The sequence below is a fragment of the Sceloporus occidentalis genome, unplaced genomic scaffold (genome assembly GCF_023333645.1).
Source record: "Sceloporus occidentalis isolate IW3139 unplaced genomic scaffold, rSceOcc1.0.p SCAF_23, whole genome shotgun sequence".
NCBI lineage: Eukaryota > Metazoa > Chordata > Lepidosauria > Squamata > Phrynosomatidae > Sceloporus > Sceloporus occidentalis.
The window spans coordinates 3,132,815-3,407,507 of record NW_028317003.1 but is presented as its reverse complement, the minus strand read 5'-3'; the positions used below and the strand labels follow the sequence as shown (position 1 = coordinate 3,407,507).

The 274,693-nt window shown below is 39.3% G+C and overlaps 2 protein-coding genes across 5 annotated transcripts; one reads left to right on the top strand and one right to left on the bottom strand.

The window, feature by feature from the left end:
* Nucleotides 1-20,698: 20,698 nt before the first annotated feature.
* LOC149300693 (putative G protein-coupled receptor 141) lies at nucleotides 20,699-45,776 on the bottom strand. Its single transcript, XM_089484756.1, has 2 exons — nucleotides 45,514-45,776; nucleotides 20,699-21,461 (listed from the first exon to the last, which is right to left on the bottom strand). Exons 1-2 carry the CDS (start codon nucleotides 45,774-45,776, stop codon nucleotides 20,699-20,701), a joined length of 1,026 nt encoding a protein of 341 aa, XP_089340882.1.
* A 67,952-nt stretch (nucleotides 45,777-113,728) lies between these two features.
* Nucleotides 113,729-254,113, top strand: LOC149300692 (engulfment and cell motility protein 1-like). 4 transcript variants are annotated; one of them, XM_089484720.1, is made up of 22 exons: nucleotides 113,729-113,806; nucleotides 115,524-115,564; nucleotides 118,415-118,487; nucleotides 121,031-121,081; nucleotides 122,974-123,143; nucleotides 129,614-129,649; nucleotides 133,165-133,264; nucleotides 137,246-137,397; nucleotides 139,288-139,378; nucleotides 140,666-140,698; nucleotides 141,764-141,814; nucleotides 142,292-142,414; nucleotides 142,994-143,125; nucleotides 156,391-156,495; nucleotides 161,922-162,030; nucleotides 190,970-191,106; nucleotides 233,051-233,214; nucleotides 238,841-238,953; nucleotides 249,929-250,036; nucleotides 252,240-252,319; nucleotides 253,151-253,228; nucleotides 253,913-254,113. In XM_089484720.1, exons 11-22 carry the CDS (start codon nucleotides 141,767-141,769, stop codon nucleotides 254,111-254,113), a joined length of 1,398 nt encoding a protein of 465 aa, XP_089340846.1. In that variant the 5' UTR covers nucleotides 113,729-113,806; nucleotides 115,524-115,564; nucleotides 118,415-118,487; nucleotides 121,031-121,081; nucleotides 122,974-123,143; nucleotides 129,614-129,649; nucleotides 133,165-133,264; nucleotides 137,246-137,397; nucleotides 139,288-139,378; nucleotides 140,666-140,698; nucleotides 141,764-141,766. The 4 variants fall into 4 exon arrangements, with proteins under 4 accessions (XP_089340846.1, XP_089340847.1, XP_089340848.1 ...); XM_089484721.1 differs by lacking the exons at nucleotides 129,614-129,649; nucleotides 140,666-140,698 and adding exons at nucleotides 124,420-124,431; nucleotides 140,280-140,306 and having other exon boundaries at nucleotides 139,288-139,372; XM_089484722.1 differs by lacking the exon at nucleotides 140,666-140,698 and having other exon boundaries at nucleotides 139,288-139,366.
* The last annotated feature ends 20,580 nt before the right edge of the window (nucleotides 254,114-274,693 follow it).

The window sequence follows — 274,693 nt, the reverse complement described above, 5'->3', positions numbered from 1 at the left end:
CTCCTAGTGTATGTACATGGTTGCCAGGGGCGCAACCTCTCACAGTTGTCCAGCATCACCACGGTAACCATTAAACATCTTTCCCTTCCTTTAACTAAAGGTCAATTGACAACCTATATAAACCCACTCCTCCTCAGAATCAGTGCTTCCAGATTGTGGAGCGACCATTGTGTTAAGCATTTCTTGTTGCTGTGCCTGGTCTGTTGCTGTATTCCTTATCCTCCTATGATTCTGCCTTACCCTTATCTGTACCTCTCTGGATATATTGCCCTTGTGCACTTGCTTACCTTCCTACTTACTGTTCCCATCTCCAGTGAGGTTTGGTTCCTATTGCATGCGTGTGTGAGCTGTCTCCTGCCACCAGATTTCACCTTTCACCGTAAGAGACCCCTGGCATTATAGTAACATACGCTATATGACCGAAAGTATGTGAACACCTGAGTATTACATATGATTATCCTCAATCTAAAACAAGACCAAGGACTGATTAAGCTTCGAGTCTTTAAACCAGGAAAAAAATGGCAGACTTCATTGGTTGATGTCAGAGGAGGCCCCTGCTGGCGACCAATAGAGTTGCTCATACGGACATTTAAAATCCTGGCGCCAAAGCTGCTGCGTAGTGCGTACTGCGTTTACCCCGTATTAACCCCTACAAAAAACATCAAAAAAAACGAACACGAACAATGTACACGAATATTCGCCCGAACCAAACGCAGGAACGGGCAAATATTCGTGGAATACGAAGATTTTTTCCCCCCACGACGACGAACACGAAGTTGTATGTTTGCCCACTTCCTTGCATAGGACAGGCCGAAGAATGATAATATGCCACGGTTCGAACTGGAGAGGGAGGTAATAAATGTCCCATGGCCGTGTAACATCATCTGGATAAATTATGAAATAATAATGTAACTAAAGTGTGGCAACACAATTATTAGCAATATTATAAAGATCTTGAACAAGTTAAAGAAGAATATGAAATTAGAAGAGGGTTGTTCCTTTCACCCCCAGTTGATAGCCTTACAATTTCTGTAAGAGATTTGAATCTAGGGAAATGGAAATAGGCTAATAAAAACAAGATATCAGTTTTATACGGAACAGAAACTCTCTTAACATGGTCTCAGATTAGAAAGTAATGGGAAATACCGACAACTGAATTTTATAACTATACAAGAATCAAAGATCTCTTTACCTCGGTGGGAATTTTAAGCCTCTCTTTACTGGAGGGTTACCTTAAAAATCATTACAGATCTAAATTGATATATCGAGTAGTAATATTTAAAGAAAACCTAAAGCCGGTTGCTTCCTCAACCAACAAGTAAAAATGGGAAAGAGATATGGGTGGAATTTACCTGAAAGAAGATTGGCTTCAGGCATGCAACCAGATTAGAAAATTCTCACATTGTGTCGGTACGCACAAACTATATTACAAAGTTTATGATAGATGGTACATAACCCCGGAGGTGAAAAAAGGAAGAGGGCACAATATTTCACATGTGGTGGAGGTGTGAGGAGGTGGGGATAATCATAGAAATTTTATTTAAAGCAATCAACAAAACATTAAAATTAAAGATTATCCCATCGCCTCAAACATTTCTTTTTCATTTGGGGTTTCCGAAATGTAACAACCAGAAAGCTTGTCCTGATGAAAGTCCACAAGTTGGACTGAAAGGTCGATATTTTAGGGTCTTGCAATAAAAGCTAAGTACTATTGAAGACCGTGAGTGCTGGCTTTATTATCATTTGATTATTGTTATTTTGCTTACATCCAAGCACCAGGCACCATTTTTAAACTAGGGAAACTAGTATTTGTCACCATACTTATGGTTCGGTAGGAGTGCAGGGCTATTTGTTATTTTGTATATAGATAGATAGATAGATAGATAGAATTTGTAAAGTTTTTATGTTTTCTATGATAATATATTTGTAATACTTTCAATTAATTTATCTTTGGTAATTGAAAAAAATAAATAATTAATATATGTATATATATATATATATATATACTTACTGAGTACAACTTAAACGGAATGACATGGGTGTGGGATGTGGTAAATTTCCAAATTTACAGCACAATTTCAACAAAATTACAACAGCTATTTCGACTGCTATAGCAAGTTGCTATAGCACAACACATATTTATGTTATTGTATGTACAGAACTGAAAATCAGTATAAGCAAACAAATCCTTTACAGACTTAATACATTTTGAACAAGATCCAGAGAATAAATAACTGAAGCTAGCTCTTACACAAATATGTTTATGGCTTGAAGGAAATATGACATCTTATGATTCTATAATTTAGATACAAAAACTGAACAGTGAATTAAGATCATTGTAAAATATACATTGAGGTAATCATTAAACATAATGAAAACATACACTAAAACAATTAATTCCGTAAAATATCTGAAAATATTAATCATGTGTGCTGAAACTATAGATAGATTAACAGTACTTACTTTTCTGCTAGCAGTTGCAAAACTTAAGTAGTGCCTTGGTTAAAATTCTCATCACATATTACTTTACTTCCCCAAATTATATGACAGTCATTAACCAGTCAGCAGTTAGAGCTGCACTACGTAGCTTGTAGTTTTGGAGAATACATAAAACTGACACTCCCAACTCAACATGATGTATATCTACAAAAGGGACCGGAAGTCTGAGGCCAAAATTGCACTCTACTTTCATTTCAACATTTCTGAAAAACATACTTGTTAGTACATACTGAAAATAAAAAATCTCAATATATAGTGTAGCATGACCACCATTTGCCTGATTCCTTTAACTCTATCTGGCTAAGCTAATATGTAAGGTTTTCTTTTTTGTCAGAGAAAATGCGAGCCTTCTTCTTAAGTAAATGCCACCATGGGTACGGGCCAAAACTAAGTCCGTAGAAATTTATTTCTATGCCCCATATATAAGCATACCTGGGAACTTCTCGGCTCTGGCTACCGGGAGCCTTCCCTTGCGGGACGCGGCCAGGACTGCAAACTGACGTCAGTGGGCGTTTCCGCTAATGTCAGTGGGCGGTCCCGCTGATGTTGCGGCGTTCCTGCTGGCGTTGGGGGAGTTCATGCTGACGACAGTGGGAAACACCCCCATTTAAAGGAAGCATTCGGGTCTTGACCCGGGGAACGGGAGGAACAGAGCTCACCTGGCAATCTCCGGGTCAAACCCAGGTATGTATATAAGACCTTCATACCGTGAAAGATGGAATCTAGTGGCAGGAGTGAACAAGGGCAATATATCCAGAAGCAAGGTTCAGATAAGTGTAAGGCAGAATTGTAGTCGGTTGAATGCAGAGGTCAGGGATGGCAGAACAGGAGCGTGGTCAAAATTCAGGCATGTCAGAAACACTAGATCAGGAATACAGGCACAACAGCAAGACAGGCTTAACGCACTGGCAGCTTCACAATCAGGAAGCACTGACTCTGAGGAGTTCAATAGTTCAACAGTCACATAAAAAGTTGTTAAAGCATCACCACCTAATCTTGCTTCTAATTACATTCTAAACCTTAAAATAGTTTTACCATAGAAACAAAATAGTGCTGTCCCAAATGCATCATTACAAACAGCATCCCTGTTTCTTGAGTACATCAACCTAGACATAATACTCTAATCATCTTAAATATTGCTTCATTCTTAATTTTTGCCAAAAATGAAAGTAGGCATTGTTGCCATGGAAACTGAAAAAGCATCCTAAAAGTTGTTTGTAGGTGATTGAACCTTCAGAGGAAATAATATGACTGATCTGCCAAGATTACTTTGCATAACGTATAGGGAGTACAGTTCATTTTTCATCAAGAGGAGAGCATCTTTAGGTTTCTATGTGTCTATAGTAAATGTAGGTATTTGTACCCTGGCTGGACCCTTATTCACCACAGATCACTTTGGTGAATGGGCTTAGATGGGGGTAGATAGTGTGTGTTTTACGTGGCATAAGTGAATTTGAAAATTGGCTAAGTTGTCCACCCTGAGCTAAAAGCTGACAGCACACTAGGTATGTTTACACTTTTTACTTCCCCTTTCAATGAATATATGTTACCAATGTTCTGCTGAACATTTAAGCTTTCATCATGTTGTTTCTGAACGTTTATCAGGAAGTGGTCTACAGGAAGTGCCTGCATTTTGTATAAATTGGTTGACAAATAAATTGGGTAAGAGAAAAAATAGTGATATGAAACCTAAAATAAACCTTAACCCCTTTGTGTTTTTTGCCATTTTTAGAATATCTTTGTTCACCCAAGATTGCCCTTTTCCATGTTTAATGTACCCATACAAATTACATATTGGTTTTTTTCAAGGGCAGATAGTGCTTTCTCTTTATACCACTTTTTTTGTATAATCTGTTTCAGTATGAATTAAATATAAAATACAACAAGAAACTACTGCCCAGCACCCTAGGAGGCTGGAACATTTTCAACATTTTCCCATCCAATATAGATTGAGTCTTTTTCCACAGTAGTTCGGGCTTTCTTTGGTAGCTGACTTGGGGTGAAGTTTGCATGGGACAAGATATGAACCCTTAAGTTAATTAAAATATAACAAGACATAGATATTTTCATACTATTTTATATAATAAAAATACTAAATGCATTAGATTGGTTCAAATAAATATACTTTTTAACATGTTTTTATTTAAAATGTGAATATTTAATAATACAGCATCATATCTGATAAAATATGTCCAATCCAAAACCCAAAAATATATATCACACATTTATCTTCAAGGCCTCCTGAATAACACAATAACATGTGTTTCATAGTACATAATCCCATTTTGCTCCAAAAACATCGGTGCGCAAAGTGGTTCCAAGCCATGAATTTTTCATGATTGGACTATATATATATATATATATATATATATATATATACACATTTTAATATACTTTTTCGTTTGCAATTGTTTGATATGCAGAGTAGAGTGCAGAGTATTGTGTGTGTTTTTGTTTTTCAAAGAAAAGATCAAAAGGTTAAACAATAAAGATGATTTTTAACAACTTTTTGCTCAATATTAGAAGGGGGTACTGTATACTTTGACAAGTCTTATGTGGAGTCAGTGAAAAGCTCTGAAGATCCTCTATATAATAATATATAATGCACATAAAAAGGGTGAATTAACTCACCATTACGCTACTTTAAGACTATGGCCTTGACATTTTGTGGACTCTGTGACCGCAATTCAGTAGAAATTGTATGAATTTGATTTAAAGCTGTGCCTCAACTGAACTAAATGTGTATGAAGACATTTCTATTCTTTGAAAGCTTGCAATATAAGACTCCAAGGGACCATATACGTATATTTTTTGTGTTTTGTATGGGAATAGCATTATTTTTCTATTTAAATAATTATATGTCTATTTATATATTTATTGAAGTGGTTAATTATATGTTTTGGTATAATCATGTCTATGCTATTATTTATTCTTGTGGTGATTCACACTGATGCTATTAATTTTGGTGTTTAATACATCTATTAATGTATTTAACTATATTTAAGTTTCTGTGAGTGCTTAATTTGATCTTTTAAGTACCCCTTTATTTTTGTCTATCAATGATTGTCCCCTAAGCTCAGCCAGTGTTGCTGTAGTGTCAAAATAAAAGACCCTACTGAGAACTCTGACCCTGCAGGTTAAGTACAGGTACTTTAGTCACCCATGCAGGTGACTGAGCACAGCTCACTTATCACTGTGATCACTAAAATACATTTAAAAAAAGTTCAAAAATGAAAATGTAAAAAAAATGTAAACATAAAAATACCCCAGTGATGTCATCATGATACCATAAGAGGAAGCATCCACTTAAAAAAAAAAAAATTGTCCAAAAAAATAAAACCTGAAAATAAGTACAATGTGTGTGAAAAAAACACTACCACAAAGATTGAAAAAGGCTAGTGGTAGAATTAGTGCATGGAAAGAGTTCAAACCAGGGGTAAATTTGATTGGCCAACTTCAAAGATGCCCCAAATAGGACATGGGTGCAGGATGATCAGACTTGAAATAAATGGTTTTAAAATAATAATATGCTCCTTGTAACTGCCTTATAATACTGAGCACTGGGCATGACTTTGAGACAATGAGAAGTGAAGCCCTTCCCCCAAGTTTCTTAGTAGGAGTTGGGAGAAAGACTGAAGTGTGGCTGCAGCTGGGAACAAGGAGGGCTGACTTTGTCTCTGCAAAAAGACACAAGAGATCTTTGTACCTTCCCTGCTGCTAAGGATCCCAAAAGTCTCTGCTATCAGGAGCTGATTGATTCCTGTGCTAGACTACCATATGTCTGAAGGCAGCTGTGTTGCAGTGAGCTTACAATTTATATGTAAGGAAAGGTGATGAAACCAGTGTGAATTAGGGTGTGTAGAGAAGAGGTAATAATCAATATACCGCATTTGCTCGATTATAAGACGACCCTGATTATAAGACGACCCCCCAAAATCTGAATATTAACTTAGGAAAAAAGAAAAAGCCTGAATATAAGACGACCCTAAAGGAAAAAAGTTTTACCAGTAAATGTTAATTCATGTAAACTATTTTTTTTAATAAAAGCTATGATTGAGAAAAATATTTTTTTTGTTTTTATTTCTTGTATTTTCCAGCCTGTCCCCCAGTTACGCACATCTGCCCCCAGGCTTGCCACACCAATATGGCACTGTGGCCCATGATATGCCTTTTAACCCTCTATATGCCACTGTGCCCCATGGTATGCCTTTTGACCCCCTATATGCCACTCTGCCTCCAGAAATGCCTTATACCCCTATATCCCATTCTGGCATTTAGGGGGTTAAAATGCATATTATGGGGCAGAGTGGCATATAGGGAGGTATAAGGCATTTCAGGAGGCAGAGTGGCATTAAGGGAGTTAAAAGGCATTGTATAGAGCACTCTGCCTCCAGAAATGCCTTATACCCCTATATGCCACTCTGGCATTTAGGGGGTTAAAAGGCATATTATGGGGCAGAGTGGCATATAGGGAGGTATAAGGCATTTCAGGAGGCAGAGTGCTCTATTAAATGCCCCCTTAACGCCACTCCAGAAATGCCCTATGCCCCCATTTAACTAACACACACACACACACTCTCTCCCCCCCCTCCCCTCCCCTCCCCTCTCTCCTCTCTCCCCTCTCTCCCCTCTCAGCCCTCTCTTACCGGTGCTTCCAGCCGGGGCAGCGGGTTGACGTCGCCTTCTGCTGCAGCCGGAAGGAGGTGGAGTTGGCAGCGGGGGTTTGTATGCGTCCGTCGCGTATACTTTCCCCGGCTGTCAGAGATCAGAGATCTCTGACAGTCGGGGAAGGTCTACGCGACGGACGCAGACAACCCCCGCTGCTAGCCACACCTCCTTCCGGCTGCAGCGGACGTTGTCTACGCGGATCGCGTAGACGTCAACCCGCTGCCCCGGCAATACAGCAGGAAGCACCGGTAAGTGTGTATGATGGGGGGGGGGTGAGACAGGAGGATCCAGGTCCCCTGCAGCGGTGCGGGGGATCTGGATCTTAGTCTCCTAATCAGACTCTATTTGAGGTCTGATTAGAAGACGACCCCGATTAGAAGACGAGGGGTATTTTTCAGAGCATTTGCTCTGAAAAAAACCTTGTCTTATAATCGAGCAAATACGGTACTTCCCTTTTATATTGTTCCACCGGATACCCAGCTGCAACCCGTACAAAACACTGTTTTTAAATTGGAACAAGGATCACTAGGGGGCGCTCGTGTATACCAGTTGAAAAAAGTTAAAAAACAAAGGAGAGGAAAAAAAAAATGATTGTGTAGTATTATGCACAAATATTAGCACTGTATAACTATATAATGCACTCACAATGTGTACATGTATTCAGGCTTCATAAACATCCCATCCTGCGGGTGGATGTGCGGTATATATATGTAAAGAAGCAGTGCCACAAGACTTGTTTGATACTACACCATTGTAGTCCCCACCTGTCTTCTGCTTCTTTACATATATTTACATATATATACCGCACATCCACCCAGAGGTATACGGTGGGTCCTAACGCTAAACCCTGCCTACAGAGGTACCAAACAAACTAAACATGGAATCTAAACACATAACAGAGGGACATACTTGTAGACTGCAGACTGAGACAAACATAACGGGTGGGGCACACCTTATAAAGGAAACAGAGCTGAAGCAAAGAGCAGAACTAGAATCAGGAATCTGAGGTTCAGGACAGAACATACGGAAATCCAGAAATGGACCACAGCAAGACAGGGAAACAAAAGACATACAGATCTGCTGCTTGGATGGGGCCTGACACCAATACATGAATGTCACTGTAACCTTTAAGGCTGAGGACACATGGGGGTATGTTTGCGTTTGGGAGGATTTATGGGGAGACCCCTTACATGCCTGCCCAGTCCTCTCTTAGATCTAAGTAACCCTGTGCACATTGGGGGCACAGAGTGACCGGGAAACCTTGTCTGGTCTGCCGGAACCATGAACTAGCCAGCTCTGGGGGCTCTACAAGCCAAGAAACACTCAATTCACCTGACCAGGACCTAGCCGCAAATTCATGGAACTGTACTGCGGTTAGCAACCACAGCGATGCCTGTCGACAATTGGTCCGTGGCTATGGAACTCTGGCCCGGCTACCACCCAGACTATTCCTGGGGAAGTTTTCGACGTTGTCACTCAGGGCCCTGACATCTTCGGGCCCTGAGCTCTTCATTGACAACCCTGGATTGAAGCCGCCCCCTCGGGATCACCCCGCGAAATAGTGACTCTTTGTCAGGTGGGCATTGCTGGCCATAGCACTGTGTGGAGGAGGTGGGCTTTCTGGTAGTTGATGGGATTAAACCCCTAATCCTATTATGTTTGGTGTGTAAATATCTATGCTGTCTTTAATAAACTGAGCTCTGTTTTACCCCTACACTAAATCTCAGCTAGTGCTTGGGCGGGGGAATTACTGAGGATTAACCCTTGAGCAACTGAGCATTCACGGCAAGGAAGATAGACATAGGCGGAGCTACTCAGTCCGAGTAAGGGTCTCTGTCACAATGAGAGTATGTTTTTTTTTTACAACTTTACATTATAATGGCTGTTTTCTTGTGTTTGAGTAATATATGTGTCCTAGTACACTACACTATAATTCTCTGGAGTAAATACTAGGTGGAGGCACTGCCAAGTGGCTGAATTAACCCCTAACTCTCAACTATGGAGAGGCCAGGTTCTCCTGTAGGCGCCAGCCAGGATGTACACACCATGAGGGATGTCAGGCCCAAAGTAAAAAGTGTTACACAAATACCCTTTTTTAAATAAAGGTCAGAAAAACTGCTAATTTTTTTTGTAAATTGGGTGATATAATTAAAATAATATCTAAAGAAAGCCCTTCTTGTTCTGAAAACAATACGTAATTTGTGTGGTTACACTTAATGAGAGAGAAGAAAATACCGTATATTCCGGCGTATAAGACGACTGGGCGTATAAGACGACCCCCAACTTTTCCAGTTTGGGCTTTACTCGCCGTATAAGACTACCCCTCTACCCAGTATACAACAACCGGCCAATCATTGCAAGGGATGTACCTTACCGGTGATTGGCTGGTTGTTATACAGACATATACATACATATACTACACATACTAACATACGCCTGTCCATAGATACACATTTATATGCTGTCCTCACCACACACCCCTGCCTTATATACACACACCAGCTTACAAACACACAAATACCTACACTACTCTTACACACACCTGACCATCTCACACCAACAAATATACACATACACTGCACTCACACCCCTTTCTCCCCATCTCTTACCTGTCTCATCTTCTTTCTTCCATCCAGTTGTGGGAGCGCGAGGTCTGTCATTTCAGACCTCTGCTTTACTGCTCCCTCATCACTACGCGCCGGCAATTGATGGCGAGCGCTTGGGTATGACGTCATCCCCGCGCTCGGCATCAATAGCCAGTGCGTACTGATTAGGGAGCACGGAAGCCGAGGTCTGAAGTGCCAGACCTCGAGCTCCCTAATGTTGGGCTAGTTAGAGGGAGGTCATGATCTCCCCAACCAGCCCTGCTGATCAGGGCTAGTTGGGGAGATCACGATCTTGCACCTACCTTGGTGTGGCCCTGAAGACCGGCCCAGAGGAGGCGGCTTCTCCAGTCGCCCCTCCCCTAGAGATTCGTGGCTTCGTGGGGAATCTCCAGCTCGGTCAGTAAGTATACCCGGCGTATAAGACGACCCCCAACATTTGAGAAGATTTTCTCGGGTTAAAAAGTCATCTTTTATGCCGGAATATACGGTAGTCACAAAGGTTTTGGTATGCTGATATGTTTTCTTCCTTAAACTTAGCTTTATATCCGTTCTCATTTTCCTCATTTTGACACTACTTATAGTACCCTAAACAATACCTTCTTCTTCTTCTGTGGAGTACCACAGTGTTTTCTTGTTTATTTTATTGGTGCTAACAAGTTTAATGCAAAGCCTTTATAAGATCTAAAATATTAGTTTTAGTGTGGTGCAAATCAACCTCTGACCTTATATTTAGCCAGTAGAATACCTCCCCTGCTTGCCAAAGCACATGTGCACTATACCCACTGCCAGCCACCTCCAATGCTGGCTCGTACTAGAGATCCAGGGGTCTAACAAGACATCCTGCATGTACAGTAAGCTCTCTAATTGAAATGTACTTGTATCATGTTTACTCAGATTCCAAGCCATAAACACCTACTTTTATCTAGCTGCAGCGTGCCACTTTTTACTTCCTTGCTTAACACAGAGGTAGACCACTTTCTGTTCTTCCAAACTATATAAGATATATAATAAACTAAATGAAGATAATTGATTTTAAGAGTTGTGCATAAATACTCAAAACAGTATGCACCACAAATATTTCCAAAATATTTTTTGCACAGTGCTACATATTTTGTTTTATATGGTTACAAAAATGTGATTTGTACAGACTTCATGTCTGCTTCAAAAACATCCATTAAAACTGCTTTTCAGAAAAGCAAACATTATTTCAGAGTCTATATGAGATTTGTGTTCAGTGGGTATGACAAGACATTACAATTTCATAAGGTAAAAGATTAAAACAATATAGATTGTAAAAAAATACACATTTAATTCTGATTTACTTACACTGGATTTGAGAATTTTCCAGTCCATTTGTTTCCTTTTATTTGATTTATTTATTTTTAGCAATCACACTCCTATCATGCCAATTCAGCCAGTACATGCTGTAATCTATGAATTTCTGGGCATGATAAGAGTGTGATTGCTGTTAGCAATCATATATATTTAATATAGCAATCATACTCCTATCTTGCGCAAGCAGCCAATACATCCTGAAACTTGGCTAGCTGCCCACCGTGTGTATTGATGCTTCCAGCACAGATAAAATGCTACGTTTCAGGATGAAGTCTGCACATCACTTACCGCCTCCATGTGCCATGCTCCCCCACCCCACTTACACATCCATGCTATCACACACATACTCATTCATTTACTCATTCACAAACATTCATTCACAGATATTCATTCACTCATTCATTCACTTATTCACAGATACTAATCATTCACAGATACTAATTAATTCCCTCAATCACGCATATTCGTTCATACACCCTCCCTTACTCCATTACCTGAACTGCTGATTTCCCAGTGCCATTTGCAAACTTCTGCAGGGACTGCTGCTTCCCTCTGTGTTGCTAGCACTCTGTGTGAATAACTCCTCTTGTGCCGCCCAGGGGAAGCAGGAACAGAGCAGAGTCACGTGATGTAAATTCACGCGACTTCACTGGGTTCCTGCTTCCCCTGGGCGGAACAAGAGACATTGCACATGGCAAGCAGCTACAGTTGCCCCCTGGCCCAGCCCGCCCCTGGATGGAGGTAAAGACCGTAAAGTTGAAATGTTGCCCTTGTTGCGGAATTAAATACACCTTACTTAACTACTGGAGTGCTGAGAAACTTAATTTGTGATACATATTTTTTTACAGCAACAGTGGTATTTATATTTATATACACACCTATCCTTTTTCTGTGTGCGTAGACAACACTGTGTTTTGTCATGTACTATATTGTAGAAAACCAAACACACCATATTAGCATAAACAGCTCATACCAACTGTTAAGCACTGTGGTGGAGGGGTGTTGATTTGGGCTTGTTTTGCAGCCACAGGATCTGGGAATCTTCCAGTCATTGAGTTGACCATGAACTCCTCTGTATACCAAAGTATTCTAGAGTCAAATATGAGGCCATCTGTCTGACATCAAAAGCTTGATCGAAATTGGGTCATGCAACAGGACAATGATCCCAAGCACACCAGTAAATCTACAACAGAATGACTAAAATAGAAAAGAATCAAGGTGTTGCAATGGCCCAGTCAAAGTCCAGACCTCAACCTGATTGAAATGCTGTGGCAGGACATTAAGACAGCTGTGCATAAACAAATGCACACAAACCTCAATGAACTGAAGTACCATTGCTAAAAAGAGTGGGCTAAAATTCCACCACAACGATGTGAGAGACTGATAGTCATACAAAAAACAATTACTTCAAGCTATTGCTGCTAAAGGTGGTCCTGCAAGCTATTGAATCATAAGGTGTACTTATGCTTTATTTTTGTTGAATAAATCATTACGTGTCCTACTTTTTAATTTGTTGTTGTACATCTGAGGTTTTATTTACCTAATTTTTAGACCTGCTATGGAACAGATGACTGTTAATATGTCTCAATATGTAAAACCATAGAATTCAAAGGGAATCACTATTGTAGTCTGTGAGGAAAATGGTAAACACAGGTGGTTCCCTGACTTCTGTCTGAAACCTACTGAATATCATGCTGGATTGGTGCAAATACTAGCCATGTAGGTCTCTGTCCTGCAAGTCATAACCTGATGAACACATCACACACAAATCCACCTCCCAAAAGGAAGGTACCCCAAATCTGTGTCCAAGCTCCACATTCTTTAGAGCCTCTAGTAATTGGAGAAACTTGGCACTTACCAAAAAACAGAACCCCTTCCAAGGCAGGGCCCATAGTCTGTAGGGAGGCGGCTGGCCCCCAGAAGGCCATGGCATGGAGGCTTTTGTAACACCCCCCCCCCGAAAAGGTAGACTAACCATCTACCAGTACTCCAAATGGTCTGGACCGGAGTTAGTCAGATGGCAAACTCCAAAACTCTCATATTTGCTGTCTGCCACTGAAGAGTGATGCTGCCTGCATCCCCTCCCCGGTAATGCCATCTGCATCACCTTCTTGGTGCTCCTGCTGCCACTGGTGGTGCTTTGGAACAGAAAAGGCCACTGCAAGAGTGCTGGCTTGATCGCCCTCCATACTTTTTTTCATCAGATTACTTGTAAGTGACAGGTTTAGGCCGCTGACATCAATCAGGGAGACCGATCAATAATCAGCGACTTAAAATGTCACCGACAAGTGATCAGGTAATAATTATGATTATTTCATTTATTAATAATTTGTGTTTTTTCATAATTACCCTAGATGACCCCTCTCTCTTTGTAGAGCAGGGTCATCCGTGGGCTGCCATAATGATCCGATCAGTCCTATTGGCCAGGAGCGATCTGATCAGCCCAGCCCAGCATTTGACCTGGAAGCACCCTGGACTTTCAGGTCAGTGCTGTTATTTTTTTTAATTATTCTTATTTTATTAATTTTTTTAATTTATTTTTTTTATTATTATTATTATTTTATTTTTTTTACATTTTTTTTTAACTCTTTCAATGCTGATGCTCCATTGAAGCACAGCATTGACTGATATTTAGTCCCCACAAGCTTGTGGGGACTAATATTAACCCCTGCAATGCTGCGATGGGGTCATACACAATCGCAGCATTGAAGGGGTTAATTGAGGAAGAGGTGGGGTAGGGGTTAACTGAAGAAGGGTGGGGGGGTCTGGTCTCCACATGAGACCAAAGAACCCTGTCTCCCTGTCCCTGAAGCTGCCTCTGGCAGCTGGGACACAATCTCCAATAGACTGGAGATTGTAGGGGAGGAGTCTCTCTGATCAGTCCTACAGGACTGATCAGAGGACTTCTGGGGGGTCGTTTTTGCTGTTGCTGGTCTGCCTGGGCTTCCAGGCAGACCACCAGCAGCAGAGCCCCCTACAAAACGGGAATTAACCCCTTCAATACGGCATTGAAGGGGTTAACGCTGCACTGACGCTCTCGTGGAGCGATCAGGCATCAGGGGGGTGTTGGATCAGGTCCCCACACTTGTGTGGTGACCCATTCAACACCCCCCCCCTTCCCTGAAGCTGCCTGTGGCAGCTGAAACCGCGATTGCAGATTTTTCTGCAATCGCTGTCTCTGCCTACAAAATCACTCCGTGGGAGCGATCGTAGGCTTGGGGGCGGTCTTAGACAGGCTGTGCTGTCTGCCCAGGAGTCCTGGGCAGACAGCAGCAGCAGCGCCCCCGCTGTATGTCCCGGTACTGAAGGGGTTAAGCAATACAAGGGGGTAGTTTACATACAATAGTAACAGCAAAACAGACGGTTCTCAATCAGGCCCTCCTTTGCACACGGCTCAGTATTTGCACTCGGCCCACCTCAACCCAGTAGAGGGGTCTCTATTGTAGTCTGTGGGGAAGATGGTAAACACGGGCGGTTCCCTGTCTTCTGGCTGAAACTGGCTGGATATCAGATCTTGGTGCAAATACTACAGGACAAAGACCTCTATGGCCAGTAACACAGCACACATAAAATTCCTCCCAAAATGCAGGTATCCCACATCTGTGTTCAAGCTCCACAGTCTTTAAAGCCTCTAGTAATTGGGGAAACCTGGCAGGGGAAGAAGTAGTCCCAACGCACCTCTTGTACCCACTTCCCCAAAAACAGAACCCCTTCCAATGCCAGGGCCCATAGTCTGTAAGCACTGAGGCATCTGTGACAGGGTGTACTTTCTTTTTCACATGGCTGTATATATATATATATATATATATATATATATACTGTGACACAATACCGCTTCACTTGGTACTCTGTCCGGGAATCTTTACTTACACACAGTCTTCCAGGCTGCAGAGACGGCTCAGACATGAGGAGGGTAACATAGTAACATAGTAACATAGTTCATAAGGTTGAAAAAAGACCAAAGTCCATCAAGTTCAACCTATATACATATTGTGTCCCTACTGTGTTGATCCAGAGGAAGGCAAAAAAACCCTTATGAAGCAGATGCCAATTGCCCCATACCAGGGGGAAAATTCCTTCCCGACTCCAAATATGGCAATCAGAATAAATCCCTGGATCAACGTTCTGTCCCTATTAATCTAATATTCATAACTTGTAATATTATTGCTTTCAAGAAACACGTCCAGGCTCCTTTTGAACTCTTTTATTGAGTTTACCATAACCACTTCCTCTGGCAGAGAGTTCCATAATCTCACCGCTCTTACTGTAAAGAACCCCCGTCTGTGCTGGTGTAGAAACCTTCTTTCCTCCAACCGTAGAGGATGTCCCCTTGTTATAGATACAGTCCTGGGTATAAATAGGTCCTGGGAGTGATCTCTGTACTGTCCCCTTATATATTTATACATAGTTATTAAATCCCCCCTAAGCCGTCTTTTTTCCAAACTAAATAACCCTAATTCTGATAATCTTTCTGGGTACTGTAGTCCTCCCATTCCCCTTATTACTCTGGTTGCCCGTCTTTGAACCCTCTCCAGCTCCACTATATCTTTCTTGTACACTGGTGCCCAGTACTGTACACAGTATTCCATGTGTGGTCTGACTAGTGACTTGTACAGTAGTAGAATTATTTCCTTGTCGTGGGCATCTATGCCCCTTTTGATGCACCCCATGATTTTATTTGCCTTAGCAGCAGCTGCCTGACACTGGTCGCTACAGGTAAATTTACTGTTAACTAAAACTCCTAAGTCCTTTTCCATGTCAGTCGTCCCCAGTGTTTTCCCATTTAATACATATTCCCAGCCTGGATTTTTCTTCCCCATGTGCATAACCTTACATTTATCTGTGTTTAACCTCATCTGCCACATCCCAGCCCAAGCCTCCAACCTATGCAGATCCATTTGTAATCGTGCACTGTCCTCTATTGTGTTAACCACGTTACAGAGCTTAGTATCCTCTGCAAAGATTGATACTTTACTATACAATCCCTCTACAAGGTCATTAATAAATATATTAAAAAGAATAGGACCCAAAACTGACCCCTGTGGTACCCCACTAGCAACAGTAACCCACTCAGAGTATGTACCATTAATAACCACCCTCTGTTTCCTATCACTGAGCCAGTTACTTACCCACATACACACATTCTCCCCCAGCCCAAGCATTCTCATTTTATGTACCAGCCTTTTATGTGGCACCATATCAAATGCTTTGGAAAAATCAAGATATACGACATCCAGCGATTCACCCCGATCCAGTCCTGAGCTCACCTCCTCATAAAAGCTGATCAGGTTAGTTTGACAGGACCGATCCCTTGTAAACCCATGCTGATATGGAGTCATACACTTATTTTCATTGAGATACTCCAAAATAGCATCTCTTAGGAAACCCTCAAACAGTTTACACACAACAGAAGTTAAACTAACAGGCCTATAATTCCCCGGGTCACTTTTTGTCCCCTTTTTGAATATTGGCACAACATTTGCTATGCGCCAGTCCTGGGGAACAGACCCTGTCACTATAGAGTCCTTGAATATTAGAAATAGGGGTCTGTCTATTACATTACTTAACTCCCTTAGAACGCGGGGGTGAATGCCATCTGGACCTGGTGATTTGTCTATTTTGATTTTTTTTAGGCGGCACTGCACTTCTTCCTGTGTTAGACAGGCGACATGTACTGGGGCAGTTATCTCATCCTGCTGTATATTACCTGGCATTTCATTTTCCTCTGTGAATACAGCAGAGAAGAATATATTTAATATATTAGCTTTTTCCTGATCCCCGTCTATAACTTCTCCCTCATTACTTTTTAAGGGGCCAACGCTTTCATTTTTAACCTTTTTACTATTTATATAGTTAAAGAACATTTTGGGGTTTGTCTTACTCTCTTTGGCAATGAGTCTTTCTGTCTCCACTTTTGCTGCTTTTATCTGATTTTTACATATTTTATTTTTGTATAGCTTTTTAGTGCTTCCTCACTGCCTTCCTGTTTTAGTAGCTTAAATGCCTTTTTTTGCCATTTATTACCCCCTTTACATTTTTATTTATCCACATTGGTTTTCTCTTGTTCCTGACTCTTTTATTCCCGGGTAAAATAAAAGGCTGGGCCTGTTTTTATTTTGTCATCACAGGCATTACAGAAAATAAATAAATCAAAACAAAAAGCCTTGCTCTCGTGAGCACTAACTAATACACAGTTCTTCAGCCTAGCTGCAGTTGGACGGCTTATCTGTTCCCAACAAACAATATAACAAATTGTATATAATAATGGCAGCACTCAGTAGCTTAGCAGCTCTCTCACTCAGGGAGCCAAATGATCTCTCTTGCTCTCAGATCAGAAGGCTACTTAACTGCCTCTCCCATTAATTAGTGGAACCAGGTGAGTAGTAGGAGAGTTTCTGTGAATCTCCGGATTGGATTCTCACCTGCTGGTCTACGGCTGCTCACAAAATGTGGAGTGGAGCACTGGCCCGCCATACTCTCCAAATGCTCCACCCCAGGAACCCAAAATACACAAATAACAGACATCAGCAATTACATTCTTAACAATACATCTCCCTGGGGCTAGTAGAAACTATTGTGGGTAACCACCCTGCAAAATATAAGGGGATAAGTACACTCCCTCCATTATCATCCCCTGCTTTCTGTCACAATACATATACACCATATTGGCCCGATTATAAGCCGCACTTTTTTTCCATAATTTAAATCTTATGTGGGGGTGAGACCAATAATCGGGGTTTAGCATTTTTACCTTCTCCAGGGTGTCTGGAAGACCAGATAAGAAGACTGCAGAGGGTTTTCTGTAGTGCGGTCTGGTGAAAATGCGGTCCCCCAGCCACACGAGCAAAAACTTTAGTTCCGCCCTGGTGCAATAAGTGGAGGGCACGTCTGCCGCATCTACATCAACGTTGCAAAACTAAAGTTTAGGTAAGGAGGATGGGAGCCTCCTACCATACATTAAATGTAAAAAATAAAATAAAACAAAAAAATAATAATAAAAAATAATAATATTTTTTTTCTTTAAAATAGCACCAAACTATAAGGGTGCGGCCTATAATCGGGAGCGGCCTATATTCGAGCCAATATGGTATATATATATATATATATATACACACACTATATGGACAAAAGTATTGGGACATCTGACCATTAAACCAACAGGGACTTTTGTGACATTGCATTCTAAATACATAGACATTAATATGTAGTTGGTCCCTCCTTTGCAGCTATAACAGTTTCTCTTCTGGGAAGACTTTCCACAAAATTTTACAGTATTTCTGTGGAAATATATTTGCCCATTCATCCAGTAGAGCATTTATGAGGTCAGGCACTGATGCTGGACAAGAAGGCCTGTCTTGCAATCTCCATTCTAGTTCATTCCAAAGGTGTTCAATTGAGTTGAGGTCAGGGCTCTGTGTGGGCCAGTCGAGTTCTTCCACACATCAAATTCATCCAACCATGTCCTTATGGACCTTGCTTTGTGCACTGGGGCACAATTATGTTGGAATAGAAAAGGGCCTTCTCCAAACTGTTCCCACAAAGTTGGAAGCATTGTCTAAAATGTCTTGGCACACTAAAGGGGGGTTAATTATCCCTTGGTGTCATTTTTAAATATATTCATTAGTTGGCAATAAGAGGTGAATAAATGAGGTGGTCACAGGATCAAGACTAATGGAAAATGTGGTAAAATAAATAGGTTTTACAGTGACCAGAGCAACCATCATTTTAACTTTAATCGGATTTAACACCAGGATTCAGTCCTTTGTGTTTTCACAACCAGAGGACCAAAATATTTGCAATTTTTATCATACGTTTATTAAATATACAAGACTTAGTATTAGACTGCACCAAGCCAAATAGTGCAGCAATGCAAGAACTGCTAGACGTGAGGAGAGACTATTCAAGGAATGAAGGAAAATAGTGAAAATATGGCTTCTATCTACAACTTTGGACAGGTTCTCAATGTCCACAAGAGAGGAAGACGAATGTGATATAATCAACTAGTGTGAGCCCATACCAGGATAGAAAGGGAAAATAGGACCAGGTATACGTTAAATACAATTTTAATCTGTTTTATAAAAATATATCAGTTATATAAATGACATCACAAAAAAAACCAACACATTTGCAATCATTAGTAAAACTGAGAAAAACCTGTGCCAAGAATTAAAATTGAGCAGCAATGAACCTGACGCGTTTTATCCTATGGAGGCTTCTTTAACGATAAAAAAAAGAAATGTATACCAACTGTGTGATCCTTATGGTGGATACAATGGAAATCCAATTAGTGCCTTGAGTGCAAATGCTGTTATAACTTCTGATTAACCTAGGATTAATCAGAAGTAATAGCTACGTTTGCACTCACTGGCTTGAAACGCAATTCCCGGGAGACACACAGTTCCTACTTGTAAAGACTGAACTGTGTAATTGGCCTTGCGGGCCTTTAACATATCCAATTGTGATACCAGCAACAGATAACATCCCTGCTCAACTTTCAGCACAAGTACAAGGTACTTAAATGCTTAAAGTGTCAACAAAAAAGTATTTCATTGAATTTCCCTTGTATCCACCATAAGGATCACAGAGTTGGTATATATATTTAACATAATACCCTATTACATACATTTTTAATACTATTGACTTAAGGGGTTTGGGGGAAGTGAATTTTTATATGTATATTATATATATTTATAATGAAAGTGGTAAGGGTCACATTTTTTATTTGGAAAAATATATATTTTGTATTATTATTATTTTTTTTGTTGCACTGTTCTCTGTGCAGTATGGCTCAAGATATCTCTAGGGACATCTACTACATATTTTACTCCAGTAGCAGTAACTGGGCTCTGATTTTTTTAATTTCATTTTATTTACAATATTTTGAAAAGGGGGAACACTATTTTGCAATACTTACAATCAGCCAACAGTGGAACAATGGGAGAACCCAGTGGGATCTAGAAAGAGGTATCCCTGCAACAAAGTCAGGATGTAACTGTACTTCTTAATGGGCTTCTTGTCACAATTTTTAATGATGTACAGGTACATCCTAAGGGGGCTCAACAAGCTAATGGAGGTGAAAATGCATTGTTAGTGATTTGATGACTTATCTAAACCAAGGTTAGCATTTGGTAAGGTAAGGGTATAAACACTCAAAAAGGCTAGATGAAGATCAACCCCACCTAAGAGTTGGGTGTTCAAAATTTTAACACATCTGAATTAAATACTTTATAAGAATTTCTGGAAGGAAAATCTCTAGAAATACTTAGAAACCTTTACCATTTAACACACTAATAGAAATTAAGACAAACACATATCACATAAACAGAGTAGTTAAAATATGGTTTAATATGAACATTTTAACACTTCCATAGTTAATTCTGTCTTGTACCCTGGGGTCGAGGAGCCCTGTAAAGTTTGTGAGATTGCAAAGCCTTCACCCAGTTGCTGTTAGTAAAAACCCAATGTAAGTAATTACACCAGAATAATCCCTTCCCTTAAAACCAACAGTTTACAGAAACTCTATGGCAAAATGGTTTTAGAGAAAATAACAAGAGGTCCACACAGCTGAGTGCGCTAACACTCCAAAGGATTTAATTGTACCCATTACATTCCTCTGTGTATTTTAAGTAGAAAAGTCTAAACGCAAGACTAGGGCAGAAACAAAAAATCATAATCAAAATAAAGACAAGGCTTTTCATTTGAACCCAGAACTCCTGGTGAGTAAATACAGAGCCTTCTATATTTTTAACAACTTTTATGATAATAGAAATCTGTAAGGTCAGAAGAATGTATACAATTGTTAGTATAAACCCAGTAATAGCATAGTTTATTGTACGCATTTCTTGCTTTTCTAGATCTTTTTGGAACTGGAAACATTCAGTTTCGTTATAAGAGGTAGATGTGCCATACTTTATATAGAAATTGGGAAAAATAACAGCAATTATCAATATCCAAACAATAATACTTGCCACCACTGCATGGAGTTTACGGTTGAATTCAATGTTGTCGTTTTCCTTGAAGAAACTGAAGTACCTTATCCCAAGAATGACAACATAGAAAATAAAGGAAGTATACATATGGATATGTATCATGCCACTAACCACCTTGCAAAATGGATATCCAAATGTCCATTTGTTTTGGGTGTAATAGACCAGTCTGAATGGTATAGTGAGAAGGAAGAGACTGTGGACTAATAATAGGTTTATGAATGTTGTTGCGGTCATTAAAAGAATGTTTGTTTTATACAGCTGTAATCCCATCATGAGTACTCCAATTAATCCAAAAATGAATGCCATGGTATAGATAACTACAATGACGACAGACACAACTTGCATTTCTATATCGCATAAGGGCCTAAAAAACAAAAATATACAAATGTTAAATACAGTACATACTGTCACAATTGGCTTGATATTTAAAAAAAAACCACTTTTCCTGAAACTGATTATTGGATACTAATATTCCTATGGAAGCGACTGTAAGTGAGGTGTGGAAAGTCTATGTAACGCCTAAATCAGTGACATACAATTCTGTGTGGTAATCGCAATACTCCATGTTAAATGACTTGTGTACTCTTCTCTGGCTGTCTGCACATGTGCAGGGTATTTGTTTAAATTTCTATGGTGCATAAAATACATAGGTAGTGTGAAGCAGGTGTAAGTGCACCTGCTTGCAGAAGGCTTGTTCCTTGATGCCATCTACAGGAGCAGTGGAGTCTGGGGAGATGGGGTCAGGTAAGCCAAGGTCATACACGAATAAGAACAAGTACACAGTGCCAAAGGATGATCCAAGAGAATAATCAAAGTTCAAACTAAAGTTGTAATATGAATAATCCTCATTAGGCATGATATTAAGTGCAAAAACAGAATTGCAGTCAAAGGTTCAAATGCCAGCAGTCAAAAAACAGAATTCACAGATCAAAACCACATTCACAAATCTACAGGGCCTGGAAGTACAATGCCCCAGCAAGGGAGACTCGGAGCACTCCTGGTATATAAAGGCCAATGATAACCACAGGCCACAGGTGTTACAGGAATCTGACATACAAATGACAGGGACATGGAGGAAACAGAACCGCTGAGACTACTGGTGGCAAAACTGGTAGGTGCATTGTCTGCCAATGCCAGGTGCCGCAGGTTCCATGGTTCCTGGCATGCGTGTATGTACCGTATGCAGGGGTGGCAGAATAGAAGCTAGAAAGAAGATGAAAAAGAAGATGAGAAGAAAACATCTCTGGAATTGTGATGGAAAAAAGAGGCGGGGCAAAAGAAATTACCAAAGAGAGAGGAAAGAGGAAAAACATTATGCTAAAGTCGGGAAATAAAGAGATGGGGCCCTTCCTGTATAATTGCCCCAGGGCCCAATGGCTCTTCATTCGGTCTTGCCCCCAAAGTTCAATTATTACCCTCCAGCTCCACCTTGAATGACTTAGGGGAAGAAGAGCGTGAATGTACCCCTCCTTGGTTTCGTGGTGTGTGCAAGCACCAGAGATGTAAGCTGTGGTCCCTTGCTATGCAGGGAGAGCAGCTTTAAAGGAGTAGATAAACAAAAAAGCTGTGGGTGAAGTAAAGGTGTGTGTGAGGGTGAGTACGTATCCTATGTATGTAAGAAAAAGAATCTATGGATAAGTGTGTGTGTGTGTGCATGCCAGGACATGGGGCTAAGATAGCACTGGCATGCTGTTTGGGGACTAAGATAGCACAGACAAGCTGTTTTGGGGCAAATGTGGCACTGTGGGGCACGTTGCTTGTGAAGAGGCCCCAGGGAAATTTTTGCACCTGTGGTTTCTAGTTATGCCTGGTGACCCCCTATTTATTGTTTTTGCATTTTATCCCAGATTTTCTTTGTAATAAAATACAATGGATGCTAGTCATTGTGAGATCTATAACCTCCCTAATGCTAGGCACGGGATATGTTGACATTGTGAGCAAAAGCAGTAATAAGGTATGTCCTGGCAGATAACTTTTTCACTCCCTGTTATTTCTTAAAATAAAAATGCAGGTATAAACAGGAGGGTCATCCAATAATTGCCCAGATGATGGCACTTCCTGCCAAGTGTTACCCTAGCCGATTGCTCAACTCTGCTGACATTTATCAACTGTACATTACCACTTACCTATTATAAGGCATTGCTGTGTGCTCCGTACAAAATATAACTATACAATAACTCTGAATAACAGCTGTCAGATATCTGTGTGGTAGCAAAAGACTTGAGGCTTGCAGTTCAACTCTTCACAGTCTTAAGAAGAAAGAGAACATACATTTAGTGACAAAACAATAGGACTGCATGCCTCTCTCAATGACATTAGATATTGTTCAGGCATTATTTAATCGAAAAATCCTTTCTTACTTTAAATGTGAAAGCCTTGAAGTCATTCTATTGCTTGTGTTCCTTTTGACTCATACTTATTTCTGACGTCCACAAAAGGCATAGCCAAGGCTAATTACAACCAGGGCCAATCTGGAATGTGTCAATATTTATTTATACATTTATTTATTTATTCTTTTAAATAAATTAGGAAGAAATAAGATTGTGGCCTTGCAATGTTTTCAGTTATGTAATCCATATGATGTTGTCACTTGTGATGTCATGTGTAATATCATGTGTAATATCACCTGCATAGCGCTATAGTTAAGAAAGTAAATTTTGGCAAAAACTTTGTAATAAGACAACAGTGCGGTTCCGGGAGGAAGCAACAAACAGCTGATGGGTATATCCAGTCGGGGTACAGGGCATCCCGTCACAGAAACGTTTCAAAGGAAGCCACTTTAAATCATTTTAGTAGCCTGGGCCATTAGCAGACATCACCAGGCCTTCCATTTGAAAAATAAATAGTCTGGATTGTCTGCTTTATGGAAATATATACTTTTGTGGGTATTTTTGGTTTATTTGTTTAAAATTAGAGTTGCAGTCCCATCATACCTAATGTAAAAATTTGATGGCTTCATAAAAAGTAATGTACACCTTATAGTATGTTGCCTATAAGTGCTAGGAAAGTATGGAAATTATATATAAATTAGGTATTTCTGAAATCAGTGAATTGATAAACTTGGAGTTCATTTTCTATCACTTTACCTAATCTTGTGAGGATTCAGAGGGGAAAATATAATCGCTAGTTCTTACTAAATTTCTCATCCAAAATTTTCAGCTAATTATCTATTTATGGTGTCAAAAGAAAGCCCTATATAGTTTACATGGGTACACTATTCGCAGGAAAAGGGAATAATTATTGAACAGACACACTGCAAAAATGGCAAAATTGCTCCGGGACTTGAGGTACCAAATGCCCCTGGGATTGAACAGGTTAAACAATTAGAGTGTAATCAATGCTCTAAGCAGATGAGTATTTTCAAAGAACAAAATGGAAAGAGGTACATCTGGTGAACAAACAAACTTAAGTAAAGCATATGATAGCATCTTCCCTAAATACATGACTATTCATTCTCAATATGATTTTGAATTATTTAAAAAAAATCAGTGATGATCAACAATAATAAGATAAATAGTTATAGCTATATGCCAGAAGTAAAGTTGTAATAAGCAGGAATCCATGTGTACGTACCAGCTGTCTGTCTTCCCCTGTAATGTTGGGTATCATATCGTTGCTTAGGCCAGTTTCTTACATTGGGATGTCTCTGTACATAGACCACTCCTTATCTACTTAAAATAATAGTTACATATTTTCATTTTTTTCATTTGACTTCCTGCTTTAAATGTAGCTCTGTTGGCTGTCACTGAAAAGTAAATCTTTCACAGATCTGAAAAAAATCCTGTTGAACTACCAGTTCTTCTAGTTGACCGTTTAAATATACTGTACTATGACAGGGTCTATGAGAGGGTAGTAGAAGGAAGGTATTTGGGGCTCCGAATCCTCTATAGCCTGCACTCCTTCACCTAGCTTTAACTAGCAGACCTTAGAACAGAGAGGCAGAATGGAAGCTGAACTGCTTGGAGCGGGATATAGGTTGGTGAAAAACTGTGTTTACCCTGGATTAGAAAGGGAATTATTTATGTTTAGTAAATGCTTAAATTGAGCTAGGCTTTTGTTTAACCCCTTCAGGACCGGCGTTTGCATACTGCGTCTTCCCTTGAAGACCGCAGTTTTTTTTAAAATATGTAAATTCCGTGCTCATGATTCACTTCAAAGCGATCACGTGCACGGAATTGAGGGGGAGTGGCTGCTACGGATCGCTGGGGACAGCGTTCATAGCGACGCTGGATCGCGCATCATCGATGACGTACCTTGTACGTCCCGGTCTGACGGTGACCTTTGACTAGGAAGTACCAGGTACGTCCCGGTCTTGAAGGGGTTAAAGATTTCCTTTTCTGTATTTGCCTGGATTTATGATCAAACTGATTGTTATTTGTAATCTGCATATCTGAAATAAACCCAAACCATTTTCTTGTCGTGTACCTAATAACCTAGAGGACCATGCTTTCTGTCCATGGAAGGAGCAGCTCGCTTTGCTATATCATAGTACATATTATTGAATAAACAGAATAAGGTGTATATATTCCTTAATTATTTTTATACACACTGGATAAACAATACAAACTACATAAACACCTCAGATATCTATCAGTTTGCATTACGAGAACTGGATATTTCCAGAGGACAAAAGTGATTGTCCTAGATTTAATTATTTATCTACAGAGATGACCCATGGTTCTGTCAGTGCAGATTCTGTTGAAAAATGAGGGTGACTGACAATGTCTGGAACACTAAAACTGCCAACAGGTTTCTTACCTTTTAAAGATGAAATTGTTATATTTAAACCATTTGCTTATTTCTTCTTGTACCTTCACTCCTTCCTAACCCTCTTTCCTCTCACTCTATTTAATCATCTTTTCTTTATTTACTCTCCCGACCCTTTTCTCTCTCTCTCTTTTCTATAATTAAAAGTAATTCCCTAGGTACCAAGACAGAGGTTTAAAAATATATAATATACTTATTTATTTTTTACCTGACTCTAAGGGGTTAATGTTAGCTAGACGTTTAAGTCATAACATCATGACCACTGACAGGTGAAATGAATAACACTGATAATCTTGTTATCATGGCACCTCTTAGTGGGTGGGATCTATTAGGCAACAAGTGAACATTTTGTCTTGTTAGAAGCAGGAAAAATAGGCAAGCGTAAGTATCTTTGACAAGGGACAAGGCTTACCAGGAACACATGGCACCAGGATGAAGAAGGCAAGCTTGCGGAGGCAGTGTGATGTTTTGGCAATGTTCTGCTGGGAACACTTGGATAGTGCCATTTATGTGGATGTTACTTGGACACATACCACCTACCCAAGCATTGTTACAGACCATGTGCACCTTTTCATGGACATGGTATTGCCTGATGGCATTGGCCTCTTTCAGCAGGATAATGCGCCATGCCACAAAGCGATAAAATTGTTCAAGAATGGTTTGAGGAATACGAGTTCAAGGTGTTGACCTGGCCTCTAAATTCCCCAGATCTCAATCCAATCTAGCATCTGTGGGATGTGCTGGACAAACAAGTCCGATCAATGGTGGCCCCACCTCGCAACTGACAGGACTTTTTTTTTTTTTTTTGCTAATAGATATGCAAGTTTATTAAAAAGAAACATATATCCTTATGACGTAGCGGCGTACTCGTGAAGCGGGGGGCCTGATCAGGGCTGCCTACCCGTGTCGGAGGTTCTGGTGGAACTCAGACCTCCCCAGTGGCGGGAATCTCGGCGGCTGTCCCGGCGTGCATCACCGCTCCGAGACCCGGCGTGTGTACTGACGTTTCAGGTCTGCGTTTTCCCTCGTTTCCCGCACCGCTTGATGGAGCGCCGAGCGTCTTGGCCCATCGATGATTCCGGAGTGCAGGCTCTGAGACGTGGATTGAGGACATCCGGTATGCACCGAATGGGAGTACGCAGTGCTTTGTCTGTGCCTCTGCCGCGCTGAACCTGCTATCCGAACAAGGATTCAGCCTTCATTCATTTTGGAGAGAGGGAGACACGGCAAGAAATATGCATAATTTGTGTATTAGAAATTACACCTCAGATGTTGAATAAAAAGCGAACCCGAGATACTGGATGGTCTAGATAAGTAAACTCTCTTTTTTTTTTTCTTCCTTCTTTTGAGTTAATAAAGAACCTGTTACAGTCTATATACTGCATTGATATATGTGCAAGGAACTGTCTGGCTTGAGGGTCAGTCTAATCTAAAATGCCACCAAAAAGTGATAAATCTGAAAAATCACATAAACCGGACAAGGGGGAAAGGATAAGGAACATAAACAAGGCGAAAAAACCTCAATCAATTAGCACCTTTTAGTCTCCCCGTAATCAATTAAGTCTTTCTGACTCACCTGATAAATCTTCATCAGAAATATGTTCAGAAATTACTCAATCATCATATACCGTATTTGCTCGATTATAAGACGACCCTGATTATAAGACGACCCCCCAAAATCTAAATATTAATTTAGGAAAATACAAAAAGCCTGAATATAAGACGACCCTATAGGGAAAAAAAAGTTTTACCAGTAAATATTAATTCATGAAAACAATATTTTCATATTTAATAAAAGCTATGATTGAGAAAAATATATATTTTTTTATTTCCTTTTATTTGCCAACCTGCCCACCCAGTTATGCACATCTGCCCCCAGGGTTGCCACTCTGCCCCCAGAAATGCCTTATACCCCCTATTTGCCACTCTGCCCCATGATGTGCCTTTTAACCCTCTATATGCCACTCTACCTCCAGAAATGTCTTATACTCTCCTATATGCCACTCTGCCCCATGATATGCCTTTTAATCCCCTATATGGCAGAGTGGCATATATGGGGTTAAAAGGCATTTCTGGAGGTATATATATATATATATATATATATAAAATATATATATATAAATATAAAACTGCTAACAGCAATCACACTCCTATCAAGCCAAGGCAGCCAGTACATGCTGGAACCTAGGGATGATAGGAGTGTGATTACAGCCTCCCTATGCCATGCTACCACCACTACCCCCCTTACACATCCATACTAACACACACTCATTCACAAACATTTAAATACTCATTAATTCCATTAATCACACATACTTCACACATTAATCACAAAAAGTCTCCCCCACCCACTTACCTGAACTGCAGATCTCCCACTCGAAGACTTCTGCAGGGGCCCGGCTGTGCGAGCAACTTCTCTGGCCCCGCCCCCAGAGGAAGGAGGGGGGAGGCAGAGTTATGTGACACTCTTCTAGCTTCCTGCTCGCGACCAAAGCACCGGTAAGCAGCCTGGCCCCAGCGGACATTTTGAGGTCTGATTAGAAGACGACCTCGATTATAAGACGAGGGGTATTTTTCAGAGCATTTGCTCTGAAAAAAACCTTGTCTTATAATCGAGCAAATACGGTATATCGCATAAGTATCTATTAACAGCTTTAGAAGTACTGTACGCTAAAATTCAAATTGATTTGGATAACAATTTAAGGGAATACAAAAAAGAAATATTTACTCTAAAGGCAACACTACCTTCCATACTCAGGAGATATCTATATTACACTAAACAATTAATGACCTAAAATCGCAAAATGACGGAGATTAAAAAAATGGATTACAAGCTAGCAGACCTAGAGGATAGATCCAGAAGGAGACATTTTAGAATTAGAGGAGTTTCGGAAGAAATTACAAATCTTGAACAACATATTTAAGAACTTTTGGCTACATATATAGACCCAAAACTTTAGGGTCAGTACCAATTGAGAATGTTCATAGACTTCCTAGACCCTCTAATCTTATACAAAAAGACATCAATAGAGACATTATAGTTCGCTTTACCAATCTTTAGGTCAAAGACTTATTTCTTAAAGAATGGAGGAAGAACCCACTGAAAAAGAAAAACCACCTTTTCAGATCTTTCACCGATAACAAGACTCAACAGGAAGAAATTTGCTGATCTTACGGCATGCTTAAGAGCAAATAACATTCCATATACGTGGGTATTCCCTGTGAAAATTCGGGCTTCTTTAACCCCTTCGTGACAAAGGCTGATTTTACTTTTTGTACCCTTCGTGACAATGGCCGTTTTAACATTTCTGCGCTGCTCGTGTTTAGCTGTAATTTTCTTCTTTCCCGTTTACTGAACCCACACACATTATATATTGTTTTTTTCAGGACAAGAAGGGCTTTCTTTAGATGACATTTTTGATTGTATCATATAATTTACTATTAAAAAAAGTATAAAATATGGTGAAAAATTTAGAAAAAAATTACTGTTTCTAACTTTTAGTTGAAAAATCTTTTGCTCATCTATAAAAGGTAATGAAAAAACCTGCTAAATAGATTCTACTATTTGTCCTGAGTTTAGAAATACCCAATGTTTTTATGTTTTTTGCTTTTTTCTACACATTATGGGGCAATATGTACAGGTAGCGTTTTGCTATTTCAAAGCCATTTTTTCCAAATCTGGTAATTCTTCCCCCCATGTGCCATTTTGGGTATCTTTGAAGCCGGCCAATGCAATTTACCCCATCAAGTCATATATTTTTGAAAACTAGACAGCCCAGGGTATTCCAAATGCTAGTATTTTAACCCTTTCCAAGCACTAATTCTACCATCAGCCTTTGTCAAACTTTATGGTAGTAATTTTTTTTGCATTTGTTTTTTCACACACATTTTACTTCAGGTATGAATAAACAGGTTCTGGTATATGTCACTATCATAAAACACCCCAATATGTGTTTAGCAACATCTCCTGAGTACAGCGATACCTCACATGAATGATTTTGCCTGGCTGTTTGGGGGCAAAAGGGCCACATTTGGGGCATGCGCATTTTCAATGTTAAACTTTGGCGTTTGGCGATCAACTGCCCATGCCCTATTTGGTACATCTTTGAGCCGGGCCATTTCAGTATGCCCAATAAAGCCATATATTTTTGAAAACTAGACACCCCAGGGTATTTCAAATGCTAGTATTTTAACTCTTTCCATGCACCATATCTACCACCAGTCTTTGTCAAACTTTGTGGTAGTCATTTTTTTGCATTTGTTTTGTCACACACATTTTACTTCAGGTATGAATTAAAAGGTTCTCGTATATGTCACTATCACAAAACACCCCAATATGTGTTCGGCAACATCTCCTGAGTACAGCGATACCTCACATGAATGATTTTGCCTGGCTGTTTGGGGGCAAAAGGGCCACATTTGGGACATGCGCATTTTTCAATGTTGAACTTTGGTATTTGGGGATCCACTGCCCATGCCCTATTTGGTACATCTTTGAGCCGGGCCATTTCAGTGTGCCCAACAAAACCATATATTTTTGAAAACTAGACACACCAGGGTATTTTAAATGCTGGTATTTTAACTCTTTGCATGCACACATTTTACCACCAGAATTTTTTCAAAGTTTGCAGTAGTATTCTTTTGTGTGTATTTTTCCCCCACACACCTATATTACGTATGAATTTACAGCTCCTGGTATATGCCGCTGTCACACAACACCCCAATATGTGTTCAGCAACATCTCCTGAGTACAGTGATACCCCATATGCATGGGTTTGTCATTTTTGGGGGGAACTAAAAGGCCACATTTGGTACGTGTGCATTTTTCTAATTGGAAATTAGATGTGTGGCCACCCTTCCCCCCCGTGTTAATTGGGACATTGTTGAACCCGGCCAATTCGATTTACCCCATTAAATCATACATTTTTTTAAAGTAGACACCCCATGGGCATATGCCAGTATTTGAACTCTTTCCATGCGAGAATTGTTTTAAGCTAATGTGCTAATTTTAGGACTTGCTCACAAAAATATATTTTTTATATATATATTATTTTTTTTTGCCTTTTTAAAAAAAAAATTTAAAATGTTTTTTTCAACTTGAAGGTTCCCCTGATAGTGACATCAGTGGGAAATAATTTTTACATTTTACTGTTTTTTTTACTATTTTTTTCTAATTATTATTAATTTTATTTTATTTTTTAATTTATTTTTACTAATCACACTGTGATTAGAAAGCTGGGCTCCATTGACTTGTATGGTTGAATGCAGTACCTGTATTCAACCTGCAAGTGGAGCCAGAGTTCTCTAGAGGGTCTGGAGACCGTCTAGCGAACTTTTTCACCTTTATTGTTTTTTTTCCCGGGCCGCCGCCATCTTGCTGATGGCGAAGAACACCGGCAGCTGCGGCTGTGACTACTGGACTTTGTGTAGTGGTGCCTGCGCCACGCTCCGCACACCCCCACCTGACACAGACGGAAAAAAAGGAAATGGAAATGGAAAAGGAAATGGAAAAGGCGAATGAGTGGGCAATTGGCGACCCACTCACCTGTTTCATCCCAGAGCAAAGCATCCAAACAACTGTCAGTCCTAGACGTTTGGCAGCGGACTTCCAGAGCTCAGACACCAGGCCCTAGCGTAAGCTGGCTACTCCAGCGGAGGTAGCAGGCGTTGCCACACCGCAAACAGACGCAGCCAGGGGGGAGAAACTACCCTTACCATTAGGGACATTTTGGGCATGACTCTAGCCAGGAAGCAAACTGGCAAAGAAGAGACGCTGGCACCACCACCAGCAGCAGCATTGGGAAAGGCGAATAAGTGGGCAATTGACGACCCGCTCACCTGTTCCACCCCAGAGCAAAGCATCCAAAGACTGTCAGTCCATGGCGTTTGGGAGCGGACTTCCAGAACTCAGACACTAGGCCCTAGCGTAAATTGGCTACACCAGCGGAGGTAGCAGACGTTGCCACACCGCAAACAGACGCAGCCAGGGGGAGAAACTACCTTAAACATTTTGGACATTTGAGGCATGACACTAGCCAGGAAGCGAACTGGAAGAGAAGAGACGCTGGCACCACAACCAGCAGCAGCAGCATTGGGAAAGGCGAAAGAGTGGGCAATTGACGACCCGCTCACCTGTTTCACCCCAGGGCAAAGCATCAAAGTCTGTCAGTCCATGGCGTTTGGGAGCGGACTTCCAGAACTCAGACACTAGGCCCTAGCGTAAATTGGCTACACCGGCGGAGGTAGCAGACGTTGCCACACCACAAACACGTGCAACCAGGGGGAGAAACTACCTTAAACATTAGAGGAAAAAAAATTAACTTTCCAAGCTAAGAGCTGGGTAACCCAACTTGGGCAGATTGAATTTAAGAAAGGCAATCTGCTCCATCAGATGAGGTGCCAATGTGTGAGCGCTGTGGACTCAGTATGTTTTCAGTCATAGAAAACACGCGCTCACTTTGAACAGTGGTTGGCAGACATGATAGAAGATGCTGCGCAACCCATGAGAGTGCAGGCCACACACTCTTCTTTTCATCCCAGTAGCTAAGAGGATCAACATTAGTTGCAGAAGGAACTTCACAGAGGTAAAGTTTGACCATTTCAGCAGCACTACTCTCCTTTCTGCTGCTAGCTCTGTCAGATGGTCCAGCTATACTCCCAAGTGCCTCTTCCCAAAACGCAGCTGCTCCACTCAGCTGTGTTTTTGTGATGCTTGTGGCACTGCTGCTGATGCTATGAGTAGCAGACCACATAATCTCTTCCTCCTCCTGCACCTCTCCCTCCTCGGACAGCATTCCCATTTTACGCTGCCAGTCACGCACCTTGTTGACCAGTTGCTCCCGGTAGCTACTGAGAATATTGAATTTCAAAGCTAGCTTTCCCTTAATTATTGGATCGCAAAGGCACGCTAGCATCATTTCGGGACTCTCTTCCATGCGTTTGCGAAGGTGTACTTTTAGCAGATCCTTCAGCTTCCTGACTATGGCTGCTACGTCAGGATGTAGAGTGCCACCTTGAACAGCCTCACGGTTTTCAAGGAACACATCCATCTTTCTGCCTAGATGGGAGAACACTGGGATTACCTGGGCCAGACTGGCAGTGTTTGAGCTTAAATTTTCTGTGGCATCCCTGAATGGTTTAAGGACTGCCACTAGCTGGGCGATCACTGTCCAATCCTCCCTATTCAATGGAGATGTAATCCCAATATTGTGCTCTGAGGCAAGATTATGGATTTCCCTCTGCTGCTCCAAAATCCTCTCCAGCATGTCTAACGTGGAGTTCCACCGTGTACTGACATCCTGACGTAGGCAGTGTACGGGAAGACCTGACCTCTCTTGCTCTTCCCTCAAAAGTTGGCTAGCCTTAACACTATGGTGAAAGTGCCCAGCGATCTTTCTGCAGCGGGACAGAACTACTGCTGCCACATTAGTTCCTTCTGACATTGCTGCCTTCACTACAAGATGGATGATGTGGGCTGCACAGCGCACACCAACAATATGACCATCTCGCAGCGCTTTCACCATATTGGCACCTCCGTCAGTTACCACAAAACCAACTTCAACATTGGTGCCTGCCTCTGCTCCCACCCAAAGGCTAAACATTTTCCTCATCGCATGCAGAATATTTTGGGAAGTGTGCTTTTTATCCATCACTTCTGCATGGAGAAGGAATGATTGGTAGCCTGCTGCAGCAGCTTCCTTGGGCACACCGGGCTGCCACCAGTGTGCTGGCAAAGAAAGAAAGGCATGCTGCCCACTAGGTGCACTCCACAAATCTGTTGTGAAATGAACAGACTGACCAGCAGCCTTGGAAAGCTCCTCTTTCACTGCTGCAACACAGGACCGATACAATGAGGGGACAATGTTCCTGCTGAAAGTGGAACTTGGCGGAACTGTATATTGTGGGGCCACAGCCGCCATCAAAAGGCTCCCCTTCGATCATAGAGAAGGATGCCCCTCCAACAGCAAAGAAAAGACCAATAAGTCGCGTTACTTTATTGGCCTGCTGTTTGGGCATTGACCTTTTGGATTGGAATGCCACAAATTGTTCCAGGGTGGGCTGGACATGCAGTGCTCCAACCTGCCTTGGTCTCTGGCTGCCAGCACTAGCTGCTGCTGCTGCTGCTATTGGCTCAGAAGCAGCTGTTGGGGTTTTTCCACGGCCACCAGCTATGCTGCCTGCACTAAGTTTTACTTCTGCATCTTTCCCCAATAGCACAGCGTTGTGTTGAGTGCTGAGGTGATGCTTCATGCTAGCACTGGTAAAATGGCCAGACACTTTCCCTCTGCTTATTAGCTTCCCACAATGTTTGCACTTTCCAAAGCGCCCTTCTTCAACATTTTCAAAGTGCTCCCAAATTGGGGCGCGCATAGCCTTGGAGTGTGCCTTGGGTGCTGCTCCTACTGCTCGGGGTGGATGAGCAGAGGCAGAACTAGTGGTGGTGGGACTGGTGGTAACAGTACTGGCCATAGTGGGACTGCTAATTGCTTTAACTTTAGATTTGCTAGGTTTTGCTGCTGCTGGTGATGGTGATGATCGTAGCGGAGAAGGTGGAAGCTCAGGGGAAATTGTGCACTAGTCATTTGGACACTGCTCCCTGAGGAATCTGATTCCTGACCACTCATCTCCTCTACTTCCTCTGGCTCATAGTCTAGTTCTTCATTAGCCAGATCGAATGGAATTCCTGCTAGGCTGGAGCTAAGACTGATATCGTCGTGAGACTCGTGACTAGTAGTAGTGCGAGCAGGAAGAACAGACTCTGCACTTGGCCTCTCAGTCTCAGGCTCCTCTGCTACCACGCTAGGTGGAGTTCCACTATGTGTAGCCCTCTCTCTGTCTTTACAAAAATATTGTAAGGACTTGGTGGCTTGCTAGAGGTACTAGGAGGACATGGCGTGGCGGTACCGGTGGGAACAGTAGGCGCAGTACTAGTGGTGGTAGAGGCGGTAGAGGTGGGGGTGGTGGTGGTGGTGGTGGTTTTCCCTACGAAGGAATGAGATCGCTTTGGTTTGGGACCCCACTGAGTCTTGCTGCTAATTTAGCTCTGCTTGGTACCTTGCATGCTGCTTGTGGATGGGGAAGATGCTGCTTGGGGCAAAAGGCACTTCTTTTTACTCACTGGGCTAGTAGAAGTACTAGTTGTGCTACCCTTTAACTTTGAACGTGCTTCTGGTGCTTTAGGCTTTCCGTAAAAAAACCATAGAACTTGTGGGCCTAGCCACACTACTACTGCCTGCTTTTGGTGCCTTTCCTTTACTTGATGATCCTTCAAGCAATGCTTCCCCAAATGATAAGCGAGAGCTTGGCCTACTGACGCAAAGGCTGAATCTTAGAACTGGTGGTGGTGCTGGTGGTGCTGCTGGTGGTGGTGGTAGATGGAGCTTGTCCCTCCTTAGTCCCAAAAGGAGGATCCATTTCAAATTTTGTGTTGTGTGTGTAGTGTAGTGTTTAAAAAAACTTAAAAAAAACTTAAAAAAAAATAAAAAAAAGGGGGATAAAAAAATTAAAGTCTTTGAATTTACACGGGCCTAAGAGCCTATCCTACTACTATGCTAAACCTACAGCTATATTAGTATTCTAGTCTAACTCTAGGCAGACGTTCTCAAGCCCACTAAACTAAAGTGAGGTTAAGTTATATATAATATTATATTATTAATAGATTAGAATTACTTATATTATGGATTATAGATAGAATATAGATTATGAATTAGAAAGAATTACTTATATATATTATAGATTATGGATTAGAATTTATATTATATTATATAATATATTATAGATTAAGAAGATTAAAGATTAGAATTATTTTAGTACTACAGCTAGTAGCTTGAAGCTTTGCTTAGTACAGTTGTTGTCGTCACACAGTCAATTTTTCTTGAAAAGAAATTAGAAATAAAATAAAATGTCACAGCAAAACAGTTCGCTTCACTGCTTGCTGAAACACACAGCACTTATGCGGCTGCACTCACTAGCCCAACAAGTTCACTTCACCGATGTACTGAGGTGAGCAAAACACTAAGGGTACTTTTAATAAAATTAAAATAAAATGTAAAATAAATGAGAAAATCTTTGCAAAACAGTTAACGTCACTGCTTGCTGATCAAAAAAGAACACAGCACTTATGCGGCTGCACTTCACTGATGGACTGAGGTGAGCAAAACAAAGGAAATAAAATGAAATATTATTAATTAAGGAAAATTGACTTGGTCTCTTGCTGTTGCTAAAACAAAGCACAAACTATAGAGCTGCAGCACCAGTACTAATAAGATTAGCTGAACTATAAGCTAGTAGTAATTATTAATTATATTTATAGCTAATTTAATTAACTATTAAGATAAGAATTATAGAATTATTGATATTAATGATTTTAGATTAGACACTAGTAGATGTCTTGAATGTCAACAGTACACTCTACACTAGTATACTATTACTAATACTATACTAACTATAGTACATATAACTGACAAATATATATATAATTTTATATGTATTCAATTATTAATAATATATTCTATTAAATTATTAATAAATTCTATTATTTAATTTATTTAAGCAGGACAGGCAGTAGGCACTAGTGCCAGCCCAGGGCAAGGGCACCCCAGTGCCAGTGAGGCACTGAGTGCACTGTGAACTCAACAGCACTACACAGTTGATGACAAATTAAATAAAAAAATTATTAAATTAATCAAATTATTATTATTAAATATTAATTCAGTATAACTGAAGTGAGGATGAAGTACACTGTGAGAAATGGCAGGCTGAGGCTTACCAGTCTCACACAGAACAGAACAATCTCTCCGTAACGCATCTCTCGGATGCAGCACAGCAGTGTTGCCAAAGCAGTCACAGCGAAAAATGAATGGATCTCTCAGGCAAGCTCTGGTTTTATAAAGGCGGTTTCAAAAATTCAAAAAACAGCAGCACAGGCATTGGACGAGACCCTTAGCGTGACGTCACAAGAGTGAGTCTTCTCCTACGTTTTGCCGGCACTGTATTCTCTTCGGCGCGTCTTCGGCACGAACAAAAAAACGGCCTCTTCGTGCTCGTTTACATGTTCGCCCGAAGACGAATGCGCAAGTCTAGTTTTTAGGGACACAGTTGGCAATGGGACACTACACTTTGAAACAAGGTTGACACTGGGAAGAGAGATCATATTCCATAATTTACTGTATTACTGGTATTTTATTTTCAATAATATACTTACACCTAAGATATCTTTTATTTATAGACTAAGAATTGTGTAATTTTTGTTTTGACGTTTATTATATGTGGTTAGTAATTTATACATGTTTTTAAAGTTCCTGCTCATTGAGAAACAATAAAAAAGAAATGTCTAACATGTATAGAAGCGTGACCTTTTTATGTAGACATATTGCGCAAACACTGAAAAATACCCCGGCAAATGCATTTTTGCCAATCCCAAGCAGAACTTTGATGCAACGCACTTGTCAAAGTAAGTGTCCCTGAATGGCAGTTAGAAAATGTGGTCACCTGTCAGAATGAATACTTTAGGAAATCCACTTGGGGGCGCTCATATAAGACAAAAGGAAAGAAGAAAGACCATAATAGTGTAGACAATTCCAACCTATAATTCAGTGTTAAGTGTTCTTCTTTTCTCCGTAGGTTCCAATAAAGTGCCAGTGAATAAATAATGTATTTACAATATATTTATTCCGGGACTGGCCCAACTTCAATAAATAAATAAAATATATCCAATAAAAATACGTATATAAAACCATAAAAGTCCATATGAAGGAAGTTGAAGTTGGGCCAGTCCAGGAATAAATATATTTTAAATACATTATTTATTCACTGGCACTTTATTGGAACCTACGGAGAAAAGAAGAACACAGACAAGAAACCACTGGGAGATGATCAAGCTTGTTTGCACATGGTTGGGTGTGCAAAACTCCATGAGAGTTTAAATAGAGCATGGATGATAAGCAAATGGCAAAGTAAATACAGTATTATATTTAGCAGCCATAAATATTTATTTGATCCTATTTTATTCCAGATTACGTAGGATGAAGCTAATAAGGATGAAATAATAGCTAAACTAAACTGACAGATGAAATAGGATGAGCAATGTTGCAATCTAATAGGAATGTTCTGATTTTGATATTCCTAATTTTTGTTCAAAAGTCCACCCTCATTCCTTTCTTATTAAAAAGGGTAAGTTCATTTTTTGGTAATATTTCTAAACTGATTAGGGTGCATACTTTCATCTTACAACCAATTATGTTTAGGAAAAAATTCACAAATCTGTTGCTGGCACAGCACTCTCTCACACCCTTTAATCATCTGCGGGCATCGTCGCAGCTCTGTGGTTGCCATGGCAACATATCTTTACTTTACTTAGCTGATACAGGTTTCTTCCCGAAGGTGTGGCTGTACAGAATGATAACATCAGATGGCGCCAAATTCATCATAAAAGCCATCTATTCAGTACTCACTTTGCTAAGCTGTTGGCTGATACTTGTATCAGTAGCTTAGCGCTTTCTCTGCCGTACCCATTTTGATAACCTGGTGTACCTGACCTTCAACTATTCCTTTTTGACTACATGACCTTCTGGCTTGCACCCTGACATCGCGGTTTTGGATTTAACCCCTTTGTATCCTGATGCCTGGTTGTCTGTATACTATCGCCCATTCTATCATTGGGGCTCAACCTCTGGGTACTATTAGTTGATCCTGCGTGTATACAATTTAGCTCCTGCCTTTAGGAACCCTGGTCTCTGACTGGCCATGTGATTCATTTGTGGCGTATGATAAACATAATAATCAAAAAATTTACCAGTTGCAGACAGACTGCACTGTTTTTAGATGTTGTGCTATTCAGTTGACTCTCAGCTGCTTAGTTTTTATTTGTGTGTGTGTACTGTGCGTCTCTTATGTTTCTTCAAGTCCCCAATGTTGTGGTTATTAGTCATTAGACTTGTGCATTCGTTTTCGTACAAATTTGTTTTTAAATTGCATGCTTCATGTGTTCATCTTAACCAATAATAACAAGGACGATCTCCAACGAAACTGACTAAAACAAACTGTAAAAGTGCAGAAAATTCATCATGATTAGTCCATTTGTCACCACGTACAGCCACCCTTACAAGCCGTTTTGGTGCTTGTTGATGAGCATACCTGGGAACTTATGGGCTCCGGCTACCCGGAGCCTTGCCTTGCGGGACGCGGCCAGGACTGGCCACTGATGTCAGCGGATGGTCCTGTGTCGTCGGTGGGAGGTCCCACTGAGGTCAGTTGGAGTTCCCCTGATGTCAGTGGGCGGTCCCGCTGATGTCAGTGGGCGGTCCAGCTACTGTAGTGTATTACAGGGACTGCAGCAGACATTTTCCCCCTTTTCCTGAGTGGCCTGTTGTTGATGAAGACCATTGTTGTTGCCCATTTATGCTACCTGTAGACAAGTAAAATTTTTTATTATCTTTCTATCATATCATCTATTATTCGTCATTGCTAAATAAATATTGGTGACAAAATCTGGCATTATAATATATAATATTGGGGATAATCAGTCCTGCTCCAAGGGGCTGCATGTGCCTATCATCTGCCAGTGTCTGCCTGCTCAGTGCCCTACTGCTAATGCTGCTGCTGAACCTCTTTGACCGTCTTTACTCTGGTGGAACCTTTTATAAAAAACGTCTATAACATTAGGGAAATTCATTCCTTCTTCATTGGGTTGCATGTGCCTATCATCTGCCAGTGTCTGCTTGTCGAGGCCCAGTGCCCTATGACTACTGCTGCAGAGGGGAAGCAGAGGTTCCATACCGCTGGGGATACCCCACACAAAGCTCCTGGTACATAAAGACAACTCTTCAATCATTATCACAGTGCTGGAAGGAGGTCAGGAGACCCTGGCTAAATGGAATATTGAAATCCTTTGTACCTGGAAGAAGACCCCAGATGAATGCTGAAAAGTTTGACTAATAGTTCTAAGTGCAAGTTAGTCCAGTGACTGTATTACACGAAAAGCTGAAATAAAGTTTCTATGGCAATCAGAGTTCATTTGCCACAGAATTTTGAAATGCCGCACTTTTGTGTATATATATGCACCATTTGTTCCCTAATACTCTATTTGAAATAATAACCATTATTTTCGTCTATCAAACACATATTAAATAATGGACTTCTACTTGTAGAAACAACCAATTCTATACTGTATGTAGTTATGTAACCTATAAGTGCAACACTAGGTTGCATTTTAATTTTCCAGTCATGTACTAATGTACTTTATTCCAATCACGTAAAATACATTTCCTTGCCAATAACTTAAAAGAACACATAGGCTAATATAGCAAACTATAAAGTGTGACATTTAGAAAGTGCTTCATGCACGACAGTTTTTGATGCTATCAATAAAGTGACCAGAAGACATTGCTGAATTAACCCTTTATATGTCAGAGAACATTTGTGAACACTCGACATTTGTACAGCAAAAAGCATACTGACACAGAAATGTTCTACAGGGACTATAACTGAATGCAGGGAAGGTTTGTTTTATCTCTAAGAAAGTGTTATAAATGATTGAACGCATGATTGTTATATTGTGACCGTGCCATCATACAAAATAATTGAACACAAAATGCATACTGGAAGATAAATAGTGAAATTAAGACTTAGACAGTCCTTTATTGTAATATGCTGTCAGACCATATACTGTAAATGCAGTTGCACATTTTACATGACACATGCTAGCCTTGTTGTTGTATAGGACAACTTACTTTAATTTATCGGACACAACTACTTAATAACTCTTGGACATAACATTTCAGCACACATTGTAGATGCTTGATGTGTAGTCAACATGCCTGGGAACTTGTGGGCTCCGGCTACCCAGAGCCTACCCTTTGCCCGGAGAAGTGGCGCTATCCAGGAGTTAGTGTGTAGTGTAGACCACCACAACTGTAGCAGACCCCGTCTGAATGATGGCCAAAACTTTACTGATGGTTTTTAAGAAGTTTTATTATACACTATCCGTCTTAACTCCAAAAATTCACCATAAGAGCTGAACAAAATACAAATAATACGCATTAATGACTTATCCATAAACTCTATCTATCGTTAGTATTATTATTAATACATGGTGATTTGAACAAATATACATACCTTATGCTTTTCAGGGGGTTTGCTTAACAAACTAATCAACCTTATATATGAGAAAGAACTCAAAGTTAACTTTTGATAATGCGCTGACAATCTTGTTCATTACTGCTGTGACCAGTATGACTGATAACAGTCCTACCCAAAACTCCTTCCCCCTGCTACATGGAGAGTGTAAACCTTATGCATATTTAAAACTTACAAAAATTATCAAAACATGCATAAAACAAATTTAAGATAAATGACATTTAACCCCTTGATGACAATTGCCGGTCCGGGCACGTCACGGAAAAACAAGTCGTTTACGACAAATGACGTGCCAGGACCGTCATTTGTTAAAACGGGTGAAAAAATCGATCCGTGATCGATTTTTTTCACTCAAACGGTGTTGCTCTAATGCCTCGACCTCGAGGCATTCAGCAACGCCACGATCGGCACTAGGGGCTATCTCTGGCCCCTCCCCGGGGCGTCAACATCCGCCAATCAGGAGGCATTCAGCGACACCAAACACTTACCCCAGGATGGACTGTGACCGCTCCGGAGAGCTCCGGAGATCGGTCACAGCCGCAGCTGCACGCTATCTTCACCATCCGCAAGATGGCGGCGGCCCGGGAAAAAAAACAATAAAGATGCAAAAGTTCGCTAGAAGGTCTCCAGACCCTCTAGAGAACTCTGGCTCCACTTGCAGGTTGAATACAGGTACTGCATTTAACCATGCAAGTCAATGGAGCCCAGCTTTCTAATCACAGTGTGATTAGTAAAAATAAATTAAAAAATAAAATAAAATTTATAATAATTAGAAAAAAATAGTAAAAAAAACAGTAAAATGTAAAAATAATTTCCCTCTGATGTCACTATAAAATATATTTAAATATATATATATAAAATGTTAAAAAAAATTTAAAAAAAAGGCAAAAAAAAATTAAATATATATATAAAAAATATATTTTTGTGAGCAAGTCCTAAAATTAACACATTAGCTTAAAACAATTCTCGAATGGAAAGAGTTAAAATACTGGCATATTAAATGCCCATGGGGTGTCTACTTTTAAAAAATGTATGATTTGATTAAATTGAATTGGCCGGGTTCAACAATGTCCCAATTAACACGGGGGGAAGGATGGCCACACATCTAATTTCCAATTAGAAAAATGCACACATACCAAATGTGGCCTTTTAGTTCCCCCAAAAAATGACAAACCCATGCATGTGGGATATCACTGTACTCAGGAGGTGTTGCTGAACACATATTGGGGTGTCGTGTGACAGCGGCATATACCAGGAGCTGTAAATTCATACATAAAGTAGGTGTGTGGGGGAAAAATACACACAAACAAATACTACTACAAACTTTGAAAAAATGCTGGTGGTAAAATGTGTGCATGCAAAGAGTTAAAATACCAGCATTTAAAATACCCTGGGGTGTCTAGTTTTAAAAAATATATGGTTTTATTGGGCACACTGAAATGGCCCAGCTCAAGGATGTACCAAATAGGGCATGGGCAGTGGATCCCCAAATGCCAAAGTTCAACATTGAAAAATGCGCATGCCCCAAATTTAGAGAATGCTAACATAATCTTCTTTGCAGCTGGCTGCCGTCCAACTATATCATTTGCATATAACGGTTGCTTGCTTACAATCCCTATCATATATAAACTTTGTACAATTTTCTGCCTTGTTCCGCATAGTTTCAGGATTAACCAATTAACACGATTTACGTAACCTGACGCCCCTCTATATAAACTATAGTGTAAACGTAATAAAGCAGAGTGATTTTGGACCTGACCCAGAGTGTGTCGTGTGTCTTATTTCTCTCTCCGTGCACGTACATTTATATTTATATAATTTGGAGCAGTTCAACAATTGAAGAAAGGCTTTATTGGAGAGCATCCAAAACAATGACAGTATGCACACAAATGGTCTACTTAATGCAGACATAGGTGGCTCTACCATGTAAGAAGATTAATCAGCCAATTAGGTCAAATCTATGGGCACCATGTTACGGTAGGGGGCACCCACCTACTATAACACAACGCTAATGCCCCTATACACATAATCTCCCCAGATACAGAGAGGGCTGCCTGGCGTCACTACAGTCATGTCGCCCCTGCATCCAATGCTTTCCCTCCAGGGCTGTTCTTTAAATTCTGCATTGTGCATCACATTTGAGTACATCTGCCAGACTTGAAACATAAACTTGAACTCATTATCTGAATTATTGTTCTTGTGTGCTACTGGAAGTTCCACTTTATTTTGTGGTTTACAACACTTTGGATGATATTTGTCCCCTGGGTGCACTTCCTTTCCTTCCTGTACTTATTCATACATTAGGTTCTCCCTTCCCTACTTTGCCTCTGCAATTTAAAAAAAAAAATTAAAACAGAAGTGTTTGCCAAAGTAGATTCGTCATTTTTTTTCAGATTGGTCTTTCAAAGCATTCCAACAACATATGATTTTGACATAGAATTTATTCAACATCTGAATGTCAGTGACTCCGACACATTAAGTGCCTGTTGTGCAAGCTAGATCTGTATACAAACATACAAGAACATAATGCATAAGCCATCTGTTTGTCATTTGGGGTAACATTCAGTACATTTATTTTCAAGTTGAAGTTTAAGCAGTGAGCTAAAAGATTCATTGCATTGCTGCCTGTGATTAGATTCTCGGATGTTTTTAAAGTACACATCCCATGTTTCTCATGCCAGTTAATCTGCTTCTAGACAACCCTTCAATAAAAATCAAGATGTATTTAACTATTCAGGAAAAGGCAATTATTCTAGTTTCAGATTCAGATTGGCTTTTCCAAGAAATAAGATGCACTATATGGACTTAAAATGTCTTAGTATGTCCCCTTCAGCATTTTGGAGATTGCTATGCTTCTAACTTTGTGGGAACAGTTTGGGGAAGGTCCTTTTATATTCCAGCATTACTGTGCCCCAGTACACAAAGCAAGGTCGATAAAGACATGATTGGATGAGGTTGGTGTGGAAGAACATGACTGGCCCTCATAGAGCCCTGACCTCAACCCCATCAAACACCTTTGGGGTGAACTGGAACAGAGATTGCGAGCCAGGCCTCCTTGTCCAACATCAGTGTCTGACCTCTGAAATGCTCTACTGGACGAATGGGCACATTTTCACACTATAACACTCTAACATCTTGAGGAAAACCTTCCCAGAAGGCTGGAAGCTGTTATAGCTGCAAATGGGGGACCGACTACATATTACCTGAATATGCAATGTCATAAAAGACCCTCTTGGTGTAATGGTCAGGTGTCCATATAGTGTATGTATGGATTACCTGGGAGTCATTAATATACAATATATGTATACCAGCTGCCAGAGAGGAGGATCCCTTGCAGCACTGCAGGGGCCCTGGATCCTCCTCTTTGGCAGTAGGTGAACATCTGTGCGATGCGCGCAGACAACCTCCACTTTTGTCCGACATTTCCACTGCTCAGTCACAGAAGCAGAGGTTGTCTACGCGTATTGCGCAGACGTCCACCAGCTGCCCCACTAAAGACCAGAGAGTCTGGAGCACGGGGACAAATCTAGGGATGCATTGGTAAGTTGGGGGGGGGGCAAAGTGGCATATAAGGGGATATAAGGCATATCAGGGAGGCAGGGTGGCATATACGGGGGCATAACGCATATCTGGGGCAGAGTGGCATATAGGGGTATAAGGCAGATCTGAGGGGGAGAGTGGCATATAAGGGGGTATAAGGCTTATCTGGGGGGCAGATGTGCATAGCTGGGGGGCAGCCTGGCAAATAAAAGGAAATGTAAAAAAAATGCATTTTTCTTAGTTTTTATTAAATATGAAAAAATAGTTTACATGTGCTTAAATTTTTTTCCTATAGAGTAGTATTATATTAAGGCTTTTTCTTTTTTTCTAAATTAATATTCATGTTTTGGGGGGTCGTCTTATAATCAGGGCCGTATTAATCAAGCAGATTATATATAAACAGAAGAGTCAATAAATTTCTTAGTCCTAAAGTTTTCAAGTGCCCCTTCTAGCTTTGAATTTACAGGATGCACAATACTAAGACCCTCCTCCAAACAGATTTTATCTGGTTAAACAGGTTTATTTTTGGCATCCACTGCCCACCAGATTCACCTGTTCAGTCCCTTAGGCATATCAATCAACTGCTGGTGGATATAAATGCCAAAAATTTATAAAAGAGAGTTGCTGATTCTTGGAGACTTCAATGAAGGCTGGTTACAAAAAAAGTTAATTTGTGCTTGCTGTTTAAATCCACAAACCAAACCCAGCTAATTTCTTCCCCTACTCGGCTCCAAAGAGCTCCAGCCATATGCAATTAGATTGGATCCTCTTATCTTGCCCCCCAAAAATCCAACAGGCTGACATCCTACCCAACGTGTTAAGTATTCACTGCCTGATATACTGTATGCGGAAACTACGCCCATCATATCGACCCCTAAAATTATTGTTACTAGATGTTTCAGGAACACTGGTCCTGTGTTGTTCCTAGCAATTCTCTGTTGGATACTACCTGTTTTGACATGGCTTGTTCTGACCTTGATCTTCGGTTCTGATTTGGCTCTTGTGATCTCCTGGTGCTGACCTGCCTTGTCCTGACCTTGCTCTTGGCTCTTTTTCCTGTGATCTTCTTGTATTGACCCGGCTTGCCTGAGGGCTGCCTGCTCTGTGCCTTGCTGTGAGTCCAGTGACCTGCAGTGAGTCCAGTGCCCTGTCTGTGGTCTTCCAGCTGTGTTCCAGTCTTGTGCTCTGCCAGAGCTCCAAGTCTGCTCCGTGGTCCCCTATCCGAAGTCTGCTCCATGGTCCCCTATCCAAAGTCTGCTCCGTGGTCCCCTATCCGAAGCCTGCTCCGTGGTCCCCTATCCAAAGCCACACCATGATGGTCCCCTATCCAAAGACCACATCCCGCAGTGGTGTACCTGCCTTTGTGCCTCACGCTTAATAATAATTAACGCTTATTGACTAATACTTTTTTCTCCTGTTCAGCCAGCACACTCCAATATAGATATATATATAATATCTACAGCCTCCTGCAACTGGGCTCATACCGGGTCTTGACATTGATAATCATGGCCCCCTGCGTAAGATGAGAGAAGGGGCCCCTACCTACCCGAGGTCTCAGCTGACCTCTTAAATTTATTCAGTTTTAAGGGTGTTTTAGAGTCAAAACTTAAGCAATCTGGCACAGAGCATGATCATGCTCCATCTTACTAAGGGAGCATTGTCCCCAGCAACCTGATTAAGCAACACCAGCGGAATTGGTCAGTTAGTAAAGTGAAGGAGCCTCTCACCAGCCTAAAAATAGATTTGCAGAACATACGGCACAAGAGGTACACATTTAGGGACTACATTAGCTAACTGCCATTCAGGGATGCTTATTTTGACAAGTGCATTGCATGAAAGTTATGATTGGGACTGGCAAAAACATATTTGCCAGTGTGTTTCTCAGAACTTACACAAACATGCACCGGCTACATAAAAAGGTCAGGCTTTTATACATGTTAGGCATCTCTTTTTTTTCTCAAACTGCTAATTTTTTACAGAATATATATTGTTGTGAATATATTCTTGAAAATAAAATACTAGCAATACAATAACTTATAAATATAATCTCTCTTCCCAAAAAACAGCTTTCAATTGCCAACCTAGCCCCGTAGGAGGTTAACAGTAACAACCTTGTCCCCTAGGAGGTTAACAGTAAAAACCTTGTCCCCTAACAGCTTTCCAATGCCTACCTTGTCCCCTAACAGCTTCTCAGTTCCAACCTTGTCCCAAAAACACAACTTCCCAGTGTCAATCTTGTCCCCTAACAGCTTTCCAGTGCCATGAAGATTATCGAAAACTAATTGAGCCCCCAATCTACCCCCCCTCTCACACTATCTACCCCCTCACTACCCCTCCTCTCACACTATCTACCCCCTCCCTACCCCCCCCTCACACTATCTACCCCCCCTCACACTATCTACCCCCTCACACCATCTACCCCCTCCCTACCCCCCTTTCACACCATCTACCCCCTCTCACACCATCTACCCCCTCCCGCAGACCACATCCCGCAGTGGTGTACCTGCCTTTGTGCCTCACGCTTAATAATAATTAACGCTTATTGACTAATACTTTTTTCTCCTGTTCAGCCAGCACACTCCAATATAGACACATTATATATATATATATATATATATATATATATATATATATATATATATATATAATATCTACAGCCTCCTGCAACTGGGCTCATACCGGGTCTTGACATTGATAATCATGGCCCCCTGCGTAAGATGAGAGAAGGGGCCCCTACCTACCCGAGGTCTCAGCTGACCTCTTAAATTTATTCAGTTTTAAGGGTGTTTTAGAGTCAAAACTTAAGCAATCTGGCACAGAGCATGATCATGCTCCATCTTACTAAGCGAGCATTGTCCCCAGCAACCTGGTTAAGCCACACCAGCGGAATTGGTCAGTTAGTAAAGTGAAGGAGCCTCTCACCAGCCTAAAAATAGATTTGCAGAACATACGGCACAAGAGGTACACATTTAGGGACTACATTAGCTAACTGCCATTCAGGGATGCTTATTTTGACAAGTGCATTGCATGAAAGTTATGATTGGGACTGGCAAAAACATATTTGCCAGTGTGTTTCTCAGAACTTACACAAACATGCACCGGCTACATAAAAAGGTCAGGCTTTTATACATGTTAGGCATCTCTTTTTTTTCTCAAACTGCTAATTTTTTACAGAATATATATTGTTGTGAATATATTCTTGAAAATAAAATACTAGCAATACAATAACTTATAAATATAATCTCTCTTCCCAAAAAACAGCTTTCAATTGCCAACCTAGCCCCGTAGGAGGTTAACAGTAACAACCTTGTCCCCTAGGAGGTTAACAGTAAAAACCTTGTCCCCTAACAGCTTTCCAATGCCTACCTTGTCCCCTAACAGCTTCTCAGTTCCAACCTTGTCCCAAAAACACAACTTCCCAGTGTCAATCTTGTCCCCTAACAGCTTTCCAGTGCCATGAAGATTATCGAAAACTAATTGAGCCCCCAATCTACCCCCCCTCTCACACTATCTACCCCCTCACTACCCCTCCTCTCACACTATCTACCCCCTCCCTACCCCCCCCTCACACTATCTACCCCCCCTCACACTATCTACCCCCTCACACCATCTACCCCCTCCCTACCCCCCTTTCACACCATCTACCCCCTCTCACACCATCTACCCCCTCCCGCAGACCACATCCCGCAGTGGTGTACCTGCCTTTGTGCCTCACGCTTAATAATAATTAACGCTTATTGACTAATACTTTTTTCTCCTGTTCAGCCAGCACACTCCAATATAGACACATTATATATATATATATATATATATATATATATATATATATATATATATATATAATATCTACAGCCTCCTGCAACTGGGCTCATACCGGGTCTTGACATTGATAATCATGGCCCCCTGCGTAAGATGAGAGAAGGGGCCCCTACCTACCCGAGGTCTCAGCTGACCTCTTAAATTTATTCAGTTTTAAGGGTGTTTTAGAGTCAAAACTTAAGCAATCTGGCACAGAGCATGATCATGCTCCATCTTACTAAGCGAGCATTGTCCCCAGCAACCTGGTTAAGCCACACCAGCGGAATTGGTCAGTTAGTAAAGTGAAGGAGCCTCTCACCAGCCTAAAAATAGATTTGCAGAACATACGGCACAAGAGGTACACATTTAGGGACTACATTAGCTAACTGCCATTCAGGGATGCTTATTTTGACAAGTGCATTGCATGAAAGTTATGATTGGGACTGGCAAAAACATATTTGCCAGTGTGTTTCTCAGAACTTACACAAACATGCACCGGCTACATAAAAAGGTCAGGCTTTTATACATGTTAGGCATCTCTTTTTTTTCTCAAACTGCTAATTTTTTACAGAATATATATTGTTGTGAATATATTCTTGAAAATAAAATACTAGCAATACAATAACTTATAAATATAATCTCTCTTCCCAAAAAACAGCTTTCAATTGCCAACCTAGCCCCGTAGGAGGTTAACAGTAACAACCTTGTCCCCTAGGAGGTTAACAGTAAAAACCTTGTCCCCTAACAGCTTTCCAATGCCTACCTTGTCCCCTAACAGCTTCTCAGTTCCAACCTTGTCCCAAAAACACAACTTCCCAGTGTCAATCTTGTCCCCTAACAGCTTTCCAGTGCCATGAAGATTATCGAAAACTAATTGAGCCCAGCCTGGGCAATCTGGGACATGTGGTCACCCTATACCCTTAGCTATGTCCTTAGTATGCTCAAAAATGTGGCCATAAAATAGAAAGAAATGATAGTGTAAGACAGACATCACCATATCTATTGTAAAGTAGATGTAATCAGAGTTTCAGTTCCTATCTTTCTCTAGGAAATAATGACAGGCTCATATTCTATACTCATGAGGAATATTTCTGTACAGAACCTGAACTACCAGTGGATTACAACTGCATCAGTTACAACTTAAGTAGCGTTTATTGTTGAACCAGTTAAAAACAAGCACTAAGCGTTCTTCATATTTTCTTGACCTCACACGTATTTTAATGATCTCCACTGTTCAAATTTGCTTGAAGTCATTTATTCTTTATTAACTAATAATTATTCCAAGTAATCACATGTATTTGGAAAAATAATTAACAATGGTGTTTACATCGTCACAAAACTAATACCAATATAATTAAAATTTGAAAAGTTAACCAGTTTTACATAGTTTGAATGAAGGCAGAGATTTCCTAAAATAAATGTATAGAACGGAGAACATTTCACATTAGCTTTGTGGCTCTGTCAATCAATCCTAGCTGACTTGCTGTTTCTGTACCTTCCTCCTCCGTTTAATATAAGCATATATAAAGTAAAAGTGCAGGAAAGAGAAAGGGAATTTTAAGAATACTTTTAGCAATAAACCTTCTGGCTTGCCAATTTCAAATGACTGATTTGAGGAGATCAGGGCTGAGGTTGATATTATGCTCCTGTTTTTAGAACCAGGACCAATTTACCCAGTGGGAAAAATTGAGCGAAGGTCCCACAAATACACAGGTTCTGAGGCCTAGTTCCATAACTCCTGCTTCCCCAGCCACCCCAGGCCCTTTCTTGGCTTATCTGTTATAGGGGCCAGAATATGATGTCACGTTCTGGTGTTTCACCCCTGAAGAACACATTGCAGGCTAGTCACATACCTCTATAATGCAAATATGCCTGTAACAAGTGTAATCTTTGAGCCTGTCAACCAAATAAGCAGCACACTAGGAAGCCTCATCTATCTTTCATCTTGCCTATTGAATATTTAAGTTACAAATTAATTTACTTTAACCTTATATCCCATGCAAATAATCACAGTTTATCAGTTTCCTGCTTCTTCAAACTAACCTCAATCCAGAGAACATAAACTAAAAAGTATGGGAATTGTTGAACGTCTGCCCATAACTTCCCTCATATTTCTAAGTTATCAAATAAAACTAGCAAATTATTTTGCCTTAATCGCCAGACATATAAAATCTACAAAATGTTAATAAATAATATTTGTTAATGTGTTACCTAACCTAGGGCAACAGATGGATATTTAATTTTCTATTACCATTTGGCAAGAATACTATTAAGTCATATCCAACTATCTAAGCTAAGTGTCCTGCCAAAAGACAAGAAATATGTTAAGAATATAAAAAATAAATGTAAAAAAAGAAAAGAAAGTCCTCGTGCTATTAAATATGATAGTTTAACAGCTTAAAAATCAATTAATTTTAATCGATTTTATTTTTAAAAATAAGGGGCATTGAGTAGAGTTTAATTGGGAATCTGGGTTACAGAGATTCGCATATTTACTATATTTATATGCAGTACATTCACATTGCTCACACTAATATTCAGCTTAAAAATATTTCGGTTTTTGTCCCTCTCTTTTTTTTATTCTTTATACTTTCTTGTGCTCACAATTTTCCCCTCCATTTTCACCTATTTTTGGTTCTGCTCCTTTATATTTATTATTATTATCATTATTTATTGTTTTATATAGTACCATCAAATTCCGTAGCGCTGTACAATGGGTAGACAGGATATAACAAGTAGTATATAACATAACAAAGTTATAACATAACAGACTCCATGCCACCTCTGAAGTATTTCTTTATCAGCTTACCTCAACACATGCTGGCTGTGTTAAATATTTTTAGGAACATAACATCGTCCTGGAATAGGGTTGCCTGTTACACAGGATATGTTTCTCATGGATCACATGGCCACGCTAATATTGTTGTGAGCCAATTATGATTGACTAAAAGGAAAAAGAAAATAGATAGATGAACTTCCAAAGGTGAATTGAGACCCAGAGACATTGAAACTATCTTCTAGCCAGGAGGGATAATGCAAAACTGCATGTTTAACAGTTATTATTATTTTCTGATATTGCAGAATGTGTTCATAGAAACAATACCAAATTATATTGACCAGAAAATGCAAAAACATTTCTATAGAACAGATGTCATTTAGTTGTATTTTCATGTTTTTCACATTTTTAAATATTAAATAGTTTACCAAGAAAATCAAAGTGTTATTAAATCATTTATCATCTATCTTATACGTATATTAAGCAGCTACCTTGCGCACACGGTAGCTTCATATAACACCTAAATGAGCTTGTTGGACATCCCATTCCAAAACCATAGGCATTTACAGGGGCATAACTAGAAACCTCAGGGCCCCGGTGCAAGAATCTATTAAGGGCCCCCTAACCCCCAATCTAAACCCCCTCTCACACTATCTACCTCCTCCCTACCCCCCCTCACACTATCTACCCCCTCACTACCCCTCCTCTCACACTATCTACCCCCTCCCTACCCCCCCTCTCACACTATCTACCCCCCCCTCACACTATCTACCCCCTCACACCATCTACCCCCTCCCTACCCCCCTCTCACACCATCTACCCCCTCCCTACCCCCCTCACACCATCTACCCCCTCCCTACCCCCCTCACACCATCTACCCCCTCCCTACCCCCCCTTCTCACTATCTACCCTCTCCCAACCCCCCCTTCTCATTATCTACCCTCTCCCTACCCCCTTTTAGGTCACTTACTGTGCACTCGTGCAGTCCTGTGGTGGGGGCGTGAGGCCTCTGTCTCGCTGCTCTGCTGCGGTGCACGCGGCTTCACTGCTGAGCGCTGGCATATGACGTCATTTGCCGGCTCTCAGCGTGAAGCGACGGCACCCGAGACAGACGCCTCACGCTCCCACCACTGCAGTCGGAGCAGCGCTGAGGAAGGCGGCGGCGGCAGAGGAGGCAGAAGGGCGCTGAGCGGTTGCTGAAAACGACCGCTCAGCAGCCCTTGGGCCCCCGACTGGCAGATCTCCAGGGCCCAGTCGCAGGCAAGGCCTCAGGCACTGATGTTGGATGAAGGCTTGCCCTAAAATCAGTATTCCAATTTATCCCAAAGTTGTTGAGTGTGGTTGAGGGTCAGGGCTCTGTGCAGGCTGTCATGATTAACTCATATAACGTAGTGGATGCATGGAAGGGTAACCCAGCAGAGGTGGTTAGTTTCTTTGTTTAAGCATTCAATGAGTTAATCTGAGGTTGATTTAATGTGTTTCTTTGTGAATGCCCTCTGTATCTGTTCTGGCTAGAGGTGTCATCCTCCCAAAGGACCCCTGTGGTGATTCATGGCCTCACAGATAAGGACCCTGAGTTATAGGAATTCCATTCCTATCTTAAGTGGAGGGGTTTCCATCACCTTTACCCCACCATAACTTATTGGCACATCAAAGATGGGAACCAATTCTTGGAAAAGGTGTCATATAATTGGACATGTGGTCAGAGGGGTGTTTTCTTGAAACAGAGTCTGATTTAGGGACAATGCAGCGACCTCAAAGCAGAACTCCATGATATACTCTGATCGGAACAACATCGTAAGAAACCATCTGGACTTAAGGAGTTCCCACAGGCCTACTTATTGGAGAAACTCGTGAGTGAGGGTCCTGTGTTTAAGTCCTATTGTTTTTAAGAACTGTTTGCTGTTTTATTTTTCTTTTGTATGTCTTGTTTTTTGTAATTCTGGCACTGTGTAATCTTTGTCTTTTTGTTATTAAAATATTCATAATCCAAGTCTGTCTTTGGGCTCTAGTATTGATATCCACGAACCCTAAGAGAGGATAACACGTTACCGTATTGTTATTAAGTTCTAGAGGATATATATATATATATGTTGTTTGCCCGGGGTGGGTTGATATATTGATATATATATAGAGATAAAGGTTCTAATTCGGATTTCTCACGAATCCGGTATCAAAATCGTGAGTGGTGGCAGACTACCTGGGGGGATACAGGCAGGATTTGGGGGTTAATTTGGTGTAATTTATGCCTTGTTAAGGGGTGAAGTTTGTAAATCCAGAGGCCTGGTGCTATTAACCCCTTCATGCCCACGCCCTCCACACAGTCACGGCTTGGCAAGTAGTCCTGACCGTGACACAGGCCACTTAAGTTCCTCCACTCAAACCATGTCTTTATGTAACTTGCATCTAATAAAGACAAGTACTCAAACGGATCTGTGCTTGGACAACTTTTACAGATTATTTGTGATATTTTTTGTCAATCTTCATTAGAATATTCTAAAATTACCAGTATTTATCATTGCCATATTTTCAGGTTATAAACTAGTCTCATAGGCTGACACAGGTAATAATGGAATATACTATATGTCTCAAAATGGGATGAACTCCCTCTATGTTGAAGAAGACAAAATTTACCTCTATTTAAAATAATAAAAATATCATTGTATTTACCACCTCTTGTTGCTGGTGTCCAACTGGTCTTTGTTGATATAATCCAGGTTCACTGGAAAATTCATTGGAAAAATAGGCAACTGAAATAAAATTTTGACTAGCCAGGAGACAATGTAAAATATGAAGAATAAAATAATTATGAAAGTAAAACCAAGATAGGAAGAGAGAGAAAGAGTTTAGGGATAAATTTCCAGTCACGAAACCCTCTCTTTGTCTTAACATAAACTTTTTAAAGACCATGTGTTTTAGCATAAAGCTCTCCTATTGATTAGAATCAGATTACTATGTTTTATATGGGATAATTAGCAACTCGATCACGTGTTTTCAATATTTCACGTTTGCTACCATTATTTACCACTAAGGAGCGCTATTCTTTAAGGAATAATTTAACAGAATGGTATTAAAGATCTGGTTCAGGTATGTACCAATTAACTGTTCTTTAATCTACTGGGCATTAAATTAGTTTAATTGACCCAACAAAAACCATGTAGCTGCATTTGAATTTTTTCTCTTATGCCTTAATAATACCATTCTAAATGGATCCAGAGTAAACCTGTGCATTCGGATTGGTATGAATTGAAAATTTACAGAATTTTGGCAAACTCTTCGATTTGTACGAATCCACGCAAATGAGGCCACCCTCCTCCATGAAGGAGACCAAAATGAAGCAAATTGTATTGGAAATTTGCATCCCTTTTATTCACACTCTCTCACACTCCCCTCTCCCACACTCATTCTTGTTCACTCTCTCACTTTCCCTACCTTCTCTGCAGACCACTTCTGGTTCTGCATCTTCTTGTTGTTCATCTTGTCTCTTCTACCTTCTGTCTTTCATCTCTCATCTTTTATCTTCCCTCTTCTATCTTCTAACTTAATCTGTATCTCCATGGACATATTTAATATAGAGTTTTGTGAAAAAGAGGGTACACTATGGTTTTACATATTAGGGCATAATAACAATCATCTGGGTTTTAGACAGTAAAAAAATAAGGTAAATATAAACGTAACTCACCCTCACCCCAATGGGTTATGTAGAATAAATGACAAGAAAAAAAAAATAATAATAATAGTGCACACTGTATGATAAAATATAGCAATTTTTTTAAAAAAATGTATAAAAAACTAACATTCTGATGAGTCAGACAAAGACTGACTCAAATCATCAACGCCTGGTGTGATTAGGGATCACACACCCAACTGTATTTGAATGGAGATATCTTGCCTAGAGCCTGTAACCTGGCTCCAGGGATAAAGAACACTGTACTGACTTAAGGCAGTACTCCCCCTTTAAGGTGATGGACAGCAGAGTGGATCCAGCAGAGTGTATGGAGTATATGTATATAAATATAATGGTATATAAATAATAAAGGTGATGTAAAATGTAGAATGTAAAATGTAGAATAAATACTTTATTACATAAATTACAACACTATCATAAAATATACTCAATCTGCGCAGGCTTATCATGGATCCAGCTTTATAGGGTGGATAATTTTTCTATGAGATTTCACATATTCGGCTGTGCTGGTCAGCAAAAATTGATCTCAACAACAGAAACCCCTAATTCCTCGATTACGGATAGAGACGTAGTCTTGGTCATTACAAATTTAAAGAATAACAAAACCTGCTGCAGAATTTTATAAATTATTGTCGCCCCATATCACACTCCATCTGGTAGATCTTTACAACAAAATATTGTTGAGGGAAACATGTTTTGGTAGAACTACACAAGGCCGCATCCTGATGACTCGGAAACCTCATAGACACCCCTCTCGATTGAATTCATATAGGCACATCACCCTGCTAAATAAAGATGTAAAAATTGCCCAGCTCAGAGAGGCTCTGTTCAAGGCAGACATGCTGCAATAGCAAAGTTTGGCACCCACGTAGCTAACAGGGTGAGTGAGGGTAGAGCGCTGCTTATTTTAGATGTGGACAGTGCTTTTGTGTGGCCACACCTGATTAGAATCTTAAAGTATCAAAATCACAGCTCTAATCTTTTGAATCTGGTAAGGGAATTATATGCCAATGGATTATTTTCAACCAAATACTAGTTTTAGATTTAAAAAATGTATTAATAACAATATGGAATAGATTATGCTCCTCGGCTAGATATAGTTAAGCTCTTGGCTAACTATTTACTGTTTTCCTTAACCTATTTTTCACACCCAGACATCTCAGTTTAACACCTTCAGGACCGACGTTTGCATACTGCGTCTTCCCTTGAAGACCGCAGTTTTTTTTTTAATATTTAAATTCCGTGCTCGTGATTCGCTTCAAAGCGATCACGTGCTCGGAATTGAGGAGGAGTGGCTGCTACGGATCGCTGGGGACACCCAGCGGTCAGCAGCAGCCGCCCCTCGCGATCCCACCGTTCATAGCGACGCTGGATCGCGCATCATCGATGACGTACCTGGTACGTCCAGGTCTTGAAGGGGTTAAAACAAACTAGTACAGTTAAAGAATACATCAGCCTATGATATATACATACTGTATATCTTTAATAGGGTTATATCAACATTCTATAGTCTGGTGCCAGGACTACAATATTTGGATGGTGTCATTATGGAATGTCACAGTTCATCCACAATTAAGTGGGTAGAATTGTCACTTCAAGTGTATTCCCTCACTAAAACTCTTCATCTTCCCCTATTTTCTAGCACACACAGTGCCCTATTCAGTGCTAAACCCACACACACACTCTCTGTTTTATACATTTTGTAATGGAATTGGAAATAATACAATTTAAAAAATATCAAAAGCTCTCTCCTAATAGTATTCATAGTCAGTTCAAAATGAACTGATGAACACAATAAATAACCTTTCAATTAACTGACGATTCAGCCAAAAACAGCTTCATATGTATTTAAATTAGGTTATTGTATATGTTTGGCAGGGTTTTATTGCTGAAGATGTATAAACCTAAACTAATATATATACATATATATATATATATATATATTTATATATATAAATATATATATATATATACACCATTACATAAGTTATGGTGGGTAAAAGGTGATGGAAACCCTTCCATTTAATTTTAAGGGGTAGTAGAAGTATTATTAAACACTCATCTACAGACATCCATAAATTATGTAATGGTATTTCTTAGCTATCCCAAGCCTCAACTATTAAGTAGACTTGGGCACCAGGGGGCTCTTCGTGTTCGTCTTCGTGCTCGTCTTCAGGGAAAAAAAAATCTTCGTATTCTGCGAATATTCGCCTGTTCTTGTCTTCTCTTCGGGCGAATATTCGTGGACATTCTTCGTGTTCGGTTTTTCTTCGTTTTTTCCGGTTAAGGGGTTAATACGGGGTTAACGCGTACCGCAGCACCTCTGGTGCCTGGAGTTTAAATGTCCGTATAAGCAACTCTATTGGTCGTCAGCAGGGGGCTCGTCTGCCATTGGTTAATGGCAGATGAGCCCCCTGCTGGCGACCAATAGGGTGGCTCGTACAGACTGTTAAACTCCAGATGCCGTAACTTGTCCGGCAGATACCATTGGTCTCCCTGTTCTATCATTTAATAACTGATAGAACAGGGAGACCAGTGGGATCTGCCGGGTAAGTTGCAGCATTGGGGTTTTGAAAGTCTGTACGAGCGACTCTGTTGGTCGTTCGTACAGACTTTTAGGCAGTGGCGGATCTACCGGGGTCGCAGGGGTCGCGACTGCGACCGGGCCCCGGCGGCAGGGGGGCCCAAGCCAAGGGGCCGCCCGAAATCTTTTTTACGTTTTTTTTTTTTTTAAATAACGCAGGGGCGTCCAACATGCGGCCCGCGGGCCAAATGCGGCCCGCGAGACCTCGAGGTGCGGCCCGCGTAAGATCGGCAGCCAGGGCAACCGATCTTACACGAGCCGCACCTCAAGCCCTGCTACTTACTTGTGGGAGGGTCTTCTGGACAGCACAGAGGAAGCGGAGTTCACGTGACATCCTACTTCCTCTGTGCTTTAGCAGAGAAGGCAGAGGGAGGCCGCGCCCCCTGCTGAAGTCTGTGAGCGGCATCGAGGGAGCTGCAGTGCAGGTAAGGGGGTGGGGAGGGTGTTTGAATGAGTGTGTGTGATTGAGGGAATGAATCTGTGAATTAATGATTATATGAATAAATGAGTGTGTGTGTGTGTGTGTGTGTGTGTGATAGCATGGATGTGTAAGTGCTGGAACCTAGGCATGATGGGACTGTGATTGCTGTTAGCAATCACACTCCTATCATGCCAAGTCAGCCAGTACATGCTGAAACCGGGCCAGCTGTAGTGATGCTGCCAGCAGTATGGGGTCTGCACTTACAGCCACCCTGTACCAGCATGTACTGGCTGACTTGGCATGATAGGAGTGTGATTGCTAACAGCAATCACAGTCCCATAATGCCTAGGTTCCAGCATTTACTGGATGGATGTGTAAGTGCTGGAACCTAGGCATGATGGGACTGTGATTGCTGTTAGCAATCACACTCCTATCATGCCAAGTCAGCCAGTACATGCTGAAACCTGGCTAGCTGCCCCCCTTGTGTATTGATGCTGCCAGCAGTATGGGGTCTGCACATCACTTACAGCCACCCTGTACCAGCATGTACTGGCTGACCTGGCATGATAGGAGTGTGATTGCTGACAGCAATCACAGCAAGCACAGTCCCATCATGCCTAGGTACCAGCATTTACTGGTTGTCTGGGTATGATAGGAGTGTGATTGCTGTGTGGGCAGTGTGGACGCCAGGGCTGGCTTTGGGGTGTGCAACCTGTGATCTATGCCTGTAATTTAGGGGTTTTTAAATATACCTTTTAATGACGTGTTTTTATGTGAATTCCAATTGATCTATACCTGCAAAGCTGGGTTTTTGCGTTATTCTGTAGATCCATATCTATATATTTCCATACATTATTCATGTATACCTGCAAATACAGTGTTTGTATGTCTTATTCAGTTGATTAATACCTGCAATGCTGTTTCCATGTATTTATTTGATCTATACCTGCAATGCTACGTTTCATATACTATTGTATACCTGCAAATACAGGATTTGTATGTCTGATTCTGTTTATTTGATATATACCTTCAGTGCTGAGATCACAAGTGAATTTCAGTTGATCTATACATGCAAAGCTTGGTTTGTGTGTTAATGTGTTAATCTATACCTGCTATCGGCAACTGGGGCTAATATTAATATATATGGGCAGCAGGGGCATCAATACACAAGGGGCAAAAACACTAAGGGGGGTATAAACGACAATGCAGTGTGAAAAATCCATCCTGATGTAGACGTCTGTGACGTAGATTGTGTCCTGCTGTTTGTGTGTTTTTGGTTATCAGTGTAGCAGACCCTGTCCTTGTGTGTGTGTGTATAGGTGTTGGTGTGGCAGAGCCTGTCCTGGTGTGTGTTTGGGTGTTGGTGTGGCAGAACCTGTCCTGGCGTGTGTGTTCAGTTGTCAGTGTGGCAGAGCCTGTCCTAGGGTGTGTGTTTGGGTGTCAGTGTGTCAGAGCCTGTCCTGGTGTGTGTGTGTGTGTTTGGATGTGGGTGTGGCAGAGCCTGTCCTGATGTGTGTGGGTGTCTGTGTTACAGAGCCTGTCCTGGTGTGTGTGTGTTTGGTTGTCGGTGTGGCAGAGCCTGTCCTGGTGTGTGTGTCTGGGTGTTGGTGTGACAGAGCCTGTGTTGGTATGTGTGTGTTTGGTCATCTGTTTCCTGGCACTTAACTTACAGTAGGAATTATTTAATTTATATTTATCCAGAGATAAAATGCCCTCCTGAAGTTGTAGTGACTTCCGGGGACAAATGTTCAAGGCCCTGAAATCATTTAGTGGAAAAGTTATTTATTGTGTAATAATATTTATTTCAAGGATTAGTCGCACTCAATTGTGGCTTCAGGCTTCCCATGTTGAATGATCAAGTATTATTTTAGCCCAATAACAAAAGTATAATTCCATAGCACATTACTTTTGGAAATTATGAATGCCCCCCCAGTTTGACTGTGGTATCTTGTGTTGCCCCCCCTATATATTGTTTCTAGAGTTGCCACTGCTTATATGTCCTATTAATAATCTATAAATTAGTATAGACTTTACACATGTAAAATGTAAATTCAAACACAGGCAAAAAGACTTAGCTATCCTCCTCTGCATTTTGGAGTTTGAATGAAAACCATTGGCCATACTACTATATGGTTTGTCTATTTGTGTGCCTTAGAAACTAGCATATGGTGTTTACTACTTGTATGATAACCTTACAAATTAAACATCTTAGTAGTAATGGTTAATTGTAATGATTCTTCAGACGTTCTTCAGACAAAAAAGCAGAGCTCACAACAATACAATTTTTGGTCTAAAGGCCAATAGAACTTAAATCAGGTTTCTGTACTGCTTTGAGAAGTGTGCCAAAGTTTCTTTTGTCATGTTATGTCTTTTATGTTACCAGAGTGACATGTGATTTACAACAGCAGGCTTTTGATACTTTTTGTATATGAATGATTGTATTTTGTAGTTCTCACCTTTATGACCTTACTATGTAGTTTGTACTGCCTGAATTCTCTCTACATAAAGCTGAATTTCTCTCTACTTAAATCCCACGTTTTACAGTTTAGTGCTATAGATTATACCATGTAATAGCATTTTTATAAAAAATATTTATGTATTATAAACTAACATTATGTTTATACCATAAACAATCTTAGATTCCTGTTCTCGGGTCCTGCATGATTATTCTTCTCTATTGACATATATCTCCCCTATTGTTGAAGTTGAACAGCAATTTTATTTGAAATTAAATTTTTTTTTTTTTGTCTTCTTTTTTCTTTGCCTCCACAATGTACCCACATAATAAGAATCAGAGCATTCTATTGCTGCCTATTTCATTAGGTGACCTTTCTCACCTAGTTCTTTTATATGTACTATTTATTCTTCTAATTATTAAGAATATTTTTTTTGGTTTAATTATGTCACATAAAACATAAGATATGTATTAGGATTACTTAAAGTTCCTTTACACAGAAATAATTCCAAATAAGTACATCTATGTTCTCAAAAAAAAAAGAAAAAAGAATAATGACTTAAACAGTGAATTGTGACTCTCAAGCTGTCTGACCTACCTGACCTCACCCACCCCCATTTAAATGTCTTGATTCTAGGCATGCTAGGCCTCTTTTCCAGCTCATTAGCTTTTCTTTTTTGTTGGGTGTTTGTTCTTTGGCCTCATTGACCTCTAATATAACCACATTTTATTTCCACTGAGTGGCTACTCTTTGAAATTCTTTAATGTTTCTTCGAAAATAGAGCAACTGTGTTAATACGGGACCTGGACAACACAGATGATGCACCTACTATGCAGAGATGTATTCACAGCACGGAGAGTTCTGGCAGTAAGTCCAAGACAAACGAACAGTACAGGGCCAGAGGCAGATAAACGTAGTCAGGAGGTTCCGAGGTCGGGGCAGGCAGCACAGGATCAAGGTCAGGAAACTCATTGTTTGTAGTAGGTCGTGGGCGTGCCACGGCGGATCGCATGTCGTCATGAGTCCGCCGTGAGCATGCCTCGTGCACGGCACACCTAGAAGACGCGTGCGCGACACGTCCCCTCCGTGTATGTGCCGCGCGCACGGTACACCGAGAGGACTCCTACGCGATATATCCTCTCTGTGTCCGTGCCGCGCGCACGGTACACTGGGAGGAGGTGCGTGCGTCACCGCGCGAGCTCCACCCACCGGTGGCAGACCGGCGAGGGACCCAGTAGACACAGTAGGTACAACAAACTGGAACATCTCAAGATACTAAATTTTGTATATATTAATGCCAATGACAAATTCTAGAACAATAGATAAAGATACATTGTTAATATGCGTGTTTTCAAATAACAAACTTCAACCCATCATTCAAATATATACATTTTCATAACCTCAATCTATATGTTAATCAATTAATAAACTTGATATGGGAACCCATCATCTTAATCATGTCAAACAAATAGGTAACTTTCATCTCACAGAAATACCACAGCTGCAATGTTGGGAGGGCTGGTACCTTCTAGCTGGGTGGCAGGTAAAGCCAAGTGATCCATTGGCTTTTTTGCTCCTCTCCCGGTAATTGACACACACTTGCAGACATATTTACACACATACTAACACACACTACACCATACACTCATGCTAACACACACTCCCTCTAACACACGTACACATGCACATTCATACACACACTTGCACATACACTGTCAGGCTCCACCCTGCTCAACCTGGACCACCCCCTTTATGCCACTCTGCCTCCAGAAATGCCTTATACCCCTATATGCCACTCCCTTTGGCCCTATCTACCCCTTCTTACTCCCTTCTGCCCTATCTACTCCTTCTCACTCCCTTGTGCCCTATCTGACCATTCTCACTCCCTTCTGCCTTATCTACCCCTTCTCAGTCCCTTCTGTCCTATCTTCCCCTTCTCACTCCCTTCTCCCTATGTACCCTCTCTCCCACCATCTCACTATCTACCCTCTCCCCCCTTTGAAGTTCACTTACCTTGTAGAAATCCTGCCTCTGTCTCCCTACTCTGCCGCTGAGCGCCGGCACCACGACCAAGACAGATGCCTCACAGAGGAGAGTGAGAGGCGCTGAGTTGATATAAACTTACTCCTGAGCTACCACTCGGCGTCCCTCTCTCTCCTCCGGCTGAGCACAAAAAAGAAAAAAAAGAAGGCGTTTCAATTGGGGGGGCACAGCATGATGTAGGGGGGCCGACGCTTTGGCCTTGTATCTGTTATGGAACCATCCAAAACATACCTGGTCCTGAATTGTTCCTGGCATCCTGTTTCTGATCTTCGGCTTCTGACCCGGCTTGATATTGACCACTCTCCTGTTTACCGTATCTGGCTTTTCTGAGCTCAGCTACACAGTGCGGGCCCAGTTTAGCTATCCAGTGGGCTTCCTGCTGTCTGCCCTGCCAGTGGGCTTCCTGCCGTCTGCCCTGCCAGTGGGCTTCCTGCCATCCGATCTGCCTGAGGACTTCCAAGCAGTATATCTCGCTACAATTCCCCTGTCTCGCTACAGTTCCCCTGCCACGCTACCGTTCCCCTGCCTCGCTACCGTTCCCCTGTCCCCTGTTGTGTGCCTGTCTGTATCTACCTACCTACTAAGATGCATCAAGGGAGACAGACAGACTCCCTAGTATCCCCTGCAACTAGGCTCCTACCTGACCTGCTTGCCTGGGTCCTGACATACACATTAATACTAACACACAATTACACATACATTCATGCTCACACTCACACATACACTTCCATGCTGACACACATATACACATTCATGATAGCACACACATACAGACACTTTTATTCTCATGTATATACATACTCCCACTTAGGGCTGAAACAACTAATCGATAAAATCGATAATAATCAATAATGAAAATCGTTGACAACGATTTTTATTATCGATTATTTAAATCGATTTTTATCGATTATAAAAATAGGTTTTTTTCAGAGCAAATGCTCTGAAAAACTCTTCTTCTTATATAATCCGACCTCAAACAGAGATCGGATTAAAACCCTAGAATCCAGATCCCCTGCAATGCTGCAGGGGACCTGGATTCCCCTCACTCTCAGCCGGTGGGTGTCCGTGCGATGCGCACATACAACTTCCGTTGCTGACAGGCACTTTCACTGCAGCTTCATAGAAGCCTCAGCGTAAGTGAAGGTGATTAACGGAGGCTGTCTGTGCCACCAGCTGACAGAAAATCGAGGTCTCCTGCAGAGGATGCGCACAGACAGACTCCGTTAATGCCCATCACTTACGCTGAGGCTTCTATGAAGCTGCAGCGAAAGTGCCTGTCAGCAACGGAGGTTCACAAAACACCAGGGAGTCGGGAGAGAGGCAGAGCGGTGTATGGGAGGGGGGAGGAGCCAGAGTGGTGTATGGGAGGGGGAAGAGCCAGAGTGGTGTATGGGAGGGGGGAGGAGGCAGAGTGGTGTATGGGAGGGGGAGGAGGCAGAGTGGTGTATGGGTGAGTTATAGTGGTGTATGGGGGGTATAATGAATTTCAGGGTAGCAGAGTGGTGTATGGGGGTGTAATGAATTTCAGGGAGGCAGAGTGGCATATCTGGGGAAGGTAGAGTGGTGTATAGGTGGAGGTAGAGTGGTGTATGGGGGGTATAATGAATTTCAGAGTGGCATATCTGGGGGAAGCAGAGTGGTGAATCAGGGAGTAAAATGAATTTCAGGATGGTGCAGGGCATTTATGGTAGGCGGAGTGGCATATCAGGGTACACAGTGGCATATAGGGAGGTATAAGGCATAAATCGGGGCGAGTGGCATATTGGAAGTTATAAGGCATATCAGGGGGCTCAGTGGCATATAGGGGGTATAAGGCATATCGACATTAGGCATATCAGGGGGGCATAAGACATATCTGGGGGTAAAAGGTATATCAGGGGGCTCAGTTGCATATCACTGGCATATAAGGAGTATAAGACATATCGGGGGCACAGTGGCATATCAGGGGGCACAGTGGAATCTCTGGCATATAGGAGGTATAAGGCATATCTGGGGGTCAGATGTGCATAACTGGGGGCAGTTTGGTAAATAAAAGAAAATATAAACAAGGTTTTTTTCTCATAGTTTTTATTAAATATGAAAAATAGTTAACATATGAATTAATATTTACTAATAACTTTGTATTAAAACCTAGTTTGAGAAACACTGTGTTTGGGTTCTTGTAGCTTTTATTATTATGTCAGTAAAATAAGAAGGTGAATCGAGAGGGGCCATTGCGATAAAGAGATTAAAGTATAAATTGTACATTTTTTATTACATTTTTTTAAAGTAAAAAAAAATTAGCAATTTTTTTATCCGATTAATCGATTAATCGAGAAAATAATCGGCCAACTAATCGATTATTAAAATAATCGTTAGTTGCAGCCCTAGTCCCACTCCTTCCCTTAAACTTTCTTTCTGGTAGCTTGTGTGGGGTCTACTTTTTATATCTTTGAATGAATCTTTAAACTAAAATGTATTTTTTAGGTAGCCTTGTAACTAACATACTTTGTAGAAAGATGAACTTAACTGCATATAAACAGGGCATTTGGAATGTTGCAGGATTGTGGAACAGCTGATTAACTGTATTTTTCTACTTTGCTGACACCATGTTATAACAAAAAGACCATATAAAGAAGATTTCATCCCATTATACAAAGTCCAAGCTGTGTTGGCTGTTTGGAGCCTATTTGTTCTCTTTTGGTATATTATTATTCCAGCCCTTTGATACATATATTATGTTTAGTTCTTACTGAGGCTTAATACACCACACATGGCCTCCATGCAAGCTATTTTTAACCTTAATAAACTTCATTAAGCATGTGTAAAATCAGTACGCAAATATGTATGGTTATGTTATAAAGAAAGTAAATACCCAGTGCAATCTTTTGTGTCAAAACACCTTATTGTGTGTGTGTGTTTGTATGTGTAAGTGTGTTTGTATGTTACTGTGTGTAAGCATTTCTCTGTGTGTTTGAAGGGGAAGCTTAGGAGTTCCAACCATTGTGTCAATTGACTCAGTATGTATATAAAGTTTTAACGTCAGCGTGTGTATTATATATATGTAATATACACACTGACTCTAGCACAATATATACTGTTTATACACACACACACACACTCATGTATGTATATATATATATATTAATATACACACACAATATCTCACAAAAGTGAGTACACCACTCACGTTTTTTATTATATCTTTTCATGTGACAACACTAAAGAAATCAAAAATCTGCTACAATGTAAAGTAGTGAGTGTGCAGCCTGTATAACAGTGTACATTTGCTTTCCCTTTAAAATAACTCAACACACAGCCATTAATGTCTAAACCTTGGCAACAAACGTGAGTACACCCCTAAGTGGAAATGTCCAAATTGGGCCCAAAGTGTCAATATTTTGTGTGGCCACCATTATTTTCCAGCACTGCCTTATCCCTCTTAGGGATAGAGTTCACCAGAGCTTCATAGGTTGCCACTGGAGTCCTCTTCCACTCCTCCATGACGACATCACGGCGCTGGTGGATGTTAGAGACCTTGCACTCCCCCACCTTCTATTTGAGGATGCCCCACAGATGCTTAATAGGGTTTAGGAGACATGCTTGGCCAGCCCATCATCTTTGCCCTCAGCTTCTTTATCAAGGCAGTGGTAGTCTTGGAGGTGTGTTTGGGGTCGTTATCATGTTGGAATACTGCCCTGCGGCCCACTCTCTGAACGGAGGGGATCATGCTCTGCTTCAGTATGTCACAGTACATGTTGGCATTCATGTTTCACTCAATGAACTGTAGCTAACCAGTGCCGGCAGCACTCCACACCTGCTTGCCACCACACACTCTTGACACCATCTGAACCAAAAGAGTTTATCTTGGTCTCATGGGACCACAGGACATGGTTCCAGTAATTCATGTCCTTAGTCTGCTTGTCTTCAGCAACCTGTTTGCGGGCTTTCTTGTACATCATCTTTAGAAGAGGCTTCCATCTGGGACAACAGCCATGCTGACCAATTTGATGCAGTGTGCGGCATATGGTCTGAGCACTGACAGGCTGACCCCCCACCCCTTCAACCTCTGCAGCAATGCTGGCAGCACTCATACATCTATTTCCCAAAGAAAATCTCTGGTTATGATGCTGAGCAAGTTCACTCAACTTCTTTGGTCGACCATGGCGAGGCCTGCTCTGAGTGGAACCTGTCCTGTGAAACCGCTGTATGGTCTTGCCCACCATGCTGCAGCTCAGTTTCAGGGTTTTGGCAATCTTCTTATAGCCTAGGCCATCTTTATGTAGAGCAACAATTCTTTTTTTCAGATCCTCAGAGAGTTCTTTGCCATGAGGTGCCATGTTGTACTTCCAGTGAGCAGTATGAGAGAGTGTGAGAGCGATAACACCAAATTTAACACACCTGCTCCCCATTCACACCTGAGACCTTGTAACACTAATGAGTCACATGACACCGAGGAGGGGAAATGGCTAATTGGGCCAAATTTAGACATTTCCACTTAGGGGTGTACTCACTTTTGTTGCCAAGGTTTAGACATTAATGGCTGTGTGTTGAGTTATTTTGAGGGGACAGCAAATTTACACTGTTATACAGGGTGTGTGAATGGTGGTGCATGTGTTACTGTATTAGCATGCTTATGTATATTCGCATGTAGTGTTAGCATGTGTGTGCTGTTGTACGGGGCTAGCATGCCTGTGCATGAGCGTATGGTGTTAACGTGTGTATGGTTTTAGCATGAGTGTATGTGTGTCAGCGTATGACGTTATCGTGAGTTTATGTATCCGTATATGGGGTTAGAGTGCCAGGGGTGCCACTAATCCTAGGCGTGTCCCTGTTCTTATAAGTTGTGCTTGTGGGAGGATCTTAAGGTGGAACTTACGGCAGAGTGATGGGTGGAACAATGGATGGGACAGGGGGATAGACTTATGGGAGGTGCATGGGGGCCCAGGAGTTAAGTATGTATTGGGCCACAAGATTTCTGATTGTGGCCCTTTTTGTGCTACCACTATATTTTATTGTGGTGGGTCAGCATTACATGATTTGCTTTCTTCATGAGTTCTATTTTGGCACCAGTAGATGTGATAAAAAAATGTTTGCCCCTTCTCGAAATGTCTGAAAAGTAGCATATTTCACCACTGGATAAAACTCAGAAGCAAAAAATGTGATTCTTCACACAATGAATTTTCAATAATAGGTCATGCATTATCCAGTAATCTGTCCCTGTTCTATTTAGGACTAATGAAGAATAATAAGTATGTAACCCTTAGTGGATAAGCACAAAAACATTCCGTGGTTTAAGAAAGCAGTGGGTGTTCTGTGTCAAAAAAGCAGGAGACACCAGAGATTTATGTATTTCCTGGACAATAAGACCATTCAACCTCAGCCCACAGACATACATTATTCGTCATTGAAATACAAAGCATTCTACAAATGTATTCTGCATCTTAGCACAGTATGCATAATTTTAGCATAGAAAATGTTAGCCTATACGAATATATTTTAAAAGGGGTACTTCAGTCCACAGTTTATTGCAAAAATATAATAAATATAGTTTCATGTAATAAACTGATCTTTTAGTTGGCCAAGGTTCCAAACAATGGTGACCTTTTTACTGTATTTTGGCGTTAATGGTTTAGTTATTATCTCTAGGATTAAAAATATATATATTGATTGCATAAGTAATTAATTTCATCAAGGTAATACCAGGTTGGCAACTTGGTTCAATAAAGAGGCAACCTAGTAAAGACCCCAGCTGAAGAACATCAGCAAGAGTCATTGCATGCTCATCAGCATGCGTCAGAAATGGATAAATCCATAACATTTCATTCAAATCTATTAGAAATAAGGCTTGTCAGGGTGGGAAATGTCGGCCACTTTGATGCAGACAATGCAATCTGATTGGCTACTGCCCCTTCAGCGTAGCAATTCACATGTGTGACAAATTTGCCTGCCTTCAAGCGGGTTTTGCTGTGCCCTCCTCCACTTTCTGTCCTTTCTTCCTTTTCGTCCCACCTCCTAAGTGAGCAGTGCTGAATAACAGCAGTGGGGAGAGGACATCCGCAGAAGGTCTGCCATTTTGGCGGGTTCACACAAGGTTATTGTAGAGCAAAATAGCAGAGCTTCCAATTATGCCCCCCTTTAATCTTCCAATTAGGGGAAAGGATGTTACCAGAAGCTCCACCATTTTGGTGGAAGTTCAAACAAGGTTATCGTAGTGTGAAATTGTGGAGCTTCCTGTGAGGTTCTCTCTCCTCCTGATTCTCCCATTTTGGGGACGCTCACGCGAGGTTATCATAGAGCAAAATAGCGGAGCTGCCAGGGACATCCTCTCCTCGATTCTCAAATCAGGGAAGAGGATGTCACCAGAAGCTGCACCCTTTGGACAGAAGTTTACACAGGGTTAGATGAGACACAGAAGCTGAAGGGGAAGCGGTCGATAGAGAAGGTAAAGGGACTTTCAAAGAGTGGGAGTGACAGAGCCTGTAGATTTCTGACAAAAATTGGTAGCCTTTTTGTTATGTTTTTGTCCATTTCATCAGGGTCTGGAGAGTTCGGTATGCAGGATGATGGTTATCAGCTGAGAGGGCAATGAGAGGACACCTCCAAAGACCAGTGCAGCAGAGGGGGTATTCACCTGAAAGACCACACAATCTGAGGTTGAACCTGCACAGGAGAGTCACCCGGAACACCAAAGAGAGGTGAATGGTCTGTAGGGATGCCAAATCCGGGTACCAGAGCACAGGTCAGCTATTAGAGTAGCCAGGGACAGGATGCCAGAAAATCAGAGAAGTCAAATAGGTAAGCCAAGGTCAGGGGAGCCAGATATACAGGGATGGTCACAACAAGCAGGGTTCAGCAACATGGTCAAACAAAGAGAATACCAGCACAGATGTTCACAGGAAGCAAAACAACTGAGCACTGAACAAAGTGCCTTTTATAGTGATAGACCACACCCCCTTACATGGTAGACCATGCCCCTTGTCTGACAGGCCACATACCCTTGTGTGCCATCACCGAGCAACATGCACCCGCCTCCATTCAGGAGTAAATAAAGTGATGGAAGATAGCGTGCCCGTGCTTAATACCAAGAAAATGCTGTGGTTGAGGGGAATGCTGCCAAAAGGGGATACTCAAGGGATCTATGGGGGACAAAAAATAGGTCCGGGCATTTCAGACTGAGCAGCCCATTTTTATGAAAAAACATATATGTACATACACATACATAATACTTGGTCATTCAACATGGGAAGCCTAAAGTCACAATTTAGTGTGACTAATCCTTGAAATAAATATTATAGAGTAAATAACACGATACCTTATCTTTTCCACTAAATTATTTCAGGGCCTTGAATGTTCCCCTGAAGTCACTACAAATTCATGAGGGCATTTTATCTCTGGATAAGTAAAAATGAAATAGTTCCTATTGTAAATTAAGGAAACAGATAACCAAACACACACACCAGGACAGGCTTTTCCACAAAAAAGCAATGTTCTGGCCAAACAGGGCCTTTTGAGCTTGACAAATGCCCTGTTTGGCCGAAACGTTGTTTTTTTGTTTTGCTTTCTCTGAATAAAGTAACCTAAGGATTGGAAGCTGATTGGGGTGCTGGAGTTCTTTTCTGTGTTCGTACACACACCAGGACAGGCTCTGCTACACCAGCACCCAAACACACACCCCAGGACATGCTCTGCCACACTGACACCCGAACACACACACTAGGACAGGCTCTGCCACACTGACACCTAGACACACACACACACACACACACACACACAAGGACAGGCTCTGCCACACCGACACCCAAACACACACACCAGGACAGGCTCTGCCACACAGACACCCAAACACACACACCAGGACAGGCTCTATCACACCAACACCCATACACAAACACACACTAGGACAGACTCTGCCACACTGACACCTAGACACACACACACCAGGACAGGCTCTGCCACACCGACACCCAAACACACACACCAGGACAGGCCCTGCCACACCAACAGCCTGCCTGTGGCATCTTTGCCACCAAAACAGCTTGCCTGTGGCATCTTTGCCACCAAAACAGCCTGCCTCTGGCATCTTTGCCACCAAAACAACCTGCCTGTGGCATCTTTGCCCCCCTTACACATCCATGCTATCACACACACATATTCATTCACTCGTTCACAAATATTTATTCACTAATTCACAGATAATCATTCACTCATTCATACATTGATACTCATTAATTCCCTCATTCAGATACTCATTTACATATAATTATTCACAAACATTCATTCACTCACACCTTCACACTCATTAATTCACTCACTCACTCAATCTCACATACTCCTTCACACAGCCTCCCTCACCCCCCTTACCTGAACTGATGATGTACGCGCCGCTCGCAGACTTCCGCGGACAACCGGTTCTACTGCACAGGGGAAGCAGACGTGCAACGTGAGTCCTGACTGGGCCTTTTTTAAGGTAGGGGCCTGGAGCTGCAGCTCCATCAGCCCCTACATCAATCCGGCCCTGCCACCGCCCGGCCCACCGGGCAAATGCCCATGACACCCAGTCACCATAGGCATTGTTGGTCATGCTGGACATGGATAAAGGTGAAGGTCCAATTAGCAAAGGCAATAGTGAACTGCTGAATTGTTGCTCTGTGGGGTGTGGGTGGGCTGTTGACATACCTGGGGTACCAGGATGTTGCTAAAGTGTGCATTGGGGAGGCCTAAAAAAAAGCAATAAAGGCAATGTTCATAGCTAGGAACTCTCTGGGTTTGAACCGGAGATTGCCGGGTGAGCGCTACTCCTCCAGTTCCAGAGAGACAAGATAATGAAGAAAGATAGAAACCCTGAGAGTTTCCAGGTATGCACATTGGCCCAAGAAGATATGGAGTTTTAAGTTAAAGGTGACACCTTTTATTGGGCCAGCTTCAAAAAAAGCTTATGTGACATATTTCTCAATTTTGGCCCAATAAAAAATATTAACTTGGACTAAGGACACCAAACAAACCTTTCTATTTTTAGTCATCTAATGGCTGTTTTCAAACATTTGTATTTGTGAATTTTACTTTTCTATCTACTACTGCCATTCACCCTTCAAATTGTCAGATACCATAAAAGTGTTATAAAAAGTGGTTGATATAATGACTGTTTAGAAAATTGTGAAGTTTCCAAGGTAAACCAAAAATGTTTGTGTCTTTGAAAATGATATATTGTATTTAAATATAAATGATAATTTTCTTTAGCAAAAGAAACCGAAACTACTGTATTTTATTCAGAACCAGTGAAACTACTAAAGCTCCAAAGCTTAGTCATAACGGTGATTTAAAAACATGAGACAAACAGAGCTGCTATGTGCATCTTGCACACAGATGGTAGTTCAAAAAGTGGGGGAAATTTCAAGTTTAATACATGAAATAACTAAGCTAAAATATAAGAGACCTATGGGAGGGAGCAGATTGTCTTTTCTGGCACGTTCCGAGGGCTCTTGACAAATCTAAAAACATTGTGTGTTTATAAAATTAGTTTCTATTCTGTGGTTACAAGACATTGATGCAACCATCTCCTGGGTATAATCCTGGCAAATGTATTTTGTGCTTTCAGTTGCAAAATAGAAAAAGCTATTTCACAAAATGTCATCGTGGGGTTTATGCAGTGTTACATCAACAAATAACTGACATTATGGCTTAGCTTTTTGGATCAAAAGAATACCATCTAAACAAATATTTCAGTTTAGATATGTGTACTTTGGGCAGATATACAATATATATATATATATATATTTACATTTCTAAATACATAGACATTATATGTAGTAAATCCCCCCTTTGCAGCTATAGCAGCATCCACTCTTCTGGGAAGGCTTCCTACAAGATTTTGGGGTGTTTCCGTGGGTATTTTTATCCATTCATCCAGTACAGCATTTGTGAGGTCAGGCACTGATGTTGGACGAGAAGGTTTGGCTCGCAATCTCCGTTCCGGTTCATCCCAAATGTGTTCGATGGGGTTGAAGTCAGAGCTCTATGAGGGCCAGTCAAGTTCTTCCACACCAAACTCATCCAACCATGTCTTAATGGACCTTGCTTTGTGCACTGGGGCACAGTCATTCTGTAATAGAAAAAGAAACCTTCCCCAAACCGTTCCCATAAAGTTGGAAGCATTGCATTGTCTAAAATGTCTTGGTATGCCCCCTTCAGCATAGCAAGACATAATACACATTTTACTGTAGTGGGGCTGTAAGAGACAGTAAACTGTCCCTTTAAGGTAATTATAAAGTACTTTAATAAATAATTTGCAAAAAAATGTTTCATACACAATGGTTTTATACACAATGTAACAAACCTAATCTAAAATGTGTTTTACTGATGTTATTGTTTTCAAGGTATTTCATTGCCATCACTGCTTGATAAGCAGGCTTACATTATATTACTTATATATTATATTAGCTTCTGTAACCTTCATTCCTAGACAACTGTTCTGAGCATATCGTCAAACCAGACAGATCTGGTTGTAACTTATGGGTTCTCTATATTCACTATATTTAAATTTTCATTATCAACAAAACATGCAACACTAATTATTAGTGCATGAAAAGCTGACATTGTATTTAGTTACAAAAAACAAAAACTGTCTGCGCTTCTTACCATACTAAAGTTGGCAACAAATATATAAACATAATATACCGTATTTGCTCGATTATAAGACGACCCTGATTATAAGACGACCCCCCAAAATCTGAATATTAATTTATGAAAAAAAGAAAAAGCCTGAATATAAGATGACCCTATAGGAAAAAAGTTTTACCAGTAAATGTTAATTCATGTAAACTATGTGAACAATTGTTTGTTAATAAAAGCTACGATTGAGAAAAATATTTTGTTTTTATTTCCTTTTTTTTCAACCTGCCCCCCTCCCAGTTATGCACATCTGCCCCCAGGCTTGCCACTCTGCCCCAGAAATGCCTTATACCCCATATATGCCACTGTGCCCCATGATATGCCTTTTGACCACCTATGTGCCACTCTGCTCCAGAAATGCTTTATACCCCTATATGCCACTCTGGCATTTAGGGGGTTAAAAGGCATATTATGGGGCAGAGTGGCATATAGGGAGGTATAGGGCATTTCAGGAGGCAGAGTGGCGTATAGAGGGTTAAAAGGCATTTCTGGAGGCAGAGTTGCATTAAGGGGGTTAAAAGGCATTTCACAGAGCACTCTGCCTCCAGAAATGCCTTATGCCCCCCATTTAACACTCCCTCCCCCAAACTTACCAGTGCTTCCGAGTCCCCCGGTGCCTAGTCCGGGCAGCGTGTAGAGCTCTGCGCGATTCGCGTAGACAACTTCCGCTCTACACGAATCGTAGAGCTCTACACGCTGCCCGGACTAAGCACCGGGGACTCAGAAGCACCGGTAAGTTGAGGGGGGGGGGGCATACACAGGAGGATCCAGGTCCCCTGCATCGCTGCAGGGGATCTGGATCTTAGTCTCATAGTCAGACCTATTTGAGATCTGATTATAAGACGACCCGTATTATAAGACGAGGGGTATTTTTCAGAGCATTTGCTCTGGAAAAAACCTTGTCTTATAATCGAGCAAATACGGTAAATGAGAGGTTTTGGTTATATAAATTGGCCAAAGCATAATTAAGCTCCCCCGCCACATCAAGGCACACTCTCAATAGGGTGAGAACCTACTCTCACCTCATACATAGTGGGCACACAAAGCAGTTTATATTGCTACCAAAACCTTATTAATGTGTTGGGGAGGTGCAATTAAACCTCCTCCCAATTAACCCCTGGACAGCAAGCTGCAACCAGACAAATGAGGTGCCAACAACCTCAAATATGTGCAAGCAGAGAAAAGAAAAATGTCGGTGCCCTAAGCTATTCCCAGGATCAAATAATACAGGTTGTTGTCACTACAAATATCTTGAAAATTGGCGTGTAATAAAAAAATTAGCACACAGGTATGTTGTATTGATTATTGTCAAAATTACAAAACCACTTTTATATTGATATAGATATTTTGCTCTGCTGAATTTGTTCATTTAGTGAAAGTAATATTGAAAGTGATGTTTCCTCAAAGGGGCATAACCTGAGCATGCAACTTGTGATTATGGTGGTCAGTCATTGTTATACTTGGAAACTTTCCAGGGCTGGCCAGAGTTCCCATTCATCTGTTCATTAAACGAAGCAGGAAGGGTTTGTGGCCATCATTGGTGCAGGGTTAGCCTTTTTATCTTTGGGGGATAATAAGCTGGTGGTACTGAAGGCAGGAACCTAGCCAGGGAGTGAAGGGATGTTTCTTGTGGAGACTCTGGGTGAAACCCATTCAATTCCCAGTTCTAGACAGCAAGTCATTAAAGCCAATGACATTGGATAAGCCCGGCTACTCACTAGGTGGAAAAAAAACTAGCATGCATCTGTGCATATCTAGCAGTCAGCCAGTTCTACGTATTTAGGTGGCCACTAGACTTAAAGGCTGCCTCTTGATCACCAGTCCGGCACTGCCATACATACGTGATTAATTTACATTAGTGATTGATTATGCAGTGGTATCCTGGCAAAAGTCATCAGAATGTGTACATGCCCATTGCATTTCTCTATTGCTGGCTATTGTTGTTTTGGTTTCTTGCTGGTGGGTGTTGTCTAAGCAATTGTTTCCAGGTCATTGACATTGATTCCAAAAATCAGACTCCATATAGGAATGCCTGGATTGCTGCATTCTTTTGGGTTTTTAAATTCTGAAAGAAGCATTGCAATTTTCTTTCTAGCTATAGAAACAAATGATATGTTCCTGATGACTGGCTCATTCAATTGCTCGATGTGGTAATAATAACACTTAGGAAGCATTGCAATCACTTCTTGACCATTTTTTGTACAGTTGGTCTTTTTTTGGTGGGGGGTATTGTGTCCTTTCATATGTTTTTCTATTATGTAATAAATTACTAACATGATAGTGCTTTATAAAAATTAATAAAACTAGATTTACTCATATAAATCCGAGTCACATCATGTGAAATTCTAGGTTGCTATAGCAATACTTTTTCAAGGACAAACCTGAAATGTAAAACCAAAACAGAACACTGGAAAAAATATATACTATATACTAAATAAGGAAATAATATGAATCGTAAGAGGGTGGTAGAAAAACAAAGCCGGTTTGTTGTAAAGTTGTTAGGAAAATTATTGCATTTGAGTTAACTGAGAAAGGTGTTTGGCATCATAAACCGTACAGAATTGCTGATGAAAACCAACAAATTAAGTAATTAGAATTCATATTTCTTGTTAAATGGGAACTGTTACATTACAGAAAATTCCCAATCCAGTTCATATACCTATAAATATATACTGTGGGAGTAGTAAAAATAACTACGAGTGGAAATATTTAGACACCAGCCCCATATATTTTATCTTGTGGTCGAGCTCTTGCTCCCACACGCCACACCCCTTATACATAACTATCCGAGTCATACTATTTGCCATCCAAGTAGCTAAAAATAATTTTTATTTATTAAGTTGTTCATTATTGATAACAGAATTCCGTATTATTAAAATCCAAGGAAGCACAAGTGTTAAAAGGCCCAAACAGGCAGCCGACCCCCTGACTTCACAAGCAACATGTCTCAGGGTTTCACCTTTGCCCCCAAACAGTTGAGTCCCACATTTGCCCTCCAAACAGCCTACTTGTCCCATTTCTGCCCCCCCAACAGTCTGCATGTGCCATTTTTGGCCCCCGAACAGGCTGCTTGCGTAATTTCTGAACCAAACCCCTTGCCTGTTTTATTTTTGCCCCAAACACCCTATCTGTGCCATTTTTGCACCTAAACAGTAGATACCGAATGATCAGAAGGGGAATTTAAAAAGGAGTCCTTGGTCACACAAAGAGTCTGATTAACATGTGATGTAACCAGCTACACTTTTGATAAAGTTTTATCCTCCCAAAAAGTTGGGTGGTACCCAAAGTTGCTCATTTATTTTTGTGTGGTTTGTACTTGTTCTGCTTTTGCTAAGCATTTATTCTGTTTGGTATTTGATACATTTGTATATGCTTAACAGTATTATGTATTATCTTTACAATATTGAATTAATAAATGAACACTTTCAGACCGACAAATACGTTTATACATGTATCCTCAGCCTCGGTTTTATTCAGGCCCGGACTGCCCATCTGGCACATTGGGCAAATGCCTGGTGGGTTACTGGCCATTAGTGCCCCATAATCACCTGATCTGCTACTCCAGCATGCCTCACGCTACATGAGCATAGGAACGGAGTGTGTGGCCGTGCATTTCCATCTGTTAGAAGCACTTACGTTATCATGGGCGTAGGAACCCCTAAAAATCTGGGGGGGACAGCATTTTCCCCCATCAGATCCCCACTTTCTTCCCGTCTCTCACACTATCTACCCCCTCTCCCCCTTCTCACACTATCTAACCCCTCCCCCCCTCACACTTTCTTACTATCTACCCCCTCCCTACCCTCCCTTCTCACACTATCTACCCCCTCCCTACCCTCCCTTCTCACACTATCTACCCTCTCCCTACCCCCCTTCTCACTAGCTACCCTCTCCCTATCGCCCCTTCTCACTAGCTACCCTCTCCCTACCGCCCCCTTCTCACTAGCTACCCTCTCCCTACCCCCCTTCTCACCAGCTACCCTCTCCCTACCCCCCCTTCTCACTAGCTACCCTCTCCCTACCCCCCCTTCTCACTGTCTACTCAAGGGGTGTCCAAGTTTTTTCTGCAGTGGGCCACTTCATCAGAATTGTATACGTGCGTGGGCCGCACTCATTTTTCACTGTGAGAAAATATGGCCTTTAATAAAATATGCAGAGTAAATGACACAAAACCTTTACTTTTCCTCTCACTGATTTCTGGGCCTAGAAAGATACAGCTATCTGAAGATCTGAATGTTTACAGCCACGTTCTCTAGTTTAGACACCTATTATTTTATGACCTGTTTTCTAAGTTCCAATACATAGGAAAAATATCACACAGACTTCCTAATATTTCTACAGTTTAGTGCACCTCTCATTTGGGATTTGGCTGTAACAATGATTACTGCAAACTCTCTGAAAACCACCAGTATAGAGGTATCATTTCTAAGCTAATTAGACCACAGGTCCTTCCGTGATGATCGACTATTACAGTCTTTATAAAACATGATGAAACAGCAAAACATGAAACCACTGAGTTTAATATATTATTTTACCAGCATATGGCATTTCCTAAAATGGTACAAATTGCACCACTGTTTTGTTAGTAGACGAACAAGCTACATTAAGAGAGTTATCTTTTTTTTTAAATGATCTGGGTGATGTTTAGGAAAACTTGTTCTTACATATATGCAGTCAAATTAAAATAAAACAGGATCTTTTTCAAGTAGTTGGATCGAAACGTTGCCACGCGGTGGAATATACATGTGCTGAATTATATTGTTTTATTTAAATTTTGTTTTTTTGGATCGGGTGGAGTCCTGCTCTGGCACCAAAAACTTGAGTGCTGTCTAACACGAGGATTGTTACATATATTCAGTGTCTTAAAATAAGAATGTTAAACATCCTAGTAGGGGAGATTGCTTCAGAAACCTGGTAGTATTTAATCCGGTTTGGTGATATTTTTCCAGGTCACATATGTTTCACATGAGCAGCACATGTAAGGCGCTGCCTTGTTGTATGTTGTATGAAATATGATCCCTATATAATCATATTTATATTTATGCAGAGCAGCACCATGTCTGCAACATGTTAGATATATGCGTGCCCTGGAAAAAACTTTCACCGGCCTTAGAGTTGAAACTACAAAGTTTCTCCTACATTGTGGCACATTTTATTTTGTACCAGACACAAAAATCTATAAGCATACCTAAGAACTCTATGCTTCCCATGTCTTGTGGGGGTGACTACCTGATAGGGTGGGTATAGCTCAAGTTATTCTTAAGAAGTTTGGTAAGTGAAAGAGTAGGCAGCAATAGGTGTGGAGAAGGCAGGCGTGGAACCTGGACAGACAATGGGCATGACCAAATGCTGCTCCACTGCTTCTCCACTGAAGTCTCTATTAGCTCTTCAGGAACCAGCTCAAAAGTTGTTTGAAACATATGTAATCCCAGGCTGGCACACTGAGCTACTGATTAATGTCAATGGGTCCAATTCCACAGGTACAATACATGTAGAGTTATTTTATTGTTTCTTTGTTCATACTGTGTTCTTTTCTGTAACATTTCTAAAAATCCAAGAAATACAAAATTATGAATCAGAGCAAACCAGCTGGTACCTGCAACTAACTCCAGCTCTTCTCTCCATCTCAGTGAAAAAGGATTGGTCTTCAATTGTTAAAAATTGTACGTTTAGGATTCTCAACTGCAGATCACTGCTGCCATATCTAGTAATTATTTCTGCAACAAGCATGTCTGTTCTTTGAATCATTTAAAAGCAATCACTTATAATTTATCATAGGTTATGATTATTGTATTACAAAATAGAGAAAGATTGAAAAAAAAACGTTTTGATCAAGAAGCAAGGCTACATAAATTTTATTCCTATTTGCAGTTTGTGCAATCAACGGGCATGCGGTCATCAGAAATCCCAGCTGGGTCCGGAAAAGGACCTCCTCTGTCTCTACTATGTTTCTGGCTGTGTCCATATTGACACTGTTGGAATGTGTTTTATCCATTTTTTTAAGTATTTACAACTGCGAGAAGTGGTTAAAGGTGCTGTTCCACTTAGACAAAACATTGAGATCTCCAAATAAATCTTAGCAGATCTGGCATCAAACAATGGTATGCTTTAATAATATGAATGAAGCAGCATTTTACATGCTAAAAAGAGTTGTTGGCCATTTTCTAGGAATCATGTTATAAAAGAGAGAAATTCATAATATAAAGGTAGAACGACTCCTGTAAATTACAGCATATATGTACAGTCTATTATTAAATAGAAACATTTTACAAATATATAATTTTGTGATATGTTTCTTTGTTATTTGCACCTTTATAATGAACAAGTTGCTGACAAGATATTTATCACTCACAGATTATTTCTACATACCGTATTTGCTCGATTATAAGACGAGGTTTTTTTCAGAGCAAATGCTCTGAAAAATACCCCTCGTCTTCTAATCGGGGTCGTCTTCTAATCAGACCTCAAATAGAGTCTGATTAGGAGACTAAGATCCAGATCCCCCGCACCGCTGCAGGGGACCTGGATCCTCCTGTCTCACCCCCCCCCCATCATACACACTTACCGGTGCTTCCTGCTGTATTGCCGGGGCAGCGGGTTGACGTCTACGCGATCCGCGTAGACAACGTCCGCTGCAGCCGGAAGGAGGTGTGGCTAGCAGCGGGGGTTGTCTGCGTCCGTCGCGTAGACCTTCCCCGACTGTCAGAGATCTCTGATCTCTGACAGCCGGGGAAAGTATACGCGACGGACGCATACAAACCCCCGCTGCCAACTCCACCTCCTTCCGGCTGCAGCAGAAGGCGACGTCAACCCGCTGCCCCGGCTGGAAGCACCGGTAAGAGAGGGCTGAGAGGGGAGAGAGGGGAGAGAGGAGAGAGGAGAGGGGAGGGGAGGGGGGGGAGAGAGTGTGTGTGTGTGTGTTAGTTAAATGGGGGCATAGGGCATTTCTGGAGTGGCGTTAAGGGGGCATTTAATAGAGCACTCTGCCTCCTGAAATGCCTTATACCTCCCTATATGCCACTCTGCCCCATAATATGCCTTTTAACCCCCTAAATGCCAGAGTGGCATATAGGGGTATAAGGCATTTCTGGAGGCAGAGTGCTCTATACAATGTCTTTTAACTCCCTTAATGCCACTCTGCCTCCTGAAATGCCTTATACCTCCCTATATGCCACTCTGCCCCATAATATGCATTTTAACCCCCTAAATGCCAGAATGGGATATAGGGGTATAAGGCATTTCTGGAGGCAGAGTGGCATATAGGGGGTCAAAAGGCATACCATGGGGCACAGTGGCATATAGAGGGTTAAAAGGCATATCATGGGCCACAGTGCCATATTGGTGTGGCAAGCCTGGGGGCAGATGTGCGTAACTGGGGGACAGGCTGGAAAATACAAGAAATAAAAACAAAAAAAATATTTTTCTCAATCATAGCTTTTATTAAAAGAAATAGTTTACATGAATTAACATTTACTGGTAAAACTTTTTTCCTTTAGGGTCGTCTTATATTCAGGCTTTTTCTTTTTTCCTAAGTTAATATTCAGATTTTGGGGGGTCGTCTTATAATCAGGGTCGTCTTATAATCGAGCAAATACGGTATTTATTTGTGCTTCATCTTTCACTATTTTTTTTTTAGTTTTCTTATGTTTCATTGACCTGAAGTGTCTTTAAGAGGAGCAGATTTCATCAGCTCTAATAAAAAATATATTTCAGAAGATATTTGGCAAAGAGCCCAGACTTTCTGGCACATTGCCTAAAAGAACTTTTAAAGCACATGCAATAGCATTTTCTTTTATTCAATATTTTTGCTTTTCAACAGCAAATTCCATAAAATTGATCTTTTTTGTAATAGAGAAAGAGATTTAACACTGTAATCATTTGTATTGGCACAAAACTAAATTGACAGCCCCTATGTACGTCAATTTAATGCAAATAAGTGTGGACCATTAATAAATATATGTTGAGAGGTGTGGTTGGAGACAGAGTTACTGGGTGATTTTGACGAGTTGATAGTTGATCAGGGGAAGGAAATTGTCACACAATCATTCTCCATTTTGTGTTGATAAATTGTACAACTCGAAACCCTTTTTTTGATCAAAGTTTTTCAATTTTACTAATAATCTCGCATTAGCCTCTGCTTTGCTACTCTAAATTAAGTTCATTGCACACATGCAGTTGCATGATCTGGCCTAGGCTGAGCCCAGGACTGCTGCTTCTTTTGTCCCGCTTTAAGGATGGCCCTGAATTTTTTTAACAATATAATCTAAATTCAATTTTATAAAACATATATTAATGCATCACTTAACATTTCATATCTAAGCAGGGCCGGACTGGGACTGAAAAGCAGCCCTGGAAACATTTGGAGACCAGCCCCATATAGTTTATCTCGCTGTCGAGCTCTTGTACCCACACGCAACCCTAACACATACCCGAGTCACACTATTTGCCATACAAATAACTATAAAAAATTCTTTTTATCACATTATTTGTATTAAAATGCCAGAAAGCAAAAGTGTTAAAAGGCCCTAATACATTAAATACAAAAGACATAATGGAATCAAAACATTTTTTACTGAAAACGTGTTTAGATGAAAAAGTTCCATTTTATTCAGTGGAACAAAACAGTGATCACATTATTCTTCACGATATTCTTGTAAGAAACTTTTATTTTTTTATTAATTCATGTAAACTATTTTTTCATATTTAATAAAAGCTGTGATTGAGACATTTTTGGTTTTTATTTCCTTTTATTTGCCAACCTGCCCCCCCAGTTATGCACATCTGCCCCCAGGCTTGCCACTCTGCCCCCTGATATGCCTTATACCCTCCTATATGCCACTCTGTCCCATGATATGCCTTCTAACCCCCTATATGCCACTCTGCCTCCAGAAATGCCTTCTACCCCATATATGCCACTCTGCCATATAGGGGGTTAAAAGGCATATCATGGGACAGAGTGGCATAAAGGGGGTTAAAAGGCATATCATGGGGCACCCTGCCTCCAGAAAAGCCTTATGCCCCCTTATATGCCACTCTGCCCCATGATATGCCTTTCAATCCCCTATATGCCACTCTGCCTCCAGAAATGCCTTATACCCCCTATATGCCACTCTCCCTCCAGAAATGCCTTATACCCCTATATGCCACTCTGGCATATAGGGGGTTAAAAGGCATATCATGGGACAGAGGGGCATATAGGGGGTATAAGGCATTTTTGGAGGCAGAGTGGCATATAGGGGTTAAAAGCCATATCATGGGGCGCTCTGCCTCCAGAAAAGCCTTATGCCCGCCATATAACATAAGTTAACAATATGGTTTAACATAATGAAATATAATAGCAACAAAGGATGGTAAAAAAAAAAGCAAAACCTAATGTCCCCTTGATGCTCAGCCAGTTAAATGTCCCCATGATACTGGCTGAGGATCATACCTTAAAGTGGGCCCCATACACTCTCAAATATTAATTTACTGGAAGGGCTGATTGGAGACAGAGTTGACACTGGGAGGGGCTAATTGGGGACAGAGGTGACACTGGGGAGCTGAATGGGGACAGCAATGACATGGGGGGTCTGATTGGGTACAGAGGTGACACTGGGAGGGTCTGATTGGGGACAGAGGTGACACTGGGGAGCTGAATGGGGACAGAGGTGACACTGGGAGGGTCTGATTGGGGACGGACAGAGGTGACACTGGGAGGGTCTGATTGGGGGCAGAGGTGACACTGGGAGGGTCTGATTGGGGGCAGAGGTGACACTGGGAGGGTCTGATTGGGGGCAGAGGTGATACTGGGAGGGTCTGATTGGGGACAGAGGTGACAATGGGGAGCTGAACTTGTGAACACATACAGACACAGATATTTCTTTTTTTGTTTAATCATTTAAAAATAATTAATTTTAAAAAAGCATTATGCCCCCACGGACACACTTACATACACACACATGTCTATTTTTTTTGTTTTTAACAAATACAAAAAAATATTATACAGTTTGTACAAAAAAAAAAAAATTTGTTTACTGACCTTCTACTTCCTGCCACTTTGGGGCTTTTTCATCTTGACCTCCGTCGTCTGGTAGCTGCAGACTGTTTTCTACGCTAACAGGATGTCAGTGACACGACATCCAGTGCTCCAGCAGGAGCTTTCACCCCTCACGCTGCTCCCATCAGATTGCTGGAAATCTAATCTAAACGGCCGATGCGTGCTGATGCCGCCGGCCGGAGCTACTTTAATCTTTTTTATTTATTTATTTAATATGGCAAGCATATTAAGTAAAAAGAATTAAAGTAGCGCCGGCAGTTTAGATTAGATTTCGGGCGCCTGGCGCCGGAGGAGGCTTCAAATCCCGTTTGCAGCCGCTCAGCGGCTGTTTTCAATGTGAGTTTGCCGGCCGCCCAGCCCAAGGACCTGCCGGCCTACCGGGAAATTTCCCGGTATCCCGGTGGGCCATAATCTAAGGGAGCAGAGAAAAGCATGACCAGCAGTTATTTGCCCGTGGGGGTAAAATGGGTGACTACCCTGCTACACTAACACTATTCTGATATGAAAACAAAACAGATGTCATCTGAGCACTGTTACATTCAAAGGGAAATGAGATGCTAATGAATAATAATAAAATTGTATTCATAAAAGATAATGTGGTACAGACATAAATGCCTTTTCAATAGAAAGCTTTACACTAATCGAGAAAGAGGGAAATTACGACTTAAAAATTACGTAGCAAAATCATAAAAAAAATAATCTGGTTCTGAACTTCTGTACTGTGAAATTGTCCTGAAGGGGTTAATTTATCAGCCAATCCCTGTATTATTGCAACGTTTAAGGCCGTGGAACACTGCAATACCCTCATACTCACCATTTGATGGTGAGTATGAGGGCACTCACCATATGGACAGGGGGGAGCAAAGAGGGATAGGTGGATTTGAGGCCAGAGCAGGGACTGTCCCTCCTAAAGAGGGACATTTGGGCAGTATGGATAAAGACAGTAACAATTTACTAAAATAATCTCTGGGTCACCCTGTGCTGGCAGGGCATCAGGCAGTGTATAGTTGCTTAATCAGTGAAGGAGCTTGCAAACAGACCAAAAAAAAAGCCAAACAGTACATATGATGGGGGAAGAGATGTGTGGCAGGAAGTGTTTGGTAGGGGAAGCAGTGCAGCTATGCCTCTGCCTGCTGTATACTTTGCAAGCACTAAATGGCACAAGCGTGACAGGCACAGATCGGCCTGATAGCAGCATCGCTACACACAGGCGGGAGGCACCGCCGATTTGCCATCACACTAGTTACTGGGAAGCTCCTCCCTGCTTCTGCAGCTCCTCCTCATCAGCAAGAAAGCAGAGCCTTCAGCTTCTAAACCAAAGGCAAGGGAAGCATTAGCAGCCTGCGGGGAGGATCGCTGCTCTGCACAGAGGTAGGGCGCTCATGTCTGTTTAACCCCCCCGTGCAATTTCCTCATGTACATTAATTACCCCCTCTGTTTTATTTGAAGACTGGTAACAACTACTAGATTTCTAAGCGTAGTTTGTTTTAACCCCCCCTGGATGTGGGTGATATGTTGACTGATAACGGGGTGTTTTGAATGTTTGATCTGGAAAATGACAGCACTTAGGCTGAGTATTGCATATTGGGGATTCAATGGATTCTATGCAGTTGCTTTAATGAGTTAAATAGGACCCATCTCTAATGGAATAATAGCCTGTTGATAACACTTAAAGTGGGGCATCTAGCGATTCCAGTACACACCACGATTGCCCCTTCCACAGCCTCTGTGATTACAACACTGTAACTGGGTGGAATGCATAGGAATGCATCAGGGAACTGGGCTTATTAGAGGGACACGTTGTGCCCTGGAGTTAACCCTTCAGTGTAACTGGCAGCCCACTAGTCTGCATGATGAGCAAAAGGGGGAAATGGCTGATGTGAATTCAACTTTGTGTTTTCTTTTGCTGTCTGATTTTTGGCTGCATTTACTAGATCTGATCGAGTTTCATCAGCTACAAATACTGTGTGCATGTCCCTTTTAAACCTGGAGTTTCTGCTGCAAAAGTAACCTGCACAACTTAAATTTAACTGAAATAAATGACAATAGGATTGCATTTCTTTATTTGCAATATAAAAAAAAAATATATATTCCGAATAAATTAAATTGTCCTCTTATCTCCTCCCAATAAACTTTGTATAATAATGATATTTTATTTATTACCGTTATTATTATTCTGGTTAATAACAAAAAACAAAACTTATTTTGTATTTTAGTGTAATTATGTAGTGTGAGGTGTCTAATGAATTACTCTATGGCTGGAGCAGTTTAATAAATAATGCTGAACTTCAAAATTAAATCACCCCAAATATGTTCAGTCTATTATTTTATATAGTGTATCTTCCCCAGTTTATTAAATTGCACTAAACATAATTGTTAATGGCAGCAGTGATTTCCACCTGGTCCCTGGTAAACATGGTCCCCACTCACCCTGTCAATAAGTATTTTCATCTCCCTGTCCATATTATTTAAGGGAAATCACATCAGGCTTTCGATAATTACTCCTAATGCTCAAGATTCCGTATAGCTGTGTGTGGATGAGAACCATGCCTTTTCTGCTAATAATTCCTGAATGGTTATTGCATTAAAAGAACAGGCAGACATCAGAACGATATAGCGGTATTCATCAGCTGCAATCAAATTATATGGTAATATATATATATATATATATATATATATATATAAGATTTCAGCGACTCTCGGTGTGATATGAAACATTCTGGTCCTGCAATCTGGGTTTGCAACCTGTTTTGGATCTTAATGGCTGTCCTCGCTAATGCGTGGTTGTATTGTGGAACAAATAAATGCAAGGTGAAAAAATACAATATAGGTGATGGCAACATTATCATAAGCATCGTAAGTACCAGATGATGACCGATTACTGAAATTGTTAGCATCACATTTAAAGGGCCCACTTGTGCCCTAGCAAGCCTCGCGTTCCACCAACACTGCAGCGGCTGAAAAGTTTTGTTCTGTTAAACATAGATACTCGTCTGACGGAAGAACACCTGTGTCTGGGAACTACAATTCCCACAATGCTCAACACAGCTTTTTTTCTGTGTTGGGAGCTATTACTATACAGCAATTGGAGAGCTACTGCTTACATACACCATGCAGATTTTACCATTTGTTACTCATATGAATATAATTTATATATTTTTAAAAACAAATCTCTAATCTGATTTTATTTTAGAAAACTGCTAGTAGGGTACAGATTTTGGACTTTCATCGATAGGCCCGAAGTGTCTCATTTTAAACCTGATGTAACAATGTATATTATAGCTATGCTTTAATCATATTGTAGTTATTTTTTTTTGGTTTTTGTTTTTTATTAAACTTTTTAGATTGTCATGGTGTCATGGTGCAGGCAACCTTTAGCAAAAGCTTTGATGTTTGTTTTTTAACAAGTACCGTATGTAATTTTTGTGACAAATTCAACAGATGTATATAAACATTTAAATAGCTAGACAGAAATAATCAGACTTGCACATGTTGTACTTTGACATTCCCCATATCGCTGTAAAATGTATGGCATTCCCTCCTGCCCAGAGTGCTCAAGAATGTAAATAAGATGAAAAAAACACATTATCACATAAAGTATCTGTAATCCTCATTATTTGGCAATACAATTGTTTGTTAGTGACAAGCTATTTGCTTTCATTCAGTGCTTTGTTTAGAAACGAATTATGATATCTTAATTGGTTTCAGATAAACATGCCCAGAGCTCATTCTTGAGTTCATTTTAACGGTTAAGGGGGACTGTTGCAGTCACAGGTTTTAGCATAAATTTATTAAAACTAGTATAACACAAGGGAAGCTGAGATCTGAATGAAGCAGACCTGGATTTGCCATCTGGCAAACTGGGAAAATGCCTGGTGGGCTGGTGATTGATGGTGCTGCTTAGTTATTTTTACGCAGATCTGGTCCCTTAAAGTGTGACCACAGGCCGGATACAAGCGGACATGTTTATCCAGTAGGCGCATGCACATCATTTTTTTTTTGTCCACTGACCTTAAAGTGCCAGTGGCAATTTTAATTACCAGTCCTTCCCTGGTAGAGGAATCTGGCATAATAATTAGTGTCCTGATATCCTTTCCTATATGTACTGTGTGTACTGTGCTTGCATTAGTAGTGTAACAAAAATGTTAGGACCCCAAGCTCCTCTTACCCACAAACACTGTAACAAACTGACATACTAATACACACACATCTACCATTGTTGGCTGTGGAGGGGGAAGTCCACAGGCCAGCAGCTCTTCTGCCCCCTCACACACCATACACACTGCCTGCATCCGAGCGCCAGGAAATGACATCATATTCCTGTATTAAGACTGAGGGAGTGAGGCCCACAGGCCAAGTGGCATGCCCGGCCCGGTCACTGGACAGGGGCCCCCTGAAATGCATGCATGCATGCGTAAATCCCACAAACCACACCTTCCCCATTACACTTACAAAACTGAAACACCATTTAATCTGTTCCAGGGAACATTGCCCACTGCCCCATTGAATTTAACACACTTCTGCTGTTTCAAAATTGACCAGCAGATAGTCCTCCAGCTGGTGTGTGACTTCCTTGATGGTCAGCTAACCATACTTCTTTTACCTTTTTTTTTTTTTTTTTTTTTTTTTTTACCTTTTAGCTGTGTGTCATGGAAGTTGTAGTTCCTCGACAACTGGTTTTCTACCCCTAATCTCCAATACACTTGGCATTAACCTTGTATTGTTTAATTTGATGAATTTGCGTGTGCTAAATGGTACCTAGGGGTTCATAAAAAAAACCTGTTTTTGTAGTACAGTCTGATGTTAGTTTTTTTCTTTTGTAGGAGTGAAATCACATTGACATAAAATTCATGGGTCCTGAGCTATAAATCAAATGCAGGTCTAGTCCCAGCTGTTTATGAGCTGAGAGAATTGAAGGATCTTATTGACAACAAAAACATGGGTGGTCCAGCATTTCAAAAACATTGAACGTTGAAAAGTGTATTGAGCAACTGTATTATTTTAAAGTGACGCCTCGAAGTATCATACAGCCCCACCAAAGAAGAATGTATATCCCCTTAACGACAATTGCCGGTCCTGGCACGACACGGAAAAGCATGTGCTTTACGACAATTGACGTGCCAGGACCGGCACGTCTTTAAACGGGTGCAGAAAGCGATCTACTTTCGCTTTCTGCACCCAAAAAGCGTTGCTGAATGCCTCGACCTCGAGGCATTCAGCAACGCCGCGATCGGCACGAAGGGGCCATCTCTGGCCCCTCCACGGGGCGTCAACATCCGCCATACTTTGTATGGCGGCGGACGCCCGTTTTAAAAGCGTTTAGGAGGCGATCAACGATGGCATCAGGAGGCATCCAGCGACACCAAACACTTACCTTTCGGTGGGCTGTGACCGCTCCGGAGAGCGGTCACAGCCGCAGCTGCCGGTGATCTTCGCCATCAAGGAAGATGGCCGCCGCCCTGCAAGAGAAACAAGCAAGTTTTAAAAGCTCGCTAGACGGTCTCCAGACCATCTAGAGAGCTCTGGCTCCACTTGCAGGTTGAATACAGGTACTGCATTCACCATGCAAGTCAATGGAGCCCAGCTTTCTAATCACATTGTGATTAGTAAAAATAAAATAAAATTAATAATTAGAAAAAAATAGTAAAAAAACAGTAAAATGTAAAAATCATTTCCCACTGATGTCACTATCAGGGGAACCTCCAAGTTGAAAAAAAAATGTTTAAAATTTTTTTTTAAAAAAGGCAACAAAATATAAAATATATATATAAAAAATATATTTTTGTGAGCAAGTCCTAAAATTAGCATATTAGCTTAAAACAATTCTCGCATGGAAAGAGTTAAAATACTGGCATATTAAATGCCCGTGGGGTGTCTACTTTTAAAAAAGGTATGATTTGATGGGGTAAATTGAATTGGCCGGGTTCAACAAGGTCCCAATTAACACCGGGGGAAGGATGGCCACACATCTAATTTCCAATTAGAAAAATGCACACGTACCAAATGTGGCCTTTTAGTTCCCCCCAAAAATGACAAATTCATGCATGTGGGGTATCACTGTACTCAGGAGATGTTGCTGAACACATATTGGGGTGTCGTGTGACAGCGGCATATACCAGGAGCTGTAAATTCATACATAAAGTAGGTGTGTGTGGGAAAAATACACACACAAAAATACTACTGCAAACTTTGAAACAATGCTGGTGGTAAAATGTGTGCATGCAAAGAGTTAAAATACCAGCATTTAAAATACCCTGGGGTGTCTAGTTTTCAAAAATATATGGTTTTGTTGGGCACACTGAAATGGCCCGGCTCAAAGATGTACCAAATAGGGCATGGGCAGTGGATCCCCAAATGCCAAAGTTCAACATTGAAAAATGCGCATGCCCCAAATGTGGCCCTTTTGCCCCCAAACAGCCAGGCAAAATCATTCATGTGGGGTATCACTGCGCTCAGGAGATGTTGCTGAACACATATTGGGGTGTTTTGTGATAGTGACATAAACGAGAACATTTTAATTCATACCTGAAGTAAAATGTGTGTGGCAAAACAAATGCAAAAAAATTACTACCACAAAGTTTGACAAAGACTGGTGGTAGATATGGTGCATGGAAAGAGTTAAAATACTAGCATTTGAAATACCCTGGGGTGTCTAGTTTTCAAAAATATATGACTTGATGGGGTAAATTGCATTGGCCGGGTTCAAAGATACCCGAAATGGCACATGGGGGGAAGAATTACCAGATTTGGAAAAAATGGCTTTGAAATAGCAAAACGCTACCTGTACTTATTGCCCCATAATGGGTAGAAAAAAGCAAAAAAACATAAAAACATTGGGTATTTCTAAACTCAGGACAAATAGTAGAATCTATTTAGCAGGTTTTTTCATTACCTTTTATAGATGAGTAAAAGATTTTTCAACTAAAAGTTAGAAACAGTCATTTTTTTCTAAGTTTTTCACCATATTTTATACTTTTTTTTAGTAGTAAATAATAAGATACAATCAAAACAATGTCATCTAAAGAAAGCCCTTCTTGTCCTGAAAAAAACAATATCTAATGTGTGTGGGTTCAGTAAACGGGAAAGAAGACAATTACAGCTAAACACGAGCAGCGCAGAAATGTTAAAAAGGCCATTGTCACGAAGGGTACAAAAAGTAAAATCAGCCTTTGTCACGAAGGGGATATTAAATTCCTGTAAGAAAAAAAACAGGCAATCACTGTCGGGAAAGCACTTGCATTAAAATTGATGGGAGCACTCTCTGAGTATGTGCATGGGTGATCTCCTTATTAAAGTGCATATGATGGCTGGAGTGTTCCTTTAAGTTACATGACGGAAACCTGTATGCTATAACTCGTATTAATAAAATGGGCAGTGTCTTTAACCCCTTAAGGACAATGGGCGGTCCCTAAACCCATTGAAAACAATGCATTTTGAGCCTGTACATGTACGGGCTTTGTCATTAAGGGGTTAAAATGCCCACTATAGAAGAATGGATATTAGAGTGCTTTGTGATACTTTAATATGTAGTCTTCCAAAACAAAATAACGCACTTACCTGACACAGAAGCTGCAGTCCTGCCCTCCTCCCCCTCCATGGATCGGAAATTTCCTTTCACGATTTGGCTGTTCGGTAGTAAAATACCTCCATTGAAGTCAAAGGGAGTGCTTTTTTCACACTCCCTTTGACTGCAAATGGAGGGACCTTCCGGGCTCTGACCAAGCCCCCAGTAGAGGCAAATACTGTATTTGCTCGATTGTAAGACGGCCCTGTTTATAAGACGACTCCTCAAAATTTGAATATTAATTTAGGAAAAAAATAAACTTTTGTGCCACTCTGCCTCCCTGATATGCATCTTGACCCCCTATTTGCCATTCTGCCCCCTGATATGCCTTATACCACCTATATGCCACTCTGCCTCCCTGATATTCCTTGGTGTGTAGTGGTGGCAGCCAGTGGAGTCAGGGAGGCCTCATCATTAGAGACTTAAAACTCCCAAGCATTACGCTAATGCACTTTTATTGTTCCACGTTATTATCCAATTATGTTTCTACATTAAGTTAATATAAATGTTTATCAACATAAAGCACTTTGAGTCCCACTGGGAGAAAAGCGCTATATAAATGACAATTTAAAGGGACCACACATGATGGCTGGAATGTCCCTGTAAAATATTTGCCAGTTCAAAAGGTTCAATTTAGTGGAAGTCTTCATATTGACTCAAGGCATACAAAACAATAGAATTGCTCATGTTATTTATAGAACCTTATATACTAAACACAATTCTTTACAGGTTGCATCTCAATAGCAGGACATTTTGTGTTTCCTGTTTTTCCTACTTTATCATATGTGAACCTAGTTGGTAAATATCTTCTGATTATCAGCCGTGCCCATACACCACAAACCTAACACACTTTTATGAAGTACAGTGCTGCAGAATATGATGGCGCTGGTAATCAGTAATCATAAAGGCTATACCTGAGCTTGCTCCATAAAAACAATATGTAACCAAGATAAGTATTTTATCTTATTGGTTAGAAATTAGAACCTCATCACTGCTTTGTTTTTGTCTTCATAAAGAAATGTTGGAAACTGAGGAATTTGTACGTGGCCCTCCTTTTTCTCCTAAGGTTCATTTATGAGATCCCTTAAGCTTTATTAAGGTTTGTGCAACTTCAAGCCCCTTAACAAGCCATCAAGACAGTGTTAACGTTTTTTTTAGCACAAGCCACGTAACACTGTCGGCTTTTGAAGTTGATGAACCTCCTATTTTCTCCTAAGATGTTTCCGGATGACTACTGTCACATCAAAGACTAGAATAAACCAAACGTGTTACTCTCCTCATTTCGGGTTTTAAAAGGGACCGTCTAATATCTCTGACACCTCTACTATAGAGGAATGCTTAGTATACTCTTATCTGACACAGAATGTACAGATATCTGCAAACTCTACTTTCTTTCTCAATGACCTGAAATGTCTTGTCACTGATTGGCTGCTTAAGCTGTCATTTGGTGGCAGAAGAATACTCCTATTGAAATCAATGGGAAGACTTTACACATGTGCACTGGCACGTGAAGGATTTGGCTGAATGTTTGTCCTGCTTGACATTTAGGTGGCAATAGAGGCAAATGCTTTTGTAAAATGGACAATATGAAAATGTAAAGGGACCTATATACCTATTAAAGTGCATATAATATGATGCTATGTGCTTTCTTTATATACCACTTTAACTGTTGTCTTTTGTGTTTTATAAAATAAATGAGTCCTAATAATTCTTTACATCTAGCCTCTGCTTGGCTTTCTTCGGTGCCCAGTGGCATGAACGTGTTAAGTTCAGATGAACTTGCCTGTTTTCGTATTCGTTTTTTCTGTGGAATGAGATAGGACTCTAAACTGTTTATTAAGTTCCTGGTTGTATGTGCACAGTGAGGTCAAAATACGCGAAAAAGCTTAAGTTTGAATATGCAATGAGATATATTTAATGTAAATTTTGTTCCTGGTCGTGTGCGTATGACTTGCTTTATCTAAACAGAGACAAAGACATGTAACTTGTTGGGTTGGACAAGATATACATGGTGTGTTTGGGTAGTATCCTAGTCATAAACAGTGATACAAAATACACGTGTTTAGAGATCAGCCGTACTCTGTAAATCTGGAATCTCCAAATACACTCTATATTAGAAACCAAAACATTCCACAGGAAATACGTTCTTAACAAAAGTAGGTGTAGTTAATCTATTTCGTATTTTGCATAGCATGTTTTCTCAGTTGTAGTAATATCTGCCAATTACGGTGTTGCGCGGCTATTCACGTTTAAGGAGGTTGGGGTCTATTCGCTACAGGGAGAGTTGGCCGGAAAGTTGTGGTTTTCACTCTCTAACTTTGCTATTTGTTATAAAGGGCTGACACGAGCAGGCTTAAGAGAAATCGTGCTGATTTTGCTATACGTGGTTATGTTATAGCCAGCCGAACTAGAATAATAATTATTGTGAGAATGCTACGGTAAAAGCGGTGATGAGGTCATCGGGTCCCCTTAAAGACCTGTCATAATGATGTGTGCTCAGACATAGTATAGATGTATAAATGTTTGGTGACATTACTTACCTCCCGTGTGCAATAGAATAACTGCTTCACAAGATAATTACGAGCTTATTTGCAAGCTGGATCACAAAATGTTTGACATTTATGCCGTGGAAAATCATTACCTCCTAATTATAGCTGATTAAATGGCGATGGGATGAAGTAAGCCCAAGACAAGACAAGTGTGTTACTTCACAAGGAGTTTAGATGGTGACTTCACTTCTGGGAATTAAGGACCGTGAGGTATAAAGGGAGAGCTGTGTATCAGCTTCTCTACATCTACATTATGAAGGTCCATCTCACCTGAGCTTCTGCTACGTGAAGTGCTTGGCTAGCCCTGTATAATGCATAGCTAAATAATTAAGAATTCTTAACCTAGTGAATTATGCATTGTACAGAGCCATCGCAGGTGAAACCTGCCAGTGTCCGACCTTCATAAAGCAGGGCTCTCTGCACCTAATGTATCGGTTTGTCTTAGTCTGTCGATTCTTGTCTTGTCATACCCCTTGAATATATGTATTACCGTATTTGCTCGATTATAAGACGAGTTTTTTTTCAGAGCAAATGCTCTGAAAAATACCCCTCGTCTTCTAATCGGGGTCGTCTTCTAATCAGACCTCAAATAGAGGTCTGATTATGAGACTAAGATTCAGATCCCCCGCACCGCTGCAGGGGACCTGGATCCTCCTGTCCCCTCCCCCCCATTTAACACCCCCCCCACACACACACACTTACCGGTGCTTCCTGCTGTATTGCCGGGGCAGCGGGTTGACGTCTACGCGATCTGCGTAGACAACTTCCGCTGCAGCCTGAAGGAGGTGTGGCTAGCAGCGGGGGTTGTCTGCGTCCGTCGCGCATACCTTCCCCGACTGTCAGAGATCAGAGTGCGGCACCGGTGCGGGGAACTCTGATCTCTGACAGCCGGGGAAGGTATGTGCGACGGACGCAGACAAACCCCCGCTGCCAACTCCACCTCCTTCCGACTGCAGCGGAAGGAGACGTCAACCCGCTGCCCCGGCAATACAGCAGGAAATTGGAAGCACCGGTAAGTGTGTGTGTGTGTGTTAAATGGGGGCATAGGGCATTTCTGGAATGCCTTATACCCCTATATGCCACTCTGGCACTTAGGGGGTTAAAAGGCATATTATGGGGCAGAGTGGCATATAGGGAGGTATAAGGCATTTCAGGAGGCAGAGTGGCGTTAAGGGGGCATTTAATAGAGCACTCTGCCTCCTGAAATGCCTTATACCTCCCTATATGCCACTCTGCCCCATAATATGCCTTTTAACCCCCTAAATGCCAGAATGGGATATAGGGGTATAAGGCATTTCTGGAGGCAGAGTGGCACATAGGGGGTCAAAAGGCATACCATGGGGCACAGTTGCATATAGAGGGTTAAAAGGCATATCATGGGCCACAGTGCCATATTGGTGTGGCAAGCCTGGGGGCAGATGTGCGTAACTGGGGGACAGGTTGGAAAATACAAGGAAATAAAAACAAAAAAAATATTTTTCTCAATCATAGCTTTTATTTAAAAAAATAGTTTACATGAATTAACATTTACTGGTAAAACTTTTTTCCTTTAGGGTCGTCTTATATTCAGGCTTTCTTTTTTCCTAAGTTAATATTCAGATTTTGGGGGGTTGTCTTATAATCAGGGTCGTCTTATAATCGAGCAAATACAGTACTACGAGAGCTCTAAACGGTCTCTAAAAGCCAGGCAAGTCTACTAATCCATTGTGTTTACGGTTTAAAACATATTGCTCTTTCTGTAAGTTATTTTGAAAGGGAAAAATAAAAAGGACATATAGGGCTATAAGTAGAATAAACATTATTTATTTAGAGCTTCTTGATCTAAAGAGAAATCGGATTGCTTTTTGGAGTCAAGAATGATTGATTTATTGTGCTCTCTGGATAATACCATTGCTTAGTGAAACAAATACCTCTGTCTCAGAAGGGTCGTCTTATAATCGAGCAAATACGGTATATTAAGCACTGCGTAAATTGTTGGCGCTAAATAAATAAAAGATGATAATAATAATAATAATAGTGAATAACAACTGTTAGCGAATAAGCCCCTGAATGTCCTCTTCACATAAAGATGCAGGAAAAGAAGTGATGCTATTGTATAACTGTATTAAAGTGCTTATCTTTTATCTGCTTTTTAGGTCACATATTTTGTCACAAGACTTTATTTTTTTAGGCTGCTTCCTGAAACAACGCGCAGGAAACTGACCCAAGAAAATCTCAAGTAGATCTTGAGGCAGATAAACATCCTACGAATGAGGAAACACCTATTAGGTGGCCTTGTTTAAGAAACTGCTGCACTTTTTATGATATTGCACAAGTTGTGCAGTTTCCTCATGCTTTTTTTTTTTTTTATTTATTTTTTTTTTTAATGCTTGACAACATGGCTTGCCGGTTTTGCTTTTATACCTTAACAAAATACATTTAAATGACCAGTAATGTGAAGAAAATAAATAATACTTGTCTTTAAATAAAAAAGTAACCCCCTGCAGAGCTTTTCTTGTTGTGATATCCGTGCAAAGCTGAGTCTTCTTTTTCTTGTCCTTATTGTTTTTATAGTCAGACTATGGTAGAAACCGGAATCATTTGTTCCCAGATAGTGAATCCGCACTCCATGTTGGTATGTAGGGATTTAAATGTTAGTTTAGATTCTATCTCTTCATTATTGGCGTTTTTCAATTACCAGCACTAAAACTGTATCCCTCTTGCATAGTGCCTTAGTGAATAAACCCCTAAAGATACAAGTTTCTCCTTTTGCTGCAGTAAATGTGCATATAAATGAGTATGGATGTATAAACAGGCCTTTGTTCCTGTTCTCTATGAATAGTTAAGTAGACATAGTGGCTCTACCTGTAAGCTTGTATTGACGCTTAAACCACAGAAAATGGTGTACATCAATAGATCTGCCTCATTTCCGCGTGCAGATCATTATTCGTGTATCTGCTTCAGTCTTTTGTGCCACTGCTCAACATGATGAACATTAATGTTGAGTATGAGCTATTAGAAAATACGTGGCTTCTTTCTCCATTTTAGTCAGCCCCTTGTAATTCTCTATCGAAACATGACGCCAGAAAGGTAATGTTATCAGGTATTCTGAGATATGGCATCGTATTGCACAAAAAACATGCACCAGCAGTGCAGAAAGGGTGGAAATGTGGATATTTATGGCAGATAATCCTGTCTTATATTTGTTAACCGTGTTGTGTGTTTACTGTTGCCTGTTACCATTGAAAAAGGGAAATTTATAGTTGTAACATCATATGGTAAAAATGAAAAAGAAGAATCACAAGTACAATTTTGTTCATTTTAGTAAGAAGACAAATGCCTAATCCTTTTATTATTATTTTATTTAAAATGAATTGGCAAGTTAATAGCTCAAAAAATTGTAAAGGCTACTATTTTTTTCTCTCGGACATTTCTTAAAAGCAAATATTCTGTAAATTGTTGCTAAACTGTCTAGATGTTTTAAATAGGACAGTAGCAGATAAATCATTAACAATTAATGAATAATAATAAGCTATTGAAAGGGACGTTGAGTATTTAAGCCAATATTGGGATAATGGAAATGCTGCTTTTAGGTTATCTTGTAAACCCTGCTTCTAATTTTAAATATAGCCGTAAAAGAATATATATGGCCAACCGCGCAAACACACACACACTTTATTCTGCCTTTCTTGCTTTTTTATGCTTTACCTTTCCTTTTCACCAGTATTCCAATTGTATTACTCGTGTCTGGATATTTTTCATTTACATTTAAAAGGAGATCAAAACTTACAAGTTGATAAAAATAAATACACACCAACTAAACAAATATCTTTCCTGGCTATTGCCAGTTGGCTAAATCCACCTGCAAAACACTAGTACAACAGGTAAATGCACATGCCAGTCAGCAGTAGCAAGGCCTTCAAAAGCAGCTTTCTCCTCTCAGCTACCATGAGAGGTATGGAAGGTCTGGAGCTTCACCTGACCTTTTTAAACCCGGTATCTCAATTAGTTGTGACTAGGGCTGCAACTAACGATTATTTTAATAATCGATTAGTTGGCCGATTATTTTTTCGATTAATCGATTAATCGGATAAAAAAAATTACATTTTTTTTCAATTTAAAATAATGTAAAAAAAAAAATTACAATTTACACTTTCATCTCTTTATTGCAATGGCCTCTCTCTATTCACCTTCTTATTTTACTGACATAATAATAAAAGCTACAAGAACCCAAACACAGTGTTTCTCAAACTAGGTTTTAATACAAAGTTATTAGTAAATATTAATTCATATGTTAACTATTTTTCATATTTAATAAAAACTATGAGAAAAAAGCCTTGTTTAAATTTTTTTTTATTTACCAAACTGCCCCCGGTTATGCACATCTGACCCCCAGCTTGCCACTCTGCCCCCATATATGCCTTATACCTCTTATATGCCAGTGATATGCAACTGAGCCCCCTGATATACCTTTTACCCCCAGATATGTTTTATGCCCCCCTGATATGCCTAATATCGATATGCCTTATACCCTGAATATGCCCTGAAATTCATAATACCCCCCCATACACCACTATAACTCACCCATACACCACTCTGGCTCCTCCCCCTCCCATACACCACTCTGGCTCCTCCCCCTCCCATACGTCACTTTGCCTCCTCCCCCTCCCATACTTCACTCTGCCTCCTCCCCCTCCCATATACCACTTTGCCTCCTCCCCCTCCCATATACCACTTTGCCTCCTCCCCCTCCCATATACCACTCTGCCTCCTCCCCCTCCCATACATCACTGTGGCTCCTCCCCCTCTCATACATCACTTTGCCTCCTCCCCCCTCCCATACTCCACTCTGCCTCCTCCCCCCTCCCACACTCCACTCTGCCTCCTGTCATCAACGGAGGTTCACAAGACACCAGGGAGCCGGGTAGAGAGGCAGAGTGCCGTATGGGAGGGGGAGGAGCCAGAGTGGTTCCCATACACCCCTCTGACTCCTCCCCCCTCCCATACACCGCTCTGCCTCTCTACCCGGCTCCGTTACTGACAGGAACTTTCACTGCAGCTTCATAGAAGCCTCAGCGTAAGTGAAGGGCAGTAACGGAGGCTGGCTGTGCGCATTGTGCAGACCCCCACCGGCTGACAGAGAGGATGATTCTCTGTCAGCCGGTGGGGGTCTGCACAATGCGCACAGCCAGCCTCCGTTACTGCCCTTCACTTACGCTGAGGCTGCAGTGAAAGTTCCTGTCAGTAACGGAGCCGGGTAGAGAGGCAGAGTGATGTATGGGAGGGGGAGGAGTCAGAGGGGTGTATGGGAGGGGGAGAGAGACGGAAGTGAGAGACCGGCCGACAGTGAGGGGAATCCAGGTCCCCTGCAGCATTGCGGGGATCTGGATTCTAGTGTTATAATCCGATCTCTGTTTGAGGTCAGATTATAATTTTTATAATCCATAATAATCGATTCGATTAATCGATAATGAAAATCGTTGACAACGATTTTCATTATCGATTATTATCGATTTTATCGATTAGTTGTTTCAGCCCTAGTTGTGACTTCTTAACACTGCCTGACCTGATATGTGGGCTGTTGAGAAATGTGGTTCCTTGGGTGAAACCTTCTTACAAACTGTCTACTATTCTGGGTTCTAAATGCCTCCCCTCAATAACCAATCTAATGAAACTGTCGCCAAGCATATACTGTAGGTCAACTATTAAATTTATGTGCCAGAAAAAATAAAATACCCCCCCCCAACAAATGATGTGCCAGAAGAAGCATTGTAACTTTCAAGTCTTCTCTCTCGTCTCGTACTCCCCCCCGCAACACTGAGTGAGCTGACTGCTCTACTTGGACTGTTGTAGTTGTTGGCCAGGTCTAGGTCTAATCACTGGATCTTGGCATTTACCTATATGATAAAATGTGATTTACACAGAGTTGAGCTTGATGTAAATGGTAAAACTAGTTCAAATCAATAAAAAATAAATGAAGATATCCATGTCAGGTTGTGCTCTGCTGCTTCATGACTTAATGCACAGTTTACCCTATTTCCTTAGTTATCTGTTTTGCTTAGCCGCTCGTTTGTCATGCTGCTGGTTTCCTCTTGAGGAGTGTTTGTCGCTAAAGTGTATCAGCCCATTTCCCCTCTTTTCAGAATGAGAGAAAAATCGTCACGACCCTTGTAAATGGTGCTATGCTCTAAATCTGGAAAATTTCAGAGTAAGTAAATAATATCTTTCTATAATAAGACGGAGTGGGGCCGAGTGTTTGTTTCTGCCATGCCCACGCTGCTGTATGGTTTCCTGAACGTTACCCTACCCCGTTTTATTCAACTGGCATGTCTGTGAGTTGCCTCCTCAAGTTTACAAAAGGGTAGCTGTAAGCTGAGCTTAAAGAGAAAAGTATAGGGTGTGGTTGGTGTTTCTGTGCACCAGATTGTTGCATTGTACTGCGTCGGACAGGGAGATAATTGCTATTGTGGGCATTACATTCAAAAAATATAAAGAATTATAGGTTATATTATTAGCTTTAGATTAAAGAGACGGCAGACTTCAGATAACAGGGCACAGCTGCAGCTGCATACAATGATGTCTGTGGTAATCCACTAAAAAATGCAGGGTTCTCTTTTGTAGTGTTTTCTTAATGGATAGTTTGATGAAAATGAGACAAGACTTAACCTCTCTCCTACTGATCCGAAGTATAAGTAACATGCAGCAGTCTGTTGACAGGGTCCCGTATCCAAATCGGTATTTGTAACCTATTGTATAGTTGTGTGGACAACCTGTTCAGTTTATATTATATATATTTTTTTTAATTTTTTTTTTATTTTATTGTTACGCTGTTTTATGTAAATATGTTTTTGTATCTGTATGAAATGCTGTAACATACAGAAGATGACACACTTGCATGTGACACTGCAACATGAGTATGTGTATCCGCAAAGTATCCTTTTTGCCAGGAGTAAACAATCTTTCTGCAAAGAACAGAAACCGACCCATTGGATACAGGCTTTTTGCCCCTCGACCCAGCACCATAATTGTTGTTGCATTGTAGCCCTTAGCTTGATTCCAGCCAACATAAGAATGGGGCATGAGATAGACAAGCTGTTTTTAGAGACACTAATAAATGCTTTATTTATGTAATATTCTATAACCAAATCACATCAGAGTCCCCTTTGTTTGCTGGTTCTGACATCCTAGCCTATTATGCATGCTGTGTGCATTTGACATTGGCAACAAACTGCTGGCTTTACTACTGAACCCAGCTGCCAAATGGAAATGTGTGTACTGATATCAGGAGGACATATTTTATTAAACCAAGTTATTATATGTCTCCTCCTGAGAGTTAATAGTTTAAAGTAGATGGGATTGCTCAATGGCCCTCTTTGTTTAATGTTTGAATCAGGGGTAGGCTACGTGCCCATAAGACTTTTTTGTGGGAGTCCATGGTGCGTACAGGTCACTCCAATAATTCTGGGATGAGAGGATACATTTAATGTAGTGATTTGTGGCCATTCATGAGAATGAGGTTCCCGAGGCTGGATTATACCTACATTAGCAGGGCTGCTTTATCATTTTAGTTTTTCAATGAATACGTATAGTCTGTACCTATAAATATATTTGCATGGTATAAGATTCCTTTAGAAACTGAAAACTACATCCTAGCAACTGGTGGTGTAATAGGCGTGGAACCTGCAATTCGTTTTACAACATTGTAGTACTCTTCATTTTTTTGCAGAGATCCTTTGTAAAGATGACCATTGCAGATTCAATCATTTCTTTAAAATGAATAGGGCCTGGGCATGTCTCTGTTTGTGGATTCCCTACCCCAAATGTTCTCCAAGTACCTCCACCTCTAGCCTCTTCTCCTCACCACAATCCAGATGCTTATTTTTATCCATCTTGTCACCTCTTCCTCTCCACTATACATTGCATTTTGTGCTTGGAACACTTGAGATTGCAAAGGAGAATTTAACTATGTTCCGTGCCAGATCATTTCTTTAGTTGTTCTAGAATAGGCCCATGGACCAGATATGTCTTCTCATGGCCATGCTAAAAGTCCCAGGATAATAGGCATTTGTAATTCCCCAATTAAAAAAAAGTTGGGGGGTATTTATAGCAAATACAGAAGTGATGGTTAACCAGTTAGATATTAATTATGCCAAGGACTTTTGTATCTGCTGGCGGCCCTTTTAACACCATGCTACGTGTTTATGCTCACTGGATATACTGCCGGCGCTGATGGTCAATGAATTACATCTTGATGACCTATAGATGTGCGTACAAAACACCTTATTTTATACAACCGATATGACATAACTAAAACCTATAGTCCAATAACGCTAAAACAGTTGGTCAGTATAGTTATTGTTTGTTTTAATTTTGGTAACCAATTAAAGGGGTTGCTGTAGTTGCCACAGACTGATTTTCCTGCGCAAAGTCAAAACGCTAGCCTTTATACTAAAAGTCTCCTAGGAGTGCTATCTGGTGCCATAAAGTAATTTGGGCATATTATTAATATTAATATCTTTTATTTATATAGCGCCAACAATTTATCCAGCGCTTCTTATAATACATATATTCAAGGGGTAGGACAAGACTAGAATTGACAGACAAACCGATACATTAGGGGGAAAGAGCCCTGCTCGCAAGCTTACAATCTTGAATTATGGGATGACTTCATATTAGAAATTTCAGGTAATTTGGTTTTATATACACAAATAGTCTCTTTTTAAAATAGTGTTAGCCCCCTAAAATAATGCTGCATTAAAGTAGTCATTTAATAAAATTTCTTTTTTCACTATGTATATAAGTTGACGTGTCTGGCTTTAAAATGGTAAACTAAACTTAAAAAAAAATAAATAAAACAACCCACCACATTATTTTATCCAGACACTTTGGTGTTTGTGGGTTTGATGGTCAGCAATATATTTTATGATGTAACTTTCTGGATGCAAATAAACTTGTCTTTTAATAGAGTGAAAAACAATATACCGTATTTGCTCGATTATAAGACGAGGCTTTTTTGAGAGCAAATGCTCTGAAAAATACCCCTCGTCTTATAATCGGGGTCGTCTTATAATCAGACCTGGATCCTCATGCCCCCCCCCCCCCCCACTTACCTGTGCTTCTGAGTCCCCGGTGTGCAGCCGGGGCAGCGTGTAGATGTCTACGTGATTCGCGTAGACAACTTACGCTGCATCCGGAAGGAGGTGTGGCTAGCAGCGGGGGTTGTCTGCGTCCATCGTGCAGACCTTCCCTAGCTGTCAGAGATCAGAGTTCCCCGCACCGGTGGCACCGCTGCTAGCCACACCTTCCGGCTGCAGCGTAAGTTCACGTAGACATCTGCACGCTGCCCCGGGTACATGACAGGAGAGTCAGAAGCACCGGTAAGTTGAGGGGGGGGGGCGGGGGAGTGTTGAATGGGGGCATAAGGCATTTCTGGAGGCAGAGTGCTCTATGAAATGCCTTTTAACCCCCTTAATGCCACTTTGCCTCCAGAAATGCCTTTTAAACTCTCTATACGCCACTCTGCCTCCTGAAATGCCTCCCTATATGCCACTCTGCCCCATAATATGCTTTTTAAACCCCTTAATGCCAGAGTGGCACATAGGGGGTCAAAAGGCATATCATGGGGCACAGTGGCATTTAGAGGGTAAAAAGGCATATCAGGGGGCACAGTGGCATGGTATAAGGTATTTCTGGGGCAGATGTGCATAACTGGGGGGGCAGGTTGGAAAATAAGAGGAAATAAAACCAAAATATTTTTCTCAATCATAGCTTTTATTAAAAAAAAATAGTTTACATGAATTAACATTTACTGGTAAAACTTTTTTCCTATAGGGTCGTCTTTTATTCAGGCTTTTTCTTTTTTTCCTAAATTAATATTCAGATTTGGGGGGTCGTTTTATAATCGAGCAAATACAGTACTACGAGAGCTCTAAACGGTCTCTAAAAGCCAGGCAAGTCTACTAATCCATTGTGTTTACAGTTTAAAACATATTGCTCTTTCTGTAAGTTATTTTGAAAGGGAAAAATAAAAAGGACATATAGGGCTATAAGTAGAATAAACATTATTTATTTAGAGCTTCTTGATCTAAAGAGAAATCAGATTGCCTTTTGGAGTCAAGAATGATTGATTTATTGTGCTCTCTGGATAATACCATTGCTTAGTGAAACAAATACCTCTGTCTCAGAAGGAACACCAATAAAGTTACAGACTAATTGGATTAAGCAAGTGTTAAATGGACAGTCTAGCGTCCCGTACGGCCCACCAATTAAGAATGTATTTTAAATGACCTAAGTACTTAATAATAAAACAAAGCTAGAATTCAGCATTCACCCAGCGAATACCATTCAAGAAACACCTATCTAAGGCATAAGTAGTGCGGATTCCGTCACACTATATGGCCATATATTGCTTAGCTCGCCACTACATCAACGTAAGTTTGGCGAGTCCTATGTCATTAATGGTGTCCAGAGAAGACTTTCAATTGCATGAGAGTCTTATTTGGGTTAAAATGCAGTGCAGTCCCATTGAATTAACTCTTTGGTAAACAAGAAACAAGAAAAATTAGATGGGACTCTCTAAACTTGGAGCACTTTGATGTAGTGTTTTTTGAATGGTATGTGCTGAAGTCTTGCTTTGTTTTGTGTACTCATTGGTCATTAATATTCTCGCAAAACAGGGGAATCTGAATGTGTATGCCCCTTTTAGGTTGTGCGCTCCTCTAGTTTGTATTTTAAGTCTTAAAACATGCAACAGGTAACTCTCTAGATGCTACTGAACTACAATACCCTTAATTCTTTGGATAGCCTAAGTCCAAGGTTAATGGGACCTGTACATCAGTACCAGGTGGCACCCACCTGTTTGCTACCACTAGTTTTAGAAAAAGAAACCTTTACTGGGCTGGGATGGCTGTTTAGTATTAAAAGCACAAAATAAATGGTATACATCCAAAATAAAAATAGTACTAGGCTTTCCGTAAGTGACATATGGCATCTGGTTAATGTTTCATTGTGTGCTTCTGTGACACCTTGCCTCTGCATTTTCAAATGTGGTACAATAAGCCAAAACATTCCATTGGTTTCCATGGTGATTGACACATTTAGCATTTTCCATTTTGTGCAGTAGCATATCATAATGTACTTTCCTTTTACAGCTCCTTTCTATGAATGGTAGGACTAAGCAGTGCCCAGCCTTCATTTCAGTGGTTAGGCCATATGATTTAACCTCAAAAAATGGTATGATTCCATGTAGACGTGTACAAAAATGAATTCTGGTGGAACTTTTTTGAAAAGTGGTCTTCCCAACATTGCAACCAATGGAATGGTCCATTCATTAGAAACATTTCTTTGGTTGCCGTGATGATGGCACTTTTGTACCAGAATCACTTTTTATGCAAAAAATCTGTAGCCTTTCTTGTGTTTTCGGGTGCGTTAACCATGTTTGTAACCTACATATTTCCTCTGAATTTCTGTTGTTTGTATTAAGATGTTGTTTAAAATTAGGGAAAGCTGGAGATTGTTTTACTTAGCATTTACAAGCATTTTTATCTAGTTTTCTTAACATGTTTTTTCTTATATAATCTTGTTGTTGCTTTCTCAATAAACTTTTGGGTGGGAGTCATCTGCCAGTGTTTAGTCATTGCTAAGCATCGCTGAAACTTTATTCTGCAAACAGTTCTAGCCTTGATGGAACTTGTCAAACCTTCTTCTCTGTTTCTATGACACCCAAAGACATGGTCTCAACAAGCTCCATGAAAGGAAAATGAGTCATGTTTGCCAAATGTTTGATGGTCTTTTTTTTCAGCAACATTGTGCATTTGACCTAAAAGAGACCTTAGTGCCCTCTTGGTTCTGCTAAAGCCATTGGCATTCCTACGGTCAATGAACCATGACACAAAGGTCCTATTTGGTGGCATTCATTTTAAATTTTATTTTTTTTTAAATGCTGCCTTAGGAAGATTTTACTGCATTATCATCAGAATGATTGGAGGAAGCAGTTTTTATAGTTTTTCTGTTTACTGTTAATGTGCAATGGTCTTGTGCCTATCTTCCCATATAATATCACATGTTCAAGTATCGGTTACAATATGTTTATATATACCGGTGATATACATTTAAATATGTAAAATGTGTGTAAAATGGCCTTACATTTATTAAATGAATTCATTTGTGCATAAGTACTAATTAGTAGTAATACGAAAGAAAGTGCTAGGAGATCAAATATCTTTAGAGCTTATTAAAGATGCCCTATATTCTTTAAACAAGTGAATCCAATATAATTGGGAAAAAAAGTAAATAAGTATATTAAGTGAATGCATGCAAATAAAAAAAAAAAAGCACTCTATTACTATCACATCCTTAAAGAGAATTTTAGCAACAAACTATATAATGAAATAAATGTATCTTTCACTGTGTGTGTGTATATATATATATATATATATATATATATATATATATATATATATAATCTGTGCCACTTGCAGGCAGTGGGGATCATGGAACTATACAAAAGTATACAAATGATGATGATGATGATAATAATAATGGGCTTATTGAGAAGATCCTTTGATTGAAATCTAGCACACACCTTAATTGCAGCTCCCACGTTGTCTCCTTGAAAGTTTGTGGTGTTAAACGCTGTAAAGTGGGCAAGTAGCTATGCCTACTAATGGCCCTACCCATCCCCATATCTTGCCACACACCACAACACACGTGTCCTGATTTGGACCCCTGAAATGTTGAAGGGTATGTGTTATGCTTTACCCAATGACAAACATGAAAGGAGTATAATATAATATGGTGATCTGGCTTATAAGACGCAGGCAGTATGCCTTGGGAAGAACATGCCTGATAAAGGAAGTTAACAATAATAATCTTTCCTTTTGGAGATAATTACATTTTTGGAAATTTGTACTAAAGACCTTTGAGAAGAGAAGGATGTGTGTATTCTCTGTGAACAATGTAACTTTACTCTGAAAGCATGTGGTGCCGGCAATAAATAAATTAAACTCCAGCTGTTACCTCTAGTTACTGCCATAAAGCCACAGTTCAAATTCCTACTGCACTTTTCTGAGTCTTGTAGAGCATCCAAGCCGACTCATGTTCTCCTAACCACTTACCATGCACCCCTGAGATATCAGATTTGTATGGATGATGTAATATATTTTAATATTTATTAATAACTACCTAGATCCATTTTGTGGCACAGCAAGGTAAAACAAATCCCAACTGCTGCCTCTGGTTTGTCTCTCCATTTTTGGTCCATCACAGGAAGTCTGATAATCTAGAATCCTATAAAATCAAGCGGTTAAAAAGGAATAGGAGAAGGGTTGAGCTTGATGGACACACGTCTTTTCTCAACCTAAACTACTATAACACTGATCTATTGTGCCTCAATGCAGGATTCAGAGACACTGGTCCCAGGGTTCTGCCAACTAAAATAGATTGAACACCTCAATTGTTATGGATTGAACATCTGCTCCTGTCCCTACTATTTGATATCACTTCAGTACTCTGATTAGTTGCAGTATTGCGCTGCACAGATATATTTTACTCAATAACCCAAACTGAACTCGTCCTCTCTAACTTTTTGTGTTTGTAAACCGGTAAGGAAAAAGTTGGATCCTGAGTATCACATTCTATAACCAGCCAGGTTTCAAAAATATTACATAGAAATTAATTTTAATTAATAAATTGGCTGAAGATCCTTTTTTTTTCTTCCTTAGATCCTATGGTAGGGTTGTCAACCACAGTTATCAACCATCTATATATCTGTTAAATTAGAAATTTTTTGTGGATTCGGTTAATTTAAATCCTAATATTGCATTTTATTACACCTTGAGACTCTGTGATGTAGGTATTACATCTGTATTTAGCATTAAGATAGTTCTCTGCGGTTTATTCACTAACGTGGGGAGGATGCAGGTGAATTTTGAAAAAATATTTTGCATCAAGATCGTTTAGGGAATGTTTTGTAAGTTAATTATGCATTGCACAGGACCAATTGAGCCCTTTATTGTAAGAGAAGTGTAATAAATTTGGGATTTGTTAGTAAAATACGTTTGTGTGCATATGTGTGTTCCTGATTTATATGAAAGATGCATTCTAAAGTGCCACATTGCCATTTTGTAATGCTAGGTATGTCTTAAAAGCATGAATTAATCAGTTTTCATGATATATTGAAAAATGTCAGTAACTATTGTCATTCTGTTTTAAATACTCTATAAGATTTCAAAATATGCAATTTACTAAATTATTTTTAGTACATTAGAGGAGCCTCTAAACACAACTACCTTCTGCTATGTAATAAGGAATAAGCTAAGTTATATTTAGAATTGATTCCCTTTTTAATGGATGAGGCTGGCTTAATTAAATGATATTAAATTACCGGCCATTTCATTAGTAAACTCATTTAACTTTCCACCCAATGCAGTTTATACATGCATGCCTCTATCGCAGTGTCCTTGTAGTTATCACATTACTGAAAAACAAAATTAAAACTTGTGTGACCTTTTACATTACTTCTGCTGTATTCTAAATATTATTTTTACTCCTTATTCTTTTTTGGCCCGTAGAAGATTGAGCTGAAAAAGTTACTTATTTCTGGAAGGGGACATATTTATGAAGTGGTCACAGTCTTTATAGATCTAGGGATATTGCAGGAAAAACAGATTTCTTTATCTGGAGTAATTGCATGTAGGATTTTCCATGAGTGTGAGAAGTAGTCAAATATGGTTAAGTCGGAAGCCCCTAAGGCTGATATGCCTGGGGGTTCGGTGGCACTGACATTTAGGTTCAGCAGTGCTGGTGAGGTACAATTTGACAGCCCACTGCTCCCAAAAACCCTTGGTACCAGTAAGTAATTTCTGGTCACCATGGTGATCTAGCGTCTGGGATTTGTTGAACCCTATATGCATGTGTGTATGTATATACATATATAAATAAATAAAATGGTATGTAACTTAATTGTGGAAAGTAAGAATTCATTTTGACATGGCTTCATTTTGGGACAGAAATGGTCATAATTATTTACATGCAATGCTTGACTTACCCAACATCTGACCTTGACCAGACGAAGTCGGTTTGCTCAGGTTTATTAAGTTTTGGTATTTGAGTGCTGGATTTTGTGCCATACACATTCTTAGTGATAGAGTTAGAGTCGTTTTTGTCTTGAGAGGTACGCATCCCATAAGGGGTTTTCAACCCCCTAAGCTTGGTCTTTGAGGCGATGGTCTGGTCTGTATAATTTATTTAAATAAAAAAAAAAAAATTTAAGGTAAACATGCTTTTGTTCAATGGTTCTCACCGGATTTAAATTTCATTAAAAAGCTAGTGGCTGCTATCGTAGCCAGGCTTCAAAAGACCTGCTCATCAGAGCAATGTATAGTATCCACTGTAATAAATGTCATGATTCTATAAGGAGGTAAAGAATATAATGAACTCTGTACTAAATCATGAAAACCAAGTGATTGCATCTTAAGAAGGACAGATTGCATATTAAATGTTTGCTTCACCTGGACTGCTGAATGTCATGAATTAAAATTAGAAACTGTATTCCTTGTATGGTTGAATAAAAAACCCTTGGAAATGATTGTTCTATCACGGAAGTTATTCCTCATTCATCTTTTTCTAGAACATTTAATTTGTCATGTGACACACAAGCAGGTACTAATAGGTTCTAGTCATAGACACCAATCTGCCAAAGTTTGTTTGTTTACCATACTACCAACCAAAGAGTGTAAAGATGTAAAAAGTTAATGCTGGTGTGAGTCTATACGTCAGTAACTTTTAAGAACACTATGCTTGCTATTGGAGCCCCATAGGTACAAGCATAATCTATGTTTTTAAAGTGTCTATTGTAGTCACATGGTTAAACAGAAAGATCATACTGTCCATCAAACTTGTGTTCACTCCTAAGAATAGACACAGTAAATTGAAGAAATGAAAGCGAGACCTCTTCTGTGATTTCCATCCAAAACAAGTTATTAGGACCCAATGTAGATTATTTAACATTACATACATGCTTTTTTTTAAATAATATTTGCCATATGTTATAACCTACCAATATATATCCCTCTCCCTTCTCTCCCCCTCTCCCCTATGTGTATAGGGAGCCAGTGGGCAGCAGATGAAGAGCGATAGGGTATGGATATATGGCTGGCAGTGTTAAGAGACAATCTGAGAAGATCCACTACCCACTAGTTTGTGCTGCCTCTGAAACACTCCCTTGCCATGTTTTATATAAAAAAAACACCCACTAATTCTCTGGTATTCTAACAGCATACTCACCATCAATCACTGATTTTAGGATCATGTTTTTCACATAGCTGTTAAAATATAGACAGTGGTGTAGGATCTGCTGGTGGCATTACCTTTGAAACACGGCTATGGACTTTAAGGAAAATTCCAACATGACTTCCTGACTTTCCTTTAAAACAATAGCTACTGACTAGTTACGACATTGCCAGATCAAACAAACTTGCTTTGGTTATTATTACAGGCTAGTTTGACTATTTCCTGTGCGTGTTTACCAGAGGCAGCCGTGGGCCGTACTATACAGTATTAACCTTCTCTATAAAAATATCTTTATTACATACGGTTTCATCTATCATTGCACTCTGGTGGTATGATTGTGGTTCTGGTTCTTAGGCTGTTATAAGATTGTTATAGATGCTCGGCCCTGCTAGCCACACACAATACTTGTGTGCCCTTAAATAAAACTGAAACTTCAGCCTCGACAGGCTCATACAGGGAATGGTGGGTCAGCACACAGGAGAGGTTCTCAAGTATGTTCTTCATCTCGCTACATTAAATATGCCTTATACTGGACCATCTTTGTCTTTGCAGGAGCAACTTGCCAGGGTTGGCCCTTCATAATACATAGTTATTGCTTGGAATAAAATACCTTATGTATTTTATTAAATAAAGACTTATAATTATAGATGGTATGAGGAATCATGCGCACACATCCAAGTGTGTAAACTCAGTCATAAATCTTGACTTATCCACTGTGTATTTCCTGCATGATTGTAGCATTTTAAAAGGCCCCCATGGACTGTGAATTAATACAGTTTTTCATAATTGATTTTTTTTCATGTTTGATAGATTTTTTTTTTTTTAATATAGGTTATCATTGCTAGGAAACTAGTGGTATGATACCCAAAGCAACATTGTTACACTGAAAAAATGTAACCTTGTCATTTCTTTTATTTTCAATTTAAAAATACACATTTGAAGAACTTTTAAGTCAGCATTTGGAAATAGAAAAGTTTTATTATAAAAAGTGATATTACAAATTGAAATAATAAATAAGATACAAATATAATATTTCCATATTTGCAACTGATGGCAGAGAAATATAATATCATAGAATTATTTTCAATGTCCATCTACAAGATTTGTTTTCTATGGAACAATTTTGCCATGGGTCCAAATTTTGAAATGTAACATACGTTAAAGTTGACTATCATAGTTTCAACGTTAGAATTCCTGTATTTCTGTACTATATTTAAAAGAACATGTTAAATGCTGTAACCACTAAATGGTTCTAAACATGGCCATCTGTAAAGTCTGTGGTTTATGACCACCATAAAGGCTTGATCCACTAAATGGAAAGTTGATGTTAGCATTTGAGGAACTCTCTCACTTCTTCATTAATTATCAACAATGACAAGTTGAACTTCAAGACGGGAAATTGATTACATAATGCTGACCCTGCCACGTGTAACTTTTCAGCTAAGGTGTACTTTTCAGCTAAGTATCTCCAAACAATTACACCGACAAAAAGGACACAACCCTAGGTGCTGTTGGTAAAATCATTTTACACTTAAAACTCCTTTTAACTAAGGATTATGAAGGGTTACCCACAGTGAAATGTCTGTAAGAGTATCTCATCTGTTTCACAATTCATTATGTAAGTTCCTCTTATGTGTTCTTGCAGGATAAGCTTGCTGGCTTTTGCTCTTTAAAATTGTATAACACCGCACTTATAGATAAGTATGATAAGTTAACAGTAGTAATTGCTTTGATAAATAAAGGGATTTCGAAGCCTATGAAGCCAATATAAATTTGATTTAGGGACAGTAAAGACCACGTAGACATTGAAGGGTTTACGGCCAACTGAAGTCAGGACACTCCTTTTATGTTTCCGATTATTTGTGCTACCTCCCCATTCTCTGCGTTGTTAGGGAATAAGTTGATGTGGAATATCGAAAGTAAGATTGCCATCTTTTACATTTAATTTTACATGATAAGAAACCAACAGGAACATATGACCATAGTTTTGTTTTTAAGTTACGATTATCTTTGAGACAATCTGAAGTTCGGAGGGACATGAATAACCATAACTTTTGTTTGGCTGCTCAACGATTTACTAAATTGTAATGTAATTTTCTCACTCAAACAAAAACAAGCTCCATAGAATGCTTACAAGGTATTCCGATATGCATTCTTTGTTGGTGGGGCTGCTTGGGACAGTAGTTTCCGTGTTAAATTTCTGTGAATAAAGATTGTGCATTTATTGGCCCCTTTTATGTCCTGCTGTATTCGATCTTCGTCACTTCATTCACTTGCCTTTGTCCTAACGCTCCAAATTATCCTTATTTCAGCTTTATTAGCTCACTCTTCATCATTAGGCCCTGTGCATGTCTTGCGACTGCTAGAAATCAATGGGCACAATTTGTGCTGGTCAAGATGCTTATTTACTTATGGTTACCATCAAGTTTTTTATGGAGGTAATGCTAATGTGTTACTGGCAAGGCATTGCAGTTGCCCTATGGGAACTCCTCCTAATATACTGTTGACTATTGAAACCACTACTCAGCACTCAGTTGCGATCAAGTTTCCAGTCACCAGACAATTTCATGTTGTTAAACCAGCTTTTTATCTGACCTTTCCAGTAGCATGGGGTAGCAGCCCCATTGATGTTGCAGCTCCTCAACCTCCTGTCATAAATACCAGGGGGAAGGGCGTAGCCCAGGTCCAGATGCCGTTGCACTCCCTCTTCCCCAATATTTATATGGACGTTTCTTCTTTAGAGTCCCACCTATCTACTGTTCAGCTTGTTGGGTGAACCTCTGCCGTCCATGACTGTGAAGCTGCCTTCCTTTTTTTTAACCTGGTCACGGATGACCTTGCAATCTTTCACCATTGATGGATCTTTATAACCCCTGTGTGGCGTAATATTATCAGCTATCCATATATCATCATAAAATCCTCTGTCCGGCTCTGCATGCAGTCATCATCTTAGGAAGACCTTGTAGCGCTTGCACACTTCGTTAGAATAGTAAACAAGATCTTGGAACAGCCTGATCCTGACAACAGTAGCCCCATTATGTACTCTGTGCCTGAATGCATTATGTCATAAGGCCCTTTGTTGCAGTTGATGCTTTACACACTGAAACAATATCTTGGGCCACAGTTTTTATTGTTATATATTTTGCATATCACATTTTTGTTTTTTAAATTTGGTGTAATTTCCGTATACTTATTAATTCCTGTGTGGAATTAAGGAGTTTAATTAAAATGCAAAGCAAATTATCTAATGTAGTGCTTCTGGATCAGACTAAATTACTACTACTAATAATTATTAGTATTGTATACCTTACTTTACCTTTTTTCTTCTGTTTCTGAAACTTTTTACTATCTTTATAGTCCTTTAAAGTGAATCTGTCACTTTTCCAAACTCTCACATTTTCATGTAAAGTAATATCATAGGAGAACATGGAGCACCCTACACCAGTCTTCTAATTCTGACATTGGTTCTCAATGTCAGATGTGTCTCTGTATACTGTTTTATTTCAAATAAATGTATTTTAACTATTGATGTATCACCTAGTCTATGAACACATTTCTTAAATGTTGTCAATTATGTACCCTTCTGTCATAATGATGTCATGACATAGATTTTTCTTGCAAGTTGATAGACAGCCTCTGTCCTTTCAGCTTTGGTTACAGTACATTTACCATGACTGAGTACGATATGAATCCATTGTTCACAGTTGCTAGAATAACAATTGCCGACAATTCTTCATGTGATAACAAAGAGCTACGTTAAGGAGAGGTTTTTTTTCCATCAGCATGTGACATCCACAGTGGTTTCCTGCGAATTATATCAGACTAGCTGAATTGTCCTAATAAAAATTCTTGCTATTTGCAATTTACATGTTGGTGCGGTCATTACAATTTCACAAAGGTTCATTCAGAGCATTTATTTGACGTTACTAGAAAGGACACCTGGTTTACTTAACTTCACTTTATCTTAAATGTCATATGTCCTGGGGTTTGGAGGACATTTTTTACTTTGTACCCTAAAATGTCCAAAATGTTTTCCTGGACATGGTGGAGAAATCCAAATCCAGGTAAAAGCCCTTTTTACCGTGCATAAACAAATGTTTAACCAAAACTTGCTACTTTGTTTACAAGATGTTTACATGCCATACCAAATGTCATCTGCCAGCCATCATAAGCTGGAAAGCATAGGTTCACTTTGTAATTATTTAGATTAATTTACTGTTTTTTAATTACATGAACCATATTTTACATTGTTACTGACTTTTGTTTAACTCCATCTCTCTTGTTTTTATGAACAACAGCTAATGGTAATGAAGAAGTGTTCTACCTAGTTTGCAGTTGGTCCAAGTGTCTTTAAAATGCCGCCTCCATCAGATATCGTGAAGGTGGCTATCGAATGGCCAGGAGCCTTCCCCCGCCTTATGGAAATAGATCAAGTATGTATATTTGTATACCTATACTAAAGGTTCTAAGAAATGCTGTTACTTGTCTAAAAAAGCAGCAGAGTAGTAGGTGAAATGTACTATATATATACACTCTGTGAACATTTATTTTATTTTACCAGATCACTGGAAGAGATATACTTCATTGGAACCCACAATTGTCTGACAGCCAGTGGCACATATGGTTTCATATGTATAGTTACATTCTCACATACTGTACATTATATGTTGTAATGTGGTTTGTTAGTTTTTAAAGGAACAACTTCAGAGAAATAATATACTTTGCCAATTGAGGTCATGCAAAATGGGCTACTTTGTGAAGTTGGGGAATTAATGGACCACAGATACTGAATTGCTTCAAATTTGTGCTACTGAAGGTTAGCACCCTCAATCAAAACCTGCTGTGGTATAAAAGGGAATATGAGTGCGGAAATGACACATTGTGGGTACTTATGTAATTTACTTAAGAATGTTGTCATTTATTTATAAAAGACATGTATACAATTCCCAATGTCCCTGTGTGAAAAAGTAGTTACCCCCTTGGACTACCCCCCCACACACAAATTAGCAGCAAAAACTGCAGTCAACTGTAGTTATTGATCATTCTCTCAGAGCTGTGGCAGAATTTTGGCCTGCTTATCCATACACTGCTGTAATTCATTTTATGTCCTGCCCAACATCTCAATGGGGTTTATGTTCATGGCTTTACAAAGTAGGGATTGAGGTTCTGTCAATGATAGCAAATTATCCAGGTCCTGATGCAACAATGGATCCCCAATTCATGCCGCCACCATGCCTGACTGTTGATATGGGGTTCTTAATGTGGAATGTGGAAAGTATTTACTTGACGGCATGGACATCGCGGGACCCGCATTGCCCAAAAAGTTCCACTTTTGATTCATCTGTTCGTAGTAGAACGTTTTTCCTTCCTTAGTTCTCATAGTTTATGTACTTTTTAGCCAAGCTGTACACAAGCACTCATGTTCTTCTTAGAGGGCAGCGGCTTCCACGTTGCTACTCCCATGAATCCCATATTTGCCCTTTCTGATGGTGGAATCATGAACGCTGAGCTTAGTTGAGGTGTTGGAGGCCAGCAACTGTTGATACTTCTGATTTATTGGGTAATGTTAAGCCTTGCTATTCAAGCAATGTTGTTAGGATTATTATTTGTTGGAAGGTTCGTTTCTGTTCCAAACCTTCTCAGTTTGGTAAGAATGGCTCTGACATAGCCTTTGAAATGGCTGCATAACATTTTCAAGTCCTATATGCATCAACAAAATGATTTAATGAAATGCATTGTGGATAAACGGTGGGGTAGATACTTTCACACTGTAGGTGCATTCAGCGTTTTTATTATGGTGGACTAGAATTAGCAGATTTCATAGTATGATCTTAAAAAAATCACTCAACATACAACCAAATGCCTTTTTATCATGGGGCATAATTGGAATTCCAGTTCAACAACTGGAGTGAGAGAAATTGGCTACCTGGCTTTATCTTAATTCATTAATTAGATCTATTTTTTTCCAGTCAATTCAGTTCTATCCATACACTCATTCTGAATGTAAAATATTTACAAAATACCATGGCAAACCAAAAACCATATTGAGGCTGTTTTTTTAACCACATGTATAATAGCCAAAAAGCAAAATACCCCTAATGGCTTTTTATGGTGCAGTATTACTATCTAACTATTTTCTTTTATTCCTAGAAAAAGCCATTATCTTCAATAATCAAAGAAGTCAGTGATGGGTAAGTATAGCTTTCTACAGCTGATATTGATGATATTATTGCTTATACTCCTACCATTATTACTAATAAGGCTGAAAATAATGAAATTAAAGAAATTTATAACAATGCAAAATATCAATTATAAGTATTGTAGACACTCTTATTTTTAATGGAATATAAAGATTTTAGGGGGCAGTGCCTGCAGTGGCAAGTTTACCTTCAGTACTGCCCTAGGCCAAACCCAGGGCAGCGCCACCTGCTGCCCCCTCTGTGCCGTTGACCTTTCTACCGTGTGTCAGAAAATGACATCATATCTCAGAGCTCCACATTTAAAAGAAGGAAGGAAAGACAGAAGGAAACTATGGATCAGTGATCTCCGTTTCAACAACCCCATTGAGTAGTGGTGTTATGGTGTTACAAATGCTGCTGCCCTAGGAGCGAGCCTAGGCCAGAATACACCATTAAGTGTTTATGTATTAAAAAGTAATTATGGTACAATGTTTACTGAGAAAATTGTCAGTTCTCTACTCTAAAGGGACACTTTTTAATGCATATGATAGCTGCAGGGTACCTTTAAATATCCGTGGTGTCCTCCTCGATTTCAATGGGAAAGCTTTTCTGTCACTGATTGGCTGCTTCAAGCAATCAAGTAATTTTATATTTTCTTCTTGAAGGATGCTTATTAAAGTACTCACAAAGTGGGTGTTCCTTTTAAATAAAACATAATACGTTAGAAATTCTACATGTGTGTTGGGCCAATAAAAGACTAGATAACTAGAAATGTGTTTTATCAAACATTGTGCTATTATACTGAAATTATTGAGCAATATAGTTGTCAAAAGAAGGCAATCTTGTTTCCATTAGCTGGTTCTCATGACATGAAACTTGTCCAAAAAGTACATTATAAGTTTTTTGCAGTTCTTGAATTATCTTTTCAGCCTGTGCATACAGCAGAAAGGCTCTAATGGACACGGAAACACAATGAAGCTTTGTGTATTGCCTGTGTAACATTCTTCCTTAATTGTTTTTTTCCATGAGGGAAAAAAACAACTAGCAAAAAAGGCTACAAGGTGAGGGCCAAAGAGATCTGTGTAGGCTTATGTTCTGTATCCATCCAAAACAGCCTTGAATTTGTGACTTTGTTTCCATCGTGTAATGTCTGATTAATACAAAATTAACAAATATACATTGTAACAAAACAACCACTAAAAATGTGCCTAGTATTGAGCCTCTTAAGGTTATAGGACATAATGGTGGTAAATAAGTGGAACAGCCTTCCAACACATGATAGTGATTAATACAGTGAGGGAATGAAAATTTGGATAGACATATGGTGATCATAAATCTTTACCAAGGACTGATTAAGATTTGAGTCTTTACATCAAGAAAAATTAGTAGAATGCTAATTATCTGCCATCATAGTCTGTTTTCTATGAAGTGAAAACTGAAGTGAAACTGTGTCCTTAAGTGAAGGACCTTCACTTAAGGACACAGTATTAACTGCTGCAACTAAAACAGAATAATAAAGTGGAATGGGGGAAAATTTTCTATTACAATTTACTAGCTTTTCCATAATATATACACCTGTAGAATATGTAAACTATAAATATTTCCTTTTCTGCTTTTTCTCTCAGTGAGCCATTGCTAAAGGAATTGTAAATGGTAACTTTATCACTCATTCATCTACACATGCGTGAATGAATTATAAAATGTTATTGCTCAGAAATAGTATTTTTCTTTTAGTTTTCTCTTGCAAAGCAAAATAATATATATATATATATATATATATATATATATATATATATATATATATATATATATATATATATATATATATATATATATATATATATAAAGGAAAAACTGTTTAGTTGTGTACCAGAATATATATCTACTTGCTGCCAAATAGCCTCTTGTTGGCTCCTTATTTTCACTCTATTAAAGGGGCAGATATCACCGATATTGTTTTCAAGAATCAACAGCTGTAAGGTTGTTAACGTTGTTGTTTGTTCTTCTGTGTTTGTGATCTCCTAAAACACTCTCACCTAGTGGCAGATTTCGGGATGGACTTGCTTCAACCCGTTTATTGAATTGGCACGCTAAAGCCATGACTGTTCCTTTAAATCCATATTTGAAGAAAGCAAATCCTGTTACTTGAATAATTGATTTTTTTTTTACCACAAACACATGGTGCCTGATATCTTGTTCCTTCTGGAAGTCAGATCCCTTCTGATGAGGCTGGATCCTAGCCTGTCTAATAGACATCAATGCAGATGGCACTGACAGGGTACAGCTGGGCAGGAAGCTGTATTTTTCACACTTTCAAGAATTCAATTAAGCAAATCTTACTTACACCAAGGAAGACTTATTATGTTAAGCAGACGAGTAACTACATCACTTGCCAAAATATTGATCCCTGCCACTTGCCTTCTCTCTTTGGCAGTAATGGGTGCCTGCAGTGTCCATACACACATATTGGTGCCTCTGGCCCACCTACACTGCTGAATATAACAATTTTTTAACTAAATGTAGCCTTAGAAACCACAATCCTAATATTGTTGAATGTCCAAACCTTTTCTAGTATCACAAAACATTTTGGCTCTGTTTATAATTTTTGCTGGAAATGCTTAATTGGCACGTGACACCAAAAGCATGTGCTGATGAGCGTTGCTATAGAAACTGAAAAAACTTCTTAAAGTTTGTTTTCTTTTGTGATTATAGCTTCAAAAGAAACAATTTATATCACAGATCTGCTAAGAATTATTTATCATATATGGAACAGCACCTTTAAGTATAGGAGACTTATAATGGCTTAGCAGCTGAGCTATGATAGAAAATTCATTCACAATAACAATTTTTATTTTTCTGTAGCTGGTCCATCCAGAGTCATGAAAACTATGCACTTCAGCATGCAGATGGGTCTGGATTTTATATCACAGAAAAAGTAAGTTTTGATTTAATTATTATAAAATGATGTGTGATGAGATTTTACAAAAATGTCGCTATATCATCTTAATATATTCGATCATCCCAAAACGTTTAAATCTACCCAATTACACTTTTAGTAGAAAACTGAGTCCGGTTTTGACGAAATGAGTGATGGAAGAAAAATAAAATAATATAGGCATTCCTAAGAAAAACAAATGTTATAGAATTTATAGCACACATTGCTTTTTCCACCTCATTCTTTCGCTACTGCCTGCATTGAGTGTAGGCTATCTTTTCACCTTACAATTCAGATGAAATAATTTTTTTTATGTTGTTTTCTATTGCACGGTTTAAGTGTTACGTTACACGTCGTTAAACTGTTTTGCATGGCTGTCGTTCGAGCATCATAAACTCTCTTAAATTAGCTGGAGCAGGTTTATTCATCGCTTTATATCCTCTGTGCTTTACCCATTTAAATGTGGATGCTGTTAGATCATGAAATTATGTTTTCTTTGCAATGGATGAAAGATTTTTTCCTTCGACTAATCAGAGTGTGAAATACATTTTTCCAGCCAGATGGATAATTTTGTCCTGGGCAAACTGAGGAAAAGGAAGGTTGCGGTCTGTACTGGGCATGGGATTTTATTTCTTTCCACAGATAATGACAGTAGTAACGTCAGTATTTTATAGCCAGTTTTGAGCTGAAAAAGCGCACTGTTCAGTTATCTGTTCAGTTTGTCATAAACAACTAGCATATATTTTCAGGACAAGTAGAACTATAGATTTTAAACATGGAAGAGAAGCCATTGCTACAAATACAGATAATTCCATACACCAATGAAAGCTTATAATTAATTTCCATTAATATAGCTTTTAACTAATGAGTGTAACCACCCAAAAAACTTTCTGTAATACACGTAAAGGCTTTGACCTTGTGTGGCAATTGTCACCAGTCTAATGACTTGTTTGCTTCTCCCTGGTTTAAAGGGACAGTTCCATCCAGTGCCACCCATGAATAATATATATTAAAGTGCTTTAATATTGCATTCTATACTTCGTGGTAAAAAAGTACCAATTTTCCTAAAATGCTGAAGCACATTGCCCCTTTGCAGCCAGATACTCGCCCCGGTTTTGGCGGTTGAAGCTGCCAATCAATGGCAGGAAAGCATTGCCATTTAAATCAGCGGAAGAACTTTCTGCGCATGCCTATGGGGGCATTGTTAGACCTACTGGAACGCTGAAGCTGGCTGGAGGTCACCATAACATGTATTTGCACTGGCAAAAAAAGTATTCAAATGTGACACTCTATCGTATGCATTAACCCAAATGATGGCTGGCGTACCCCTGTACGGAGCAAGAATATTTCTATTTTTACGACTTTAAAATCTAAAAAGGCGTGTGCCTAATTTTAGAACTTTGAACTCGTGTTTAAGTACAAGTGTTATGTCATTTCACAAGACCCACAGTTTTGTGGTTTTAGAACTTTTTTCAAAAAAAATGTGCAGAACTCATTAGTATTTGGCCTAGACCACAGACTCTTGAGCTAAACCATATCTTGTGCTGATGGAGACATCCTCGTTAAGACTAGAAAAATAGCGTGCTCTGACTTGGTGCTTATGCCTTACTGATGACTAACGTGCAGATTTCTAGATTAATTTATCTGCTGTCTGTAAACCCAGATACCGTAGAAGGGTTATAGTGATGACAGTTGGGAGATATCCCTCTTTACCCAAAGGGTTAGATAACTATATCGGTGATAAGTTTGAGTTTTTCAGACATACGGCAGCTGCTGGATATAAGGGTTTCAACTTCAGACATTTCCCCATGGTATGTATCAGGCCAGCACTGGCCATCTGGCACACCAGACACGCCGACAGCACCCCGTACTCACCCGGGCTACAGTGTGTGGCTACTGACTGAATTATGTGAGCATAAAAACATATTCAACGTAAAAAAAGTGGCTGTGCATATCAGGCCGTCAGCAAAACCTATCGTCAGGTAGCCGCTGGCCTTAAAGTGCCACAGCTGCCCCTTGATTCCAGTCCAGTCCAGTCCTGGTACATATACATTTCACATGTTGATGTACATTTTTAGTACTGCTGAGGCAGTCATTTACAAATCAATCAAAGGTTTGCTGTTGAGTAAATGAAGGTCAATGAAACAACATTGTGGAGTCTGTTCATTAAAAGGTCAGCCTGCAGGAGGGTTGTGTCGCCTCAAGTGAGCTTCTGCCTGGTAAGATGTGTAGTTATATCACATAATGAATTCTTCATTATACAGGCTAGTTCAACCCTTCTTTTTGGGGAAACCTGCCAGCGTTAGCCCTCCGAAATGAACAGTGAAATGAGGTGAAACCACAACTCTCCTGCCAACTCTCCTTTTAGTGGATAAACCCCAGTGTTGAAGGAGAATATATTACTATATTGCTGAACCATTAGATCTCAATTAAGGTTGGACAGATCACGCATCAGATTACACATGGAAAAATAGACTTGCATAACCTAGATAAAAACAACTAACCAAAAGTAACATTTTCTGTGGTTTTTTTTTCCCCTCCAGAATCGTAATGAAATAAAAAACGGGGCAATTCTGAGACTGACGGCATCGCCAGTGAGTTACAATGATATGTCTTTAGTTAGTTACATACTGTTTGGTTAAGACATTTCGAAATGTGTGCATCTGCTGTCTACGAGCTTCGCTTCGTATAATAACCATTATAAAATGAAAACTTGGGTAAATTGATGAATACAATGACCCGATGAGCCCAATATCCTGGGCAGGGGTACCTATATAGCCTTATACCTTTCCGACAATCCGTGTTTTGCTGTCAATGAGCATGAGGCTGGAGTAATCTGTTATGAAAATATATACGTTGAGTCCTCTTGAGTTGTGTTAGAACTGTGAAAGAACCTGGTAACTGAAATGAAGAGGACCGAAGTAATCTGGTTCATCACCCACTTACTGCACATTAGGTCAGCTGGAGAAAAAAAAACGTTGAGTTCCTACTTCCTAAGATTGTTTAAGTCAAATAGGGATACGTTTGTTTTATGGGGTAGTGCTTAAATGGTAGTTTTTTAGACATTTATGAATGGTAGTTAAAACATAACCAACAGAACATTTTTCTAGAAAATGAGGGCATCACCAGTTTTAAAGAGGGACAAAAGGATTTAGGTTCCCAAGATGGATTGTCCCACCTAAAGAAAGACTTCACTTTTAAAGAAATGTGACTCGTGTTGTGTGATCCTCCTACCCTAATAAAGTGTACAAAGTGCAGAGAACGCAACTGACCTGTGTGTGTGTGTGTGTGTGCAGCTTTTACATTGAGTGAAGGTTATGAATTCTGCGCTGGAGGGTGAGCAGGGACTTAACGCATTAAAGCAGATTGTAATAACGTGTAGATCATTTCTCCCCATGTAACAGCCCAGTAACTGTAGCTCTGTGTGGCAGTAGCGATTATAGAACAAACCCTCGAGGACATCTGGTGGAATAAGAACAAGGAAGCAGCTGCATTAGTTAAGGCTTTTGACACTCCTCTTCATGCGTCTGTGTTTGATGTGTGTTACCCAAAGCAGCATGGGGAGTCGTTTTTGGCCCATTAAGTAAACTGTTATAGGAAACTCTTTTTCTTGCAAGGCAGAAAGTGTCAAACCTCCTGCTGCTTCTCCTTTTAGCCGGACTGAAAAATTAGGCAACAGTATGGAACAAAAGTCTGCGTGACAGACAGACGCCTAGTGTTACTGTCTAATGATGCATGCTGTAATAGCAGCTTAATGGATCTTTGACGCCGTAAGTCGTTGTTTTTTAAGGAACTGAAAGTCTTCAGAGTGGAAGCACTTTAAAGCTGGAAATTAAAGGGGTTTCATATCTTTCTAAGATTGGGGTGACAGGACTGAAACAGTTGAGCGTGGCTGCTGGCAAACAGTGTTTAGGGGTAGGTAGGAACTTCTCAGGGTAGGCTACCTGGAGCGCTCCCTCATCTGGGGAGTTAGTTACTGTGCATGGGGGCACGGCAAGGGTGCCTTTCATGGGAAGGAAGGTGGCTGGAGAGTGGGGAGCATGTGAGTGGGACAGGCAACATGACCTGGATGCCCAGAGGATAAAGAGAAGAAGGTATCTATGATGCTCTCTGTTTTATTTGAAAGATGGCAAGTGAGCTGACCTACCTTGGGGTATTTGGAAAATAGCAATGCACATATGGTGTGTGTGTGTGTGTGATTATTTATATATATCACATTCAAAAGTTTGGGGTCACTTAGAAATGCCCCCTTTTTTTGTTGCAAGAAAAGCACATTCGGTCCATCAAATGACTATTGTAGATGAATAGATAAAAAAAAGGCTGACTTTTAATGGAATATCATCATATATATACAGAGTCCCTTTAATTTTAATTTTAGGCTAATTGATACTTAGAAAAGCCTTTTGCAATTATGTTAGCATACGTCAAAGTAAACATATAATCAACAAATGTTGGCTGTTGTTCTGACTTCTGTTCCTGTGTCCAGGCTCACAATGCTCAACAACTACATGAGCGTATCCAGTCATCCAGCATGGATGCCAAGCTAGAAGCACTGAAGGATCTAGCGAAATTCTCAAGAGATATCACATTTGCACAGGAGTTTATAAACCTAGACGGCATCTACCTGCTCACACAGATGGTGGAGAGTGGCACAGAGTGAGTTAAATTGAATCCTTTTGAGCCTTTTTGCAATTACAAATTACACTCACACACGGGTTAATATAAAATGGCTCTTCACATTAGCTGATGATCATCTACCTGCTTCCAATAATCATTTTTCAAACAATTAATTTTGACTCATCGGCCACTCGGATTACAGAACTTTTCCATTTGGATAGAATAATGTTAGACGAAGAGTTTTGTTGTTTTTTTTTTGTTTTTTTTTTTCGACTATCTCATACCTGGGAAGTACAAATATGGTTGCAATGGATTGGGCCACACAGTTAAACCACAATTAAGTGGTATAAATAGAGCACTTTCCAAAGTGAGCCTTCTATAAGAAGGACACAAGCCCAAACCCTCTAGGTGCGTCCTCAAAACAATATATATATTTCACGTCCTTTAGTTGTCTAGCTGTCACCAATGTTATGTATTTCAATGGTTAAAAGAAGAGTTTCCTTTTGATTGGAGATTTTTTGTGTCCAAAAGGTTTTTAATCTAAACACTTACATTTTTTTGCCATGTTTTTTTTCTTAATCAACTGGAATCTATTGTTTGGTGTAGTGCACCATGTGAATTATTATGTACTGTTTTTCAGAATTAAGAGGGCATTCTGCAGACACTATGTTTAATCATTTTAATAAAAGATAGTAATATAAGAAATATGAACTCATCTTTTTTTTATGTAGAAAATTGTACACACCTAGTATAGCAACTGTATTTAATAAAGGTAGATACAAAATAAACAAAAAAAACCAAAGTATTTACTGTCCTTTTAAAGAGACAGGCTCCCCAAAAGCACAAGCAGTTAAAGGAATACAACGTGTAGCTTCTTAAGGCTCAGGCATCATCATAAAACGCAAGCCAGAACAAGAAAACACAAAAGTACCATAAACACCATGAGAGTAGTTCCGCTTTACGGCGACACAAAACTCCATCACACTTAGAAATAAAAAAAGTGCAATGTAACCTTTTTGTTTGCAAAATGTACTCTTATTGAGGAAACACAAGTGAAAGAAATCTGATCTAAAGCCAAGTCATTTGCTGCCGCGTTATACATGGAATATACACTTGAGACTGTACCTTGATTTGTTTTTTGGTTTTTTTCTGTCTCCTCTTTACAGTTATGAGCCTTCTGGGCACAGTTAAAACTTTTTTTGCTTCTTTTAAGTAGTTAGAAAAATGTGCTACTTGTTAGAGCTGTTTCTAAAACGTTTTTTTATTAATCACGTGCAGTATCTGATAAAGCTTCTGTAATCTCATATTAAATCAGGTTATTTAGTTTGTGTTATAAGATGTAAGCATTTAAATAAAATCTTGTGGAAGAATATAACTATGTTGTAACATCTTTTAAAAAGATCCATCGCTATATTATATTATTATGTGTGCATTCAGCCACATTTAACAAAAAAGTTATCACTGATCAATAACAAATGGATATTATAGAACTATATGTGGTACTATATTTTAGCTCGCTAGGGACACCTTGGCATTGTAAGTTTTTTGTTTGTTTTTTTGTGGTGTAATATTCATTGTTTGTTATTTCAGGTTATCATCATTGTTTTAATCATCTCACCTGAGCCTGCCAACTCTGTACCAAATATTAAATAAATATTAGGGGCACCTATGAGCATTCACCCATATCCTACTGCGTCCCATGACCAAATAAATGCCCTACCAGCTTACGTTTTCCATCATCATTTTTTGGCTACGCGGACTATACTTGGTCATGTCATAACATGGTCCATTATGCTCGTTCATGTGCATTTTTTTTTACATGGGGGGAGCAGTTGGCCAGGAGGACCTCTTTGGAAACATCATGTATGTTCCTTGCTTAAAAAAAAAAAAAAAAAAAAAAAAGGCTGATTTTATTTTTTGTCCCAAGTTTCCATAGCATTTAATATTTTATTTTTTGTGTGGTTTTCTGTATAATGGATAGTGTAAGAGATGTGTAATAGTGTTAAATAATAGGATTCACAACCTGAAGCATTGGTTTCCAATGGGATTGGGCATGAGTTGGAAAACGGACATGTTTACATAGTAACATAGTAACATAGTTCATAAGGTTGAAAAAAGACCAAAGTCCATCAAGTTCAACCTATATACATATTGTGTCCCTACTGTGTTGATCCAGAGGAAGGCAAAAAAACCCTTATGAAGCAGATGCCAATTGCCCCATACCAGGGGGAAAATTCCTTCCCGACTCCAAATATGGCAATCAGAATAAATCCCTGGATCAACGTTCTGTCCCTATTAATCTAATATCCATAACTTGTAATATTATTGCTTTCAAGAAACACGTCCAGGCTCCTTTTGAGCTCTTTTATTGAGTTTACCATAACCACTTCCTCTGGCAGAGAGTTCCATAATCTCACCGCTCTTACTGTAAAGAACCCCCGTCTGTGCTGGTGTAGAAACCTTCTTTCCTCCAACCGTAGAGGATGTCCCCTTGTTATAGATACAGTCCTGGGTATAAATAGGTCCTGGGAGTGATCTCTGTACTGTCCCCTTATATATTTATACATAGTTATTAAATCCCCCCTAAGTCGTTTTTTTTCCAAACTAAATAACCCTAATTCTGATAATCTTTCTGGGTACTGTAGTCCTCCCATTCCCCTTATTACTCTGGTTGCCCGTCTTTGAACCCTCTCCAGCTCCACTATATCTTTCTTGTACACTGGTGCCCAGTACTGTACACAGTATTCCATGTGTGGTCTGACTAGTGACTTGTACAGTGGTAGAATTATTTCCTTGTCGTGGGCATCTATGCCCCTTTTGATGCACCCCATGATTTTATTTGCCTTAGCAGCAGCTGCCTGACACTGGTCGCTACAGGTAAATTTACTGTTAACTAAAACTCCTAAGTCCTTTTCCATGTCAGTCGTCCCCAGTGTTTTCCCATTTAATACATATTCCCAGCCTGGATTTTTCTTCCCCATGTGCATAACCTTACATTTATCTGTGTTGAACCTCATCTGCCACATCCCAGCCCAAGCCTCCAACCTATGCAGATCCATTTGTAATCATGCACTGTCCTCTATTGTGTTAACCACGTTACAGAGCTTAGTATCGTCTGCAAAGATTGATACTTTACTATACAATCCCTCTACAAGGTCATTAATAAATATATTAAAAAGAATAGGACCCAAAACTGACCCCTGTGGTACCCCACTAGCAACAGTAACCCACTCAGAGTATGTACCATTAATAACCACCCTCTGTTTCCTATCACTGAGCCAGTTACTTACCCACATACACACATTCTCCCCCAGCCCAAGCATTCTCATTTTATGTACCAGCCTTTTATGTGGCACCGTATCAAATGCTTTGGAAAAATCAAGATATACAACATCCAGCGATTCACCCCGATCCAGTCTTGAGCTCACCTCCTCATAAAAGCTGATCAGGTTAGTTTGACAGGACCGATCCCTTGTAAACCCATGCTGATATGGAGTCATACACTTATTTTCATTGAGATACTCCAAAATAGCATCTCTTAGGAAACCCTCAAACAGTTTACACACAACAGAAGTTAAACTAACAGGCCTATAATTCCCCGGGTCACTTTTTGTCCCCTTTTTGAATATTGGCACAACATTTTCTATGCGCCAGTCCTGGGGAACAGACCCTGTCACTATAGAGTCCTTGAATATTAGAAATAGGGGTCTGTCTATTACATTACTTAACTCCCTTAGAACGCAGGGGTGAATGCCATCTGGACCTGGTGATTTGTCTATTTTGATTTTTTTTAGGTGGCACTGCACTTCTTCCTGGGTTAGACAGGCGACATGTACTGGGGCAGTTATCTCATCCTGCTGTATATTACCTGGCATTTCATTTTCCTCTGTGAATACAGCAGAGAAGAATATATTTAATAGATTAGCTTTTTCCTGATCCCCGTCTATAACTTCTCCCTCATTACTTTTTAAGGGGCCAATGCTTTCATTTTTAACCTTTTTACTATTTATATAGTTAAAGAACATTTTGGGGTTTGTCTTACTCTCTTTGGCAATGAGTCTTTCTGTCTCCACTTTTGCTGCTTTTATCTGATTTTTACATATTTTATTTTTTTCCCGATAGCTTTTTAGTGCTTCCTCACTGCCTTCCTGTTTTAGTAGCTTAAATGCCTTTTTTTTGCCATTTATTACCCCCTTTACATTTTTATTTATCCACATTGGTTTTCTCTTGTTCCTGACTTTTATTTAATTTTATCCTTAAGATATAAGATATCCTTAAAAATCTCCCATTGAGCGTCTGTACTCTTGTTTTTGAGGACATTTTCCCAATTTACAGTGTTAAGGGCTTCTCTTAGTTGATCAAACTTTGCCTTCCTAAAGTTCATAGTTCTTGTGGCTCCTCTAAGAGTTCCCTTATTGAAGGACAAGTTATAATGTATCATATTGTGATCACTATTTCCTAGATGCCCCCTGACCTGCACATTAGTTACTCTGTCAGGTCTGTTGGTTAATATTAAGTCCAGTAGGGCGCCCCCTCTGGTCGGGTCCTGTACCATTTGGGACAGATAATTATCCTTACTTATAGTCAGAAACCGGTTTCCTTTATGAGATTCACAGGTCTCTGTTTCCCAGTTTATGTCGGGATAGTTAAAGTCCCCCATAATAACCACCTCATTGTGATTTGCTGCCTTGTTTATTTGCTTTAATAATTGATCTTCTGCTGCTTCCATTATATTTGGTGGCTTATAGCAAACCCCGATCAGTATTTTATTATTTTTCTTTCCATATATTTCTACCCATAATGACTCCACATTATCATTTCCCTCACATATATTCTCCCGCAGTGTGGCCTTTAGGCTGGACTTTACATAAAGGCAAACTCCTCCCCCTTTTTGTTTTTTTTCGATCCTTCCTGAATAGACTATAACCCTGTATGTTAACCGCCCAGTCATAGCTATCATCCAACCATGTCTCTGTTATACCCACTATGTCATAGTTTTCTTCAGACATTATTAACTCCAGTTCGTCAGTTTTATTGGTCAGACTTCTGGCATTAGTAAGCATACAATTTAGAGGTGTATGGTTTTTTTCCCTATGAAGCCTATCCCTATTGACTATTCTAACCCCTCCCTCCGCTCCACCCCCAGGTACATTTATAAGCCCCAGCTTTCTATCTACACTATCTTCCCCTTCTATATTGTAGTTTCCCTCCCCCCCTTTACCTAGTTTAAACACTCCTCCACCCTTCTGGCCATCTTCTCCCCGAGCACAGCTGCACCCTCCCCATTGAGGTGCAGCCCGTCCCTACCGTAGAGCCTGTATCCGACAGAGAAGTCGGCCCAGTTCTCCATGAACCCAAACCCCTCCTTCCTACACCAGCTTCTGAGCCACTTGTTTAGCTCCCTAATCTCCCGCTACAAACTAATGTTTGTAGTGCTTGTCCTCGTTATTTCCTTCTCTTTGGTGATATGTACCCATATGTCAGTCTTTAGGACTCATAACTTAAATCCTCTAAATAGGATTACAATTCTTAGTTAATTATCTGAATATCTCTCAGTAGGCTACATAAGTCACTTAAAATTTCATAGTAGAGTTAAACCTTGCTGTGCCTCTAGCCAGGGCCGGCCCAAGGCAAAATGCCGCCTGGGGCGAATTTTAAAATGCCGCCCCCCCTTATCTACCCTTCCTCTCCCTCTGTCCCTGCCGCCCACCCCTATTATCTACCCTTCCCCCCCCCCTTGTACTTACCTTTCAGAAGTCATGCGGTGAGTCTCCCTGTTCGGTCTCGGTGCCGGCTTGTAATGCTGAGCACCGGAAATGAGGTAATCTTCCGGCACTCAGCATTACAAGCCGGCACCGAGACCGAACAGGGAGACTCGCCGCAGAGGAGAGAGAGAGGGGCGCCGAGCGGGCACTGACAGCTTGGTAAGCGAAAACCACTCGGCGCCCCTTTCTCTCCCTTTCGCTTGAAAAAAAAAAAAAAAAGGCTTGGGGCGGCAAAGTGCCGCCCCTTCAAAAGTGCCGCCTGGAGCGGTTGCCCCACTCGGCTCCATTGTCGGGCCGGCCCTGCCTCTAGCTACACCCCTGGAACAAACATATTCCTCTGTGGTATATACATAATACCATATTTTCTGTGCAACCAAAAGGTTCTTGTGTATCCTTTTTAGCACTCAATCAATTTTAGCTGGCAATTATCTCTTAAAGTGGAATCAAGTTGGGGGGTCTACAATATGTAGAGCTGCATCTTAAGAACCTTCCTTTTATAAGAAGATGGAGTAGATGTTTTGGTTTGCTTGTTTCTCTTTTTCCATCAGAAGACGCCTATACCCATCTCCCAACACATTATTTTTTCTTTTTAAGTTTGTAAATGTATACCTTTATTCATGTTTTTCCATTTTCAATGTAATCAAGACGTAACATATTGTCTAGCTACTATTGTCCTACATAGGTATGCCCTTTAGCTTGGAATGTAACACATTTGCTCACCTCAAAGTTTTTTAATTTTTGCAGACGATATCAGAAATTGCAGAAGATAATGAAGCCCTGGTAAGGATCTGCATGCTAAATACAGCTATTTGCGTGTTTACACCTAAAAGTTAATACTGAAGAAATTATCCTTTTTTTATTTTTTTACAATGCTTTGTTGCAAGGCTTCTGGCGGGATGGGGTCTTTTTTTTTTTACTTTGTTGTTTTCCAACAGTTGTCTTTATCCCGCTACTCCCAATGCACTCCTGCTTGCTTGCTCTGTGGGTCTTACCGCATAAGATGTTTTAAACTGTTCACGTATAACAATATAAGTAACATATCTAATAAGGGTTTTCTGTCAATTAAATATATGTTAGACATGTGCTAAACATAGTCCCCTGGGTTTTATGCACCCCCGTGGTACTCCGAAGGCTAAGCTCCAATACGTCTGGTCCACAAGAGGCTTTTGGGTTCCTGCCTTTGTAAGCTAACATGGAGCTTGAGGATTCTATGTCTGCAACAAATTTGAAGTAAATAGATCCCTAGTCCCTTATTTATTTTTTGTTTTTTGTATAACAGATCTAGTTAATTCTTGTTAGAAGCTATTGATTGTTGATTGGAATTATTTTAGTGGTTAGCTGCAAAACTAGTGAAATGCTCAGTCCCATATTCAGTGCAGTAAACTGCCTTTTTATTTCTATATAATGTAATGTGTAGTTAAACAGTACTTGGAGGACCACCTGTTGGTTGCCAGTACCACTCTTCAAAACCAAGTGAAATCTTTAAATTGAAAACATTGACCATTAACCACATTGAAATTCATTCATTTTTGTGACAACTACTATTGCGTTACCTCCTGCTCAAGATATACAAGGGAACATTCAGCGGGTAATTGATTGCTTAAACATTCTATACATAGACAAACCAAGAATGGTTGTCAAGGTAAGGTTACATAATACATCTGTTAAATCTTAGCTAGTGAATAAATACATTCACAGACATCTGGACGTTTCTCACAAGAAAGTGCTTATTTTTTATTTTCTAAAAGTAAATATGAATTAACACTTGTTAATCCTGGGTTTGTTTAAGATCCATAACTTCTACCCCTGGCGAATTGGGGTGCTGACGGGTGGTGGCCGAGCTACTGCGCTTGCCCTTACGCATGCACAGTTGGCATTTGAGATTGCGATTCCTAATCAGACTGTCCCGCTGAGCTCAGAGAAGTAGAATGGCAACACTGGGACTGTCCCACGCAAAACAAGAAGCTACCTCAATTTATCAACGTTTTATGTGTGGATTTTATTATAGTCTTTATTATAGAATTTCATTTGTTTTAGCTCCACAGTGACACCTAGTGGCTGGAATAAAATCCCATGTATTATTCACTTACTGCAGCAATTACCGTATTTGCTCGATTATAAGATGACCCACCAAATCTGAATATTAATTTAGGAAAAAAAGAAAAAGCCTTAATATAAGATGACCCTATAGGAAAAAAGTTTTACCCGTAAATGTTAATTCATGTAAACAATTTTTTTTTAATAAAAGCTATGATTGAGAAAAATATTTTGGTTTTATTTCCTTCTATTTTCCAACCTGCCCCCCCAGTTATGCACATCTGCCCCAGAAATGCCTTATACCCCCTATATGCCACTGTGCCCCATGATATGCCTTTTAACCCTATATGCCACTGTGCCCCATGATATGCCTTTTGACCCCCTATGTGCCACTCTGCCTCCAGAAATGCTCTGGCATTAAGGGGGTTAAAAGGCATATTATGGGGCAGAGTGGCATATAGGGAGGTTTAAGGCATTTCAGGAGGCAGAGTGGCGTATAGAGCGTTAAAAAGGCATTTCTGGAGGCAGAGTGGCATTAAGGGGGTTAAAAGGCATTTCATAGAACACTCTGCCTTATGCCCCCCATTTAACACTCACCTGCCCCCCCCCCCAACTTACCGGTGCTTCTGACTCCCCTGTCATGCAGCCGGGGCAGCGTGTAGATGTCTACGCGATTCGCGTAGACAGCTTATGCTGCAGCCGGAAGGAGGTGTGGCTAGCAGCGGGGCTTGTCTGCGTCCATCGCACAGATCTTCCCCGGCTGTCAGAGAGAATTCCCCGCACCAGTGCCGGTCTCTGACAGCCCCTGCTGCTAGCCACACCTCCTAGTGGGGATCTAGATCTTAGTCGTCTCATAGTCAGAACTATTTGAGGTCTGATTATAAGATGACCCCGATTATAAGACGAGGGGTATTTCTCTGAGCATTTGCTCTGAAAAAAACCTCTTCTTATAATCGAGCAAATACGGTAAATTGAACATAAAATAAAACATGGAAGGGCCCAGCTTTTTAATGTCAATTGACTTCTACAACTTAGGAGCTTATCATGTTAATAACGTAACAACTTTTATCTCAGGTCCCCAGGTAGACACTAAAAAAAATAAAAAAATATGGGGATATTTTGCAATGTGAATCCAGAGAAGAATAGCTTTTGGTCATTATATTTGTTTTATAACTACTGGGTAGAAGCCTCTGTCCCTAAATTTCAATAAATCGACTAAAGATGCTTTACCTATTGGCAAGTGGAATTTTTGCCCAATGTGCCATGATTTTAATTGGCAAGCTTGCTGTAATATTACTGTGAAAACAATTTTTTTTCTCACACAGAAACATTGTTGGTAAAGAATGAAGAACATTATTCCATTAAAGATCAATCATCCCGGCCTGTGTGACCTCCTTTCTGAATGTTTTTATTGTAGCTGCATGGGATAATTTTTCTTGGCTCCCTTGACATGATTCAGTATTTTTACTGTTCAAATTGTTAGTCTAAAGAATCTGGATTTACTTTAATCCAGTGCTGAAGAGATGTGAAACTCATTGTTACACAATGTATTGACAGCTGTCTGGAATGCTGAGGTGCTGTAGAATATGATTGTGCTATATAAATCCTATATAAATCAATCAACTGCCTGTTCTTCCGTATTTAAACAAATATAGAAATATAAAAGTTTTACTGCTAACTCTTGTCACGTGACAAAAAAGCAGTCTGATAGAATGTTGTGACAGAAAGTAAAAACAAAAAAAAAAACCTTTACGAAAATAATAAAATGTCAGATCTGCTAACGTATGCTTAGTCCAACGTATTTTAGTTTAAGAGGAACAGCCTTTAATGATTGTCCTATTGATTTACTTTTCATCTATGCTTGGGTTGTTTGTTTTTTTTTAGTTTTTTATTAGATCAAGTAATTAGTAAGTGGGCGCAGCAATGCAATTTGGTTGTGTTTTCTGCTTAATTTTGGGGTTATTTGCATGTCCTTATTATACAATGATGAGTAGTCCTTTTTAGACATTGTTTAATTAAGATTTTCAATTTCTAAACGGAGAGTACCATTTCCTGTGTCCCTTTTAAGGTGTTTCTTGAAGCTTATAACATGGTAGCTTTTTACTAAAACTGCTCTTCCAGATGATAGGGTGCTTGGGCTCATGGTTTTCTGCACACTTTCCAACGGCTCGCTTGCATTCTTTAATACCTGTCTGGTTTAAGCTTCTTCTGCATGTTTCTGTAGTCTGTGTTTAGCAAATTGTTAATTTTTTTTGCAGTTTTGGAGAAATGCTGTCCTTTACGTTGACTGCATTTGTCGAGTTGATGGATCATGGCATTGTATCATGGGACACCTTCTCTGTTCCTTTTATTAAAAAGGTAAGTGTGCCTCTTGTGGAACCAGGGCAATGTTAACCCCCTTAACCCCTTCGTGACAAAGGCTGATTTTACTTTTTGTACCCTTCGTGACAATGGCCGTTTTAACATTTCTGCGCTGCTCGTATTTAGCTGTAATTTTCTTCTTTCCCAATTACTGAACCCACACACATTAGATATTTTTTTCAGGACAAGAAGGGCTTTCTTTAGATGACATTGTTTTGATTGTATCGTATTATTTACTATTAAAAAAAGTATAAAATATGGTGAAAAATTTAGAAAAAAATGACTGTTTCTAACTTTTAGTTGAAAAATCTTTTACTCATCTATAAAAGGTAATAAAAAAACCTGCTAAATAGATTCTACTATTTGTCCTGAGTTTAGAAATACCCAATGTTTTTATGTTTTTTTGCTTTTTTCTGCACGTTATGGAGCAATAAGTACAGGTACCGTTTTGCTATTTCAAAGCCATTTTTTCCAAATCTGGTAATTCTTCCCCCCATGTGCCATTTCGGGTATCTTTGAAGCCGGCCAATGCAATTTACCCCATCAAGTCATATATTTTTGAAAACTAGACAGCCCAGGGTATTCCAAATGCTGGTATTTTAACCCTTTCCAAGCACTTATTCTACCATCAGCCTTTGTCAAACTTTATGGTAGTAATTTTTTTGCATTTGTTTTTTCACACACATTTTACTTTAGGTATAAATAAACAGGTTCTGGTATATGTCACTATCAAAAAACACCCCAATATGTGTTTAGCAACATCTCCTGAGTACAGCGATACCTCACATGAATGATTTTGCCTGGCTGTTCGGGGGCAAAAAAGCCACATTTGGGGCATGCACATTTTTCAATGTTGAACTTTGGCATTTGGGGATCCACTGCCCGTGCCCTATTTGGTACATCTTTGAGCCGGGCCATTTCAGTATGCCCAACAAAACCATATATTTTTGAAAACTAGACACCCCAGGGTATTTTAAATGCTGGTATTTTAACTCTTTGCATGCACATATTTTACCACCAGCATTTTTTTAAAGTTTGCAGTAGTATTTTTGTGTGTGTATTTTTCCCACACACACCTACTTTATGTATGAATTTACAGCTCCTGGTATATGCCGCTGTCACACGACACCCCAATATGTGTTCAGCAACATCTCCTGAGTACAGTGATACCCCACATGCATGGGTTTGTCATTTTTGGGGGGAACTAAAAGGCCACATTTGGTACGTGTGCATTTTTCTAATTGGAAATTAGATGTGTGGCCATCCTTCCCCCCCCGTGTTAATTGGGACCTTGTTGAACCCGGCCAATTCAATTTACCCCATCAAATCATACATTTTTTAAAAGTAGACACCCCATGGGCATTTAATATGCCAGTATTTTAACTCTTTCCATGCGAGAATTGTTTTAAGCTAATATGCTAATTTTAGGACTTGCTCACAAAAATATTTTTTTTTTTTTTGCCTTTTTTTTTAATTTTTTTAACATTTTTTTTCAACTTGAAGGTTCCCCTGATAGTGACATCAGTGGGAAATTATTTTTACATTTTACTGTTTTTTTACTATTTTTTTTCTAATTATTATTAATTTTATTTTATTTTTAATTTATTTTTTCTAATCACACTGTGATTAGAAAGCTGAGCTCCATTGACTTGCATGGTTGAATGCAGTACCTATATTCAACCTGCAAGTGGAGCCAGAGTTCTCTAGAGGGTCTGGAGACCGTCTAGCGAACTTTTTAGACTTTATTGTTTCTTTATTGAATTTTCCCGGACCGCCGCCATCTTGCAGATGGCGAAGATCACCGGCAGCTGCGGCTGTGACCGCTCTCCGGAGCGGTCACAGCCCATCCAAAGGTAAGTGTTTGGTGTCGCTGGATGCCTCCTGATCGAGGCATTCCAGCGACACCATTTAAGTTTAGGAGGCGATCAACGATTTTAAACGCTTTTAAAACGGGCGTCCGCCGCCATACAAAGTATGGCGGATGTTGACGCCCCGGGGAGGGGCCAGAGATGGCCCCTTTGTGCTGATAATGGCGTTGCTGAATGCCTCGAGGTCGAGGCATTACAGCAACGCCGTTTCGGTGCAGAAAGCGAAAATAGATCGCTTTCTGCACCCGTTTAATGACGTGCCGGTCCTGGCACGTCATTTGTCGTTATCGACATGAATTTCCGTGACGTGCCCGGACCGGCAATTGTCATCAAGGGGTTAAGGACAATGGGCGGTCCCTAAACCCATTGAAAACAATGCATTTGGAGCCCGTACATGTACGGGCTTTGTCATTAAGGGGTGAATATGTGATGTTCATTGAGAAAATAAATAATGTATGTTGGGTATTAAAGGCAAACTCCTGTCATCAAGTGCATGCTAATTCATATGATACCGGAGTGGTCCCTTTAGATGTTTGTGTTGTCTCCATGTGCAAATGCATTGGAGAATCCCCCCACGTGCATTTTTCCTCGTCACCCAGCCTTTTCTGCCCGGGGGATTTGTTTGCCTGAACACATCTCCACGCGCACCGTATACTCGCCCTATGCGCTTGTGCGACTAGCAGTCCCATTGATTTCATTAGAGAGCATTCCTGATTTGCTTCTTTAAAAAGCCAATCAGTGGCTAGAATCCTCAAACCACGGAGGAGGTCATCAGCAGCAGCACACTCTACCTGCGGTAGGTCTTTCGCTAAATTTTTTTTTTCTTTTCAATTTTGGACAATTTAATACACCTTCTTTTAGTGGAGGTGTCGGGGACAGTAAACTACCCCTTTGACATCACCCAATAAGTCATGGCCACCTTTGTATTGAATTCAGCGTAACTTAGATATTGGAATGTTTATCACAACTGAAGTAATGTAGGACTAAACATTTCCAGGTATCCTTCATTTTCTTGCGTTATTTGCAGTGTTTTTCATTGTATACTTTACTCTTTGAGAATCAGATGACTGAGAAACTCATTACAAAACCACATTCTTACCCAAGCTTGTTTGAAACGAAACATGTGCCCTCTAAATACAGAATTATTTTCTGTAAGCGATAAATGTTTGGCTAACCATCAAAGGACTGCTTCATTATCTCACAAATTCCAAAAATAATTTATTAAAATTCAGATGATTTCTGCCAAGCAACTGTTGAATAGCTTAACTTCAGTGCAGAAGTAATTCTATACCCCCCCGAGCTTCTGTATAACCCTTTGAGTTTTATATGGTAACACTGCAAAAGCATTTGGTTTGGCATTTGAAAAGCTGAAACCTATCCTGGTTACGTAATGCATACATTAAAAGAATAAAAAAAAATTCCACAGAATGTTCTTATTAGAATGCACTAGAATATAATGTGATATCAAAGCTCTAATGGTAGTAGACGTATGCAACATTGTGGATTAATTACTCTTGCACTCAAAGGGGTAAAGAGTTAAATAATTAAGGATGCTTATTAACAAACTATTTAAGTATCACTACTTCTTAAATCATGTTGGAACCAACTGGTTTACTGTACGGGGGATTTAAGTTGGAAAAACGGTAAGGGCACATCTACCAAACAGAGCGTTGGTAATGTAGTGTTCCTAGGGAGAGCGTAGTTTAGTGAGGCAAGCCTATTTAGGGGGTCTTATTGGGTTTTATTTATTAAAGCAGGAGAATACCCGAATATTACAGATTCAACAGCCAGACCCGTTATGGGTTATGGAAGGCTATCCTTGTCAAGAAGGGCTATCGGTCATCTTATTGATTTAACAATGCTACAAGTTCTATATGATAAAGAAGCTCACTGGTGTTGGCTCTTAATAATGCACAGACGAGCCAGTAACTTGAGACTGTAACTTTTCTTTAAACTGCTGCTTTTTGCAAATGCCACTTGGTGATTGGAGAAGTCTTGAAAAAAATGTGATTTTCCCTTTAATTTTGGGACCTTAGATATTTCATTAGCATCTTATGTTTAGAAGAATATTTTTATGCATCATAATCACACAATTATTTTTTTCTAACAGATCGCCGGTTATGTGAACAAGTCTGCAATGGACGTCTCCATCCTTCAGCGATCGTTGGCAATCCTTGAGTCCATGGTTCTTAACAGTCACGATTTGTATCAAAAAGTTGCACAGGAGATCACTATTGGGCAATTAATTCCACATCTTCAAGGGTATGTACAAAACACCATACCTTAAACCTGCTAGACTATACATTTTTAATCATTCTTAGAGCACTGTGGTTTACTTACAGCCTCTTTAACAATATTTTTGTTTATAGTCAGTAAAAATCCTGTAATGGGTAAATACATGTGATGGCCACCTCATTTATTGATTCTTTAATGTGTTTTCAGCTATAACTTTACTCTAGCATTGTGGGATATTAATTGGTCAATAGCTTGGGATGTCCGTTCAGTTGACATGGAGGATACTTTTAAATGATAGTGCTATGTGATCAGGGAGATGGGGGTCTTGGCCTAAGGTTCTTTCTAGCGTTTGTTAGAGTGCATCAGTTCCATACCTGCTGCTGAGATACTTCTGAGATGACATGCATCGTAGACATCACGTCATTTCAGCATGGTCACTTCAAGCTGATGTTACCACTAATGCCCGTTATATGCATATAAATGCCTGGTTTGCCGCTAGATGGGTGCAGTCCATGTGCAGATGCTATAACTGGGCATGGATGTATATTAGGAAACCTAAACAGAGACAGTCCACCAAAACGACATAGGCATTGTTACCAGGACTCTAATGGTTGTGTCCAACAAGGTGCCTTGCTTAATCAGTTTTAGATATAAACAATTAATACATTGGCAAGAAAAAGTAAGTACCGGTAAACCCTTTGTAATTACCAACATTTATGTATACATTTGTCCTTAAAGTATGTTGTTCATCTAAGTTACAATAATGAACAATCTGTTTTACTTAATGACAGAAATGATTGAATTCTTCTTGTACATATTCAATACGTCATTCAAACATTCACACTATGGGTGGGAAAAAGTACATGAAATCTTAGAAATTGTTGACTTGCATAAAGCTGGAAAGGGTTACAAAGTAATCTCAAAGAGTTTGCAGTTTATAAATGGAGACAATTTAGTACTGTGGCTACTCTCCCTAGAAGTGGGCGCCTAGCAAGATGACTCCAAGGGCACAACGCCGAATGCTCAATGAGGTAAAAAAAAAGTGACGGCTTAAGGCTTGAAGGAATCACCGGAACTGGATAACTTCTCTGTTCATGAGTCTATCATATTCAAAATATTAAACAAACATGGAGTCCATGGCAGGACACCACGGTGGAAGCTGCTGATCTGCCAAAAAAAAACATTGCTGCGCACCTGAAGTTTGCCAAAAAGCCCCTTGACTTTGCACAACACTGCTGGGAAAATATTTTGCGGACTAATGAAACTTAGGTTGAATTGTTTGCAAGGAACATGCCACTCTAGGTATGGTGTAAAAAGGGCACATACACACATGAAAACATCACCTCAACAGTGAAGTACAGAGGAGGGCGCTGCTTTGCCATCATCGAGGGGAGAAAATGAATTCAAGGTATCGTACAGGGTGATGTCAGAAAAAGTGTCCATCAGCTGAAGCTCAGTAGAAGCTGAATGATGCAGAAGGACTATGATCCTAAACGTCAAAGTAAATCTACTATAAAATGGCTTCAAAAGAAACCCAGACCTTAACCCATTAGAGATACTGTGGAATGACCTCAAGAGAGCCGTTCACAAAAGACATCTTAAGAATATGGCTGAGCTTAAGCAGTTGTAATAAGAAGTCACCAAAAAATCTTCACATTCTCTCAAATATTTTTATAGTGTGTGTTTTGAAAGAACTTTTGAAACTCTTGAAACTTTTTTTTTTTAATTAATGTAACAGGGACAGTACATAAATATGTTTGGTTTGTGGAAACTTCTGTTTTTAGAGTTGTATTAATATGCAAGTTTGACCTTGTAAGCACTGTGAGGTTGTTGACATGTAATCATGTTCTGTGTTACAAAATTAACTACTGTATAGTCAAACTAAGGTAACACTGCATTTTAATTTTTGTCACCTAGGACAGACCCGGAGATTCAGACCTACACAGTTGCTGTGATCAACGCACTTTTTCTGAAAGCCCCGGATGATAAGAGACAGGTAGATGTTTAGGCAGTGAAACACTGATCAGAAGACGTCATCATTTATATCTTGTTTTACCAAAATCAGTCCTTTAACATAATAGCTGCCTCCATGAAAACTAAATCTGTATATTGTGTTTAACTTTTGCCTTGTAGTGTAATAAGTCTAATGTTTATTTTGAAAACTGTCTGTCTGCTTTCCAGCTGTTGGGAGAATATCCTTCTCACTCCTTCTTACTTTTCAGTGTTCTTGGGGTTGAGCTTTTTGTAGTTGATCCAAAGAGTAGCCCACCTTGTGTGTTATCACATGACTATTTAGGATTTAGTTTTTTTATTTTTATTTATACTTTGCCACATTCATGTATACCAAATTCTAGTATTCTTCTTATTTTTGTTTATAACGTGATGGTGACAAAAGTGAAGGCAGAATGCAAGTTTAATAATATCATGAAATATAGTGACAGCCTAAAAATTGGTTGAATATATCAAAATATAGCTGTTTTACCAGTACCATTTTTTTTCTAAATGTTTTATGTTCTGACAGCACCAACTACTGATGGATATGTGCCAGCTTAATGCAGTAGGGTTTCCCTGTTGCTTGAAACTTTGCTGACGACATCATTTTCGATAGGATTCATTTGGTCTTTCTCCGTTAAAACCACTTTTAGTCTCCAATACAGATGGTAGATTTTGAGGCATATATATATTTTTTTAAAATAAATAAATATGCAGAACAAATGAGGAACAATCTGCAAATACAGTTATTGATTCTAAGAAATACGAGCCATTTGGTGATTGCAGAGAGAGAGTGAGTGAGAGATCCAGACAGGAAATCCTTCTGGATGCATTTGTTATTTCCATGAAGTATTTTATGTTTCATGTCTAGTTTCTGGAAAAATGGTTAATATTTTAGAACATAATATTTAATATAGAACATACTACATCTGGATTTACCCAAAGTCTCGATAATAGAAAAGTAAAAAAATGGAACAGTTGAATAACCACTAAATGGATGATATGTTAATCACAGAGAATGATGTGAATTTTATAAAAAATGCCAGTTTCCCCAATTTTTTTCTGTTTTCTACTGCGTTTTTTTTTTGGTTGTTTTTTTTTTTACATTGATCTCCATGGAATATGTTTTGAAAAAAACAGTATCTTAACATCTTTAGGCTCTTCAGATTAGAATGGCTAATATGTTGTATATTATTTATTATTTGTTGTTAGAGTATAATATAGTTATTGTTTAGTTATGTTTCACTATCCTGTCTTCTCTTGCTGCTGCCCATGGATGTCATCTGCTTAGCATTATATACAGGACAGTATTGATATCCTCAATTTTCCCTTAAGTGTAAGTTTTTGTGTGTTTGCGCTGACTGTTTTGCACATTGTAAGCTCTCAAGTGCCAGGAGCGTGTACAATACATTTCACAACTTCCTAGTACTTAATACATTTGCATGTGTGGACGGGCTAATAATGTTTGCTGTGCTTTCTGTACTTCAAGCAATTTTTTCTGTTTATGTCAAATTCAATGGAGGGGTTTTTAGTAGTAATAATAATAATACCAAAAAAATTTAGGTAAGACACCGTTTCTATATCAGGGCATCTGAAATTGATCTTTTCAAGTCTCCTAATTTGTTAGACCTAGATAATGCTTTAATACAATTAGTGTTCTCTGCATTCAGGACTGGCCCTTCACTACATTAACTTTCATTTCATTAAGCTGATCTACCCCTAAAGACTTTAGCCTGGCTAATTTGTGTGGTTTACCAGTTAGCCATATGTTTTGAAATATAATATTTTTCCCATAACCTCAACCACATTTCACAGTTGTAAGTAAAACAGTCCTGATTTGACATTAGATAGGCGATTTGCATACCTGGGAACTTCTGGGCTCCGCGCAGCCTTCCCTTGCGGGATGTGGCCAGGGCTTCCCACTGATGTCAGGGGCGGTCCCGTGTCATCGGCGGGAACTTCCACCAACGAGTCCGTGGGCGTTCCCGCTGATGTCGGGGGCGTTCCCGCTGAGGGCAGCAGGAAACACCCCTACTTTAAGGCAAAATCCGGAGGATTCTGGTCTTGACCCGGAGAAGCAGTGCTCACGCGGCAATCTCCAAGTCAAACGCGGAGAGTTCCCAGGTATGGTGTCTTAGAAGTGACAAGGGAATATGTGGCTACAAATTTTGTTCCACCGCTCCCCAAGTTTAATACCTTTTGTTTCATACTTTTGTCCTTAAGGAGAGATAATAAGCCTGTGGTCCTCCAGTGGCACATATTTCTTGTCATTTTATACGTTTCCTCTCTATGCATGTATATGTTTTTCGAGACCAGTTTATTGTCTGATATGTTAAATCCTGTCAGGCATTGTTTAACATTTAACCTAATACCCATTTTCTGCCATGTTTTTCCCTAACAGGAAATGGCAAATATCTTAGCACAGAAGCAACTCCGCTCGATCATCTTAACTGTAAGTATTACTTTAATTTTGTTTTGTAAAAATAAATGGAACGTTTAGGTTGGTTATCAGGAATGCTAAAATTAAAAATCCTTCAATATTGTGATGTTTCAGGTCAGTGTTTAACCTTAAGGATGTTGGAATATTCTACCACCATCTGGAGGTACAACATCCATTGTAGTCATTTGGCCTTTTTGGCCGTGCCTGCAAACACTACCTTCTAGTAATAGGATGGACATATTGCTGCTAACATCCTGAAGCAGGAGCTGCGGGAGAATAGCTGTAGCTGTGACCTACTAAAAGATGATTCTAAAAGAAGCTAAGCATGTCACTTGGCTTACTTAAACAGAATGTAAATAGTCCTTATGGTCTCTTAGCTTTACTTGTGGACACAAGGCTTGCTTTGGCATCAAAACATCTGGGATAACATTACTGACAGACATTATGAAAATAAAGCTTGTACACATAACTACCATTTATCTTTTGCAGCATGTCATCAGAGCACAGAGGGGCATCAATAACGAAATGGCCCACCAGCTATATGTATTACAAGTACTTAATTTCAACCTGTTGGAAGACAGAATGATGACTAAAATGGACCCTCAGGATCAGGTAACTACGTCTAACCTGAAAACATCATAAGCCGCTAGCACAGTATACATAAATGTTTGTGCTCTTCCACAAACCATAGCTCAATTGAGGTCCAGTTTGGTCTGTATTGTTGCCAATCCCATAAATATGTGTGAATAGCCATCCGATACTTTAGAACCCCTTAATAATTGGATTGCTTCTTCTGCCAGATGAATTGTGTTCTACAATAGCAGTGATTTACAATGACCCGTTTGGACTACTGAAGTGATCAGCTCAGCCTTCACAGATTTGCGTTTTAGTTATGTTAGGTTGTCACCCTCCCTTGCAGCATAATTTAAATCCATTCTGATTTCCACTGCTATAAAAGTAGATAAATTCCCTAATTGAAGCCAGGGCAAAAGCTATGTGTGTCAGAAAGAGATGTAATTTTTTTAAATGTTATTTTATTTGTACTTGTATACCACCTTAATTATTTAATCTCTTCTCCATTTGCCACTTGACTTGGGAGACAACAGAGCCCATTCATAAATAATCTTAATACGTCATTGCTAGCTGTGCTAATATATTTATTGAAATGTTGGCCTTTTCGATGCGTTCCAGGCACAAAGAGATATCATATTTGAGTTACGCAGAATCGCTTTTGATGTGGAGCCGGAACAAAACAATATTGGAGGCAGTATCGAGAAACGAAAATCTATGTACACCAGGGATTACAAAAAGCTTGGATTCACTGTGAGTAGTTTAATAGCTTTATTTTATGGTGTGACTAAAAGCTGTTGTTCCACAGGAATATAAAACTTAGCAGATCTGTCATTTTATATTTTTATTTTCTATGAAGGTTACGTGACGTAAAGACGAAGCAGAAACTTTTAAGAAGCTTTTTTAGTTTTTATGGCAACAACCCTTCAGTGTCTACTTTTGTGTCGCGTGACAATTGAGTGTTCCATGTAAATAATATGAATGAATCCACAATTTGACTTTGATTAAAGAATTATTTCTGGAAGGTTTTCTGGAAGCTAATTCAGCATTACTAGAAATTGGGTCCTAATAGACTCTAAGTCTATACCAGTATATCTTAAAGTATGTTAATCCTATTGTGAGTTTTATACTAAAATGGTATCTTCACTATTGCAATAGCACCGAGGGATCTGTTGGGGCCTTATAAATAAATGTAATGTGTTTCTCATGCTGCATTTAGTTTACAAAATTAAGTTTAAAATCGTATGTAGTTAAGCACCTTTTATATGTTCATGTTGATTACCCTACAGCTTATTCAAATATTGTGGCACACGATATGTTTTAAGACTCTTAAGCATAGTGATTTTGTGCACAGCATGGCTGTGTGGGGTTTCCTTAAACCCATCTTTATGGTACGAACGCGCCAAAATATTTTTTGTGTTTGTTTAAATTTGGAATACTTAATTATCTTGTCTTGTCTTTGATTAAGGGTTTATGTACCATAGCTCTGAAAGGAACCCAATAGGCAAAGTTCGCAGAAATAGCAAACCAGGAAAACCGTCCAGGAAAAAATTATAAAGGACATGGTCACATAGATGGATATACCATGTACAGAAAAAAGCAGGAGGATAGACACACAGTGCAAGAGTGTAATGAAAAATATAACAGATTTAATGCATAAAATAAACACATACAAGAGAAGCCAGCGCTCTTGAAATGGCGTATGGTGGGGGTTACCCAATATAAAATCCTGGCACAGAAGATATTTGCAGATAAAGGAAAGCTTCTCAGGAACCAACTCCCAGTACACTCTTCACGGCTGGATACAGGTGTTCTTAAATAGTTATACAGCAGCAAGGAAACCTGTGTAAACAGCCCACCAACAAATCAATCCCATATATACAGTATATAGAGCCTCACTTTTCTATTCTCCCTTCTATTGTTTTGTCATGGTAAGCGTTATTGCAGAAAGCATGCTTTTAGTTGACTTCCATAAACTTCCATAAACGGACTCTTTTCGTCACCTACTGAGCACAGGATAGGTATGGTTAATTTGTCCAGTAAATTATAAAAGAGAAGAATAACAGTGATTAGCTGGTAACACTAACAATGTTGCGTTTTAGAAATAAAGCATTGGCATAAAACTAAATAAGCCTGCCTGGCAGTCATACTTATTGCATTAAAAATATTTATAACATCAATTTACAATTTTCTTACTGTGGAAAGGAGCTTATGCTGTTTCTAGCTTATTCCAATCGCGATAGAGACATGAACACTCTTTCAGGGCCAACTGTGGCTCCCCAATGCTTAGCTCAATTAGAGGTGTCACAGTCAAAACCAGTTCTCGAAATATGGCGGCGTGCTATATCATAGGACAGCTGCACGTATCCTGTATTCCGCTGAACTTGGCAGATGGATAGAAAAGTTGGCACCAGTCTCTTTAGTCCTGGTTTGTACAACCAGCAGGGTTTAAACAATTGAATGCAATTTTTTTTTCAGGTCCTTATCTACAGCTGTTAAAAAAAACAGTTGTATGTATAGAATATATATGTAGATACAGTATCTGTCTTCATGAAACTTCTGTGTATGTCATGTTGATATCTGCCACTAGGAGGCAGTACCGTAACAGTAAATGCCCATTTCAAATGTTTAAATGTAAAGATACAAAGCTTGATCCAACCAGTAAAATATAGTAGCACCATGCCAAATAAGCATAGTGATTTAATACGAGTCTGAGGCTTGTGATAAAATTATCCATCAAAATCAGCACTATCATACATTAGGCCAGCTAGCATTTCTCAATTAAATGAAAGTTTTAGTAGTCCTATTTATATCTTCTAACCACTTTGAAGATCTGTCTAAAAGCTTTTACATAAGAGCAGAGAACATTTAATAAACCAAAACTTAGCGATATGCTATGCTATGCTATATATATATATGTGTGTGTATCAACAAGCTACACTAGTACACTACTCTGCTGCCTTAACATTTATATAATGTGTATTACACACACACACACATATTCCAAACCAAACATAGCAAAAAAAATTTGGAACACCTATGGCTAATTCTAGTAAAACATTAATAATAAAAATGGATCTGCATATGTTTACATTTGCATTCATCATGCTGCATTTCCAAATCGCAACTGTATTTGTGTCTATCATTGACAATGGCTGTCTCTGTGATGGTAATATATAATGTAAATAATGTTAATATTAGGGCTGAAACAACGAATCGATAAAATCGATAACGGAAATCGTTGTCGACGATTTCCGTTATCGAGTGATCGATTCGTTGTTGGCTCCTTTTACTTACCTCCGCGAGCGTTCCCTGCTTCCGCTACACGCTCTGCACTGCGTGACGGATGTGACGCGTTCCGGAGGTAAGTATTCTTCATGTCTGTGCGAATCGCTCTGTGCGAGTGGCTCCGTTCGCACAGAGCGGTTCGCTCTGTGCGAGTGGCTCCGTTCGCACAGAGTGGTTCGCTTAACATTCAGTTCATTAAATTATTTTAAATAAACAAAATTTGCATATTTTTTTTTTTATCCGATTAATCGAAAAAATAATCGGCCAACTAATCGATTATTAAAATAATCGTTAGTTGCAGCCCTAGTTAATATAATGCTAAAGGCATTGGTAGGTGGAAGAGGGCGGTGGTTCTGCCACTTTACAGATCTCCTCCGGTCAGAGCTCGCCTAGAGTGTTGGTTACGGTTCTGAAGACCCCATTTCCAGTAGGATATTTGAACATTAGAGGGAATTCAGATAAGGGCTACTAAAGCCGTGAGTGGTTTGTAGGATAAAAATGATCCAAGAAATACTAAGGGATGTATAGTTTGGAGGAAAGATGAGAGATTGCAGATGCGATAGAAACATTTAAATACTTAAAGGGATTTAACAAAGTACAGGATGAAAGTTTATTTTTAAAGAAGGAGAAATGTTAGAACTAGAGGTCATAGTCTGAATTGAGAGGGTCAGAGGCTTACACTTAAAGTATGTTTTACTTTGCTGAGGTTGGTAGATAAACAGACTTGGTAGAGGCTATTACAGTAAGGGAATTTAAACATGCATGTTCTACGTCCTTACATCAGGAAAATAGGCGACTAGATGGGATGAATGGTACCTGTTAAAATGTTTCTATCACGTTGATCTTATGCATGTAACCAATGTTTTGGTAAATTAAGGTTTATTTATGCTCATGATCTTGAACTAGTCTTTCTACGTATTGATTTTGCTATTGGGCAGACGCATTATATGATAAATAATGCATTTTCCCCTCCGGGGAACTGTTTTAACATGACACATGTGGTTTGCAGAGGTAATTATTTTAGTACCAGTGGCAATGTTGGGATTAAAAACAGTGTTCTCTTTAACACAAGTCTATTACTTTCACAAATTGTATTATTTACAATTCACTACACGTAGTGTGAGGTGTACTGTAGGAAGCCCCTACGGTGTGAGTGTAGCGGGTCCTTGGTCTGAGACGTCTGCTTAAGGCTTCTTGGTGAACAAGCAAAGCCTTTTAATGTACTCCATAAATGCGAATTTATTTCCAAATCAAGTAATTAATCCAAGCCAACTGAAATAATTTAATGTGTAATTATATTGCCAAATAATGGCTATTAAATAATGATCTCATATAAGCTAAGCTTACATGAAATCCCTAGCTTGTCCAATGTGCTTTGTGTTTACAACAAAGCTGATTAAATGTCATTTAAATATAATCTGAGTGATTTGGAGTAGCTGGATGGATTGTTTGCAGTTTGCAGAGTTACCCTAGGGCTCTGTGACCTGTTAAAACGAGCAGCGACACCCTTGATTTCCAGTTTACAGTTTAGACGGATAAAGATGCTTTTAGTTTTGTTCATTTTTTTTGTCAGTGCCAATTCTCCTATATAAAAGTTTTTTGAGTCTAAATAGCAACGATGTATAGCAACGTGACCTACCTGGGTGAGCGTTCACATGATCGCGTCTACACGAAAGGACGGAAGGGGAGACAAACATACGTGGGATAGGCATTTAGAGGTGACCCTCCTATTAGTATAATTAGTACAGTGCCAACCATTTTACCCGGCGCCTCTTATAGTATTCAAAGGCAAACCGATACAAAACTAAGACAAAACCAATAGATTAGGTAAAGAGGTCCCTAATCGCAAGCTTATACTCTTCCATGATATGTCATGGGGTCGTGATCATTTTGTAGCTGGTTTGATTGTATTATTTGACATTGGTAATGCTTCTTTTTCTTTATTTCTTAATTTACAATTACAACTGATTTGGTGATATGTTATATGAGAGAGAATGAATTCCCAAATAATAAAAATACTATGTTCCAGATACATAACACTATTTGAAACAAAGTTATGCCTCTTGAATGTCTTGGAAACATTTAGAAATAAGTTTCTAATATTTATGGTTTCCTCGGAAGATCATAGTTGATCCTGGTGTCTTTTTTTTTTTTCCCCCCTTGAAATGAATAGTTTTATAATATCTGATCAAAGTGACTTTGGCTATGATGAATAAACAGTACATTGTGCTTAGAACATTAATCAAGATCAGATAAACGTGTTTGTACTAAGCTTAAAAGCAGCTAGTAGGTAATAAAACCTCTGCTACATGATGTATAGAGATTCACATAAGATGTAACCAGGAACAGATACTGAGCACTAGCCATTTAATTGTCCACACAGCACAATTTAAATGACCTTAGCAGCTGCCAAGAAACATGTCCCAAAGATCATTATACTACCCATGCAAAAACTTTCTAAAACTTAGTTCTGAGTGTAATATGTTCTTTGCAAATCAGGGCCTTAAAACTTTAAAAATATCTGAAAGGAACCCGTAACTAAAAAGGATAAGGTTGACCAGGAGGCCCCTTCATCTGGAGACCCTTATGGAAAATGTATATTGCAGGGTTTCATTTAAATCTATGCTGGATCACACATTTTTAAAAGTCCATGGCAAATGTATCTATATGGCAAATGTAGCTATAACTGTGTCCAAGGACTCCATTAGTAATACTGATGTACACCCTCATGGATGGGTGGGTGAACATCTGAACAGTTTTTGTTATGGGGGGAGGGATCCCATTATTCATGGGATTACATTATACATTATAAATTCTAATGCCCTGTATCAGATTTTTCTTTCCATCAGCAAAAAAGAAACGGGGGCCAGCGTAATGTTCTGTAGGCATATTTTATCATTATTAAATTGTAGAGCGTAGGAAACCAGAGCTTGCCGTATTAAAATGGAGAAAGCTGCTGTTCAGGGACTCTGGGGACCTCGAGTTGCTAAGTCAAGGAAAGAATGACAGTCAAATCTGATTTACTATTGCTGGATTTTGACAGCTGCTGTTTGTGTCTTCCAGGCCAGATGATTAATCCAGATGGATGATAAATCCTCAATTGAAGTAGTCACGGGCCCATGCTGATCACATGTCTACTAGCTTTTGTTTGGACAGATGTAATCGAAACCATTATTTTTGTCCTCATGATAAAAGACCTAAGTCGAGCCATTTTTTTTTTTATTTTTTTTTATGTGGATGATGTAACTTCACTGAAAAACTGCTTGTTTGTATACTCTCTCAGTACTTATCAACACAGGGAAATTATGTTAAATTATGTTCTTTTCACCTTTTTCCAATTTTTAAAAGTAGTGCACAAAGAGGTATATGCCAGCCACTTTGAATCATTGACAGTCGGCAAGATTAACGTGCTATGTATCTGTACGCACAGAACATTAAGGGGCTTTCCATTATATGTACTACACTCTATATTACGGCACTTAAGTTTTATTGTGATAAATCACAATACACACTGTTTGCAGGGGTTTGGCCTCCTGCTTTCCCTATAAAAATATCTGGTGAGACGTGCAAAGCTGAACCTGAGCACTAAGCGACATTAAGACTGGGATTCATGGAACAAAATAGCTTTAACACACAACCCAGCTGGCATTCTCATTGTAAAACAGACAGGATTGCTCATTCATAAAGGTACTGTATAAACCACTTCTACTGGAAAGCTGTTTCGCTTATTTACCACCCTCTCCCTAAACGAACAAAGAGCCTGCTAGACAGATTGCGTTCCCTGAGCTTGGAAAAGAGGATTTGACATAAAACATGTTCGAATTGCTTGTTGTTCTAATTGGCACTCAAACTGTTAAAGTATTTTAATGAGGCTGAAGAAGCCTTTCAATATATATATTTTTAACCTTTTGGCTTCCCCTTTAGCACTACCTCTATGATTTAAATATACTGCCTTGTTATTTTAAATCAGCCCGCCCAATCAATAACTGCACAGTCGCCAACACGCCAGAGAGAGCATGCTACTGTGTATTAACGGATCAATAATTTATCAACTTTACTAGTTTGAACTGAGGCTGACCCAGCTTTGCGTTGTTCAAGAGCTTACAGGAAATATATATACACTTATTCTGAAGGCACAACAGATGATTCCACTTATTGTTGAAGTACCTGCTGAAGAAGGTCTGCCCCAAGCTTTGAAATTTGTTAGAATAGGGTTTCCAGTAGGACTGAAACAACTAATCGATAAAATCGATAATAATCGATAATGAAAATCGTTGTCAACGATTTTCATTATCGATTAATCAGAGATCGGATTATAACACTAGAATCCAGATCCCCTGCAACGCTGCAGGGGACCTGGATTCCCCTCACTGTCAGCCGGTCTCTCACTTCCGTCTCTCTCCCCCCTCCCATACACCCCTATGACTCCTCCCCCCTCCCATACATCACTCTGCCTCTCTACCTGGCTCCGTTACTGACTTCATAGAAGCCTCAGCGTAAGTGAAGGGCAGTAACGGAGGCTGGCTGTGCGCATCGTTTAGACCCCCACCGGCTGACAGAGGATCATCCTCTCTGTCAGCCGGTGGGGGTCTGCATCGCACGGACAGCCTCACCTTCACTTACGCTGAGGCTTCTATGAAGCTGCAGTGAAAGTTCCTGTCAGTAACAGAGCCGGGTAGAGAGGCAGAGCGGTGTATGGGAGGGGGGAGGCGTCAGAGGGGTGTATGGGAGCCACCCTCCCATACGCCACTCTGGCTCCTCCCCCTCCCATACGGCACTCTGCCTCTCCACCCGGCTCCCTGGTGTCTTGTGAACCTCCGTGGCTGACAGGAGGCAGAGTGGAGTATGGGAGGGGGGAGGAGGCAGAGTGGAGTATGGGAGGGGGGAGGAGGCAAAGTGATGTATGGGAGGGGGAGGAGGCAGAGTGGTGTATGGGAGGGGAGGAGCCAGAGTGGAGTATGGGAGGGGGCAAAGTGGTGTATGGGAGGGGGGAGGAGGCAGAGTGGAGTATGGGAGGGGGAGGAGCCAAAGTGATGTATGGGAGGGGGAGGAGCCAGAGTGGTGTATGGGTGAGTTATAGTGGTGTATGGGGGGTATTATGAATTTCAGGGCATATAGGGGGTATAAGGCATATCGATATTAGGCATATCAGGGGGGCATAAAACATATCTGGGGTAAAAGGTATATCAGGGGGCTCAGTGGCATATAGGGGGTATTAGGCATATCAGGGGGCATAAAACATATCTGGGGTAAAAGGTATATCAGGGGGCTCAGTTGCATATCACTGGCATATAAGAGGTATAAGGCATATATGGGGGCAGAGTGGCAAGCTAGGGGTCAGATGTGCATAACCGGGGGCAGTTTGGTAAATAAAAAAAATTTAAACAAGGCTTTTTTCTCATAGTTTTTATTAAATATGAAAAATAGTTAACATATGAATTAATATTTACTAATAACTGTATTAAAACCTAGTTTGAGAAACACTGTGTTTGGGTTCTTGTAGCTTTTATTATTATGTCAGTAAAATAAGAAGGTGAATAGAGAGGCCATTGTGATAAAGAGATGAAATTGTACGTTTTTTATTACATTATTTTAAATTGAAAAAAAATTACATTTTTTTATCCGATTAATCGAAAAAATAATCGGCCAACTAATCGATTATTAAAATAATCGTTAGTTGCAGCCCTAGTTTCCAGAGTACTCCACTAGCAACAACAGTAGCTGGGGGTGATCGATCATACACTATATAACACTCTGTGGACACCTGACCATCACACCTATATGAGTTTGTTGGAGATCCTATTCCAAAAGCATAGACATTAATATGGAGCTTGCTCTCCCTCTGTGCGTATGACAGCCTCCACTCTTCTGGGAAGGCTTTCCACAAGATTTAGAGTGTTGATGTGGGAATGTTTGCTCGTTCATTAAGTAGAGCATTCATTCATCATGTAGAGCCCTGGCTCGCAATCTCCATTCCAGTTCGCCCCAAAGCTGTTCGATGGGGTTGAGGTCAGGGATCTGTGCGGGCCACTCGAGTTCCTCCATACCAAACTCATCCAACCATGTCTTTATGAACTATGCTCTTTGCACTGGGGTACAGTCCTGCTTGAACAGGGAAAGACGTTCCCCAAACTGGTGTCACAAAGTGATTTCATACAATGGGTGTGACTGAAACAGTTATATGCAAAAATTAGGATGGGTGTCACATACTTTTAGTCATATAGTCTAACATAGAAACATAGAGTGTGTCGGCAGACCTCCAGTCTGCCCAATTTCTGAATACTTTCCTAAGTCCCTGGCCTTATCTTCTATCTAGGGTAGCTTTTTCCCTATTTCTCCAATGTACCAACATCTACCACCTCTGCTGGAAGACTATTTCATGCATCCACTACCTTCTCAGTAAAGTAACTTTTATGATATTACTTTTAAACCTCGTGATGGTTTTTTTTATCGTATCCCCTTCACATCTGGTAAGTTTTATCCTGCAACCCATGAACCAGTTTAGTAGCCCCTCTCTGGCCTCTCTACAAAGTATCTTTATCCCTCTATAGATACAATCCTGTATTGTGAACAATACTTCAATTGAGGTCTCACTAGTGCGCTGTGCAACGGCATGAGCACTTCCCTCTTTCTACTGCTAATACCTCTCCCTATACAACCAAGTACCGTATTTGCTCGATTATAAGACGACCCCCCAAAATCTGAATATTAACTTAGGAAAAAAAGAAAAAGCCTGAATATAAGACGACCCGAAAGGAAAAAAGTTTTACCAGTAAATGTTAATTAATGTAAACTATTTTTTTAAATAAAAGCTATGATTGAGAAAAATATTTTTTTTGTTTTTATTTCCTTGTATTTTCCAACCTGTCCCCCAGTAACGCACATCTGCCCCCAGGCTTGCCACACCAATATGGCACTGTGGCCCATGATATGCCTTTTAACCCTCTATATGTCACTGTGCCCCATGGTATGCCTTTTGACCCCCTATGTGCCACTCTGCCTCCAGAAATGCCTTATACCTCTATATCCCATTCTGGCATTTAGGGGGTTAAAATGCATATTATGGGGCAGAGTGGCATATAGGGAGGTATAAGGCATTCCAGGAGGCAGAGTGGCATTAAGGGAGTTAAACGGCATTGTATAGAGCACTCTGCCTCCAGAAATGCCTTATACCCCTATATGCCACTCTGGCATTTAGGGGGTTAAAAGGCATATTATGGGGCAGAGTGGCATATAGGGAGGTATAAGGCATTTCAGGAGGCAGAGTGCTCTATTAAATGCCCCCTTAACGCCACTCTGCCTCCTGAAATGCCTTATAACTCCCTATATGCCACTCTGCCCCATAATATGCCTTTTAACCCCCTAAGTGCCAGAGTGGTATATAGGGGTATAAGGCATTCCAGAAATGCCCTATGCCCCCATTTAACACACACAAACACACACACACTTCCAATTTCCTGCTGTATTGCCGGGGCAGCGGGTTGACAGCTCCTTCCGCTGCAGCCGGAAGGAGGTGGAGTTGGCAGCGGGGGTTTGTCTGCGTCGGTCGCACATACCTTCCCCGGCTGTCAGAGATCAGAGTTCCCCGCACCGGTGCGGGGAACTCTGATCTCTGACAGTCGGGGAAGGTATGCGTGACCGACGCAATCAAACCCCCGCTGCTAGCCACACCTCCTTCCGGCTGCAGCGGACGTTGTCTACGCATATCGCGTAGACGTCAACCCGCTGCCCCGGCAATACAGCAGGAAGCACCGGTAAGTGTGTGGGGGGGGAGACAGGAGGATCCAGGTCCCCTGCAGCGGTGCGGGGGATCTGGTTCTTAGTCTCATAATCAGACCTCTATTTGAGGTCTGATTAGAAGACGACCCCGATTAGAAGACGAGGGATATTTTTCAGAGCATTTGCTCTGAAAAAAACCTCGTCTTATAATCGAGCAAATACGGTATTCTGCTAGCATTTCCAGCTTCTCTATTACATTGTCTACCTACCTTTAAATCCTCTGAAAGAATTACCCCTAAATCCCTTTCCTCAAATGTTGAGGTTAGGACTAAATAACATTTTCTATACTCTGCCTTTATGCCCTATGTGCATTACTTTGCACTTATCCACATTAAACATCAGTTGCCACAGCTCTCATCATTTTTCTAATTGACCTAAATCATTTTTCATTTGGCTTATCCCTCCAAGAACATCAACCCTGTTGCAAATATTTGTCAGCAAAAAGACATACCTTACCATCAAGATCTTCTGCTATATCAGTAATAAAAATATTAAAGAGAATGGGTCCAAGAACAAATCCCTGAGGTAACAAGACCTTGCTCTGAATATACGCCATTGACTACAACCCTCTGTTTTCTGTCACTCAGTCACTCCCTAATCCATTCAACAATATTGGGATCCAAACTGGGACAGCGTCAAAAGCCTTCCTGAAATCTAGATACCCAATGTCTACTGCACCAACTTGATCAATTACTTTAGTCAACCAATCAAAACAATCAATAAGATTAGTTTGGCATGATCTCTAAGTAAACCCCTGTTGTTTCTGATCTTCAAATCCATATGATGTTCAACAATCGTTTCCATTAATTTACCTACTACTGATGTAAGACTTACAGGCCTATAGTGCCCAGCTCTTCCCTACTACCTTTATTAGGAATGGGCACAACATTTGCAAATTTCCAATCTTCTGGAACTACTCCCGTTAACAATGAATATGCATAAATGTCTTTCTGGGTTGGAGAGTAAGGAAGAGATGTCCTTCAACTGTAGTTTGTCACCAAGCATATACTCTTGGTAAAAAGTGTTCTGCCTCTTCTGTCACATAAAGCTTATTGAAATAATATACTACAGGGTTGTATTAAAAATCCCCTCTGCCATATGTGATGCATTTTCCAAACCCTGGTTTTAGAAGTCTCCTGGTCACCGTACCCTAAGAGCAACAAGATTGTCCTCCTGGTGTGACATTCGAGGAAATCGGCATTGCCTCTGTCCTTTCAGCTTTATCTAGTGCACCCCAGATAAGGGATCGATAATATATTTTGGCTTACTATAAATTTACATTTGTTTTCTATTTGTTTTATGAAAGATTTAATAAATGTAAAAGTGAAATATACCCAGAAAAACAGATTTTCTGTTAGCTTTAAATATAGGTAGAGATTATATATTCATGATACTTTTAATACACATAGGATTAGAAATGGTATTTTGTTTACAACTGAAATCTTATAAAGCATTAATTGATATTAATCACATCATCAAAATTAATTTGTGTCATCTTATTTAGTTTTTAATGCCCTCATACATAATGCAAATGTGTATGATCTTTGGATACATGTATAAACTATGCTTGCGCTAAAACCTAACAATCCACGAATAATATCCATTAAAAGCCCAACCGTAAATGCTCTAGACATACATTTGCATATTTCTCTCTCCTCTGTCAGTATGCTGGAAATAATCATTTATCAACTTTAGTAGAATGAACTGAAGCTGACCCATCATTAGTAATACTGAACCTCCGTGATACTATTTTGGTTAGTTTAAAGGGCTTTAAAAAAAAAACTGTTGTGATGGCAATCCAAAGTAATCTCTGTAATGATGTATGGCCAAGACACTGTACATATACACATACACCTAATTTTATTTTAATTGTTTGCTTATATTATCATGATCAGAGCTGGAAAATTAGATTAAGCTCATGGTTAAAACATTCTACTGGTCTCAAGAGATTAATAGATCAAGGGTTATACAGTGGCAAGAAGAAGTAAATGAACCCTTGCCAATTATTTGGATTATTTTTTCATTCATTGTTCATAAAATGTATCTGATCTACATCTAAGTAATTGTCCTGCTTCTTTAGCCAACTTCTACTGCGCTTCAGCCGGCTGACAGCCATCCTGACATTATCCTCTGATACCTGGATAAATTTGAGAATTCAGTGTCCCCTCGATAATGACAAGCTCTCCAGGTCCATGGTTTCCTGCCATGATCTCCATGCATCTTCAATGTTTTGCATATGATAGACTAATGAACAGAGATGTTAACCAGTTTCTAATGGTTCCTTCAAATCTTTTGCTGTTGCACGAGGGTTCTTTTTTTATCTCATTGAGCATTCTACATTGTGCCCTTGTAGTCATCTTGGTTGGACACCCACTTCTAGGGAGAATAGCCACAGTACTAAATTGTGTCCATTTACAAACTATTTGTCTAGAAGGATGAATATGAAGAATCTTTGAGATTACTTTGGAACCCTTTCCAGCTTTATACAAATCAACAATTCTTGACTAGAGGTCTTTTTTGTGTGGTATGGATCAGCAGATGATTCTTGAGAATAGCAAACTCAAAATGCTTGAGTGTTTTAGTCAAGTCAAGGTAGCTGGATTGTTCCCAAAAGCAATATGGAGACAAACAAGCTGACAGACATATAAGGGAAATTTATAAAGGAAATTCTTTAAATTGGGCCATGTCATTTATATGGAAGATTAATTTTAATAGGTCACAAAATGAGAAATTGTATAGGTATCAAAGGTATTACATTATTAAGTTTGACATTTATGATAAATTACATTTATGATTGACATTTAGTGATTTTAAGATTTCTTTTTAATTTGTACTGTCCTCATGTGTTTACCTTTTTGTTATTAGAAACTTATATTGTATAATAGGACTTGTAAAGCCTATTGTTGAATGCTTATATTAATTGCCCTTTTGTTCGTCTTTGCTTCTTGCAGAATAATGTAAATCCTGCCCTGGATTTTACCCAGACTCCTCCAGGAATGCTGGCCCTTGACAACATGCTGTACTTTGCCAAGCATCACCAGGATGCCTATATCAGGGTAAGGATGCTTAGAGTTTATAAGTTGTTGTACAATTTTACTTTAACATCTAAAAGTATCTTTAGTGGTGCAGCCAGTGACAAATACTGGCCTTGGTCTGGAGCAGCCGGACCCTTACCACATAACAGAGAGCCAATCAATAGGGAGATTCGACTCCTTGTAGCCCCACAGCTCAACCTGTCCATTAAAATGGAGGTCACTGAGCTCCCAAATTGACCCATTAATACTATGGGGGGGAGAGACTTGTGGTGCTGTCCTGGGTTAGACCTAGAGCATCACTGAAGATAAATATGCCATTGGGTGGATCTTTACCTTGTTCAAAACTTGTAATATACATACAGTATATATATATTGTTTGCTGTACAAAAAATCTATGATAATATTATTTTTTAGAAATCATTTTTGGAGTTACAGATCGTTCAATTCAAATTAGGGGAGGAGACAATTGTGGAAGACTTCAGAATAGTGAATTAACCTGTTTTACTCTGTTTGTTACTGAAATACTGGTTGAAAGACCATGAGCATACCTGGGAACTGGAGTCTCACTGTTTTTTCTTGGTGAGGGATCAGCATTTAGCTTGCCCAACACCTTTCACATGGCTAGCCCTGCCTTACATGAAGCCACTTCTGCAGAAGAGAGAGAAGGTCACGTCACGCCAGTGCTCTGTCATAGCAGCCCCGGAGGAAGTGTCGGGTAGCATCGGAGGTTGTTTGCGCGCATCGTGCAGACGTCCACCGACTGCCGGAAAGGAGGATCCAGGTCTCCTGGCAGCCAGTAAATGACTGCGCGTAGACAACCTCAGCTGTTGCTGGCCGGTACTTTCGCCTGTGCTTCTATGGTGGAGCACCGGAAAGTCATTTCACGCCGGCGCTCCATCAGAGAAGCCCCGGCAGAAGTGCCGGCAGCAGCAGAGGTTTCCTGCGCGCATCGCACAGACGTCCACCGGCTGCCAGAGAGAAGGATCTTAGTCTCATAGTCAGACCTCCATTTGAGGTCGGATTATAAAACGACCTTGAACATAAGACTAGGGAACTTGTCTTATAATCGAGCAAATACGGTATATGAAATTTATTCTTACTCTATAGTGTGAAAGTTGTAAAACAAAGGGTCCCTAATCTTGACTTAATCTGTTGGAACGCATAAAAATAATCAGGAGTGCTGGAATTTTATTTAACGGTCACTATGATCAGGATCTGCTTGCAGAGCTTCATGTATTTGATCCAGCATTATTAGCTCCTCTACAGATAGTTCTGATCTCACCGTTGGAAAGATGACCTCAGGGAAAACTGCATTTTATGTTCAGGAATAGTGTGATCTACAAATGCTGACTGGATGCGATATCTATGCCAAGAAGCTGTCAGCATTTATTAAAGGTGCTGTTCCACTTTGACAAAACATTAATTGTACTCTGTAGTATGTTAAACAAATACAGTTTATCAGATATGTCATTTATTCTTTCCTTTGAAGGTTTATTACACGAAACAAAAAACAACATAAACATGTTTAAAAAGCTTTCTCATTTTCTAAGGCAACACCGTATCCATGTCTATTTTTGTGCACCATGGCAACAAATTATAAATTAGGCAATGTTTTTGCCATCAAATAATTATTTCTGGAAGGTTTACTGCATTCAACGGCTTTAGGAATTGCATTTCTTAAATTCAGAAGGGTAGGTGGAACGGCACCTTTAACATACTCGGTTTCCCATAAAGGTCTATTTTAAGCATGCCATCAGTATGACTGAAATAAGCAGTATTGTTCTTTGATTACTTAATGGGACTTGCTCATTGAATATAGAGAAATGTTTCATAATTTTTCCCCTCTAGCTGCCGTTGAACTCCCGCAGATCCCTTTCCGTCTAAGTGAAGCTTTAGGAACAGAAATCCTAGAGGGTGCTTTTATAGCTGAATAGCATCCATAAAAAGCAGGCTGCATTCAGCCGACTGAAGATGACTGAAGAATGCCACATACAAAAGATCTCTTTGAATCTAATAATAGCAAGCCTGTAAACTGCACCAGAGAATGTGTATTTTTACTGCGATAAAAAGCGTAAATATATATATATATATTCTCTACAAGCAATATATACAGCCAGATTCACTTAACATTTTCAAAACAACATTTATACATTTTTTTTAATCTTATCTCTTCTTCTTCATGTTGTCTACAAGCAATAAAAAAAGGTTAGTGCTATAAATACATTTAAAAAACAGTTAGCAATAAATATGTGGAGTTAAGCAATCCAATATATATCCTAAAAGGGATAAGAGTGCTTTAATATCAAAAGCGGTATGTTAGCTAGTGAATATACAAATGAAATCTAGTTTCCGAATGGATGTTCTATTGGATTTTATACTGAATATGAATATCTTTGTACATGTTTTCTAATATGAGGCATTCATATAATATGTACTTTCATACCTTGGTGTTCACCTCCTAATTGCTAGATATCGGAAAAATTGCCCTCCTCTCGGGACCAGGCAGTCTAGCCCATTCCCTATACACATCAGCCACTTTGTATCTGCTTATTTGACTGTATATTGCCAGCTGGACCAAGGTCTTATATTGAGTCAAGGAGTGCTCTGGGACATTGAGTTAGCAATACTATTATGCATCCCTACATAGTTGCTGTTATCTAAAGCAGTTCCCTCCAATCTGTAGGCCCAATACCCATGGGTTTGTTGGCAGGTAGTTTCTTATAAGTTCCTGTGGGCTTAATGCAAAATGCAAGTGCTCACAGGGCACCAGCATTTGTGGTGCGGTGGTCTTTACAACATTTTGAGTTTATTAAAGAACATTTTTTTTTCTTGTGGCTGCCATTGGTCCAGAGGTTATATGTCACCATTATGTGAATGTTCAAAAGCAATACAATGCTTGTAAGTAGACTTGGGCACCAGGGGGCTCTGCGTGTTCGTCTTCGTGCTCGTCTTCGGCAAAAAAAAAACCTTCGTATTCCGCGAATATTCGCCTGGTCCTGTCTTCTCTTCGGGCGAATATTCGCGGACATTCTTCGTGTTCGGGTTTTCTTCGTTTTCCCCGGTTAAGGGGTTAAAACGGGGTTAAAGCCGCTCTGGCGCCAGGAGTTTAAATGTCCGTATGAGCAACTCTATTGGTCGTCAGCAGGGGGCTCGTCTGCCATTGGTTGATGGCAGACGAGCCCCCTGCTGGCAACCAATAGGGTCGCTCGTACAGACTGTTAAACTCCTGGTGCCGTAATTGTCCGCCAGATCCCGCTGGTCTCCCTGTTCTATCATTTATTAACTGATAGAACAGGGAGACCAGTGGGATCTTCCGGGTAAGTTGCAGCATTGGGATTTTAAAAGTCTGTACGAGCAACTCTGTTGGTCGCTCGTGCAGACTTTTAAAACTCCAATGCTGCAACATACCCGGCACATCCCACTGGTCTCCCTCCTTGTTCAATTAATTAAATGTCCGTACGAGCGAACAATAAAGTCGCTCGTATGGACATGTAACTAATGGAACAGGGAGGGAGACCAATGGCATCGGCAGGGTAAGTTGCAGCATTGAGGTTTTAAAACCCCAATGCTGCAACTTACCCGGCACATCCCACTGGTCTCCCTCCCTGTTCAATTAATTAAATGTACGTACGAGCGAACAATAAAGTCGCTCGTACGGACATTTAACTAATTGAACAGGGAGGGAGACCAGTGGCATCGGCAGGGTAAGTTGCAGCATTGAGGTTTTAAAACCCCAATGCTGCAACTTGCCCTGCAGATGCCACTGGTCTTTAACTAATTGAACAGGGAGGGAGACCAGTGGCATCTGCAGGGTAAGTTGCAGCATTGGGGTTTTAAAACCCCAATGCTGCAACTTACCCGGCACATCCCACTGGTCTCCCTCCCTGTTTAATTAATTAAATGTCCGTACGAGCGAACAATAAAGTCGCTCGTACGGACATTTAACTAATTGAACAGGGAAGGAGACCAGTGGCATCGGCAGGGTAAGTTGCAGCATTGGGGTTTTAAAACCCCAATGCTGCAACTTACCCGGCACATCCCACTGGTCTCCCTCCTTGTTCAATTAGTTAGGGGTGAACTTTGTTTTTTAAAGGGTTAAGGGGCCGTGCAAGTGAGCCTATTGGTCGCTTGCACGGCCCTTTAACCTATGGATTTCCGCAGAAATCCATAGGTTCGCTGTCAGGGGTTACAAAGACCGTGCAAGTGAGCCTATTGGTCACCTGCAGGGTCTTCCTCTGGCATCAACCAATTGCTTGATGCCAGAGAAGGTCCCTGTAGGCGACCAATAAGCTCATTCGCACTGCCCTGTAACCCGTGACGGCGAACCTGCGGATTTCCACTTCCGGGAACTGCTGCGAAGCCGCGAAGACAAGGTAAGTTAGAAGGGGGGGGAGAATGGTAGACGAAGACGAAGACAATCACGAAGATCTTCGTGGTGTGTGTCTTCGTCTTCACCTACGTTTTACCGCCGCCATCTTCTCTTCGGCGTGTCTTCGGAACGAATACGAAAAGGCACTCTTCGTGTTCGTTTCCATGTTCGCCCGAAGACGAATGCACAAGTCTACTTGTAAGTAATGAGAAGAGGGAGGGATAGAAGAATCTAACTTCAAAAGGAATAAGTTTGCCATAGTGGATCATTCTAATGATTTTATGTCCAAATAATTTACAGTCATTTTGGGCTTCGGTGAACTTAGCGACAACAGTCAGTTATTTGGCTTAGATTCCCCCATCTAAAACAGAGTCTATTAAGAAGCCATCGATAATCAGGAGTAATAAGGCAATGTACTTTTCAATGTAACAAGGCCACAGCAAAGTTAAGTATAAAGATTTCTCTGGTTTCATGCCAGCGATAAGCCTTCTAAGCCAGTCTTGCAGGATTGTACCAGTCGGGGACAGCCATTTGCCACACCGCTGCTGGCTGGTTAGGAGCGCCACACACTCACCCGATCTGTTGCTTCAGTCCTGCAGTGTGCAGCCCCCATAGCTGGATATGCCTGGCTGTGTGATTACATTCCAATTCTGTTAATTGAAAGTGAACCCACAGTGTCTGGTACAACATAACCTAACAATGACAAAGCTGACATAAATTCAACTGGGCAATTCTAGCATTCTGATTAGAAAATGACATAGTTAAATATATTAACATACAAGCAGGCCTTGCCCATGTTGGGACAGTACCGAATACTACATTTACAGTGCACACTTTGGTTGAACAACGGATATGTTAACTTCCATCAAGTTTCAATGTAGCCAAAAGTGAACATTGCTTTACTGATCCCTGGAAAAATAAATCTGAGTAATAACGGTCCCTTAGGTGTACAGTAAATAAGTGGTGGCAGATCCTATCCTGGATATCTAAAGGATAGGTATGACTGCCCTGTAAATGAACTTGAAGTATTGTTGTGATTGTATCTAAATGGTTCTTCATGAGCTGTTTTTAATTCCAGATTGTCTTGGAAAATAGTAGTCGAGAAGATAAACACGAGTGTCCTTTTGGTCGAAGTAGTATAGAGCTTACCAAGATGCTGTGTGAAATCCTCAAAGTCGGAGAGCTGCGTAAGTTTACATTAATATTTATTCTCTGACGTTTTATATATGCTTATCCGCTTGACTCGTTTATTTCTGCCCATATTCCCTTTTTGTCTTATGTTTATATAAGTTTAGTATAGTGGTTGTTTTTTTTTAAACCATTCTCCTTTTAAAACCTAGAAACATAATCTAAAAGCATATAAGAACCATTCTGTCCATCTAGTCTTGCTGTAAAAACCTCAAACATATGATCTTTGGTCTTTTCTTACATTCAGGAGAACTTATTAAAAGCCACCACTTTACTAACCTGTACCACTTCAGCTTGAATGTTCTTTCATGTATCCCTTCTTGGTACAAGTACTTTTTTGTTATATCAAATCTATATAGCACAGATTCTAATATATACAGTGGATATAAAAAGTCTACACACCCCTAAATGCCAGGTTCTTGTGATGTTAAAGAATGAGACAAAGATAAATCATGTCAGAACTTTTTCCACCTTTAATGTGACCTATAACGTGAACAATTCAATTGCAAAACAAGCTGAAATCTTTGAGGGGGAAAAAAACTAAAACAACACAATAACCTGGTTGCAGTTTATTATGGAAACTGAACGTAAAAGCATGAGGCTAGGCCCTCACAAATTTGTGTTACTATATAATGCATTCTTTAGGAACAACAATAATAGAAATTGAAACTAAAATGTCCACTCTACTTGCATCCACTACTTTAAAACTCCTTATGAATCTGAGGTTCTGGAATTTGTCTGGTTTAGTGACTAGTTGCGTGATACTTAGTACAGCTTAAGGACTGTGTGAACTGTAAAACTGTTACTTATGTTATTTTTATATTCCCGATTTAGATATATTTGTACACAGATGTATTTCATGCAAAAATAACATGTTGTTTATAGTCAGGATGTATTGATCAGTAATTTTATAGAAGGAACACTTGAGAGTTTAAATTTGGGACAATAAAATATTTATTAAGCTTAAAGGGACAGTCTGGTCCTCAATTTTTTTTTCTTTTTTTGTTCATGTCCATTTTGTGTAGACACCATTGATTTTTACTGCGTTCATTTCATTGCATGCATTTTAAGATATTGGTGTTAGAAAATGAGACTTCTGTCTTTATTGAAATCAGAAAGTATGCTTCCTTTACATGCACCGCAGTGCTCCCACTGAAGTGCATGAGAGCTGAGCTTCAAAGCCAGTAGCAGCATATAATTGCATGTATGATATCTCACCCCTTGACCTACGGCTCTAAGCCATGGTACTTGCCAGTGTCATCCTCTTTGCTGTCCCTTTCTACTCCCCTGCTTCAACCCTTACCTTCTGCTGCCTGATGTCCATTCAAGACCTCATTTGCAGATGGAGCCAAATGAGCTAAATTATAGATGTGTTCTCTAGTCACATTAAGCAGGGTGCTTCAGGTACATGGCACCCTGGCCCCAGGTAACCGAGACCTAGACGGGCCACAAAACTCTGCAGTTGTAGGGCAGCAGCAGCGTGGCAGTTCCTATTATCCAAAATGTGAACCCAGGCACCACTAGCCCTAATCTTACCCCGGTCTCTAGACTAGGGAGTTTTACTTACTAAGAGGGCATTGGATAAGTGGAACAGAATTTTGTTTTGTAACATTTTATACATACAGAAAATATTTACCATTTTGTGGAATTATGTTGGGTGTTCTGAGCTCAATGAGTATAAGTGCAACACAAAGACCATGGAAGCATTTCTACAAAATATCACAGATTGCTGTGTTTTGTCTTCGCTTCCTAATTAAGCTTGCCTTAGAATGCACTGTGAATTTAAGCATATAATTGAGATTGTTTGCAAACAGAATCTGTTTAGTTTGTGTTTTCCCTTTTGCCAGTTATCCAAAATGCCTGTTTTTGGTTTTTTTTTATTATTTTAATGATGTTTTAATTTGGTTGCCATTTTGAGGATATACTTATAGCTTAAAACAAGATATCTTTTTGTCATCTGCTCATCAAGCAAACTTCTCCCTAACATCTGAGGCATTTTGAATTGAGCAAGCATATTCAGTGGAATATAGGTCTAAACAATGGAATTAGTACGTGCCAATAAACTAATTTAGCGTATAAATATTTTATGCAATTTGCTTTTTACATGATGTACCGTATTTCTCCATGTATAAGACGCTTCCATTTATAAGACGCAGCTTATTTAGTTATTGAACTCAAGTTTTATTTATCATAAATTCATCTATTAACTTCCCCTAAATTAAGACCCCATCAACCATAACTGCCCTTAAATTAACCCTAAAGACCCCATTAACCATGACTGCCCCTAAATTTACCCTAAAGACCTCATTAACCATAACTGCCCCTAAATTAACCCCCACCTCCCCTAACTTTCAGCAGCCCAAATATTATTTTTTTTACTTACTGTTTCTGAACCATGTGGACGCCATAAGAAAAGGGGCGGGACCAATCGGCAGTGAGTCAGAAAGGGGCGAGGGCGATTGTCAGTGTGACTGCAGGGAAGGACTGGGAAGCAGTAACTGCAATCTACAACCACTGTATAAGACTCACCTAGTTTTTAGACCCCAAATTTTTCAAAAAAAGGTGTGTCTTATACATGGGGAAATACGGTACATATGAATTTATTATTTTACAGTCTATATAGTAAAAATGTATTTTCTAGAATGAAGACCACTATAGAGTTGTGGTTAGCGTTTACAAAGTTAAAATCCAATTTCCATCGGCTTTGCTATGCAATTTTTGTTTATCTATCTATTGTAGACTCCAGATGGGAAAAGGGGTTTTTAACGAAGACTTGCTAGAAATATGAAATAACTACATATTTAAAAATGCAAGTTAAATGTTGCAGAAGTACAGAGAAAACTGCTTTAATCATCTTATGCTGAAATTTGCATGTTAATCAGGAATTTGAGGAAGTATTATGCAAATTGCATCTGGTGCAGGATGGAATATTAATTCCTACAGCCTCCAAGGATAATGACAGGAAGCCGCTATGTAAACTAGGAAGGTGTGCTTTTAACTTGTGATTTAAAGGTTCATAATTTCCACTTACTTGACATGTTTGAGCTCAATTGCTGAGTAAGTATGGGAGTTTTTAATGAAGTCTCCGGGGTCCTCAAATAAGGCTGTAGCACGTTGTAGTTTTGCAAAAAGAATTGGTAAACTACTGTTCCTTATCTCTGTCCACGCTCTAGTATCTATTTATAGAAACCGGTATAAGGGCTTCTAATTAAGATATGCCAGAAGACATGCTGAAATGACATTGCACAGAATCATAATGCTATGCATGTTTTAGAATTTTTGCCTCCCCTGATGTTTGAAGGAGAGTTATCTCTACCTGTTATGGGGGATTATTTTTCCATTTTGAGATGTTTTATGAGAGATCCCTTTAAATTATCACGGTGCCAACCTTGCAAATACATTGAAGGTTCAGCAGTACACATCTCCTGCCTTGTTATATTCTTCCATTTAGCTCCAGCTGGCTTGGTGAATGAAGCTGGAGGGGTCTAATGAGACCCTGCATGTCTGAAGAGTGTTGCTATTGGCAACCTAGTGGTTTCCCACAACTTATTGGCTGCTTTAAACAGTGGCAAGAATCATTGGATCTTTGAGGAGGAGGGGAGCTGCTGCAGCTACTCCCTAAGGTGAGTATTATTATTTATTTTTTTAATAATGCACACAAAGTAATTTACATTCTCTTTTTTGGTGAGGCTTTAAGAGTGCTTTAAAAAATAGACATATTAATATTTTTATCATTTAACAAAATGCAAAATGAGTGAACAGAACCAAAAATTTAAATCAAATCAAAATTTGACGTGACCACACTTCAAAACAGCATCAATTCTTCTAGGCACGCTTGCACAAAAGTCAGGGATTTTGTATGTATGATTAAACAAGTTATACTAACCAGGTGCTTATGATCATTCATTTAATATGTAGGTTGAAACACAATCATTAACTGAAACAGAAACAACTGTGTAGTTGGAATAAAACTGGGTGAGGAACTTGCTCACAAGGTGAGGTTTAATGTCAAAAGTCATACTCCATGGAAAGACTGAGCACAACAAGACGCAATGTAGTTATACTGCATCAGCAAGGTTCTCAGGCAGAAATTGCAAGGCACAAGGAAGCAGGCGGTGTTGAGGAACGTAGATGGAGTGGTTGGCCAAGGAAACTTAGTGCAGTAGATGAAATACACATCATGCTTACTTCCCTTGCAATTCAGAAGATGTCCAGCAGTGCCATCAGCTCAGCATTGGCAGAAAATAGTGGCACCATGGTTCACCCATCTACTGTCTGGAGAATTCTGGTCAGAAATAGTCTTCATGGAAGACTTGCACCCAAAAATCCATACCTCTGATGAAGAAATAAAGTTTGTGATTCAGTCAGAATTAATGGTTTCCACTTAGGGGTGTACTCTCTTTTCTTGCCAAGGTTTAGACATTAATGGCTGTGTGTTGAGTTATATTTGAGGGGACAGCAAATTTACACTGTTATACAGACTGTACACTCGCTACTTTACATTATAGCAGAGTGTCATTTCTTCAGTGTTATCACATGAAAAGATATAATAAAATATTTACAAAATGTGAGGGGTATACTCACTTTTGTGAGATACTGTATATATATGAATGTATATGTCTTTATGTGTGTGTGTGTATATGTCTATGTATGTATATATGTATGTATATGTGTGTATATATACATATATTTGTTACAAAGTACTAAGTGAATCCACCCCTGCACCTCCCACTCCTTGCATATCTCTTTCTTTAGACATATTCTTCAAAGGAGACAAGTCAGTAAGAATTCACTGTATTTCCCGCCACTGTTTAGCTGTCTGAATAAAAGATTCAAGGTAGAAGCTTCCAGCGGCTGATGTAGTGTCATTGAAACGCAGCTAATGACGCGTCCTCTTCATAGAGACAAAAAGTAATGGTTGTTTGGTTGCCAAGAGTATTGATCGGTTAGAAAAGTGTTTCTTACACTCCTTCATTTACTGGTTCATTCTTTGTTAATTTAGGAGCAGTATTTTAAACCACATCTAATCTGGCAACATATGCAATGGTTATTACAAAGTTTTTGTTTTTTAAATTCTCGGCATAAACCTTTCTTTATTTATGGGAGCTACAAGCTGATACGTACGCATTCTGTGCTATTTTTACACGTAGCGGCTGCAGTTCGTCCTTAACTTATTTTTGTTCCTACTGAGTAAACTCACCTTATAATGACAGTGTTCCATCCCATTAAAGGACTAAGTGTGGTTGTTCCGCTCTGTACCCCAGTGAAATCGCCTACAACCTGCCAGTCATTAGTATTCAGTTGTATTTGTACAGTATGAACGATGCCATAATTAGAATAAAGTGCTGGAAACTTAGTTTGCTGTCCAGAAAACAACAGCAAATACATTTCTTGTGTTAACTGCTTGAGACTGAGAAGGCAGAACCAGCTGCTTGTATTACAAGCCCTCTTGGTATATATGATGATAAACCTTGGATCTTTTAATTAAATCCTCTTTTGATCTGAACAGCTTCTGATGGGAAGGGTCAAGTCTTCATATGGTGGAGCAAAGTGCTTCTTCACAGGTCAATTCTGTAATGTCAAGGTCGTGTCCCTGCCACTGTATTTGAGGAATTGCTTAAAATCACTTTGCAGAGCTCTATGGCCTCTTATCGGCGCCAGACATTCAATCCCATTTCATCCCTCTGTATTCAAAGTAGTTTCTTCATTGGTCTTGTGGTAGCCAATTAATCATATTGGATAAGTACCGAATACAAGCTCCATTCAGTAAGGACTTTGTAATATCCTTTGCAAATTAACATTAATGGATTTTATCATTGTTATTATTTTTACCACCTTCTGCTGTAGTAACAAACAGTGTGGGTTATTATGAATCTTTTACTGGCATGGTTGATTATTTTTGGTTGTCACTCCGTAAGCATAGTGACTTTCAAATGTATTTCTGGATTTCTTTAAGCTGTTTTTTCTTTTTCTTTTCTTAAAAACATTGACTAGCAAAATTTTGGAGTAATGACACGGCAACCATTACTAAGGTATAGGTATGATGAAATAATTTTGATTTATATAGCACAATCCTATTCTGTAGTGCTGTACAATGGGTAAACAGTACATTGCAAGTAGTGCATCACATACCAGTTTGGATTTACAGAAACAAAAGCAAAAGGCTCCACAGAACCAAGCTAATAATGAAAAGGTGGCACAATAATATTACTATGGTTTAACATGCAACCTTGCATGATTGTTATTATACAGTGCAAAATGTCTAGGCATGCCTTTCTGCTATGTTCACGAAGATCAAGGAAGGCCCACAGTCTTTCAGCCCAACTGTTAATGAAAATCTGTTCAGTATGCTCAAATCTATTTGGTTGAATTCCTTGGTCCAGCAGGAGGTGATCTTATTATTTTTAAATATGTGCAAGATACATTGTCCGTATGGGAACTTCCCAAGGTAGGCTACTTGGAGCTATCCCATGTCTCAGTGAGTGGCTTTGCGAGGGGTAAGCCAAACCCCGCTCCCCTGCCTGGTGGGCCAAAAGTAACTCAGGAAAGCAATGTTTTTCCCTGGAGACTCCAGGTCCATCCCAGAGGTATCCAAGTTATCTGCTTCTATCCTCACATAATTACATAGTAACATAGGCTGAAAAAAGACACGCGCCCATCAAGTTCAGCCTTTCCTATATCTATTAATTTGTTGCTGCTGATCCAAAAGGAGGCAAAAAAACCCCGGTTTCGCTCTTTCCAATTTTGCACTAACCAGGGAAAAAATTCCTTCTTGACCCCAAAATGGATTTCTCCTTGGATCAATAAGCTATTTCCCCATAATTAAAGATTATATCCCTGAATATTATGTTTCTCCAGGTATCCATCCAGTTGCAGTTTAAACGTCTGTACAGACTCCGATAAAACTACCTCTGCAGGCAGAGAATTCCACATCCTTATTGTCCTTACTGTAAAAAACCCTTTCCTCTGCTTTAGTCTAAATCTCCTTTCTTCCAGTCTAAATGCATGACCCCGTGTCCTATGCATAGTCCTGTTTATGAACAGATTTCCACACAATGGTTTGTATTGGCCCCGAATATATTTATATAATGCTATCATATCCCCTCTGAGGCGCTGTTTTTCTAAACTAAACAGATTTAAATTAGTTAACCTTTCTTCATAACTATAGTGCTCCATTCCTTTTATTAATTTTGTAGCTCGCCTCTGCACCCTTTCTAGTGCTATGATATCCTTCTTTAGAATAGGTGCCCAAAATTGCACAACATATTCAAGGTGCGGCCATACCATTGATTTATGCAGAGGCAAAATTATATTTTTATCCCGCGAATTGATGCCCCTTTTTATACACGACAAGACCTTACTGGCCTTAGCAACTGCTGACTGACATTGCACATTGTTGTCTATAACTATTCCCAAATCCTTCACATTTGTCGTTACCCCTAATTCACTACCGTTTAGGGTATAGATTGCGTGTGCATTCCCTACCCAGAAGTGCATAACTTTGCATTTATCTACATTGAATTTCATCTGCCATTTGTGTGCCTAGTTCCCCAGTCTATCTAAATCCCTCTGCAGCACTGTAATATCCCGCTTGTCCTGTATTACTTTACCTAGTTTAGTGTCATCTGCAAACACAGAAACATAACTTTCAACGCCTACTGCCAGGTCATTTATAAATATGTTGAATAAAATTGGTCCCAGAACAGAACCCTGAGGGACACCACTTACCACTTTTGACCAGCTTGAAAATTTACCATTTATAACAACTCTGTTCTCTATCTCTAAGCCAATGTTCTACCCAAGAACAAGAATTTGCATCTAGACCAATTTCCTTCAGTTTGAATACTAACCTTGACTCAGGCACTATATATTAACATACAGCGAAAAGACACAAAATAAAACACAGGAGACATGAGGTCGTTGGAAAAAGTGTAAGGCCACAGTGCTTTATTACTGTGACAAGTGCAAGAAAATACATTAATAAAACAAGAGATAGGTTATGCATTAATAACATGTAAAACCATAACCAAACAACATCTTGTAGGGATATCCCGCCAAATTCCAAACGGAGACCGTTGGGTCGTTCCGAAAGTTCCCCCAGGGACTGAACCCGTGGAGAAAACCAATTGAACATGAATGTTGGCATAACAACCAATTGTAAACTCAGCATACCGGTCTCAAAATTCTGCCATACACTACAGACAGATACAAACAGATTAAAATTGTTTGGTTTGTCACTCTGATTAACAGATTTCTGATCGGTGGTGGGAAAACGGTCCCCTAAATAGCCACCAAAACCCCACCCATACGAAGATGTGGGACCCCATAGGATGTCCCTTAAATGACCCTTTAAAAACCTGGCCAGCATGCTTATAGTTAATATAAGCCCAGTCATGCAGCCCTTCCTCTTAGTATCCAGGGCTTGTCTATTGTGTGGAACCGTGTCAAACGCCTTGGCAAAATCCAAGTAGATTACATCCACTGCCACACCCTGATCTACACTTCTACTTACTTCTTCGTAGAATCACCTTGATGGTCTCAAGCAGGCCAGGAATTCTCTGTATCTTTACATGAAAATGAGTAATGGAGCCAATCAGGATGCCTTTGTTCAAGCTGCAGTATCCAAAAATAAAAAAACAAGTACAACTTGTTCAGTACAACGCCAGTAACTAGAATGAAACATATGATGGTTGCAAGAATGTAATAAGTATTGCATTTTCTACTTTGGTTGTTGCTATGCTTTAATCATCACCTTTTCAATTCCATTAAGTGTTTTTTTTTTTTTCTCTCTCAGAAGAACTGAAGAACAGAAACATTATTTATTGTAGTTGTGCCTGATCCTTTCAAAAACATCTAATTACAGCATTATATTACTCACTTAATAAACACTACTCAAAATGCCCCTTAGAAACAAAAAAATATATAGGAAGATTTGCTTCATCGGCACTAAGATTCCTGTGAGGATTTGTGTAGCCATCTGGCATTCTGGGCGAACTCAGTGTGCGCCCAGTTGCTGGATATGCCCTGCCACGAGCTATGCGGACCTACAAATGCTTAAGAGTTCCTGGGCCACCTTGTGATCGTCAGTCCAGCCTTGCTAGAGATCTTACTATTATGTAACTAACCCATATAATCCCAGTTAATACAATTAAGAGGTTTGACAAAGGCTGCTTCCAGTCCTCTTTTTTTTACATGTAAATGTTATTGCGTTTCTGGATTTCGGCATACCTGTTCATTTTTTATTCTTACTACATTATTTTTGTGTGTCATTTTATTGCACATCCCGCATGGTCATCTACTGGTGATAATAAACATCTCAGCTACTGATCTGCTATTACGAGATTGTGTAGCGCAACGCAATAAATTGAAAAGTGTTATGACTGTCACCTCAGTAGTTTAAGAACTTGCTGTGTAGGTGTTATTTTATCTTGAGGCTTTTTTTTCTAAACACAAACTTTGGTGCTACATCCAAAGCACATACCGATTTTAGAGCATTATATAGAAACACCAAGGGGTCAGTTTGGATTTGAAGAACAAATACATTATTTATTTTCTTTGCATTCACTAACTCTACTAAAAGACAAATAAACCCAGGATATCAAAGGAAACTTATTAGGTCCTGCGTGTCAGAAAACAGGTCTCTAATAATAATAATCCCTTTCCCATTAGAAAATGAAAACCCAGGAAAAAAGTAGAAATTTCTTATTTATGTATGTGTACCTCCTACCCTGCTGAATTTGAACACTTACATAAAATATTTCAGCATTAAAAACATCATTTCTAGTACTGTTCAATGTCCAAACTCTTACCAGAATTATTTAGATTAGATTTTCAGATTCAGTGTTTTGTATCCCAAAATGAATTATCATTTTTTTGCAAACATAATCAATTGTATTAAATGTTTCTTAAATTATGAATCATTTTTATTTTTTGCTTCATACAATACAACAGATGAGAACGTGTTGCTCATCACAAGTCAAGTTTGTCTTAAATTGGCATCATCAATGCTAAAATAACCTCCATCCTGCTAAGGAATACAAGGTATTTTTAAATAAATCCATGACTCCCACACCAAAATTCTTTGACATACATTCATTATTTTTATTCGTTTGAAAATAGCTTTGATAGTGGATCTCCGCAGGGAATGCGTGGTAATGGTTCCCAAACCACCATCTGAAATTTGAATGCACTTAACTGCAGGATACTGCAATTAATTAAGTTTAGTTCTGCAGAAGCCTGTTGAACCTGGAATGAATACTTTCCTTACTTATGCCTCGACTGGTTAATGGACAGACCAGTCAAATAACCAGAGGGCTGTTGCCCGATAGCACCTCGTGTGTGGTTTTATCTGTCACTAGCCTTAAAATGCCACTGCTGATTTTGGTCCGCTGTCTGGTTTGGATTCGTATGTCATGTAATTGGGTGTATGATTTACATTATACTACATATCTATAACTAGTTTACTTTGACTTCAGAAAGATAAGTGATAAGGGGCGATGGTAAAAAACAAATAAAGAAAATGCTATAGGGGATAGATAGAGAGAAGGGAATGATAATGAGAAACAGGAGAGATGGGGAGAAAATGGAGAGATAGATGGTTAAAAAAATAAATGGAGAAAGTGGGATATAATCAAAGAAAAAAATGGGGAAAAGAGGGAACAATATTGAAGGGGAGATAAAAATAAATAAAGGGAGATATTGAGGAGGAGAGATCGGGACAAAGGGAAGAGGTAGTGATAAAGAGGGGTGAGATTGAGAAAAAGGAGAGAGAGGGTAAAAAGGGTGAGTGATGAAGTGAAATATAAGGAAAGAGAATGTGAAATGGAAGAGATCAGATACAGAAAAAGAGGAGAGATAATGAGAAAAGGGAGAAAGAAAGGGGAAGATAAATAAGGATGAGGAGATAGAGAATTGAGGAAAACAAAAAAGGGGGGTGAAAGGAGAGAAAAAGAGGAGGAGAGATAATGAGAAAGTAGAGCAAAGGGAAGTGGGAGAACTTAAGAGAAAAAGGAGAGATAGAGAAAATAGAGAGATAAATAGAGTAGGAGAGATCATGAGAAGGAGGAGGAGGATCAAAGAGAATGGAGATAAAGGGGGTAATGAGAAGGGGGAGAGACTGGCAGAAAAGGTAGATTAGAAATTATGAGAAAGGGGAGAGATGGTGTGTTTTGAAAGTGTTGGTGTTTCAGAGCAAGCAAGTGTGTGCATGGAAGGACAAGTGAAAGCCAGGATGTTTATGTGTAGGGGCCAGTGTGAAAATGCATGTATATGTATGTGTTTATGCTCAGGTATTTGTACAGATATATATATATATATATATATATATATATATATATATATATATATATATATAATATGTCTATTCATTACTGTTTTGGGACTAAATAATGTAGAAATTAATAAATGGTGTATCTGAGCCAGATCTAGAGGAGGACTGAGAGTAGACATCTGTGGGTGCAATGTGGGTGCTCTTTAAATCCTATGTGTGCAATTAGAGTGCTGGGGCAAGTCTTGTGGGTTCAATCTGGTTGCTGAGGAAATTCCTTGTGTGCAATCTTGGTACAAGGGCAAGTTGGTATGTGTGCAATCTGGGTTCTAGTGCAGTTCTTTGTGGGCAATCTGAGGGCTGGGGCAAGTCCTGTGGATGCAATCTAGGGGCTGGACAATTCATATGTGCCATGTCTGGCTTTTGGAGTGTGCAACCAGTGATCAATGTCTGCAATTTGGCCAGGGGAGTCATGTGTATGATGTGTTCACATGACTCCATCCTCAAAAATCACACAATAAAATAGGTATTTGTCCAAAACATCTACAAGAGAAAAAACACTATTATGAGAGATCTTCTTGTACTACATTCCCACTTCAGCCCAGTATTATGCACACAATCTTGCAAAGTAAAGGTCCTAATTATCATCCTTAGTTTTATTGCAGTCTGTGGGATTCAAAAACATTTAAACCAGAAATGATCCCTATTAAAACATGAAAAGTGCAAGTTATAGGTCATTTTAAGAAATAGTCCACCTAGTACCAAGTTATATTCTTGTAGCTTTGATGGGATTCCACATATTTGTGTAGATCCCTTGCTGTTTTGAGAAGTGTAATGAAGAAATCTATAATGAGGATTTTTGAGACTTTTCTTGTTTCAGTAACGTAGCCAAAATCTGGATAGTATTATATGTTATCGCCCATCCCTCTTGACACTGCATTGATGGATGCAATGTGACAAATTGCCAGCACTAATGTCTTCATTTTCCCTCCACACTTCAATTGCCAGAAGGCATATTCAAGGTCAGGTGTGAAACGTTTTCACATTTCTCTCGTAGCTCATCGTTCTCTGTGGCTACAGGGGATCCCATAGGTGCAAATGTCAGGAGAAATGCCCTGTTTTCTCAATGAAAACGAATGGGCTAGCAGTTCATAGCTGACAGGAGGTAACGACCATTGGTGCAGAGTGTCTATATATACGATATTTATGCCATTAAGGTATGTTTACTAGCAATGTGTTGAATAATTGCATTTTGCGTTTTAGCACTTTCTTTCCTGCACAAAAGATAATGCGTTCAATTAGTCACAAAATATTGAGCCCCTGGGATCACTGAGGTAAGATGCGTTGGTAAAAATGAATTCCTGAGTGACTCATATCCCTTTATTAGGTTGTGTTTTTATTATATTATGGATATTAGTGAACAATAAACACGCATCCTTTGTTTACTCCCAGCAACTTAGTCAATGTGAAATCATTGTTAACGAAAAGATACGTTTATGCAATTACAGTGTAAGGAATTAAATATTGCTTGAAGTATTTTATTTGACATAGTTCCAATTTGCATACCTGGGAACTTCTGGGCTCCGGCTACCTGGAGCCTTCCCTTGCGGGACTCGGCCAGGACTGCACACTGATGTCGGCAGGTGGTCCCGTCGACGTTCCTTGCTCGCTCTTTGATATTTCTTGCAAGTATTACATAAAACGGTGTCAAATTAGCCAGCATAGAGATAAAAACTACAAATATGGCTACTGGGAGGGCACAATTCTTAACATTGTCACAGAATACTGTGTGTACTATTGTGTGTTCACCATTCTGGAAGGCTATATCGGTGAATGTGCTTACTTTCCTGCAGTAGACCCTGTCATTTATGTTTGTTTTTTTGAATAATGGTTCAAGTTTAAGCGCAGGGCTCTGTGCAGGACAGCCGTCACCATTGAGTATCCCTTTGCAATGAATTGGACAACTGATCTGGAGCTGGGCCTAACCCTGGAAACTTTCTAAATAAGCTCTCCATTAGACTAAGTGTTAATCCTCTTAATAGCTCATCGGGAAGCTTCTATGCATTTACTTGCCTAATTAATTAATCTAATTTAATGTAATTCCAGTCCACGTTAAAACCTTAATTAAAGGTAACCTCCAATCAATCAGTTATTGTAACAATAACATACTAGTAGCGTAAGCACAATTTAGGAGCCTTATACAGTACTTGATTACAGCAATGTAGAATAGTAAGAAATCGGTTCTAGGTTCTGTGACCCAGAAAACCTGCATCTTTAGCCTGAGACCCTGGGGCAGAATCCTGTGAAATCCCAGCTTATGGCCTGACATCAGTATCTGACTTCACTAATGCCTTTGTGGCTGAAATAAAGCAAATCACAGCAATGTTCTAACATCTAGTTGAAAGCCTGCCCAAAAGCATGGAGAAGAGCAGCAAAGGGAGGACCAACTCTATGTTAATGCTGTGATTTTGGAATGAGATGTTCGACAAACAGGTGTCCACATTCTTTTGGCAGTGAAGTGTATATAAATGAATAAAACAGACCAGAAATGTGAAGTTTTTTCCTGTTTTGTAGCCATCCGTTAAATATATATGCCCGTGTTCTGTGTAGTCATGCAGAACAAATTGTATATCTCTTCGTATGAACCTTTTTCAAAGGCAGAGCTACCTGGCAAATGACATAATTGCGAAAAATTTACAATTTTTAATTTTTTCGATTAATCGGATAAAAAAATAAATGTAAAATTTTCATTTATTTAAAATAATTTAATAAACAAACAGGATGTTAAAACAAACCGCAGAATAAAAAAAAAAACTTTGAGAAAAATTTCTGCACACTAGTTATGCACATTTGAGCCCAGGCTTGCCACACTGCCTCCCAGATATCCCACATACCCCCAGATATGCCACTGTGCCCTCCCCACATATGCCTTATACCCCCAGATATGCCACTCGGCCCTTCCCACATATGGCTTATATACCTATATGCATTATACCCCCAGATATGCCACTCCGCCCTCCCCACATATGCCTTATATACCCTATATGCCTTATACCCGATATGCCACTGTGCCCCTGATATACCTTAAGCTGCCACTGTGCCCCCTGATATGCCTTATACCCCAGTATGCCACTCTCCCCCCCAGATATGCCTTATATCCCCAGAAATGCCACTCTGCCCACCCCCATATGCCATAGTGCCCCCAGATATGCCTTATACCCCTTATATGCCCCTCTGTTCCGGGTCCCTTGCAGCGCTGCGGCGGATCCTCCTCTCTGGCAGCCAGCAAACGTTGCGCAATGTGCGCAGACCACCTCCGCTGTGCTGGCTTCTATGCGCGCATCGCCCAGACACCCCTCACCAGCTGTCAGAGAGGAGGATCCAGGTTCCCTGCAGCGCTGCGGAGGATCTGGATCTTCGTGTTATTATCCGACCTCTATTTGAGGTCGGATTATAAAACAAGGGGTATTTTTCAGAGCATTTGCTCTGAAAAAACCCTCATCTTATAATCGATAAAATCGATTCAACTAATCAATAATGAAATTTGTTGGCAACGATTTTCATTATCGATTATTATGGATTAGTTGTTGCAGCCCTAGACCCGTTATTATTTTTCGTCTATATGCACTTCTCATAAATGTAGATATATATATATATATATATATATATATATATATATAGCTCCTCGTGACAGCTAGAAGAGCACGTTGGAGCACAGCAGCAGTGAAGGATGCGGCAAAAACGTAAGTATTAAAAAAAATAAAAAAAATTGTTGGGTAATAGGCGGAAGGGGAGCCATATTCAAAGGGGGGGGCTGCATTGGGACAACAATTAAATGCAAAATGGGGTGGCTAGGGGGTATAAGTACACAACAGGGTGGTTGGGGCACCACATTAATCAATATACAAAGGTGGGGGGTGGGGGGCTGGGTTCAAATTACATTGGTAAGTCATTAACAATGCAAAGGGGGGCATCAATACACAAGAGAGGGGGGCTGGCAGGGGACATCACATAAATCAATACACAAGGGTGTTGGGGCATAATGTACAAAGGGGGCTGCCTGGGGGCACAAATCCACATGGGGCAATACACAAGGGACATAATGTACAAAGGGGGCTGGCTGGGGGCACAAATCCACATGGGGCAATACACAAGGGTGTGGGGGAAAATACATTAAAACCAAAGGGGGGGCTGGCTGGGCATCAATACACAAGGGGAAAAAACAAACAAACAACAAACCAGTGTGGAAAGCATTTTGGATGTGGGTGTCAGTGTCGCAGAGCCTGTCCTGGTGTGTGTGTTTGGCTGTCTGTGTGGCAGAGCCTGTCCTGGTGTGTGTGTGTGTGTGTGTTTGGGTGTCGGTGTTGCAGAGCTTGTAATGGTGTCAGGGCAGGCTGTTTGGGGACAAAATTGGCTCACCCTGGGCTGTTTGGGGATAAAGTTGGCTCACTCTGGACTGTAATTTGTTAATGTTATCTTGGTGCTGGTTGGGTTCTATGTGGGCAGTGTGGACACCAGGGCTGGCTTTGGGGGTGTGCATCCTGTGATCTATGCCTGTAATTTAGGGGTTTTTATCTATATCTTTAATGCTTACTTGTTATGTGATTTCCAGTTGATCTGTAACTGCAAAGCTGGGTTTGTGTGTTATACTGCTATGCTATGTTTGCATACGTTATTTATACCTGCAAATACAGAGTTTGTATTTCTTATTCAGTTGATCTATACATGCACGTGCTGTTTACATGTGTTTATTTGATCTATACCTGAACTACCGGAAGTAAGTAAAACAGAGGTGTGGCTTAGTGAATGAGGGACAAAGGGACTCTGGGGATAATTACAGGCAGGGGCCCAAGGAAATGCCTAGGGTCCAATTTTTCCATATTTACATTTTATTTTGTTACAAAGATTAGCTGTTTTTTAAGGTATTAAACATATATATTTTTTACTCCCAGTCCCATCACATTACATCAATATGCGTTAGAAAATCAGGAAAAGATGGGCATGTATAGTGGGCTGATTCGGTGGCGCAACGGGCCACTTGACTAGACTTGCCCCCCAGGCCTTAGGCTGCCAGCCCTCCCCTGACCAACAGGTACTTTTATGACATTGCATTCTAAATACATAGGTGTATTCTGGGAAGGCTTTCCACAAGCTTTTGTAGTGTTTCTGTAGTGTGTTTTTGTAGTGGAAATGTTTGCCTATTCATCCAGTAGATCATTTGTGAGGTCAGGCACAGAGAAGGCCTGGCTCACAATCTCTGTTCCAGTTCTCTGTTCCAGTTCATCCTAAAGGTGTTTGATGGGGATAAGGTCAGAGTCATATGTGTATGTAACAGGCCCGGACTGGGACAAAAAATAGGCCCGGGCATTTAAGCCTGAGCAGCCCATATTTATTTATTTATTTATTTATTGTTAAAGCCCACCCTTCATGTACCATCTTTGCATTTAATCATTCACACAAATCATTAACACATTCATTAATGCAGTCTCACAAATCATTCAAGCAATTCATCCACACATGAATTCATTAATTGTCATACGCATTCACACAATTCATCCACACATTTATTCATTCATTCTCATACGCATTCACACTACCCCCTCTCATCATCTTATCTGCCCCTTCTCACTATGTTCCCCCTTTTCACTATGTAACCCCCTTCCCCACTTCTCAATATGTACCGCCTCTATCTATCCCCTCTCCCCCTTTCTCACTACCTAACCCCCCTCTGCCCCTTCTCACTGCAGCCCCTTCCCTCACCCTATTTACCTTGTTGCCAGAGCAAGCAGCAACTGCGACCGCGCCTGTGGCAGGGCAGGATTGACTTAGGGGCTGATGGAGCTGCAGCTCCAGGCTCCTACCTTAAAATAGGCCCAGTCAGGACCGGACTGACTGGGCCTATATGGCCGCATTAAGGCAGAGCCCCTTAAGCCCGCCGCAACTGCAACCGGGTCCGCCACTCTAAGGCAGAGCCGGCCTTAGGTGTTCTGGCGCCCTGTGCGGACTACTCCTCTGGTGCCCCCCCATCCCAAAAAAAGAAAGGAATAAAAACTTGTAACAAAACTCCCCTTTCTCACTATCTATCCCCCTGTATCACTATCTACCACCTCTGCCTCTTCTCACTGTTATCATTATATACTGAGGCAGACATTGACGGTGGTACAGCATAACACCTACCACTATATACTGAGGCAGACAATGACGGTGGTACAGCATAACACCTATCACTATATACTGAGGCACACATTGACAGTGGTACAGCGTAATCCCTATCACTATACATTGAGCCAGACATTGACAATAGTGCAGCATAACCCCAATCACTATATACTACGCCAAACATTGTTGTGGTGTAGGCCTACCACTTCATTGTCTGGCTTAGTAGTAGGGATGCACCGAAACGAATTCTGGACTGAAACCGAAAATGCAGCATTTACCTGTCCGAAACCGAATATGACCTCCCCACACCATAAAAAAACCCTTTTATTTAAAGTAAGTAACACACCAAAATAGGACAAAACAATTAAAAAACATTATATGTATATATATATGATTGTTAACAGCAATCACATTCCTATCATGCCCAGGCATACCCAGATTCCAGGATGTACTCGCAGACTTGGCATGATTGGAGTATGATTGCCCTATCTACCCCTTCTCACTCCCTTCTGCCCCATCTACCCCTTCTCACTCCCTTCTCCCCTATCTACCCCCTTTCCCCCGTCTCACGCCCTTCTCCCTATCTACCCCCTCCTAACTATCTACCCTCTCCCTCTTTGAAGTTCACTTACCTTTCAAGAGTCCTGCGGTGAGGGTGCAAGGCCTCTGCCTCCCAGCTCTGCCACTGTATGGAACAGTATAGAGTGATGGGAGTTATGATGTACTTTTAGAGCATAATTAGATCATGAAAAAGACATTGGAAATGGTACAGCATAACACCCATCACTCTCACACACTTACCAATCCACACATATATACCAATCCACACGTATATACCAATCCACACGTATATACCAATCCACACCTATATACCAATCCACACGTATATACCAATCCACACGTATATACCAATCCACACATATATACCAATCCACACATATATACTAATCCACACATATATACTAATCCACTCTCACTGAATATTTTCCTACCTTTCCTCTTTTCTCCTTACAGCTCCTTTTCCTCCTCTTCGCTCCTCTTCTTCAATTCTTCTGTCTTCTTCCGGGTCAGAGGGCACGGCTTCAGTGTTGTGCGCCGGGATCTAACAACAAACCCCGGCGCACAGCAGCTGTTGCCGCGCGGATCACAAGGGAGCGGTATCGGAGGTCTTTAGCAGACCTCCGGCTCCCTTGAGTGATTTTAAGCCGGGTTGAACCCGGCTTAAAATCACTCAAGGGAACCGGAGGTCTGTTAAAGACCTCCGATACCGCTCCCTTGCGAGCCTGCTCCTCCAGCGGCGGACATTACTGTCCGTCTCTGGAGGGGTGCCGGGTGCCGCAAGTTGGCACCCCCTGATGAGCGGCACCCGGTGCGGACCGCCCCCTAGAGTGTGACGCCCTGTGCGGTCGCACACCCCAAAGGCCGGTCCTGCTCTAAGGGGCCGGGAAGCCCCCACCAGGGCCGGCCTTAGGGGTTTGCGGCCGCACAGGGTTTAAATTAAAACATCGGGGTTTTTTTTCAACTTTATTTAACATCCTCCATGTTAAATAAAGTTAAAAAAAAACTTTATTTAACATGGAGGATGTTAAATAAAGTTAAAAAAACCCCGATGTTTTAATTTAAACCCTGTGCGGCCGCGTTAATGCGGCCGTAGGTAGGGTAGGGGCCTGGAGCTGCAGCTCCATCAGCCCCTAAGTCAATGCGGCCCGGCCCACCGGGCAAACGCCCGGTGTGCCCGATGGCCAGTCCGGGCCTGGTATGTAATATACAGCATATATTAAAGCACCTGAAGAAAAAAAAAACGAAAAAAAAAACAGCATTTACTTCCCTTGTGGCTGATTTCTAGCTTTATTATAATAATAATAATAATAATAATAAAAAAAAACCTTACTTTTAGGAAATACTCTTATTAATTACTTGTTTTAGGGCAGACAGACCAACAATAAATACTTGTTAGCTACTTCTTTCTTGTATCGACTTTTTTATGTAAGAAATAGTTTTATCTTTAGCTTACTAAAACTAAACTCGATCCTTGGCGCAGCCGAATTAAAATCACACAAACTTTTTTTAAAGCACTAATAAAAAATATTTATACTTTTTTTTTTTCCCCTATTCCCAATCAGTTTGATTAGTGAATACAAGTAAAATACCTTTTTTGATTAAAAGTTTTCCCTATAAGCCTATAGTAGATTTACAATGTTTGTCATTATATATTGTTCATTCTTATATGAAGTTAATTGCATATCTGGGAACTTTCTGGGTTTGAACCACAGAATTCCAGGAGAAGCACCACTTCTCCGGTTCTCCAGGTCAACACCCGAATCCTCTGGGTCGCAGGAGTGGGGTTCTGAGGCTCCCCACCCATTTCCCCTTTAAATGGGGATGTTTCCCGCGATGTCAGCGGGACCACTATGGGCGGTCCTGGCCATGTCCTGCAAGGGTCCGCTCCGTGTAGCCAGACACGAGAAGTTCCCAGGCATGGTTATTTGTAATTTATACACTTTTTTTTCAAACTTCAAAAATTTCATTCAGAGCTCTTAAAGGGGTGCCCCACTGTCCCATGCACCCTCACCAACAAGAATGCATGTTAAAATACTTTGTGGGGAAGAGGCAAATGCAGAATCCCTTCATGCATTTGTGAGGGGACCACATAAAAATCTAAAAGGGACGTTCAAACATCATATGTATTATCATATGTCAGGGGCGTCCAACATGCGGCCTGCGGGCCAAATGCGGCCCGCGGGACCTCGAGGTGCGGCCCACGTGAGATCGGCAGCCAGGATCACAAGAGCCCTGCTGCTTACTTGTGGGAGGGTCTATTCTCTGCTCCAGTCCTGCTTCCCCTGTGGGGAGAACGAGAGAGGCCGCGCCCCCTGCTGAAGTCTGTGATCGGCATTGAGAGAGCTGTAGAGCAGGTAAGGGGGTGGGGAGGGTGTTAGAATGAGTATGCCTGATTGAGGGAATGAATCTAAATGAATGAATTTATGTGTGTGTGATGGCATGGATGTGTAAGTGCTGGAACCTAGGCATGATGGGACTGTGATTGCTGTTAACAATCCCACTCCTATCATGCCAAGTCAGCCAGTATATGCTGAAACCTGGCTAACTGCCCCCTTCTGTATTGATGCTGCCAGCAGTATGGGGTCTGCACTTACAGCCACCCTGTACCAGCATGTACTGGCTGACTTGGGATGATAGGAGTGTGATTGCTAACAGCTAACAGCAATCTGCTAACAGCAATCACAGTCCCATCATGCCTAGGTTCCAGCATTTACTGGTTGGCTGGGTATAAAAGAGTGTGTTTGCTGTTAGCAATCACACTCCTATCATGCCAAGTCAGCCAGTACATGTCGAAACCTGGCTAGCTGTCCCCCTTGTGTATTGATGCTGCCAGCAGTATGGGGTCTGCACTTACAGCCACCCTGTTCCAGCATGTACTGGCTGACTTGGGATGATAGGAGTGTGATTGCTAACAGCAATCTGCTAACAGCAATCACAGTCCCATCATGCCTAGGTTCCAGCATTTACTGGGTGTCTGGGTATAAAAAGAGTGTGTTTGCTGTTAGCAATCAGACTCCTATCATGCCAAGTCATATTGTTGATTTTTTTTTTGTCCAATTGTGGTGTGTTACTTTTAATAAAAGCATGGTTACACACTAAAATTGGACAAAAAATACCGGTACAATGCCCAGCCAACCAGTACATGCTGGAATCTGGGTATGCCTGAGATTGCTGTTAACAATCATAATATATAATTTTTGTACAATTTTGGTGTGTAACTTACTTTTATTAAAAGTGTGTGGGGGGTCATTTTCAGTTTCGGCTAAGTGAACCCTGAATTTTCGGTTTTGGTCCAGAATTTTCATTTTAGTGCATCGCTAAAATAAATAGAACTATTTTATTTTTACTTATACAGAATCCTGCATTTGTAGTCGCAAAACTTTCTAGGCCCAGAAATCAGTGAGAGGAAAAGTAAAGGTTTTGTGTCATTTTATTTATTTTAATCTGCATATCTTATTAAAGGCCATATTTTCTCACAGTGAAAAATTAGTGCGGCCCGCGCACGTATGCAGTTCTGATGAAGTGGCCCACTGCAGAAAAAACTTGGACGCCCCTGTCATATGTATTAAAGTGTATATATGATATGATATGTACTCTTTAAGTATATTCACAGAAAAAATATAGTTTGATGACAGATAAGAACCCATCTAGCCTGCCCATTATTGCTCGTGTAAATGCTCCTTAACAGGTCCTCAGTCTTGACCTTTATAGGAAAAGAAATCAAAACTATTCTTGGCACAGGGCATCCCTGGCAGCTGTCTGGGGTGTCTGAAACATAAGGCCACCAGGCAGTGCCATATTATTCCTTAGGGGACATGTTTAAAGTGGTGGCACCGACTTTACTACTAGCAAATCGCCCTAGTGGACCAAAATGCCATGTGCCCTTCTTCCTCTACAATGCCCCTACTTTCGAAGAAAAAATGTTTTGTGTTAAGAGACCATTGTTAAAACCATAATGCTATCTAATGAAATAAATAAATACATTTGGGTCGGTTGCACCAAAGACCGTTCTTTCCTGAGGCATCGTTTGACAAACCCTAAGGAATTATCTGGTGGTTATAGAAGTGTCAAATCTGTACTGGTCTGAGCCTGTGAACAATAAAGCTTAATATGTATATGTGTGTGTCTGTGTTTATAATATAAACATATTAACAAATACTGTATGGAAAAAAAAAAGTTAGTATAAAACAGATGGAACACATTTTTATTGTATCAATGGGGACTCTCTCAGTTATACTCTGCAATCTGTCAAGAGACTGAGATTTACAAAATATTGGGCTAATAGGACATAAGGTCATGGAATTCCTGTTGATAACAATCAGTTCCTAGTGTATCTTCCTCCACTTCTCCAAGTTTGAATTAATATTGTTTATTTGCCATAGGCAGTATTATGGTTCTGGTATGGATTTTTTTTCCATTTTTATATGACTAGAAATCACTGCAGAATATTTGCTAAGGTGGCTTTATAAAGCTTGAAGGAAATTCTCAGGGCCGCCAGTTAAATTACCAGCGGAACACCGGTGATTTATTTGCTGGTGCACAAAACACAAAATCTTAAAAATAATGCCCAGCTCCAAAATGGAACCCTCTCTGACTGACCAGCCTAACTACAAACTACATTTCCCTGCCAGAAGCCAGGCTCTGGAAACCTCCCCCCAAACACATTTAGCTCGAAGGTCGCTCTCTCCTTACCCTGGGAGCACACTGGGAACTTCCTCTGCCCACAACAGTATCTCTGATTTTCAGGCTCCAAGGGTTTTTCTAATGTCCACCACCAGTGCCTGATGCAAGCCTCATAGTCCTGGGCCAGATCCAGCTTTTGGCATCCGGTCTACAACAATACTGGAGTAGGAGCATTGGCCCACACGGCTTTCCAAATGCTCCTCCCCAGTGACCCAGGAGGCGAGTGGGATAATTCTTTCCCCTATACACTGTTTATTAACTAATGACCAGATCTTTTAAAAAGTTTTAGAAGCCTGAGGTATTTTATGTTTCTCCTCATCATGTGGAGATGATGACAGGTGATCCAAAGTCATAGGGCTGCAGTGGGAACCGGATCGTCCTCTTATGGAGCTGCAGTCTCATTGTAGGGATATGCAGCCCCTCCCTCATTTCCTGGCTTGGAAAGGACTGTGTCTTCTAGGACCCCCCTAAAGTCTTTAGGGAAGGGTAGCAGCCAAAAGGCAAGTCTTTGGAAACCTGGCTCCAGTTCAGCATTGCCAGTGCAAAAAAGTGAATTCAAAATATAGCATGTGCCCCAAAACTATGAAAGGAGTGCTAGTGAGCATATGAATAAAACATTAGTCCTGTACTAGGCCCCAGCCCCTGTCAGCTGTTATAAAAATAACCCACCAGCCATAGGCTAGAGCATTGATGGACAAAAATAAAACGAGCATTAGGGTACTGGATAGTAATTAATGACAGTGTGAATTCTGTGCTCATTTATAATGTCCACTTGAATAGTTATGGAGTGAGGTCAACACAGGTTGAGAGTTCTTTCCATAATTCAGTGAAGAACTAGATTGGTTTTCCTACCATATTCTGTAATTATCGTATCAAAAGCAGCTTTTTTTAGCATAGCAAAAGCGAGACATCGTGTATATCAGGCACATTTAGCATTTCAATGGCAACATTACCAATATGGCTGGTATCTCTGTACTGAAGGGGTTAGTGCCTATGATTAGCTTCCTCATGCACAGCTTTTATCAACTCTTCTTTTGAAATCCTTCAGTAATACCTCACCTCAGACCTTTCCACTACTCTTACAGCACCATAATTATATTCATTACAGATAAAATCTTTGTTCTCTCTCTGCTTTCTTTTGCTAAAATGTCAAGACTGATCACATGCTAATTATTAAAGGTGCATTTATCTGCAACCATTACTCTGTGGTTTCATATGCACTATGAGACCCATTGTCAACCCTAGATGTTTTGTATGTCACATTCTCATCTTTACAGTGGTATATAGCACCAGAAAATTAGTGTATAAAGTAGGTAATAACTTTTTATGGGCTCACTGCATTGAAACAGCATGTTTCTTAACCTCCCGACATTCACAGAGGTTGTTGGTGAACATACCAGTCTATGTGGTGTCCTTTAGATGAATAGTTCATTTGGGTGAAGGTGGCCCACTGGTTAATTCGGCCACAGTAATACTCGTTATAGCTGCTTCACGAGCCAACAAAGAATTGTAGGACTATTTTAAGAAAATTTGTTCTCATTCTCCATTTTGTGGTTATGCTAAAGCCTGGCATTTGCATGACAGACCTGGTGAATACTTGACTGCTCGAGGTCACAAGATACGGAATCTTAAATCACTGTCCTCAACCCTGGTACCATCAAGGTCACTGTTTATTATGCATGCTTTAAAAACCCTCCTCACAAAATAAAGAGGAGCATCTTGGCATCAGGGTGAAAATAATTACTGTGCTTTCATTTGATTATGGAGATCCTATCACATTATCTATTACTAAAGAACAGCGATTGCTTTTATCTATACATAATTCAGTTATGTTGTAGCCTTCTAATTTTAATGCATTGCTAAGGAAAAGTTAAATAAATTACTTGGACAGCACTTACTTCTATGCAGCCAGCATTATTTTACCTATGGTAGCAGGGATTGTGAAAATGTATGTTTAACTCTTCCTTTAAAAATTATGAGGGGTTCAGATCCACCTTTTACAAAATCCAAGTAGACACATCATTAATTGCACTCTCTGTCTAATATGTTAACCAAGTGAACTGTAGCAGGTCCTTCATTTTATATTTTGTATGTTTTTAGCTACCTGGGGTACTTGTCTGTTATCTTCCTTGAATAGTTTTAAAAAGCCAAGTAATTGTTGGCCCTTGTTAATGTACAGCTTATCATAAGAGTCATTTCTGTGTTGGACTGTAGCCATCTCAAACATTCAGCAGGTGTTCTTCACATTATCAGTGCTTGCGTAGACATTTAGAAGCTGAATAATTTAGCACCTGCACACTCAGGCATGTACTTACAGACTAGGTTACAAGGTTTTTAACGTTGATTTCAGTGCCTGATTTAATAAGCTAATGGGAAACCAGTATTTACCTTACAGAAAAATAGGTGAATGTCTTTAAATAAGCTGTTAATGGCCTTCAGTAAATCCACTGTAACCCAGTGGTGAATTACTAGCTATACCACTTGAGACACCATCAGGATGATTGGTCCATATATCAAACAGAATCACCAGTCACAACTTTTTTTTGGTAGGTTGAGTGATCAAAGTGGACGTTCTGAGTAATCCATCTACAATATAAACAGCTACGTTTAGTGATGTTGACGGTGATGTTGTAAGAGGGTAAGAAAATGTTAAGAAATTTTAAAACAAGAGCTTATCTCAAACTAGATGATCATGTAACAAAGCTTTAGGTTACCAAGAGGGTAGTACTCAAGTAGAACTGCCTCCCTTACAGAAGTGGCAGAGTCTAATACATTGGGGAAATTTAAATGAGCATTTAAGCGTAGGATACTCGTATGGCCATCCTGACTCTAAGACAAGACCAAGGACTGACGAAGGACTGAGTCTTCGTATCAGGGAAAATGGAGATACTAGATGGGTTGATGGGTTCACCTTTGTTAAATTCTATGTTTCTGTAAATTGGACAGATTGTACGCCATGTGCACAGGGGGTTATATCACTTTGTCAAGCATCTATTATAATAGTAAAATGTTAATATTTTATCTTCAATAGTTTCTACTAAGTGCATGAAAAGTGCACGAAAAGCCACTTTTGTTTCCTAGCTGTTCTGAATACATACATTTATACCTTTTTTTATTGCGAGTATGATTATTACTGTAGTTACATGCACTAAACATCCCGCATGTGCAATGGAGAGTTGAGCACTTAGCGAACAAACCCAGAATGGGTCTCGTGATACCTATAATATAGACCGCTATAAATATTGTCTTGCATTCCCTACCGTTTTCCTTTGTGAAGAATAAGCAAATGATGCTGTTTATGCAAAAAAAAAAATGTGTGCTAGAGTTTTAGGACTTGACATGTAATCAGTTAACATTGAGCGTCACCCACTCTTGCTCTAAATGCCTGATTGAGGCTCAAAATCTACTAGGAAGTGCAAACTTTTTTCCTTTTAGCAGTGCTTATAGATCACACATACTTTTTTTTTCTGATAACATTTTTTTTTAAGATGATGTATGGCATAAATGCAATATGTTAATCCATATGTTAAATACGAATGAATGAGAAGAAATTCAGTTTCAATAGTGGAATGGCTTCTACTTGTACAGCATAGATGTTTATTGTAGCTGTAGTCTCACTGGATACTGGAAAATGTTTGTTACTTTTGCTTTTTTTTAATATTTTTTTTTTGATAAAATAAATGTCAGTGATTTGTTTCTATAATCATATTTCTGTAAAAACAATTTTCTATAACCTATTTCCCCCATGGAAATATCTCAAGCAAAATGGGTAATTATTATACAGTCCATCTAGCATTAGATAACGTCTTATTGATATAAAAATAAATAGAAATAGGTTATTAGAATTCCAATGGCTCCTTTAAGGTTCAGTTTTGTCAGTATAGGAGCCGCAAGGTTAAACCAGACATTGCCTAATCAGAGTTTGTGACGGCCAAAGTTGAAATGAGGTCTTCTGTTAATAGATGTGAATTTGAAAAGCCTCAGGTGTTTGAATGATGTGAACACAGACCTTTTCCGCTAATCAATTGCTTCTGCGCCGCATGGAAGCCTAACAGATTGCACCTTCTTTCCTTTAGGCCTTTCAAATGCCTTATGTTTATTCATCTTTATGTGCTTTTACGCCATGGATTCCTGCTCTGAGGAGATTACAATTTAAAGCTACAGTGTATTGGAATATGGGCCAAGTGGAAATAAATCTGTTCGGCTGTTTACAAACTAAAAACTTAAACTTAAAGTGGTAGTAGAAGTTAGTAAATGTGTCTGTAATGTCTGATGTAATAATCTATGATTATTTGTCACTGCTACCCAATCTTACTTCTTAATAGCATTTTCATGAATTCTCTGAATTTATTCTTGGTCCACTGACTGCTTCCCCTTTACAGATGCTTCCCCTTCAGAAAACAGAGTCCGTATTAATGGAATACGCCAATGTTCACGAGCAGGGCTCTCTCCACCTAATGTATCGGTTTTTCTTAGTCTGTCAATTCTTGTCTTGTCATACCCCCTGAATTTATGTATTGTATTAAGCGCTGCGTAAACTGTTGGCACTGTATAAATAAAGGATAATAATGTTCAGCACATGACCAAGTCCAGTGAAATGGCCAGACAAACACAGAGGCCAAAACTATACGTGGGAACTTCAGTGTTAGCGTGCACCTTTCCATCTTGTCATTCATACGTAGAACATAATGTATAAATGCTGAGTAGAGATACTCTAAATGTCCCACAAGCAGCAATAGGCAGATCAATTACTGCAAAACTGCATTCCTTGATGTCCCTCAATTACAAAAATGTTTTTTGATAAAAAAAAATTTTTATGTAGAAAAATTTGAAAAAAATAGCTCACAGCCAAACATGGGTTCATCCCGTAACTTTATGAGTATATTTGTCTGGATAAAGAAAAAAGTTATGATTAGTCTCTAATCTTCTAGTTGAAAGCATGCCAAGGCTAGAAATTAACATACGTTATAGGAAATCAGTGTGTACTTGAAAAATCTAATAAGTAAGAATGTTGTTGGAGAAGCATTATTGGCGTGAAGGCTGGCAGTTTTTATCTAGTCGCATTAAACAGCTTATATTTTAGAAACAGTTTTACGACCTATGTAAATAGAATCAGCTAATAAGAACTGGTAGAACTCACTTTTTTATATATACGTATATATCAAATTAGTTTTTTTAAAAAGATCAGTAATATTAGTGAAAGTGCTATTTCTAATCAAATTGTAAAAATTTAACTAATAACACTTTTCATATCGATTAGCCAATGGCAAAATCTAAATATTAAGTTTTAGGGGGAACATTTGCTTGTTTTCCTCTTCGATATTCATGATTTTTGATAATTATAAATAAAAATTATATAGATATGTCGTGTTCTGACAAGTAGTAATCTTGAGTATGTTATGTGTAAAATCGAACATTACATTTAGGGGTGGGTGCGGTTATGGGATGATTGACAACAAAAGAGACCCAGAGCCCCATTATCACACCTGGGAACATCCAGGCTCTAACTGCCTGGAGCCCACTATCTTCTGTGTGTGGGCGGACGGGTCTGTCTACATCAATGAGTGGGTCTGTCAACGTCCAATATTTTTTGCAGTAATCCAGTGGATTAAAAAGCAAAGCAGATTGCCATGGAGGAAGGAAAAATATGGAATGTTTTGAGTAATACTGGGCTAATGAGAGGTGACACTTTTGGGAGGCCCACAAAGACTTGCCCAAGGCCACATTAACATTAAAGATAGCCTAGGTTAGGTTCAGCCAAGGTATCATAATGATGCAAAGCAAACGTATAAAATAAAGTTGCCTTGAGAACTTTACAAACCATATCCTGTAGAGTGTCCATCACCTAGATTGTCATCTTGGCAGTAGGACGAATAGAAACATTTAAATACCTAAAGTAAACTAAGTACAGGATGAAAGTTTATTTCAAAGGAGGGCACATGTTAGAACAAGCGGTTATAATCTAAAACTAGAGGGTCAGAGGTTTAGATATTGTGTAAGGGATTTGTACTTTATTGATAGGGTGGTAGATAAATGGAACAGGTTCCCATCAGAAGTGGTAGATGCATGAGATAGGCATAAAGCTACCCTCAATGGGCAGATCAGATGGGTTGAATGGTTCTTATCTGCTGTCAAACTATATGTTCATATGTGTGGAATGTGAGCATTATTACTTAAGGCAGTCTAATGTTAAATATATATATTTATACTACATGCTGGTATTAACTTTGTTTTTAATGCAAGGTTTCTCTCACTTTGTCTGACTTCAGCTAGTGAAACCTGTAACGATTTTCACCCAATGTTCTTCACCCACGACCGAGCCTTTGAGGAGTTTTTTTGTATCTGCATCCAGCTGCTGAACAAGACCTGGAAGGAAATGAGAGCAACGTCTGAAGACTTCAACAAAGTAAGAGAATAGAGAAAAGATTACATTTTGTGAATATAATGTAAAAAAAAAAACATCTGATCCACGTTGAGAAATAAAAATTGATTTATTTGTTGGTGTACCAGAACCATGAATATACTCCTTGTCTTGAGAAAACTAGGGTATGTATTGCAACTAGCCCTAAGACAGGAGTACAATTTAGAAACAAAAAATCAAAATGTAATAAAGTACTAAAAACATGTTGCAAAAAATATAAATTACTTTAAAAAATATATATATTTTAACAATAGCCCTATTTTTATCACTAAGTTGCTCTCATTAAATAAAAATGCTGGGGACCTAAGGTCTAAATGCAATAGAAGGCAAGTAAAATAGAAGACGGGAGCGAGACAGTAGGGAATGTCAATTATAACTTCATAGTTACTACATTTACATGGCGCTTTGTGTTTTTTGGTTGTTTTTTTTCCTGAGGTGAGCTACTTGTCACTTTAAGACATGTTGGTCAATGTGGGATGCCTTCGAAGCTTGGAGACAAGGAAATGCTCCATGTTGTCTCTTTTAGCTTGGTGGTGCCAAGCAAAGGAGAAACGTCCAGCTGCCCTTCGATCTCATTGCTCCTTAAGAATGTTCCTCCCCAGGCAATTTTCCTATGAACAAGAAAAATATCTCATGACAACAGTTCTTTAACATAGTTCTCTGTTAGGGCTTGTATAAATTAAATCATCTGCATTTTTGCAGCAAGTAAACAAGTATGTTATTCCCCGCATGTACTTGAAGTAGTTTAGATAGGAGGGCCAAGCCTGTGAAAGACATGGTCCTCCAAGGGGGCAAATTTCAAGACATATTACGAAGTTGTTTTTCTCTCAGGATAGAGTTTATTTTACCTTACTAGTATTTAAATAATATATAGTAATATTTTGTCCATTAACCTAAATTTAACAAACTCTCATTTAGATAACAGACTTAAATGATTTAAAACATGTTCTTATCTGCAGCTCCCTTTAACACACTGTTCTTTACTGCTCTCCTGATTTTCTTCTAAGGCAGCAAAGTATTATTACTGCCCAATTTTTTCCATTAGGCTTTTCTTTCTTTTAATCTTGCAGAATGGAGGTAGGTAAAGTACAGATATGCTCTGTATGTATTTAGAATAATAGCGCCTTGGGTTCAATGTAATAGGCGTCTTTAAAAAAAAAAAAAAAAAAAAAAAAAAAGACTCAAAATTCAAAACACACCTAATGTGAGATGAAAGAAGTTACCAGGAGACTATTACTAACTCCTTGTGTCCTAGCTCTTCCCTTTGGGTTTTATGCACAAATTGAACTTCATGTCAAGCTACAGAATCATTTAGCTGGTTTTCGGTTGTATTTTTGTGTTTCCCTGTTGCACAGCAGCTCATGAGATAAAAGCCATTGAACGCAGGATGTATATGGAGCTTGACCAGACGTGGAAGCAACATATATAAAATGGGTGTGACTTATATAAATGAGGAAGACATACCTAACATCACCCATCATTTCTTTTGTAGTCAAGTGTGCCCATCAGGACCATGACAATTTTTGTATTTTTCTTTAAATCTACTTCCGCTCTTTTTCATTTAGTATTCTGGCTTTTGTTCTTCAAGTATATATACATATATACCGTATTGGCTCGGATATAGGCCGCACCCTAAAACTTTGGTGCTTTTTTAAAGAAAAAGTTTTTTTCTTTAAAAAAGCACCAAAAAAACATGCTGCCACTCTGTCCCCCCCGAGATATGCTGCCACTGTCCTCCCCCCCCGAGATATGCTGCCACTGTCCTCCCCCCCCGAGATATGCTGCCACTGTCCTCCTCCTCCTCCCCCCCGAGATATGCTGCCACTCTGTCTCTCCCCCCCCGAGATATGCTGCCACTGTCCTCCCCTCCGAGATATGCTGCCACTCTGTCTCTCCCCCCCCGAGATATGCTGCCACTGTCCTCCCCCCCGAGATATGCTGCCACTCTGTCTCTCCCCCCCGTGATATGCTGCCACTGTCCTCCCCCCCGAGATATGCTGCCACTGTCCTCCTCCTCCTCCCCCCCCGAGATATGCTGCCACTGTCCCCCCCCCCAGAGATATGCTGCCACTCTGTCTCTCCCCCCCCCAGATATGCTGCCACTGTCCTCCCCCCCGAGATATGCTGCCACTGTCCTCCTCCCCCCCCCCGAGATATGCTGCCACTCTGCCCCCCCCCCGACTTACCAGAGGAGACTCCCGGGTGTCTTGCGGGGCCGGCGGGGGACATCTACGCAATACGCGTACACAACTTCCGGTGCCGGCACTCAGCTGATGTGCCGGCACCGGAAGTTGTATACGCGTATTGCGTAGATGTCTCCCGCCGGCCCCGCAAGACACCCGGGAGTCTCCTCTGGTAAGTCTTGGGGGCAGAGGTAAAACGCATCGTGCGGACGGTCACCGGCTGTGGCGATGCGGGTAAACAACCTCCGCAGCCGGTGACCATCTGCACGATGCGCTTAGACAACCTCCCGTGCCGGCACCCCCCCACCCCGTGGAAAGTGCTGGCAGGGGAGGCTGTCTAAGCGTATCGGGGAGTAGGATGCAGGTCCCCTGCAACCCTGCGGGGGATCTGTATCCTAACCCCGCTGCATGCCCGGCGGGCACTAGACCCCGAATATAGGCCGCACCCCCACTTTAAAGACTTAAAGTGGGGGGAAAAAGTGCGGCCTATATTCGAGCCAATACGGTGTGTATATGTATATGTATATATATATACATACACACACACACACACACGCTTGGGGGGGAAATCTAGTGCACCCTCTTTGAATTCTGTCCAACCTTAGATGAACAATAACAAATGACATATTACACCATGTCATGATTTATTCAACAAAAATAAAGCCAAAACGGAGAAGTCATGTGTGAAAAACTAAGTACACCTTATGATTCAATAGCTTGTAGAACCACCTTTAGCAGCAATAACTTGAAGTAATTGTTTTCTGTATGACTCTATCAGTCTTCCACATCGTTGCAGAGAAATTATAGCCCACTCTTTTTTTACAATGTTGTTTCAGTTTGTTGAGGTTTGTGGGCATTTATTTCTGCACAGCTCTCTTAAGGTCCTGCCACAGCCTCTTTTTTTGAGCCATTTTGTTGTAGATTTGCTGGTGTGCTTGGCATCATTGTCATGTTGCATGCCCAGTGTCGGCCAAGCTTTAGCTGTTGGAGAGATGGCCCCACATTTGGCTCTAGAATACCTTGGTATACAGAGGAGTTCATGGTTCACTCAATGACTGCAAGGTTCCCAGGTCCTGTGGCTGCAAAACAAGCCCAAATCATCACCCCACCACCACAGTGTTTGATAGCTGGTATGCCGTGGTTTTTGCCAAACATGACGTTGTGCACTATGGCCAAACATGTCTACCTTGGTCTTGTCTGTCCAAAGAACATTGTTTCAGAAGTCTTGTGGTTTGTTCAAATGCAACTTGGCAAATGTAAGCCATGCTGCCATGTTCTTTTTAGAGAGAAGAGGCTTTCTCCTGGCAACTCTTCCAAACCAACCATATGTGTCCAGTCTTTTTTCTCATTGTACACTTAACATGCTAACTGAGGCCTGTAGAGTCTTATAGTAACTCTTGTGTTTTTTGTTTTTTTTTAATTTCTCTGAGCATTGGGATGAATTTACTGGGACGTTGACTCCTGGGAAGATTGCCAACTGTCTTGAATGTTTTCTACTTTTGAATAATCTTTTTTGCTGTAGAATGATGGACTTTTTAAATTGTTTGGAAATGTCCTTATAACCCTTCCCAGATTGATGGGCAGCACTCACCTGAATGCTCCAGACCAGCAAACTGCTAAAAGTTTGACTATTATAGAGGTGGTCACACTTGCTGATAATCAATTAATCAAGGGCATTTGATTAGCAGCACTTATCTGCTTCTTAGCAGTAAAGGTGTACTTGTTTTTCCACACATGGCTTCTCTATTTTGGCTTTATTTTTGTTGAATAAATCATGACATGGTATAATTTGTCATGTGGTGGTGTTCATCTGAGTTTGTATTTACCTCAATTTCAGACCTGCTAAAGAACAGATGATTGTTATTATGTGTTATTATGATTGCTATTATTGTTGTGTTATGTCCTGATATATGTAAAACAATAGAAAAAGAGGCTGTACTTTTTTTACACCACTGTATATATGTTTATATATTTTATTTATTAGTAATAAAATATAGATAAAAGTAACACATTATTTGCAATCTTACCTAGCCTTTCATTCATTGCTAGAGATGCCCTTAAAGTTACTGTAGACCCCTGGAATCTTTTTTTAGAAAGTACCCCTACAGGTGTCTTCGTAACATCCCCCTTGTTCCTGACAGAGGGGAGATCAGGCCTTCTTGTTATCCCCAGTAGCCATAGCTGATTTTAACCCATTGTATACCAGAAAATGTCATTGTTCATCTGGGGCCATTTTTTTGTGACATACTTGGTAAGCCATCAGTGGCCAAAAAAAATTGGTGTTGGAAATAGGCCAATTTAATGAAGGGTATCTGTATTTATGTCTTTAAATAGATAGATTTAACCATGTCTATATAATTTTTGTTTCTTTTTATACTGTAATGTTCTATTGAAATAGTCATTTCAGGGAAACAATGCGCTCCAAGTGTGGTGAATCAGAGAGATATACTGATGGAAGTTGTTTTCTGTAGAAGCATTACTGTGTTTAATTGCCATACTTGCTTGTAGTATTTGGGGCTATGGATACACAGAAATTCGAGTACAAAGTTGTACAGCTGATGCAGTCACCATATCACCTAAGGGTATGTCCTGCTGAGTGCTATACAATTAGGATTTTGCATTAGGATTGCTAATTACACACAAACCTCTATTTTTTTTCCAAAAACTGGCAAATGATTTTTAGTATAGTGACATTTGCCATCTCTTTCCTATTAGAGTAATATTAAAATTGCTGGATTATAGTATTTGGTCTGGATTTGATATCACTGTGCCAGGTAGTTCTTAGTAGACTTCTGTGAGCAATTTTAAGCCAACTGTGGGAGTCTGTGACAACAGCTGAATCAATTTTATTGTTCTCGTCTGTCTTCCAGGTCTCGTAATTTTAAGTTGCCTAGTAGCGCTGCGTGGCCTTAAAAAAGACAAACATGGGCTGTTCACTTGTGCCTCATTGTTTTCAATTTCCAGACTGTTCATTAAATTAGTTGGCCTGGAAACAATTTGTCTAACGTAAAGTAAACATTTTTCTTGGTCACAGAGTTTAATAAACATAAAATAAATTACTGTCTCCTTACAGCTGGCATTCACACATGTCTTTTAAATGAGCAGACTAATGGCTTCCATGCACAATTAGATCATGGCAGGGTGGTATCTTCCATGGGGCAAGAAGGACAGCCACGCCAGATGCTGTATGCTTGAGCTACCTGGTGTCAAAGCCCCTGCACCCCTTAGGCTTTCTTCCACTTGCAGATATTATGTTGGTGTGGGGTGGAATATCTGACCCAGCCCCATGCTCCAGGAGCCCAAGTTTTTGGTTGTGGGCCCCTTAAGTCCAAACTTTTTACATTGTATTTAAGGGGCACATACATATGGTTTTGTCTGCTGACAAAGACATGATCAGTCTATAATTTTAATGGTAGGCTTATTTGAACAGTGAGAGACAGAATAACAACAAAAACATCCAGAATAACGCATTTCACATAAATGAATGTATAACTTATTTGAAATGTGTTATTCTGGATTTTTTTGTTGTTCTATCTCTCACTGTTTAAATAAACCTACCATTAAAATTATAGACTGATCATGTCTTTGTCAGTGGGCAAATGTACAAAATCAGCAGGGGAACAAATAATGTTTTCCTTCACTGTACCTATGTGCTGTAGTAGTCAGTAGTGTTGGCTCTTGCTAAAGCACTTTGAGCTGAAGTGAATGAGATATGACAAGAGTAGACACCAAACACCACTCACCACCTAGAGGTTGCTTCAAAATAACATATATTAAATTTTCCACTAGATAATCTTCTAGTATATGATCGTTTCAGTGTTCTTTCTGTGAACATTGTATTTGTAAAGTCTGTGGGCCACATGAGCCTTTAGACCCCTATGTGAAAGTGCCATGTTGATGTGAAAGCTTCCCAACTTACTGCACATCCCCTAATAACATTTTAGTATCCTCGTGTTAATTCCATGACTTATCAGAACAATATATGATGAGCAGATCTTGATCAGACATTGAGTCTGGTTGCAAATACATGAAACATTTAAGAAATGACTGTGATGGGAAGACACAGGTGGGCAGCTGTAAAGCTCAAAGTCTCACGCTGGGGAAATTATTGGATTCATGGCAGTTGCTCCTAGGGTGCATTCTGACTTTTTTCTTCCATAACTCTTTATTAGCAGTTGGAAAAAACCTGATTCTGCCAAACATCTTCTACTCGCATATTGTTATTCCTCTGTGCTACATGTTTTTCTAGCAGAGTATAATCAGAGGTGCATGGCATATTGCTTTTTAGTGCTTGAGTAGCTGCTGATGAAAATGTCAGTGGGCATAATGCCAAATTTCCACTCGCTGATTCAGACCCATTACCTATTCATATGATATAGATGGGCAGTTTCTAGATTAGAAGACTTATTCTTGTGATGTGAAATATAGTGTTATTCACACAATTATTAGTGTGCCCAGTTGATGGTTGGTTGATAATGTCAGTTCAACAAATATACTGCTATTGTTACTCATCTGAACAGAACTGTTAGCAGTAGGTAGCAACTACTAAAATCCCTTACCTTTTAGCACCTCAACTTTATGATGACTTGTTTTAGAATTTTGGGCAGCTATTCATAGATACACTATATGACCAAGTATGTGGACACCTGACCATCACATCTATGCGAGATGGTTGGACGTCCCATTCCAAAACCATAGGCAATAATATGGAAGAGTTGTACCCTTTGCGGCTGTAACACCCCCCAATCTTCTGCAAAGGCTTTGCACAAGATTTTGGAGTGTGTGTGTGTATGGAAATTTTTCCTCGTTCATGGTATAACATTAACATTAACCTTCACTGGAACTAGGGGCCCTAGTCCCAACCTTGAAAAATCGCCCCAGACCATTATCCCTATGTCACTAAACTGTACAGTGGACACTATGCATTTTTTTTTTTCTTTTTTCAAAAGATTAGGATTTAACAGAACATGCCGGTATACTATACAAAATAATGTTTTTGGCATAATTGTGCATAGTTTCCTTTGCATAATTCCAAACACATGACCCTGGAGCTCTGTAAATGTTAACTCAAGAACCTTGATTTTTGCAAGCAAACGCTGCTATTTCCCTTTCTTTCCATTAAGAGGGATTAGCAAAAATGAAGGTCTGAGTGATTTTAGAGGATTATTACCATATGAGAGCGTAAAATCAGACCCGAGCTTCACTCTTTATACTGCTGTATGTAAACCAGTAGACTACTCCAATGCCCCAATAAGTCAATAAGTCCCCAACTTTAGGAGGGACAGTCCCTCCTTTGACCATAGTCCCACTGTCGCTCTTTCCTCTACCCAAAATGTAATTATAATTTGTGTATATATGGGGGTATATATAGGGCAAAATGTGTTTTTCATGAAATCACTGTTTTAAATACTAAACACAATCATATAAATAACTATTGCGTCTCGATTATCTCACCTGAAGATAGAATCTTGATATACTTGGAAGCTGTCTTCTCCTTCCTCTCTAGAAATGGCTAAATGTCTCTTAAGCACATGCCTATGTATTTCCTATTGTTAAAGTAGTCATGGAACTTGTATTTTTTTTCACTGACACTTTAAACCATTAAAAGTCTAGCATGCCTCGGACATCTACAAAGCTTCTTTACGGGACTCACACTCTTGTATAGACTCTTGTATGGACAACTGAACTGGGAAACTTCTTACTGTGTATAATGTCACTAATATGACTGGTGTCTATTAAAACTAAAGGAGCCACTAATATATATACATTTTGTACACTAATCTATACATTGATATGACCATACCTTGGTAAGTGCTTGTAATTCATCTAGGCGCGCGCCACTATCCGTCGTTCAGCTCCCTAACAAAGGTCGCCTTGCATTTATGTTGGCTATTTTTTACAGCTGCAAATCTGAGTATTTATAGAATAATAATGTCATACATGAATAATATCTTATTACTACGAATTTTGTCAGAAAGGGGACACTATACCAAGAATAAAGCGTTTTTCCTGCTAGATGGGTTGCGATATGGAGCGCCCGCGAGTTGCTGTTATCATGTAATGCATTATCTCTTGTGCACAGCTGCCCTGATTAGAAGCCTCCTGCTAGACGTTCAGAATCCTCTGTAATAAAAGCAATGCTTATTCTGACCACGGCTTCTGGACTGCTCAAAGCCATAGTTGCCTTACGCATACATAACTAGGTACATAACACAATCCGTGCTATAAAATCTGTGCTAAAAGTTTGCCTTTATTTTTCGGGATTATGGAAATTATGAAAATATACCAGAAATAAATCTTTTCTGCTCAGTTACTATGTTTGATTCATACTGAAGGAAGGCTTTTCCATAGTTAATATTATGTTCTATCCCAAGGTAAGGAAGGAAAGGTAGGTAAGGAGAGACTTTCCATTAGATGTACCCCAATGAGTTATTGTGTATGGATGTGTGTATATATATGTGTGTATATATACAATGTGTATGTAATTAAATACATATCTTGTGTAGTATGTGTTCTTACTGTGTCTTCTCTGTGCACCTAACTCCATGTGTACCCGCTGGCTGCCATAATTGGCATAATTTATTCCCATCATAGAAGTGATTTTGTTTATACAAATTACAATGATAGATCAGAAAAAAATAATTTGTGGAGATACATTTAAAGATAAAAATTGAGTTTTGACTCTCTTTCCAGTAGTCCAAATTGAGTTGAAACGGTCCAGATTGAAATTTAAGTCCTGATTGCCAGCTGTCCTACCCAGACCATTAGTGTACATAATAATAATAATAATAATAATAATAATAATAATAATGTAATAGGGCCATTGTCACATTGTGCTCCAGTTGGGACATTGCTGGTACATTGATTGGGGCAGAATGGTAGCAATTATGGTAACATTGTTTAATGTTTATGGGTTTGTAACGGTTTATACAGGGAGATATGCAATGCAACTATAACTAGGACCTTAAGAGTAAAGATATATGTGGTAATGAAATAGTGCTATGTGCATCATCTCTGGTGCCTGGATGGTTTAGATTAGAATAGAAAGCCCATGAAAGGCATCCATTAGCTGGAAGGAAGCATTGCAGGGACGTGACAATCTTGACGAAATGAGGTAGAACGCAGAATGTAAGAACTGGAGCATGTGCTGTGAATTTGAAGTAGATCTTTTTAAGTGCCTGGATGTGCTTTCTAGACGCAAATTCATACTGTGCCTAACATATTGGGAATAAAAAAGAGAGAGAATATATATATTATAATCTATATCTATACTCTACCGTTCAAAAGGTTTGGAGTCACTTCGAAATGTCCTTGTTTTTGAATGAAAAGCACATTTTGTCCACTAAAATAACACCAAATGGGTCAGCAACATAGCGTAGATGTTGTAAATGACTATTGTAGCTGCAAGCAGCTGATTTTAATAGAATATCTTCATAGGCATACAGAGGCCCTTTATCAGAAACCATCACTCCTGTGTTCCAATGGCACATTGTTTAAGTGAATTTAAGTTTAAATTGATCATTTGAAAACCCTTCTATAATACATGGAAAACAAGAAAAATATATGTGAAACCAAACTTTTGAACGGTAGTGTGTGTATATATGTGTCTGTGTGTGTGTATGTGTGTATGTATGTGTATATATATATATATATATATATATATACGTGTGTGTGTATGTATACACAGCAATTCAACCTGTACCTTTAATTTTTCTTTAGTACCTTTTTATATAAGATGCAAGTGACATCTTTGACTGGAAATTGATCCATATAGCCAAGGGACATTAAAAATTAATAATGACCTTGTTCTGATTACATGGGTGTTGTGCAATAATAAGCATTAATTGAATATTAATAGTATGTTTTAAGTTTCCCTATGGCAACAAATACATTGAAGTAGTAAGTAGACTTGGGCATTCAGATTAAATTGCAAATTTAACAAATCTTTCAGATTTGTGAATTCATATAAATCTCCAAAAATGAGACCAGACCCCCACAAAAGACATGAAAACTAAGCAGAAAGTTTTTCACTCACACTCTCTCATCCACACTCTCTCATCCACACTCTCTCACACGCTCATTCACATTCTCTCACACGCTCATCCACATTCACTCTTTCTAAATGTCTTCCTACTTTCTCTGCCAACCGCTTCCATATCTCGCAGCTCTGCTTTGTGAGAGAGTACAATGAGTTTTGAAATTTAAAATGCCCCCCCCCCCGATTTAAGTCCAAAAAGAATGGCCAGAAAACTTTTTTTTATATCACATGACTGCATGCTTTAATTAAGCATTCCTTCCGAAAATATTAGTGGTGAAAACTTGAAACATGATTAAAGAATCATTTTTATACAGGGTCTTTTATTTATAAAGCACCAACAATTTATGCAGCGCTTCCTACAGAACACATATTCAAAAGGTATGACAAAACTATAACGGATAGAATAAGATAGCTGATATATTTGGTAAAGAATGCCCAGTTCTCCTATTTGCTAGCACAATAATTTTTCTTCCTGCCCTACATAGTCTTTTTTTTCTATTTCTTTCCATGACACGCGCAAATGTTCTGATAACTTCAGTAATGAACCCAAGAGGCAGTGGTCATGCATCTTTAATCAGCATTTATAATTCATTATATATTCATACTACTTCCTAAAAACATAAAGACCGGTATGAAGTGTCCAACTGTAATTCCATCCATTAGTACTAATGAACTCAAAACCGCGGTGCCGAAAAACCTGGTGCTTCGAGGTCTGTTTATTACAGTATAAAGTCATTATGGGTAATTAAGAGCCATTTAAGGGAGTATCTGTTAATGATTTGTAATTGCTGTCACACTTGAAAGAATAGATGCCACTGACCCAATGGAACAAGTGATTAAATAAAATGTCTCTCTCTAACTGCAAGCCTTAATACCTTGGCTAGCCGAGGTTTTTGGATAGAACTGTACGTCTGGTCGTAAAAGCAATTTTTCATGGGGGAACATAGAATGATTTGGGTCCGAAAGACAGACTTTAGAAGAAAGTGGATCACATTGGAGGTATGCTCTACTTCTTGATTAGTTGGTTAAGAGCATGCAATAACTTTATTAGGAACTAAAGTAATTGCCTCATATGCCGGCATTCCATCTCTGAGCCTTAAAGATGCTTTATGGTAAATTCTAGTACAATATAGAATATGTCCAATATTTGAGGCCTTGTGGCTGTACCTGGTATAATTAAAGGAAACTGTGGTGTGTGGAAGATAAAAGAAATTGACGGCCAACCTTTGAATAATGTGTTTGATTTGAATCTTTGAAACCTAAAGCTTCTGTAGATATTTGTAAACACTTTCTCGGTGTAGTTATTTTTGCCGGTGCCTTTTACTTGTTGTTGACATTTGGTTGTGATTTGATCTTGCTTTCTTAGCTTGTGTAAGGGACATGTTGTGGATGGGAATTGATGGATTTGCTCTGCCTATGACTGTGCTTCTTCTTGAATATTTACATGCATATCCCAACCTGTAAAATGATTTAGATGCATTTCCATGAACAAATAACCTTTAAGTTTAGTTAGGCTTGCTGATTGCATATCTTACACCAGGGAAAACTTACAGGTAGGTCAGCTGCTGTGTAGGTATAAATCATTTTAGGTCCTGCCAGCGTTGTACAAGAGAAGAACGCCATGAGCCACAGGTCCTTTTTCTGTAATATATAAGGACTGTATGTTACATTAGCCTTAAAAAACTGAAATATATTTACCTATTCTGTAAGCATATAAGACTTTTTATGATGGATCTACTGTCTTATCTTTCCACCTTTTGAATATTTTTTATTTTTACTGTACATTATTATTATCTTTTATTTGTATAGCGCCAACAATTTACGCAGCACTTCTACCAATACATACATTCAAAGGCTATGAGAAAACTACAACTGCCATTCTAGGATCATCAATATGTATTTTCTACATGCATCTGTTGGAGCCTCTGTTCTGTGTGTTAGGAACTGGGTTAAAATCAACATGTACAAAACATGAAATATATTTACCCGTATCCTTTTGCGTCTAAAATGTTTCTCACCAATCCAACACTCAGAAGGAGACTGTGTGATCTTGGAATGTTTTGGACGTTCTAAAGCCTAGGCTATTTTTTTCCTACGCAAATTATCTTTGATATGATCTCACTGGGGAGATTTTATGATTATATTGGCTGGTGGTAGCCATGTTGTCATTGAGACCAAAAGCATCCTTGGTGTTTGCCTGTATGGCCGTATGTGTGATCTGTAATGGAATATAGATTTGTCTAGCTATTTGATGCCTTTAGTGCCTCAAATATACACAGTCATTTCACAAAGCGATAGATACATTTTATCAAATATGTTAGAGCAATTTTTGAATAAATAATAATATTGATAAGTCATTAATAATTGTAGGTATTGAGAAAAGAGCACACTTTTTGAGTAAACGTAGATGATAAAATATAACCTAGATTTAAAAAAAAAAATTGAGCATAACTATTAATCACAAGATACTAAAGATATTCTCGCTGTCAGATTAATATTATAAATATGGAATAACTGGGGTAAAGTATGATTATTTTTTTTTAAATTCTGTTTAGCTGTCACTTGTGCTGAGCTGGATAAAGCTGCCTTCTATGATTAATGTTCAGACAATTTAGGACACTCGAGCTATATATATATATATATATATATATATATATATATATATATATATATATATATATATATATATATATATATAATTGGTGCATCCCTTGCAGATGAGCGGGGCACTTCTCCAGATTCCCCCCACCATATGTATTTGTCTCTTCCCAATCCCCCTATTTCCCATGCAGGAGATGAGTTTGATCAAACACATCTCTTGTCACATGATTTACTTACCGCCAGTTTACCGCCGTGATTTCCCGCCACGGATTGGCTGCTTCAAGCAAATTGTAAGACCATGGAGGAGCTGGGAAGTTGCAGCTGTGGTCTGCTGCTTCTCCCTAAAGGGAATAATTTATTTATTACTTTAAACATTTTAAAGAATGCATACTGATAGAACAGTTTAATATGGATGATTCTTTGGGGAAAAAGACTTATTGTGACATTAAAAAAAAATTATTTTGTAGAATTTTAGTTTTTAGGACATTGAAATTAGTTCTAAAAGCGTCGTGTACCTGTGTGGGATTTTGCTTGTATTCAAAAGTATATAGACATAATTATTCTCCTACTGATTAGTGTTCTTATCCTACTCCTCTTATACCAAATCTGTAGACAGCTTTACTTATTCTTCCTATCCATAGGGACTCAATCTTCAACTTATCCCGAGTTGTACACGTTGCATTGCACCCCAGTTTACCACATTTCTAGCGTATTGGATAGAGTTACATATCGCATGAAATCCCACTCTAGTTTGCCTTCATATGGTGGTGCCTTTCTAATAATATATGTAGCCAAATAACTATACATGTATTTGCTTTCAGTGTGCCTAACTAACATGACAATGTTTAATTCCGTTGCCCCATAGTCCTGTCTTCTCTGCGTCAACTCATAAAGAGCACTAGGCCACAATGAACTACAGTATCCTACTATCCGTATACTTTGGGGGTTACCTATAAAAAGTGATTTCAAAGTGTCCTTATCACAATGGCAAGCAATGGATATCCCTGCTGATTGGATAATTTCATTGATTTCTATTATAATCATTTTTCAAATATTTCCCTGGAATTGTGTATATTTAAACACAGGGGTAAGCAGAACCCTCAGTGATTTTAATGATAAATTCTTATTTGGACCATAGGCTGTGGCGACATACATTCCCACACCTTCTCCTATATTGTCTACTCATCTACAGTACATGTTAATGCATTCTATGAAAGCATTGTGAAAACGTTTTGAGCCATAGAGCTGTTTCCATCAAACATATTGACTAAACTTAGTTCCTAACTTTGTATTCTTAACACATAGTTACTAATCTATACAATTTTATTCTCTTCATTGATCTCAACAAAGTGCAGTATTATTTGATGGTATTTTATTGTGCCCTGGTACCCATAAATTCCGCCTTATGATCTGGCAGCATAAATAATGTTTGATTTGCAGAAATGTATTTATCCATTTTTATTCAGCTGTTCCCAGACACCAGCTGAGTCTAACTTTTAGGTGAATACAAATGTACAATACGCCAATAGGCACATGAGTCAAAGCTCTCTATGTACGTTTCTGTGGATTGTCATAAGCAGAAAGTGAACAAACTTTCTGCTTAAACCACTTTTTACTTCGACCAAAAAGTTTAGACTTTATTTTAAAACTATTTTTTTTTTTCTTTCTTTCCTTGGCAATAATAATAATGCTCTCTGCTTCATCAAACAGAATGGCAATCAGGAGCTGACAGCATGAACCAATCTCAGAGTATAAAAGTTTAAAGAGATTGCAGGAAATATTGGCACTTAGTGTCTTAAGAAAAATAATAGACATCACAGTTTAAAAGCACGGACTTACACTGCATTACTGGCCTTTGTTGCATATTACATTTTGTTTTAATAATGATTTATATTATTTAGTTCTTTTTTTTTTTGTTGTGTATTGTAAAATATTTTATTTTTTTTTAAGGATTAAGCTGTCACAATTGGACTCCAGCAGATTGATATCTCAAAGAGCCACTTGGCAAACATTTCAGAGTTTGGCAAACTAAGGAAAGCAATGTCTTTGAGTATAAAGGGTCATTATGTTTAGTACGCTCAATAAGGCAAGAAGAAATTATAATGGCATCATTGGTGTAAAACATGAGATGACATCTAGATTGTCTAATTTATAGATCCAAACAGGATCATGTGCGGCCAAGGCTCATTGGTGCAAGGGGGTGGGGGGTGAAGACTTTTTTTTTTTTGACCGTGTGGTCAAATCCAACAGATGAGGTGCTGTAGCTCAAATTGCTGAAAAGGTTCTAATAGAAAGGTGTCAGAACACACAGTGCATTACAGTTTGTTGCGTATGGGGCTGCGTAGGGTACCCATGCTGACCCTGGTCCACTGCCGAAAGCGCCTACAATGGGCACGTGAACATAAGAACTGGACGAGCAACGAAAGAACATGGCCTGGTCTGATTAATCACATTTTCTTTTATATCACGTCGAAGGCCGGGTGCGTCACTTACCCGGAGAATGCATGGCACCATCCCGGTACATCTATGTAGGCGCCACCAACTTAAAGGACTTAAAGGATCTGCTGCTAACGTCTTGGTGTCAAATACCACAGCACACCTTCAGAGGTCTAGTGGAGTCCATGTCTCGATGTGTCAGGGCTGTTTTGGCAGTGGGGACCTACACAATATTAGGCAGGTAGTGATAATGTTATGGCTGATTGGTGTATATTTTGAAGTGAAATGTGAAATTTTAAGTGGAATGTTTTAAAGTTATTTTAAAATTAAGAGTCTGACCCTGAATTGCACTTTTGCATTATGGCAGATAGCTTCAGAAATCCAGCACTATGCAGTGAGGAAGTGCGTGAAAAGAGGTGGAGGAGCACCTGTTATTGATGATTTGGCTTGGGTCCTTGGACCGACCTTTAAAAACATCACTGCCTCCAGTAACCTCGGCTAGATATTAGGTTCTATTTACTAAAGGGCAAGTTTAAGAGAGTTTGCAGGAAAGTTGACCTTTTAACGTTCACTTCACATTTTTACTGATCTGGGTTAATGCATATATGCAGTGGATGAAGTGGAGGAATTTTACTGATTTAACTATGCATTATAGGGGGCCAGTCAAGTTCTTCCTGCAGGAAGAAGCTCACTAGAGTGGGCCCTTCTTAATGTATAATTAAGTCAATGAGTTGGAACCACAATTCTTCTGCAAACTCCCATGTCAACTCTTCTTTTGGTGAATAGATCTCCTTATCTTAACAAATGTCACGTTGCCTATATTTAAAAACATTACAAATACTTTCGTCAATGTTCTGTTTCGCTTGTTTTCCTGCATGATATGTTTTTTCTAGGCTACATATTTTGTGCAATGTTTTTTATTTGCTATATGGTGTATAGTGCCGTAGCTATGTAGTTGTTTATATATTTTGCCTGTTGGCAACTCTCCATGTGGTGAAGTAATTAGATATTGAAAGGCATCAACAAACACCAGTATGGTATGGATAAATGAGTTGGTCAAAATGCTAAACTAGTATTGTCAACAAACCCCCCTGATGGGCAGAACATTGATTGTTTCATTTGTTAGCCTATGAAGAGCAGCTATTAAAAAAAGGGTGCTATGTCCCCATGCCATGCATAATTTTGTTAGAACACTTGTTTTTCAGATGTAACTATAACCTCATTGGACATATTACTCTTTATCACAAATTGTTTCCGGACCTCACTCAGCGTGAAGCATCAACAGTGCAAATTGGAACTATAATGGAGGTGCTGGTAGTACAATTGTGATTGTTGATTCGGTCTCAGTTGTATTCTTTTTCTGTGAACCAAGTTTTGAATGATCACAGAGATTTTAGAAAAATAAACTTTAAGCTGATTATTTTTAAACAATGTACCATAATAATTGTTTAAATAGTTTACTTATTATGGTGTATATGCCCCATTATGTACCCCTGGGCATAGTTCTTACTTGATGGAATTGTAATTGAAATATCTTCAATAACAATTAACCAGTAACAGACTGAAACATGATATTGTGGCAAATTAAGTCTTGTTTATTAACAACAAAGAAAAAAATGGGTTACTGAGTCCCCGAACTAATGCAGCATTTCCTTTGCCTGAGGACAGCTGCTGAGTTACCGTGCATTCGGCGTCCAGATCATCCTGCATCTGGCAGGCTAGGAGCTCAACTAGCCACCCACCCCTCCCAAAGAAATGGATAGAGAGCTGGGACATTTCACCCAGCTTTTATTGCGGAGGTTCGCCTGGGCATTTTCAAAATGGCCCTCCCCATCTGCACCCTGGCATACCTCTGGCAAAAGCCCCATTCAGTCCGCAATTCTGGTTCGAACCTTAAATAATTTTCATTTTTCGATTAATCAGATTAAAAAAAATATGCACATTTTTCATTTATTTAACATAATTTAATGAACAAACTGGGTGCTAAAAACAAACAGCAGAATAGAAAACTTAGAATGACACACGTTTATGTCAATTTTATCTCACTATGGCATTTCTCTAATCACCTTCCTATTTTACTGACATAATAATAAAAGCTATATTTTAAGAACCCAAACATATCACTTTATACCCCCAGCTAGGCCTTATGCCTCCTATATGCCACTGTGCCCCCTGATATGCCTTATACCTCCAGATATGCCACATATGCCTTATACCCCCCTATATGCCACTGTGCCCCCTGATATGCCTTATACCTCCTGATATGCCACATGCCCTGCTATATGCCATTCTGCCACTCCCCCCTGTATTCCAGACTCCCTGGTGGCCTTTGCTGGTGGCCGGCACTTTGGCTATCACTGAGCACTGGAAGGTCATGTGACGCCGGTGCTCCATCATAGAAGCCCCGGCGGAAGTGTCGGGTAGCAGCGGAGGTTGTCTGTGCAAATCGAACAGATGCAAACGTCTGCGCGATGTGCTCAGACAACCTCCGCTGCTGCTGGCACTTCCGCTGGGGCTTCTATGGTGGAGCACCGGCGTCACGTGACCTTCTGATGCTATCATAGAAGCCCTAGCAGAAGTGCCAGCAGCAGCGGAGGTTGTCATCCACCGGCTGCCAGAGGATCCAGGTCCCCTGCAGCATTTGCTCTGAAAAACCCTAATCTTATATCCGATAAAATTGATTCAACTAATTGATAATGAAAATCGTTGACAGCAATTTTCATTATCGATTTTGATTAGTTGTTGCAGCCCTAGTTTGCTGGCAACCTTGGGAGGAGGGAAGGCCGCATTACTGCTGACAAACGAGTCATCTAGAGCATTTGGTGAAGATTGAGACTTCTCTGGTGTTCTTCTCGGTCGCCCTCTGGAGCTCCACCTATCACAATGGGATAGCCCTGTAGTTTACCTAATCCCTTTTTGCCCCAAATTTCCTTTGTTCTTTGTAGAGGAAATTGCATACTGGACCAGCTTGGACACCATTTTCGGTATACTTGGGGGCAAAACACCTTAAATGAGTCCCTTGCTTGTTTATTAACAGTTATTGCATTTAAGCTATGCCTCACTGTGTGATCAGAGACATACTGTTAAAGATAAATTGTATGATTTATCAGTGACATGTTTCCAAAAGGTATTAATTTTCCAATGAGTAGCTTCTCCATTGCAAGTGCAAATCAGGACCCTTGTATCTATTTGTTTCATTTAAATCCCAACAACACTATTCCTATTTGGTTTTAAGAAGCCAATGGCCTATTGGCACTCTTTCATTAAATTGGCTACTTGCTAATGGCCAATACGTAGTACAGGGATAGACTTTTTTTCTGTAAAAAATAGGAGCCAACCCGACAAATCTAGCAAGGAAAAGATCAGTATAAAATGACACTAAGTTTTGAACCCAGAGCTATGGCTACCTGCTTCAGAGTATTTGCCATCTCCTGAGGTAGTAATGTAGATATCATTAATGCAAGAAAGCTTCCTTACAGCTGCCAGGTGCTCCAGCGGCTTCACAAGTAGGCCTTTTCAAGCTAACACTAATGGCATCTTCTGCTAATGATGTCTGTAATTATTAGTTACTAGGAACACACAAGGTATTTGTTACCACATCACTGGCTTGTATTTGTGCAGACTGGCACCTTGTATTTAGTTGCTTCATATTGCAAACACATACACACTTGACTACCAATTTCACACGTGGACAATGACACATTTAACAGCTCCTGGATTGCCAAGGGGCCAATTGGCTTTCCTAATGCACCTCAACTCTGAATTGTCCAGATGGGGAATTCAGTCCATTTATACTATGGGAGGTCCATGTAAAACTCTACAGCATATTTTCAATGTTTCCCAAGCAGCACCAGAATATATCCTTGCGCTCCGCACAAAAAAGGTGTGCAGTGGAGATATACATAATTTAGTACTGGTGGTAAGGGGTACTGCCCTGGTTCAAGCTAATGGCAAGGACCATCATAAATATATCACTGCATACATGGAGCAGGCACAGTTTTTTGGGGAGGCTTAGCTTTTTAAATTCAATTAGTATGGAAAGTTTGAGAAAAACATAAGACTCCAGATAATTCAAGGTACACACTTTTCGGATGCAGGGCTCTAGCCTGTCGTTAAAACAGGAGATGAATAAAGGGGAGCAAAATACCAGACCTCATATTATTCTGTTAACTGCCCCCTTCTAACAAAGTGTGACAAAGCAGTATACGCTCCCAAGAAAAATATATTGATCCTTGAGCATAAAATACAGTTCTGTATACAAAAATGTAGATTACCATTGACATTTCTTTGTTTATGTAAAGATCTGTTGGCTGCTATTGCCACTGTTGGTTGTGACTGTTGGGAGTTGCTTTTTTACGGCAGCGCTAATAGTCAGCCTGGGTGGTTAAGACTGAGCCGTTATGTTATTTACACGGTCAGCATGATAAGAAGACAGTGTGTCTGTCTAATAGATTGGGCTAAAATAAGATATACAAATTGCTAATATACCTCTGACAGCATTATATTATGAAAAACTAGAACTGATGCTAATGAGAAAAAAAATTGGTTCTGGTTTTATAATAATTTTCTGTAAATTACATGGTTTTAAGCAAAAATAATGTTTTAGGCATGATGATCCTCACACAATATGACATGTGTAAATGACACTGGTTATATATTCGGTATATGAAATATTTTTTTATGGAAACAATGCTTTTAAAAGGAACAGCCATAAAGGAAAACAGTTTGTACGTACAAAAGAGTAGTATGTCTAAAATCCATTAAAATACATAAAAAAAGACACAAACACCCCCCCCCCAAAAAAACCCACAACAGATTACAATAATTTAGATTAGATAAATTCCACTACAGCAACAAAAAGTATATTTGGGGATAGGCTCATCCCATACATAGTTACAGCATAGTTACTTCAATCAAATATTTATAGTTTATATATGAAAATACTATATATTGTTAGTATAAGCCTCCTAAATTTGTGATAAAAATCCTCAAATTATATATCTATTATATGTGTGTGTGTGTGTGTGTATATATATATATATTTATTTTCCCTTAAGGAATCAGGATTTTAATTCACATACATTAGCCTGTATACCAGTGAAATCCCACTAATTCTTTTCCCTGGGCAATTTTTCCATTGCTTTGAGAATATCAGATTCCTGGAGGTCGATCCACAAAGAGATACATTCATTCCACTCATTTGCATGTTTGTCTCTCTAGGGGATAAGGAAAGCATGTATCGTTCTTCATGTTTCATAATGATGTGTGCTGATATTGCAAAAATCAGTGCACTGTTTTTGTGTTTCTATTCTTGGGGGAATAGGAAGGGTGCTGATGTAGTGAAGTACCTCTATTTTAAAGTGTATGTCGTGTTTAAGGAAGGATATTGATTTGTTTATATACATATACTTTAAATTATTGATGTGGGTGGTTAGAAATGCGAGAACACCCAGGTTGTCCTCGAAAGTGTTCTACATGCTGTAGAGGCTGGAAGCCACGGTAGAGAAACCAGACTCGCCACATCAAATTTAAGTAATGAGGGGAGGGGAAAGATGAGATTGTAGTTGATTATGAATCTGGCAGCAGATGTTCTATACAAATCCAGCTCACTACATCCCGTCGGTTTCTATGGTAACAGAATAAGTAATTATTGAGCCCAGGCGCTCCTGCTCCATCGCCCCCCCCCCCCCCCCGCTTCCCAACAAGGTGAAAGCTGGAAATGAATTTGAACTCTCCCTTTCTGTCAGGAGGGAGGAGGGGGAGAAAAGCAGAGTAGATGGACAGAATATAATTTAGCGCTTGGTGATCCTGGAAAAAAAGGTTTTTCTATAGGTTCTAGAGGGGAAAATTATCTCTAAGGATGCTTAACAAATAGACAGGAATTTCCCTGTAATGGAAATTGCCTGTGATTGGCCAGTGTAAGCTTCCCCCTGCCTATCAGATCACAGCTGGTTCGACAGTAAAATAAACATAAGCAAAGCTACACGCTTAACACTTTGGAATTGAACGGTACAGCAGCAAGGACCGGTCTTACATCGCAAGAAGTTATTGTGGATACAGATTTCTTTATCAAGGATGTTATAACGATCGTAGTAGTGCATTTAGAACAAGCCGACTACCGTAGCAGAGTACAATGGATCTGCGTGATACGTGTAAGTACTACACATCTGATTCTTCATTTCTGAGCCACTGTTTAAGTAAACAGATCACATTGTTTGCGCAGGAGAGATTTGATGTGTGATTAAGCAGTGAGGTTTCGGACTGTGCCCTGGCTAAAATAACACATGTACCGTGTACTGAAATCATACAGGATTTGTTCTAGTCGGTCTCAGATTCTTCTTTATTGTGTTGTATACTCTGAAACTACTGGTAGAAGTTTTGGTAAACATGAGATTGGAAGGGACTTCATAAACTTTAGCAAAGTCGCATGTTTTCAGGACATTAGACAAGAGCAAGAAGAACATTCTTTTTCTCTAACTCCAGCGATGAATATTGTCCTAAAACACAAAGGAGGTTGGACACTGGAATCAATGGAGACTCTAAAAGTTTCTCCAGCTTTTTTTTGTATCCATGTTATACTCAAAGATTTCCAATGCAACCCAATTTTCTAGCAAATAAGTCCTCACGATGCCATAATTCAGAATGATGATAAATCATCTGCTGTGTGTTACATATCAGTGATAATTTTAATATTTGGTTTTAATAAGTAAACTAGAACAGATTGTGTCAGAAGAAGACATAGCACTTGTACCAAAAGCCAACGTTTGTACTTCGAATGCCAGATCTGTTGTGTGCCAGAAAATTACTCAACACCCAGAATTTGCTGTTCACTGCGTGAACATCAAGGGGATGTGAATGTTCTAATTGTCAATGTATTTATCCATATTTCTGTTATCCTGTTTAAATAAAATTTGTGATTTCTTTATTTATTTATTTTTTAACCACTCTACCAATGAATCTAATAGAACAATTCAGGGCAGACAATCTCCTTTGTCTTTGTCTTGTTTGTATGGTTCTGGTGATTGCTGCGCTGTTTATTTCTTTGAGGTTGATTTATATGGTTATAATTACACAATACACCTTATGTTAATATTTGTGAAGCTGGAAGGGTTAAAAGAGCACATACTCAAATTGTAGCCTTAATGCAAACTCGAGTCTTTTTTATTGTGGTTATGGTAATACTAATTGTACTAATTGTGGATTTTAGTATAGCCTTCCAAACCTATACAAGCAAGTAGAGATGGGAGTGTTTGTGGTATGCTTCTAGTTTCTTCATCTGAACCACTTTGTGGTTCTAACAGTTGTATTTGAAGCATCCTTCAGTTGGATTTTGGAGCGCACACTGTGTGTGTTGCTTTGGCGAGTCCTGCATTAAGAAGTTGGCTTTGAGCTAGCTTTATAGCAAAGCACAGATAAAGGTTTATAGAAGTATTTGCTCCTCATGGACTTATGAAGACCTCTGCTACCTTAGCACTGTATTCTTGGCCATTGCTGCACTGGCAAAGGGTTTTTTTTCTGTGGAGTTAGGTTGACCTTCCTCCCTGAAGCATGGAGTGTTGTAGATCCCAAACAAGGTTTTATAGAGAGCTTTGTTCATTATGGCACCCCTGCTGGGTTAGTGTGCATCCTGGGTGTCAATGTATTTCAGTGCCTTCAAGTGCAGGGTGTGTATTTAAGAGGATTATGGAAGAGATTGACGTTTGGTGGCACGTAAAGGCATGCATTACTAATCCAGCCCTGTACACCAGCATCGATGGGTACTGTGGGTTCTGAAAGCACCCTATGAAATAGTAAAAGGAACAATCTGTTTAAAAGGTAGCAGTATTTCAATAGTGTAATTATTTAGTTGCCTTGATTTAAAATACTTGAGAATCACTAAAGTCCACCAGACTAAACTGATTTACACCTAAATCTAATAAATGAATCAAGTCTACAAAATAGGCAAGGGTTTATTGTAGCAGGTAGTTTTATGTTGTCTGTTTTTTTTTGGCCTTATAATGATCGAATCACTGAAATCATTAGCCAGTGAAAACTCTAGGGTAGGGGATGAAACTGTCCCCTTCCTGGTTAAAATCGTTGGTTTTGAAGCATAAATGATGGTTTTGATGATTTGACATTGTTTTGAAAATATCAATTCAATTCATGTAATTTTTAATTTCTTCAAGTTAACCAACTTCTTTAACCAGGTTTACATAACTGTTTCATTGTCCCAAATGTATTAATTGTTTGGTTGGACATCCATTACGTATCGCAGCTTAAATAAATGTCACTGATTGAGCAATGTAATCATAGTGGATCAGTTTGTACAGAATGTACAAAATAAGATTAAAGCTACAACTGAGATTGTGAACCATCAAAGGAGCCTTGGGGATTACTCATATTTCTTAAATCGTCATTGGTCACGTAGTAGGAAGAAGCACAGCAGGGTATGAGGAAATAAGGCACTGTTTAGCTCTTTTAAGTAAAATCCATCATTAGGAAATGGACGATCGCTGGTATACCAACACCACCACCAGCAATTGTGCAGGAAGGTGACCGTTTTAGGACATTGCTTTGGTAGATCTGTAAATGTTCATGTTTAGGTGCTGGTCTTGAAGAAAGAAGAAGCTTTTCCCCAGAAATACTGGGCACTATATAGGGGTTGCTCACAATGTATGCAATGATGAAGTGGTTTTGTGGGTGAATATGGACTGTGATACGTGCAAACTAGGTTCTATGCTATGAATAGGTTTAAATCACAAAATTATTATAGAACAGCCGATAAGAAACATATCTAAACAAAAAGTGAATGTGTGCAAGAATAGTGTGAAACATTTCATGCAGGTAGCCAAGTCTGTGCAACTGGAAAGGACACTCATTTCATGAATACAAAAGCCTGATGCCATGTTTGAATGGATGAACAAAATAAAATCAATGTGCTTTAATAGATCAGTTAAAGTCCTAATTTAAAATCAACAGAAAACGTTACAATGAGGCTTGGATATTGCAGCCCATCTATCATCCACAAACGATAACGTTCCGATTAGTATTTTTCATTACACGTAATACTGTTCCTTAAATAAATTAGAATCTCGTTCCCAATATACCTTTTATCTACACCTGCTCAAATTATGCAGTATAGCTGTATTTAATTGATACAAAAAAATAATATCCTGTGGACTAATTTTAAGTTGCGATTTTTTTAATTTTTTTTTAATTAGAAAATATAATTATAGACCCTGCGAAGTTGTAGATCCAACTTTGTGCTTCATTCATTGCTTTCCTAATTGAATAGCAAGAAGTTAATGTCTAGTGAAATATACTTCTTTTTTACAACTTTACTTTTAATTACTACAACGATACAACTCTGATTAAAAGTGACCCCTTTAAAGGTCCAGTCTTCCAAACCTACCATATATTAACATTCGTTTTGTTATTGATGCAGTGCACCGGGCTGATGTAAAAAACAAAAACAGAACAAAACAGAAATGTGCCTCTGACAGCTATTGCAGAACAAATGAATCAAAAATGACGATGGGACAATAGATTTGCTGATTGCTGTAGTTAATGGAACTAGCCAGATGCTGCTCTGAGTTCATGCAGTCAACACACATTTTATGGCCATAAAGCACTAGCAGACAGCTCTAATATAATGGAAATAGAACAGCAAGCAACCTCCTGGAATCAGCAAGGCTTATTGATTAGCTATAAGCTCCGTTTGTGTTCTGTGGTCAAAATGTGGACAACCTGAAAACCTCTGTGTTACACTTATGTCCACATGACAAACATTGAGGTATATGTATCCTGTTTATTGTGTTGGTTTAGTGGTAAAGTGACAAGTGTACACATGTTATTCCTGTATGTGCATATTCCATTGTATGATGTACTTGGAGTTCCATTCCATTCCATACTTCAAGTTGCTCATTTTGTTGAGTTGAGAAGTTGACACTTACCAGTTTATGTCTGGTTTCCTGATTAAAAACATGAAATGTGTGTTTCTGAGGGGTTTACCAACACACAACCAACATAAGAAAATCAGAAATTGATTTCCTGGTTGTCATCCGGTTCGCGTTGTTCCATGTTATGATTGAGCTCCGGTGCACTTTATCGAAGTTCTACCAGTTAAGAGAATAAAAAAATAAAACGTTGATTGAGATCGAGCATGTTTATTGCTGATTGGGTTTCTCACTGCATCAGCCCTGGTCTCTACAATACCAGATTCAACCTGTGAAAGCTACCGGTCTCGTTGCAGATCACCTTAAGCATCCATCAAGCTGCACCCTGGTGATTAGTAAGAATGATTCACTTTGATACTTAAATTTGACTGAAAGACATTACTATGTATGAATTGACATAAATAAACATCTTAAACTTGATTTTACATGTCTGTTGGCTTTTAGCATATTCTGATTTATGCAATGCCTTTCCAATATGTATTCTTTTCGCTGAAAGAGTGGTAGCTACTTCAGCACCTTAGACAGTGTCAGCCTCAGCTTAGTTGAGACCCTCTATTAAAGCGACTCTTTCTCCTTTAAGGTCATGTTTAAGTATTCGGCTGTACGAGTCCTTTATTAACAAAAATTGCGTCTGGACTTCACCGTCTATTTATCGGCACTCATGATCATTTTTACTTTCATTAACAGACTGAATAAAATGGAAGAATACTTGCTAGTAGTTATCTCACAGACGCGTTTTATATTTTAGTTGGAAGCTGCACGTTTAAAGTATAAAGGATTTATTTTTCTAGGAACAATTCTATGATGTCTGAGTCACGTTAGCGTATATTTTTTTTTTTACCATTCATTCGGTACCTCCTAAATGTTAACCTATAGTTAATCTGAATTGTAGAGATGAGAAATTGTATTCCAACTGAGAAAAGTATCACATTCACAAGAATATAAAAAAATGGATTAAAATGTATTTAAATAATCTGCCAGGACCAGAACCTTGCTTTTGTTAATCAGTTTGTATCTCAGAACATACTCGATCCAGGAGTTTTAGTCTTAATATTATTATTAAATAACATTTGGGAAAGATGACACGATTTAGGAGAAGACTATGATATTGCAGGAGCTTGTAAACGGGAAAACACACTTTTAATTAACTAAAGTTGGCAATAAAGCTTATGAAAATTGAGTGGCAAGGGTCATGTCTACCTGATTCACATAAACATTGGTTGTCCAATTGGTTCTGTGTACTTTTCGGTAGATCAGATGCCCTTCCCGGTTCCTTTCATCTGTGCTGCTACCAAATTGATCATTTCAACCGTTTGGGCAAATGAATCTTTATAAAATGTAGGGATATTTACCATTTCTACCAAACTGATTAATTATCTTGTCATCATATACCGCTCAGCATCTCTTTTATTTGCCATTCATACAATCACATTTCCTGGAGTGTTCAGATTCCGGAGTGATGCACCTTGACAAATGGCACTTTTTGCACCTGTTTCTCAGCACCACGATCCGGCTCTGACACTTGATACACAGCGTCCTCGTTGCCTTATTATGCATGACACATTACTGCTACAGTACACCATTCTTTGTTTTGAAGTACAGGAGTACTTTCAGAATTCATGACATGTTTCCCTGAAGTAGAATTTGTTTCTGAGAACCTGACCCTGCTTGCCACGGGTGACGGCTCTGACTCAGGCTGTTTAGTATTCTTCGCGTGTATGTGTTCCACGGTGAAGCCGATAATTAAAAAATAAATGCATTTAAAAAAAATTGCCCGTTAGAGCTTTAGCGCACTGGAGTTCTCAGCAATCAGCTGTGCACCGGCGTTAAATATTCTCTTGAGTTTTTAATGCTCTAATCGTTCCATGAGCACGATTTAGCTGTTTTATGAAGATGTGGAAATAATCAGGTTTGAGACGGCCAGTAAAAAAAGTACATTACCACAGGAGCACCAATCCTCAGGCTGTAACCCGGATCACTCACAGGCAGTTAGTGTAGTTATAGTTCAGCAATAGACGTTGGCAGCACTGTGGGTAGGGTATACATGCATGTCAACTTCTACTTCGAATCCAAATCAGATAGCGCTAGTAAAGATTGACATGATGACAATGATTTTGACATCTCACAGTAACATTGCATTAAAATGCAGGGTTATGCCTAATGGGTTAATATTTGAGTGAGAAGATGAAACTTGCTTAGACAAGACTGCACAACATATTAATAGCTTGCCCTGTGGTGCTTAGGAGAGGCTCAAATTTCTGATCACTAGTACCATCATGGAGAAATACATCAACATTGGCATATCAAACATATATGGCCCACAAAGGCAGTCTAGAACCAAGATGAGATACATGTTTCCTCTACATGAAGGAACCAATGTCTTCATGGGCCCAGTGGTGTATTTCTTTTGGGGGCTACACTAGGCCTATCCCAGGCTATTGCCGCCTTGCACATACCTCCACAGCCACCATCCATCATAGGGATGTGTGGCACCGGGGATGGAATGCTATAAATGCTGTGCTTTCACAGTAACTGATCTCTGCCTGTAGACAGGGTTCCATCTTTCTCCAGCATGCTAGCCACATGGATCTACTTTATTTGTTAACTGTGTATGTTACCATGTTTCTATAAAAGAGGGGGGGGGACCCTGATGTGCCTTCATGTAGGATATACATAGTCGGCATCCTTGATTGACCTTGTAAGCCAAGAATATTATATCCATGGATGGCAATGACATCATTTCATGGTTCTTTCATGTGCTTTCTGTCCCTTTTCTCTGCCACACTGTACATGTTAAGATCCTTTAGCCTTTCCTGCCATTTAATGGTTCTTTCATGTGCTTTCTGTCCCTTTTCTCTGCCACACTGTACATGTTAAGATCCTTTAGCCTTTCCTGCCACCAGTTTACTAGTTTTTCCTTGAAATCTCTCCAGAAAGATGAGATCTCCAGAACTACGCACAAAATGTCTCGGTGAGGTCTGTAAAGTGGCATGAAAACTTCCCTCTTACTGCTACTAATGCCTCTAGCTATATGACCCGGTTCCCTGCTTGCATGTTTTACTGTTCTGTTACATTACCTGCCTGTCTTCAGAAATAATTACGTGCAGATCCCTTTCCTCACCAACAGCATAGTTCCATTTAATACTATATTCTATTTTAAATTTTGTATATTATTTTACGTTTGTTAACATTGAGCGGCACCAGCCAGACGCTCGTTCATTCCTCCAATTTACTTAAGTAAGTAGGCGCTTGGCTTATCCCACCAGGATTGTCTACTCTTTTGGAGACCTTTTGTAATTTGTCTGTTTAAAAATAATTAACGGACCCCACTGCAGATCAATGAGGCAACCATCTGAATATTCTCAATTAGCTACGACCTAATGTCTCCTGTCACTCAGTATGCTTGCAAGAGAAAGATCTTTTTCTGCACATGAATGTCTGTATTAATCCCATTGTCACTTCTGTATATTTCATTGCTAAATATTTTCGCGGTCCCCTATTTAATAGCGCTAAGGAATCTTGTGGTGCAATATAAAGTAATAGATCCAAGGGACATATAGGGACGTATACTATATTTTTATACCTGGGAGGGTATGATATCTAATATCTCTGATCATGTTAGCTATGCAATGTGATTATGTATAGTTCTCTGACATACACAGTTAAGCTTCAGTGGAATATGTCTAATATAATCTCTTGTGTATAATTATTTGATTGTAACACAAACAAATGCCTTTTTATAGTCTCATACAATATTAAGTCATATTTAGCTAGCTTTTTAGCTAAATATATATATAATCTCCTTAGCTAGAGATTTAAAGAAAACAATGGCCTTTTTATCAATATCATAATGCCTTGTTTATAGTAGTGACGGAATATTGGAAGATGATCTGCAACCCAAATGTTGATGACTTTGTGTTGAAATTAGGAATCAGGCCCAGATATTTAAGAGCCTCCTTGATTTCCTTTACCCCTTAAAAGAAATCAAGGAGGCTCTTAAATATCACCCATGTTTCGTAAAAAAAAAACCAAAGAAAAACACCTATGTTTTTCAAAGATCTATAAAGCAAACTGTGTTCCTATCTCCTGCTGTCAAAGCAGCATTTTACTGTAAGGCAATGTTCATTTACTTACCCCGTCAACATCAGCCAGGTCTCCATGTGCGCATTAACGGGAACTGAAAGTGATTTTCCCCTTGTGGCTTAATTCAGAAAATAACCCAGCCATATCCCATGCTTACCATTGACACAAAAGCCTGCTAGGAAGCCTAGGATGCTGGTCTGCATCCCTCTGCCTTCCATAGACATAAAATATAGAACCCCTATGCTTTGTTCATCGGCTACAGAAGTCAATGTTTTAGTGAATAAAGTCATAAAGAGATTATATGCTGCTGTTTACGCAAACACTGCATTTGTGAGCATCTTGAAGTTACTGATTTTTAGTAAGGACACACATAAACCTTCCCATTCCTCACAGTAGTAACATGACCTGTGTTTTGTTTTTGTTGTTGTTTACATGTTCAAGACATTGCATATAACCATATGTATACTCACAAAGTATTTGTGTATGACGAATACTGAAATGTGATGCATAAAAAAATGTCCGGAAGACATTTTCCATGTAGTTTATTGGGCTATAGGAAATGTTATGGGGCGTTCATAAAGTGACAAATTCAAGGAGCGAGCTATTTAAAGGCTGCAAAATTAGGAAAACAAAATATCAAAGTACCAATCTATGGCTGTGAAGTACGTTTTTCTCCGGCAGTACATTATTCCGCAGCGCCTGATGCAGTCATTACAATGAAGAGTAAATATATTTTACGGGAGCTCAAATACCATGCCTAATTTTTACGAGCCATTTTCTCCATTAAACAGAACAAATTAGTCTTTTTACCTAAGCGTTAACTGCACGTATAAACTTTAGCAGCCGCGAGAGGCAGACTTGTTTAATTGATGCATTTGCCTACAGTATTTTTTTTTGTAGCTGTCACAAATTCATTTCTCAGAATGCTGTCTCTGTGTACCTCTGTCATTTTTTTCCCCGTTAACCACAAAATGCTTATTTTTTATATTAGGTGCATGGATATAGTATTTTTGCTTTTATTACCAATGAAATGGGTTGCTTTATTATTATTTAACATTTAGTGCAAACGCTAGGCTTAAATCCATCCCTTTTGCATTCACAGACACCTAGTTAATGTGCTGGGATGAACTAGGTGGCTTTACTGGTAGACTTGGTAGATAAGGAGGTAACCATTGGGAGTTCAAGCCACAGTACCACTTGGGACTCCACAGAAACAATGAATATAATGTAGTTTATTCAGAATAAATTAACTTTTGAAATAGCCAAACCCAAAGGCTGCAAGATCCATAGGCTCAGAAACTTTTGCGTTAACCAAGCAGATGGATTCAAACTAAGGTTTATAATCTAAGGGTTAAAATGCAAAATATAACAAGCTGATCCTCTTTGCTGCTCAGGATACCTTGAACATATATTTACAGATCTGACCACCTTTTGTTCCTATGGAGTAATTGATTTTAGTCTCATTTGGTATTTATGCCATTAGTTCTCACAGGATTGGTGACTGTTGTTACATGGTCTTATAGTAAGTTATAGGAGTACAAATAAATAGATACCATAGTGCACCTCTCTTGTGTATTGTTTCCCAGTATTCAGCACTTAATGCTTATGCTCACAAATGTGTCCTTGTGCACTAACAAATCATAGGATTTGACCCCCTCTCTTCTGCCAGCGGCCAAGTTAAGCATTTATTGACTTAGAATGCTTAAAGGGCTCAAAGGACACGTGATACCGCTCTGTCATTACAGAAACAATGAACGGTAATTAGACACAGTCAATACACTCTGTAGGAGACGCATGTATATGATGGAGATGCCTTTTGGTTCTGAAATGTCTGTTAAACTTATGGCATATCCTTCATTGTGTTGTAGACCAATTCTTAAAATTTTAGTTTGTATCCCAAATAAGTAATAATACAGAGGTAAATATTTCACAGTACATATAAGACACTGGCAGCGTTGTGCAGATCCGTATTCTGGATCTGAGTATAAAACACCATAAAATAAACAATAGCTTTTGTGTTCCAGTCGAAAAACTGCCCAAAAGACCCTTCACCCCCTTAACTGAAAGGTTTCTCGATGCCATCATCATGAATCATTGTGATTGTTTTAGAAAGTTATATCTGTAGCAAAATGTAAGGTAGCAAATGTAAATCTATCAAAATGGCCGCCTTTTGCTCTCCTACTTGCTAAGTAGACACATTAATTGTGTTTACCGTGTATTGTAAGCAGAGCCGTCATGTCGCCCTTTCTTGCCAGTGCTGAAATATTGCTCAGACTATGTTCAAAAGAGCACGGATTTTCTACAATTGGCTTTCTGTTTGCTTTAGAAAATTACTTTATGCTAAACACGAGAACAATGCATCTTGGTCAATCGTGAAGGTCAAATGTTGAAACCATCATAGGGCTTGTTTTCAACTAAATCAATACTGGTGTGTTAGTCATGGACATGATACAGGGTCTCTGGATTCCAGTGGTACATTTTAGTTTAGAGTCACATTAGCTTTTAGGAATTCAGACATCCCTTCTAATAACGAACCTAAAAAAACATATCTCTGATTCTTTAAAGTTTAGGTAAGCATGGTGGCCCACTAGAAAGTAGAACTCTATAAACTCAGCATGTTGTAAGTGAATGTTTCACATACTTTACTCGTACAATGCTACAACTGGGATATATTAGGAAAAGGTGAACAGATAAAAAAGCACATTTTTATGCAGAAATTCTGAGTGCATGATGAAACCTGATAGAGAGCCATTTTATTTTAGGCACATGAAAGGTTTATTCACGAATCTATGAGCTAGATGTGGCATTTATTTCACTAATTTTGTATTTAGCTATTGGATAGACATAAGCTCTTACCATTCATAGATATAACCTCTATACTTTGAAATTTTAGTCTTTAGTCTTTTAGCAGACACGATTCTGGTATTCTACAGGCGCAGTTTGCAGACTCCTGACAACAGGGAGCACACATCACAATAACTGTATTTTGCAAATGCCACCCCTCTCGCCTTTCACAATCACACCTGCAGAGTCAAGAAGCCTCCAAAGACAAAAAAGATATCTATTTTCTGCAAAAAAAAATCTGACAGCGTAAAATGCTGAAATGCAGTTTTAGCTCAGCTAAGTGGCACCTACTGCAGCTATTAATCTGTTTCATTTCGACATTTGTCAGTCAGCCAGACTATTTCAACTTTATAAGCTATTTCCAGGAGTATCTTAGTGCCCCCAATAGCAAGATATACTTGTGCATTTTTTTCTTAAAAATACCTACCGTGTTGGCTCGAATATAGGCCGCACTTTTTCCCCCCACTTTAAGTCTTTAAAGTGGGGGTGCGGCCTATATTTGGGGACTAGCGCCCGACGCCCGGGACATGCAGTCCCGGGCCCCGGGCAGGCAGCGGGGTTAGGATAGAGATCTCCGATACGCTCAGACAGCCTCCCCTGCCAGCACTTTCCACGGGGGGGGGGGGTGCCGGCACGGGAGGTTGTCTAAGCGCATTGTGCGGACGGTCACCGGCTGCGGAGGTTGTTTACCCGCATCGCCGCAGCCGGTGACCGTCCGCACGATGCGTTTTACCTCTGCCCCCAAGACTTACCAGAGCAGACTCCCGGGTGTCTTGCGGGGCCGGCGGGGGACATCTACGCAATACGCGTATACAACCACATGTGTGCCGGCACCGGAAGTTGTATACGCATATTGTGTAGATGTCCCCCGCTGGCCCCGCAAGACACCCGGGAGTCTGCTCTAGTAAGTCGGGGGGGCAGAGTGGCAGCATATCTCGGGGGGGGGGGAGGAGGAGGTCAGTGGCAGCATATCTCGGGGGGGAGGTCAGTGGCAGCATATCTCGGGGGGGAGGTCAGTGGCAGCATATCTCGGGGGGGAGGACAGTGGCAGCATATCTCGGGGGGGGGAGAGTGGCAGCATATCTCGGGGGGGGGGACAGAGTGGCAGCATGTTTTTTTGGTGCTTTTTTAAAGAAAAAAACTTTTTCTTTAAAAAAAGCACCAAACTTTTAGGGTGCGGCCTATATACAGGGGCGGCCTATATCCGAGCCAATACAGTATTTACACCAAAAACCTCAATTCCTTATGGGTCTGGATATTAATATTGAATTCAGGAATTCACTCCTCCTAGCATAACAAAATTATTAAAACTCCAGGAAGTGGGTGAGCTAAGCCACCTGCCCACCATACAGGAAGAGCCACTTTGTGGTGCTCACCCGCATGGCGTTGCAAGGTGGCTATGTGGGAGCTGCATTGGAGGTTTGTAATAAATATGTGCAAATAAGCCAAAAACTATTCGAACACATTTTTCAGGTTTTTTTTGGCCCATTCATTTTCTGGCAACAAACTGGAGCTTTGGGGAGAGGACGCTACCAGACATGCCACCATATTGCCCTTAGCTCATGTAAGAGCAAAATGACAGCACTTTTGGTGACGTCCTCTCCCCCAATTGGAAATATTGGGAGCTTCTTGCTTTCTTTTGGTCTGATTTGTGGGGGTCAGGCCTTATTTTCCGGGATTTGTATGAATTACTGGATAAACCAAAATTCAATAAATTTGCAATTCGTAGTAATCTGAATGCGCAAGTCTAGTCTGAAACAGCACAGATCTCCATTGATTTTACAGGTCCTGACCAGTCAGAGGAGATAAGAGAATTTCTCCAAAAGGTCCATCACCCCAACTGCCTGCAAAGGCAAGATAGTGTGGCAGCTACCTGGGATAATGTCTAAAAATCTGGGACTATTGGGAGGTATAGCAACCTGCCATTCCTAAACTCAATGGGGATCTTATTTTAAATCAAGCTCCAGTTTGTTGAGTCTCATCCTATCCTTTGTCAGGCTGTATCTATGCAGCATTTATTATGGCCAGCCTATCCCACGCATGCTTTGCAAAAGTAACCTTTTTCATGATAATTAAGTGGTTAATATTAATTTTAGAGGTTAGCGCAGGGTTTGGGTTTTTTCTTTTTATCCAATATCTTTTTTTTTTTTCGGTCTGCACACCAGATAGATTGGCAGTCCTTGGGTATTCTTTTGTACTCTAAATGAAAATGCATTTTTGCTATTACAGTAAAATGTATGACTGCTCTGACAGATAAATATTGGCCTTGTGCAAATAAGTTCCTATAAATAACCTGTCTGATGCAGTATACACACAGATGGCTGAAGGACTGTCGGGCTCTTGATTTACACTTTGTGCAGTAGAGGCACAGATGTCCTCTCTGCTGTTATGCCAGGCGTCCGTAACGCTCAGACATATTGTACATCTGTACATTTTGTATGGTATAGCTGTGGGCCTGTACAATGACTACTTTAAGGAGTTAATGAAATTATCTTTATTTATAAATAGGGATTGCCTTAAACATCAGAGTGCCAGGGGTCTGGATATATTTACTTCCGTGGGAGACCAGGCCAATATTTTTTTTGTTCTTTATATATTTAGGTGACTACTTTATAAACAGTTAACTTACTGGGGAATCCTATATTTTTTTCAGGTTAAGTTAAGCTATTCATAGTTACCTAGTTTAATGCAAAAGTGCATCCCATGATATGATTAAATGTTTAAAAAAATCCTATTTTATGTAGTAAAAAAACCCCAAAAACTAAATTATTTTCTTAAAAGTTCTCACCCACTTCATAAATTTAGTAAATAGATGGAGGGTGTGCAGACAATTAGGTTAAATACCATAATTTACTAAATTATACAATCTGAGGGGGGGATAATACACATTTACACCCGTACTACTCACTCACCTTTCGCACATTTGGTGTAGCCAATTTTGCAGGCTACAGCTCCCGTCGGGCCACAAAACTCATCTGCATGCTGACAGTTAATTAGCCGCCAGCACCCAGACATTTTTGTTTATCACGTGTTACCATGGTAGTAGGCTGCCTGTTCCATGTTCCAATAATTTCTAATGCTTATGTCCTAAGAGTTAAAACATATATACTTGTGCAAGTATGCCAGCTATGTTTCTAAAGTGACGCTGTTTTTAAAATTGCCTTTTATATTGTGCATTGAAAAAATGAAGGCTGCCTGGACCAATACACCACGGTCACCAACTTATTATAGAATAAATGGGCACATGGCTGCATACTGCAAAGGCGTAAGGGCATAGCACATGTGAGCCAGCTGGATACCATCAAGCCATGCATCATTTAACGGCCACTGGCCTTAAAGTGCCAGGGATGATTTTGAATGTATGGAACTCTGAAATGTACGTTGTGGACGAAGTGACTACCAGTTGAAAATTGGTGATCCCTACAAAACTGTAAAAACACTTTGTGAGTTGAGATTGTAAATGTAACTGTATAGTGTGAGCAACAGTAATTCATTGTAGGCTATTATTAAGAACATCTCCTAGCAGAAATGATGTTGGAATGCAAACATTCGTTATCTTTATTTTTGTATACAGAATATTCTTTTTATAAAAAAAAAAAAAAAATTCACTCTCTGTCTGGGTATCTATCATTCCTATACGTCTTTCTAAAAAAAAATATCCTACAAAAAATTCTAATGTGTTCTTCTTAATTTTCTTTATAAATAAATACCATGTAATGCTAACCTAGCTTCTATAGGCAAAGCCATTAATTGGAACAGCGATGTTTGTGTATAAAAGGTCTCCAGTGCTGTATTTCTCAGCTCATCGCTTAGCAAGACACCAGTGGGTGGATCATGTTTGGTATTTGATTAGAAGCGTTCATGTTTAAATGTGTGTGTGCAAACATTTGTGCAGAACTTTAATTGGACCTGTCATTTCTGGAAATGATTGCCCGGAGCACACAAAGGAATTATAGAGGAACAGGTCTTTGTTCTTTGTGATCTAGTGTTATGCTTTATTTACAACGATAGCAGACAATACCCAAGGCTGCCGTTCCTGTGTTTGCGTGGAAATAATCATCCTTCTCTGTCTCCCAGTAGGAGCCCGTGCAGCTATTAAGTGGACCAAGGCAGCCTCCTACATAAAACTGCCATTATCTCAGTATAGTAAAAGTATAACCTCCCTTCCTTTAAGTCACTGTTAACACAATTCCGGCTCAGAAACTAATGATAATAAAATCACAATATGCAATTATTATCATCTGTCACCTTTTTTTTTCTTAAGGATACAGTTTATTCAAACCAAGATGTATTTAGATGTAGGCTAAGGTGCTTTTCCCACTTAGACAAAACATTAGTTGCAGATCTACAATTGTATTTCTTTTTGAAGGTTTAATCACACACTACAACATAGTTTAAAAAGCGTTTTCCGGTTCTTTGGCAAGAACCAATCATTGCATGCTTCAAAAAACATTGATCAGTAATAGAAAATATATTTCTAATGGTGCAATTAATTACAAAAAGTTCACATGTATTTAACATGAAACATCCAAAATATCTCACTTACAAACTGTCCCAAAGACTGCGCTACCCAAGTCCTGGGGAATTGAGATAATTCCACCTTTTTTCCATTGTGTGATTTTTTTTGGACACTTCTTTCTAAAGATATAGGGGTTTACGGGTTTAAGACCATAGGGAACTATTACAAGAGTACTGCTGTACCTGCTCTTTTCTCCATACATAAAGACACAGAGCATGGCGGGCGAACACAGTGCTCTACGTGCCTATGTATAAAGATGTCTGAGCTCTGCTATGAAACATCATTACTTAATTAACTGTGATTTATTATGTTTACTGAGATTCCTTGAGAAATTGGCTGAACTGGAAAGTTAAAAAAAATTATCTGCTTAGGAGAAAGCATCATTAGAGTCCTTATTAATATGAAGAGATTTGGGCCTCGGAGAGGTCTTGCTCTGTCTTATGACTTGGACGTTATTAAAGGGATACTAAATCATTTATGCAGATGGATGATAGTGAACAATTTTTTTGGTATTACAATTGTGTAAGCGCAATCTACGGCCTAGGCTGTTGGCGTACAGATATAATCTGCATATGTGGTGTTGGCTGCTCCAAGATGGTGGCTAGCACAGGGCTTGTGGTGTTTCAGGAAAGTTACAAGAGGGAAAAGAGAGATGAAAAAGAGAAAATAGATTTATTTTTTTTTAAGGTGAAAAATGGGAGGGGCTATGACGGTAGGTCGCCATGGGGGGGGTTTCAGGAAGAAAGGAACATGCATTTGAAAAGGTAAACAACATTTGGCCAAAAAATAAACAATGTCCCCAAAATATATATTTGGTAAATATACAGAAAAACATGCATAATAAGACAAAATATGATATCATTTGCCAAAGTAGTTGAAGTGAGGTTGAATACCTTTTGACATTTCGCAAAGGGTCTCTTAAGATGGTGGCTAGAGGGGGTGTGTGTGGTATATGTATATACATCTACAGATACCAGACAAGCCAGAAGGCTTGTTTTTTTCCTCAGAAATCTCATGGTGCTGCCACAACCACAAGGAATTCTGGGTAGGCGCATGCAAATAAGGTAAACAATGATCACCTCTTGCCTCTATATCTACTTTATACATGGATCCCTTGTGGGACGCGGCCAGGACTGCACACTGAGGCCCCGCTGGTGTCGGTGGGCGGTCCCGCTGACGTCGGTGGGCGGTCCCGCTGACGTCGGTGGGCGGTCCCCCTGAGGGCAGTGGGAAACACCCCCATTTAAAGGAGTTCCCAAGTATGTATATGTAGCTAGTGTTTGTATTTCCTCTAACATCTTTGAAAAACATGTGGCTGTTTGAAACCTTTATAAAAGAGGCTTTCAATGTGACGAGTAACATCTGGAGCACATATTCTTAAATCCTAAATATGAGATAAAACTGAATTTATTAATGTTTTGCGCACGTCACATACCATCTGTTTATATTAGAATTTCCTATGTCAGAAATTTCCATATTTTAAATATGCAATATTCAAACTGCATTGCGGGATATACAGAGCTGTGTAAGAATAATTACAGTATGTTAATTCCTATCACTTAGTGGTGCACATTATCTTGATCACTCTGGTCCTTTGGAACTCAGTTTGGACAGAGTTTCTTTGTTAAACAATCATCAATTGTATTGCATGCTGGACACCCAGCAGCTGTTAGGACAACATTGGCACATTTCTCAGCCACCTTTGTATAGGTTGGGCTATCTGATCAGCACTCTAATATTAGTAATTTATAAAATGCCAACATATACTATTGCTCGGTACACGGGTGGGGCTACATTAGACAGACTAAACATGGGCCAAAAGTGTTACTTTTTAAGGGTATAGACTTTGGGGGATTTATACTTTCACATATATTCCATCTATTCTTTAACATACTCCACCCTTTTCTGAGCATTCCTTGCCCCCCTAATAGCTCAACCTCTCTTGTTCCTCAAAAGGGGCACAAAGTGGCATGGTTGTGTTAAGCTGGTAGTGCTAGCCATCCATAGGCATGCCTATAGAAGCAGGATAACACATTTTATGTTTTTATGTTCTATATTACAGACATGCATGAAATTTGGAACTTAGAACTTAGATTAGAATCATGTTTCCTGTATAATGATACATAAGCCTTTAAAGGGCGGTGGGAAATAACCTATTTTAATGGATTGTGAAATAATACAATCATTCAACTTGGTGCCCACTCTTTAATTGAAAAAAACACATAATAGTTCACCCTAGACTTGTATAATTAAGTATTAGATTAGAACAGCAGATTGTCTGTGCTTCGTATTTTTGAGTGACTTCCTTAGACAATAAGACATCAACTTTTTAAAAATATAATATAATACCTGGAACCTTGAGAGGGATACCATAGCTGTGAGCTCTGCTTCCATACTAATAGTGGTGGTAATATGTGAGCTAGTGTGGCAATAGAAGTATTTGTTTTGAGTGCCATCCGGTTGAATAGAGTAACCCAGTAGCACATAAAGAGTAAAAGTTGTTGCCACAAAAAAATTTTCAATTATTATTAAAAAGAAAGCACCTATGTGATGCTTTAAAATTATAGAGTTTAACAGTGATGAGACAATAGCTTTTTCTGATTGATTTTTATAAATCAGATAAAGAACCTTTTCTCCGCTGAACAGAACTCTCAAATTCAGACCAAATTGAATTTTCTTGAATTCAACACACTCCATTGATTTAATTTGGATGCTACATTTTGCCAGAGGGCTTTGTCAGAAATGGGAGAAATAATTTAATGCCAGCTGACCATGGATTCAATTAACTAATAAGCAAGTTTATATAGGTTGTCATAGCAAATCATTTTGTGTTAGCGAGAGAGGTTTGTGTAATGCAGTCTCTGTCACACTGGCTTAGCTCACCCTGAGGGCACTTTGCGCAACACATAAGAAATAACCATAGTCCTTGTTTCAGATATGCTCGCATTTTTTGTTATGGTGTTACAATGTTTACCCCCAATATATATCTCTCTTAATGGACAACATTGAAACATTTCAACAAATCTTCTCTATAATGTTACCTCCTGCCCCGTTGGAATGGTTCCTCAACAGTGTATCTGTGACAATGGCTTGAAGCCGTTAACTAAGAAATTCCGAGTTGTTATTACACAACACCAAACAATGTGATATGCTCATACCTGGGAGCTCTCCTGGAGACCCAGAGTCCAGGTGAAGTCCTGCTTCTCTGGGTTTCTCTATCAGAGTCTTCTTTCCTGGGCAGGGGAACCACACCACTCCCCCAGAAGAGGGAGACCTAAGGGGAGCAAGGAAGTTTCAAGGTATGGATGGTCTAGCCTAAACATAGAAACACTCTTATCTGAAGTTGGTAAAGCCTTGTCATACATGAGAGAGAAAAATGTTGGGAACGTTTTGGGTAATGACTTGAAAATAAGGTGAATATTAGGCATGTATCTTGTCACACTTACTACATTCCATTCTATACTTGGACGTTTGTCTGGTGGTAGCTGGAAGTTGTTGTGGGAATGAGGGAATATAACAGTAAAGAGTCATTTCAAAACCCTTAATCATGTGCTTTACCCGATCAATCACAATCAATCTTCTTGCAGAAGTCTTGTTTCTTAAAGTTTGCTATAATCTTTAAAAGCCATAAAGACCAAGGTTGTCAGCAGAATATAGGGCAAGCACAGACATTTTGCTAAGAGGGGATTTTTCAATAAGCTTTTTGTGATTTGATTAAACATACATGAAAATCTGGGAATATTGTTATGCCGTTACTGCAGAGATTTATCGACTGCGATTACATTTTTCTGCAGGTCCAATGTTTGGGCAGCTTTAATACATTCTGTACCCAACACAAATCCTGAGAAATTATATTTTCTCTTACATTTTTTATCTGTTTTTGGTTTTAGATCACCATCATTTTGGTATAAAACAGTGTCTTTTCTCAAGGGTTTCATCTGGACTTATCTGCTTTCTGTCCTTTGTGCTACCTTTCATACATTTGTGATGGATTTGCTCCATGTTTTACTATATTTGTGTAATAAACACAGATTATTGATAAAATAAGAGCACGTTTCAATATGTCTTGTCTATGTATCATATCAGTGTGTGTTTACTTATTAGGTATTTTAGGACCATCCTTCTATGTGTTTAGATTTTATTTGATAGATTTTGGATCATTTTGCTTTTCTTTTAATTCTGTATTGGTAGAGGCACACATCATAAATAACACAAATAGTTTTTAAAAGTTTGAGTATCCTTTTGAGAATCCAAGTGTTTATGCGTTGACCAACACACAACATGAATTGGTCTGACCTCTGTCCTCAACTCTTACCTGTGTTTATAAAATATTCTCAGATTGTCCCTCTCCTCTAAATCCCGATCCCACTTCCCATCCCCATTGTTGATCTTAAAATGTGTTTCTGATCACCTTTTCATGATTTATGAACCACACACTGTAAAAATAATATATTAAAAAAAAAATAGTGGACCATAACATAATACTTTAATAACTAAAGAAAAAAATATATCATTTGAATAATTATTGAGTCTGTTTTTGACCACTCTTTTTACTTAAATGCGTAAATATTTTACCCAGTGCTGATACCAAAACCTAATATTTTATCAATGACTTCTCATTGCTTACATTCCTTAATTGTCCATTGTGATCTTACTAACATTTATTTTACCAATGTAAACTCGTTATTTTTAATGCATGCTTTTTTATCATTCTTATGGACATTGGTATTACTTCAAGAAACAGTGTAGTTGTTTATTTTTATTTGGTGTTATTGCATGCAAATAGGAGCATGTATTCTTTAGTTATTGGAGTTAGAACATGAGCTCTCGGTGCTGATTAGCACTCTAAGTGCTCCCTTATATTACATTTATTAGCAATGTCAACAGTGGTAGTATTAATCCCATGTCCGTGAACAAAGTCATAGTCTCATAACCAAGAAAACTCCAAAAAATAAATAAAAGATTAAGCAAAAAAAACACAAAATCATATTAATGTTAAGGAAGGCTTGGTTAACGCATCTTATTTTTCTGTTCTTAAAGCTATTTCTTCATGTTATCAATTTTTTATTCCTTGGATAAGTCTTTAGAAGTGTTTTTTAATTGTGAAACTGTATCTATAATAGCCAATTTGGGTTAAGATTGTTTTAACTGGTGTCATGCTCAAGTAAGAGCGCGTATAATTTTGACTTCCTGCAGGATATTATGATAAATGGAGCTGTAGCTAGGGGGATTTACTCATGCGGTGTCTATCTGCCATCTATTTATACTGTTCTACTTGTGTCTTCAATAGGTTATGCAGGTGGTAAAGGAGCAGATCATGAGAGCTCTCACAAACAAGCCCAGTTCTCTGGACCAATTCAAGTGTAGACTTCAAAACCTCAGTTACACTGAAATCTTGAAAATACGTCAGTCAGAGAGAATGAATCAAGAGGATTTTCAGTCTCGACCAATCTTGTAAGTAGATGCAATGACGACCCAAACATAAAATCAAGCCTTGGTCATGTGGAGATAGTGGAGTATAAAACCATAACAGTGTATATGTCTACACTACCTGTGTGTGTGTATGTATAATCCAAATAAAAATCCATTTTAATTCCAGGTTGTAATGCAACAAATTAGGACACAATAAGTATCGTTCAAAAGTTTGGGTGTCACTTAGAAATGTGCTTGGTTTTTGAAATAAAAACAACTTTGGTTCATTGAAATAACATCAAATGGATCCGAAATATAGTGTAGACATTGTTTATGTTATATCATATTAAATACCATGCCTCACAAAAAAGATCTCTGAAGACCTACAATCGAGAATTGTTGTTTTGCATAGAGCTTACAAAGTAATCTCAAAGAGTTAACTTCTTCATCAGTCCACAGTTAGGATAATTGTTTATAAATGGAGATGACTTAGTACTGTGGTTGATCTTCCTAAAAGTGGGCTCCCAGCCAAGATGACTCCAAGGGCACAATGCATAATTTTCAATGAGGCAAAAAGATCCCTAGAGTAACATCTAACGGCTTTAAGGAATCATTGGCACTGGTTAACGTTTCTGTTCAGGAGTTTACCATACGCAAAATATTGAACAGGCATGGAGTCCATGGCCGGACACCACAGAGGAAGCCACTGCTCTCCCAAAAAAACATTGCTGTGTGCCTGAAGTTTGCCAAAGAGCACCTTGACACGCTACAACGCTACTTGGAAAATGCTTTGTAGTCTGATGGAAGGTTGAATTGTTCAGTAAGAACACGCAGCACTACGTATGGCGTAAAAAGGGCACCACATGTCCAAGAATGAAAACATCATCCCAATAGTGAAGTTCTGTGAAGGGAAAATTGTGATTTAGGGCTTGTCATCATTGAGGGGGCAATGAATTTCCAAGTTTATCAAGAACAATGACCTTAAACATCAAAGTAAAGTCAGAGCACAGGCCTTAACCCATTAGAGATACTGTGGAATGACCTCAAGAGAGCTGTTTACACAGACATCCTAAGAAATATGTCTAAGCAGTGCTGTAAGGAAGAATGGTCTAAAATTCCTTTGTGCAGGTATGATCTGCATTTAAGCCTATACTTTACGTGAATGCATTGGGCGGTTCATTTATTTTCTATGGAAATACTGTTCATGTTCTAGGTTATCTGTGAGAAATTTTGCATTAATCTGAGCATAAAAAATGTTGAGGGGCTGACTTGAAAGATTAAGAAGTTCATAAAAGATGACCTGTTTACAGTCAACTGAACATTGACAAATTCCACTGTGCCTATGGCTGAGAACCTTAGTGGCTGCTACACTTTCCATTACAGTCAACATAAGAGGCCATGATTAAGTGTCTAAATTAGAACCTACTTACCTAGATCTTCCCAATTTGGAAGCCGCGTTGGAGCCATCCGGGTTTGTTATCAAACTCTGTAGCCATGTACATTGCACCGAAAATACTCGACACTGGCAAACTGCTCTTTTTTTTTTCTCCAGTAAACGGTCTATGATGAAAATATAACCTACCCCTAACCTGTTGCAGTTCAATATTGCTCTAGAACTAAAATGTCAACTAGAAAGCAACACATGCTTCTGAAAAATAAATCTGTTTAATTGCTTGTTTTCAGTATTGGCTGAAAATGTATTTCTCTTACTAAAAATAGATCATCTTTTCTAGGAAAACATTGCAGCTTTGCATTTTTTTCTAGGAATCTGTGCTTTGCCCGTGTATTCTGCTACTGCTATATGCTTATATTTCTATAATATTTTTAAAACCAAGTCAGGTTTTTTTGATAATTAAAGAGCATCTATATCGTATTAAATACTGTATGAGGATTTGTAATTATATGTTAAAAAATGGACACTGTTAAAGAAATCAATCATAGTTTTTTTCATTTGTATCTTATCTTTTACATGTAAGATTAAATCCATTTTGGTTAGTTGGATTTTAATGCTAACCTGTTATCCAAAGGTTTTCATGGTAATTTTAGATACCTCTTTTTCTTCCTCTGATGACAGTAGGCTGCAATATTTATTGATGTGGGGATTATGTATAAAGCGTGATTCTGATGCAATGTTTGAAAACTTGTATCACCATAGCTACAGGACCAAATGAGTTATTGCTAAAGCAGGATCTCACTGGAGGGGGGCACTTTCGTAATGTAATGTGAAGTCAGTGAGATGAAACTGCACATGTCCTGCTATATATAATATCCTGATATATATATAAACATTCTACCATATAAGCAGACTAAGCAGATTCCAGTTCCCACTGCTTTAACGGACTCAACATGGGCTTATAGAGGGGAGACAAGACCAGCATGCATCATGAGTAGGGATAAGAGGCCCTGACTCCCGGACTTACCTCTTCTTCCTAATTTCAAGAAGAAGGCAGAGTTGAGCGGTAACATCGCGTTGTGACACCCCATGGGAGTAGTGCAGGAGCATTAAAAGCAAGCTGAAGGCAGGGTAAGCGAGTTCCGTGTGTCTGCCTGGGTATGTGTGGGTCTGCCTGGGTATGTGTGGGTCTGGTTATGTTAATGTGTGGTCTGGTTATGTTAGTGTGTGTGTGTCTGTGTCTCAGTGGCGACTCTAGAAACAATATATAGGGGGGGCACACAAGATACCACAGTCAAACTGGGGGGGGCATTAATAATTTCCACCATTAAATCATACCACTGAAAAAACACACACACACATATATATATATATATATTGCCAAAAGTAATGTGCTATGGAATGATACTTTTGTTATTGGACAATACAATACTTGATCATTCAACATGGGAAGCCTGAAGCCACAATTTAGTACGACTAATCCTTGAAATCCTTTAAACACTATACCTTAACTTTTCCACTAAATGATTTCAGGGCCTAATATTAGTCCCTGCTGCCGATAGCAGGTATAGATCAACACATTAACACACAAAACCAGCTTTGCATGTATAGATCAATTGAAATTCACTTGTGATCTCAGCACTGAAGGTATATATCAAATAAACAGAATCAGACATACAAATCCTGTATTTGCAGGTATACAATAATAATATATGAAATGTAGCATTGCAGGTATAGATCAAATCAATACATGGAAACAGCATTGCAGGTATTAATCAACTGAACAAGACATACAAACCCTGTATTTGCAGGTATACATAAATAATGTATGGAAACATAGCATAGCAGATATGGATCTACAGAAGAACACACAAACCAAGCTTTGCAGGTACAGATCAATTGGAATTCACATAAAAACACGGCATTAAAGGTATATTTAAAACCCCCTAAATTACAGGGATAGATCACAGGTTGCACACCCCAACCACGCTGCCCACATAGAACCTGGCCAGCACCCAGATAACACACATAAGATTTGCCATCTTTGTCCCATATACACCCTGCCTGTGCCATCCTGTTCCCCAAGGCTCAAACATCCTGCTAGTGCCATCTTTGCCCTTCCACAATTATACATCTATGATACACACAATCACATTAACTCATGCTCTCCCTCATTCAGACAATTCATCCATTTTAAGAAACTACACCCCTTGGAGCTTCAAATGAGGGGCTACATGTATTTCTAGGACAAAAGTTGAGTGCACAAATAATGATGGAATATGTCGCTTTGGCTTGAAAATATGTTTTTTCTAACCATAACGACATGTTCATTTGTGTCTTGCGCACTCCAGATTTGTACTAGAAACACATGCAGCCCCTCATTTGATGCGCCAAGGGATGTAGTTTTTGCAAATGTGTACTTTTTGTGCCATAATTTAACTTCCTACGTGAGCAGTAATGCCACGTCAAGGCTTCAACCCTAATTACTGATCATTCACACGCCTTTCATATCTCCATTCACTCACAGAAGCACACGCCATTCTTTCCATACATTTACTCACAGTAGCACACACCATTCTTTCCCCTTACAATCCCAAAGAAATTATGGTAAAGGGAGAAGAAAAAATCACTTTTACAGCAAAAATAAGTTTTGCAGTAAAAATGCAAGGCGCTCCAGGGATGATATGGTTACTCACGTACCGCACAGGTTAAATGGCTGATTTTAATAATATTTGCAGTTCATCAGGATTTAAAAATTTAACCCCATGATCAAAGGGATCATAGGATTAAAAATTAGTATCGGCCATTTTTAAAAAGGGAATGTGACTTTTTATAGCTATATGATCGCTGTGGTAACATTGGCTACCACAGTGATCATTTAGCTAGAATACTTAAACTTTTTTTTTAAAGTTAAACTACTTTATGTTTAAATAATTTAATTTGGGGGTCTCTAGGCAATTTTGATCTTTTTTTATCTGCCTTTAGAGACCCCCAAATCATTTTTTTTACATTTTTATTTTTGTTAACTTAATATTTTTTATTCTTTTTTTACAATCTATATACCGTTGGGAAGGTGAGGCAATTACCTTTTCAACGGTATATGTTGGGGGTATGTAGCTGCTTAGATGCCTGAGATACAGGCATCTAAGCAGCATGCCCCCATACCTCTTTAACTGACAATTGTCAGTTGTTAATAAAGTTGCGCGGTGACGTCATCGCGTCATTGCGCGAAACGTCACTGGGCAGATCAGGTGGCCCCGGTGATGCCCTTCAGTGTGAGGGGCAGATCGCCGGGGTAGGTGGTGATGGAGGTCCACAGACCTCCATCAAGGTAAGATAGTGCTAGTGACGGCATGGTGCCGTCGTTAGTGCCTGACTGGGACTGCTAGCGACGGCACCATGCCGTCGTTAGCAGTCAAGGACTGTCCTGGGTGGTTACAAATTCGGCGGGGGGGCAACAGGGGGGGCAAGGAATAACCTAGGGGGGGCAATTGCCCCCCTGTAGCGACGCCACTGCTGTGTCTGGATGTGTTAGTGTGAGTATATGTGCACTCTCTCGTCTGAGTAATCTTAGTTATTGACAGTAATGAAACAGTTTACTCAAAAAGGCCATAAAAGTTTATTACCCACCTATTAAAAATAGTATTCTATTTCCAGAATACCATTCAACAAAGTGTTTAGGCAGGCTTGATCATTAAAATGAACAGACTAACCTTGAAAATAATTAGTGATATATTAACATTTTCTCAAACTCCTAAGACACTCTTATAATTGGGTATTAACACATGTAACAAACAATATGTAAGATATACACAATCTAGATATGCTATACCGTATTCGTTTTACTCAAGATTAATATAATAAGAAAAACAAAGGTTATAACTTACCTTAAAATATAATAGTGGAGAACCAGTTTCTGAGGTTCACATTCTATGACCTTCTCTAAGATAAACAGTTTGCACTCATCAACTCAGCTGGGCCATAAATGTATTTAGAGCATACCTGATGAAGAAAGTACTTCTTTGTTATCCGTACAGAAAAATATAACCATTTATGTGATTTTAAATAAAACGAGATGGCCCTAACAATTAAGCACAGGTGATTCAATGTGTGTTTCTCTTTCAGAATTTGCTAATTATGGGGCCAATTGTGTACTAGTGAAACACAAAACCTGCGTTGCAGAGAAGGTTTGAATTCTGGAGTTGAAAAAGTCTGCTAAAATAATCACGTTTAGTTCATTTTGGAGATTCTCAGTCATTTTTGTTTGCATTTTAGGGAGCTTAAAGAAAAAATACAGCCAGAAATTTTGGAGCTCATAAAGCAGCAACGCCTCAACCGGCTTGTCGAAGGAACCTGCTTTAGGAAGCATTATAACCGAAGACGACAAGGTATTGTATTGAATTCTTTTCTTACTGTTGCTTCAAAAGATATAGGTTATACTGATGCCTACCTCATGTATCATTTAGTGTTTACTAGAGCACTGTTTCATAGGAATGCTTAAAAAAGATGCTCTTGTGGTAATTCAAGTTACATGCCCCTTATTATTCACAGCCTTTCTCTTGCAAAGGGTTAAGTGTGTGAAACAGTTAAGAGAATGTTTTATGAGACTTTGCATCATTGACCTTTTTACCTGTGAAAAAATGTACGCAAATAACCACCTAAGGTGGAACATCAGTGTATAGCCTGTATTGAAGATATTTTATAGTGGTGTTATAAATTAAGCATATAGATTAATGTTGAAAAATATATTTTCAAACATTCTGAGTAGCTTCGCTATGTTGAAGCGTTTGGGTAACTAGCTGTTTCTCACTTAGTGTTAGTGCGGATACAAAAAACAAAAATTAGCACTGGTTCTTGTTAAAAAAAAATAAAATAATAATAATTTAAAAAAAAATAAAAATATATATATATATACTTTTTTTTGGGAGAAGAGACATTCTATTAGGATTAATCAGCATATCTACAGTACTTAATTTAACTGAGAAACCTAGAAATAGTAGCTCTATAAAACTAAAAAATTATAAATATGTAGAATTTTATGTGCTAATATTTTATCTGAATTACATGCTGCATTCAATCCAAGTGACACAATATGTGTTATATTGTAATTACACTCTGATGTATGATGGGAGAATGGTAGCAGTACTTCCACCACATTCTTCTTAATATTTTATGAGATAAAATATTCTCGGAGTCTCAAGAACATGTTGATGGGAATGACGTTCATCAATTCTTTAGTGGTACGTGTTATCTCACTGCCTATAGAAGTTTGACCTACATGTCGGAAAACGTCTCCTTATGAAATTTTAAGTGCTTCTTCAAGTCGTTCAAGTACAAGGAATTAAGTTCAGGTTTTCCACAGAGTGAGAATCCCTGCTGTTTCCCTGGAGCCCACATTGAAATAAAGAGAAAGCCTTCACATTTTCAAAGACTGAATTTTCCATCGACAGATATCCTGTTCATGCCATGATTCGTTTAAAGACCCTAATCAAATGGCTTTGCGGTTTCTGTTAGCACAGCAGTTTCTGTTTCGAAAAGTTTAAATGATCTTGATCTATTAACGATTAATAATTTGAATGGGAGCTTTATATACTGCTAACACAGAAACTAAAATCCTTATAGATCTGGTTCCATGTGGGTTTTTTATATTATATAGAGCGCCATTTATTAAGTGGGCTTGGGAAGACTAGCTGGTTTCCTTAAGTGGCCATGCATGGGTCGCTTATGCCCTTGCTCAGCTCAATATGGGATATATATCTTTTGTTTTAAGTCTTGCTCCACACGGTTTTGTCTATACCTGCAGTGTTCCTATGTATGATAACATACATCATACCTTCCAACCTTTAAAACAGCCAAAGAGAGCGATTGTGTCTTATGGAGTGTGTAGGGGTAGGTGTTTACAAGACTTAAGTGACTTTGTACTTTGACTTTATACAGCTGAGTTAGGCATTAAGCAAATGGGTAATGTATGTGATTTTATTAAAACATGTAATGCTTAAGAACACCTTGATACAGTTCAGAGCTCCTTAATAAAAATGACACCAGGGTAGGGAAAAATGACGAAGAGAATTTTCCCTGCATTTATTAGTTATGCTTCCCTGCAAAAGAAGATAATTTTGGGAACTATGGTGAAACGTATATAGGAGAAATACTATCTTCAAATATACTGTTACCATAGTGTACTATATATTAATTGATAGTTTTATGATGCAGCCCGCGAACCATTTTATTCTCATTTCATTCATTCAACAGCTCAAAGCTGGATGGCAACTGTAATCATTAATGCTAAAAATAAAACCTACCTTACGAAAAAAGATTGTATATTCCAAATTCTGCAAAGGTTATCTTTCACAAAAGCCATTACTTAATTATATATGTCTAAGCCCCCTACAGAAAGCTGATGACATTTGTATTAAATGTCAGTCACACTACCTGTCAACGGGTCACCTCTGTATTTAGTAACAAATTGTTCAATTCATGAATAGAATGGATATCTTTAGATTTAAGGTTTGTGAATTCATTTTCCCTGTGCAACCATTAAAGCAGATATAACACGCGCTTATATCATTTTTGCTCTTAACTACTGTATCTCTACCTTAACCATCTAAGAAGCTTTTTCAGCAGCAATGACATCATAACACTTCAGTTTGTCATTACCACCCACCACCACCAAGCTTTCATAAGGAATGGATAGTATTTCAAATATTTAGCTATAATGGTGTTCCCTTCACAAAAAGTTTCGAACATCCCTTTTCGTGGAAGTCTTGAGATGGTGAGAAAGAAAACAATATGTGGCTTGCAACAAAACAAGCAAAAATTAACTCTGCCTTACTAGTTTCCTCTATAGGTCTGGTATCACATGACCTTTTAGGGTAGGCTATGATTATTCTTAACTTGTTTATTACATCTCCATGGATTGTCTTCTTGATTTCCTTTCGTAGGCCCTATAACGTGTCTCTGTTAAAAATGTCCTACCCAAAACATGTATTCATACACCTATAATCTGTCATAATAAGTATTATTGGCCAGCAATAAACAAGATAGCTAGTGAAGGTATATCGAAGATTTTTTTTATATTCTTAAGGGGCCTGATTATTTTTTTTTAAATAGGATACATGTTGCTTTGTTATATCTCTGAACATTTATGACTGTTGCCATTGGTTAATACTATATTGTGAGAAGGACCCTACAAAACTTAAAAAAACAACAACAACAAAAAAACCCGCTGATTCTTTTTGAAATGCATTCCCTTTTATAGACTACTTGATGTCTTTACTTTACAAAAATGACCTAGATTTCAGCACTGAAAATAAATTGGAAAATAACCTTTTCCAAATAATATGATAGTCTGAAGGTTGTTGTCACAGTAATTTAAAAAAAATGATGTCCACCGTAAAGTTCTCTATGAGGTCACTATTTAATATCTAGGTCAGCATCAGTAGACACTAAACCTTTTGACTGAGATGGTGTAGGGATGACTGTTTTTCTATTAAATTATTTTTAAAGTTTTCTTTCCTTAAAATGAGCCTGTCAGTAAAACAGTATATATATGTTGCTGTGCTATTCAATGCCCTTAATACAATGTATATACACACTTACACATGTAACATTTAAAAAATAGTTTTTGCTGTGTATATGCACATAGTTTTAGGGCTGTGGAACATACACTCACTGGCCACTTTATTGGGTACCCCTTGCTAGTACTGGGTTGGATCCCCTTTTCCCTTCAGAAGTGCCTTCATTCTTCGTGGCATACTTTCTAAAAGGTGCTGGAAACATTCCTCCGAGATTTTGGTCCATATGGACATGATGGCATCACGCAGTTGCAACAGATTTGTAGGCTGCACATTCATGATGCAAATCTCCCTTTCCACCGCATCCCAAAGTTGCTATATTGGATTGCGATCTGGTGACTGTGGAGGCCATTGGAGTACAGTGAACCCATTGTCATGTTCAAGAAAGCAGTCTGAGATGATGTGAGCTTTGTGATATGGTGCATTATCCTGCTGGAAGTAGTCATCAGAAGATGGATACACTGTGGTCATAAAGGGATGGACATGGTCAGCAACAATACTCAGGTAGGCTGTGGTGTTTAAATGTTGCTCAATTGGTACTAAGGGGCCCAAAGTGTGCCAAGAAAATGTCTCCCACACCATTCTCTGTAAACCCTAGAGATGGTTGTGCATGAAAATCCCAGTAGATCAGCAGTTTCTGTAACACTCAGACCAGCCAGTCTGGCACAACAACCATGCCACGTTCAAAGTCACTTAAATCCCCTTTTCTTCCCCATTCTGATGCTCGGTTTGAACTTCAGCAACTTGTCTTGACCATGTCTACATGCCTAAATGCATTGGGTTGCTGCCATGTGATTGGCTAATTAGCTTTTTGTGTTAACAAGCAATTGAACAGGTGTATCGAATAAAGTGGCCAGTGAGTGTATATATTGTTGTAGACAATAGGCATTCTAAGCTGTGGGTACTTGGGAAATATGCCCTTTGGTTTGAGACCCATATCTCAGTCCCTCTTTTGTAAGAGCTGTGGATGTTTTCTGGGTATCACAGTGTTGTACAGCCCTAAATATGTGTATGTAAACAGAAGAAAATATTTCTAGAAATCAGCTTTGTGAGTCAAATCCATTATTGTTCTAAAAATGCCTTAGATAATTGTCATGACATGACTTGTCACTGTTCAAGTACTCATTCATAGTGTGTGTACACCTAGTATGTGTGTATGTGTGATGTGTATACCAGTCAAATAGGTCATGGGCAGAGCTAGGTTTTACCCAGGTGAAACACCTCTTCAATCTCTGGATGAGGAAGCAGCTTTTGGTCATGTCCACCTCCTCCCAGGTTCTACCCACTTCCACCTACTTTCCAACACTTTAGTGTCTAAATTGGTCTGATCCTACCCCCTTATCGCTGCCTTTCTGCTTCCTTTACATGGCATTTGGGGGCGCTCTGGGCTGCCGGTACTAGGAAGGTCCCACACAAAACTATGTGAATTAAGAACAAATTGATTAAGGTAGTATCATGTTTAGGTCAAGTACAATTTAAGAGACTCTGGCCAATGAAGCCATATCTGAGCAGGTTCCCTGTTGAGGTGAAGGTAGGTAGACAAACAAGTCAGCATGTATTTAAACAGAGTCTAATGCACTGGTTTTACATGCAAGAACAATATTGTGGAAATAATATACCATAATTTCATTTTTATAAAATGTTTCTGGTAGCTTAAATCCCAGTAGGCTATTTTCTCGCTTTTCCTTTTGCTGACATTCAGCTTTATAAAATGCTTTTTCCCTGAATCCATTGCACATGAAATAATCATCTTTAAAGTGTTGAACCCCCATCCTCCTTTTTTCTTCTTAAAGTTTGTATTGAAAAGATAGAATACTCATCTTGTACCTTTTTATTTTTTCTTTCATTCCACGATTTCATTGAAGACGAAAGAAAATTGAACTGTGTTAACATTAACGTGTGCTCCAGAATGTCACCGGTCGCGCCACATACCTGTTCATTTCAAGCAAAGTTTTCATTAAATTTGAAATGGGTGAAAGCTGTAGTGGAGCTGACTGACAAGAGTAGACAACGCGTAGATTGTCGGAAAGCTAATAAGGACAATGTGTATATACCACGAAGACTGAACAATAAAGTATTGTCCTTTAAAAAGAGTGTTAGATATAGCAATATATTAAAGTGTCACTTGGCTCATGGTGTCCACTGATTGACTATGTGTGCATAGGGTGGGTGGACACAATTGAGAAACATGGATTGGAGGTTAATTTGCTACATTTCACAAGAGCAGTTATGACAAGATGGGGTTTGAGTAAGAAAATAAAGGCTTAAAATGAGAGGTGGTTTGAAGATTGAGATGATGCTTTGGTGGGATAGGATGGAGAACTGCAATGAGTTGGATAATGGACGGTTAAAATAAGAGAAAAGTGAATTGGGGTTAGAGGGGCAACGGAACTGGATAGGTAGCGAGCACAAGTATACAAGGGGCCTAATAATAACTAGAGGCAAGAAAGAGACGAGAAGGGCTATAATAGGAGACCAGAGGGGTAAAATGGAGGAATGATGGAGTAACTAGAAGGTAACTTCATAGGTCATGATAACACTATTGCTTTTTTTTTTTTGCCTTTTTTTTTTTACTAAGTTTGTATGTATTGTTGTATGTAGTGTAACACCTACTTATATAATCGCCATCAACTGTGATGAGAATTTTATCTAAATTAGTCTTTTATGACTTATAAGTACTATTCAAATGTAGTGAAGAATTAAGCTGTGGCTAGGTTTTTTTAAAACACTCTGCTGTTGCTATACATATTATAGAGGATTTCAGGGCTGTGGTATTTTCAAACCCAGCAAACATTCTAGACTCCAGGAAATAAGGACATAGTGGAGGAAAGAGGGGCAATATAGATTTGGGTCCCAAACCTGGGTCAGGGCTTATTATGGACACTTGTAGACCTCCTTTGTATGGTCCAGTTTACTTTCATGACATATTAACTCCAAAGCTCCTGTTTTTAATTTATAGCTGTCCTTCCTAGCATCCAGCCACAATGCAGCCCATCACACTAACTCAAGTAAAGGTTGCATTTGATAATGGAACATAAATGAAAGAAGCATTTCAAGTCATTTGGCCTTGTTAACAGTTCCTTTGTCTTTATGTTTGTCTTAATGGCCAACACCTACCATTGTGGCTTTCCTGGGCACAGGGAGTGATATATTGCTTACATAGCTCTTTCTAAGTGGTGAAAGCATTTTATGCTGTTGGCCCTTTGGGCAGGCTACACTTAGAATGAAATAAATCATTTCTCTATCGATATGCATTAAGTCTTCATCATGGGGATTGTGTTCATTGTTCATGCCAGGGGTTTAACCCACTGAGTGCCACCTCTCTGGAACTGAATATAGTAAATGTATACCATATTCACTTATTACTTAAATGACCCCTTAATCTTAAGAGTTATATGTATTTAAGTATGCAAACTCTATTTGTGTTGATATAAGACACACACATGATCTGTGCATTGTTTAAGTCATGGTTCAGTTCTGTAATTGTACATGCCTAGTAACTTCTGGACAATGATATTTATTTAGATGAACGGTGACAGAACACTTATTTTTCTTTCACATATAGAAATCCCTTTGCCTTTTATTTCCTCTTTATTTCTAAGCCTATCTTTTTAACCTTATAAATAATATATAAACATACCTCGGTACTTTTGTAAAAGAGGCTGTATAAATTTTAACCCATTAATAGACCATCGCAAAGAGTTTATTGCAGCAATTTGCTATATGTGTCAGCCAAATGCATCTAATAACAAGCCTTATGAAAACTACATTTGTTAGCTGGTAAATATATGCTTATATATTGAAGCAGGGATTTCAATTGTTCTATACCAATAAGAAATCACCAGTTGGGATACTCAAATATAAATCTATGGGTCTTTGCGTCCCACTAACCCAATCTTGTGCTGTCTCCTTTACCATTTACAGGTACGGTCAATGGTTCAACTTCTTAATCTAGTAGGTGCAGTCATGGTTTATCATCATAAATTATAGGCCCTAAGTGACGTCTAGATTTAGCGTCTATTTGGCTTTATAATGGATATGTAGTGTAACTCCACCCATTCCGTGCTGTACATAACACCTAGTGCTCTCAAAATTAACCAAATCACCAGCTGAATAATAGTTATCACCTAATGAATGGTATTTATCGACCTCGGAAAGATAAAGGGATGAGTTGATCCTGCTGGTGTTTAAGGTTTAAATAGGCTCTGCAGTCAGTGGCATTTACCAATGGAGCTTTCTTACATCTCCAGCTTCTTATAGAAGGCAGTTTTAGAGAATAAACTGCAGAAAACATGGACAAGCAGTAACATGCCGTAGCCATCCCATTGCTTGTTGTTAATCAGATAGCATTTCTTAGCAATTGCTGAGATCTTAATGAGTTTCAATGGGGCTCTGGCTTAGTGTCTTGAATTTATGGGGATCGTTGACATTTGGTTGCACCCACTCCCAACCCAGAATCCATTTAATTACTGCCAGGCCCGGACTGGCCATCGGGCACACCGGGCATTTTCCCGGTGGGCCGGGCGGCCCAGGGCCGGATTCACGTAGGGGCTGATGGAGCTGCAGCTCCAGGCACCTACCTTAAAAAAGGCTCAATCAGGACCGGACTGACTGGGCCTATGCGGCCGCATTAACGCAGGGCATAAGGGGCACCTGCCCCTTAAGCCCGCAGAAACTGCGACCGGGTCCGCTTCTCTAGGAGGCCGGGCAACCCCCACCAGGGCTGGCCTTAGGGGTGCGCGGCCGCACACGGCTTGAATTAAAACATCGGGGGGGGGTTGTTTACTTTATTTAACATCCTTCATGTTAAATAAAGTTTGTTTAAATTTATTTAACATGGAGGATGTTAAATAAAGTAAAAAAAAAACAAAAACCCGATGTATTATGAATGCGTATGAGAATGAATGAATAAATGTGTGGATGAATTGTGTGAATGCGTATGAGAATTAATGAATTCATGTGTGGATAAATTGCTTGAATGATTTGTGAGACTGCATTAATGAATATGTGTTATTGATTTGTGTGAATGAGTGAGTAAGTGTTTGTGTCTATCATGAATGTTTAAGTGATTTGGGGAAATGCAAAGATGGTACATGAAGGGTGGGCTTTAAAAATAAATAAATAAAAATGGGCTGCTCAGTCTTAAATGCCCGGGCCTATTTTTTGTCCCAGTCCGGGCCTGATTACTGCCCATGTCCCAGCAGTAACTGTGCCCTAGCCTTTCCCACCACCTATAAGGAGCAGGAGAAGCTCCTGGAAATTGCCATTAAGTGGCAAGATTCTAAATCAGTTCTCCTCACTAGTATGAGGAACCAAGGAATAGAATGTTGTGGGGGGGGGGTTGCAATCCCTTAAAGAGGCAAACAGGAAGTGAAGAAATCATCAAGGCATGGAAGTATTAGGTTTTTACACTCAAAAACATAGCACGAGATGCCGTTGTGTTTGTCTGCTGGACTTTTTATAATAATGCTCCGTTTGCCGTTGGGTGTGGAAAAAACCTATTGTACTTGAAAATGACAGAATTAATTACATTTTTCCTTAGGATGTCTGAGCTTTCTTTGAAAAATAGGTATAAAGTGAGTCTGACATTCAGTGATATTATAACACTGTTTGCACTCAGTTCTGTTGTAATTTTCTTGGCAATACATTTTTTTATTGCAATTTATGAAAGCAAACTATTCCCCTACTGTTTTTATTCCTCATCCCCATTGAGATTTTGACTATTTTTTTCCCTAACTTTATGATATGTTATTAATTAAAGCTATTAAGTTACCAGCTGGCTTGTAGGCTCATTCTAGCACTATAAAAGGACCACTTATCAATAAGCAGTGAAAGGGCTATAAATACATAGGAAATAAAGCATATGATGTCAATAGATCATTTTATTTTCTTATAAGGCTTACGCTTTTGCCTAATACATCTGTAATGTCCCTGATTTACTATAGAACTGTGCACAGGTACAAAACAGTACCTACGTACTGAAAATATGAAAGTATATATGATGGTTGGAGTGTCCCTTTAACTTTTAAATTCATATTAAAGTACATATAAAGGTCTTTAACATACAGTATATTTTAGTGAGACTGTCAGCAACACTAAACTATCCCTTTAAGGAAATTAGTACCCTGTGAATGTAATTTTGCTTTTAATCGGTGTTCTGTATTAAATACTTTTGTTTCCAGTTTGACATGCGTTTCAAAGGAACAAAAAGACCAAAATAATATAACAATAGTATGACTACCTATCAAGGCTTCAGTTTCACTAGCACATTAGTGACAGAGGTTTGAACAAATTCAAATGATTTCAAAAACAATAACCGAGAATATTCTCTCCAACAACCTTAATTTCCGAAGGCAAGAAATTGTAGCAAACATCAAAACCAATTACTATAGTAGTTAATCTAATTTGCAGTTGGTAATTTACACTAATGATACATAATGCTTGAATCACACCTTTGCATGCAGACATCTATCACCTTGTGAGTATATTATAGTTTTGATTTTTTGTTGTTTAAATTAGTTAATATTAAATTAATTTAGGTACACTTCCTAATTAACCAAAACCAGACAGATGAGGAAGATAAATGAAACACAAGACTAATTTTATAACTTCTGTAAAAAAAAAAAAAAATGGTGCATGCAAGGCTATCCCTAGTAGGGTATTGGGCCCAGAGCAACTTTTGTGGGACTTCTATCCTGCAACAGCATCACATAAACCACTACCTTTTGTGCATTTCCTATGTATATGCATGTAATAGTACATATTAATAAATATTAATCAAAGCTAGGCCACTTATCATGGGCAGCCTGCAGTAGCACCCAGTTGTCCTTTTCTCTACTGCACAGCTTACAGACTAGTTGCTCTAACACCACGCACGAACACATACACACAGTGCACCACATACAAACATGCACTCGCATCATACAGTAACACACCTACACATGCTAACACCATGCACTCACATACACACCCTCGGTAACACCATATACACACACACTAATTCTTACTTGTGTTCTCCCAGTTCTCCTTCTTACAGCTTCCCCTGTCTCTCACCTCTCTGCCTCTCACAGCTCTCATTATTCCTGTTTCTCTTGCATTGAGTTATCCATGCAACTTGTGTATTATGTGGCCCTGCTGGACACACTGGTTACCAAGATGCCTGGGAGCAGAACAGGTCAGAGCGTGCAACCTCCCTGTTTTACCCTATACAAAAGATGGCCTTGCATGCACCAATTTGCAATGCAGTAAAATGCCTAGGACTCCATGGACCCCATTAATGTTTGTATGCAGGTCAGCGCAATCTTGTTGCCAGAGAAATTTAATGAGGTCTACCCTTCATGATGAATTATTAGGTCAGCAAGTTTTAGGTTACCACAGTTTGCGCACAGACTCACCTTTGACTTAATAAACCTTGATAAACACATCATTTACCTGAACATGTACCATATTGGATTTTTCTTGTGCTATTAACCTATTTTTCACATCAAAAGCATTATGTAAATATAAATAAAGTATTGTGTTGTTAGTGTTCTGAATTAGAACACGGTTCAGCTAATAGCAGTTCAGACAGGGAAACATTCCATCTTTTATTGATTGATATATTGATATATTTAGCACCCCTAAAGTGTTTGTAAACCTGGTATTCATATTGTGGATGTCGCCAAACTAGAACAAAATGGGTTATTGGGTTCAATTAACTTATGTATGAGCAGCATACAGATGTGCCATTTGTTGCTAGAATAATGATGATGACTGTTGTTACTATGATGTCTGTATTATTTCTTTTCAGATAAGTTTAGGTATTGTCGGCTGTCACCAAATCACAAAGTGTTACACTATGGAGATTTGGAGGAGAGTCCCCAAGGAGAAGTACCGCATGATTCTTTGCAAGAGAAATGTAAGTACAAATGCTATGTATGTTATCTCTTACCTGCTAAATATCTGATTGTTTATCGGTTAGGTGGTTGAAGAGAGAGGGCAGGATATTGATGAGATAATGCCCAATCTTATCTTCCTTAAGTTGAAGCTTTAAATGAAGTATCTCTAAACAAATAAACATAAAATATGTGTAGTTTTTATAAATAATATATGTTTTAGACTCTAACTACTATCACAACACAAAGCATTATTTCATCCATTAGTAAATTTACCCATAAAATATCATGTTTGAACCTATCCAGCAGCCAGAACTATGGAATTGTAAGTAACCATGACACCAATGTAAGTCCGTAACTCCACAGCTCAAATCTGTCTTTAAAGCAAAGAAAAGAAACATTAATTTTTCATAGCACCCTACTAGAACAGAAATGTCTAAGACATCCAGGTCCTTGGATTTCAATTGGCACTTTGATAAAACATGGCTATTCCATTAGTTAGTAATTATTGAAAAGTGATTTTTAAGAATGGATATTAAAATGCCCAAGTATTGGTTTTTATTTAGTCAAGGACAGTAAATTTTCTCTTTGAAATCATTTTTTCTTTGCTATAGTCAGTTGATAATGCTTGAACATGCATTACTGACACCAAGGAGGATAATTACCGAAATGCCAACCTGACAGATTAATTTATATGAGGCTGTCTTTAAACAGCAACTGTAAAACTTTCAAATTATGCTTTTTAAGAGAGGTAGTCCCTTTTTGTTCTAGGAGCTCAAGAGTGTTGCTGGACATGAACATTTCATAGGGTTCTACAGCCCTAGAAGTCACGATAGTGTAAATATAAGGGTATTACTTGTTCTTCTTCACTATTACTGTCACTATTCTTTTTCTAAATACCTTACCTAGTTATGTAAATGGCTACCAAGAGATCACAAAGTCACATTTCTCTAGCTACATCTCTTAATGCACCCCCTAAAACAAAATTGTTCTTATTTGGACATTTCAAGTGTTGGGAGGGGTATGCATCTGCCAGGTCAGAACTAACTATTTTGAACCGGCACGAGGAGACAGGAACGTATTAGGTCACGTCACAGGGAGACGGAAACGTATTGGGGTTATATATATATATGTTTGACCATGCATGTGTATGTGTGAGCATGGATGTGTAATTGTGTAAGTGGGGTGAGATGGAGTGTGCTAGTGAGTATGAGTAAGTGTGTGTAATTTGTGTGCTTACATATGTTGTATGTTTGAAGATTGGGTAATGATAGCACGGACCAGCTGTTGAAGTTGGGGGGGCCCCGGGCAATTTTTGGAACCAGGGGCCTATGGTTTCTAGTTACACCCCTGCTTATTACAGATTTTCAGTATAATTTGAGTCTTTTTCTAGAGGATTACACAGTGTAATAGTTTTTACATATTTGAATGTGAGGTGTCATCTCAGAAAACACTCTGTGGTGACTCTTTTTTGGTATTCCAAATGCGGTAGTCCCAATTATATGGATTTTCTCCTTAACAATAATTATTTGAATATATTTGACGTTTTCTCTAAATATAAATAAGATTGTTCTGCGTGCAAAGTTAATCCTCTGTTTAGGGTTCCTATATTACTCTGTTTGAAACCTGGAATCATTTTCATCCTTTTTTCATTGAAAATCCGGGCTATTAACATCTTGTATTTTTTATATTTTTCATTACGATAATTCTAGCTTTAATAATACATTCTAGCTACAATTGGCTATCAATAAGTATACTCCTACAAAAAAGGGGGGGGAAAGAATGTTTTGCTGTACCTGGGAACGTAAGATTTGTAGAGGTATCGTTTTTCACTTCTGGATTTAAATTTCAGCACAATACATATAATAATTGAAGAATGCAGTAGGCTTGAGCCCTGCAGCTCGAAAAAAGGCAGTTTTAAGGGTGGTACTTATTAATTTTCTGGGGTACAAGAACAAGGGGCAGTGGTTGCTTTGGATGGTATATGCCCAGTGATTGCTTCATTAGCATAAAATACAATATCTGATCCTGAGTTCTTAAACCATGTTGTCCACAACGTGGACACTCAAAAGAATATTAATGTCAAAGAACAAACCCTAAGTTGCTCTTGGCAGTTCTGTCACTGCCCATGTAAGAGACTTATATCTTTATAAGGGCCCTGAGGAGAGAGGAACACGTGCATTCTTGTGACAACATATATCGTTAATGCGTGTTTGTTATTTGCAGTGCCTGTAGCAGACATTAAAGCAATTCTGACGGGAAAGGACTGTCTACACGTAAAAGAAAAGGGAGCCAAGCAGAACAAGGTGAAAAACCATATTTCATATCATGATAAGTAAACCGCTGTTCTATCTTACTACAGTAATTCATCATAGCTCCATGTATCTACCCGGTGGTACAATTTATGTCACTTTGTAAAGTAAGTGTGTAATTAGCACATGACATGTATTGATGCCTTGAAGCCTTCATAGATGGATAATTGCATAGTAAGCCCCTAACATGTCAGAATTCATAGTGCTAATGGAACTAATATGTTTTTTTCTCCTTTATAACCATTGGGTTTTGCATATCAATAAAGCAGAACTCAACTAGATAAGGCTTAAAGGGATTTAACTCTTTCATCTTACATGTTTTGAAAATTATTTTTCCATGAGAATAAAACCAAAATAAAGAAAATGTCTTCAGTTTTTAAAACGAACAGATAATGGCAGACAGGAATAGGGGATAGTGCTGTAGTTCGCTTGATGCTAAAAATATGCCGTATAAATATATGGTTGAATTGTTCTAATCAGAATACTTGCTGTCTACTTTGGGTTATGATCTTTTATTATTTCTGGTTATATGTTGCGCTATGTACAGTTTATTTTGTTTGTTTTTCATGTAAATGATCAAAATCAACTTGAAAGAAGAGCTGCTGGACTAGAATCTAGTCACAGTCATTCAGTAATTGCTAAGGGGTTGTTATGCAGAAAAAATTTGCAACCCAATTGGATAGTCTTGGGCCTATAACAGGAAATTATGAAAAAGCATTCCATTATCTACCCTTTAGGTGGCCTGGAGCTTTTTCATCTTTATGTTGATAGATTAAATTATGTTTTTTATGTCATTTCTGACATTTTCTTTTTTCACAATTTCAGGAGGTTCTCGAGTTGGCTTTTTCTATAATGTATGACTCCAACTGCCAATTAGATTTCATAGCGCCAGACAAACACGAGGTAAGGTATTATTGTATATATAAAAACAATATAAGCCTATGGGCATCTCCAAATTAAAATACCCTTTCCTATTCTGGGTAAAAGATCTGCTTTATTGATACTAAAAAAAAATACTACACGCAGTAAAAACAAATGCTCAAACGCTATCGATTGTTTAAGACGCAAGCATTTCTGTTTTCCTCCGTATTTTGTAGGAAACTTGACCTTTTTAAATTAAGAAATTGATTGTGAACTAGAAACAAACTAAAGAGAAGGAAAACACAATTAAAAAGTCATCATGGGAATTTTCTTGCAAAATTCCACTTTGCTGTAGGAAATGTGATGTTTGGTAACACTATTTTTTTTCACTTGAGTATCACACTTGCCCTTCTGAGCTTTGTCCTTAACACTCAATGTATAGGAGGCTTTTTGTTTCTTTCATGGAATAGATACTGATATGACTAAGCTTTACAATACATATCAGCCTCTCAAAAAAGACAGAGATTACCATTCACTGATAATACCTTCTGTTGGTTGTAGAACCTAAAAGTCTACTCCCTTTGTGTCTTAACCCCTGAACACACACACGTTATTATACGTGGTAACTAAAACATATTGCACCTAGATGATGATTCTCATCATCTCAGATGCCTGTTTGCATGTATTTGGTCAGCCTTATAACAATGTTCTTTCCCCCCCTAACAGTACTGTATCTGGACTGATGGCTTAAATGCATTACTTGGGAAGGATATGATCAGTGACCTAACACGGAATGATTTGGACACACTATTAAGCATGGAGATAAAGCTTCGTCTTCTAGACCTGGAAAATATACAGATTCCTGATGCACCTCCACCTATCCCAAAGGAACCTAGCAATTATGATTTTGTTTATGATTGCAACTGAGATCTTCACCCTGATGCTTCTGTGTCAACTGGAATTCCGCTAACTGGAGAAATTTCAAAACAAGAAAATAATTTAAAAAAAAAAATCAGTTGTATTAATTGAACATGTCATGCTCCAATCACCTCTTCTGAAGTCTTTTCTTCATGTATCAACTAATTTTGCAATTGGATGATACAGCTGTCACTGCTGTACAAGTCGAAAGGCAAACAGTCTACCAAAAAGCTCCAGATACGATCTGCTTATATTCCCGTTGCTTCCAAGCACAATAATGTAACACATCTGTGATAAGCGCTATGTGGATACTTTATAATAATATTGTTGGACTGAGGAAATAAATAGACTGTCAATGCTGCTGTGTGGTCTGGCCTCAAACCGAAGAGGAACCAAATACAGTTACTAATATATAAAAAAAAAAAACTGCTTTTATGGCTTTGCATAATTCTTCCTGATTCATATTGCAGTCATGGACTTTACTTTGACTAAAGGCAGACCTGACCTTACTTTGTAAAGCATTGTATTTCTCCTAAAGACCCTATTTTTATGCACTGCTCAAAAGTTGAAACACAGACCTCACTGTCTTTTGTGTATTTATGTATTTCTCCTGGCTGGAGAAATCCCAGGAGTTGGATATCCTTGGCACTTATTATTTTACCGACTGTGCCCGACTTTTGTGCTATTTTATATCGATCGCTATGAATGCATAACTTCCTAGGTCCTAAAAAGGTTTGACTGGCTCATGCAACTTTGCTTCTAGCTCATAAACCCAACAGAGGTTTGTCCAGTCTTGTGTATCCATATATAATATATACATACATTTATATACACACATAAGTCATGCTGCCATGTACGTTTGCTCACAAAAATAACGAAATGGTCGTGTTTAAAACTCAAGACGCAGTGAAATCCTTCTGTTGAAGTTTGTTGTGCATATACTACTTACTGTGTTGGCATTCCAAGTTTAAACCTAATGTAGAAAGCAATAGTGAGATAATACCTTTTACTGCCCTCTGGAAAGTTAAAATTATAAGTATTCATCATATCTTTTGTGTTTTGATCAACAGCACTGTATCAGCACAGCCAACATTGTATCAAACACTCTAATTTCCTGCAATATCAAAAATTTTGTCTAGTAAAAATCCACGTGGAAAGACCTGTGTCGACTATTACTGTGTTGTAAAAAGCAAACATATCATTAATCATGTTAGCACTCTTATTGATGACGTTCATTGGAAAAATTAATACAGTTTTTGCAGTATGTTGGGTTCAAGTATGATAGAATGGTGCAGGAATACCATCTTATATTATTGGAATCATGTGGATGGTACCTGATACCTGATGAATTTGTAGTCCAACATCTGATAGAGACACAGACTGTCAGCTGTTTTTTGCTTTAACAACAAATGCTATATCCATTTGTAATACTTCATGCAGTATTGAGTGCTATATCTCAGAATGATGATTATCAGGGTTATGTATAAAAAGTGATTATTGTGCAAAGTTTGAACGATGGTCTGATCAACATAACAGCCAACCAAATAATCCGGTCAGCGAGAACACTCCACTGTTTACTAGGTTACTAGGGTGGTAAGAACTTTGCATTTATATCTCCTTTTAAAGTGCTCTTTTTGCCATATCAACCAGTTGAATGTTCAGGCTTATAGTGATCCAACTACATATATATAACCCTAATGTTCTTCATTTAAAAACAAAATGGCTCATTTAATAGCTGAATGTGGAGGCCATATAGAAGCATTCTGAAGCAGATTAGTTACCTTTTCTGCCATAGTTTTCAGAGGTTAAATATCTATAGGTTATTAAACACTGTGCTATGTAGCATCAATAAAATATTGTGGGCATTAAATAGTTTATTTGTAACTTAAGTTACAAACTATGCCAATCAAAGTTAACAGCCACGCAAATGTCACCATGTTTTGAAATTCCTTCCTTAATTTGTATTTTCAAAGTTCAATATACATTTCATTGTTGGCCTGATGGGTTTTTCTATTATATTTATTTAATATATGCAGAAGAAATTGAACAAATTTCATCTAGTGACATGGAACGGATGTACATATTTATATCAATTCCTAATAAACAGTATGTGCTTTTCTTCCTTTTCCAGTGTCCTGTAGTGTTTGTGTTCTGTATGATTAAAACGCAACATGGAAGTGACCTGATTTTTAGTTTGGTTTCTATGAAATGTACAGCTAAGCCTAGATTTATACAGTGCCCTCCACAGATATTGGCACCTGTAGCTTTGAAAGAGGCCAGGAAAAAATTTAAATAGCCCGGTTAAATGTTCCAGCAGGACAATGATCCAAAACATACATCAAAATCACCGCATTAAATGGTTTACTGACCATAAAATCAAGGTCCAACCATTGTCATCCCAGTCCCCCGATTTAAACCCCATAGAAACCTGTGGGGTGGAACTGAAGAGAGTCCACCAGCGTTGTCAGATACTTGTCATTTATTCTCCAACCTCACCATGCATTATAGGAGACAACCCAGAGCCATTATGTTGGCAAAGGTTGATAGCACAAAGTATTGACTAAAGGGGTGCCAATAATTGTGGCACACATATATTAAACTATTTTTATTTTTTCAGATAAATCTGTAAGCATAGTCTTCTATGACAAAAAAAAGCTCAGGAACAAGCTATATCCAACACATTGTGAGTTTACTTACATGTGAATAAAAGACCCCAAAACAAAATAATAAAATAGAAGCCAGGCTCCCATTGGAGCCCTCTAAAGCCAAGGCTGACCATCCTAAACACTCAAGTCACTAACTTCTTCAGACAAAACACATTTGTCCAGGCAGGTAATGCCATAGGTGGCTTAGATATCTTCTGTAGAGCTGCTCCTTGCCTTGATACCAAAGGGAAATTCCTCTTCCCTCAACAGTTTCCCTGATTCCGTGGTTTGAGGGAGTTTAAATAAGTTGATGCCAGACAAGCCCCCTCCCGGAGACCTGGTGCCAAAGCCATTGGTCTCCCCAAGTTGCTCCAAGGTGTACCTTGCCCTGCCTTTTGCCAGGGGGACTTAAATCCCTGTTCTTTCCAGGCCAAGTTGCTCAGAGCGGTTGTCTCGTTCCGCAGGCCAAGAGCCAAGTTTCGTTTTGTTTTGTCCCCCACCCCCACTCCCTGCGCAGGCCAAGCTGCTCAGAACGGATGGGTTTCATTTTTCCCCCTACCTCCCTCCCTCCGCAGCCCGGGCTGCTCAGAGCGGGTTGTTGTACCCCGGCTCTCCAAATGCTCCTCCCAGGGGCCCATACACAATATTTACACACAATCTGTACATAATAAATAAGAAAAATAATCCCTGGGGCTGTACAGTGTCATATAAATTTGATGGATTTATGGCTATAGATAGATCGATGAACATATGAATGAATAGGTGATCATTACAAATACTCAGAATTTTAACATTTTCAGAAATGCTTATTAGAGGCTTACTAAAAAAAATCCACAAATGTAATACATGTATTTAATAAAAAGATTTTGATCTAGTAAATGTACCCAATTAAGCTGAAGCCATACCAAAATACTTTAATGACGTTTTGGATCTTGAATTCTGAGCTTGCTCATTAAATGCCCACGCTGCTTTAAATTTGCAAGTTTACCTTCGTTAAATCCATTATTTACGCCAGCAATACCTAATCACTTTGTCCACCTTGGCTTAATTACTAGAGTGAAATATAGTCTACGTGGGAAGATTAGTCAAACTGTAGAACATTATATGATTTAATGCAATGCATTATGTGATTAACACCAACATGACCAAATGATTAAAATAAAGGCTCTATCTCTCTCAAGTCAGTATCTTCCAGAAGCTTTATGTGAATATTAAGTGTTTGCTGGTACCACAATATATATATTGAAGGGCCAACAGCCTCAGGGATGCCATTGGTCTAAGGAGGTCTCTTCGAGGATGTGGAAGCCTGTCAAAAAGCTGTTCATAAATCTCTGTAAAGTGTCCTTAAAAAAATATTTGAGCAGATTTACTTTCCTTTGTTTATATAAAATTATTATTTTCATGTGCATTAGAGATGGGGTCCCCTGAATCTGGCTCTGTTCTTAGCACATACAGTACTCTGCAAAAGTTTTAGGCAGGCGTGAAAAAAAGCAATAACGTAAGAATGCGTTCATGTTAATAGTTTATTTTTATCATTTTACCATTTCAGAGGTTTGGTCTGCTGGTTGTCCCACACCTGAATCTTCCTCAGTTGGCTCAGTCACTATGTGACAAAAGTTATGACCGACTTACGCATGAGGATCTAAATAACCCACTGGATCTATCCACTGTTATCAGTAAGACATGTACATGTAGTATCTCTCTGATTTATTCTTTGACTAGATTATCCCAGAATTTAAGGACCCATGGCAAAGATTTAACACTCCGGATTTATGAGCTCTCAGATCTTTAGACTGATCATATTATTGAGGCCAATAATGTCTCCTCAAAAGTTTTCGTCTCGTGATCTTATGGTGAGATGTTAAAGAAAATACAGCATATACATGTGACCTAAATGCAGATTAAGTACTGGATACAAGTGCCACTGTTAACATGAAGGCATAGACTTAGTTCAGTCGTTTTGGTATGACGTACATGAGTTTGCCAGTCAAAAACTGGGCCTGTGCTTACGACTTTAAGCTGTTGGGGCACTTTTTGATTTTGGACTGCTCGGGTCTTACTGCGAGAGCAAGGTCTATGCTAATTGTGCCATCTGCTGTGGCTAAAAAGGCTGTCCTGGCACAGTAGATCCACCCCCAGCCATCAGAGTTAGAAATGACTCTTCTGAGATTTAAGTTAATTTTTCAGATCACTGCACAGGGAGGCCAAAGCATTTTTTGACAGATGGGCCCAATATATATCTACTTTAAACCTGGTGATCAAGGTCTCTAGTGTCAACACTTTTAAACATACAGGGTGGTTCTCATTCGAATTCTTAAAAGGGCAAGCATCCACTACCACAACATCAGCACCGATATGTATTTATGTCATCAGAGTCATTATCTAAAACTGTCCTTGATCAGGTGTCCAGTTTTAGATTGGGATTAATTCTGATTACAGTGTATCCCTTTGAGAGATCAAGTGCTCTGACAGGATGTTGGTCTAACTCAAACCTATGTTGGGTTCCCTGCTTGTTTGGGTTGTGTCAGTTATTGTTTCCAAGAATTGGAATGCGATCTTGTGCAACCATTAATGCATTATGTGTGACAAAGGTTAACATGTACTTACGAACACATAAACCCACTCCTCCAGGTGGTATTTCTCCTGTCATCAGCAGTCAGTGCCAGCGTTGGCTCGGTAAACAATATGGGGTGAACGTCACATAGGGAAAGTGCTCCCATTGATTTCAGTGTTGGGTCACTTTTCTGCCAGTAGCGAGTATTGGACCACGGAGGAGATGTTCTGCTGAGTACACTAATATGCATTTTTCAGTGAGACTGTACCTTTAAGTATTGCTCTTCAACACCAGTATACACTGAACCAACAAGGCTTCCTAAAAGCCAAGTGCGGAGAAGAAATGCAGTCTGACATTTTTATAATGCAGTCGATTTTAGTATGTTATCATTTGAAAATGGACTGTGACATTGTCAAATTCACAGAGATTCGTCTGTTAATGTCACCAGGGATACCCTCCAGAATTTGGCATTTTTATGTAACACAATCCTTTAAGCGGTCGTATTTGTCATGTTCACTTACTGTGTAGTGAATAAGCCAGACTGTGACTTTACCAAAGGCCTTGAGATTTATTTTTATACACCTTGAGGGTATATAGCTAGCTTTTCACTTTATTGCTTTTCTTAAGACAGAGATTTACAAGAAACTGAATTTTTTAAATGTTTAAAATAAAGGGGATTTGGTTATTTCCTCTCCTGGTAGCTATGTGAGGCATTTTATGAAAGGGAACATTCCGCAGAAATAATAATAACTATGTAGCTGATCTTAACAAATATATGTCATAAGAACGATGGTAAAGTAGCTTTGAGATGGCAGGGCAATTAGTTCTCTCTGACACGGCACTTCTTGATGATATTACAATTTTCTCTTCAAAAAAGTTAAAGCTGTGAATTGCTCTTTAATTTTTCAATCTCTGTGTGTGCATATTCAGCTGTGAGGTTAACATTTTGCTTGTCACGTATATGATAATTATAAATTTTGTAACATTAACTAGACAATTACAAATTTGTCTAATAAAAATACATTATACTGATATCATTTTAGGGGTTGTGGCATCTGGGTGGAGCATTTTTTATGACACACACAAATTTGCTCTAACACCCACTTGCCCCAACACCTTACACATAATTACTAACACAATACACTTACAAATACATACGTATGTACACACTTTCTCTCTTTCTGTCATTACTCCTCTCCCTCTCCCCTGCTCCACTAACCCTAGGCTCATCCCTAACACAAACATGCAAATTTTAACACTCCCTCAATCCCTCTCTCCAGTGCATCTACAACATCTAGTTAAATTAAGCAAGCATAAACAGCTGAGTTGTACAACAGAGCTTTTTATTGCCAGTTCGAAGTCCCTTAATGCCCCAGGGCATATAGGGAGTGTAGAATGGCGCCAAGGTAAATTGTAACCCAAAAAAACTATTCAATTCAAAATAATTTTTAATGGCTATGAAAAAATTGAAAATAATTGTGCACAGTCACAGTCTGCTCCTTCAGGACACATGATATTTTCTGCGGTCTGTGAAGGCTTCCTTAAGCTACAGGTCTCAGGATATCAGCTCTTTTGCCCCTTCCAGGCACAAGATGACTTTAGTACAGCTATTACGTTGTATTTTAAATGGACTGAGAGACCACATGGGTACACCGTTTTATTGGCTTTTAAGGTGGAAGCAATTGGTCCCACCTCCCTATGCTGCTAGTAGATGCCAGAAAAACTGTAAACCTGTATGTTTTTAATGACATCCCTGGGAAAATTGGCATGTTTGGAATAGGGGAGCCTACCTATACTCTCTAGGATTACCTTTTGTGCACATGTGTCTCTGTGTATAACTGTCAAAAAATCATACAAAGAAGTATATTATTGTATCTTACTCTATAATCTATAAACAACAATTTTTAGTGCAGAGCAACTTTAACATGCAGCCATCTTGGTCAACACCTAAATGCCACCCAAAAAAGTCAATTCTTCTTCAACCCAAAAATCTGATTCCCTATGAAAAAAAGCTATTAATCAATATGTATTAAATAATTGAATAAATGTTTCTCTCCCTTATTTTTTTGTAGAATGAATCTCCTTAAAAGGCATACACAGTACAAATATTTACTACTTTCATTTAACACAAAAAGGAAAGGAGAGTAGACAAGTATTTTGCAAACATGACTGTCAACCCTGAGAGGGAAATGTGACTACATGCCATCTGGCTAATTTCTGACTTAAATTAGCTTTAACTAAAGGATGTCCTTCTGTCATAACGTAATAACCCTCTGGAAATCATGCAAAAGGTTTTGACAATTTGCAAAATTCTGTTTTAGAAAACCTAAAGGGAGGTCACAGCAAGGATAAAGAACATTCATCTGTCAGTATCTGTCACATCAATGTATTACATAGCCAAATGCCAGAGTCATGTAGAGAAGGTCAATAAAATTAAAGAGACAGACTGGTGCCCAAGGCTTACCAATGCCTCTAACATCTGAAAAAAATAAGTAAAGATTTACAAAAGGTACATACACTTTTGTATGGTGTATTATCATGAAATGTTATGTAATTACTTTGCAATTTAAGACATAATATCAAAAGGCATGGCAGACAAACTCAGGGTAGACAGGATGTCTCTTAGTAATAAGGGTTGCAACTAGGGAAATTGTATAATGCATTTATTTTAATTGTAGAAAGGCCACCAGAAGGGGCACGTATGAGCAGATGGTCTTATTTGATTTCCCATTTTAGTACCTATTGTAAGTAGACCAGAGTCTGCAATCAGTGTTTTGTTCTAGAAGAAGAGAGCAGAGTGACTTCTTCTGCATTCCACTGTTCTATCAAGGAACATCAAATATCACATTTTGCCACCAAGGTCTTTGAGCTTCCAATTTCTGTCTCTAGACCACGAGGAGGACATAGTGGCTCCAGAACTACTGGGCTCTTCAAGCATCAACCTGATTTAGAAATGTTGTATGTATGTAGGTTTAGATACATAAACATCAGTTGTGTATTTATGGTGGTCACTGTGTATGACTAGCCTCTCCCATTCACAAAGTCACTACACTAGATGAGGGACAGCAGGGCAGCGTATACTGGGAAGCTCCCAAGTATGTTCACTGCTACACTATATGACCAAAAGTATGTGAACATCATATCATATAGACATCATATCTATATGAACTTGTTGGACATCCTATTCCAATACCATAGGCATTAATATAGAGCTGGCCTCCCCTTAAGTGTCAAACTTATTTAGAAATGCTATATATATATATATATATATATATATATGCGTGTTTAGATACACAAACATCAGTGGTGTATTTAGGGTGGTCGCTAGCCACCCTGACCTAGGACCTACTTCATGGAGTGCATATTTAAATATATATATAAAGAAATCTAGAGCAACAAAATGGTGTGTTCACAGTTGCCTAAAGTTCTCTTTCTAGAAAACGTATAAGGACACTTTTATTATATGTCCCAGATTAGGCTATCCAGCTCTCTACATGTTCTGGGGTAGTGGCTTTGTGAGGGGCAGGGCTAGCCACCTGTGAAGGTGTGGCAGGCTATTTTTGGTGCTACATCTACTTTACATGGGTGGTGATAAGAAGGTGAAGAGGGTGGGGAATGGGCAATACACTCCAGGTGGTGATTATTTTAACTTTAGAGGCTCTTAATAATAAGCTTGATTTCCTTTTTGCAAAAAAATAATTGTTTAGTTATTATATTGTAGTCTACAAAATGTTGATCCATCTGTTATTCTGCTTTTGGGTTTTTCCTGGAAAAGTTGGCATGTGTTTAAAATGGTTTTGTTTTTTGCCTTCATGTGGAGCATTGCAGTTATTGTTTAGGTACAACTCATCAGCTGTATATAGATTTCCAACCTTACTATGTAACAATGATTTCATCACTGTACTTCTGTTATTTCAAATGCATAGAGAGAGACCATTCTTTTTGTGGAAAAAACCCCTAGGCTTCCAAAACAATTAATTTTTGCTGTTGATAGGGTTCCATGAAAATCATTTCATGATAATTTGTTAAAGGGTGAAATTGGTGGTATATAGGTATCAGTTTAGTAGAGGGTAGTTTTTGAGTTTGTGTTCATGTCAGTGTGGCTGAAAGTGGTCATTGTGTTTGCATTATTTTGGCTAAGGGTGGTCATCAGGTTTGAATTTTCATTGGTTTAGCTATTGGTGGTCAGTCTGTTCTAGCCTGCGTCACTATGGAAAAGCATGGTCTGTCTCAGTATGCGTATAATAATCTTTGCTCAGCCAATATCTTTGGCAGGAATATGATCATGTTGGGGGTTATGATGAGGCTGAAGAATATTAAGGTGATAGGACATGGAGTGTAGGACACTGAACAAAAACTATGGGGGACCTCACAAATATATACTGTGTAAGCAACGATAGTACTATGAAATATGGGGTCTACATTAAATTATTTTCAGGACAAGACAGTTTTTAAGTATTGTTTATAAATAAGTTCTGTATAAGTAGTTCAAAATAGTCCTGAAAGATTGTTTTTTGCATTAGTTTTATGTTTGATAAAGACCGTAAGGTCGAAACGTTGCCCGTGTTGCTGAATTAAATATACCTCGCTAAACTACTGGAGTGCTGAGCAACTTTATTTGTGATATTTTGGGGTGCTGGTGGAGCCCAGTTCAAGCACCAGAAATATTGGAGTGCTGTTCTACTATTTATACAAAGAAAAACACAGGTCCTGCACTCCGAATGTAAGTAATGCCAAATATGTATATTGAATAAAGTGCCAGAGAATCCAAACGGACAAATTACTTAACATGTTTTGCGCTAAATTTATCGTTTACTGATAATCTCCAATAGTGCAATAACAGTGCATATAAATAGACTCACTATTTAAGTTACTCCTATAATTAATTGACTTATTAAATATTTAGCTAGAAATATACCCATTAAAAACTTCATATAGGAGAGACTTTATTTAACCTTTGATGTGCGAAAAAATAAAAAACAATCTTATTCAAAGGGAAAAGACATTTATTATACAAGTGTTAAATTCCATAATTGTATATCATTATTGACATAATCAACGCAATATGTAAAAAAAAAAAAACACTAGTTGACTTAACCAGTGTAATATAAGAAACACAAATTAGAAAATTATATAAATAATACAATATATAAATCCAAATTTGTTGAAAAGAAAAAACACACAAAAGATTATTTTGGACTACAATTAATTTAATTAAATTACACCTCAGAGTACCTGGGCTTACATCTAGTACTATTATTACAGTGCATGCTCAAATTTAGAAGAGAATAAAGCATATTGAGTGAATACATGTTGATTTCTGCTGTGATGTTATATATTCATTAGTATTCCTTTACTAATTGTAATTAATAATCTGCAAATGTTCCTTACAGAAATAAATAATAAGTAAATTCAGAGAATGACTTCACACTAACATTGTTCCTGAGTTTTTTGGGCAACACAGTAATAGCATTTGTTGCTGTGTGACCCATAAAGAGTTTTTTCGACATGGGGGAAAAAGCTTTTTATCATGCCAAAAAGGTGTATAATAAAACAGCATACGCATTTAGCAACAGGAATTTGGATCCTGCAATCGTAGATTTGCTTGTCCGGAAAACTGTTTGAAAATCTGGCCTGTAGTGTTTTGGCGTGCAGAAGTAACCATGTCCAAGGTCACCTTTACTGTCATCAGGTCTTAAATTTGTATTTGCTGGGATTTTGGTTGTTTATTTTAATTTTGTGCAGAAAAGAACATTAAAAAAGCCAGAAAACTTGCTATCAGTAAAAAAAAAATGAACATATTTATGTGGTTTAGATACCACCATTTAGCACACATACAATTAGCTCTATATAGCTCAAAAACATTGCAATGGGGAATGTATTAGCAATGAAGAATAACATTTGATTTTTTTAAAGATCTTTTTCTGCTCTATTGCTGCTTGGAGCATGTATGGCACTATATTTAAAATTAATATTATTGGAAAAAAATATTAAAGTCGTTTTAGACAGAACATGATGATACAAAAGCGTTTAGAGATGTCATGTACTGTATTTCCAATTAAGCATAACGTGCTTTTTAAAGAATTTGAACAATGTGAATTGTAATTGACTACAAAAGTAACGGAGGTTTCTAAAAAAAGGAATTACTGCACATTTAACTTTAAAAAAAAACCCCTTAAAACAACTTATGACTTGTATTAACTTCTTTTTTAATTAGCTTATTCTGTGCTACTTAAAAGACTCTAGCTATCACTGCACTATAAGGATATCTAAATGCCAGTCTCAGTATTCCTTCCCAAAGATAAAATGTTTTTATTCCTAGAATTACATTTTTTTTATAAATTGTCAAGTCTACTGCCACATTTAGATTATTGTGCTTCTATTAGGGGATGGCGAACAAGTCAGGAAAAAAGGAATTTAGAAACGGTGCAAAGGATGGCAAAGTACACTGTATGAATATTAGTTAGAAAGAACTTAGCTCAGTCAAGAATGGACAATGCTGAAAAGATTGCCCTATGATAAGTCTCTACTTAAGAATATCTTAAAATTTTACTTGTTCTATTGCAGAGGAAAAAATTTTTGTTGTTATATCACATCCATAAGGCAATGTCATGCCCTGCGCTCCCTCGGGTCCCTCAGGGCCCTCCTTTCACGTGTGCCGGCTGACCTCCTGCTACTGGACTCCATCATTCCCAGTAGGAGACTCCCATCATTACAGGCAATGATATGCAAGTAGACTGCTTATGCAATAGGCAAACGTCCTCTTCAAAAGGGAACCAACAACCCTAAACATATATTTAGGTCTTTGTGGGACTTGTCAGTGGGTTGAGGTCCATGTATTGGTGGAAATAAGTGGGAATATGTAGTAAGGCCCAAAGTTAAGTTTTACTGTTCTCATGTTCCATTCAAGTGAGGTCAGGCATTGCTCATGAATGAGAAGCCCTGGTTCACGACCAGCTTTTCAACTCATCCCAAAGGTGTTCGATGGGATTGAGGTCAGGGCTCTGCGCAGGCCACTTTAGTTCCTCCACACCAAACTTGTCAAATCATGTCCTTGTGTACCTTGCTTTATGCACAAGGACACAGCCATGCTGGAACATGAAAGGGTCTTCCCCAAACTGGTACAAAAGGCTGGAAGCATACAATTGTGCACAATGTCTTTCTATGCTGTAGTATTAACATTACCATTCACTGGAAGTAAGGGGCCTAGCCCTTACACTGAAAAACAGACCCATACCATTATCCCCATATCTGGAGATCTCCGGGTTTCACTCTGGGTGAAGCACTGCTTCTCCGGTTCTCCGGGTGAACACCCAAATCCTCTGGGTTGCGGGAGCGGGGTCTTGACACACCCCCTTCACGCCCATTTCCCTTTTAAATGGGGGTGTTTTCCACAATATCAGCGGGAACGCCCACTGACATCAGCGGGAACGCACCTGAGCATCCTGGCCGCGTCCCGCAAGGGAAGGCTCCGGGTAGCCAGAGCTCAGAAGTTCCCAGGTATGATTATCCCTCCTCCACCAAACTTAATGCATTCTGAAAGGAACTGTTCTCCTGGCATCAACCAAACCCAGATTAGTCCATCAGTTAGTGAAGCATGTTTCAACACTCCAGAGAACAAATTTCCAATGCTCTTGATCTTCAGCTTGTGTGCAACTGCTCAGCAATGGAACCCCATCTCATAAAGCCACTGGCGCACAGTGCTGAAGAAAACTTCCTTGTATAAATCAGTAAAGTAAAATTAAAAGTCCCTGTATATTTAAATATGTCTCAGAAACCTACAAAGATTTAATGCACATACATCCTAATAAATATATGATTGGGCAAAATATAGGTTGGCCATAATGACACTTACATACAACAAAAAGGCTAATTTTCAATCACCCTACTATGAATATGTGACCTATCACAATAGATCTGGAGTATATGGTAATTTACTGTCTCTGCTCATTGTCAAATGCCACACTGTTAATCTCGTGGATCCGTGCAGAAGTCAAGCCTTGCATTTCTTCAACTTAATGCCATTTAAATAAATTGATCTATGGATTTACAGCATTCATACGATGTCAATTAGCAAAGCTGTATTTATAAATGTCTCAGCGAGACAATACTATAAATGTTGATCTGAGCGCTGTTGTAAAGAGTGTAAACATATTTCTACTTCGCAAAGCAAATAAACCTTATCAGTGATTTTATGCTTTCCTCATATCTTGTGTCAAGTGACAATTATTTTTTTTCTTACAAAAATTACTTCTATAATACTACTATAAATGAGGCAAAATGTTGTGTGTTTAAAGAATTGTTTCTGGGAAAGCTTTTGGCATTCAACGGTACTAGGAATGGTGCTTCCAATGCTGCATTCAGCAGAGACGGTGGGACAGCATCTGTAATAGGATTGCTGCTCTTGTCCAAAGCAGATTAAAGATAACAAATATAGTTTATGAGTAGTACATTGTGTTATGGTAATCAATAACCAATAATTACCAAGAATCAGCTAAACAACTATCAAATGAGTCCTATGAAGTTTCACTTTAACATACTGTAGGTGGCGCTACTGAATAAGATTATGCAGGTATTGACTGATCCGTGATGCCCCTGCCTGAGGATGGAGAAAGAGAATGTTTCCAGTGCTATAATATATATTATATTATAAATAAATACATTTATAGATAAATCACTCTTTGCTACATGTCAGTGTTCCTAAACCTTATTGCCCTAGAGACTGTGCTTAACATCTGTAAGTCTGATATTTATGGCCCTCATGCTACAGGGTTTGTCACAATATATACCGTATTTGCCCGATTATAAGACGAGTTTTTTTCCAGAGCAAATTCTCTGAAAAAAAAACCTCGTCTTATAATCAGGGTCATCTTATAATCAGACCTCAAATAGGTCTGACTATGAGACTAAGATCCAGATGCAGACCTGGATCTTCCTCCTGTGTTATGCCCCCCCCAACTTACCGGTGCTTCTGAGTCCCCGGTGCTTAGTCCGGACTAAGCACGGAGATGAAATTTGAGATGAAATTTGTTTCTGAATGTCTCCCTACCTTCTCCGACAACCACTTCCTTGTCCCTGTGTCCTTGCCATGCAGCTCTGCTTCTTCCCTTGCATCTTCTTGTTCTTCTGTCTTTTTTTTCATCCACTGCTCCTTGCATCCTTTTTCTTCGACCACTTCTCCTTGACATTGGCCATTGATGTCCCGTATGCACCAAGGCAGATGTATCCTGAGGTGGACACATGCTTGCCAACAAGTAAGTTGCAAGTTGACTGCCTATGAGTACAGTTTCCTTATGGAGGTGTAATTAAGAGACAAAGGAAAAACGGGGTCTCTCAAAATGCACACAAAACCAATATCTCATGTACTGTAAATGCAATTGTTTCATTGTTTATCTCATAGAAGATCTAGAGCAGAGTATAGGTTATCATGCATATCAGAATGGTAATACTTAGAAATGCATAATGAACTTTAGAACAAATGACAACGTCAAAAGAAGAACTGAAAGGTATAAGGAAAAATGAAAGAAGCAAGTTGTGGATCCTCAGTAGAAACATGAAATGAAAACATGGAAGTTGCTGAATGCAGGCAAGCGAAAGTGAGATGAATGACAACCTGCACGTTTTATTTAAACTCCCCTTGAACCAAGAGGGTGCCATAATGGTGGAGGTAATAAGAAATAACTTGGATAATAAATAAAGCCCACCTATACCCCCTCATATATAACCCTGTAACTATTGGGATGATAATAAAGAGTTATAATAAAATAAACCCACAGGAGGTATAGAGCCCATCCCATGTCTTTCCTCATCTTGTGCCAAGTGGCATAGGAAGTTAAACTGTAATAAAATAATTTCTATACCCCTCTCTAGACCTGTAGACCAAAAATGGCCATAGCAGTTTCCTAAAATGCTTATACTGCAGCACCTCCTCTGCATTCAATATTTTCTCAGTAAATTAATTAGTGCTTTGCTTATAAGAGTATTCTACTACCGTCATTCCATATAATTGCTACATGTAGCATTTTACTTTTCTTTAATGAGTATTATTTTAATTCTGAAGTTACTGTAAAGGACAATTCTTAAGTTAGCAACATATGTTTGCACATTAATAAAGACCCTCTTTTCTTTTGCACAAATTAGCTTTTAATGCAATAGCTGGATTGATAATAATAAATAATAATGTCAAAATCTTCTTTCTTCAGTGAAGGCGATAAGACAATTGGTTGTTCCAAGTAGTATACTGTTGGCTTAAGATGGTGGGTAAGACTGTATGTGGATACTTGATAACTGCAGGTAGTGTATTGTTTAATAATTTCAGTATCCAACTTATCAAAGTAGTGGTGATCTTAGGCCTACAGGGTCAATAAAAAGCTAACATATTTAAAAAGAAGAGCTGCAGCTCAGAGTACTGTTGAATTTTCTCCTTTTTAAGAAATAACACCACCTAGGCAGGACAAATGTGAAGTATTGGGAGTACTTAATTATTCTTTCTGCTAGGAACCTGTCAGTTGAAACAATGGGAGAAACAACTTTATAAAGCGCAAGCAGGTAGAAAAACACAGGTGTTAAACATAAGTTTATCCTAGCTTCGTGCATTATCTGGTAGGCTCAGAAACAGAGCATATTTACATGCAGATATTATCTGAAGGTTTCTGGAAATCCCTTTCTAAAATAATATGTAATCTCCAAAAAAGTATATACAACAGGTCTTGACAAGAAGGATAAAACTCGAATGATTTGTTGTATCCATTTAAAATTGCATGAAAAACATCCACAAACAAACATGGCCATGGCACTCCAATAATCCCAACAGGTTTTAGTGTTTCCTACGCCATTATTATTTAAGGTGGTAGGCTCTACCTCTAATTTAAACACCTGCCTAGACTGTTATAATATACTTTAGCAACATGGACCAGTTGAATTCCCTGTTGAGTCCTGCTGTATGTAATGCATTAAGCTCAAGGTTCCTCCCGTTTTAATAATTAAGTCTATCACCTCTCGACACTTTCCAGTTTACTCATCTCATTCATAATTTTTCATGAGAATGCTTGATTATCATTTGACACTGATAGGTTTCACAACTGAAAATGTTCCCTAAACATTTCTGTGCTTTTTATTTGATAGATATGAGGAAGAAAAATGACACATCAGATTTATTTAAGAGAATGGAGAAATACTTTAAAGGACTAGAAACAATTAAAGTTTTCAGAATCATACACTTTGGAAGAAACACTGAATCTCAAAAGTTGGTAATGGCTTCATGACCGCAGCTCAAAAAAACATATTTTTCAAACAAACCTCACGCTCCTGTTATGCCTCACTATATTCCACAGGGTCTGCACAGTTAATGCATTTTTCAGGTTGTCTCCATCCATGACAGATGCCTCCAGTGGAATTTTGATTGATGTTCTTCAAACAAAAGTTAATTTTTTCCAAATAGTACTGGAGCCATGGGGAATTAAATGTCAAACAAAGAGAAACAAAAAAGAATGGAGAAGGTTATAGGTGAATTGTTCATTGGCTAAAGTGGGAAGCTTCTGGTGGGGAGCACACTGGCGGTGGTGGAGGAGACCAGCAATGGTCAAGGGATAAAATCTGCATGCGTGCTGGGAACATTCTGCTGCATGCTTTAAGAGCATAAGTAAATTAATTACTGCATTCAGTATAGTTTCTGATGAGTATCAAAATTGAATTTTGACAATAGAAAACACATACCCGGTGACTGCGAATGTAAAACTGTTTATAAATTACCAGGAACATTTCAAGCTCAGCTGCGTTTATCAAATTAAAGTAGGAGTGGGAGATGTTCAGTCTCAAAGATGGATTAAATCCCTTCCATCAAATTGAAAAGCGAGTATAAACCCTGCAGATTAAATGATGAAATTAATCAATGTCTCCTACTGTAATAATTTCAGTGCAATAAAGAGCTATTAAATATTAATAAAGGAAAAGGTAGTTTGTACAATAGACCAATTTAAGATAATTGTATTAACCTTGTATAGAAACAGAAGCATAGAGTTGTACAATATACAGCCAGGTCTTTTGAATAGTCCAGATGCATGCTGATCACCTTAATCTACGAACAATATCACAATTATACAAGTCCAAGCGCTCATCCTATGTAACTATAAGAAGATTTGTGGATTACTTCGGATATTCACATTGAATGAGGTCCCACTGCTTGCCTAGAAACAGTCTCTGGTATACGTTTAATCCATTGAAATTATTTTTTATATTTTAGTGATTTTACAAATTTGAAAAACAGATGAAACAAGAACCAGTAATATTCCAACAAATATGATTTTCAGGCTCTTGGCTCGAGGTAAAATGAAAGCACTTAGACTGAATTGCAGATTTTGAAACTGCAGTATCCACTTAATGGACTGAATTAGGAGAAGCAAATCAGAGTGGTTTAAAATTGTATTAAACTAAATCGAACCTAAGTTATTTTTAATAATCTTTTATGCCTTCCACAAGAGAAATGGTAAAGGGTGTCTGGAACACCTAAAATCGTGTACAAAACAATATCTGTTGTTGAAGCAAACCAGTGTTTCTACCATTATAAAGAGGGTCCTTCACTAGAATTATATCCAAAAAAATTTGACCTAATAATTTTCTCCCTGTTAGAAACCTCTCGTTATAGTCAAAAAAATTGGTTCTATGTTTTGTGTGTACACAGATATTTTTCTTAGTTATTCTTGTGGAAGATTAGATCAACTGTATATTTAGGCCAGGCATGTCCAAAGTCCGGCCCGCGGGCCAATTGCGGCCCGAGTTTCCGGACTGATAAGGCCCCACAGATAAGTTGTCCAATTAAATTTGCATTTAATTTTAATGGTTCAAAGAATGTCAGGCAAAATGGTCGGCCCTCGCACATGTTCACTTCGTCAAATCTGGCACTCTTCGAAAAAGACTTGCCAGATTTAGGCACATATTTCGCACTGCATTGTATAGGAGTGTTCGCACCTATTCCACATATCGTCACACCTCCAAGATTTTTGATACAACTATTCTGGTTTCAAAGAGGGTACACACAAAGCAAATATGACAGCATAAAAATCTTAACCCATACCAGCATAGTATGTTTAAAGAGGAAAAATGAGGAGGATTAACATGGCAGACGTGACAAAATGATCTGATTAATCTCAGTTACTGGAGAGACTGGGGAACTGGACATTGATGATGCCAGAACCCTACCTGCTGAAGGTAAGACACACTGCAATCACCCACATCTTTCAACAATGTTAATAGAAGCTAACTCACTGATTAAACACACCAAACACGTACATGTATTCATTAGGCTCAATACCCACTGGATGTCAGATAACCAATAGGTCTATCTAGTCTATTTTAAAAATGTCATGTAAAAATACCTTATTATTTATTGATTTATATATATATATATATATCATATTCTGCCACGCTGCACAATGGGTAAAAAGGACATAGCAAGTAGTGCAGGACATATCAAACTTGACTTACAGAAAGAAAAGGTAAGGAGGGCTTGTTTCAAAAGAGGTTTACATTAGACTTGTGCATTCGTCTTCGGGTGAACATGAAAACGAACACGAAGAGTGCGTTTTCGTGTTCGTTCCAAAGACACGCCGAAGAGAAGACAGAGGCGGTAAAACGTAGGCGAAGACACACACCACAAAGATCCTCGTGATCGTCTTCGTCTTCGTCTACCATTCTCCCCCCCTTCTAATTTACCTTGTCTTCGCGGCAGTTCACGGAAGTGGAAATCCGCAGGTTCGCCGTCAGGGGTTACAGGGCAGTGCGAATGGGCCTATTGGTCGCCTACAGGGACCTCCTCTGGCATCAACCAATTGGTTGATGCCAGAGGAAGACCCTGCAGGTGACCAATAGGCTCACTCGCACGGCCTTTGTAACCCCTGACAGCGAACCTATGGATTTCCGCTCCCGTTAACCCCTTCGATGCTGCGTTAGATAACGGGAGCGGAAATCCGTAGGTTAAAGGGCCGTGCAAGCGACCAATAGGCTCACTCGCACGGCCCCTTAACCCTTTAAAAAAAAAAGTTAACCCCTAATGAAAGTTAAAAAGTTAACCCCAATGCTGCAACTTACCCGGCAGATCCCACTGGTTTCCCTGTTCTATCAGTTAAATGTCCATACAAGCGACTTTATTGGTTGCTCGTACGGACATTTAACTGATAGAACAGGGAGGCCAGTGGGATCTGCAGGGTAAGTTGCAGCATTGGGGTTTTAAAAGTCTGTACGAGCGACCAACAGAGTCGCTCGTACAGACTTTTAAAACCCCAATGCTGCAACTTACCCTGCAGATGCCACTGGTCTCCCTACCCTGTTCAATTGGTTAAATGTCCGTACGAGCGACTTTATTGGTCGCCCATACGGACATTTAACTGATAGAACAGGGAGGCCAGTGGGATATGCAGAGTAAGTTACGGCACCAGGAGTTTAACAGTCTGTACGAGCGACCCTATTGGTCGCCAGCAGGGGGCTCGTCTGCCATCAACCATTGGCAGACGAACCCCCTGCTGACGACCAATAGAGTTGCTCATACGGACATTTAAACTCCTGGCGTGAGCTGCTGCGGTACGCGTTAACCCTGTATTTACCCCTTAACCGGCAAAAACGAAGAAAAAACCGAACACGAAGAATGTCCACGAATATTCGCCCGAAGACAAGACAGGAACAGGCGAATATTCGCGGAATACGAAGATTTTTTTTCCCCTGAAGACGAGCACGAAGACGAACACGAAGAGCCCCAAGTCTAGTTTACATCATATAATCGTATGTATTTGAATACCTTATAGCTGTTAACGCTTTCTTGGATCTATTGAACTATTTAAAATTTCAGTCATGTATCTTCAGTCTATCTAATCTGTCATGCTATGTGGTTAGATAAATAACACATTTCTTAAAAAATATGCATGAACAGAGATCACATTTTTCTCCCTTGCAAAGACCATAGACCTCAATGCTGCAAGAGTAGCAGCAAGACCATGGCCTTACTGACTATCTAGGTAGAGCCCACCATTGCATTCTTCCCTTTGGCTTGCTTCCATTAGATATCTTACTCGTCCTACAGAAGAATCCCCTCTACCACCATCCACTCTAGCTGCTCCCGAATACCACACACCAGGAAGCAATTGGTCACCTGATGCTGAACACGCTCATCACTATAAACATAGTGAATCATGGAGCAGCTAGGTGAGGGCACCATGTTTTCCACAACACTTACCCAGACCCTTCTCCCAGGACACCTGACAAGGCAAACATCAGCAACAATGGACAAAACCAAAAAAAGGGTTGCGTCAACTATTTATGTTTGTAGGACTACTTGGTATCACTTTAAGGCTTGAAGACCCTCAAATATTCTGGTAGAGCATATATATATATATATATTTT

Coding starts and splice junctions, on each gene's coding strand:
- LOC149300693 (XM_089484756.1), bottom strand. CDS start 45,776: ATGGAGCAGACTTCGGATAGGGGACCACGGAGCAGACTTGGAGCTCTG. Junction 21,462..45,513: donor AATCAGAACCGAAGATCAAG/GTCAGAACAAGC, acceptor TTTGTTTTTTAG/GCCCTTATGCGATATAGAAA.
- LOC149300692 (XM_089484721.1), top strand. CDS start 113,729: ATGCCGCCTCCATCAGATATCGTGAAGGTGGCTATCGAATGGCCAGGA. Junction 118,488..121,030: donor GATTTTATATCACAGAAAAA/GTAAGTTTTGAT, acceptor TTTCCCCTCCAG/AATCGTAATGAAATAAAAAA. Junction 233,215..238,840: donor TTTCAGTCTCGACCAATCTT/GTAAGTAGATGC, acceptor TTTGCATTTTAG/GGAGCTTAAAGAAAAAATAC.